A 248,989-nucleotide genomic window follows, 5' to 3' on the forward strand; every position below is an offset into this window, starting at 1 on the left:
GCTGACCTGGCCTCCAAACAGAAGGGTGTGCCTGCACGTGATGTGCACACGTGTGCACACACTATACACACAAAGAAAAAAGAAAACTGTGGCTGCTTCACTTAAGTAGAACTTAACAAGAAACTAATGCCCTTGTTTCCAACATGAAGATAAGATGCTGGCTAGTCTGTATTCCCAGATCTCTAAAAAGCCAAGAGCCAGCTTTAAGACATGACCCCTGCTGTGCTCTCGGGGGTGGGGGGTCTCGTGAGCAAACGCTTGTCATGGTCACCCCGGGAACTGCTTAGAGGCCACAGATAGGTAGCTGAAACCCAGATCTTCCAGACAGCACTGTGTGCCTGGGGACACTGCTGGGCCTCACAGGACAGCGGCCTGCCCACCTCTGAGGTGCAGGTGTGCCCATCTTTGTAGGGAGGCCTTACAAGTAGAGGCGGAGCCTCGGTGAAGAACACGTGCCTAGGTAACGCTGTGCCATAGAAGCAAAGACAAGAATGAGAAAGCTTGCTCACAGACTTCCGACTCCTAGTTGGGAGGCTTCAGAGCCTCAATGACTGGTCCTGTCCCCTCTGAAGTGTGTGTCAGTGGCCGAACAAGAGCAGCATCTTCCATGATTCCTCCCTGGCTGCTTACCAGCTACATGCAGGCTGCCTTAGGAGACGTCAGTGAGGTGTTTACTTAGTGAGCCCCACTTCCGGGCAGACTGGGCTGAACCTGGCATGGCCTCCCACCTTAGGAGTCTCATGAGGAAGGTGAATCTCACTACCACACGTTAGGTTCAGTGGATGGAACGCGGATAACATGCCATGAGCTTCCCATCAGCCCACAGGGTCCCTGGAGACGGTGACAGGAACCAGCAGGACCGAGGGCTGGCCGGGCTGGCGGGGGTCGGACTGTGAAGGAGCCACAGCTATGGCTAGATGGGGAAAGGCAGGAGGGAACAGAGGGTGTGCAGCGGCATCATGCTCGCGAAGGCCCTGGTTGCCCTGTAAGGAGTGAGGATGTGGAATACACCCACACACAGGTCCTCAGGTTTGAACATTTGGTCCTGTTTTAGGAGACTGTAAAACATCTGGGGCATGGGGCCTAGCTGGGAGAGGTGAGCTGCGGGGGCTGGGCCTGGAGGGTACGGCCCAGTCCATTGCTTACCGGCTTCTGCTCCCTGGTCCCCGGAGACTCAGCAGTCAGCTGCCCTGTGCTCCCACTGCCCCGGAGCCCCTCACCCACCATGCCCTCCCCACCCCCATGACTGAGGCCCCTCAAACTGTGAGCCCAAACACACCCTTCTTTAAGTAACAAATACAGGCTCTATCCTGGTTGTCATGGACACAGCCAGCATGGAAATGACATGGTCAAATTAATCTCTAAGGAAGATGCTTCTGCCGGTGTGGAGTCACCGAGAGTCAAGTGACAAGGTTCCCGGTAAGGAACCTGGAACTAGCCAGAGTGAGCTAAGGAAGGAATGGGGGCTTTCGTTAGAAAGGCTATACAGAATGCTTCCTCTATCCCAGGAAATATGGATAAGAGCTCCAAGGAGCAACTCCCCTAAGCAAGGGCTCAGGGGCACCTCTCTGATGGGAGTGGGCTTCAGACAGAAGGCGTGTTCTTGAGGATCTGTTTTAGGGCTGGCAAGACTTCCTGTACAGGCACTTGTCACCGAGAGAAAGAAGACAGCCTTCTCAAACACTGTTTTCTCTGATGTTATGTGTGTGAGTGTTTCAGCTGCATATACATATATACACCATGTGTGTGCCGTCTGCCCACAGGGGCTGGGAAGGCTGTCAGATCCCCTGGAACCGGAGGTACAGATGCTTGAGGGTTGCCATGGGAACACCAGGCTGGGCTTCATGCTGTTTTCCTCATGCTTGTTCCAGGCATAGGGTTAGACGTGTGCTTCAAAGAATGTCAGTTTCATTGAAAGGCAGTGAACGGGTCTTGCTGGCTCCACAGCGCCCTGCCTGTGGCCTCTGCCCCACCCCTCAGTCTCCTGGCAAGAGCGCAGTGGTGAGGACGGGAGGAGAGTGCACAGAGGGGACAGGGCAGACTGAGACCTGGGCCTCCTCACACACGCCCCTGTGCCCACTTACTGCAGCACCTGTGTACAGGAAGTCCTGCTCAGCCGGTGAGCCTGTGGCCTGGCCTCACAGCAGGGACCGGGAACCACATACTCAAAGACTGACCTCTCTGCTCTTACCTACTTCTTACCTGCCGTGACTCTTAGACGCAGACACAAGTTGGAAGGGTGTGTTTGTATTTTTCGGCAGAGTCACTTCAGAATCAGCTCTCATTCCTAATTTGGGCTTCCATCTTTGGCCCAGATACATGGAGACAGAATGTGAGGACAGTATCTCATACAAGGTCAGAGAAGACAGATCCTCTTGTCCATGCACACTGCCAGAGGGCAGTGTTCCCAGTCTCCCAGGACATCCTGCTGAGGGCAGCAGGGTGTTGCGTCTGCTCATCGGGTGCCCTCTGCAGGAAGACTCTTCTCTTGGCTGCATTTGGCCCTGGAAGTCTCATTGTATGGTCTCCATGGGACCAATGTGCTGTACATTAGCTGTGCTTGCAACCGGCCTGGCTGGGTTGATGGTGTTCTAAGGACAAGCTTGTGCCCCTTGCTTTGGCTCCTGGACTATTGAAGCAGTGAACCCCAAGAAACTAGAACTCCCCCAAGAATTCAAGCTGGGAGAAGAGAAAGCCAGAGCCTGGGCCAGCCTGAGGGAGACTGCCTTCCGGAAAGGAGGGTGATGGAGAGGCGGCAGAGATGCTTGAATGTGCACAACCCCGCTCCTCCTGGAGACCAGCCTGGGTGTGGAGCCTCGGAGTCCCTCCTCCTCAGGCAGTCGCATCTAATCCAGCTCCTCTTTCTGGTTCTCGCAGTCACTTGCCTGTTTAATTGGCCCACTGAGGACCACCAGCTGAACAGGCTGTCTCCAGGAACATAGTCTCCCAGAGTCCCCTTACCTGAAAATCCAAGGTTTGTCTTCAAGCTCTGAATTCACTCAAAAGCTTGGATATAAGTATTCAAATTTTGATTTACATATGTTCAAAATCCTTACTGTAGCCGACATGTCGCCTTCTCGCTTTTTCTTTAGCCTCGTCTGAAGTTGTCTTTACCTTTAGCTAATCCTCCTGAGAGAAGCAGTGGATCTGGACCTCCACAGGAAGCTACCTGTGCACACATGTCCACAAACACACACTGGCTCACACATAGTCACACACATACACAAGTGCTCACATGTATGATGTGTGTAACACACGTCAATATGTAAGTGCTCTCTCCCTTCCTCTTTCTCCCTCTCTCTCTCTCTCACACACACAGGCCCACAATACACACATAAATGTCCCCCACACATACATGTACACACACGTGCTGCACACATGTGCACCACGTGCAAACCCACAGAAATGGCATAATAAAATTGAACGGACAAAGCTGGGGTGCAGACACCGCCAGGGTCTAGGATGGCTTCTGCCGCCAGCAGACCTGGGTCAGCCGTGCGCTCCTCAGGGCTGCAGCACGCCATCTGCCTGAAAACGACCACGCTCAGGCCCAGGCCCCCACCCTGTTAACGTGGTCACAGGCATGGGGGCGGCTTGACCTCCTGCTGCACCGGTGTGCTTTCTGACCACACCTGTGACTCAACAGCACTCGCTACTTCTCCACAGAAGTCGGTTGCTGCACACAGACCGGCCTTATGGTCACATTTTCAAACAAACAGCCTGTCTCCTCCTCTGTCCTCCCCTCATGAATACCCCTGAAGGTCCTTGTGCGTGTTGCAGCTTGACTGTAATATGCCCCCACCCAGCTCACGTGTTTGAATGACTACTTCCCTAGCTGGTGGGGCTGTTTTGGAAGGCGGTGGAGCCTCAAGGTAGGAAGGCCACCGCTGAGGAGGAGCTTGAGATCCTCTGTCCAGTTCCATTTCCTGTCATCCTCTGCTTCTAGACCTGGGGTGCAGTGCGGCCAGCACCTCACGCCCTTGCCCTGCACGTGGCTTTCCCACCGTGAGGAACTGTAAGCCGAAAGGGGCCGTTTCTTCCTTGAGTTGCTCTGTGCCTGCTGCAGCCTGTCAGCTGTGGCTAGACAGCTTACTCTCACGTCACTGCCTCAGCCTCCTCATTGTACAAACACACCACACGCATGTGCAGAGAGCAGTGATTCCCCCACACCGGGCTCGCAGTATTTCTAACTCTTGTGGGTCTGTGTGTAAATACACTTCTTTTATAATTTTTTGATTGTAGAGAAACTGGCGTGTATTGCTTCCTAAGACCAATAAGTCTGTAGCAAATTCCGCTGACGCTTCCCTTGTAAAGAAACATCTGCTGTGTGAAAGCGTCCCCTGTAAGAAAGTCACACACAGGCAGCCATTTCTGTTTGCTCTGGGATAGTACAATGGTGAATGGTCCAGAACACAGACGGGTAAAAGAAAAAGCTCCCTTTATTAAACACAGGCACAGAGTAAGGCCTACTGGTGGGGCCTATCATCCTTGCTACTTTGGGAATAGAGGCAGGAGGATTAGAAATACAAGGCCTGTCTAAGCTAAGAGTGAGTTTAAAGATGCCCTGGGAAACTTGGTGAAACCCTCTCTTTAGAAAGAAAAGGGTTTTAAAGGGGAGACTGGGGTTTTAGCTCAATGGTAGAGCACTTGCCTGAATGTGAGGCCCTGGATTCAATCCCATGTATTAAAAAAAAAAAAAAAAAAAAAGAGGGTCATTGTCTGGGCATGGTAGTATGCACCTATAACCACAGCGCAGAGGAGGTCTGAGAGAAGGGTTAAGAATCTGAAGGCACACTGGGCTGGAAAACAAGTCCCTGGAACAGGGGTGCTAAAGCTGGATCCGGCCGTGGCTGTCTGTGGAGACTAGTGCTGTCTTTCACAAGCAATAGTGGAATAAACAAAGTTGAAAAAATGAGGCACCTGAGGTCTACATGACAAGAAATTCTTCAGACAGAAAGAGACACCACTTGGAAATACAGACCCACATCAAAGAAGACAGAGCTCCAGGAATGCAAACGACCCAGGCACAGAGTTCATTCATGGACCAAGGGACATTACGGACATGATGAGAGGAGGGAGGGTGTGGTAGAAACAGGGACATTGACCATCAGAGCGGAGCAGCTGCCAGTCTACACCAAGAAAGACAGTTACTAGAGGAAGCCAAAGAAACACACACAATGTAATGCAGATAGGTGAATAGAAAATAGACAGGCAATACCTAAATATCAAGGTGATTGCTAGACAGATGGAAGACAGAAGAGAGAATATAGATGGTAGGTAGAAAGATAGACAATAAATGGATAGATAGATAATTGATCATTAGACATAACACAAGATAGACAGCAGATGATAGAAGATGGTAGACAGACATAAGAGAGAAGCTGATTAGAAGAGGATACATAAGCCGGACATGGTGGGCACACCTGTGATCCCAGAATTCAGGGAGGCAAAGGCAAGAGGATCTCTGTGAGTTCAAGGCCAGCCTGGTCTACAAGTGAATCCAGAACAGCCAAGGCTACAAAGAGAAACCCTGTCTCAAAAAAGCAAAACAAACAAACAAAAAGAGGTTAGATAGATACATTGATAGACAGATATCAAAGACAGATGGATATCAGATATTGGATTATAAATGATTGATCAGTGATCATTAATAGATCATTGATACTTGGTCGATATATATTTATATACATTATAGATTAAGAGGTGATAAACAGATAAGCAGACAGACAGATTTCTGCAGAACAAAGTCTGGAAGAAGGAATTGCTTCCGAGTGGTTATGAATGCTGAGAAGTCCCACAGTCCACCCGCCAAAGCTGAGGCCCCAGGAGGCTGTGATAGGACGCAGTGAAAATCCGCAGATCTCAGAGCCAGGAGCAGTGATGCCGTGAGCCTGCACGAGGGGCAGGAGGCTGGATCTTAAGCGTCTCTGGATCCCAAGTGTTTCCCCAGGTCCACATGTTGAGGGGAGATCAGAGGTGGGCCTTTGGGGCTGCAGCCGCTGAGAAGTTCAGATATCCATGGCTCCTGGGAGGTCACGGAAGCTTTAGGAGATGGGAGAGGGTAGGTGGTTGGGGGCACGGGCTCCGTGAGGTATGTTCACACCATCTGCCCCTGCTATCGAGAGAACAGCTCTCCTCTCCTGTGACCTTTAGCCTTGCCACTGGCCTGGAAGCAAACTGAAAGCTCAGGAACTGTGAGTCAGAAGGAACCTTTCTTCTTGATTGTTGGTCTCGGGTAGTTTGTCAGAGAGACAGAAAACCAACGTCCAGGGCCAAGTAGTCAGGCAAAGTACAAACTCCCTGTACTGTCTCATCTTTCTGTTTGGACTTGGAACGTCAAATGATGGCCACCCATGCTGCAGAGGACTGCCAGCCCAACAGCTCAAACGCTGCTACCAGGAACTCCACCAGACACCTGGAGAAGCTGGGCACCGTGAGCCAGCAAGGGGGCTAAAGCAGCTCAGAGTCGGGAAACAGGGAAGAAGGAAGTGACTTTAGATGCTAATAGGCTGAGAGCAAGCAGTGTTATTTACCAAGGAAAGTCTGAAGGAGCCTCAGCCTTCTGAGATGACAGGCAGGCAGGCAGGCAGACAGACAGAGGCAGGACTTTATGAGAGCACTTAAGAGAAAAGCTTCCAAATTCAGTGTCCGTTATGGTCAGCCCCAGTTGTCAGCATGAGCTGTGGGTCCTGTGAGCTGGACCTCTGGGCAGGCCGAGGCCGGTTCTCCCGCCTGTATTAACCGCAGTGAGAGAGACCTGCCCACGACGGTGGGTCCCTGCACCAGGGTCAGGCTGACCACACAGAAGGAAGCGAGCAGAGCACGCGTCTGCTGACAGTGTCTCCAGCCACCTGGAGCTCCCGACGGAAAGGCCGTACCCTGGAACACTGAGAAAGCTAACCCTTCCCTTACATGGGTCCTATTTTCTGGTGTCGCTTGCTTTTCCAAACCCACCGGGTGCAGGAGGCAGGGGCCCAGCTCCCTCCTTCTTGTTCTCACAGTACACAAAAGCACGCTGACTGGATCTTTGATAAAATCAGTCTACGGACTTTCCATGAAAACCCTCCTTGCTCCTCGACGAAGCAGCTGGGGACCATTGTTAGGAAGTTAAGCTGAGCAAACCTTGTCTCTTGTATGTTCTTGACCACCAGGGAACTTTGACCGTGACCTCACACTTGCCTCATTGTATGTCCTGGCTAAGAGTCAGGCGGTTTTTGTTTGTTTGGGGTTTTTTGGTTTTGGTTTTGGTTTTGCCTCTGTGCAGCACGGAGCTGTTTTCTGGTCCTTTTGAGCTGTAGTGAAATGAGGGCATGGTGGTGTGCACTTTTAAATCCTGGCCCTCAGCAGGTAGAGACAGGCAGATCTCTGAGTCAGGAGCCTGGTCTGCATAGTGAGTTCCAGGCCAGGAAGAGGTGATACAGTGACACCCTTCCTCAGAACCCAAAGATAATAAAGAAGTAAGACTGCGCTAACGCTCGCTCACTGGGCCTTACTTGCCTTCTTCATTCCTGTCTCAAAATGGTAGTGCTATCCTTGAGCTACAACACAGGCTGGGTGTCACGGAGGCCAGGATGTGACGTGTGGCTCCAGCCGCAGACTGGGCCCTCCACCCCTGCCCGTGAGTAACATGAGAGAAGCAGGCTGACCACTGGGGCAGGAAATAAACAGCCGGCTACAGTCAGTATTCCTGTTCTGAACATCAGATTTTGGTTGTGTTTTACAGAGCTGACTCAATTACCTGGGGTGGGGTTCACAGACACACACTCTCCTCACATGTACCTGGGGTGGGGTTCACAGACACACACCTTCCTCACATGTGGGAGGCCCTCACTTCACTATCCGCCTGTCACCATCATGTGACCTCATCTTACTTCACGTCTCTCCTGCGTAAGGGAAACGTCTGTGGTGGAGGGGCGTGAGCAGGGGCAGAGTGACCGACTGACCGTCTGCCACCCCTTAGCTCTTGTTAACACATCGAATTCTTAATGTCCCAGCATCACAAAAGGGTAGGCTTTAGGCGTGAGGTCACTGTGGGAAGCCATTGGCTCCTCTAGAACCAGAACTTTCAGACAGACACAAGGCCCAAGAAACACAAGGGTGAGAGGTCCTGTCACACCCTTCCTCACTCCCACGGCTGTGCCAGACACTGATGTCAAGGTATTGACAGAGACCAAAGGAAGCGGACAGGGATCCCCGTGGCCCTTTCTGCTTGTCATGAGAGGCCATTTGCTCTTCTGTTTACACTGACTGGCACTGTGTAAGATGAGCAAACTGATTTACTATGTAATTTTTTCTAGATGCACATTTGAAACTGCCAATTGTAAAACACAGTGTGTAGAGAGAAGCAGGCACTGTCAGCGGCACGATTTCCTTTTCCATCAGTACCGAGTCCGGCAAAATACATAGCTGGCCCAGCTCAAAACAAAACAAACAAACAAAATGCTGGGGGAGACAGATACACTTGAAGATAGCAGGCGTTTACCAGCCGTTCCTCCAGGAAATTACAGGAGAAGTGTTCTAAGCACTCATTCACAAAGACGAACACATTGCAAATGCCTCGATTGTCTTCATTATTTCTTTTATTTCCCATTCTTTAATCCCTAAGGCTCCCTGAGTCAGGAACTCAGTGCCTGCAGTAGCTAGTAATTACACTAGGGGGCAGCAACTACCAGTCAACTGGTCCCGCCTCCAAAGCAGGGAGAACCCGTCTGAGCAAAGGCTGCTGTTGGCCGGAATTCTCCGAGTTGACTTTTGAAAGAGGGTGGTTTTCTTACCCAAGGACTTAAGTCCTTTGCCAGTGAAGAAACAGCAATGAGCAGGTTTAACAGGCTAATGCATCCCGGGTCTCTTCTGAGCAGTGGGATCACATTTTCTAGGCTCTTTAAATTTAAAATTAGCACGCCTGTAATCCCAGCACTCAGGGAGGCAGAGGCAGGAGGATCTCTTTGAGTTTGGGGCCAACCTGATCTACAAAGCGAGTCCAGGACAGCCAGGGCTACACAGAGAAACCCTGTCTTGAAAAACCAAACAAACAAAACAAAATTAGGTGGTTTTTTTGTTTTGTTTTGTTTTGTTTTTGTTTTTGTTTTTCAGTAAGTCTTATAGTCATTGGTGACTTTTACCTCCTATGAATTGACCAAAGGGAACAGCTGGGCTGCTGAGGTCACTGTCATCCTTGTGAACTCGTCCTGTGGCTTACAAAGAGTAAGGACGTCAGAGGGGGCTGCCGTCAGCGCGACAGACCCAGACCCCGAGAACACTCAAGGCAGAGCACCCTTCTAACCTGCATAGCAAAGCACCCTGGAATGTCAGCACTCACCGGGCTGAGGCAGAGGATTGCCACAGCTCCGAAACCCATCCAGAAAACAGCGTGGCATTGTCCCCAGAATCCAAGGACTAGAACCTAATGTACCTTCGTGGTCTATGCGCATGCGCGTTCCGTGTCTGACAGCCAAGGTTACGGTTTCTGTGTCACGGAGTTGTCTCCCACCATCTTAAAGAGAAGCAATGCCCTTAGCAACCGGGGCCACAGCTCCAGGAATTTCTGCAAGTCCCCCAGCTAGCAGAACTGCATCTTCCAGGTTCCGAGGCCACCCGTGGCTCAGCTTGTGGAACTGAGCAGCGCAGCTCCGGATCCCTAGAGGTTATTTTGTTGTTTTATTTGTTTGTTTTGTTTTAGAGACAGGGTTTCTCTGTGTAGCCCTGGCTGTGCTGGATTCGATTTGTAGACCAGGCTGACCTCGAACTCACAGCGATTCCATCCGCCTGCCTCTGCCTTCTGAGTGCTGGGATTAAAGGCGAGCACCACGGCGCCTGGCTCCCTAGAGATTCTAAGCAGACACGGCGCCACAGCTGAGCAGCAGAACAGTGACCGTCAACAGGAGTCCAGGAGGTTTCTGTGTCTCCTCGACTCCATCATGTTCTCCTCACCTCTGGAGACTGTCACTGTGGTTTCTGTTTCCACACTGTCTCTTCACTTCTATTCTTAGATTTTGTTCTGCTCCCATTTCCTCTTCACTTGTGGTTTCTTTTTATTTACCTGTTTGCTTTACTCTGCGATACTGAGATTGAGCTTGGGGTTTGTAGGTGTTCAGCAAGCACTCTTGCTGCTGCAGAGCTGCATCCTGACCTTTTACTTTCTATTTTTGAGACAGGATTTTACTCAGCTGTCTGGGTTGACTTTGAACTTACTCTAGCCCAGGCAGGCCCAGGAATCCTGCCTCAGCCTGAATGCAGGCAGGGTCCTCCCGTGAGCTGGGGTCTCAGACGAAGCAAGAAAGAGGAGGAAAGCCTTCCTTCTTTTCCCAACCACAGGTGCAGCCCACAAACTGTGTCAGTCCCCTGCCCCGTGACTTCCGGGTCACCAGAGACTGTCCCTTTGAACTGTGAGCCGAAGCAAACCCTCCCCTCGTTAAGCTGCTTCCTGTGGCTCATGCCCACTGTGCACAAGTGGAGGTCAGAGGGCAAACCATAGGAACCAGTGACCTCCTTCTACCACGCACGTCCTGGGAATCAGAGTCAGGTTCTTTAAAAAACAAAAACATCATTTTATGTGTATGGTACCTGAGTGCGCGGCTGTCTATCACGTGCAGTGCCCGTGGAGGCCAGAAGAGATCACCACATCCCTGGAACTGGAGTTAGAGATGGTTGTGAGGCTCCATGCGGGTGCTGGGCCTTGAACCTGGGTGGTCTGGAGGAGCAGCCAGTGCCCTTAACCACTGAGCTACCTGTCCAGCCGGAGCTCAGGTTCTTAGGCTTGACAGCAAGCCTTTACCACACCATCGCTCTTGCCCCGAGCTGACCTTGAAATTGCCCAGTGTCCTGGCAAGCCTACTTATCAGGTCCAAAAACCAAACGCTGGGTGATCCCAGGCTGTGCAGGTCAGGCGTGGAGGTGGCCTTTCTCTGTGGAAGCAGCCAAGCTCCGTGTGTTTTGAAAACTACCACTGGGCCCAGTGGTGTGTGTGCGTGTGTGTGCGTGTGTGTGCACACGCGCAACAGGATCCATGGCCCGCTGTGAGTCTGTGCAGGCCAGGGTGAGTCAGGACAAGCTGACGGTCCTCCGCACTCCTTCCTAAGGCCTTAGGGGAAGTTACTGTTCTTGCTCACCCCTGCTGTCCGTAAGATCTGAGCCCTCGGCTGTGAGTGGAGGTTCCTGCCTACAGGCTGAGGGCTGTTTTGGGTTTCTAGTGGGTCCTTAGTGCCAACCTCCACCTTCCGTGCTAGCAATGGCGGGTCAGCCCCTTCATCCTTCCGGGCTTTTTCCTTCCCTTCTCTTCCTCTCACTGGGCCAGGCAAGATGTTCCAACCTTAAGACTCAGGAGAGCACCCAGGCCACCAAGGCCAAAGGCAAAGGATCTGGAGTTTCGGCCAGCCTAAGGTAATAGGGAAGTCCAGAATAGGTGTGTCTCCCCCTGTCTCAGAAAACAACAAAAAACAAAACCAGGGGCTTGTGTGATGAGTTTGGGCATATCAGGTAACCACCAATCACCCCCACATCACACCTGAAATTCCTAGTGGATCGCATGAGCATCGTGGGGAGCATGGACCGTGTCAAATATCATGTACAATGACACGTGCCCAGCTGGGAGTGGTGGTGCATGCCTGTAATCCCAGTGGTCTGGGAGGCAGGGGCAGGCGGGCAGGCAGGCAGATCTCTGTGAGATCAAGGCCAGCATGGTCTACAAAGTGAGTCCAGGACAGCCAAAGCTGCACAGAGAAACCCTGTCTCGAAAAAAACAAAGCAAGAAAGAAAGAGAAAAAGAAAGAAAAGAAATATCTATTCCAAACCAACTGTCGCTTCCAGAGTTATACAGAAAAGCAAGAGCTGATTTTTTTTTTTTTTTCAAGTTGGGTTTCCTCCCTTTCTGGTGGCCAGTGTGTGCCCTCAATGTCAGAGCAACCTGTGTGTACTTCAAGGTCTCACGCATGCTTGACCCCCAGGTTGCCAAGAAAACCGGATTGCCACAGCTGTCAAGGGGAGCAGCTGGGTTGTGACTCCATCACCCTTTCTCTTGCTCAGAGCTGCTTGAAATAGGGAGAGGCTCTTTATCCAACGGCCATCTGTGATGGTTAAGCTTTGGGTGTCAACCTGGGAAAAGAGACTCAGCGAGGGGTGGCCCAGGTCTGGCTGGCCTGTGGGCTTGCCTGTGGGGGTTGTTTTGACTGTTAATTGATGTAGGAGAGCCCAGCCACAGGCAGCGCTGTTCCTTAAGCCGGAGTGCTGAACCAAGTAACAGAAAGCTAGATAAGAACAAGGGGCCGCCTGGGTGAGTCTGATGCTCTCTGCTCTCGTCTGTGACGTGAGAGGCTGCTTCGCTTCCTGCCCCACTTCCTGCTTCACTTCCTGCCCCACTTCCTGCTTCACTTCCTGTCTCACTTCCTGCCTCCAACAAACAAACAAAAAGATGGAGGGTATCCTGAAACTGTACGCTGAAGCAAACTTTTTTTTTTTTTAGTATTTTCCAGCCTCGGTCACTGAGTGTGAGGCCCAGAACACTTCCTTCCTGCTTTGCACGCTGTTTCCAGTATGTGTGAGGAATCTCAGCATCATCTGAATTCCTAGTGAGCGGAATTACATGTGTGTACGTGGCGTGTGTCTAAGTGCAATCCATATTAAATGACAAGTCCCTACATGTCATTTGAAGATGGAGTGGCATCCAATCACACTCATTTATGCTTTGTGCTGTACGGTAAAACTCTTGAACAAACTACTCTGAGTCCTGAGATTAGAGCAAAGCTTTCAAACATCAGTTTTACTACCCTAGAGATAGACTCTGCTTTCGAGGTAGAAACGAAACAAAATGGCCATGTCTACCCAACTTGGAAAGGTATTTGCAGAAAGGCACGTGTCGCTTCTAGAAGATTCTTTTGTCATTTCTTTGTTTTGAGGCATATTCTCGTGTATCCCAGGCTGGCCCGGAAATCTGTATGAATCTCAAGACAGCTTTGAAGTTTTTACCCTCCTGCTTCACGCACTGGGTTATCGGTGCCTGCTACATGCTCAGTTTTGCGCAGTGATAGAATTTGATCCCGGACTCCAGCTTGTAGGTTCATGGCTGAGCTTGGTTGCCAGTGTGACGTAGTGGGAAAGGGGAATTTCTACTGAGGAAGTGACTCCGTCGTGCTGGCCCGTGGGCATATCTGGGATGTAATTAATTTTATTACTTCATGTGTATACATATTTGCCTGCATATGTCTGTGTACCACACACAAGGCTGGCGCCCACGGAGGCCAGAAGTGGGCATCTGGTCCCCTGGAGCTGGAGTTACAGGTGGGTATGAGCTGCCATGTCGGGCCGACCCGCGTCCTCTGGAGGGCAGCCAGTGTTCTTAGCGGCAGAGCCACCTCCAGCCCTGGCACACTTTCTTAATTGCTACCTTCTGTAGGAGGGACCAGCCCGCTGTTGGCTGTGCCGTCCCCGGGCAGGTGACCCTGGCTGAATAAGAAGCTGGCTGGACAGGCAGCGGAAGCAAGCCGGTAAGCAGTGCTTCTCCCTGCCTCTGCCTCAATTCCTGCCTCCCGGTTCCCGCCTCTGCCTCCATGACGACCGTCTGTACCTTGTAGGCTGAACTAAACCCCTTCCTTCCCAAGTTGGTTTTGACTAAGTCTTATCATGGCAACAAAAAGCAAACTAGGCCGTTAGGCAAGCACTCTGCTAAGCCACTGCCCCAACCTATGAACACACACCAGTTCTTAATCTGGGTAAGAATGTGAGTGGGCAAAGGATGGTGGTGAAACGGCCTTGTCCTTGCTCAATCCACGGCACATCTGGAATCTGTGCAGGCTCTCACGGGCAATGCTGACCACGACCACGAGAAGGACAGTGGAGCCGGCCAGGCTTCTCCACACTGAGACTTGCATAAGGGAATCCCTCAAAGGAATTGTCTGGTTGCTTTCCTGGTTGTTTTGTTTTGTTCTTGACAACTTGCACAAGCAGAGACAGCTTAAGGAAGAGGGACCCTCCATTGAGAACACACTTCTACCTGGTTGCCTCTAGGCAAATCTGTAGGGCGTGGCTTGGATTAATTGTTGGTTTGGGAGGGCCCCGTCCACTGTGAACTATGTGAGAAAGCAGAGTGAACAAGCCGTGGGAAAAAGCCAGCGAGCAGCGCTCCTCCACAGCTTCTGTTTCCGTTCCCGCCCTCCCATGCAGGGTGACATGAGAGTTGAGAGCTGAAATAAACCTTTTCTTTCCTGAGCTCCTTTGCCTGGTGCTTTATCACAGCAATAGAAACGTTAAATGACACAGAGATGCTTTGTTTATTCCTGAGTTTAAAATATTTTCAATGGAAACAGTATACCTAGGTATTCCCACGACACGTAATCTAGACTCACAGTGATGTTTCCATGTTTCTCTTTCATATACATACACATGTATATATGTAGATATAGTATTACTGTTTATGTTAACATTTTGACTGAGCCTTTGAAAGTGAGTTGATAACCATTTACCCCCCAAAATTAATATCCCTAAAGTTCTCTCATGGCCATGACAAGATGATCAACTTCAGAAACTTTAGCATCAATATCACCTCTGGCAGCACACCTGGTGGGAACCCTCCTTCCTTACTATAGAGCCGGACAGACTACTTAAGGCGAGACACGCTGGAGAAAAGCGAGACTGTAACATGTTCCCAGGGCTTGGAAAGCAAGCAGGTGCGCCTCCTGACCAGCCTGGCCCTCTGCTGGGGGACTCTCGGGGCTGCTCTGTGGCCTTCCAGAAACCAAGCAGGATGAAGCACTCCCTGGAGGCCCAGCAGGAAGAAACCCGGGGTGCTGCGAGGACAAGACAGAGCTGTGTCGCCCACGCTGACCCCTCCCATTGCTCTCCCACCACCTCGAGGCTTCCCCTCACCCACAGTTTCTCAAACTTCCTTTCAGAAACCCAGCTTGAGAGCAGGCTAGCACAGCCATGTCCGGGTTGTGAGTCCTGAGTGATGAAAAGGTTACCAACCGTGAGGTGTCAAGACAAGGAACACAGAATCGAAGGTTTGAAATCAGGAGAAATGAGGCTGTAGAAGCCCCCTGGCTACAGCCTGGATGAGAAAGTGTCCCAACCACAAACACAGCACGGCGCGGACAACAGAGCTTACCCTTCAAAGTCCTCACTGTCCGGGTTCAGCAACATCTGTAGTCATTTATTTTTAAATGGACTCATGAGCTGGAGATTCGGTTCAGTAGGCAGCAGCTTGCCTGGTGTGCAAAAGGCTCCGAATTCACTCCCCAGCACCACTTAGACCATCTGTGGTAGCACATGGCTCTGACCCCTGTGCTGGAGACGCAGAGGCAGGAGGATTGGAAACTCAAAGCCGTCCTCAGCTGCGTAGGGAGTTTGGAGGCTAGCCGAGGCTACACCCATCTGTCTCTATAAACAGGATCAGTAATTACCCCTTAAAACAGCTTCTTCATTCCTGAATTGAGTCCATTTTTGTGTGGTTTCCCTCAATACAGCAATTCTCCATTGACTGCATTCAGGAAAGATCTAGAGACCTCGAGCATCAGCAGAGGCTCAGTAGGATTTCCTGTGGGTGGAAGGCATGCAGCAGCAGCAGCGAAGAAAAACCTTCTAACAACTGCGATGTCTAACTGCCTATGGGTCCTGGGCCTCCTTGGCTCGGGGCTGTGGGCTAGGGCCAGAGGCCGAGCACTGGGCTCTGGGAGCTGGGTGCTGAGTTGTGGGAGCACTGAGCACTGGGGCTAGGGAGCACTAGAGCTGAGGGTTGGCAAACCTCTGGGCTGGCTAGCTTCAGTGCTTTCCAGTTTGAGAATGTCCACTGAACCAAATGTGTAACTCTTAGGAACTTTTCTTAATTGCATCTTTTTTTTTCTTTTTTTTGCCTGAGATCGTCATAGACTGGCGCCTCTTAAGCTTTTCTAGGCGCCGAAACCATCTGTCCTTTGATCCAGGTGCAGACTGTGACTCAACAGGTTTCACAGTTACTGAAACTCTGCATTTCTTAGTTGCCCCAGTGGCACACACCCGGCAGCTGTTCACAGACTACGCTTCAGCAGCACCAGCCCAGGCCTCGCCGGCCTCCCAGCAGAAGGGGAAGACCAGGTTGCCTGGAGGTACCTGCTGCTGCCCTGTGGGGAGACACCCACAAACTTCTCTTCTTAGCATCAAGCTTTAGAGCTTGTCAAGTTACACGTGTGAAGAGAGGGTGGGGCGTGCTTCTTCTTGAGAAAACCTAGAACCGAGACATTCTCAGTGAGGGACTGTCTTGATTGTAAGGGAGGCGGGCGTGATGGAGGCTGTCCCGTGATTGCCGAGTGTGTCCCCTGCCATGAGCAAAGAACAGGACAACTTCGGAAGACAGAAGAGCAAGCCACAGCCACAGACAAAGGCAGATTCCCAGCTTTGTACGTCCCGGGCAGAGGCCTAAGCCAGAAGCCACTAAACAGAAGCTGGTGCTCACATTTTATCGTCCCTGCGGCCTCCCTTTGATGTGGGTCCACTTAGATGCCTGCCTCCATGCCCTTCCGCCATTTCTCATTGAAATGTTTCCTGGGAACAAGAAGCTGCTATTCGGGAAGTCGCTTTTGCTTTCTGAGTCCCTGTGTCCCACCGGCTCTCCCTCACTGATTGCCTTACTTGCTGAGGGAAGACCTCGCCTGAGAGTGGGAGCACCATCCCTGGTTCTGTGCCCTGGACTGTATTACAGGTACAGAAAGCTAAAGCTGGCTGACCACTAGGCATGTGTGCACTGATCCCTCCGTGGATGAGACGTGAGCAGCTGCTTCAAGTGCCTTCACCTTGACATCTCTGGAAGAACGGCCTGTAACCCCTCCTCCCCAGGGTTGCTTTTCATCAGCCTGTTTTCTCTCAGCGGCAGAAACAAAACCAGCACCCGATGCCGATCAGCTTTCCGCTCTAACATCATGCTCACCTCTCAGCCATCACCAGTGTTTGGGATATACTTCACTTTTGCTGGGGTGTGGCTCGGTTTGCCATTCTAGTGCCTCTGAGGCTCAACTCGTTGAGAGCACCAGTTGCTCCTGAGAATTTCCTGTAGGCACAGGTGCCTGGCTCGCTGCAGCTCAGCTTCTGGTTTCCTTGTATGCATTCATCACAACAAAATGCCCAGTGCTTGAGGTCACCGGAACCAGTTATTCCAAAAGAAACTAAATAATTAGACATTTTAAGCCATACAGCCTGCAAACAAGCACAGCATACAATGCTTGGCCCAAATGAGCCTCCATACAAAAGCTTCGGCCATGGCGTGGCTCTCAGGGAAGTTACATGGCAGCCGAGCATCCTAACTTCAGTGAGCACCTTCAAAATCACTGTTCAACACTGTTCAGCCTAGATGGATCCACAGACACATGGATGAAAAAGAAAGCAGAAAGGGAAAGTGGTGGTGTCAAAGGGAGAAAAGACAGAAAAAAGATTCACGTGTGTTGCAGAGGCAGCTGGGTGACTTAAACCAGACAGAAGTTGTGAATGAAGAAATAAGAAGTGTAGGCTGGAGAGACGTGCAGGGGTATGGAGCAGACACACACAATCCGGGGGATCCGGTGCCCTCTTCTGGACTCTGCCAGCACCTGCACTCAAATGCACATCACACACACACACACACACACATACACAGATTTAAAAATAAAATAACTTTTTAAAAAAAGATAAGAAACTTTAAATCTTTAAGGAACAGTAAAGTAAAATTTAAAACCAGGAACTGTAGAAAAAGCTTATAAATTGATCTAATATGAACTATAAGACAAAGCCAAATAAAGATTAGAGCAAGAAGATAAATTTTAAAAGAAAACTGGAAGACAGGATGATGGTTAATATTTACTATTAACATTAAAATAAAAATGAAGTCATTTGTAAAATAGTTTAGAACATAAAATTTCAAATAAGTTAAGATTGAAAACCAAGAGGGTAACAAAGGTGCGAATGAATGTGAATGAGACACTTGTTCAAAGCCTGAGTGGGGTTAAACAGATGTAACATGATATTTTGTATGGGTTATTTATTTATTTATTTATTTACTTTTATTTTATGTGCATTGGTGTTTTGTCAATTCCCAGCACCCACATGGCAACTCACAGACACATGTGAGCTGCCATGTGGGTGCTGGGAATTGAACCCAAGTCCTCTGGAGGAGCAGCCAGCCCTCTTAACTGCTGAGCCATCATCTCTCCAGTCCCTGTGTGGATTTTAAAATATTATCAAAATATACTTTCAGAAAGCTTTAGAAGAAAAAAGAACCAAAAAAAAAAAAAAATCGAGAAATATACAAAGGCTGAGAGACTCTGGGCTTGGTCCTTCCCCAAAGGCAGTGCTCTAATGGACAGTGTAGGCTTGAGTCGGGGACAGGGCCCCTTCATCACGGAGGCTCCCCTTGCTCCCTCCTGTAGGCCCAGAAAGGCAGCCCCAGCCTGGGTAATCTGCGAGGACAGACAGACAGACAGACAGGAGGTGTCAGGCAGCTGCTCACAGCTGGAGCCCCACCTGACCAGGAGACCCCGCCCCCCCCCCCCCCCCCCGCCCCGGCAGCCAGCTCCATTCCCTCCTGGCTTATCGCCTCCAAATTTAGCCCACACTCTGGCCAGAGGAAAGGCCTCTCTGTGGATCAGTGGCTCCTTGCCAGCAGGCGTCCGGGGCTCTCCAAAAACTAGACCTGCACAGCCTGCAGTTTACTTTACTTTATTCTTAAAGATACTTGCTCAAAATGTTTATTGGGTGTGTCCCCTGCCCCAGCTGGGGACTGGACTCCATGATGTGTGATGTTGACTGGACCACGGAGGACCCTGCTGATGCAGGCCGAGCTTGAACACGGAGGCATGACGAGTGATAATTTGCATGCATTTTAAAGTATGCTTTCAGAAAGCTTTAAAGGGAAAAGACAGAAAAACTATCTAGAAACATGCAGAGTAAGAGCCCTTGGTCTTTGTCTTCCCCACAGGGCAGTCCTTGAACGTCAGTGGAAAGGTTAGCTGGAGCACGGGGGCGGCCGTTCCTGCGCTGCTGGAGGGAGGGTGGTGAAGACTCCAAAGCAGATGAGCGAAGAGGACTGGGGCTGGGGAGACTGCCCGGTGGTCGAGGCACCCGCGTTTTCTAACCGTGGGGGCTGGCAGCCTAGCAGAAGTCTTCAGGTAAGCCTGGAGGGGCATGACAGAACCTGAGCCGGAGCTAAGGTCAAGGGAACAGCCAGCAGCCAGGGACAAGCCGAGCTGGAAGAATTGCCAGCCAGCATGACACCAACAGGACGGAGCACACGCCGTCAGTTACACATCGCCTGCCTTCTCATCGCAACTGGAGAGGCTAAAGAAGCCAAGCTGTGCCTCCCCTCAGCGCATTTTTAAAACGCCTTCCTTCAGGGTCTCTCGGGGGTTAAATGCTCATGCTCTGCAGGCAGGCACCCCGTTTTCCTCAGCCAGAGGTCTCCAGCCAGCTTTCTCCTGGCAGAATTGCACGTTTACAGTCACCTCTGTTAGTGGTGCGGGTCCTGAAGTCTGCTGAAATTGCTGGTTACCCCGCAGAAGCACACGACTCAAGTTTCAGTCTGGCCGAGGGACGGTGCATGACCTCCCGGTGCTGAGCTGAAGCAGCAGCCATCGCTGACACTGAGCACACTGCTCTTGACATTTTCTAGGCCAACATGGCTCGCTTACATGAGCTGACACTCTGCAAAGTCAGAGGTCATCCCAGGGAAGGGACAGGCAGAAGCAGCAGAGCTGCAGTCACAGGTGAGCAGAGGTTCCCTGGTCTCAAGGCCCCAGCTGGGACATGACAGCCAGCGCTAGCAGAGGGGAACTGAGGCACAGGCTGGGAGCGAGCGAGCGAGCGAGGATATGCAGTTGGTGTGACCACTAACAAGACATTCCCTAGGGCCCTCTAGGAGGAAGGGATTGTTTTTTTTTTTTTAAGACATTTTAAAAAAATGTATATGCTTCTTTGTAGGAGAGAGAGAGAGAGAGAGAAAGAGAGAGAGAGAGAGAGCGACAGAGAGAGAGAGAGAGCGCACTACCCATGGAGGCCAGAAGAGGGCATCCCCTGGAGCTGGAGTTACTGGCTTCGGTGAGCTGTCCCATAAAGATGCTGGGAACAGAACTGGGGTACTCCTACACAGTGGTGCCAGTTTCACCAGCCCCGGAAGACGTGGGAGTTCTTTCACCCTCAGAACCCCGGGTCTGTGTGAGAATCCCAGAGTGGGTAGAATGGGGAAGGAAGGCCACGGCTCCGACTTTCTACCAGCCCTTGGGATGTGGCTTTGTGTCAGAAGGCAGAAGGCTGGAAGATAGCACGAGTCAGTTTTTCCACACCTGGATGTGCAACGAGATATTGATCACCAGAAGGGAGGTTTGAGGGGAGGAGCTGGGCACGGGAGACAGGGCGTGAGACCGTTTTGCAAGGCCAAGTGGATGAGGTACAAGTTCAGGAGTGCTGAAGCCTGAGTGGGAGGCCTCTGCGTGGAAAGACTCTATCGATGACAAAACACAGAGCCTGAGGAACAAGTGCCAGTGAGCTGGGGCTAGGGGTCAAGTAACCCCGGCTCTGGGTTGGAGAAACAGGAAAGAGGAGAGAGCAGAGCCAGGAACTGTCCAACCGAGGGAGGACCAGCAACCCACCAACGCCCAGGCAGTCTGAGCTCAACCAGACCACAAATCCACTTCACACTAGAGGGGCTTCCTGATTCTTTCAAAGGAAGTTGACAGTGGGGTTTTTGGGCACGAACTCTGCAGATGTCAGAGCTGAGCTGCAAGGTCAGAAGGTGAGCGCACCCAGAGGACCTCCTGTCTTAGAGGCCCCCTTCTCTGCGTGCCCTTCCTTTCAGAGGTTATGACGCTGGCTGTGCGGGGCTAGGACGGACACTTGACGAGTCTCGCCACAGCCTAGGTGAGGGATGGCAAGGGCTTGAAGGCGGACAGTGGCTGTGGGAACAGAGGACAGGTTGGCTGTCCTTCGCTCAGGACTTGCCATGTGCCAGGCCTGGTGGCAGGTTCTGAGGAGCCACCCACAAGTGAGAGCAGAGGTCACAACCCCAGGCCAGCCAGTCAGAGCTGCTCCCAGCTGTGCTGCCACCAGAGGCCCCTCTAATGAAGGTGGAGGTCAGGGGCCACAGGAGCAGCGACCAGGACGGTCTTTAAATTTCAGCTGTATAGAATTTCGCTAGCAATGCCCTGTAACGGAACTATAAACACCATCTGGACCTAGGTGAAACGGATGCTAATTGTGGTGGCTGGCAAGGCTGCTCAGTGGTAGGGACAGTTGCCACCAAGTCTGGGCACCTGAGTGTTCCTGGAGCCCACGTGGTACGGCAGACTCCCGTGGGCCGCCTGGGACCTCCCCACTAAGTACAGAGCATGCTGCTGTTGTGGGGGAGACTTTCTTTCCTTGTTCCTTCCCTCCATCCTTTGCTCCTCCCCTCCAGCCCCTGCCCTGCCCCCTTTTGAGACAGGCCTCCCTCTGTCCCACTGCAGCAGAGAACTCACTCAGGCGCAGTCTGGCCGCTTCTCAGGTATCTGTGTGCTGTTGGCCTACGTGCAGTTACTTCTTGTCCTTGCTTATCTGAGGTGCTGGGATGAAACCTAGGACCTCTCACACCTCCACACCTCCAGGCACAAACCCTGAGGCCCAGGACGAGTTTCTCAGTGCTGTAACCCCTCCTTGTAAATCACACCCGACCTCTCATTTGCAGGGGCAGAAGCTGGTGGCTCTGTCTCCCCACCTAACTTGTTTTTATTATTGAGTCCTACAGCGGGCTGGTAGCAGGAGAGGAAGCCCAGGCTGGAGCAGAGGAAATGAATTCCTAACATTGAGTGAGTTTTGAATTCAGTTCTGCAATCAAACTGAAACTGCTGCCCATTCATTCATTCATTCATTCATCCATCCACACAGTATGAATGAGGATCAATACACACTTAAGAGAGGCATTTACATACTTATGGAAGGCATTTACACACTGGGGAGCACAGGCCACACTCAGGGCCATCCAGGCTGTGAAGAAAAGCAAACACAAGGGCTGCGGGCAACATGTTATCTGTGGCAGCTTTAAAAAGGCCTGTCCAGTGGCATTTGAGTATAAACAAAAAGCAGGGAAGGTGTTAAAGCCATCTGTGCAGACTCTGGGGGGGAGCAGGGGTGTGTTGCAGGGGAGATTGTGGGAAGGGAAGGGTCCAGGGTGGGGATGAGGAGGGAGGGGAGAAGAGGAGGCCAGGGCCAGGGAAAGGATGGAAGAGCCAGACAGAGATTGCATTACCATCTTGTCTGTCTTGTCTTCCTAAGAGTCAGGTGAAAAAATCGCAGGCAGAGGCCAGGATCACTAATTAGAAAAATGGCAACTGATTAGCAAAGGCCAGGGAATCTGAGGGACTCCGTTGACAACACCAGCAGAGATCAAGTCTGTGTGTGTCGGTACTGCGCCTGACATAGGAATTACGTGTTTGTTGAATCAAGGTTAGAAAGCCTGTGTGTTTGTACTACTTTATATTAACTACTTTAGGCCAGCAGCCGACGTGTGTGTCTGTGTGTGTGTGTGTGTGTGTGTGTGTGTGTGTGTGTGCGCGCGCGCCGGCGCGGGGGGGGGGGGGACGGCGGCGTTACTCAAATTCAACTGCAGCAAATCCTGTACACACGTCATTAAGAAGCAAACGCTGCGCTCTGCGAGTGTCTGTTTCTAGGATGGCACTCCTGCGCCCTTCAGGGTGTACAGCATTACCTGACTTGTCCAAATAGTACCTGAGCTCATTTTCCATCATGTGACTGAATCCTAATTTGCAAAGAGGTGATGGTGCTGGAATAGCTTTGCAGCATCCTGGGGAGAATTATGTAAAAAGCATTAACCCTCCTCCCAACACCGCCAATTCATTCATTTTGGACTGTTTATAAATGTGTCGCAGGAAGTATTATACAATCAAATAACACGGTCACTTCAAAAGGTCGAAGTCGGAGACAGGATCATTTTACCAGTCGGAACTGGTAAATAATTCTTTAATATATAATTCAAAAGAGAAAACCCCATCCGTCAGTGCGGGCTCGTTCTACCATCAGGCAAAGGCTGCTAATTATACCCCCGCCCGCCCCTCCCGAGCAGGACTCCACTAATCTGCGCGAGAGGCCGCTGCCAGGGATGCCCGGGCGGCAGGACTTCTCCCCCCACCGCGAAGGCTGAGAAAGTGCAGCGTCATCAGCTGCAGGAGCCCGAGTCCCTACGGCCCGAGCACGCGCAGGCGCACTGGGCCGTGCCCCCCTCACGTGCGGCTCAGCGTGCGCACTGACACGTGTGAGAGCACGCGACCACGCAGGGCCCACAGAGCAGCGACTGTGCCGTGAACCCCGTTGCAGGGGGAGGGAGGATGACATCATCTCCAGCCTCGTCACTAGGCAACCCGAGAAGGCGTCTCCCCGGCCGGCGTCGGAGGCGAGACCCTGCGCCCCTCGAGCTCGGCGGCGTCGCTCCGCTCAGCGGGCCTGCGGAGGAAGACTCCAGGGGCCTGGGCACACGCAGGCGGGGGCTCTACCTGCGGTCACACGCGCTTCACACAGCTGCACTAGCATTGCTCCACATGGCTCACGCATGATGACGGAGGCCTCTCCAGGGACCCCACGGAAATGGAGTCTGGTTGGTGTAGGAGAGTTCCCCAACGGGCCTCCTCCAGGAGGGGCACCCAGGCAGAGCTACTGCTGGCCACTGTGTGGCCACACTGCGTGGGCAGGACTTGTCACAGGACTGCAGGGTGCGCGCTACCTGTTCCCATCCACATGGAAAGGCCCTGGGCCGCGACCCCAGCTAAAATCCCCCAAACTACCCCAGATGAAGGCTGCAGGGGGCGGGGAGGTGGCCTGCGATTGCCTAGGATACCCCAGGCTGGGAGCCCAGTCTTCATCACCTCAAAAACAAACAAACGCTGTGGGACGTGACAGGAGGCGTGACTGACATTTTGACCAAGTGTGTGGCTCAGCGGTTTTAATCTCTAGGATTCTGAATCCAGACTAGATTATAATAGTGAGATGCAACCCCCAAACACACACCCCAAGAGGCAGCAGAAATGGCTCAGCGGTTGAGCATGTGTTGCTCTTCCGGAAGGAGTTCGCAACACTCACCTGGCGTAGCTCACAGCCCACCTGTCACTCCAGCTCCGGGGAGCCAGCGCCTTTCTCTGGGTCTCTACAGGCACTTGCACTCATTTGATGTGCGTGTGAGAGCGCGCGCGCGCGCGCGCGCGCGCGCGCACACACACACACACACACACACACACACACACATAAAATAACAAATGTGCCTGGCTGAGGTGTGGCATCTTTAATCCCAGCACTTGGGAGGCAGAGGCAGGCAGATCTCTTAAGTTTGGGGCCAGCCTGGTCTAGGCTGCGCAGAGAAACCCTGTATAAAAAAAAAATAATAAAATAAAATAAAAAATAAAAATAAAAATAAAAAACCAAACCAACCAACCAAATAAGAATTTTTTTTAAGTTAAAAAAAAAAAAAGTCATGTCCTTCCCATCTTTCCCATTTGCTCAAATCCTTTTCCCAGTTCTAAATTTTTTGGCTCCAGGTCCCTTTAGTCAGAAATCTCTGGGCTGAGGGTCACAGGGGAAGAGGGGGAGAAAGAGAAGCCAGATTGTGGGTAGCCTTGGAAACTGGGGGCCACACACTTGTAGATGTCTCCCAGGTGAGGGGGCAAAGAATAGAACTGTGAAGGACAGGGAAAATGGCATCTTAGAATTTCCTCTCATGGATGCTGCTGTGTGAAAGGGTGAGTGCCAGGACCCTCGCTCCCTCCACCACAGCTTTGAGTTAGCACACGATTGCTCTAAAGGTCGTTTATGACCTAGCCTGACTCATTCCACGGCACCTAACTCTCCACCTTGAAACTCTGGGCCAACAAATCTGGCACCAGTCTTGGTGGGTCCCAGTCCTGGCCTGTGCCCTCTCCTCTGAAGTTGCTTTTGAGAAGGTGACCCTTGGGACACCTGATTCCTCTTTTGTCCCTGAGTGGAAAGCAGATCATCAGAACTGGTCCCTTCTGTGAAGGCGAGGAAGTCACCATGGCGTGCGTTTGCCTTGTGTGTTTGCTTGGAACACATGCCCCACAGGAGGCAAGGCAGAGCTGTGTGACAGGCAGTTTCCTCTCCTGCACTGCCTCTCATTACACAGCAGTAATCCCATGACCACAGGAAGGGCCAGGGTCCCAGCCTAGCATGCAGTCACACAGGAGGTGCTGAGGCTAGAGCCAGCAGGGCAGCCTAGGCCTCAAGAGACAGAGACATCAGGAAATCCTTGCCCTGACCTCAAGCTTAATATTACTCATGAAACCAAAAGTGTAGTACAAGACAGGCTGGTCCACAGCTGCCTCATGAGCTCCTACCCGCTCTGCAAAGCCCAGTCACTCCAAGCCGGCTCCCACTCCCCTAGAAATCAGCCAAGCCCACCCAGCCGGGCTCCCACTCCCCTAGAAGTCAGCCAAGCCCACCCAGATGGGCTCCCACTCCCCCAGAGGCCAGCCAAGCCCACCCAGCCCAAACATTTCATGCACCATTGCAGAGCCCTTGAGATATCACTGCAATTTTAGTATCATTCTGTGACCCCTAATGACCCTGAGGTTAACCTTTGATATGCCAGCACTTACCATAGACTCTTGCATGAAGCAAGAGAAAAGCAAATGCATGGCTCCCCACACCCACAGTCTTGAACCTGTAGGCCACATGCAATGGGCCTGAAGCTTCTCCCCAGAGGCTCTGAATACAACCACCCACCCTGACAGTGTCCACAATGTTCTTGCTTTTACTGTACCCATTATGTAGGTATTACAACCCAGAAAAAGGGTCCGGGGTCATCCATGAATGGAAATGTTCAATTAGTCATCACGAATCCCCTGTTCTCATTGACCTGAAAGAAGCATCCGGCCAATTAAAGAACTTATTTCTAACAATGAGAATGCTCTTCTTGTTTGCTGTCATCTGAAACCATTAGCACGTGGCTTTTATGTTTACAGAAAAGGTTAATGGAAAGGTAAAGTACTTGTAGATTTCAAATAATCTGATTTGGAATACTGCTGAGAGTCTGCAAGTTTTCGAAAACAGGAAGAGCTAGCTTGTGGAAGAAACCATCACTAGAATACACACTCCTATCATTTGCTTACAGCAGAGCCCTTGGGGCCTCTCTTTGAACCCATCTACTCCCATTTTAGACACATATCACAAACAGGTGTGGTTTTGTCCCAGCCCCAAGTAAACAGGTACCAAATGAACTAAGCTTTGGAGGCGGCTTTCTGACCACTGAGAAGTGACAGTTGGCCTACTGGCTGGAGAAGAGGCTGGAAAGGCTGAGGAGGCAAATGTGGCCAGGTGTGCTGGTGCCCTTAATCCCAGCTCTCCAGGGACAGAGGAAGGAGTTTGACAACCATGTGGTCTGTGCAGGAGTTCCCGCTGGCCTGTGCTTCAGAGTGAGACCCTGTCTCCAAACAGACAACCCACACAAGCACAGACACAGCATGCAAGAGCATGGTGTAAAAGACGCTTCGATCCCTGAGGCACAGGAGACACCTAAGACACACAGGGTTAAGAGACTCGTGGGTAAAACATTCCAGAGGACAGGCGTAATGCACTCTAGTATCCTTTCCACTAAATCTTTCAAAGGAGAGAAAAAAGATAGCATTAATCTAGACCCTTCCATTGTTTAGCTTATCTCTAGATTCAGAGCTTTAAAACATCAGCTCTTTTAAAAGTATTACAGTTTTGTTTTAGTTGTTTGAACTTTGCTCCACAGTACAATAAACAAGATTTAAGACAGGTATAGAACGCCGAGATAGCACATTTGCCATGTAAATCCCCCTTTCGCCCCAGAAAATGTGATTTTCTCTGTCACTCCTCTGTCCAAATTCACCCATGAAAAGCCAGCACCTGAAATGGCTGTGAGCACACATTGTGAATCTACCTAGAACTTGCTTAAACTAACATGAGGACAGTTGGTAGAGGGCCTCAATATATTGATAAGGCTTAATGGACTAAGAAAGAAAATTTAGTAAGAGATATGTTGCTTGCTGAGAAAAAAAAATGCCTTTTTCACATAAGGAAGCCAGTCTTAATTCGCTCTGTCCATTTCTACCTGAAATAAAAAGTCTTTATGGTCTGTTTGCCCAGCCCTGCGTCCAAGATCTCCCCCAGGGAGCAGTCACCTCCTATGAAGGGAACAAGCACTGACTGCCCAGTGACAGACAGGCCCAGGCCCTCCTCACCACAGGACAGACATCACAATGTCCCAGTCCTTGCAGTCAGCCACAGCTTCAAACAGGAACAGTTTCACAACCGTGGAACGGGAATGCTGGTCAGCGTTTCCCAGCTGTGGGTTCTTACACCTTGAAAATGTAAACTGTGGCTGGGTAGTGGTGGTATTTATAGATTCTAGGTGAAGTTTTCTAAATCTATGCAAAATTTACAAATACTAGCTGCATTGTTGAATAAAGATTCATAGAAGCTGAAAAAAAAAAACACATGATGTACTCAGTTCAACGGAAGCTTCAAATCTGCAGGCGAGAGTATCTCCTCAGTGAATTTTAATGATTCCACTGATAATTCACTATAATCAACCAATGACTCAAATACAGTTTCCAAACGCTGAGACCCAGGCCAGCAGTAGCACTCTGGCCTGGTTTGCCCAGGGCCCTGAGTTCCATTCCTAGAAACACGTGTGCAAGAACACATTTTCAGGTGTAATGTGGAAAATACTGTTTTTATTTTCTGCCCTAACTTCATAATTTCAGATTAAATAAGTGACCTATAAAACCTGGCCAAAATCAAAAAAGCTTTTATTACATGTTACAAAATCATGCAAATGTCAACTGTTGCATCTTTTTGGTCATGACAGTAATGGCAATAAAATGCAGCTCAAAATTCTTAAAACGGGGTTATTCTTTTTTGAGCAAGCACCATTCTAACAACCTGCGTTTCCAAGGCTCACAAACCCTTCTTTTCGAGAGTTGAATTTTGTTTCCTTTGCCCCTGTGGGTGGTTTGCTGTTTCAGGAGCTTTACCCAATCAAACGAGCATGTTTGGTCCAGAGCTGCAGTAAAGAAGGCCTCTAGCAGAGGCAGGCACCAGGCCTGGCTAAGCACTGCCCAGCGTGACCTTGCCTGACTCTTTCCTTACAAATTGGCGACTGACTTAGCAGATGTGTGAAGCTGTGGCTTTAATTTACTGTGCCCTGTCAGCTTGCCACACTGTCAGCAGAGGGAGCACTCTCCCCACATCTCACAAACTGTCACTTATCAAAAATCAGGGGGTTCAACACCAGCCCTGAAAAGAAAGTGGGCCGCCTTTCAATTCACCTCAAATCACAGTTTTGATCAGCACTTGAAAGAAGTCTAGAAATTGTTTCCTGAACTCCAAGGCAAAGTCCCATGCCAGGGTTATTTTGTAAAAGTTAGGAAGGCAAAATCTATCCCTCCCCTGACAATGTGTTTCAGACTGAGGTGAAAGAGAAACAAGACCACACAAGAGAGACTGAGTTCACAGACCCAAAAGCAGTAAATCATAAAACACATTAGCAAACTGGAGCTAAGGCAGCACCCCCAGTGGTCGCTGGATCTTGTAGCTTTTATTAAGATGTCCTGGGGGCACAGGGATAGAATCTGGAGTCTCCCTAGAGAAACCAATGAGAGAAAACCAAAACCAACAGACAAAGAAAAAAAATGTCTGCGAACCCTTGTGCACTCCTGTCCTCTCAATTATTAGACAACCCCATATCATATACAAAGTTTTTATTCCTTAGTAAAGAATTTTTAAATCACAAAATAGTGTGGCAATATTTATGTAATAGAATTTATGAAGTGCTGAAAATACTAGAATATAAAGATAGTTTCTAGCTTATCTTTACATACTAAACTTGTCTAAACCAGCTGGTTTCTTGCAGATAATATTTATTTATTTGTTTAATAATTTAAGACAGCATAAGCTTGCACCAAGCAGTATAAGCATTGTAACCAAAGTGCAAACATTTCACCAAGTCCTCCCCCAAAGATATTTTAACTCAAAATATCATTAGGACGTATCTTCTCCCTACAAAAATAGCATGTCAGACATCATGAATTGGGTGTGTTACAGCTATGTGCACACAGCCGCCTTGGGGGGCGAAGACCGGAACGTTGTTTAAACACAGCGTTTGAGGCAAACAGTAGCAGCAGCAGCAGCAGCAGCAAACGGACCTAACCGACTCAGACCCAGATAACTCTTCACTCCAGACCGGCGCAGCTCACCCCTTACGTAACGTTCAAGTGAGATTTCTCAGTGCTACCTTGGCAACAAACTAAAAATATCTAGACAAGGTCTTGGTTTATGCCTTATTTTAAAAAGCCTTCTTTCTGGTTATCTGGGGTCTGGTTTGGTCTCCGGAAAGAATACATACAGACTGGAGACAGGGAGGCCTGGCAGGACCTCCTCATCTTCACAGCACTTCTGTCCAGAGGGGACCCGCAGCCCTCCCCTCCGCTTCTGTCGTCTAAGAATTCCAGGACACATCAGTCTGTTGGGGCTTTCCTTTTCCCAGCCCAGTGCACTTTAAGAAAAGAAAAAAGACCCCCGCCACGCACATGAAAACAGTGAAGTTAACAAAAATCTGCGACCGTGATGGATAAAATAACGAGCGGTGGGAGGGAATGCGCAGAGTTTGTGGCGCATGACACATCCATGTGGACTGAGGAGGGGAAGCGGGCCAAAGGGTCTGAGGTCAACCGTCAATAAAGTGCAGCAGAGGCGGAGGGCCTCCCACCTCCTCTTCCAGCGCCCACCCTGACACTGCCGGACCGTGGCCCAACTCCCAGTGTCCCCAAGTCCAAGACCCCAGTCCCCCGCGGCACCCTCACTTCTTTGAAAAACAGGTACCTTTCAAAAGCCCGAACAATTCAAAATACTGACGCGTAAATTTAACTCCCGGAGCGCCTCAGCTAACGGAGCGCCTCCTAACGGGACGCTGGGAGCCACACTGGCTGTCCAGGCCCGAGGGTCAAAGGGCCTGGGAGCAGGCACTCTGGTTCCACGGGGCTCGCCCACCCAACAGGCCGCTACAACTGCCCTGTGTCTGGAAAGAGGAGGGGACGTGGCCTAAATTTAAGGAGGGCAACAGAACATAACCAGTACTTCTTGGGGAGGCTGTGCCGGCGGGGGAGGGGAAGGCGTGTGAGCGGGTGGAGGGTGGGATGGCAGAGGGGTGAGAGCGCGGGGCAAGGCAGGGACTCCAAAGGGAACACCAAACACCTGTTCGGTCCTAGGCCTGTCGGACACCTCTTACTCCTCCTCCCGGGCGCGCGGTAGGGAACGTTCGAACTTGGAGCCCCGGCGACTCCTCGGGAGCCCCCGCCCCCTCTCCGGGGAGGACGCGCAGCTCAGGGGGCATCCTTGGCCCGCTGCGAGGCATCTTCCTGAGGGCTCTCGGGGTCGCCGGCGCGCGGCAGGTGGGTACGGCTGTGCGCGTGCTGGGGGCGCAGCGGCCCCGGGGGCGCCCCCTCGTGCGCCAGGAGGGGGGCCCCGGCGGCCGCGCCTGCCTTCTCCGGAGGCGGCGACAGCACGGACGACAAGCAGGGGAAGGCGGCGGCGGCGGCGGCGGCGGGGATGCCGGGATACAGCAGCGGGAAGGGCGCGGCCGCCGCCGGGTAGAGATACTTGTCCAGGCCGCTCTTGTCCAGCCAGGGCTGGACGTAGGCGGCGGCGGACGGCGACAGCAGGTAGAAGGGCAGGCAGAAGGGCGCGGCGGGCTGCGCGAACGGCGCGCCCCCGCCCAGCGCCACCAGCGAGCCGAGCAGCGCGGGCTCCGGGGCCAGGAGCGCGCCGCGCGCCTCCAGCTTCGGCCTTTTGGGCGCCGGCGACGGGTCCCCCGGCGGCTCCTGCTTGACGGCGGCGCGGCCCTGCTCCGCCTCGCCCCCGTAGCCGCTGTCGGTGTCCGTGTCGTGCTCGGGCTCGGGCTGAGTCCGCTGGATGACCGGCACGCAGCGGGCCGCGCGCTCGGCGCCCGGGGCGGCCGCAGCCCCCGCACCGCAGGGCGCGCGGCCGGGGCCCCTGGCCGGGGGCACCTGTGGCGTCAGGAGCTGGGTGGCCACGGCGTGCAGGTGGCTGACGAGCTGGGCGCAGCGCGGCTCCCGGGGCGTCCAGCTCTCAAAGCGCGCGAGGTATTGCAGGACTTCTTTGGCGCACGTTTGAAAGCCCGAGTGGAAAGCATCCAAGTCGGCCTGGCCCGGCGACTTCAGGGAGCGCTCCCCTAGGGTGCAGAGGGAGGGAGGCGAGGAGAGAAGCCGCGGCGGTAAGCCATCTGCTCGTCACGTGGGCCCGCGCTGCCGACGGGAGCTCGGCTTTTCCTGGGCATTCCAGCGATCTAATCCGCAGACTGCCGGGAGGAGGGGGTGGCGGGGGGAGGCGCACTCCTCCCGCTCAGACACCCAACGGCAGAGGCGCCGCCGCCGCGTCCAACAGAAGCGGGGCTCCGCCTGCTCTGCGGCCGCCTCTGGATGCTCTGGGTGCTCGCCACCGCGGGGACGCGGTGCCGGCCACCAGGCGCGGCGCCCCCAGCGCCCCCCTCCCCGTTTAAACTCAGGGCAGCCCGCCTTGCTCAGACCCACTTACCGTTCTGTAAAGCAATTATTTTCTGGTGCTGCTGCTCCGTTAAGGCTGTTAACGCTTTTAAATGCTTCAAAGTTAATTCCAAGACTACTGCTTTCTCCAGATGCCCCAGCGTCTGCAGTGGGGTGACAAGGGGGCAGGGGTCACTTTAAAGCACGCGTTTGACTCCACCGGCCCTCCTCGCCGCCCAGCAACTTCGCTCAGCTCCCCGGGCGGGCCAGCAACGCTCTCTTTGCTGTCAGCCCGGAGCCCCGGCTCTGAGTCTCCCGGAGTACAAGTTGGGAGTCAGGCCTCTCTCTGTGTGCATGCACGGTCCCGTCGCTGGGACTCCACCAGTCTCACACGCCCGGAGGCCGTCAGAGAACGAGAACGCGCATCTTACCGTCAGTTTCAGATGTTCGGGCAGTAAATCTTTCAGCTGAGCGATGCACTCATTAATCCGGTCTCGTCTCTTCTTTTCTATCAGTCTGTGCGGCAATTTGTAGGTATCCTTCAGCCGCGAGCCAGGCAGAAGAGACAGTGGTCAGCCCAACATTCACTCATTCACTCGCTGGAGAGAACCCTCCCACCCCAACCCCCAAACACACTATGGAATGAACTAACGCCCAGGAACGCTCTCCCCCAGACGCGTAAAGGCAATTTAAATTCAGGTGCGGTGCTGAATATCCCCCGCGAATCCAGCGAGCCACTTAAAAAATCAGTTGGGGAGGCTCCGGGGCCGGGATATTGCGGGCAGAGTTTCCCTGCGAAATCAATGGTCCTAATTAACTCTCCAGCGGGTTACGGAAACTTGAGCCTACCTTGGTGTCGTCTCGCTTCAGGCTCCTTTTGGGTTTACACATATACAAAGAGGAATAGTCCAGTCTGCAAAAACAGAAAGCAGCATGGGGCCCCCGTTCCGGGAGGGGCTCTGCCCTCGCCCGCTCCATAGCACTTTGTGCAGGGGGGGAAGGCGAGCCGAAGCCTGGCCAGCGCCGCCAGTGCGCACCCCTTACCCTATGAAATCCCTGCGCTCCAGCAACGGCCTCTCCTGCAAAGGAGGGAGCCCTTCGTCCATGTTCAGCGGCCGCGCGTCTCCTCCGTTTCGCTTTGGAGGCTTCTGCCCTGGAAGCCGTGGGCCGGTCGCCTGGGGAGATCTCGGGGGGATGCGTGCGCCTCCAGGCTGTCTGGCTCTGCCTCTCCGGTGCAGTGTCGAAAGTGTTAGCAGCCGGCCGCCCCTCCGCCCCGCGCTCGCACGCTCGCCCTCTGGCACCCCCGCGCGCGCACCCCCGCGCGCACACACACGCACTGCGCTGGTAGTTTGCTCTCACTCCGGGCAGTGTTTGGCCACAGGGCACGCGCGTCGCCGGCCAGACCAGCACCCAGCTCACGTGCGGAACGTACCATCCGCGGTCCAGCCCGGAGGGGGGCGGGGAGGAGAGGCCGGGCGGGGGCGGGGACACCTGATCGGGGCCACCGGGCGGGAGCGGCCACCCGGGCCGGCCGCTCGGCCTCCCCGGGGCGCTGAGGGGCGCGGGGGCGGGGCGGGCCGCGGGGCTCCCCCTCGGCCTCCATCGCGGCGCGGAGCCGAGGACGGGGCCCTTCGCTTTCCCACCGACTGCTGTTGGTTCGGGCCAGAGAAAGACGCGAATTGGCGGTGGCCGAGCTGGAGCGGGGAAGGAGAACTCGGAGCCCCCTGCTCGCTGGCCGGGCTGGAGGGAGGCCCCGGTGGAAGGACACCCGGGCGCGGACCGGAGGGCTCTCCCTAAAGGGGTGGCGTGCGCTCCGCTCCCTCCCGCGAAGGGGTGACTTGTAACCGGCTCCCTGGATTTCAGAGCCGTGAAAATGCAGTCACTGGTTCTGAAAGTCGCCTTCCGAGCGGCTTTGGCGACACAGTGTCCCCGGGCCACCCAAACTTCCCGCAGCAGCCGGAATTGCGGTGCCACTAATCACAGAGGCAGATGACGTCTGGAGCCTCGGGCGCTCCCGGGGGAGCGCGGGGCGGGGAGGGGCGCGGGGGGGCGGCACGCAGGGGCCGCTGCGGGAAAGCCACGCGGCGCGGGGCTGCCCGCCCCCCTCGTGCGGTGAGCCACGCCGGGAGTGTGGCAAGCCCACGTTTACTACTGGCACCTCCGCCGCCTCCCTCCTTAATCCTGTCTCCAGCGGGTACCGGCACAGGGCCGGCAACGTGATGCGACCTGCGGCGCCTGCCACATCAGCGCGCAGGGAAGCCGTGCGCGCGCCCCGGCCTCGGGAGCTCGGGCCGCACGCCGCCCCCGGGGGCCCAGTGCCCCCGAAACTCGGGATGAACACGGGTCTGATTCCCACCCCTGTGGGCACGGAGACCCCCCGCTGCTGCGCCGAATTGACAGTCACGTTCGCTCGGGGACTCTCCAGATCGCCAGCGGCACGTGAACGCAGACGGGACCTGGGCCCCAGATGCACGCGCACTGGAGCGCGGCACGGCCAGGGCAGCCGCGCCTGGGTTCCGGGGACGGATCTGGGTCGCGGGCCGCGGCGGCTGGGGCGGGTCACGTGCCGCCGAGCCTCCTCCCAGCCTGGCCGCGCGGCGGAGCCCTAGTCCTGGGCGGAGCCGCTGGGCCGGGTTCCTCCCGGGCACCCTCCGGGTTCCTCTAGCCGGGCGACAAGTTTTCCAGCGGGCCATTAATTAACGATAACAGTGAAAGTGATTTCTAAAATGCGGATTTTTATCTTACGCCGCGACCCGCCCTCTCGCATCTCTGAATGACTGGGTAGTTCGTCTTTCTGAGCCGGAGGCGAGTTAGAGTCCAAACAGCCTGTTAGTGCCCTGTGGCCTCACTGCTTCCCCAGTGCTTAACTGGCCGGGTTAGGAGGGGCGCGGGAGGCGAAGGTGAAAACTTTAAATCAAACAGCTGCCCCCTTGTCCAGATTTCTGAAGACAGTTCGAGGCCCCCAAAATACACTCCAGAGCCAATTCTGCTTTAAAAATGATGAGTAGAACGCTGGGGGAATAGAGACGCCCGGATTACTGCGTCTTGGCCTTGTGGGTAGGCAGAGGCCTCACAGGGCCAACATCTGGACAGAGGAACTCTGGGCCTGAACAGGCCCAGCTTTCAGCCCAAGCTGAGACAGGAGGAGCAGGCTCTCCCCTTGACAGTCAAGGGGCAGCTGAACTGAGCCTGCAAACTCACCCTTGCTGAAAAGACCGGGAGGGGGTGGCCTTCAGCCTTCCCACCCTTGCTCACACTGTAATTCTTCGTCAGCATTTCTGTAATCTCTTCCACTTCTGATGCCAGCTCAAGATGTAAATTGGCTTCTTGCCCTTTCTATTTGTTTTGTTTGTTTGTTTGTTTGTTTGTTTGTTAGTTCTGTGGGTGTTTATAGTTCTTTGGAAACGGGATCTCACTGTGTAGCCTTTTGGCCTGCAACTCCTTGTATCAACTAAGCTGGCCTTGAACTCACAGAGATGGCTTGCCTCTGCTTCCAGAGTGCTGGAAGGAAAGGTGTGGGCCGTCACACCTGGGTCACACCTGGCTATCTGCTCCCCCTCAGCCCCCTGAATCCCCTGCATTAAACTGAGTCTGAGTGTGTGGCCACTGCTGTCCCAGACTCCTGCCAAGTGTCCCTTGACAGCAAGGAAGTCACAGCAGCAGCGAAAGCTGCACAGCATTCAGGGTGCGAGTACCAGGCTCCACTGTGAGGGCTTCTCAAGTGTGAACTCACCTATGCTTGCCGAGACCCCGGAAGGTTTTAATGTTGTTGTTAGTGGAGACTGTGAAGTGTGTAAAGGTCGCACAGCAGACTGCCGGCCGGCCCGTGGGCGCTTTCTCAGAGGACTGGGGTTGGATTTCTGGCACCCACAGGAAGCGTGTAACCACGGTGACTCCCAATTCTAGTGTGTCCGACACCCTCTATGGCTTCCTTGGGCACCGGGTGTGCACACACAGGGCAGGCTAAACATTACACACATGAAACACGTGTAACTCATTTATTTTGTTTTTTTTCCCCATGGGAGCTGATGGTAGAGATGGGAACGTGAGACAAAAGAGAGGGAGGTCTTTGTACATGCCCGTGAGCTGGGCAGCGGGCAGTTAGCCCTGGTGTGGTTTAAGTCTGGGTAGCATATTAACATCTATAATGTTTATAACATTTATAGTGTACAGGTGTGCCAGTGCTTGCTCAACTGCCAAAGGTGATGGCGATCAACTCGCCACCTTTACCAAGCAAACCAAGCATAAGGCTGTCACTAAGGCTTCGGGGAGATCAGCTGTGGTGAACCCAGAACTGGAAAGGCAGAACCTGCCTAACTGTGAGGAACCCAGACTGCCCTCTGGGTATTTTTACAAACAGATCGAGGCTTACCTGACACCAGTAATACACAAAATGAGCTCTGAGCCACTTCCTGTTTACAATTCAACCACTGGTGAGTGTCCTGCTTGCCACTAAAGGTGCCTAGCTTCACGCTTTCACAGACAGTGGGAGCCAGGGAGAATCACTGTCCACTGTCACCTTGCTGCCTCTCTAGCTCCCATGGTGTCTGGGTTTGTATGTAGTTCCTGTGGTATGACGGCACTCTCCGTGTCTGTGTGTGTGTGCACGTGCGAGCTCGCAGTGCAGAGGTCCAGGCCCATGTTCAGCCTCCCTCCGTAGCACTAGCACTGCTGGCTCTCCCTGACTCTGGAGCTGACCGTTGAGCTCTGCACCCCCAGCTCTGGAGTTACAGAAGAGTGTGTCCACACGTCTGTGGCAATCAGATCAGATTTCAGGCCCCAATCGTGTGTGGCAAATACTTTCCCCGCTGAGCCGTCTCCTTAGCCCCATGCCTTTTCATTTTAACATGAGGAAAGTCCCTCCCGTAGAGGCTGTGGTAAAATGAAGCTTCAGCCGCATGTCCACTATTTTAAGCCCTAAGCCCTAAGCACCCGCTGTGTGGCATTAGGAGGTTTTTTGTGTCTTGTTTCCCACAGAAACTGGGCTCTCCTCAGAGGATCCTGTTTCCGTTGGGAACACCAGGTTCCGGCCTTGTCACAATGCTCTAGGCTGCTCCTCAGGACAGGTGATGGTAGCCGTTTCTGGATCCCAGATCTGATGAGTCGAGGGAGCATCCTTGATGGCTGAAGGACCGAGCTCTGCCCAGGGAGTGGCGCCTACCTGTGAGGCTGTAGAAGAAGCTCATTAGGTGGGCAGATGCTTTTCGGCTGAGACGCTGGGAGAGAACAGAGGAACCCAAGACAGGCAGGTGCCCACCCTCTGTCCTTGTGCCTTGGGTGACTTGCCATGTGCCATTTACCCCCACTGTACACGGCTCCGTGCTAAAAGCAGGTAGCTTAGGAAGCGAATCCACAGAAAAGTTAAAAAGGTTTCGCGCTGGTGCTCACACCAGACCTTGGCACCGGGAGGCATGGTGTAGGAATTCCCTCTCACTGGCCAGAGAAGGGTTAATGCTCACAGGGACACCCCCCCCAAGGAAGGAAGGTGCCTCCAAGCAGCCTCTGAAAAGGAGGGAACTCCGTCACTGCTCCTCTCAGAGCCCAAAGATGACTTTAAAATATTGATGATGTTATCTGCCGAAGGGACTGGATCTCGGGCGCCAGAAGGGACGGCTGGCTTCCCAGTCGCACGCTCAGCGCATTGGGCCAACAGCACACGCCCCCTTTTAATGTGTGAGAGCACCTAGTCCACGCAGACTGCCAATGACTGTGTCTTTGTGGCTGTAAGGGGACTTAACAAATCACCCTTATATTTCCGCAGCCCTCCACGGGCTGTTTCTGCACTCACTAGTCTGTGCAGACCAAGGAGATAATTGTGAAATACCGGCTAGCACAGCGTGGTTACGTTATGCTTTATATATGTCATAGATTTGCTCCGTAACTACATAAATAAAATACTGCATTTATAGATTCCATTCCTGACGGATCTCAGGAGACCTGGCTGACCTCAAATTCTCGCAAGGCTCCTGTTGACATGATCATAGACGCGCCACCCTATATCTGGCGGGGAGGAAGATGACATGAAGTGTAAGAAGTAAATCCTTCTTTTGCTGTGATCATTTCTGTTCATACAATATTTACAAAATCTCAGGATAATCCAATTTTTTGTGTGGTCTTAAAATCCCGTTTTTGTTTGTTTGGTTTGGTTTGGTTTTGGTTTTTTTTTTTTTTTTTTCAAACAGAAGTCACTTAGCAGAGAGGCAGACCCTAAGGCCATGAGGGGTACGGGGCAGGGAGACCTGTGCCTCTTCGGTCTGCCTGTCTCTCTCAGTGTTTGTGCTTTTCATCCTGGTTGAGAAGGATGTGTAGTGAGACCTAAAAATAGAGGGAGGAAGGCTGAGGGCCTGCAGGGCGCTGCGTGGAGAGCCTGTGACCCTTTCTCTGGGTTCTGCTGGCCTGGCTGGAGGGTGTCTCCTTCTCTGCTACCCCGAGTGCTTGGGGAAAGGGCTCAAGGCCACGGTTCTCAACCTGTGGGTCGTGACCCCCTCCCGTCAGGTCAGACATTTACGTCACAATTCCTAACAGAAGCAAACTCGAGGCTACAGGCAGATCTTACCTGTGGCTCCCAGACACCATGAGGGTTGTCTTTGAGTAAGGAGGCAGGGAGTGGGGTCAGTGGCTGTCATCTGTGCAGCGATTTAATGGGCAGTGCTGTGCCCGGCACCACACTGCCAGCAGCTGTCCGCGTTGGCACTGTCCGTTTCTCTGTAAGGTACTGAGTTCCATTTTCAGGAGAGGCGCGGAGCTCCTTTTCATTTGTACTTGCACAGGCTTCACCAAGCCCATACGCTCACAGCCTCTATCGCCCCTGTTCTTAAGCGGCAGAAATCTCCCCAGGGAGGAGAGCTGACCAGGACTAGCTCTTCCTGTCAGTTACACGTCAGAGCTGTGTGTACTTGGGAAACGACCACCCCTGTGGCCTAGCAAGCACTGTCCATCTTCTGTACCATCTCTTCACTCTCTCTGCTCCCTCTGGAATGTGGGAAGAGGGGAACGCTCCTAGCAGAAAGACACCTTCTGCGGTCGTTAATCTTTCTTGCCAACCTGACTGGATTCATTGCCACCATGGGAACCTTGTTCCTGTAGCACCATGACTGGTTTCCAGAGCAGTCTGACTGAAGCGGGAAGACCCTCCCTGAGGGTGGGTGGTCCCATCCCACTGGCTGGGGTCCTGGATTGATGAGCCAAGCACTAGTGCCTTCTCTCTCTGCTTCCTGATTGTGGTGTCACGTGACCAGCCGCCCCACAGCCCCTCCTGTGCCCTCCCCACCACGATGGACCGTGCCCTCAAACTGTGTCCCCTTCCCCACCCCACCTTACCCCTCGCCTTCTCCTCCTTAAGCTGCTTCTGGCCTGGTAATTTTGTCAGAGCCGGGAGAGAATTAACAAATATGCCCTCTGGCATCTCCTCCTTGTTGCTTGGGGGGGGGGAGGATGAAGAGAGAAGCTGGCTGTGGAAGCTGTGCTAGAAGGAGGAGGAGCTGAGACGTGCTCAGGAGGCAGATGTGGACTGTGGGGAGGGGGCAGGCTGGCAGTTCTTGCTGCCGTCAGTGTGACAGTCTCGGTTGTCAGCTGGATGGGACTAAGTCACCGTGGAGATGACTGTCCAGGCGTGAGGAGATTTGGGGATTGGGTCGGAAGCCCCTCCCTGAGCATGGGTGGCACTGTCACCAGGGCTGGGGTCCTAGACGGGAGCTGAGCCCTGTGGTCACTTCCTGCTTCCTGGAGGTGGGTGTGTTGGGTGTGGGGTAGCCACCTCGTGCTCTCAAACCCCGAGGCACAGCAAACTCTCCCTTTGTCAGGCTGTTTGTCAGCTGTCTGTTCCTGCTGCACTTAGAGTGGCTAACGCAGACGGGCTGGTGAGATTCCTGGATTCTCTCAGCCTTCACCGGGCACCATTCGCTCCACTTCCTAGACGTGCAAACACAGCTGTAGCCTGCTGTTCCTGTCTGCTGCTCTCTGTGGACTTCCTGGCAAGTGGACGCAGGGGTGAGGTGTACCATGTGCCCCAATATTTCAAAAATCTGCCTTTCAAGCCTTCTCCACTAAGTGAAATGTCCCCGGTTTGCCACTAAGTGAAATGTCCCCGATTTGCCACTAAGTGAAATGTCCCCGGTTTGCCACTAAGTGAAATGTCCCCGGTTTGCCTTTGCTGAGCTGGGGCAGCACTGAGGACCCAGTGTTGAGCCTCATCTCAAGCTCATTCAGGGCTGGGAAGAGCTCAGCAGGCGCCAGAGCACGGCTGCTCTTCTAGAGGACACGGGTCCTGGTGTCCGTGTCCCCATCCCCCTGGCCCTGCGGGACTCCTGCCCTGCTGTGCCTCTTGTGAACAGGGCCACCTCACTGTTTCTTGGTCGTCCCAGACCTTGGACGCTCAGGCAGTGCCGGGGATCCGGCAGGAAGTCCAGTGGCCTGGCCGGGTCCTTGCAGAAGTGGTGAGAAGTCCTGGTGGGCGCAGCGCCTGTGGCTCTGCAACGGTTACTGGACATTGTGCCGGGATGGACATGCTCTGTGCCCAGAAGGCAGAGGCTCTGCCAGCAGGCCCTAGCAGCCGAGCGACCTGGCTTGTCTCACTCACCAAACTTTTACCTCTATTCCCACCGTACGTTAGCACAGCAGAGCCACTTCTGGGATTGGAGAGGGCCAGTTCAATGCCACAGGTGTGCCAGGGGCCAGTGGCTGAGAGGAGACACACGGGCCCTGGCCCTCAGGGTCAGGAGTGAGGAGTGGGCACAAAGTCTGCCATGGAGAACTGTTTTCCCAAGTCTAGCAGGCTTTGTGGCTCACAGGAGGAGGTCTTGGGCCTCAGCCAGAGCTTGGTTACCAGGAGCACAGAAGGAAACAAGCAGTGTGCCCGAGTGGAGGAGTTGGGCTCAGACTCAGGAACAACGTGGGAGAGTGAAGAGCCACAGTGAAGAAGGGAATCCATCAGAATGGCCAACTGGTGGGCAGAGGAAGCAAGAAGGGCGTGGACACACCTCACGGAGGAGTGTGGGAGCAGGATTTGGGCGATTGGGACCAGGTCTGGACCATGGGCACGATGAGACAGTTTCTGGGGTGGTCAGTTACCTCACAGACTGCAACAGTGTGAGGCTACTTCGCCTGTCAGCCCCAAACCAGCTTCATCCTGGCATTTAGCAAATGCAGGCTCCCCTCCCCCAAGAGCATATAGTGAGTAGGCAGTGTTGATCTGGTCCAGAGGTTGCGAACTCAGACAGCACTTCGGAACATGAGGTCGCTGATGGGCGCCGGGAGAGACAGGTCTACAGGCTGCGGCAGCTTGGGAAGGCAGCTTGCGTTGGCATTGGTCCTCAGGGCTGATGATTTTGCTACATCAGAAACTCTGCTCCAGACAGCACAAGGCAACGGCCCAGGTGCACCACAGATTCGCGCCCTCACTGCTGCCCGGGTGGGCCTTGGCTACCTAGTGAGTTCAAGGCAAGCCTGAGCTACACAAGACCCTGTGTCAGAAACTCAAAGCAGAGCGCTAGGAAGACAGCTCAGTCAACAACGAGTGTGTGTGGCTGAGCTCCAGAACTCATGGAATGTCCCAGCACTGGAGAAGTGGACACGGAGGAGAGCAGGCCGAGCGTAGGTGGCAGGCTCCAGTCCAGTGAGACTGTCTCAAGCGAGGGGGGGTTGACATTCTTGAGAATGACTCCTGAGGTTGACCCTTGACCTGTAGACAAACGTGCACACTCAGGCATGTACAGTATGTGCGCTCACACAAGCACTCATCCCAGCCCAAAGCCAATGCACAGAAATACAGCTAAACGAGCGAAACCAAGACGACCTTGGAGTAGATGCTGTGTTGACCTTGGGCAAATGACCAAGGAGTTTGTTTTCTGAAATGGGACACACAAACGTGATGCCCGTTGGGAGTGCTGATGGTACCACATGTGACAATGCATAGAAAGTATCTGCAGCGTGCCGGCTGAGCGAAGCATGGTTGCTCTTATTTGTGAGCTGCCGGGATCAAAACAAAGTGGCGCAGAGAGCACAGCTGGCTAAAAACTGAGTGCAGTAACGTAATTTCAAGCTTCAGAGAGAAACCTGCTGCTTTCAGCTATATGATGATAATGGTGGTGATGGTGGTGGTGATGGTGGTGGAGGTGGTGGTGATAGTGATGATGGTGATAGTGTTGGTGGCAGTGGTGGTGGTGGTGGTGGTGGTGATGGAGGTGGTGGAGGTGGTGGTGGTGATGGTGGAGGTGGTGGTGGTAGAAGTGGTGGTGGTGGTGGTGGTGGTGGTGGTGGTGGTGGTGGTGGTGGAGGTGGTGGTGGAGGTGATGATGGTGATAGTGTTGGTGGCAGTGGTAGTGGTGGTGATGGTGGTGATGGTAATGGTGGTGATGGTAATGGTGGTAGTGGTAATGGTGGTAGTGGTAATGGTGGTGGTGGTAATGGTGGTGGTGGTGGCGGTGGTGGTGATGGTGGTGATGGTAATGGTGGTGATGGTAATGGTGGTAGTGGTAATGGTGGTAGTGGTAATGGTGGTGGTGGTGGTGGTGGTGGTGATGGTGGTGATGGTGATGACATAATATGAAGGAGACTAAGAGAAGAAGGACCACACGGCCAGAGCGACCAGTGTGGGTTTCCACGCAGTGTGGCTTGGCGCCCGCCGTGGCTCATGGGCTGGTGGGAAGTACACAATGCTGGCCACAATTGTGGTACTCCTGCTCCTGCTGGTCAGACCTCTGGGAGAGCTCACAAGGCTTCTGTGTAACTGGGGGCATGGGCAGTGTCCTGGCCCCACTGTCTGTCACACGTGGACTCGCCCTTGAAGTCACAGACAAAAGACACAGCTGAAGGAAGCCTGAGGCTTTGCTGGCTGGCCATGGCAGACATTTTGACATCTTTCTTTTTAGTGTCAGCCCCTTTAATAATGAAAATAAATTTGTGTGTGTGCATGTGTGTGTGTCTGTGTGTGATGTGTATGTATGTCCATGTGTGTGTATGTGTGTGTCTGTGTATCTGTGTATATCCATATGTGTGTCTATGTGTATGTGTGTCCATGTGTATGTGTGTGATGTGTATGTAGGTATTTCTGTGTGTGTGTGCGTGATGTGTATGTGTATATGTTCATGTATGTGTGTGATGTGTATGAGTGTGTATCCGTGTGTGTGTATATATATCCATGTGTGTTCGTGTGTGTTTTACTGGGGCTTGAACTCAGGGCTTTGTTCTTGCATTAACTTGTCCTAGGGGGACATGAGTAAACATCTATTGCCCCAGAGAAGGCACCAAAGTAAACCAGTGAGTTTGCTGGGCATACTTACAGAGCATAGGTGAGGAGTTACTTACAGGATGATTCATCATGGATGCCAACCTCACAGAAGCTGCCTCATGGATTCACCTGTAACATTTTCAGTCTGGCTGGCTGGCGAGAGAGTCTCCTTCAGGCAATTGTTGCTGCTTGTTTAACCTTAGGGAAGGGCCGTCAGAGGCTTGTAAGTTTCAGGAGCTTCCTAAGCCTTGCATGTTTTATTTACTTCCTTAGTCCTGTGAGCTTCCTCTTCTGTCTTGTAGGGATTGTTTCAGTTTGGATGAAACATCTAGACAACACTTGCATGTGGCAGGCAAGAGTTCCCCATGGAGTTACATTTCTAGCCCTTTTGTAATTTTTGTTTTGAGACAAGGTCTCACTAAGTAGTCCAGTCTGAATTTGAGCCTAACTCTGGAACCCCATCAGGGCTTAAACTTGTGGGATCCTTTCCTTGGCCTCTTGAGTAGCAGAGAGTACAAGCTGTGCCACCAGGTACAACTTCAAGAGGACTTTTGTAGTAGTTATTCTGTTCCACTTGTTTAGACCCTTACAAATACTAACTCATTAAATTACTCAATAGCCCTTTGGGTGGATACTGGGATCGGGCCATCAAAAAATAAGGAAACTGGGGCACAAGCTAAGTGGTTGAATCTTGCGTCATAGAGAGTCAGTGAGAGATAGGGTCCGAGGCAGGGAGGTCCTGTGCTACCATCTCCTCAGTTCCTCAGCATGATCCACACCAGACAGCCAGGCAGGCCAGACGATCCACCGTCTGAGTTTTGTTTGAGGTTCACCATGCCAGAAGGTGCATGGGCTTTGGGGTCTGACACTCTGGGCACAAGATTTAACTATGACCCACCTGCTTGTCTGGAAAAGGCAAGTCTTGACCAATATGGTAGCTGCTGGCCACATGTGGTTACTGAGCACTAGAAATTTGGTCAGCTGTTTAATTTTAGCCGACTTAAATTTACATAGCCACAGGTGGTTAGTGGCTGCCCTGCCCAGTGAAAGTCCGGCTGCTTTAGTCATTTCTAAATCCTGAAGGTCGGACCACTGCTCAGCTTGTTCCTTTCCTAGCATGTGTGTGAAGCATTTGTGTGGGAAGAAAATACTAATTACCAAGCATAAGTTCAGGCAAGTAAAGAGAAATGGCAGCCATCACCCTCCAATTTGTTAGCTAACAAATTGTCCATCTAACTGTCCATCCATCCTATCTGTCTGTCTGTATATCCATCCATCTACCTATCATCTGTCTAGCTATCTGTCTACACTATCATCTATCTATCTATCTATCTATCTATCTATCTATCTATCTACTTATCATCATCTCTCATCTGTCTAACTACACCTGTGCATCATTCATTTTAGTGCATAAAGCAGTGGCCTTCATTATGGCATTTTCATACCCCTATGTCATGGTCGCTTGTCTGTGTTCCTCCTGCCCTCCTGCCCTCCTCCTTTCCTTGATGGTCGCCCCTTCCCTCCAAAAAGTCTCCTTGTTGTCTTCATGTCACACAGCCACACGCAGTTGCAGATGTCGGAGAAGTCCTGGATGTTTTGTCTGTCTCCACATTGCCCTCTCCTTCCCTCCCTTTAGACTCTTCCTGCACCCCCAGTCTCCCTTCAACTCTTACCTCTCCGATCTATCTGAGTGTTACTGGAAATCAAATAGTATAATATATGAACACTTAGGAATAGTGGTCAGAAGTTTGCTGTGAAGGATTGATCTACTTCCCATGAGTAGGTCATATTGACTGCTGGATTATATGCCATGCATGTGGTGGTCAGGGTTAGCAGAAGCGGTGGGGTGGTGGTGAATGTTAGCAGGTCCTGTGAGGAAAGCATCTCTGTCTGTGCGTGCTGTCAGAAAGACGGGTAGAAAAGGCAGCTGTGTGCAACAATTGACTATGCATTACTCATATAAATCCCATGAAGCTGATTAACTCTCAGTGGATGCTTTTATTGAGTTCTGCTGAGCCCTGTATCCCTTGCCAGCCTACGGTTGCAATTAATTCATAAATGTAATTTCAACATGAAAGTTGGTTGATACTTTTGTTTATTTTAGTGATTAAGGTGAAAGTGCTATGTAGAAAGACTTTTTTTAAAAAAGCCACAGCCATTTGTTACATATATGAGCAATCTGTTATTTGACTAACGTTCGGGCAGTGGGAAAACGTTTCTTCCATTTTTCTGTGTGTTATTTACAGTGCAACATATAGACACAACGCAGTGTCAAGTACAGTCTGCATGGCAAACATTTTCCCTGGTCTAACACCCAAGAAAATCAACCCAAAGTCCTGGCCAATTTCTGTAGTGTAAACACTTGTACCAGCGTCACTCCCAACACGTTATTAGTGAACGTGGAGGGGCCTAGAGGCGGGGAGGGGGCAGAGGAGGCGTCTCAGTGCTCATGCGTGGGATTTATGGAACTACCCAGCGTCAGCCATGACAGAAACACCTGGCGTTGCTGGTATGTGAGACACATGGTGCGTTGCTGAGATGGACCTCAAAGCACAGCTCACTGACCTGGACACGTGTTGAGCAGGGCCACTGCCAGCTAGAGGCAGAGGGTGCAGCACGTGGCCATGGCTTAGGAAAGCAACATGGAGGTCAGCTGTGGCCCCCATGCTCTGCGGCCTGAACAAGTGTGGCCAATGGAACAAAAAACCCATCAGTGCCTAAACTAGGAGCGCCAGCGTCGCTGCCAGAGCCACCCAGACAGCACGGGTCCTTCCCGCTTCTGTATTTAGCTGCGGGGTGACAGATGGTCTTTATTCTTACTGGCCTGCTAAAATGGAGGCGCGTGACCTCAGAACCTCCCCACCTCCAAGAGCCTCTCAAGAACAGAGGTGTTTTCCATGATTCTCTGTCAGTCACCCAGCAGGAGCAGGTGGCATCACTCCAGCGAGTGTGCCGCAGGAGGCACACCAGGATGAGGGCAAGCTTGCTTTATTTTCTCATGACTCTCAGGACAGGCCGGAGCGCAGTAAATATTCGTAGAAAGATGAGATGCGCTCACAGAATGGAGCAACTTGCCTCATCCTTCCATTTCCGCATGCTTAAAATTTTACTCTGTAATTATATCATTATGTATTATATTATCAATATTGAATTAACATGTTACTAAGATCCTAAATACTGATAAAGCTATGTCTTGGAGCTGGGTGTGGGGCTTGAACCTGTCAAGAGATCCTCATCAGTCCGTTCAGTGAGTGTGTGCTGGTGAGGGTTTAACCCTGTTCTGTCTGCGGAGTTACCCATTTGGACAGCTCATGTGAACCGAGTCATGTGATTCGTTGCCCTCTGCAACTGATTTTTTTCATTTCCTGTTTTCAGGGTTCCTCCTTGCTACGGCATACAATGTTTTATTACCTTTTATTGCTGAGTGACATCGCATCGCATGGATATGGCACACCCGGATGCCCATTTCTGTCGACAGAATCCAGGGTGTTCTCGTGTGAGCTCTTATGAGTGGCACTCTGAGCGCCAGGCACGGGGTCTGTGCACTTTTCTCGGTTCTCTTGGGTCGGGGCTGGGTCATATGCTGAGTCATATGGGGACTGAGTGACAGACAGCTCTGCAAAATGGCTGCATCAACACCCTGCATTCTCGCCAGGAGTGTGCCAGGGTCCCATTTCCTCCTCATGATTAGGAGGCTACAACAGAAAGGCATGGCGAACATTAAGGTAGTTTCTCCATGAGTGTAAAACTTTTAGGATTTGGCTGACTTGGCCTAAAATTCATGTTCCAAGACACGGTTTTCGTTACAACCTTAGAAACCTAAAGCATATATAAGGATAAAACCTCCAACTGCAGTTCTGCTGATTCTACAGGCTCTAGCACAGGACCAAGAGCACGGATTCCGGAATCTAAACAAGGATTTCAGGCTGGAAGGGCTTAGCTGTCTTTCTTGTTTAGATTCCGGAATTCTCTTAAAATCTTAAGCATTTACAAATACAAATTGTGGTGGTGCTCTTCTGTTATCCCAGTACTTAGGAAACAGAGGCAAAAAGGACAGGAGTTCAGGGCCAGCCTTAGCTACATGAGACCCCATGCCAACAAAAGTACCCCCCCAAAGAAAACAAAAGACAACCCAAAGGACAGGTGGTTGGGCCCAGGGGAGCATGCTTCATTCCGCTTTCTGGAAGTACTGTCACTGAGCTTTAGTCAAGAAATCTTGTAACACAATAAAACGATACATAGTGTATGGGGAGCGTGTGGAGAGATGAAGGCATAATAAAACATTATTACACATGACAGGAGGCCTGGAGACACTACCTCAAGTGTGACATAATGTGCTATCATGTTTTCCGGATGGCCCAAAACAGCAGGACAAGCCCTTGCTTCTCTTTCTGCTCACTGGTCCTCTGGGCTGGCAGTGGGAGCCGTTGAGCGGAGCCAGAGCTTGCCCTTCAGTACCTGCCTCTCCGCAGGTGACTTCCTGCAGCACGGCACGTGGTTCCTGCTTACCAAGCCTCTGTGTGGGATTCGAGTTCATACAGCAGTCTTTGCAACTGAGACCCGTTTTGCTTTTAAATACCCGTTAGTTAGTACGTCTTTAATGAAGCGAACATCAGGATCACAGGGGTTTAAGCCAGCTGGTGTATTTGAAGTTCTGTTATGTGCATTTCTGTTGTCAGGATGGCAGGATTGTGTCTTGAGGCTGTCAGCACAGTGCCGTGTGCTGGGGTCTCTGTGGCCAAGCGTGGGCTGCGTCGCCACTTATACGCCCTTTTCTTGCTCCCAGCTGAGCTAATCACAGGGTTCCCTTCACAGGCCAGCCGAACCCCAGTCTCACCGTGAGGTGAGTTAGGAGAGGCCTAGCCACTTCCTGTAACCTCAGCTCATTCTCCCCTGGCTCCCCCACTGTATGTGGTATGTGTGTGGGGGTGCGTGTGCATATTTGAGTTGTGGTGAGTGTGTGGGGATCAGGGGGCAAGTGTGGTGTTGGGCCTCACCTTCTGCCATGTTTAAAGTAGGATCTCTCTCTTGTTGGTCACTGCTGTGTCCACCAGGCTAGCTGGCCTGTGAACTTCCAGAACTTTGACAGGGTCAGGGCCTCATGTCTGTGGAGCAAGCCCTGATGCCCTGCTTCCTTAACTTCTGATACATGATAGGGTTAACCTACTGTGAGTGCATAAAACGTGGGGTGTTTGTCTATTGTTCGGGGCAGTGACTGAAACCGACCAGAATACCGTTTTGGAGGGATCACCTGTGGAAGTCTAGAACTGACTTTTCAAGATGCAAGTAACAGTGTCAGATGAGGCAGCGTGGACCAGCACGGTCCAGGGCCTCGTGGGGTGAATGTGGCTGCAGGGCTTGAGGCAGGCTGCAGCTGCCTTTCTGAGGAGGTCCTAGCTTAGGGGTCTTGCCTAGCTGCAAGTCACCTGTTTCCAGCACTGTTTTCTAAAGCGTTGCCTTCCCTGGGTGAAAATGTGAAAGACAAAACATGTCTCCTCTTTAAACACCTCTCTTTCACGCTTCACCGTGTGGCTTTTCTAACCAGAGTCGTCTGGGGGCTGGTGTTCTTTGTCTGGGTGTCTGAGCTCTGAGTGGCTTCCCAGAAAGGCCTCAGAGCCTCCCCCCCCCCAGCTGGCCACCCCAGGACCTAGTATTTGGCCCGTTATCGCTTTATCTGCAGATACTACAAACTGGTTTGTTTTTCCACCTAAGCTAATTATTTCATTTTCCCGGGAATGACTGTGTCATCTAATTGTCGTGTAATACAGTTTACACATCCTTCCCGGAGAGCTGTTCACAAATGCCTGTTAAAAAAAGACGCAAAATGAAAAGATACCCTTTCAATTTTTTGTGCAAATCTTGGCATGTTTTTAATTTGGAAAGCCATCTACATCACTATAAACTATCTCCCTACTAAAAGTTGTTAAAGAGGACCGTGCGGACCCCAGAATGGAGAAATAAATTGGATTTAGAAGGAGGCATGAGGCTTTTGAATTTTCAGACTCCTTTTACAAACCTCGGAAGGGAAGCCATCAGCATGATTGCCAATGCGTTCTAGTCAGGATAATTCTGCCTCTGGGAAAGTCAGAGGCAGGCCGCAATCACTCCTGGGATTCTCAAGTCTGAAGTCACTTGTTTGGCTCTGCTCCCCAGAAAACTATTCACCTGCCAGTGTGAACAGGCCTTGAGAGAGGGCTTGTTGTCACAATCATTTCCAGGATGCCTTTAAAGTACAATGCATTCAGCATTGCATTCTGGGTATTGGACTGGCAACTGTTGAGTTTCAGGCAAGACTTGGAAATACACACACACACACACATACTTAAAATCTCCAGGGCTGTTCTCTAAATGTCATCTCTGAGCAAGTTCCAGCCCCACCTTGGAAAAGGTCCTGCTGGATGGCAGCTTCAGATTATCTTCTATGAAAATACCAAAGCAAAGCCACAGTATCAGTTACTGTTCGATGCTGGGATAAAGCCCCAAGACGGAGCGCCTTACAGCAGAGAAGGCTTATAGGCCCCAGCGAGGCCACAATGGCCTGAAGGGAGCGGGAGCGGCCAGCTTACATTTCCATCCACACACAGGAAGCTGTGGGGGCAGAGAGAGGAGGGGGCATCTCCTAACCTCCCAAACATGCCACCCCGACTACCACCCGGAGCTAAACTGTTGGAAAGAAGCAAGGAGGGATCCTCCCAAGATGCCCAGCGTCTGTCAGTGCCCCAGCATGTCGCTGCTCTCCTCAGCCTGGAAGAATACTATTCTTGCTGTCGTGTTGGCCTTTCTGTTACTGTTTCCCTGCTTCCTGAAGCCTTCCGGTTCCCAGCTTCTGTTTGGAGGCACCTTCACAGGAAATTCCCACTATAAGAGTGTGGCGCAGGCCCCTCACCCAGTGCTCATCTGTTAAACCCCGCGTGGCATCAGACACTGCCGAGTCCTTAACACAGAAACACACGAGGCCTCCTGCCCCTTGGGGCTGGCATCTCTGTGCCCACAGGGCAGTCACCTCACCTCATGGCAATATCCAGCCACATGTTTCGTGGGTCCCCTGTTTCAAGAGGACCCACCCACAGACTGCCCACAGCAGGGCCGTGAGATTCGCCGACACTTGCCTGAGCTGTGTGCTGCACATCTTGCTTTGTCTGCATCTGGTCTAACATTCCTTAGGTGACATGTGCAAACTTAAAGCAAACCAGCTGAAGAGACAGCTCTGTGGTGGAGCTAGTACACAGAAGGCCGGGGTTCTGGGCAAGAACAAAACCATGATTAAAAAAAAAAAGTTCTTGTAAATGAAAACAAAACAGCTAGGTTTTGTTTTGTTTTGCTTTGTTGTTGTTTGTTTTGTTTTTAAAGATAGGGTTTCTTTGTGGACCTCTGGCTGTCCTGGACTCTGTAGACCAGGCTGGTCTCTAACTCACAGCAATCTGCCTGCCTCTGCCTCCCTGAGTGCTGGGATTAAAGGTATGTGTCACCGTGCCTGGCTTAGATTTTTTTTTCTCATCCAAGGCAATTGTTTAACTGTTGAAGTAGACAGGGAGAAAGAAGAGGCACTCCATCGTGTAAGACCTTTGAAAACGGCAAACTTCCTCCTCTTTTGTGCTATTCATAATTCGGTGGCCGCAGACTCAGGGTGCGCTCAAATGTCACTGTCATCTCTTAGATTTCCCTGGTGAGTTTCTTCACTCTAGACAATCAAAGAAGCACTAATTTGATGGGGCTGGAGAGATGGCCCAGCGGTTACAAGCTCTTGCTCTTCTCTCAAAGGACGCAGCATTCACACTGGCTAGCTCGCTGCGGCCGTGGTTCCAGCTCTGAGGATCTGGTAATCTTCCTGTTCTCTGAGCGTCCCACACTCACATGGCCTACCCCCCCCCACACACATTTAGACATAATTTTAAAAGTAAAAATAAATCTTTAGAAAAGTAGCCTGAGCTCCAGTTTGTAGCGTCTGCTCGTTTCCGGCATAAACACTGCCACCGTGGCTGACTGGCGGCTCCAGCTCTGACATCAGTGAAAGCACAGTTTCTCAGCATTATGTAGCGTTCCCACTACATGGCTCTGCAGCCATGAGCCACCTCTGAGAAGAGCAAAAGTCCAAAGAAAGTGTAGTAGCTAGTCCCTGTCTAAAGGTGGTCGATTTGGTTATTCTCTGTCGCTTTCTTGGGGATGTGGGCTCCACGGGAACTGTGGCCCTGAACACCTCACACACTGCCGTGTTTTAGCGGGCTCTGCCGCACCCTGCTGTGATCACTCTCCCCTCGCCGTGACAGCCACAGGAGGAAAAGGCGTATGCCGGCTCCCTGTTTCGGAGGGTTTCAGTCCAGTGACAGGAAAGGAATGGCTGCACGCACCGCGGAGGAGCACATCGCACCGCGGGGGAGCACATCGCACCGAGCCCTCACATCGTGCTGGACCAGGACTGAGAGGGAACCCAGACCCTGGACCAAGCTATAAGCTTCAACGTCTCGCCAGTGACCTACTCCCTACTATGCCTCCTCAGACCTAAAGCGATCCACAGCCTCCCCGAAGCAGGCACCCACAGTTTGAAAACAAATGCCTAAAACGTGAAACCGTAACAGTATATAAATACCCGTGAATGAATGTTTATAAACGAGTAAACTCAGAATTTAGTGCTGACCCCGTTCACGCCTTCGGCCTTCATGGGAATGTTGTCACAGGGTCCTGGAATGGATGTGCTAGAGAGGAGCCCCTGAATTCCCCGGGGAGCACTGGGCTTCCGGGGTTCTGGGAGCTGGTCCTCCTCGAGTGCCTCAGTGTCAAGCATCACAAATGATGAGGCTAAAGCTCCAATCATGAAGCCTAAACCGTGAGAACTTGTGCCCTCCCCTTTAAGATGGACAAGCCCAGATGCTGAGGAGCTAGGGCACGGGGTCCCTGGGGCCTCAGAGCAGGGGTCTGCTGGAGAAGAGGCTCCGCCTCCAGTCCTCTTGGAGTAGCCCTGAGAAGCTTCCGGCACTTGCTCTTTGGACAGTCTTGTTTTGTGCACGGGCTGGAAACCTGACTTAGAGCCCGTTATCTTAGACCTGAGTCATCAGACAAGGGATGACTCGGGGCCCATTTCCACGTTTGCTCAATTTTTCTTTCAGTCCTTACCAAGTTGAAAGATAACAGTGTCTGTTAGGATTTCCTGCAGCTCTCGTATGGATGTAGGAGGCCGAGCATCCTTGCCACTCTGTGAGCTTTGTGAGGGCAGAGTGCAGTGTCAGCTGCACGGAGATCACCTAGCAGGGCCCCAGCACCGAGTGAAAAGCCATAGAAGGGAGACGGGATAGCCACGTTCAGAACAACACTTGAGGAGACTGCTGGCTGAATTCATGTCCAACGGGGGCTCGTAAAGCCAGTGACAAGCCGTCCTCCCTGACGGCTCCCTCCCTCTTAAGGGAACACAGGGCAGAAATCGGGCTGGCCATGAGCTTAGGCAGGCCTGGTTTTAGGACCTAGAGTTGACTCGGAACAATTTCTCTGGGCATGTCTGTGAGGGACTTCTACATTGGCTTCATTGAAAAGGAAAGGCCCCACCTAAGTGTTTGAGGTGCTGGGCCATGGGCAGGGGGCTGGGGACTGAGGAAGGAGGAGAAAGGGATCTGAACACCATTCATCTCTCTCTGCTTCTGAGCATGGATGGCTGTAGCCAGCAGCCTCGAGCTCTTGCTGCCGTGCCTAGCCTGCCATGACAGACAGCACCCTAAAATTGTGAGCAAAATAAACCCTCCCTGCTTAAGCTTGACTTTATCAGGTATTTCTGTCACTTGAGGGAGAAATGCAGCCAGGACCAATGTGTTCTATTTTATGTAATAAACAAGCAAATTAAGGAGCTGGTGTTTGTCTGTAGCCCGGTGAAGCTGGGCTGGCCAGCACAGTGTACAGCAGATCACGGCCAGAGCTGCAGTGAAGGAAATGGGGTGTGGGCCCAGAGGTTGGGGCACTGAGCTGGGAGCAGAAGGAGGAGATGAGCGTGACACACACACACACACACAGAGCCTGGACCAGGGACGGGTGGGCTAGTATGGATGCGATGTTGCCTTGGGACTGACAATGCCCTTGGTAACTGGACAGTATCAATTCTTCACGCTTGTCCACTTCTCAGGGAAGGGCGGAAAAGAAACCCATGTTCTACTCAAGCGTCAGAACAGACAGGCTCGCGCTTGGCTGACCGTAACGCCATGACCAACATCCACAGCTGCTTCTGTTGTGTAGGTCAGACAGTGGAGCTCAGGAGGAGGCATTGCCAGCTCAGAGGCAGATGATTCGCAGGTGAAGGAGACAGTTTAAGAAGACACCGTTATGGGAAGAGAAGGGAAGGCCACAGATGAGAGATGTACACGTCCAGATACATGACATCTGTTACAGGTGGGCATGGCATCACCCTGTGGGCTGAAGAAAATCAAACCTTCAAGGACATAAAAGTGTCCTTATCCCTAAATGGCTGTAGCATGAAACCGTAAGAGATCAAAAGGTTAAAACGTTTAACCATTTGCAGGGCACAGTGGCGCAGGCCTGTAATCCCAGGAGGCAGAGGCAGGCAGATCTCTGTGAGTTCAAGGCCAGCCTGGTCTACAAAGCGAGTCTAGCACAGCCAAGGCTACACAGAGGAACCCTGCCTCGAAAAAGCAAAATTAAATAAATTTAACATTTAAGAGAATGTCCTCTGACATCTCAGGAGCAGACTGATGACCCATGAATGGTTTTGCACTGTGTGTGTAGGCGAGGGAGAAAGAGTAACTTGGCAGAAAGGGGAAAACTTAATTTGAAAACGGAAATTTGAGGTTAGAAAAACATGAAGGCAGATCACTCGTGATGAGTATAAAGAAAGAGTGAACCAGGGAGGCTGAAACCACAGCGTAACGAGGGAGGACGCAGAAGCCATGGTCTAGAGCCTTCTGCGTGTCCATCAGCCCCACAGCATGGGTCCCTGCAGCAAGTCAGGGCTTGTCGATGAGGACAGCTGGGAGGAAGAGACTGAGGTCTGCCTGGAGGAGGGCATGGGCCAAGAGCAACTCTGCCCATGCCTTGACTTGGGTGCAGTGAGGCCTGGAGGCCACGAGGGTGCTGCCAGCCTTTCCCAGTGTGGTGGCACCATTCCCTGCACAGGGGTCCCTGAACTGTCAGGGCAGGAGAAGCTACCTGAAGCAGTGAGCAAACAGGCAGCCTGGGGGCCTCTCTCAGCTCTTGACTGCGGCTGTGATGCGATTAGCTGCTTGAGTCCCTGCCTGGACTTCCTTGAAATGATGGGATGTAGTCTGGACCTCTGAGCTGAATAAAATAAACCCTCCATCCTGTTGCTTTCTGTCAGAGTATTTTTTTCATAGCAACAGAAATGGAGCTAGAAAAATGGTGAAGGCAGAGAAAGGACAGACAGGGCAAGGCACAAGGGCCATGGAAAAGGAAGACCTGAGAGCCAGAGACACAGCCAGGGCTACAGAGAAGAAAGCATCCATAAAAAGAGCGATGGGTGTTGATCACTGTGGTTGATTCAGAGACAAGCCAGACTCGGTTTAGTCAGAAGAAACCCTGGGCGTAGATGTGAGTTCCGCTTTATACAGATGAGGAAATGTGAGTTCAGAGAAGTCACTGCAGACCACACAGCGAGTAAATACCAGTGCCAGGATTAGAACCGCGGCCTGCAGCCTTAGAAAGCCCCACATCATTTCCATGCACAGAACAGCTGCCCTGGGAGGGGAAGCTCTCAGCCCGGGTATGGGGGACGTAAATGGCCTCTCCCTCAATGGTGGGGCGAACATGCAAATAAACCATGACTAGAAAGATGAAAAAGAGAAATGAGAAAGGGAGGGCCACGGCGTGGTCCTCGGGCCACACCACCTGTTCTTCCTCAGGCCCAGCAGGTTGCTCTCAGGAGACCGAAACACACAGGGAGCAAGTGGCTGAGCCAGGCTGACACTCTTCTGAGGGGACTGGACCCTCTGGAGCTAGGGAGCCCGGGGCTGGGGACTCCCAAACTTGTCACAGGAGGTTCCTCACGGTGGCTGGCGGCTGGCTGCAGTGGCTGCAGAGAAAGCTGTGGAGAGGAGATAAGGCTGCCTCCTGTAAAGATGGCTGCCAGGAAGTGTGCTGGCTGTGCAGGCAGCCCAGGCACACGGAGGGTACGAGAACAGCCACGCACAGCTGGGAGGGCGAGCTTATCACCTCTGCTTTGCATGGGAGGAAACCGTGGCCCACAGACTGAAGGACTCACCTGGGGTCGGTCCAGGCACCCAGGGGTCAGAACTGTAGCACACCTCGCTGCTTTCATCTTAGCTCCTTTCCCTCTCCTCTCCCCTCCCTCCTTTCCTTCTCTTTCCTAGCTCCTTTCCCTCTTTTCTTTCTCCCACTCTCTCCACTTCTTCCATTTCCCCCTTTCCTCCTTTCTCTTCCTCTGGCTGAACTGGCAGTCAGTATATAACCCAGGCTGGCCTTGTCATTGAGAGAATGCCCCTGCCTCAGCAACCTGAGTGTGTACCTCTACATACTGCTTTGTTATTTTAAACAAAACACATATCTGGTGGTGATACTTGGTATCAGAAAATGAAAATGCTTTTGAGCAAGACCTTTTCATCGTATTGGAACAGCCTTTCTATTTTGTTTTACATTTCATTTGTTCCCGTTTCTAATAAAAGCAGCTGTACTTTGCAGGTGACAGTGGCATTCGGGGCAGGCTTGTGTCCTGGGCCATGGGAGCGTGTTCAGGCAGATTCTCACAGCACCTTAGCTGTGGGGTAGCTAAGCCCCAGGTGCTGCTCAACTGTCAGCCCCCTCGGTCCAGGACATGGCAGTCTGTGGGAGACGCTAAGGGCTGAATGTGAAATGTCCCCGGAGGTTCTTATGTTGGATCCCTTGGTCTCCAGACGACGGTGCTGACTGGGGAGGTTGTGAGACCCTCAGGAAGTGGGGGGGGGGGTCCTTGATGCTTGTAGTCTGCTCTACTTCCTGGCCCTGCTCCCGAGCCACCTAGATGTGAGCAGGAGCCTGCCACGGGCCTCCTTGCCACCGTCAACTGCCTCCATCACCACAAGCCAGCCTTTCAGGTCCTTTCACCAAAGAGCCGAGGAGCGCTGACACAGAAGGCGATTCCTAAATGACTGACTTGGTTTCATTCATAAAGTAAACAGGCTGCAGGGAATGTTTGGGCGCTGACTCTGGCTTCTCCACTGCAGCATTTGTGGGCAGGGCGGAGTAGATGAAGTTTGGCCCACCCAGAATCGTCTCCATGCCCACAAAAATTCACAGTGGGTATGCTTATTGCAACCAGTGCCGTGCTGGTCCCCCAAGCTGCTGGGATTACTAACTCACACTCCTTTAAAGATGTCTGGGAGAATGCCCACACACCCGGATTTCTGTGTCAGAGCTGCCGCCAGCTGCTGGAAGTCACGGTCAAAATTACTTGGCGTTACAGCTGACTGTCTCTGCATACTTCCTGGCTGAATCCTAGACCTCTGCTTCATCGCACAGGACCAAAGCAAATCTTTCTCACTTATCAGTGAGGTTTACATTGCCTAGACAATGACCCAGTGAGTACGCTGCTTGCTGTGAGCCTGTGGCCTGTGTTCAGATCTCCAGCACTTGTGCACGAAGCCACACAGCACAGCGGGCCTCCCAGCACGGGCCACGTGGACACGGGGGGTGAGGGGTGTCTCTGGGGGCTTGGTGGCCAGCCTAGACAATCTGCAAGCGGTAAGTTCAGTGAGAAAACTTGATTGAGAAAATATGGAGAGTGATGGAGGCAGACACTCAACATCAACCTCTGGCCTCTGCAAGGGCCCAAATATACACACCAGAATACAGAATGACCACCACCACCACACACACATACACACACACACACACACACACACGAGATATTATCAACATCAACCTCTGGGCTCTGCACGGGCCCAAATATACACACCAGAATACAGAATGACCACCACCACCATACACACACACACACACACACACACACACACACACACCAGATATTATCAACATCAACCTCTGGCCTCTGCATGGGCCCCCAAATATACACAATGACCACCACCACCACCACACACACACACACACACACACACACACACACACACACACGAGATATTATGTGGCTCACTCACAATATAGCCACTTGAACTCATGGGATAAAAATCTGTGCTTTAGGGGGCCTCGCACTGTACACTTGGAGTTCCAACTATATGGGAGGCTGGGGCAGGAGAATTTCGTTTTCAAGCCCTGTCTGAACTACAGAGGAATTCTTTTTTTTTTTTTTTTAAAGATTTATTTATTTTATATATATGAACACTGTTTTCATGCACAGCAGAAGAGGGAATCAGATCCCATTACAGATGGTTGAAAGCCACCAGGTGGTTGCTGGGAATCGAGCTCAGGTCCTCTGGAAGGACAGTCAGTGCTCTCAACCTCTGAGCCATCTCCCCAGCCCCTACAGAAGGAATTCAAGACCAGCTGTAATGACTTAGTGAGACCCTAGCTCAAAAAGAAAAAAAAAATTTTTTTTCTTCCTTAGCACACTAGAGGTGCTAAATTCAATCCTTAATATATATATAAATTTTTCAGTGCCTTAACCACTAACCAGATTCTTCCTGGAGTGAAGAATGGGCAATGTATTCATTTCTCATTTATCGGGATTTAAGGCTTTCGGTGTGGAAGCAAACCCTGAGTCTATTCTTCCCCCCACGAGCTGTGCTAACATCCTCTTAAAATGGCACACACACTCGGGTGTAACCCCCAACACTGCCCTGAAATTTTTAATGAATCCGCTTAAGAGGTCTGTGAAACTAGACTACAAAACAGAAGAACGTATTGAGAAGGCTGAGAACAAGCAAATGGACCATCAAGAAAGCAAAGAGGAGAAGAGGGGCGAGACGCCAGCTTTCATTTGCTGGGTCGCAGTCAACGTTTCCGGCCACAGAGCCACAGTGTCTATTGTAACAAGTCTCCCATGTAGCTCAGACAAACAAACAACAACAAAAACTAAAAGTGGAGTGACTTTGTCTTTCTCTGCTTATGATCTCAAATCCAAATCAATAAACAAATAAATAGCAAATCTCAGATCCAAGGCAATAAGAGAAGGTAGATAGGTTTTGTGTTAGAGGGCAGAAAACATCTCCACTGCAACAAGAAACACGAAGTGTGGACTAGCAGAGGGTGGAGCCCAGCTCCGCCATCCCTGGCCCTGCTGGGGAAGGGGGAGCCGGGCTGGCTAGAGAGTAGAGCCAGGCCCTGGGCATGCAGATGGACCTCGGATGGTGTGGTCGGAGGGTGGGTGGTGGGGCTTCGCGCTCTGCTGGGACAGAGGCCTGGGCCTGGGGAGGAGCAGGAGGGTCTCTTGAAAGCAGAGGGAATTCCCCAAGCCTCGCTCTGTGCAGCAGCTCAGTCCCTCAGGCAGGAGGGTTCCTAGACGGAGAATGGTGGTAACTCAATGAACTGGATTAAACAGGACAGAAGTGACAAGGCAGAAGCCGGGCCAGGGCGGGAGCCTTGGTGTGCTGGGCTCTGGACAGATGGCTGTGAGACCCCGGTCAGGATCCCACTGAGCAGGTAGTGCAGAGTAGGGGTGGGTGGTGCCAGCCGAGGTCTCCTGGCTTGTCCTTCCGGGTCTTCCCAGCTGTGCATCGGTGGCTTATTTCAGGGCAAGGGTCCCCTCTGTGCCCGTTCGGGAGGCTGGTGGCATTCGCACAGAAAGGGTGAACATGGGCTGCATGGTTAGACATTGACTTTGAGGACTTTTTCCTAGGGACAGGGTCCCAAAGCTGCCTCTGAAAGGGTGTGGAGATGAGAGACAGCCTGGGGAACCGTGGTCCATCTGGCACTATGTGCCCCTCAGGGTGGACCAGGCCTCTCCCAGAGTCCTGAGGGTCACAGCAGCTGGAAGCTGAGGCTGGATCTGCCCCAGGAGGGAGGAGGTATAACAGGGGGTGAGCCAGCCAGGCCGCATGGCATAGAGAGGGGAGCAGTCCTTTCTGAACGACAGGAAGGAAGAGAGGGGTGGGGAGCAAGGGAAGGAGAGAGGGAGGAAGAAAGGGAGGGAGGGAGGGAGGGAGGGAGGAAGGAAGGAAGGAAGGAAGGAAGGAAGGAAGGAAGGAGGGAAGGAAGAGCAACAGCACAGGGTACACCCTGGACAATTTGTGATGCTCAATATTGGATCAAAAGAATAAAGTAGAGGGCTGGAGCGAGGTGGCTCAGTGGTTAGGAGCCCTTGCTGCCCTTGCAGGAGGATGGGGGAGGGGCTCTCAGCACCCAGTCAAGCAGTCCACAACCTCAGGTAACTCCAGCTCCAGGACATTTGATGCCTTCTTCTGGCCTCCTCAGGCACAGACTTGTCTGTCTCTCTGACACAGAACACACACCTGCACATACACACGCACACACACAAATGAAACATAAAAACACATCTTTTTTAAAAGGAGAGACACTGGGAAACGGCACCTTCGTTCCTGAAATGAAAACTGGCGCTAATTTCATATTCCTCCCTTGCCCTCGTCCCCACCCACCATGGCCTTTTACTTCCAAATCAGCTTCCGTTAGCAAAGTCAGCCCACACCTCGCCTCTCAGGCTGAGTAATAACTACAGTAAACACACAAACAAAACCCGTGTGCCGTTGTCAGAACTCGCTGCCACCCCAGAGAAGCTGTTAGAGCTAACCCTCACTTAAATGCTGGCGGGCGTTTTTTGTCGGGTGTTTTGAAAACTCTCGAGAGCAGCATCATCGAACACCTGTAACCACACGCACACGCACACGCACACACTGATCTGCACGTGCAGCACTTCCTGTTTTAACGCGTAGCACCTGGTTCCCCTCGATAGTCACCTTTATTGTCCCCACCTGCTGGAGTCACTTCAGCCCGGAGCTGACAGGAACCTCACAAAGATCTGTGCAGCCTTCAGCCGGCCCCTCACCGACACCAAAGTCAGATTCTCTCCGCCCTGTCCCACGGCCCTGCCGGTTTCCCCCAGCGTGGGGAAGCTCTGCACCGGCCTCGGCCCTCCCGCTCCCCCTCATGCTGCTCCCAGGCACGTGAGTCACCCTCCTGCTCTGGGACCCCGGCTGTCCCTGTCCCTAGGGGCTGGCCTTAGCTCCTTGCCTGGAGCTCTGGGCTCACGTCACAGCTCTTGGAATCTTAAATCTTTGCCCCTGTGTGGCCCGCCCTGGCCCTTTGGGCCTCCTGACTCCCCTTCATCTGCGGTTTCCTTCCTGCCCCTCCCTGGACACAATTCATGATCAATTAACTTGTTAGATTTGCCCCGTGCTGTGAGTCCTCTCTAACCCCAACCCCCAAGGACAACGGTGAGACTCCAGCGCTTGGAGCGGTCTCCAGTCACCGTCCCGTGGGCCCCTGTACTCTGACCAGTGAGGGGCCGTGTAAAATCCACTCCCTCGAGTAGGCATTTGCTGTGGTCTGTGCAGCACCTCACTGGCTGCTCCTGTCTGTCACCCTTTTGTCCTTGGACACCCGAGACCATTTCATTTGCTCCTGTTGCTGTGAATATCTAAGTCATTTCCACCCATGGAATCACACTTTGTTTGCCCGGCCTGCTCTGCTCCACGTGCCCCCTCGGGGACTCCTCAGACAAGGTTTGCGTCCAGGTCAGCACAGCTACACACACACACACATGATTAAAAATGTTAAAAATAGATCTTTTAAAGGTCAAAGGTACCTGGGTGTGGGGGCACACACCTTTAATCCCAGCAGCTGAAGGTCAGCAGCAGGGGGCCTCCGTGAGCCTGAGGCCAGCCTGGTCTACACAGTGAGTGCCAGAACACCACGTCTGCACAGAGAGACCCTGCCTCCCCGATTCCTCCCAGAAGGCTATTTTTTGAAGTTTACCTGTTTTCTCTGTGGTACTAGCATCCCCATTTGATGACAGAAGTCAGCCACACACTTACTAGGCCCACATTGACTGTTCCTTTCACTTGTGAAGACAGAGAGAGCAACACCAGCCCAGCCCAGGCCTTCCTTTACAGATAGATGAGTCCTGCAGTGCATTCCGCCCCAGGTGATGGGCAGCAGTGGGGGCTTCGCCTGGACCCTGGGACACTCTTGGGGGAAAAGTAATTCTCCATGGGCAGGAGATGGCTTCCTGCCCAGCTTATGTAAATACCCGTTTATGGGCTGGGGAGAAGCTCCGTAGAAGAGCGTGCTCTCTCTCCGAGCGCGCCGACTGGCCTGTGCATCCTGAGGGCGGCTTGCCTGTCCGCTCCACGGCAGACCTGGGCATCCCCAGGGCACAGGCTGGGCAGACAGGAGAATCCTGGGCTCAGAGAGAGAGCCTGTTCATTAAATCAAGTGGTACATGACTGAGGACAAGCATGCACCTGCACACACATGCATACAGACACACACACAAACACACACACACAGAAACACACATACAAACACAGAGAAACACACACACAGAGAAAAATGTACACACACACACACACACACACACACACACTAAATCCTATTTAAAAACACCCAGAGCACAGGAAAGGGTTGTTCAGGATACCAAGGGGGAAATATATATATATATATATATTTATATATAAATTTATAATAAATAAATATATATATATATATATATATATATATATTCAAAAGGCCTATGGTGACAGGGTCTCACTATGGTGTTAAACTCACAGAGCTATGTCTTCCAGTCGTCTAAGCATTGGGATTAAAAGTTTTATATCATGCCTGGCCCAAAAACAATCCTTGGGCACATTTTAAATTTGGATAATGCTGGTTTTGCAGTTGGAGTTGGGGGGGGGGGCAGTGTGCACCATTTTTGTGCCATGAAGTTAAGAAAACATTTAGAAAACCCCTGGCCGACGATAGAGGCCTTGGGCCTCACATTCCATCAAGCAGAAGTTGGAGAACTTTGGAACAAGATCTCAGCTGCAGCCTTTCCTGACCTGAGCACGCCCTCCAGCCCTGGGCACACACTCCAGCCCTGGGCACACACACGCTCCAGCCCTGGGCACGTGCTCCCCACCCGCCTCATCCAGAGCGGGAGACAGCCAAGGGAGAAGACGCCCGAGCAAACACCCTGTCCTCACTGCCGCTGCCTGGCCCTGAGCAGCCAGACTCATCATTTTTGTCTTCAGGGCTTGAAACACTTAATCATCCAGGGTACAATTTAATAATTAAGGGGAAGAAGACTGGGACCTAATGGCCACCATGCCTCACACGGTGACACACACGTGACATAGGCTGATAAACGTCCACTTGTGGTCCTGACGGACCAACAGGAGGACACACGGAAGCTGGAGGTGGTGTTCCTGCTCTGAGTCATGCTCAGAGCAGAGGAAAGGTATTTTCCCAAGCAGCCTCACAATCCACAAAAGGAAATTGCTCTTTGTCCTATTATCAGCCTGGGTCTCAGAGGAGCAAACAGAGGTTAACTTAATGACCGCTTTCTGTTCCAGGGTGGCCGCTGGCCAGATGTTCTCAGACACGGTGACGAATTCAGGTTCTATGAGGACATCCCGGACAGCCCCTCTAGATGCCTGTCCAGCCTCAGGTGGGTGGATACCCGCTCCTCCAGGATCTTAAGAACATCAGAAAGAGCAGGGGAGGAAGCATGTCCATGGGAACACAACTGCCACAAAGGCGTAAGGGTCCTAGTGAGAGCCCCAGGCCTCACGGTTAGAAAGTGGGAGGTACAATGTGTGTTTGTCATTTCTGTGAGGATGAGGTGGGAAGCTCCAGGCCGATGAGAAACACCATCTCATACAAAAGGTGCAAAGTGTCTTAGGGGCATGCCCAAGGTTGTCCTCTGACCTCCACATGCAACACACAAGCTTGCACACACACACACAGACACACGCACAGACACACGCACAGACACACGCACAGAATACGGTTATTGTCCACATACGATGAGCTTCAAAGGGCTATTCCTTTGCACAATCTCTTAAAAATTAAGTGGTTTAGTGATCAAAGCTGTTCGTCTGTTCCCCACAAGCACCTAAACCCAGAAACTAAGCAAGTAGGAAGCCTTGTTGGAGGCAGCCATTGACCCCACCAGCAAAGGCCTGACTATGGTACACAGAGCCTCACGGCCTCTGACTCTGTTACCCTCTGGAGCAGGGTCCGAAAGCCACCAGCCCCAGGGCCCGCTGCCTGCATTCATCCAGTGTGTGAGCTAAGAAAGATTTTTACAGTTTTAGGAGCCAGAAGATAAAGTTGAAAACAAGTAACATTTCATAGCACATCAGAGAAAAATTCAAATTTCATTACATATCAAGCTTTATGTTAACGTATGATGCTCTTGACTGACAGTTGCTAAGGTCTCCACTGGGGTTTACGTAGCCAGAGCGGCTGTGTTTCCTACCTGGTCCTCTGCCAGGGATCTTTGCAGCTGCTGATCCATGTGAAAACACAAGCCCAAACAACGGACTTTCCGCTTTGGGGGGAGCTTAACAGAGGCTCATGGCGTGCACGGCGTGAGTGTGCCCCAAGCATTCATAAACTGGGGTGGATCCGGGCCTTGAGTGCTGGGACATAAGATGGTCATTGTAAGGGTTGCAGCTCCGAAGGGAAAGTATTCTCTGTCCGGAGCCAAGGAATACCATCAAGTCACACTGCGCACCAAACCTCACCCAAGAGGCTTATTGGAAAAGACACATGTGAGTGCTGCCTTGACCTGGGTGACAAGCAGCAGGGAACTGAAGGGAGGCAGCTTACGCAGGGTTTCTTGGGGGAAGAGCTTTCTAGGGTGGAGATTTCCAGGGTGGGGATTGGTGGGATTTCAAGTCCTGAGGTTGGGGCGAGCCCAGGATTGGTGGGATTTTGAGCTCTGGGATTGATGGGTATTGGAAACCAGAAGGGAGCCTGGACTTTTTTTTTTTTTTTTTTTCAATGCAGTTTATTCAGGAACCTTGAACAATCATCTGACCCTGGGGAAAGCCAGCCCACAGCTTAAATAGCCTCTGGGTAGTCAACCCAGGCGTGCCACGTGGGCAATGCAGATAGGTCCACATACATGGAAGCAAGCCAGATCCTCAGCCTTAGCCAAATGTGGAGTTGTTCGTGACAGAGAGCACTCACCATCGGGAAGGTGGAAGGCGGAAACCAGCTCCATCTTTAAGGCATAGCATTCCGCAGCTCTCTACAGTTCCCCCTTTTTGTTTTAGACGCATCAGGCAAGAGTAGAGGTCTGATCTCTGATATTAGAAATAAATTGGGACTTTGTACCGATGTTCATTTAGGTGTCATCCACCCAAAGAGCATCAGACCCGTCCGATACCTTTTTCTCAGAGGCGGGACCTGGGGCATCAACCCGCATGCAACCAGACATGCTCTTCTCTGGGTCCAAAGCGGCTGACCCTGAGTGCAGTGCTTAGCCTCGCATCCTGAGCGTAACATTTTAGCTTTTTATGGTATCCAACCATGCTTGGGGAGACTGTCCTGCTTCAGTGGCTGTAAAGGCCTGAATGATCATGGCTGCATCACACTGTTGTGAGACTCTAATCTTGCATATATACCACAGGCAAACCAAGGAGACCAACACCAGAAGGCCTGCTAACGCTCCCATGCCCGCCCATTCCTTCAGATGATTCATGGCTGCAGCAATCCATGATGATAATCCTGTGGCTAGTCCTGTGTCCACTCTGGTAGAATTTACTGTGACAATGGCCACTCTCAGCTGCTCCGTCGTAGTATCGAATTCTCCAGAAAAATTAAAAAAAAAAGGGAAAAAAATAATTTAAGAACCTTAAATGACTTTCAAAAGTGGAGGAAAACATGGAATTAGTCAATTGGCATGGAGCACGTCTCGCCCCTGGGGGCAATGGTCTCCTGAACCTACTCAGAGCTCGGACACCACCACTGCTAGTTCTAGAACTGACGCAGGATGTTCCAACGAGGGGGTTAAGGCTTCTCATAATATTTCCTATAAGCCCACACCTATTTGTCTATATCCCCCATTTTTATTCATTATTAGCCAGATAGAGCCAAGTAATTGTGGTAATGATACTTGCTTTTTTGCCCAATGCTGGAATGCTAGTAAATTTAGGTATGCCCTGGTTACTCGCATGCCTCACTGCGTGCCTGTGCCCATTGATGCCCCTCACGCTATGACTCTCTTCAGACAGAAAAGGGATCTTGGAACTACAGCCACCATTGTTACTACCATCTCATTGGCGGCTGTTGGAGCTACCACCAGGGCATTAGCCATGAGTCATACTGGGCAGACTGCTCAGACCCTGAATAATCATTTAGCCAATGTAGCTCATGCCTTAGTTGTACATAAAGGAATTAATGCTCAACTAAAAGGAAGCTTGATGGTGTTCAATCAGAGGAGTGACCTCGTGCAGGAGCAAATTGATACCCTATGGCAAATCGCTCAACCTGGCTGTCAATGAAAATATGCTGGACTTTGAGTCACTAGCATATAACATGAGAATTTTTCCTGTGCTGCAAATCTGTCTAAACAATTGTCGAGCCTGGACTTTTTACCCTACACCTATGTTTGCTAAATTATCAGAACACTAAAGAACTTGTTTAATATATGAATGCAGCTTCATCAGTCAGTTCACTGAGGCTTGAACAAGGGTGTGGAGGGAACACCAGTGAGGCACTGCACAGCACACGTTAGGGAGCGCTGTGGACTGTGCTGGGATTTTCGCCCTCGTCTTTGTTTTGACTCTTTTGCCTGCATACTTACGTTACTTACATCTTGAAGGCTGAGGGGCTCCAGCCAGTCCGAGCACTGCAAACACGGCTGTAGCAGGCTTTGACCTTCGCCCCCATGCCCTGCGCCTTGCTGAAAACTTAGGTTACATCCCCAAAGCTGGCCACCAGTCACTGTTCCCTTATTTGGCCACTTCCTCCTCCTGAAGCTGACAACCAAAGTCTATCCAAGTAGTGAAGTCCAGCAGTCAGAAGCTCATCGGCTCACCTGATTAACATCCCCAGTTAAAATTAAACACCTCATCCTACACAGGGTTCCCTCTGGTACCTTTATAAACCTCCACTTTCCTTGCTCCCCTCTGTCTCCTCTCTATCCAGAGCCAGTCTTTTGTCCTCCAGGACAAATACCTTCCTCCCTCTCCCTTGCTCCCTTCCCCTTCTCCCTCATCCTCCATCTCCCATCTTTGTCTCTTATTCCCTGCCCTCTGTCCCTCTGGGGCAAATACATCTTCTTTGTGCTGAGAACTTGGTCTTCGGGGGTCCTGAGCTGATACTTTCCTTTCAAAAACCATGTTTTAAAATATTACAATAAGAAGTCGTCAGGTGTCTGAAAAGAATGAAAGTGTATGTGTGTTTTCGCATGTGTGTGTGGGGGGGTCACCAAGCGTTCCTGATAAAGGCCATCTTTATCCCATCCTTTACCAAAGCATGCTTCTGAAAGAAAGGGGGGCAGATTTCTCCCAGCCCCAGCCTCCCCCTTTCTCCCATTAACCCCAGGAACCAGCAAGGCAGGAAGGAGGGTCTCTTCATTCAACAAATAGAAACAAGCTTGTTTACCAGGGCTCCTACAATCTGAGCAACAGCAGCTCTCTCTTCCACCCCCCTCTCCCTGGCCCTGTGTTCTCTGCCTTTGTGATGCTGAACAAGACTGAGGTGGCCTGTTTTCTGAAGTAGGATTGGCTTCAGAGCTAAACTATAGCCCTGTTTCTCTGCCCTCCCCCCATCCCATCCCCACATCCAGAAAAGAGCCACTGTCCCGCCAGCTGGAACCTTTATAAAGCAGCTCTACTCATCACGCTGCTGTTTTGACTCTTTCAAGATATGTAAGGATATCTGGAATCGGAGCTTAGTGAGGCAGGGGCTTGCCACGAATGTTAGGCCAATCTGAGCTCCATGGTGAGTTCCAGGTCTGCTGGAGTTAAGTGTGTCGCACTCTGTCGAAAGATGAAATTAATCACAGGGGCACACGTGAGCAAACTTCTGTTCCCTCCAGATGGACCAGGGACTGAGCAAAGAAATGGAGAGTTTCCTGGGGTTATGACGGCTTACAGGGTCACAGGGATTAGGCGGCAGTGGCTCCTCGCATGGGTGAAGCTGAGAGAGCTTCGGCAGCCCCTGGCACATCTACACAGCCTGCAGGAGCTCCATCAGGTGCCCACTCCCGGCCCTCGTTTACCCTTCTGTAGCTTTGAGGAGGCACCTTGTGACTTTGTAAAGGCTTGTGACCTTGTAAGCTTCAGGTGCTTCCTGAGAGCTGTAGGTTTCCTTAGTCTTAGGAGCTGCCCTCTAACAGGAAGTGTCTCAGCAGGAAGGGACAACAACACGAAGCTAAGGAAAGCAGTCAGTTGGCACAGGATGTCCCCAGTAACCTATGAGGTCATCATGTGTCCTGGCTAGGTATGCATCAGGCTATAAATGTTCCCCTGCCTCTTACCTATCTCTCTTGCTGTCTTCCTCCCCTTTCTCTGGCAGGGAGCACCCTCCCCCCACCATGTCTCTCTCCCTCTCTCCTTCCCTCCCCCATCTCCATCCAATAAACCTCTTTCATATAATATCTGTTGCGTGCATCATTTGTAAAATAATAACAGAAGGAACTAAGAAGTTATAAATCATCCATAGAGATGGGAGTAGGGGATTTTAGAGATTTCAGAACGTTAGAGAGGAAGATGCCCCCGCCCAGTGTCCCTGCCTGGCTGCTGATGGCTGAGTTGGCACACTGCTCCCCTCCCACATGAAGGAAACAGCTCTGGCCTGCAGAGGGCCCTTTCTCCCCTCCTGAATGTCCTGGACGCCATGCACAGGTGGTTTGGTGGTCTCTGGAGAACTAACTAGATCCAGGGGATATTTGTTGAGTACCAACACTAGCAAGGTCAAGAAGTGACTAGTTCTGGGTAGCAGGACAGAGCATGGGGATGTGCTGCTCTGCTGAGATTCGCACAGGAGAGAGAAGAAGAGCGAGAGGAAGGCTCCAGGTGTGTCTCACAGGCAGAGCCTCCTGTTTCTCCTTAGTTAAGGGCATTGTGCAGAGATCCTTCTGGGAAAAGCATGTACCCTAACCCATGGTATGGCTAACACAATGCCTACCATGTGTGATTGGAATTAAATTGACAGTTGTCATGTGTGGAGAAATGTGGTATCACTAACAAGATGTAAGCAAGGACAGTGTGTGTGTATATGTGTATATATGTGTATGATGTATGTATGTGCATGTTTGTGTGTGTGTACCTGTATATGATGTATGTGTATATGTGTGCATGTGTATGATATGTATGTGTGCATGTGTGCGATCTATATGTATGTGCATGTGTTTGCATGATGTATATGTGTGCATATGTATATATGTATATGTGTGTGTATAAAAATTACATTTACTAGTCACTGCAATAAAAGTCTCCCTATTCAGGTGAAGAGAAAATAATTCACTTTTATAACAGTGAAGATGGAAAAAAACAAATGGAAAAACTTTTTCAAAAGAAAATTAATGTTTTCTGGCTTGAATCTCGGATCCAAATAGTTTTTAGAAAAATACAATACATCTAAATACCAGCTTGCACAGGGGACAGGCGCCGAGAGTGAAGCCATACTGTCACAAAGAGGCATTCACAAGCATCACACCTGTGTTTACGGTCAGGTTCTGGGTAGGCCATCACTCTCAACCTTGGAGTTACTCTGAGAGAACTGGACCTCAAACCAAAGGACCAACAGTGTCATGATAGGTGCAAGCATGTGCCAAGCTGTCGCCAACCCCTGTGATGGTTTTTCCTTCACGAGATAGTGGAGTCCAAGAGCCAGAGGCGGGCCGGGGGGTGTGAGTGGGCCTGCCTGAAATCCAGGGTCAAGCTGGCTGCCTTTGACTGTCAGGAAAGACAGTGGACAACAGACGGGCCAGGCTGAGGGACTGCTGTCCTCCCCCTTCGGGGGGACTGCTGTCCTCCCCCTTCCCTTGGTCTTGGATTTGCTCTGTGAGTCGAGGTTTTTCTGTGTAGTCCACACTAGCCTTGAACATATTGTAGTAGTTTTATTTTTTGATTTTTAAAGAAAGAAAAGATTTTTTAAAGGAGATGTCTTTGTTCTCACAGCACTAGCAAACTAGCTCAGCTGTGGGCTCAGCTTGGGTGTTTGACAACAGATAAGAGGGAAGAGCAAATATAGTCAGTATAAACAGCTATTATTATTTGTTATAATATTATTTAGCTATAGAGAGGAATAAAATGAGTCACTTGGGGGAGAAATGGGTGGCATTGGAGACCACCATGTTGCTGCTAATTTAATGGTATGGTCTAATAATGTTTATTATTAGCCTATAACTCTCACGGCGGTATTATCTAATCTGCTAGTAAACTCAATAAAGGACATGGACACCGATAGATCTTAGGGCAGTCTTAAATCACCCGACTTCCTGGCTGGCCCCAGACTCTCTGCTCTAGACAAGCATCAGCAAAACTCCGTGCATACCCAACAACCCAAGATGGCGCGATGGGATGGCACGGTGCAGAGATGCAAGATGGGAAGAGAGAGAGAGCTGCGGTTTCCTCTCTTCACACAGGACTACAGGTCCTCAGATGTCCTATGGAGAGCCTTCAGGGGTGGAGAGAGTGACTCTGGAGAGAGAAACAACTTCTGAGTGCCTGAGAGCGCGTTCAGGCAAAAGCTGAGGTGGCCAAGAAGCAGGGGGCTCCGGGGCAAGACGAATTTCTGCAGAAAGTGCTCGCCCGGCTCTCCACAGTGCGGGACAGTGTGTGAAAGCTCTGTGTGTGTGTTTGCACATGAATGTGCTGGGTATGAGCACGTGTGAACATGTGTGTGGAGGCCTGCGGTTGATGTCAAATGTCTTCCTGTGGGCGTTACTTTTTAACTCTACTTTATTTGAAGTTCTGTATGCCTCTAAGCCCTTCTCCATCCCTGTCCCACCTAACCCTTCTAACACCCCAGCACGAGGTAGGAGAGAAAGAAGGTTAGAGGGGAAGGGGGTGAGAGCTCCCTTTAGCGACTTCCAGCTGCCTCGGGTCGTCGGGCTCTTAGGGAAACTGTCAAGCCCAGCCGACCAGCGAATCAGCCAACAGCAAACACAGCAGCCTTCTCCTTTCTCTGACCTCACAGCATCCCTCCAAGTGTCCTTCTCTGAGCTCTGGTATTTGTTCCCTCTTGGAGTCCTCAGAATTAAACTCTCTGCAGCTGGCAAAGCCCCAAGTCCCTCTCTGAACTGTACAAGGCAATTATTAGCTGTGGACAAACTACAAAGCAGCTCTGTAGCCCACCTTTGGGATTAAAACAAAAACCTGTTCATGTAACTGAGTGTTCAAAGGACCCACCTTCCTCCGTCTCCTCCAGGCTACTTTCTGAGGCAGTGTCTCTCTCTGAACCCAGAGTCACTGGTTCGTCTGGGCTGTCCAGTGAGCCCCAGGATCCCCCTTCGTTAGCCTTCCCAGGCCTGGGTGTGGGCACTGGCCACTGTGCCTGGCTTTTCACACAGGTGCTGGGTCCTACCTCGGGGCTTCATGCTTAGGAGGCAAAGCACTTTACAAACTGAGACTCTGGCCTAGCCCAAGAAACTGCGTTTATTTGGACATTTGCGTATGAACAGAGTGAGCAGGCGTTGCCCCTCTTACACTACCTAGGACAGGAACTTGATGAGGATGGACTAACAGGAGTTATGCTCACTTTCTCAGTGTCGCTCTAGAACAAACCTGTGCTGGGAAATGCGTCTTCGATGCCTGGTGTTAGTTCCAATTGCCCTAATTCTGTCCTGAGCCATTAATGGACCATCTTCCCTCCCTGACTTCAAAGCGGACGGGGCCACGGTGCTATTCTGAGTCTCCTTGTATTTACCGAGATGGAAACAAGTGTGTTGATTAGCAGATGGAATGGCTTTCAGAGCAGCAAGGCATCCCAGCCGCCCGCTTCACCTCTCGTTCTTTAATTAGTCCCCATCATTACTCTAATTTTCCCCTATGGCTTATGATTTGCTGACTCCAAATAAGCTAGAGGAAATCTGCTTCAAGGCCGCATCTGATCGGCTGTGCTCTAGAATTCACTGAATATGTGCTTATTGAGAAAATTCCTCTCTCCACTTGGGTGTCTTTGTTCATCCTTAATCCAAACTGTGAGCCAAACAGGGGACTCATGGAGCAACAGCTTTGCGCTTTCAGTAACGGAACCAGTAAGAGAGAGAGAGAGAGAGTGTGTGTGTGTGTGTGTGTGTGTGTGTGTGTGTGTGCTTGAGAGAGAGAGAGACAGAGACAGAGAGAGAGAGACAGAGAGAGGTGGCGGGGGCTGGTCATTTGTCAGACTTGGTGTACAGTTCTGCTTGCTGCACAAAATGTGGAGCGTCACAGATGCAGCAAGTCCACAGGAGGGATTGTTAATCCTTGTGTAGATGGGAACTGAGACTTTGCGTAAGTCGTGTGGGTAGAAACCACTGGAGTTGGGATCCAGAGGCCCCAGGCTAGCCCACTAGGTCCTCTTCACTCCGCAGGTACAGTTAACCCTGCTCAGTCTGGGGCTGATGGGCCACCCTGTGGGCATTGCTGTTGCCTCTCTCCAGGCACCATCATGTTCTGACTCTGCATTTCAGCTGCTTCCCAGAGCCACCCTGCTCCCTGCGGCAGCTGCTGTTTCGATGTGTGGTTTGTGCACCGACTGGCTGTGTACATCTGTGCTATCTAGGCACCTGCTCGCACGTGGACAAAGGGATGGTATGGAAGGGCTCCAGGTGGAGTGGCTCCTGACTTCCACGAGGGAAGCTCCACCACGGTCCAGGTTTCATTATGACATCATATACATGCATATATAGATGTGTTATTATATCATATATATGTGTGTGTATAGTACACATCTCATGTATGTCATACGTATGTGTGTGTGTGTATATATATATGAGCGAAGCACAATGATACACACACGTAGATATACAGCATCGTGCTTTGTTCTTGCTCCTCCCCCATTCACCCACTCTTTGCCGATGCCCCAGTTTGTGGATCCATTCCTGACCTCTTTCCTCTCAGTACCTCAGGCCCCCCTTGGAGCCCCACTCAGACCTCAGCTTGGAGCCCTTCTCCTTGGGGCTCCTGGGGCCTCCTTCCCAGCCAGGATGCTCCCTCTCTGACAGTGCCCATACCACACTGGTACTTTATTATTTTCTCTAGGGTTTTTTCTAAGTTTCCCCCTTCTTTAAGGCCATTTCTATAGGATCTGCAGGTGTACACAAATATACCTTTACTGTTATCCCAGAGGCCTGTGCTTTTCTCAGGACGTTGTCCGAAGCATCGACGGACAAGACACTCTGTCTTAGAATCTGGGGGGAAGCTCAGGACACTAAAACACATTGCCCTGCACTTTTGTTTCTTCTGTTCTTGCGTTGACTGTGGCTCGTGTCTGTGGAGGGCTGATCTAACCAGTGACTTATTTAAATAAAGCCGTAGAACAAACAGACACAGCTCAGCTGGAGCTGGCATGTCTGGATTAGGTTTACATGTTTCTGTTGCAAGGCCCTGGCTAGAAGAGGGGTATGCCGTGGTTGAAACCCCGGAAGGGAAAACGCTTTCATTGGTTTCCTTGCAAGGAAGTGTGTTTTGCTCACACAGCGTTGACTAGGACTGCAGCCAGCAAACACAGCAAAAGTAAAGCAGCAAGCTCTTTGCAGGAGCTGCGAAAAGAATGGCAGCTTTGGCTGAGCTCAACACGGACTCCTGGGGCGGACCCCGCCTTCTTGCACTCACAGTGGCCTCTGAATACCATCCTGGTTAAACACTGGTTAAATACCATCCTGGTTAAACACTGATTGTTCTTCCAGCTCTACTTGAACTGCAGACACTGACCACATCTTCCTGTGACCTTCCATGGATGGTGTTATGACTGACAGATGGTCAATGACATTCACATAAAGTGTGTGGCTTGATAAGGGGTGTGTGTGCGTGTGTGTGTGTGTGTGTGTGTGTGTGTGTGTGTGTGTGCAGGCCAAAGGTCAACCTTAGGCGTCATTCCCTAGGTGCCTGTATCTTTAGGTTTGGATGGCTGGCCTCAGGGGTCCTGTCTCTTTCCCCTGGGTTCTGGAGATGAAGCTCGGGTTGTTGGCCTCTGCAGTTCACACGTTTTGACGGGCACACCCTTCCAGTCAATCCATTCTTCCTCCCCCAGCCCCCCCCGCCCAGGAAGCCCCCATCCCCGTTCTGCCCCTCGTACTGTGGATTTCCAAGAATCTCTTTCTGTGTCAGCGGCCTGGCAGTTCCCTCACGGCTTAGCCTGAGCTGTGGTGCTGGCGCCCCTGGCACGCCTGTCCTCATGCGTGTCTGAGTGTCCGTCTTTGCACACGGCCTCAGTTTCCATTCCTCTTGAACTGTGAGAGTGTGTTCAGCTTGTTAAGAAATGGCCACTATGTTCCCAAGCGGTTTTGACCATTTTGCAGGCAGAGACTAATAGTCTGCTTCTACCTGTTCGCTAATGCATGGAATCTTCCGGGTTATTTTTTCCTCTTTAAATTTTGTGTGTGTGTGTGGTATACACGTGTGTGTGTGTGTGTGTGTGTGTGTGTGTGTGATAGTGTATGATGTGTGTGCTTGTGTGTATATGTGTGTGATAAATGTGTGATATATGTGTGCATGTGTGTACATGTGTGTGTATGTGTGTTGTGAGAGTGTACATGCCTGAGTGTGCTTGGAGAAGAACCTCAGGTACTCTGTCACTATCCACCTTATTCCCCAAGATCATTCTTTCACTCCCCTTCCCCAGCCCTGAGGTTATAAGTTAGTCACACCCAGCTTTTTACCCGGTGCTGGGTATTTGAACTCAGGTCCTCACGCTTGTGTAGCCGTTTGCTCTGACCACTGAGCCTTCTGTCCAGCCCTGCATGTCTTTGCTGTGTTAGCTGTGCTGATGCATGGAGTGATTTCCCCCAGGTATAACTTGCACTTTTACACAACAGGGCAGGAAACGTTTCTCAGCTGCTCACTGGCCGTCTGTCTTCTTTTACCAGAGGTCTGTCCAAATCGTTTGCCTGTTTTCACTCTCATTTTGAGAGTTCTTTATGTGTTTTTTGGTGTAGGTCCTCCATCATTTTCCTGCAGTCTGTGAGCTCTCCTTTAATTCCCATTATACAGTTAGTCTTGTTTATTTGGGTGCATGGTTTGTGGGAATTTTTTAAATTTCTTTCTTTATTTTTGAAAAGATTTTGTTGTTTTAATTTGGGGAGAAGGAGACCACTGTGTGGCCCTGGCTGGCCTGGAGCTCACTGTGTGGCCCTGGCTGGCCTGGAGCTCACTGTGTGGCCCTGGCTGGCTCTAAGCTCGCAGAGACCTGCCTGCTTCTGCCTCCTGAACGCTGGGGCTAACGGCACACATGCCACACCATGAAAGTTACATTCACAACTGGTGCACCTAGGTGCTCGGCTGTATAGACAATCTGAGCTGGTGCCAAAATAATAGTTCAGTAAGTGCATTTTAAAGAGACAGTTTGCTTGAACTGTTATCTGTAGTGGGATGTTCAGGTCTGCATAAAACAGATTAGTTTTTGAAATTACAGATTGTTAGAAACACTAATAATTTTAGTAAGTAGATTATATTGTAAATATAAGATTCATTTTTAACTTCACAGATGATCTCTCTCTCCCCTCTCGTGCTCTCCTCTCTCTCTCCTCTTGTACTCTCCTTTCCTCCCTTCACTTAGAATCCTTCTGTTTGTGTTTTGTTTTGTGGTCTCCCACTCTATCCAGGAGCCTCCACACATACAGCCTCGCTCAGATGGCTCAATCTGAATTATTGTTATGTAAGAACTTAGCCTCTAAGTCTGTGGCTTTGTCATATGAGAAGAGGGCCACAGTGCCTGGATGGTTCCTAGAACATCTGATTTGTGACTCACAGATGTAAGGGGCCGAGATGCTGCGTGACCTTTTCACAAGACTTCATTCTTACAGAGATATCACAGTTCCAGGAGCAAAGGAAGCCAGGCCAGCGGGGCCTATGTGTTAGGCTGGAACTGAGAGCAGGACGTGGCCCTTTCTGAGCACACGGCTGCAGACAGCACTCTGCCCAGGAAGTCCCTTATGGAGACTCCCTCCTCTGGGCTGCGGAGCTGGCTCCGTGGGTCAAGTGTCTGAAAGCATAAAAACCAGAGTTCGGACCCCCAGCACCCATGTGAGTGATGGGAGGGTTGGCAGCACCTCCGTAGGCCCAGCACAGGGCTCCCAGAGTGCTAGGCTGTCTACACTAGCAGACCTGGAGCGCTGCGCCTGGGGAGAGAGGCCCTCCCTCCACCCTGAGGAAGACACACAGCACTACCTCTGGCATCCACATACCCTGAGTAGACACACACACACACACACACACACACACACACACACAGAGGCACGAAAAGAAACAACACATGACCATGAATATACACCATATAAATGCAAAACAAAGACAATAACAAAATTCTTCAGTTCCCACTCTTGTCATTTTCATTTCGTGTCCAGATCAACAGTGCCGTTCCTCCGCAAACAGCTTTCATGGTCTAGTTTCTCACAGTCTCACTATTTTGGCTACCTTGTCCTATGTGATGAAAACAGCACCCTGTGCTCCATATATGTGAGATACACAAAGAATGAGAGGGGGCATGTGAATGCCTGGATAAAATTTGTAAATGCTAGTGTGCGGGTAAAGACCCCAGCTGCAGAGCGAGGCAAGCTGAGGATTGTGGCTCAATGGCTGTGTGATAATGGTACAGATATAGGGTGACAGCCAGCCTGAGTGGGGAGGTGTGAAGGAGAAATTAGGAAGAACACACTTTGGGGGGCGTTCATAAGTGGTGAAGCCACTGTTGAGTAGTCTGTGTTTCATGAAGCGCCATGTCCATGCAAGCAACCTTGATTAAACTCTGGGTAACAAAACCACAAACAACAGCCCTGAAAAGCGGAGGGGGGCTTGCATGGAGAGAGAGGGAAACAGGGAATAACCATGAACAAAATGCATTACACACACCTATGTAATTGTCAAGAACAGTAAAAGACTGGGAACAGCGGTACAGGATGGGTTAGGTCAGAAACCAGCACAACGGGAAGACTGAGTCCAGCTTGGGCGGAGCTGGGATTCTGCAGCACAGACCCAGGAAGCCTGGCGATGCCTCCACCCGGCTGCCACTTTCCACACCGGTCTACAGGAAGCCTGGCCCCTGCCGTGCTCTCCCTGAGTCTGGGATGGGAGCTTAAAGATACAAGCCCTGCCAAGACCTGATCACAGTGGCGTGACTATCTGGGCTCAATAAAATCATCCACCATCAAAGACTCGCCTGACACCACTCTGCTGGGTGAGAGGTACAGCTCCAGTGTTATCACAGGGGCCCAGAGGAAGGGCAGGTCATAGGAGCCACCAGTGACCAGACAGTGGAGCTGGCGTGGGAGGGAGTCAGCTCCTCCTCTGGCTGGAGCTCTGTCCCAGTGGCCATTTGGCAATTCCTGACAGGGGCCCCACAGCACAGCTCACGGTATGGGCACAGTGGCCATTGGCAGAAGATACCAGAGCAAGGCAGGTTTGTTTCCTGGGGGCTGCTGTTTCACACATGAGCTAAGGGGACCTTAATCCTTAAAGCACCCGCCAACATGGCCAGCGTGTTGCCAGTGGCCACAGAGCCAGGATCAGGAACATTGATGTCAGCGTGCAGCCTTCAGCTCAAATGCTCCCAAAGGAGCCTTGCAAAACTGTGCTAGTACAGTGGTCATAGTCATTAAAAACAATGTTTAGAAGTCATGCTTAGTGAAGGAAGCAGCGAGGCCAATCCCGTCGCCCAGCCATGCCCTGCCACGCTCACACAGACAGTTACAATGCTGTGTGTTCCCAGCTCGGAAGCTGAAACCCTTGGAAACTGGCTTGTTCTACCCAGGCACGCGTGCAGAGGCGCCTTTGTAAAATGCCCACTTCTGCTGCTGCATTTCAGTGAGTCCCTGTGGGTGCCCCAGAGGCCACACGCTGTGTAGTTTTCTGCCCCCCCCCACCTGATTCTCCCACAGCCTTGCTTGGCGGAGATAACAGGAAGGGTAAACTGGGAGAAGCTGACGAGCTTGCATTTCTCTTCCTCCTCCAGTTCCCTCCTGGAGGTGTGAAGAAGTCATGAGACTAAGAAGCAAGGCAGTGTGAAGGGAAGGCTACCGGTGCAGCCTGGGAGACTCCAGCCGGGAGTGCTGACCCTCGTCCACACCCCAGGCCCATGGCGAGGAGAGCTCCTCTCTTGAAACATGAGCAGAGTGTCCTGACACCTCTAGGCGTCTGTTCGGGTGCTGGTGCTGCGGAGCCTCACCAGGAGTGACAGCCAGGAAGGGGACTTTCGTGTCACCTCCCACACAACTCCCCAAAGCTCCTCCTGGAAAAGGACACCCAGGAGCTCGTGTTTCCAGGTGTGAGATCAGTAGGGCAAGTAGGAAGCGTGTCTCCTCTCCATGTGATTAGACACATACCGTTTGCTATTTTTTTTCCCAATTGACAACATAAACTTAAGCTTTAGCACTTTTGTCAAGACACATTTTCTAGCGGACAGGCAATGCTGCTTTAAGATGCACAGAAATCTGAATGGCGCTTGAGGCCTCTGGAGAAGGAAGCACTACACACTCGCATGTTTGCCCCTTCTGTCCCCTACGGCATCTCCCCCACAGCCAGGGACTCAGCAGTCACTGAAGAATGCAAGCACTGCCCACGGGCTGCCCCACGGGCTGCTCCAGGGGCAAATGTCCAGCAGGAGTTTGCACGGACGCAGCAACTGAAGACGATGACAACGCCAAGCTGGTGAGCTGCTTAAGTGTTTGCCCCTCCGGAAGGAAAACTGTAACATTTCCAGGAGCCAGGAGCGATGACCCGCGCCTGTCTGAAATCCCAGCACTTTCAAGGTTGAACCTGGAAGATGGCTGTGTTCCAGACCAGCCTAGGCTACGTGAGTTCTAGGCTGGCCAGGGCTATAGTGTGGGAATCCACCGCACACACACACACACACACACACACACACACACACACATACACGCACGCACACACAAAATCCAGGAAGTGGAGAGGGTCTAACGGCAGACACCTGTAGACCAAGCAGCCTGGCGGTGGAGGCGGGGTGAGCCTGAGTAGGGACCAGTCTGGTCAGATAGTGAGCTCCTGCCTCAGCAAACAAGACTAAACAAAGAAGCCAACTGCACAGAAGCCATCCTGCTCTCTGCCAGTTTCCCAGCACTCTGCTCGGCTGGACCCTCTAGAACATTCCATAGCCAGTTCTGGGGGGAAAGCAGAGGAGTCAGACATGGTGCAGAATCTCTGAGGAGGTTCACCCTTGTGCTGTGTCCTCAGAGCTCAGTCCTCCTTTTTGGGGGGTTCCTGTGATGAGGAAGCAGTGGTCTGGAAAGCCCTCTCCCGTTATAGCCTGTTGTCTTTGCTCTTTGCTCCGAGTCTCAGCTCTGCCACCACTCAGGGAGCCTTTCCTTTGATCCACTGTCTAGCAGAACTCGCTGCTGTCTTCTACTTGGAGTGGTGATAACAGCCAACACCTTGCAGGATCATTACCAGGGCTAGGGTTAGCAGGTTCCCATTGCTGGAAGGAGATTGGCTGATGGCCGAGGCCCTTTCATGCTGTTTTTAAGGTAATACTATAGCTGTGTTTTCTCACTGGCGGCTCAAAATAGGGGGTGCTGTGAGAGCACATTAGAAAACCACAGTTTCTTTTGGAAATGCAAGTCAGCTTATCAAAGGCAGTCAGGTGGGCCGTGCTATCTGAAAGCGTTTGACTGTGACAGTGGAGGCGCTAATTATAGACCGAAGTTGAGTTGCTTTTGTGTTTTGTGGGGCAGCTGAGCCCAGCTTGTCCAGGGGGGTAAACACCTCTGTCCAGAAAACTGATCACCCGATGGAAACCTGTAAACTAAATCCAGAGCCTTGGCCTCTGCTGCCGGGGCAGCTATGAGAGGGTCGCTCGGGGCTACCGGACCCAAAATGCAGACACATGAAGCCAAAGCTGCCAGTCACCTTCAACACACTTGCCTTGGGGGGCGCGCCCCTGGCACAGAGTGTCTGCTGCTCAGAGAACTTGTAAAATTAGTTTTCAAGAGTTGCCGTTAAGTGCTAACAGCCCCAATACTTCTTTCTCTGTTTTTTAAGTAGAATTTTTTTACTTTAAAACAAAGTTAATGTAGGCGAGTAAACACTACATTGTATACATACGTATCGACTCTGTTTGTCACATGCATGTGTACGCAGGCATGCCGGTGCCTGCAGAGGCCAGAGAGGGTGTCAGGTCCCTGGGACTGGAGCGAGCGGTGGGCCACCTCTGTTGCCAGGAACCAAATGCTGGTCCTCGGCAAGAGCGGAAAGTGCTCCTAAGCCCGAGCTGCATCCCAGCCCCTTATTTCAGTGTCTGCAGAGAGGTGATGGCTGGGGGTTTGGCAGGAGACCCTCGAGTGCTGGTGTACAGCCAGCACCGACATTTGCCAGTGCCACGCCATGCGCAAGTGCAATGATGATCATTCCTTCATTCGGTCAGTCACGCATTCCAGCAGTCAGTCATCGGTCGGCAGCCATGAGCCTTCCGGAGAACTTGGGGTAAGAGCATCCAGACACTGGGGATGAAGTGAGCTCTCTCCCTACAGCTCTGTTCTAGGTTAACAGTCACTATTTAAAACTATAAAAGTCACATTCTAGGCGTACCGTAGAATTAAGTAACAATGCTAATTATCTTGGTAGCTCTTAAATGATCACTCCTTAAAGTTCCTGAGTTGAAATTCTCAAGGCGTTTGAATAACTGCCACCCTACCGAGTAAAGATATAACTTAAAACATGGACAGAGCTGAAGACTCACCATTCCAGAAGCGTTCGTTCAGAGTAAGGCTTGGCTATGTTCCTCCCTTCCTTCTGTTCCTCTCTGCCCCTACCTTCCCTCCTCTCCCTCCCTTGTCTATCCCTTCCTCCCTATCCCTACCTTCCCTCCTTCTGTTGTTTTACATGCTTTCTATGGAGATGTGAACAAATATATGCTCATTGCACATAAGGAACCAGTGACAGCCAAAGTCATAAAAGCCCAGCTGGTCAGCCAGGGAATTCGTCGGGACCTCATACAGGAGCATGGGGTCACTTACAGCAGCAGAAATGTCTCAGAGACCAACTACCTCACCAAAGCCCACCGTGTAGGTGACAGAAAGTTGGAAACCAGAAGCTCACCGCACATCTCCTTTTGCAGAGGGTTCAGGCCTTCCCGGAGTCCGAGTATCTCTCAGATCTCTCTGCTTGTCTACATGAGGGGTGGGGGTGGGGGTGGGGGTGGGGGTGGGGTGGGGTGTACGTGAATTTGGCTTGTTTCAGTGACCTCCAGTAGCCTTTCAGTTGTTTCATCCTGAAGCTTTGGTGAGCTTCCCTGCAGGGTGAAATGTCGCACCTACGAGGAGATTGCTACCCATCACCTTCATGTCCGTCCTTCCTTCCATTCTTCCTTCCACCCTTCCTTTCTCCCTTCTTCCCATTCTCACTCCCGTCTTTTATCTTCTTTGTGACCCAGGATGGAATTATCAGTGGAAATATCATTTTCTTAGAAAGTACAGATGACATTTCAGTCTCCTTCCTGAATCACCGGGGAAGGCTCTCAGTCACAGACTAGGTGATAGAGGAGCGCTGAAGCCGGGGATCTGAGTCTGAGCTCAGTGCCCTCGCTGTACCAAAGAATTCTACCTTAGTGTCACTAGGTACTACCCTCTCCTCATGAAAACCACGCACTTGGCAGCCCGGCCCTCCCTGTCCTGTCATGTATGCCTTGCACAGCTCCCGTGCCCACCCACACATGTCACACGCAGGGTCATGAGGCCGGGTACCTCTATCAGCTGATGGGAGCCCCTTCAGGGCCACTGCCAGCCCTCTCGGGAGTGTGAGAACACACAGGAGGAAGGCTGGCGACCAGCTGACGACCAAGAAGGAGCCGTAAAAGCCACAGGGTTTAGAACTGGAGTGTGCCTTTGCCTTTAGGGGGTTAAAACTGTGCGGGGCTTCTTGTGTCCTGGGCAGGACTTAGCAGACTTGGTCACCAGGCACAAATGCATGCCCGCTAACAGCAGTGCTGGTTACCATACAGAACCTGGAATCCCAAATTGCCAATGCCATGGGGAGGCAGTGGTACAAGGCTGTCGCCGAGGGATGCTCAGAGGGCTCCAGCGTCAGGCACAGTTGATTTCAGAAATCTGGCCTCTCCCTGACCCATCATTCTCTGTTAGTGCTTCTCCTGCTTCCCATTGACCAGTCACAGTGACTGGAAGAGATGCCCTCCACTGTGGCATCCCTTGCTCATGTCTAAAGAGGGCCTTCTAATCCCATCCACCTCCAGGACTGGTCCCTCAGACACCCAGTCCTCGAGCCAGGGTCATGGCAGGCACCGCTGAATCCTGGTTTGTCATACTGAGGTTCCTTCTTAGGCCAAGAGTGTTCTTCAAGATGATGCCAAGATGGGGAGGGTCATTGCTTGATGTAAAGAGAGATGATAAGGATTTTGAAGTCTCAAAAACAGTGATACTGCTAACACAGGGTGAATAATATTTTAGGAGGTAAAATGTTTGAGGAATGTGAAATTTCTCCTCTTGGATTTGGCTACATCTGGTTTAATGTTAACACGTTAGTTCTTTTCCACTGTTGTGAAACCATACCTGACAAAAGCAACTTAAGGGGGAAGTTCATTTTGTCTCGTTGTTTGAGGGTGGAGTTCATCGTGGTGGGAACTGTGGTGTGGTCTATCATGGTGGGAACTGTGTGGTTCATCGTGGTGGGAACTGTGGTGTGGTCTATCGTGGTGGGAACTGTGGTGTGGTCTATCATGGTGGAACTGTGTGGTCTATCATGGTGGGAACTGTGTGGTCCATCATGGTGGGAACTGTGGTGTGGTCTATCATGGTGGGAACTGTGGTGTGATCTATCATGGTGGGAACTGTGGTGTGGTCTATCATGGTGGGAACTGTGTGGTCCATCATGGTGGGAACTGTGGTGTGGTCTATCATGGTGGGAACTGTGTGGTCCATCATGGTGGGAACTGTGGTGTGGTCTATCATGGTGGAAACTATGGTGTGGTCTATCATGGTGGGAACTGTGGTGTGGTCTATCATGGTGGAACAGTGTGGTCTATCATGGTGGGAACTGTGTGGTCCATCATGGTGGGAACTGTGGTGTGGTCTATCATGGTGGGAACTGTGTGGTCCATCATGGTGGGAACTGTGGTGTGGTCCATCATGGTGGGAACTGTGTGGTCCATCATGGTGGGAACTGTGGTGTGGTCTATCATGGTGGAAACTGTGGTGTGGTCTATCATGGTGGGAACTGTGTGGTCCATCATGGTGGGAACTGTGGTGTGGTCCATCATGGTGGGAACTGTGGTGTGGTCTATCATGGTGGGAACTGTGGTGTGGTCTATCATGGTGGGAACTGTGTGGTCCATCATGGTGGGAACTGTGGTGTGGTCCATCATGGTGGGAAGTGGGAACTGTGGTGTGGTCTATCATAGTGGGAACTGTGTGGTCCATCATGGTGGGAACTGTGGTGTGGTCTATCATGGTGGGAACTGTGTGGTCCATCATGGTGGGAACTGTGGTGTGGTCTATCATGGTGGGAACTGTGTGGTCCATCATGGTGGGAACTGTGGTATGGTCTATCATGGTGGGAACTGTGGTGTGGTCTATCATGGTGGGAACTGTGGTGTGGTCTATCATGGTGGGAACTGTGTGGTCCATCATGGTGGGAACTGTGGTGTGGTCTATCATGGTGGAACTGTGTGGTCTATCATGGTGGGAACTGTGTGGTCCATCATGGTGGGAACTGTGGTGTGGTCTATCATGGTGGGAACTGTGGTGTGGTCTATCATGGTGGGAACTCTGGTCTATCATGGTGGGAACTGTGTGGTCTATCATGGTGGGAACTGTGGTGTGGTCTATCATGGTGGGAACTGTGTGGTCCATCATGGTGGGAACTGTGGCGTGGTCTATCATGGTGGGAACTGTGGCGTGGTCTATCATGGTGGGAACTGTGGTGTGGTCTATCATGGTGGGAACTGTGGTGTGGTCTATCATGGTGGGAACTGTGTGGTCTATCATGGTGGGAACTGTGGTGTGATCTATCATTGTGGGAACTGTGTGGTCTATCATGGTGGGAACTGTGGTGTGATCTATCATGGTGGGAACTGTGTGGTCTATCATGGTGGGAACTGTGGTGTGGTCTATCATGGTGGGAACTGTGTGGTCCATCATGGTGGGAACTGTGGTGTGGTCTATCATGGTGGAACTGTGGTGTGGTCTATCCTGGAGGCAGGACTGTGGGGCGGCTGGTCACGTTGTATCCAGTCAGGAAGAGAGGGAGCGCTGGTGCTCAGCCGCTGCTTCTTTTTATCCCGTCTGAGCCCCCAGTTCAGCGAGTGGCACCATTCGCATTTGGATCCTCCTACCCAGTTAACCCCCACAGTCATACCCAAAGCTGAATATCCTAGGGGAGGCTAGAGCTAGTCAGATTGACAATGATTAGCTATCAGTGTTAGATGAACACGCCTCTTTTGTTATTTGTTTGGTATTAGGTAGGGTTTCACAGCCCACACTGGCCAGGAACTTACTGTGTAGCTGGGGCTGTCCTTGAACTCCTTGTTCTCATGCCTCCATCTCCCAAATTCTAGAGTTACAGGCGAGTGCCACCAACAAAAATGTTTTGAAGTGCCAGGTATAAATAACTCCCACAGAATACTTTGCAATCTTTGTGGAAATCATATATGGAGAACCCTTCCTATTTTGATGTAACCTCCACAAAGCACACTGAAGGATGAGGAAAAAGCAGAGATGGCGTAAAGATGCCAGCTAATGACTGATCGCTTACGACGGATCGATTATTGATACTAGGATGTGCTTCAACAGCACTTACACTACGAGCCAGTCTTCTGAGGCAAACATTGTCCGTCCTCACATCTCACTGCAAGGGAAGCAGAAACAAGGGGCTCTCACGGCTGACGCTGTGCACTCCAGGCTCAGGTGGAGAGTGACTGGAGCAGACACCCAAGACTGAAGTCTGCTTTTCACATGCGTGTGTGTCTGCTAAGACAACCTTACATGCATGGGCACCTGGACATACAAATGAGAAAATACTCCATAGCTTGGCCTGCTGGTAAGCCTGTGGGGCATTTTCTTGGTTAAATGATTGATGTGGGTGGGGCAGCTCACTGGGGTTAGTGGCATCCCGGGCTTCTGCTTCAGTTCCTGCCTTGAGTTCCTGCCTTGACTGCCCTAGTGACCTGAAAGTTGAAACATGAGAACAACTCTCTCCTTGGCAAGTTGCTTTGGGCCATGGGGTCTTACCATACCAGTAGAAACCCAACGGCAGCACATGCTGTCAATAAGCGCTTGGCTTCTCTGCACAGTCCTCCAGACGCCCTTAAATCCTAGGCTTGAAGTGGAACCCATCTGCTCCGGTCTCTGGAGAAGCCGGGAATTGGGGTCCGTGCGGCCAGGCCCAGCTGGGAGCTGTGCAGGCAATATAAACCGGTGACTGCTTAGAGGTGGGCTGCTGGCTCGGCGTGATTTCTGTTAGAGTCACGTGGAAAACCAAGCTTTGCGTGCTGTCTGCTGGGCTGTCCTTGTCACTGGGAACCCTGTTCTGTTTTCATACCAGCTCTCGCCTGTGCTTCCGGAATCCCTCTCGGTTCTATGACCGCAGCCCCGATGGTGGCCTTCCTGGGTTGCACTGAGACTGATGAGTGTGGCACTGCTTGGGCCATCCTGAGCGGGAGGTGAATGTCTGCTCTGGGTGCTGCCACTAACTTCCTGACTTTAGCCTAAGGGCCGCATTCTTCTCACTGGTGTAGAGAACCCTCTAAGGCAAAGGCGGAGTCTCGTTAAGTGAGAACCTTCTGTGCACACAGCAGTGGTTAGTGTGCGACTCTGAGGGTACAGCAGGAAGTCAGACTCAGACATCTCAACCCGTAATAAGTAATTGTTTTATTGCCTATTGATTTCTCTTAACATCTTGGCTACGTAACTTCCTTTTGAATGAAGTGTCCAAACATTAAAATAACCATACAAAAGAAAGTGTAACATCCCCCAAGGAAATGGGACTGTTTCCGAGTGGCTTCAGGCTGTAATTTGTCCAAATGCTGCTCCCTGGAGGTGTGTAAAACTGTGCATACCAGGTTTATTTATCTCTTCTGGGCCTCCTGGCAGGGACCAGATCTGTAGATGCCTGTCCTAGCACGCCGCAGGTGCCAAAAGTAGCCCTTAAATGCTGCCTGGGTTCAACTGTCATCTCTGTATAGAGTGGTCAGCACCCTTAGACGCAACCGAAGTGCGCAGACTCGCAGACTTGCTGGGGCCCTCATGGGCGTTGTTATAATAGCCTTCAAACACAGTGGTGCACACCTGCAAGCTAGCACTTGGGAGGTGGAGGCAGGAGGATTCAAGGTCCATCTGCCTGCAAGCTGCATGGTGTCTTTGTGTTTAAGAGCTGAATAGTATTCCACAGTGTAAATGTATCCACAGTTTCTTTATCCATTCTTCGGTTGAGGAACATCTAGGTTGTTTCCAGTCTCTAGCTGTTACAAATAAAGCTGCTGTGAACACAGTTGAGCAAGCGTCTTTGTGGTAAGGTGGAGCATCTTTTGGATATATGCCCAGGAGTTGTATAGCTGGGTCTTGAGGTAAATCTTTTCCCAATTTTCTGAGGAAGCGCCAGATTGATTTCCAAAGTGGTTGTACAAGTTTACATTCCCACCAGCAATGGAGGAGGATTCCCCTTTCTCCACATCCTTTCCAGCATGTGCTGTCACTTGAATGTTTTATGTTAGCCATTCCTATGGGAATTAGATGAAATCTCAGAGTCCTTTTGATTTGCATTTCCCTGATGACTAAGGATGTTGAGCATTTCCTTAAGTGCTTCTCAGCCATTCCTCTGTTGAGATTCCTCTGTTGAGAATTCTCTGCTTACCTCTGTTCCCCATTTTTAATTGGGTTATTTGGTTTGTTGGTGTTTAACTTCTAGAGTTCTTTATATATTTTGGATATTAGCCCTCTGTCAGGTATAGAGTTGGTGAAGATGTTTTCCCATTCTATAGGCTGCTGTTTTGCAGGCAAATGGTGGGAACTAGAAAAGATCATCCTGAGGTAACCCAGACCCAGAAAGATACACATGGTATACACTCACTTATAAAGTACAGGATAACCATGCTACAATCCACAGACCCAAAGAAGCCAAGGAGGGCCCAAGGGAGGATGCTTGAATCTCATTCAGAAGGGGAAATAAAATAGACTTGTGAAGTAGATGGAGGGAGGGAACTGGGTGGGAGAGGGGTGGGGAGGGGATTGGGGGTAGGGATCGGTTGAGGGGAGAATGGGAGGGTTGGGAGAGGGAGGAAGGGGAGAGAGAAAGGAAATCAGTGTTGGGGGACCATCTCTGAAACAGAGGAGGCTCCTGGGACTCTGTGGGGGTGACCCTAGCTGAGACTCCTAGCAGTGGGGGATATGGAGCCTGAAGCCACCACCTCCTATAACAAGGTAGCACTTCCTGTGGAGGGAGCACACCCACAAAACCTTCAACCCAAAATGCGTCATGTCAACTAAAAGTGCAAGGATAAAGAGGGAGCAGAGGTTAAGGAAACAGCAAGCCAGTGGCCCAACTCGAGACCCATGGGCCCATGGGAGAGAGCCGACCCCTGACACGGTTCGGTTCATGAAATTCTGCCACACGTACAGACAGGAGCCTGGCATGACTGTCCTCTGAGAGGCTTCAACCAGCAGCTGATGGAAAGAAACAGATGCAGAGACCCACAGCCAAACAACAGGCAGAGCTGGGGGAGTCTTGTGGAAGGGCGGGAGGAAGGACTGAGGGAGCTGGAGGGGTCAAGGACACCACAAGAAGACCCACAGAGCCAACTAACCTGGGCCCATGGGGGCTCACAGAGACTAAACCACCAACCAAAGAGCATGCATGGGCTGGACTGACACCTTACACATATGTAGCAGATGTGCAGCTTGGTCACATGTGGATCCCCTAACAATGGGAGCCTGGGCTGTCTCTGACTCTGTTGCCTGCCTTTGGACCCCTTTCCCCTAGCTGGGCTGCCTTGTCTGGCCCCGGTGGCAGAGAATGAGCTTAGGCCTGCTGTTACTTGAGGTGCCAGGGTGGGTTGGTACCCCTTGGGGGCCTCCCCCTCTCTGAGAAGAGGGGACAGGAGGAAGGGGTGTGAGGGTGGGACTGGAAGGAGAGGAGGGAGAGGGTTGGGATCAGGTTGTAAAGTGGTGAGAGGAAGGAAGGAAGGAAGGAAGGAAGGAGAGAAAAAAGTTAGTAAAATAAAATCTTTTTTAAAAATTCAAGCCAGGAGGGGTGTACAGTTAGCCCAACCTCTTACCAACGATTCATTGTTAAATTTTGATTATTTAGTAATTATTATTATCGTGTGCAGCTGTGTATGATGTGAGCGTCAGATGTGCAGAGGCCAGGGATTCAACTTTGAGTTCTTTTTCCACTGTGGGTTCTGGGGATCAAAGTCGGTCTGCAGCTGGCCTGCCAATCGTCCAACTGGCCAGGAGCAAGTACCTTGGTAAGAAAAACTGTGTGTGTGTGTGTGTGTTTTCTTTTCTGTTTTCTTAATTTTTTTCACTGCTCCTTTTGTTCTTTCTTCCTTCCTTCCCTTCTTTCTTCCTTTCCTCCCTCCCTCCTTCACTTGTCAGTTGAATTACAGATTTTTTAAAAAGCACAATTTCAAAAACAAAAACAAAACAAAACAAAACAGGCACAATTTAACTTTTGTCGGTGGCTCCACAGCTTTTGGGATCGCCGAGTCTATTTTGTAGTCAGTGATATTTTAATTAAACACAACCGGTTTCAGCGTCGCCTTGCACTGGGTCCTGGAAACCAAAAGCAAAGCAGGCTGCCATTCCCATCACACGGCCCTAGGCTCCAGGTCCCTAAGCGTTGGCAGTTGGCGACCCCCCTCGGGTCCCCCTCGTCGGCTCGTGGCCTGCGAGTGTTTTCCACTTTTGCTCAGCCCAGGCTCAGCAGACCAGGCAGGCCCAGCTCCGCGGCCCAGCGCAGCCACCACCAGCCAGAACATGGGGCGCAAGTCGGGCCCCGGGGCGCCCGAGAGCACGGAGGAGGAGGCGCGGACCTGCTGCGGCTGCCGCTTCCCGCTGCTGCTGGCGCTGCTGCAGCTGGCGCTGGGCATCGCGGTGACCGTGCTGGGCTTCCTCATGGCGAGCATCAGCCCCTCCCTGCTAGTCAGAGACACTCCGTTCTGGGCTGGGATCATCGTAAGCATCGAGTCTGTTCTGCCTAAGCGCCGGCGGGCATGCCAAGCCGCACGGCGGAGTGGAGACTAACCCAGCTGCATGCGCCCCTCCCCAGCTGCGCCCCTCCCCAGCTGCGCCCCTAACTGCTTGGAGGCTGACTGTGGGTACTCTGGGGCTCCCCGCCGCGAGGCTGGACTCGGGATTCCGGCCTTCCTGCCTGGGGCTTCTTGCTCCTCCGAGGGCCCTGTTGTCATCTTGCACAGCCTCAAAGACAACCGCAGGCCCGCCGTGGGTGGCTCCGCCCCCGTCCCAGACCCCAGGCCCCGTGTCTGCATGAGCAGCACAAAGCGAAGCTCATCTTGGGGAAAGCAGGGCAGCAGACCCTGAGCCCGGAGGTGACACACTGGCCTTGTTAAGCTACAGTTCCTTGTAGGGCGCGTGAAATGGCATTCTAAGGCAGGGACTGAGAGTCAACAAGCCGAAGTTTGATTCAGGGTCAGGCGGCCGGAGCTTGCGGCTGCAGCACAGTGCGTTTGGGACAGCCCTAACGTCGGACGCAGCGTCCTGAGTTGCTGTGTCGGTTCTTTAAGGTAGAACAGGCCGGGCTTCCTCAGTGCCCTCCACATCTCGGGCCAGTCCTCAAGGTAGAGCAGCCAGGCTGGCCCCGCCCAAGGTCAGGAGGCAGCCCCGCTGGCTTCTTTGTAGCACACTCTGGCTCGCCATTTTAATGCCAGATTATCTAAAGCCAAACGGCGGGGACTGTCATTCCTTTCTGGACCGGAGGAAGCCAGCTAAGATAAAGTAAATGGCACCCTCGAGCCCAGAACGTAGACGTGGCGGCCGGCACCGCCCTTCCGCCCTCCAGCGCGTCTTACTGGCTGCCCAGAGAAACCCCCAACAGAGTTTCGGATGGGACAGAACTTGAAGACGTCTGATCCATATGCATGGGTGTAGATATTTTTATATTAAGATTATTCAAACTCATAAGTCTTTGCAGAGTGATTTAAAATGTTTAATTTGTGTACTGAGAATTCCCTTGAAATTATCGTGATTGGAGTTTTCTAAGCCAAATGATTTTAAAAATAACCTCTCACTTAGACATACTGGATATTTTAGTCACCTCAGTGGCTGTCAACATAACTCTGGGGGGGAATGTCTGTCCTTGAAGACAAGGCCAGAGGAAAGAGCAAGGAGTGAAACTGGCTTTGAATACCAGCTTTTACTTCAACTCCAAAAAGACCAGTTCCGAAGAAATGAGGCAGATAGGGACAGAACTGTTGTAATGTTTAAGGCGCACAAATCCCGAAGCTCTGTGAGTCAGTCGCTCCTGTGGTGTTTGCTGCTCGAACGGCTTTCTGGGCGTGGCACGGAGGCCGGTCTACACAGCGAGGGCTCTCTTTTTCCCTCGTGTCTTCTTCAGCCTCGTTCCATGACGTTCACCCATAGCATGTGGGCCTGCATGGCTTCTCTTTCAGCGGAGACCCTGGCAGCAGAGCGCGTCCAGCAGAGATGTCCCTAGCCTCCCGAGGGAGGCCAGCCCCGCTCTCTCAGACACAGGGGCCCTGTGCTGGCCTGACCATTCTGAGTGTGGGTGGTCTCTTCCAAGCCGCCCGGGAGGGAGAGACAGGAGGCAGGCGGGGACGGCAGGTGTGTAAACACCGCACCTGGGGTTCAGTCCTGGCTCAAACAGTGTTTGCCCAATAACTGTGGGCAGGTTACTTAATGCCTCAGGTTTTCAGTTTGGGGAGCCTTGGGGGTTTGTGTGTGTGTCTGTCTGTCTGTTAGTGTATGCATGCTTACGTACTTGGGGCAGTTAGAGCAACATTGTCGTGTCTTCTCAATCATGTCTCCACTTTTTTTTTTTTTTTTTTTTTTTTGAGACAGTGTCTCTCATTGACCCCAAAACGTACCACTTGGGCTAGCCTGGCTGTCCTCGGAGCCCCCAGGATGTCTCGTCTCTGCTCACGCGGGGGTGGGGTCACGGATGCTTGCGCCACCCCTGTCTTTTTACTCGGGTGCAGGGATCAGGCCTCAGTCCCATACACCTGTGCATCAGAGCGGCTCACCCCGAGCCGTCCGCCAGCCCCGGTTTCTCGTCCTTTGTCGATAAGACAAGAAGTCCCGGCCCTTGGGTTCATCTTGAAGAACCAACATCTTAAAATGTGCGAAGCCCTGGGCTCAGAGCCAGCCCATCGCTGGCGAAGCCCTGGGCTCAGAGCCAGCCCATCGCTGGCGGCTGCTGCTCTGCTTCTTGCTTTAGTGGAGCAGGCACTGCTGGTGCTGTTCTTCAGGGCTGGAGAACCCTGGTTCCGCTCCAGGGTGGCAGAGCAGTCCTTGAGAGGCTGTGTGTCACGGATCAGCTTGAGCCCCGAAGGAGACACCACTTTGGCCACCTCACCAGTCTGTGCCTAGCCACGTCCCCATTCCTCAGCCTCAGCAACAGGACATTGGCCCAGTACATTCTGAATCTCTGTGGAGGTTGACGATGAGGAAGGATTCTCCCAGGGGTCATTTCCCTCTTGGATGAGGAGTGATTCTAGTCTGGTATGTCCTAGGAGACCCTGAAAAGCTGCCCTGCAGAAGGCTTGCTAGCAAAGCCCACAGAGCCACGCCCATTCTGGAATGCAGGCTGAGGCCCCCACACTGTCTGCATGTACTGACTGCCTTTGTTGATCTGCCTCTGGCTTGAGAGTCGGCTGCCTGTTAACCTGAGGTTTGGGTGCTGGCATTTCCTTGGGACAATCTGGATTTCTGGCTAAATCTACACAGGTGACCTCCTTTTGACCAGCGCTGTGTGCTTTGCTCAGTGACCTTGTGCATACAGACTGAAAAGGCCCTGGGTGATTTTTGCTCACAGATTTCAGTCTGGTGGAATTGTAGGAAGCCAAGTAGGTATCTCCTGTCTCTCCTCTGCAGTGATTATCTGTAACTGTTGACTCCACTCACACCCAATCAGGCTGACTGGTCCCTTCAGTGACCGGAGGTTTCTGGATAGGACAGGAAAAGGCTGGATGGGGACCATGATACAGGCTCAGAGTCCTCTGTAGATGGCAGAGATTGTAAATCGCCAATGGGACTAGGAAGAGAAACCATCTCTCTGAGGACGAATGTGGCTGCTGCTGGCAAAGCACCTGGGAAAGAGAAGTTCGTGCTGAGGCTTTCTTTTCCCAGGTAGTGTTTGAACCAGATCATCATTCTAGATTTTAATTTCCTGTTTGACAGGGTCTCCTGGCCTTGAACTCCCAACCCTCTTGCCTCCATGTCCCACATGCCCAAGCCATTTCCTCAGTTCTCCTCCTGCAGTGAAGGGAACCCAGGACTAGGGATTCACTGAATGGAGTTAGACACCTTGGGCTTATTTTTCTCTGTTTAACATTTGTTAGGGGTGTCTGCAGGAGTCTAAAATGACATTCTCACAGCTGGGGGAGATTGCCAGCTGCTGATAAATGGAGCCCTTATCGCATCTGACAGTAATGAATACTGCCCATTAGAAAAGAAACCTACCCCAGTGATTCTGCCCATTTACCGCGCAGAGTGCCCTGGCAGAGATTTATTTCCGTTGGCCTCTCTGCCCTGAAGCCACTTCAGAGCCCCTTCTTGCTTCTCAGCTCCCGGCAGGGTGCTGTGACGTTCTTGTACCTAGGACCCAGCTGCCTGTATTCGCCAGTTAGACCAGGCTGGCGGACCGTACCCGATCTGAGTTAGACCAGGCTGGCGGACTTACCCGATCTGAGTGCTGGACTGCGGGTGGCTGCCGCGTGCTGCCTCCTGCTGTGTTCTTTTGCTTTCATACCTTGCCTCTTCATCCCCCATGTCCTGCTCACTGGAACCCAAACTCTGGGATTTGCGGCATGTGGATCATGTCAGAGAGTTTAAGGCAAGGGCTTAAAAAAAGGGAACCATATTCCCTGTATTCAGCACCAGTCATGACATTCATCGTATGAATCTGAACTGATCAAAATTCCTGTCTGGCATTTCAAGAACAATGCCAGGCCTGGTGGTACATGCCAGTAATCCTAGCACTCGGGAGGCTGAGGCAGGGAGATTGCAAGTTACAGGCAGACCACACAACTTTGTCTTAAAACATGCACACACAGAGAGAAGGAATTTCCATATTTCACTCAGATTTCAATATTTCACTCAAATTTCTCTGAGGGATTAGGAAGACAGGAGGGTTCAGAAGTTTCAAATCTGCTTGAAGACCACACAAGGGAAGAGAGTTTGCTGGTTATCTTAAGAGAGAAGAGTAGGCACCAGGGGCCTTGTGAGAGTTTACTGTGAAATTTACAAGTAGACCTGGAGCACATAGCAAGCCGGCTGAGGTGTTATTACTTATGATTCATAACTAGAGGACGCTAGATGCATGCTGTGGCTGAGGGGATCCACCACGGCCAGGAAGAAAAACTGGGAGAGTGGAAGGTTCGGCTGAGGTTCCATAGACCTTTCATCAAGTCAGAGAGCTAACGGTACTGTCAGTTTCCACATGAGAGTTGTGACATTTAAAAAATTATATCTGGAATAATATTTTTAGAAACACACTGCATGATAATTCTTTTTTTTTCATTTTGGGGATTTAATATGTGTTCCCAAACCCAATACAGCACCTCAAGTACCACTGGGAAATAATTTTTATTACATGACTGTCACAGGGTTGATAGAACCGAGGAATAATAACTACAGAGCTGATTCAATCCCTGCGGAGCACGTAGAATAGAAACTAGTGAGAAACTAGCTTGACAGCCATGTGAGGTTCTCACATCAAATACACAAGTTAATTTTAATGAGTATATGAAAATAGCATGGATTACTTGAGAATTCTGGGAGTAGAAGAGTGAGGTTAGGACTGCACAAAGTCATAAGATATTTGGAATTATGTGGGGAAAGTTTTGCCTCCGCATCTAGCTTCACATTAGCCCAGAAAAGTGAGAGACAGCTGAGGATGCTTCCTTCAATAGTGAGGAAATGGTAGGTTCTGGCATATTTTTAAAATCCTTTCCTGTGGCAACGTTCTGTTCAGAACCCTTACCAGAAGGTCAGTCATTGGAAACGTCTGGATTATTTGAGTTTTGATGTTTTTGAAAGGGTAATTCTAGTGCATAGACTTTTTGGGTGGTCAAAATAAAAGAGAAGCAATGTGTTATTTACCCCCTACCGACTGGGGTGCTGTGTGTCCCCCTAACAATACGTCACACCCACAAAAGATGGCTAGCGTAGAGTCTGTGAGCCATCTTGCTAGCCATCTTTTGTGGGTCTCCCATATCCCAGTTTAGCCCTGGATTTCTGATCCTCCTGCTTCCACCTCCCCAGTTCTGGAATTACAAGTCTGTGTCACTACCGCTGACGAGAGCTGCACTTTTGCTCAGTGACGTACAAGTGTGTTTCTTGTCTGATTGCTGAAGGCCTTCGGGTTTCCTAGAACAGCCAGTGAAAAGTCTCAGCTGTGAGAGTGACTATGCAGTGTATACCGTGTGTGTGTGTGGAGGGGGTCCGGGCAGCTTGAGCTCATGCCTGAGGAAAACGTTCGAAAGAGCTTGCTTTTTTTTTTTTTTTTTAAACACTATTACATCATTTATCCCATTACTGTTCTTCCTCTAATTGCTCCTACGATCCTATGACCCCTCATATCCTGGGCCTCTTTTTCTCTTGTTGCTGTTGTTACACAGATGTATATGTTTTACATGTATGTGCACAAATGTAGACATACAACATGTCTGTTGGTGTTGTCCTTGTTGGGGTCTTGGTTAGGAAGCCATATTGTTGAGGTATCGCGGGTGTCGCTCTCCTGTCGTCCACGCTATGTTGCTGCAGATTCCTGACCCTTACAATCCTTTCAGATGTCCCCTGAGCCTTGGCTGCAGGGACTGTGCTGTGGGGGCAGCTATCCGCCGGAGCTGAGCCCCCAGGATAGCCGTTTTCTGCCTCTTGACTAGTTGTGGTTTTCTGTGGTGGTCTCTGCGGGGCAAGAAGCCTCTTGGTGAGAGGTGGGAGCTACCGTAAGGCTAGCACTGAGCATGAAGCTGGGCTGTGTTGCTTTGGCCACCTGGTGGTCGTGGGGTGTGGGAGACGTCACCTTCGCTGCAGTGACCGAGCACTTCTGTCACACAGATCCCACTAGTGCAAGTAGTTGTGAGGGTAAGCGTAGGATTTCTCCGCTGCGTCAGCTCTCACAAGCCCGTGTGCAGGGTTGGGGGCGGGAGCGTCTGTGGCAGTGGCTGCAGTCAATTCTTGCCGCCCTTCCGTGCTCCAGGGAGGACCATGCTGTTAAAATATCACCAGCTGACACCTTGGCTTCTGAAGTGAGTGTGCTCAGTCGAGTGGAGCTTTGGGAAGATGCTCAGTGAGCCGCTGGGGGAGCCTGCGTCCTCGTGAGGGAGTCCGGTCATATTTGGTGTGATGGTTCATGTTGGCAGTTTGACAGGATCTGTGATCATATGCCTGGCTGTTGGCAAACTTTTAAAATCTATTTATTTACGTTCCTTATACTCTTTCTCCCTTCTCCTCCCCAATCCCTTCCAGCACCCCAACACCAGTTGGCGAGAAAGAAGGTTCGTGGGAAAGGGGACGCAGTTTTCCTTAGCTGCTTCCTGCTGGTTAGGGTCATCATCCAGTTCCTTGGGGCCAGTCCAATCTTCTTTCCAGATCTCCAACTTCTTGTCTCTCTGCATCAGCAGCAACAGGAGCTGCAGGGGGGAAGCAGCAGGAGTCTTGTTCTTTCTTGGATCTCCACGCTTTCTGGGCTCTGGCGTTTCTTCTTTCTCCAGAGTCCTGAGATTTAAACTGTCTGCAGCTGGCAGAGAGCGCCTCTCTGAGCCCACCTCTCAGAGCCCATATGAGGCAAGCAGTCTGCTGATGTGGACCATCCGAATCAGTCCCACATCCCACACCTGGGACCAAAACAAAGACACGTTTACATATCATAACTTAAAGGGTCCACAGCGCCTGGGGGGGTTGTCCTGATTGCCATAATGGGGGTGGGGAGCCTGGCCCCCTGGGATCGGCACCTTCCCCGGGCAGGAACCCACTGTACAGCACTGAGAAAGCTAGCTGAGCACCAGCATATGGCTCTTCCCTCTGCTTCTTGGCAATAGATGCCATGTGACACCCCCTCAAGCTCCTGTTGCTGTAGTGTCCCTGTCACAAGAGACTGCAATCTGGAACTATGAGCCAAAATAAACCCTTTCTCCTATGTTGCTTTGGTCAGGGGGATTTTATCACAGCAAAGGAAATAAACTAAATCCTTGGTATTCAAGAACTCAAGAGAATTCGCCCCTCAGCTTGTCTTTATAATTTGCAGCTCTTGTTTGAAGTTTTTTGACGTAAATACTGAAGATTCCATTGATATTTTGATTTATGGAGTGTGTTATGAATCCCAAGTGTGTCCCCATGCTAGACCTCATCATCTCACAGCCTCACATCCAGGTGTACTTCCTGGATATCGTCCTACTTAGGTATGGGTTCAAGGACATCTTGTGGGGTTCTGTTTGTCCATCATGCACACCCCAACCAGACTTTGACTCTCCTTTGCCAAGCCATGTGCAATCCTGAGCCGTCTCAGAGAGAGAGGTGGGAAGGTAGCTTGTAGCTGCCTTGCTCAAGGCTGTTGAGGGCAGTCAGCCCCAGCTCTGTTCCCAAACCGTGGCCGGCAGGGAGCACAGCCACTGCTGAGGTTCTCGAACCTTCCTGTGTCTCCTCTGGCTGTGTGTACATGTGTGTGCACCGCCAGAAGCTCACACTGAGTGCCTTGTCTCCTTACAGTGAGACAAGGCCTCTCACAGAGCCTGGACTCACCAAACAGGCCAGCCTGACCAGCCAGCGGGGTCCAACGACCGTGTCCCCTGACTTCCCGGGTCTGGGATTGGGACTCCTGGCCTTGCTTGGATTTGCCTTGTTGGTTCTCATGCGTCCAGGGCCAGTGACTTGCATACTGAGCCGCCTCCGCAGCCTTCTCCTGACGGTCCGCCAGTGTTGATGCTCACCGGGTAACACTGCAGAACCACAGCTCCTTCCTCGCGGCCGCTGACAGGAGTACTCCCACGCTGTCTTTCTCGGAGGTGGCAAAAGGCTGTCAGGTGACTTATGACGGGAAATACAGGCTCCGTTGTGGTGCTGTGGAGCAGAGCCCTGGTGTCTGGGCTGCCCTCCTTCCGAGGGAGGCTGTGAGAGCCCTGAGGAGACCCTCTCCACTCCGAGAGCAGTCATTGTCACACTGCCATTACCACCCCCTCTAGGTTAAGCTGTTATCAAGGCCCTCCTGAGGGGACAGAACAGGGGAATTGCTGATGCATCAGCCGCTCTGATAACGAAGGGAGAATGTCACCCCTGGCCCTTCTGTGGTGTCAGGAGGGGGCCCTGGTCGGACCATTAGGCCCAGGCTGTACTTTATCTCTTGTTCGGCTGTCTGTCGTGAAAGCTGAGGTCCCTGTGAGGCAAATTCTGGAGAGAGAGGCGAGGGGGGGAGGGTGGCCAAGGCCTTGAGAAGGGTGCTGAATGTGTCAAGATGAACAATTCAAGAGCATAAAGGAAAACTTCCCTCTGCAGGAAAGGCTGCTTCCCGCGCCTCAGGAGGGCGCGTCCTGTTCTGCTGCTGCCTCTCCTCTGGCCTGATTCTGAAACAGGGGTCTAAACAATCCTGAAAAGGTATCTTATTGGATGTTTATCGAGGGCTGGTGGTCTTTGTTGGTGGCTCTGAGACCAGCTATAATTTTAAAAGTGAACATGGGGTGACCAAATTGATTGTGTCCCAGAACCCTCAGTAAATAGTTCTCCCTCGGTCACCAAATGCGGTGCGTCACAGATTTTTCCACGTCCAGACCTCCCCGAAGCCTCGCTCCCCTTCTCTCTGTCTTACACAGGCCTCACAAAAAGCCCTGTGTCTGGCTAGCCCTGTGTGGGGAGCGGCATGCAGGACTGACTGCGGGCTGCTGGGGACACTGACCTCCTCACACTGGAAGATTCCCCAACACAAGCCTAGGCTAACAGTGCTACTGTTATACTTTTAAAGTGTTGTCATTCAGAGAAGCCGCTTGATAATGTTTTAAAGATCCAACAAGATAGCTCCTATCACTTTGCTCCATATGCCATATGCTGTGTTGTTTCGAGATTTTCTGTCAAGTGTGCTACTCTCACGTCAGAGCCCGGAGTGTCAAGCTACCCCTTCCCCTTCACCTGTTCCTCTCCCTTTTCCTCCCCTCCCCCTCCCCCTGTTCTTCTGTCTCCCCCTTCCCTCTCCCTGTTCCTCTGCCTTCCCTTCTTTCTTTCCATCCTCATCCTCCTTCTTCCTCCTTTTTCTCTGAGATGGAGTCTCATTGGCTTGGAGCTCAGCAAATTTTAGGCTGGCCTACCAACAAGCCTTAGGGATCCACCCATCCCCAGACCTCTGTGCTGAAATCCTAAGCAAGTACCATTGCATCTGGCTCTTTTCTTGTGGGTTAGGGGAGGAACTGAACTTAGGTCCTCATGCTTACAGGTAAAATGTTTTGTTTTTACCTGTAAAATGTTTTTACCAGCCCTATTGTTAGGAATTCTTAATGATTTTGGTTTAGTTTTTAGAGTGTGTACATGTGTACCTGGACATAAATACAAGTGCTGGTCTTTACTGATAAATCAATTCCCTGTGTGTTTAATTTTGGTTTGCCAGTTCATCTTTTAAGAGGCGTTATGTGATAACTTAGTGGGGTCTGTGTGCCTGTGTCTTCCGGGTACTTTGGTTTTACCCAGTTTTCCAATGGTCTTAGCTCACTCACCATGAAGATTCAAGCAAAGTCAAAAAGCTGTGACTTCATGATGAGCTTCTGATTCTGTCACCCAGCTCTGACAATTATCAGCTCATGGTTCCTCTTGTTTGCTCTGTTCTTATAATCCACTGTACCCCCCGCAGCCGTCTTGAAGTAACCCCAGTCTTGCTGTCATTCTACTCATAAATGTTTTGATATTTAAGTCAAATGGTAAAGATTGTAAATTAATCAAATTCTAATGTCACACATAAACAAATTTCTTAATAGGAACTAATCAGTATTCAAACATCCATAATTAATTTGTGACTATTTCTTTACATGTCGTTAAAGATCAAGATCTAATTGTAATTAGTTCATATGATTTTTATATCTCCCCAACTAAAAGATTTGCCCTTTGTTCCCCATACCCCATAGTTTCTTTATTGAAACCGCCATGTGTTAATCAAGATCATTTTCATGTCCATCTTTCCAGGATCAGGCAAATAGTTTAAAAGCCCTCATCCCAGCTCATACCTCATTGGCTGAGACACGGCCATCCCGAAGCCACCCAGGGCTGCAGGACAACCGCTCTAGCACATGTGGGACTCTTGCTTCCTTGGTTCCATCTTCATGTCTGTGAAGATGTTCAGCCCTGACTGGGCCTGTGTAACTGTTAAAGCCGGGAGAAGCCACACCCTCCCCCACTGTTCGGCTCCCCTCAGGACCTTTGCCCTTGTCAACTCCTTTAATTCCCTTTCTAGTTAATACAGTGGTATTTGCTACATTTAATGCAGCATTTTAAACTGCTTTATAAGGAGTTTTCATATAATTTAGTTCTTGCTATTATACAAAATAAAACATTTTGATGCTTTTAAAATCTTTTTTTTTTTTTGGATTGACTTTTAATTTTCTTAACCTTTCAGAGTCACAGTTTTCTATAAAGGAATATAATACTAGGAACTGGAAAGATGGCTCAGTGGTTAAGAGCACTGGTTGCTCTTCTAGAGGACCGGGTTCAATTCCCAGCACCCACATGACAGTTCACAACTGTCTGTGACTCCAATTCCAGGGTACCTGACACCTTCACACAGACATACATGGAGGCCAAACACTAGTGTACATAAAATAAAAAATACAATCTTAATAAAAAATTTTAAAAAATCATACCAGGAATATAATACTTTTTTAAATTTTTACTTACTGCATTTTTGGAAGCAAATGAAAGTCAGGCTACTTTTTGTTTTGTTTTGTTTTGTTTTGTTTTTTTCAAGTAGGGGACTTACTTGAACATGGCTATTTATTCTCATAAAGAGTAAATGAATTTGGCTGGAGTTTAGACAACGGAGAGGCTCTGCCTCCCACCCCCTCCCTGCCCCCTCCCCTGGCAGATAAGGAAAGCCAAAGGTCCAGTTTCTGTCCTCTAGTATTAAGCTCAGGTTTTTATTCATCACCTACTTTGTTGCTTCAAGATTCTGTTGCCTGTGTTTACTCAGTCTTCTTGAGACGTACTGGGAAAATTTGTCACTAGTCCCTGTGAAGTGTGAACCTTCCCCCGAGCGCGCAAGTCTGTATTACGCTGTGCAAAGACACCATGAGCGAGGACATCTGTTTGGAGGCTTCTGCCACAACTCAGACGCTGGGATAAATGTGGGTTTCCCAGGAGTCGGCGAAGCACCCAGCCGGGGAGGCGGTTGGCAGAGAGTGATGAGTCACTCCAAACGGTTTTCAGACAAGGCTGTGAAGCATCTCTGCCGGGCTACTGAGCGATGGCACGGTTCCTGTGTGTCTTCCTGCAGAAATCGTCCTTTGGCAGGAGCAGCAAGGAAAACACGCAGTATCCATAGGATGTAGGCAGCTCCACTGCCCTGACCCAGCCAGTTTGCACACTTCTGCCCATCTTTGTCAGTTCTGTAGGCATCTCTGTGCTCTGTAGAAGTCCGCACCGCTCAGTGCTGGGAAGCAGGGCCGAGAACACAGCCTCCTTCCAACTCTGTGCTTGTGTAACAGGTCTGGCCAAACACATCAGCGCACGCTCCAAAGCCCCATAGGTGGAAAACACTAGAGAAAAAACAGTTGTGCTTATCGGAAGTGTCAAGTCATGATGGAGCCCTTTGCATTGAATAGACAGAAGGTGGTCAGGCTGGCTGGCCCTGGTTCTAACGGGTCTCCTGGGGCTCGTCCCTCATTCCCAGCCAAAGAGAGCTTTGATCACAGCAAGAATAGGTGAATCCTTTTTGTGTCACTGCTGTGGGCAATAGTGCTCTAAGGATCACTAGGGTTAAAAAAAAGAGATCTCAAAAACATTGTTTTCACATTTTATTTGGCATAAAGAGATATATAGTTAACAAATCCATGGGTGGGCTGGGTGGGCTGGGTGGGCTTTTGTATTTTAAGGAAATTGCTCTGTTATTAATCTTGGTTTAATTTCAATGTCTTTACACACTGATTGTGAAGTGTGTGCAGTTATTGCAATCCAGACACACGCTTCTCGAATAGAAACTCTTCAGGCAAAAGGACAAGAACTAAGAGCAAAATGGGAGACGGGTTGAAGGTTTGTCACTCTGGCTGTCGCCAGGCAGGACTCTAAACCCTTCCAGGACACACTCTCATGCATTATTTATCATCTGCACTGGCCTTCTAGTGAGCAGTTTTGACCTATAGCTCTAATGTTTGCTTCTTGTAAACGTAATAAAGATACCTGGTGTGTGCACACACCCGCGGTCCCAGCGTTGGGAGAGCAGCAAGAGGGCCGGGAGTTCAAGGCCAGCCTCCGCCACTCAGAGAGCTCCCTGCTGGCCTGTGCTTCCGGAAACCTTGTTCTCTTTATGAAGTGAACATTACAGATCCCCCCCCCCAGCTGTCCTGAAAGGTGTGGAAGTGAAAAGCTGAAGCCGCCGGCCCGTCAGCCGGAACTGCAGGGTTGGTGAGCAGTCAGAATGTGCTCTGCTCCGCCTTCCTGCTGACACCTGTGCTCCAGAGCGTTTTAAACAGAAAGCGAAGGTGAGGAGGGGAGTGGGCAGTGCTCCGGGGCTGCGGTGTCTGAAGGCAGGTGACAGGCACTGCCCGCCTCCAGTCACATGAAAGCGAGGTGCACCTCGGCCGCAGTTGCTGGCTGCACAGCCCTCGCCCTGCGGAGCTTTGTGTGGGGCAGGAAAGACGCTGCTATTCTGAGCCTGACCTGTGAACCCAAGACCTTCTTTGCAAGATTATACTTAAAGTCCCAAGTCTGATGCCTGTGCCTGAAGCTCCCCATCGCTTCCTGTTCAGGTCAACCACGAGCCTTGGGATGGTTTTCAGTCTTTCTGTTTGCACCTATCACGTCTGTGCAGCAAGTCTGGCTGCAACTACAGTGTTTTCAAAGACAAAAAGAAGAATACTAATTTTGCATCTGGTATGGCCAGAAACTCTTTTCCACTGAACAGCTTTTCTTTTTCCAGCATTTATAAATGCTTGCCTCTATAAAATTATCACAGGGTAATCGGAGACACGCAGAGTGCCCTGTGGTCACTAAGATTGGTATCTCCTGGGCATTTGGTAATGAATAGGCTTATGGCAGCAACAGAGCGAAGCAGAAAAAGAAGTTTTCTATCGCCCAGATATTTGCCAGCTGTTCGTGCCGGCACTACTGGAGAGGTGTGTGACGGGTGGCTCGTGCAGGAGTGGGCCAGGCCGCTGCATGAATGGGCTCATTTATGTGCTTGACGGCCTTGCGTGTGTCGGGTGTTACGCTCAGGCCTTTCACGTTAACTCCTTCGGCAGTGCAGGAAGCAGGCACCGCCGACGTCCTAGACACGCTGGAAATCCCAGACCCAGTGCTGAGGCTCTGCCGTGAGCTGGGCAGCTGCCCGTCTTACTCTGAAGCCGTGGGCAGTTAGGTTTTGTTTTCTGTTCCTTCGGCCTGTGCGTGGCACACACGTAGCTGTGAGGTCTCGGGCAATGTGTGGTGGATCTGTGCTGCTGAAGGAAGGGAGCTAGAGAGGCTCGCGTGAGAAGCAACTCCACGTTCCCCAATGCGTGTGTGTGCTCAGGCCGGAGCCCAGGCCGTGCAAGCGAAGCACTGGACTTGCTGAGAATGACCAGTTCTTGTGTTTCCAGGCAAAAGTACCGTCAACAAAAAGGTATTGCCTTTTTCCTGTCACTCTGTCCTGTGTGTCAGAGAAGGGTGTGGAGGTGTTGGTGGTCTGTAGTTCTCGGCCACTGCAAGCCCCTTTCTCGTTCAAGGACACCTGTCTACTCAAGGCCATCGAGGCAAGGATTTGGGTCTGGACGCCTCACGGTGGCGTCACAGGCCTCCAAGAGTCCATGGTACACCGCAGGAGCACAGTGAATGTTCGTTCAAAGCAGAGTGAGATTGTGTCTAAGCTGTGACAGGGAGCTTTCATTTACATACATTATTCATTTTCAGCTCGGATTTCAGAGTAGTTACTGGCAGAGGCTGAGGCCATGTGAGAGGGAAAATGGAGTAATCCGTGCCACGGTTCCAGGCACATTACTTAAAGGTCTTTAAAACAGTGTGTAAGTTAGCAAGTATTACCTTCTCCCCTGATTGCTGGGTAAGTGAGTCTCCCCGGCTGAGCTGAACCCCCAGTGCTACACGTGACTCAGCCGTTCTCAGGAGAGCAGGGACTGGCAGGCTCTGCAGAGCTCTGTGCCCCTGGCTGCCGGCATTCCTCCCGGGAGACCCTGTGCCCTGTGGTGGCTCAGACAGGCGGTGTGGTCTGCTCTTGCTTTTGGTGATGGTGGCCTACCAGCCTTTCCCACTGGGGTGTCTGTTCCTTGTCTGTAAAGCACAACTAGTAACGGTGACTTCCTAGGATGCTCGTGAGTGTGCGCTAGGAGACAGATGCGGCACACACTCGTGAGCTCACCACTGAGGAAGCAGAGGCGGGAGGATGGGGAGTGAGCTAGGGGCCAGCCCAGATTGTGTGCAACTGTCTGGAGAGCAGGAGCAACAACAAAACAAACAAAAGGAATGGGGTAAACTGCACAGCGAGCTTACTGAAGATCTGAAAATTGATCCTGTTAGCACAATGTTAAATCATCCAGACGCGGGCTTTTCCTGCGTGGATATCAAGAGCGTGTCCAGTGGGCACTTTCACGGACACTAAGGGGAAGATGCAGTACTTGTAGCCAGCAGTGTCGGCTTTGAGCCTGGCTGCGCTGTCTGTACACTGGGGCCCTTTAATAGACTCTGAACTTGGTCTCTGACAGCCATGGTAATGACAGTATCAGTAATCACTTGCTGATGATTTATCAGCGATCCGTGGTGCCCTCACTGTCTGAAGGACTGCCCAGGTGCCTTCTTTACATTCCTGTTAGCCATTGATTAACCAGTACAACAAAGCGTCCTCGCTTCCTTTGGCAGAGGGGGGAGCTGAGAAGGCAGAGGCTCTGCTGAAGCCAGGCACGGTGGTGCCTGCCCGCAGCCAGAACTCAGGAGGAAAGACAGGAAGGTCCAACCTCAAAGCTAGTCTCAGCCTTACGGCGACTTGCAAGCCTGCATTTCACAAGGTTCTGTCTCAGGTGGAGACGGGGAGACTTGTATCTAAGATACTTTGGGAGTAAAGAGGTGGGATAAAAATTCATGCACTTTTCCCACCTTGCAGTTAGTTCTAGCTGCGTGAACACTTTCATACTCGGTTTTCAACTGAGTCAAGCAATCAGCTTCCATGTGTTAAAGGAACTCTGACCTGGTGTTTCTTGGTTTTGACTCTTATTTTTCCTTTTTGTGTGTGTAATCCAATTGTGGAAGACATCTTTCTGCACCTTATGATTTTGCTTTTCCTAAATCTCTAGTGAAAAGTGATACTATGATGACAAATACGGAGGGTGCCCTTCACACTTCCGTTGTACTTAAATTCTATTCAATTAACCTCAAAATCTTTAACAAATAGTACATAGTTTAAAAAAATACAGCTGTTTCATGACTGTTACATTATGAAGTGGATAAAGGATCTGGCTAATAATTGGAAGGGAGCATGGTATTGGCTGCTTTTTTCATGAGGGGCATAAACCGCCCCGTTCTTCAGTGTTTCCATGTTGTATGAACTACCCACCTATTACCCACTGAGCAGATATACAGGCTACCTAATCAACTGTCCTTGTGCTATGGCGCTTATATCCAAATAGCTATTTTATTTACTAATAGTCTTGGCATAGTAAAGTATTCATACTGATAATTTTATTACAGTATATTGTTGTAAGTTAAATTTTGTGATTAATATGATGCCATGCTTTGGTGTGCATATGTGTATCATGATATATTTCTCATGCATATACAGATAGATAGATAGATACATAGACAGATAGATACATAGATACATAGATAGATAGATAGGTAGATACATAGACAGATAGATACATAGATACATAGATAGATAGATAGATACATAGACAGATAGATACATAGATACATAGATACATAGATAGATAGATAGATAGATACATAGATAGATAGATACATAGATAGATAGATAGATAGATAGATAGATAGATAGATAGATAGATAGATAGAATGAATCTGCTGTCTTAAGCATCTAATGGGGTCCTTGTACCATGTCTCTCATAGATAAAGTGTGTAGTGGGCTTTCTCTTTGGCTCTCTCCTGTGCCCCTTTGCACTGAGTTTCTGTGCTGATTGCAGGAATTTTAAAAGGTTGGGACAGTTTAGTTTCAAATGTGGTAAGGAAGCAACCTCACTGGGTAAGCAGATGCTTCCAGCAGACAGAAGATGTGGTGGGAGCAGAGTGTGGGAAGGAAGCCTGGATGTTTCACAGAAGCTGGCAGGGTGCTGCTCTTGCGGTACAGGGTGCTGCTCTTGCTCAGCAGCCTCCCTTGGGTGCTGTGAAATCTGCTGTGGTAGAATTTACTCCATGGAAATGAACGAATGTGGCAAGCAGCCCTGAGCCATTGTTGAGCGTTTGGTGTCACACCCCTGAAGATGTGGTCCAGTTTTGGATTACTTTTGCTTTGGTTTGGTGTGGGTGATTCCCGTCCGTGTATCAGGAGGACGTGTCTCACACACACTGGTAGTTAAGAGCTGTTCCCTGAGGTTGTGGTTAGGTGGTGATGAAGACAGGGTGTTCTGTACCCAGTTCTAAGGATTCTTGCATTATGAAGCTCTAACTTGTCTCATGGCGCCAACACTTTCATTGTGTATACATTATGAATATTAAAAATTCATCTCGCAGTAACGGACACCTAACGTTTCACATTCTGGAGTCTCTGGATGGGGCGAAGAATTATAGATATTATATATAATTATATATATATATAGCACTCCACACTGGGCTGAGCACACCATGGGGCCATCAATAATAATACTGATGTGAATAATCCTATAATTATAAAATAATACTGTTTTCACTCCTCTAAGGAATCGCTCTATACTGCAGTGCTCCACCGTTCTGAAAGACTCAGCGCGGGCCCTGGGGATCGTGTTGACCTCTAGACCTGTGTTTATCGGGGTGTGGCCCCAGGACCAGCAGCCGCCGCCTTGGAACTTGTTAGGGATTCAGATGCTGGGTCTCAGCCCTAGGCCTATCGAATCAGAAATCATGAGGATGGGAGCAAACTCTAAGGTGATTCTGAACCAGGCTTCTTGGCCTTGTCTAGTGAGGAAGTGGCAATGAGGATGGAGTAGAAAAAAGGCCTCCAGCCATGCTCCCATATCCCCTGCAGTGCTGAAACCTTGATCCAATGAGCAGCCTTTAATAGCTCTGACGTTGTTTCTTACTGTTTGTTCTCCTGGCACGTTATGTGTTAACAGCTCTCCTGAGGAAGACCACGCCACACTGATAGACTGCAATACATGTGGCATTTGTTGAAAAGGACTCCAAATGTTTGCCTTAAATTCTATAATGTAGGTGGCAGTCTATAGCGACCCTCTGTCAGAAAGTCCAGGGAGACGCAGTGCTGTGCCTCCGTGGGTGGTCCACTGACTGCGTATCCACGGGAAGAGGTTCCGTTCCTCTTGTTACGATATTGATTGGATGGACACTCTTAGCACGCAATGCTTACAGAAGGAGCACGCTTCAGGTTTCCCGTGATCGATGGGCTGGGAAGGGAAGAGGAACAATGAGAGGTGTTGGGCAGGAGAAGCTTGTATCCCCCATAACCCCGTTAACAGCTCTGTCAACAACGGAAAGAAAACAAATACACTGGAGATAGTGAGACCATAACTACACACGAGGGAGAGGAATGACAATAATTCGCACTGTTTGCAGAATAGTTTGGGTGGCACCTTTTTGCCATGGCAAAATTAAAAAAAAAAATCATTTATACACACACCTCACTTCATTGTCCTGCCTCCCGCTCCTACTTCCTTAACAGGCCCCTCTGCAGCCCAGTAGATCAAATACGCAAGGCCATTGCGTGGGACGATCCGGGACCCCTGGATCTGAAAACAGACCGGACATCCTGAGAGTTCCGGCCCTGCTTAGCTTGCCCGCACATGGGAGTGAGCAGACCTGCCCCATATGCAGACAAAGCTCTCTACAGATTGTGGGTTGAGAAGCAAAGAAACAGTAGACGTGTCCGAAGATAGGCTAAAATGGTTTGTCTTTCTCTCCCTTCCATTCAGAAGAATCCTTCCAGGTTTTCTCATCGATACAGTTGGCGGGTGGCCCCCCTCCCCCCAGGCTTTCAGCACTGAGGTTCAGACCTCGTGTCTCCCTGGGCTTTGTGCAGTGTGATACCGCTGGGCCACCTGGACCTTTGTCTGATCCATCAAATAACTTCTCAATCACCTCCCCCCACTAGTGCCCACTTCACGCTCTGTGGGCCTCCTCCCGCCTCATGTGACAGGAGATCTGTGTCAGCATGCTCCGCTCCTTGCCTGGAAATTGGAGCATGCCGTCTTCTGGGCATGTCCACACCCTGCCAGCTCGGGAAGTGAGCCCTTCAGTCTGGCATGAGAACTCTAGTTTCTTTCCCTGTGGCCAGAAAGCTTTCAGCTTGAAGAATTCAATACATACAATTTTTCGAGAGCATCCTTGTACACACTATTGATAAGAAGGGGGAAAAGCATTGTTAGTTCATGCAAAGCTTGTGGGGCAGACGAACCTCCCCACCAGCCTCTGTGCGCTAACTCACTCACCTGTGCGGAGCTGACTCAAGCCTGTAATGATATCCCAAAGTGGAAAGAAGTGTATTTGAGGTTGTTTCTTTCCAAAGTGGGTAACTTGGACACTTCTCTAATTTCACAAGACTCTGTAGCTGGACCGGCATTTCCTACGCTTTCAGCTGCCTCTTATAGGTCATGACAATCGTATGCTCAGCCCTCTTCCTCCAGGAAGCCCTGCCAGGTCTGTGTCGGGTCAGTCCCATCCTCTGTGCATCCCCACAGTGGAGGTGCTGTCCACACCTCCGCTGGTGGCATTTTCATCTGGACGGCTGGGTCAGCCTGGGAGTGAGACTGCGCTTTTCGCTTCTCCGTCCCCAGGGCCCCGGGACAGCACAGCACCGGCTGTGCAGGCCACAGAGCTCAGAAGATGGGCAAGCCGCGTGTTGTTAAGCGTGGCCAGGCATTACCATGCTATGCAGTGTGTTGGCAGAGGTCAGGTGTAGTGAAGGTGGCACGGGATAGCAGCCAGTGAAAGGGGCCTCTCGGGGGCCGGGGGAACTGTGATTAATTTTCAGATGCTGGTCAGGCAGTCCTGATCTCATCCCCAGAAGGAGGGCAATCTTGGCAACTGAGATTTCAGCCAGCAGCCTCCAGGGACAGAGACAGTTTCGGGGGAGGAATCTTGATCCCGCTGACAGAAGCTGAGGAGAAAGCCCAGGCGTGCGTTTCAGGGTGTGACAGGAGTAAGGAGAGGACATCTGTCTGGCTTGCTGCTGATGAAGGGAAGAAGGGCTTTGTTCCTCCGCTTCAGCTCTGCAGGTCCTCTGCGTGAGGCTATGTAGTCAAGCCCGTGTCAAACTCATGCTCCTCTGGAATGTTTAAAAATGTACTTAAAGACGTGGAAATGGGAGGGGCCGGTTGGGAAGAGAAGGGGGGTCATTGGAGTGGGCGGGGCAGTGAATGGATGCCATTAAGATGTATTATGTACAGGGATGAAGGCGCTACGAGGCCCGCCATTGTAGGTCATCAACAAGCGAGGATGGAATACGCTTTACAAGTTCTTTCAAAAAGCGCTTGCGCCCTGACTTAGAAGCAGGGGCTGCGCAGCCTTCGAGTCATCCACTGGGCACCAGGACAGTGTCCTGCGCTGCAGAGCCACCTCGCTCAGGCTCAGTTTGTTTCCCAGTCGAGTCTCTTCACGATTCCAGGGATGTGGCTCTTTAGAAATGTTGTCTGAGCTGGGCTTGGTGGCGCACGCCTTTGAGTCCAGCACTTGGGGGACAGTGAGTTGGAGGCCAGCCTGGTCTATAGAGTGAATTCCAGGATAGCCAGAGCTACCCAGAGAAACCCTGTCTGGAAAAGAAAACTGAAAACCAAAATGGCCAAACAAACAAAAAGACATATTATCTGGAACTTACAGTGATCCTCCTGCCTCAGCCTCCAGTGTGCTGAAATTGCAACTGTGGGCCTGCACACCCAGCCTCCAAATGTATTAATCTTGTTCAGGTTGGTGAAATAGCATCTTGGTACCTTACCACGTCACCAGGCATCTCTGCTTATTTTCTTGAAATGTATCCCAGGCCATGTCACTGCTCTGCTGGGGAGCCAAGCTACCTTCTTGTCACCCCCGTACATCTCTGCCCTGCCTTTTCTCCTCTGAGTCTTGTCACAGCTTTCCTGTGGGACTTCGTCTGTTGTGCTAGCCTGCCCTGTACTGTCTCATCGCTGGGCTGTGGCCACAGCACCCACTGTCAGCGGGCTGCTTTCTATGTGCCCCAGGCCTGCTTTGAGTCTTCCCGGCTTCCCTTCTGTCTCTTTTAACAGGGTCATAGCAACACCTGCTTTTCAGGGTTATGTGACAATGGCATGAAGCAAGACACAGGAAGCCTCAGAGGAGCTCCAGCATACCGCTAGTGGCTGTAATGTTAGTAGGCCTTTTGAAGCCGACCTTGTAGGCAAAACCTTTTTTATTTTCCTATTAGACTTAATTTCTGTACCCTTTTAGAAGTCTCCGAGTGGCGCGTGGCAGATAATGCCCTCCCTCTGAGTAGTATGTGAGCTGGTTTTGGCCTCTCCTGGACATGCACTAACCAAACAGATTGAATTTTATTTTCCGTGCTCTGCACTGTCTTCTGTACTACCTGGAGCACAGAGGACCTTGATAAATACTGGCTAAAGTAATGGCTTTTCTGCTTTAAAGCCATGTTCCATTGGGCTGGAGAGGCGGTGCCATGGTTAAAAGCACACACTGTTCTCAGAGAGGACCTCCCTAGGTTCGGCTCCATGCTGGAGGTTTACAGCTTCCTGCCATTCCAGCTCCCCGGGATCTGACGACATCTGCTGGCCTCTGAGGATGCTACATTCATGTACACATACCCACACGCGGACACACAGACACATTCTCAATTAAAACTAGTAACGTTGCATCTTTAGAATTGTGCTTCACAAGCTCAGACAAACACAAATCACGTAAATGAAATGAACTGAAGGGCCTGGGAAATTGGGCGGTTCTGGCGGAGTGCGCTGGAGCGGTGTTGCGGTCCTGGCACGCCCCGACCGTGTTTTCTCTCCTGCGCTCCCCGCTGCAGGTCTGTGTGGTGGCCTACCTTGGACTCTTCATGCTTTGTGTCTCATATCAAGTGGATGAGAAGACATGTGTCCAGTTCTCTATGAAGGTAAGTAAGTTTCCCCTTTTCAGCCATTTCACAGAAGTGTGGTTACAACAAGAGTATGTTTTAAGGTGTTGCATGTCTGATGACCCTGGAAGCCTCACTGTCAGGCAGCCCAGGAGAGCAGTGGTCCAGGCACAGAGGTAATGCTGGGCCTTTCCATGGTTGGGCCTCTGATCTCCTAAAAGGAATATCAAACAGTCACCAGTTCAGCAAAACACTTGGCCAGGGAAGGTGCCTCTCTGGGCGCCTGCTTCCATATCTTGGGATATTTGGAACATTGCAATAATAAAACAATCTGAGTATATACTCCTTGTGGCTGGGAGTACCGAGACAGAAAGGGGGGGTACGCTGGGGGTGTCTCTGGGAAACCACTAGGCTGTGCATGGGGCTTGGCGGTTATATGCCTTTCGTTGCTGTGAACTTTCTGTCTGTCAGGGCAGGGCATTTGGCTGCAGTGTGTTCAGGCACTTCAGTGCACAAATGTCATCTCCAAGGAGAGGCTCAGATACTCCCTCAGAGGTGGGGAGAGCTTAGACACTCCCTCAGAGGTCATGGCTGGTGGGTCTCACTCAGCGCCTTAGCCCAGAATGGAGAATGCTCTGTATGTGTCTCTTGCTGTCTGTAGTTTACTCTTCTCAGTGTGTTCTTTGCTTGCTGCCACCAAGAAATGTAAAGCCCAAGAGGAAGTCAATAATATTTTAAAACTCAAAGATAAAAAATAATTGTTTAAAATGTCAGAGATAGAACTCAGTTGGTACAGTGCTTGCCTAGCATGGATGCAACCCTAGATTTGACACCCAACACCAGATAAATGGCATATGGTGGCACATGGCTGTAATCTCATAACTCAGGAAGTAGAAAGCAAGGGGATCAGAAGTTCAAAAGTTCAAGGTCAGCCTCAGCCACATACTGAGTTAGAAGCCAGCTGTATCATGGGATCTTGCCTCAAGGAGGAGGAAGAAGAAGAAGGAGGAGAAAAAAGAAGGAAGAGGACAAGGAGAAAGAGAAGGAAGAGGGGAAGAGGAAAGATAAAAGAACGAGAAAAGGAGAAGGTTATATACTCAAAGATGGTGGAATGAAAAGCAATGTGCTCACGCCCTTTAAAGGATGGTTGTGAACCACCGTGTGGGTGCTGGGAACCAAACCTGGGTTCTCTGCAAGAGCAGCCAGTGCTCTTAACTACTGATGCATCTCTCCAGCTCTGAAATTCACCTTTTTGATCTAAGGGGTTGTTTTGTTTTGTTGTTTTTTTTTTTTAAAGAAGAAGGCAAGAGTGAGCAGACACCAGTTCTCAGGCTCCTTTTTGATGAGGCTGACCAGCTAACAAGGCATGGTGATGATGAGAGGGAAAGAAAAGAAAAGAAAAAGCCAAAAACCTAGGACGAAGTTGCTTGCTAAGGAAGTAAGATCACCCTAACCTGGATTTTCTCCAGTCATGGAAATCACCTGCCTCCTGCCTTGCTTCATGATTCCCCCAAACAGCAGAAGTGAAGCCTCACTTTCAGTGAGAGCCCCTACCAGGCTTTTCAACATCTGTACCTTAGATTTATAAATGAAGGGGTGGGGGAGGAGAAAGAAAGAAGAAAAGCGACTGCCGGAGTCAGCCAGGTGGTAGAGCCCCACGGAGAGACCTCATTAGCTCTTTCCCTCCTTCGCCGTGACAGACACTGACAGACAAGAGCCTCTTTATCTTCTCCTCAAGGTGACCTTCAGCCAGGCTGCTGCCAGCAAGCTCAGACAGCCTCTGTGGTATCTTCTGTCCAGAGAGAGCTTCATCCAGGCTCCAGCAGCCACAGCTGGTGTCCCCTGTGCTTCCCACCACATTTTAGAGGGAATGAAATGGGGTTTTAGGAGGGGCTTACCACTGCCTGGCTTTTTAGTCCTCTACCCCGGGTGCCCTGGCATAAGCTTTTTATGAGAATTTAGTTTCTGTTAGACAGCGCAAGTCATCATGCTATGGCGATGGAGTCTTCTGTACAAACTCTCTCTCTCTCTCTCTCTCTCTCTCTCTCTCACACACACACACACACACACACACACATTCCCCTGATCTTAGACCTCAGAGACCGCCAGCACGTGCTGCTTTCCCCTGGACTCTGCCTCCAGCCCTGGCACTGGGTGTGGACCCTCCTGCCTGCCCTTCTGGGGGCCCACTTTTCTCAGGGCTCTCCAGCATTTGCTGAGCCTTGAAGGTCATGTGCTGGCAGGCGCCTTGCAGGCCTTCTATGGAGCTGCTTTGTGGCAGGTACTTTCCCAGCAGCAGCCAGGCCTCACCATTCAGGCCAAGGGGACATCATTAAATCAGAACAGAACCCCCTCCTCCCAGAGCCACCAACTGGGAAAGCCACAGCGGGTTCCAATTACAGCAGGGCAGCCCGAGCCTGGGGATTACATAAGCACAGAGCCAGCCTCCAGGGATGCTGTGCAGGACAGCCACACAGGCTGCTGTCAGTATCCCAAGGTCACTCTGCACACCTGCTTCATTGATAGTTTGTTCCTGTCACGTGGGTGAAACCAGCCGCTTGGTTTTAAATTGTGGGTTTTACGGCAGGAGCCCATTGCTGTCAGAGGACTTGGGCACTGGGAAGAAAGGTGCCACCAGCAGGCCTGAGTGCCTGGCTGTGGCCCAAGAGACAAGCAGCTTGCTCGACTCGTCGATGTGTGCTCCTGTCTCTTTGCTGAGGGATGTGGCCTCCTTCTGTCCTTGAGCTGCTGGTTCTGTGTATTTAAGGAGCTAGATTACAATTAAGCAACCTGGGCTTGTGTTGGTGTTTACAGACCAAGCCTATGCCCTTCCTCCCACAGGACGGAAGACAAGCCTGACAGAGTGGGTACCAGGAGGGCCCTGGAAATGCTGTAACTCACCAAGAGCCAGCTGGGTGGCTGTGCTGTTCCAAGAGCCCAGCTCTCAATCCTTGTAATGATGATTCCAAGACAGGGTTAGAACTAGCATTCCAAATTTACATGTAAAGAAATGGCGGTTAATACGACTTCCAATGGGCATGCCTACCCAGGGAGCCCTGGGGGTCAGGCCTTAATTTAGGCGGCCCGGCCTGCTGCCTCACTTCTTCACTCCTTGTTAAATGGCCTCCGGCAAATACTTATTTGAGACAAAATATGTCATTTAGGAAAGTTTAAGTTGTCTTTCATTGTTTATTTTCTGCTTGTGTGTGCTAGGATGCTTGTGGAGGTCAGGGGTCATCTTGCAGGAGTTGGTTTCCCCTTCTACCTCATGGGTTCCAGGGATTGAACTCCGGTCATCAGACTTGGTGGCGGGAGCCTTACCCTCTGAGCCATCTTGCCAGCCCCATCTTAACTCTAAGATAGACAGACTTCTTATTGTCAGTAAATGGGCTTTCCCCGAGGTAAAGTGTTGTAAATAGCTACAGTTCAAGGTCATGTGCCTCTGGGTGTGACTGGGCCCCATATGCACGTGACAGGGGAGCAGTCACACAATCCGTCCGCTTGGTGGCCAAAACCAAAAACTAAAAATGGTGCAGCAAAAAGAATCAGCTGGGGCAGGTGACTACCCGGAGGGAAATGGCCATTTTAACTGGGTCCCGCCAGTCACAAGTGACTACCAGCAAGCAGTCACATGAGACCAGCGCAAACTGGCTTTCCAAACCCCAGGAATTTAAATTCAATCACCAAGCCCAAATATTTCAGAATACTCCATAATGTTTCCAGTATTCTAGCCCAAATTAGCCTCATATAATAAATCTATATTTTTAAGGTCTAAACAGTCCACTTCTACATAAATATAGTCACTGAATGTCCTGGGACAGGACCAAAGCGCATAGTTTAATCATAGATTAAACGCATCCTTTCTAAATTTTATATTGCTGCCGCTTTGCATTTATCTGATGTTTTTCCCTCCATGGAACACTAAACATGTCAAATACATCCTGTTACTTTTATAAGACACAAGTTGTTTCAGCCAGGCCTGGTGGCTCCTGCCTGAAATCCCAGCACTTGAGGGCAGGGGGCAGGAGAATCAGGAGTTCAAGACTGGCCTCGGCCATCCCAGAGCTGCTCCTTTTGTCTGTATGGCAGTATAAATCTTGCCCCTGCCACCTATAGACACTAGTCCCAGAGTCTCTGTCTGGGGTGTGAGCCTCTCACGAGAGCATCTATTGTGTGGTACAGTACATTTTATTGTGGCCTTGTCAGTGAGAAGCCACGGCTTTTGGCCCCAGCGTTCCGGATGTAAGTGGACTGAAAGCAGATGTTTATGGAGAGTCCACAATTCCTTCCCAGCAGGGTTAGGTCTTCGACCAGGCGTGAACAGGCCCAGAGCTAACAGGTAGGCCAAGGCTACCTTCTATGGCATCATCTCTTTTTCCTCCCAGTGGCCTCTTGCTTGGGGGTCTTGGGCAGCCATGGTGGCGGCAGCGGCATAGCCGCCACCCCAAGCGTGTCTGCTTTTCATTAACCTTTATCGTCAGTTGGTCAATTTGTAATAATTTTGGCCAACATGGCGTTTTCATTACAGAAACCTGGCCTTTACTTCCAGATCTTGTTTTGACCCTGTGACGGGCACTTCTCAATTTAAAAACTAAGTGTGGCGTGCCATCTGGGAGCGAGGTCTGGTTTGGGACTCATTTAAGATGTTTGCTAAGTCAAGACATAAACATTCTGCAGGCAGGCTAACAGGTCGTGCAGTTCATGCGAAAGGCCAACATCTACATGACGAGGGGCACAAGGGCTGTTTCTCCAGAGCTTGCTCTAAAGCTGGCCATGGTGGCACATACCTGTGATCCCAGCACTGAGCACCCGGTGAGGGAGGCTGGGAGTTCAAGCCCATCCTCGGGTACAGAGCCAGTTCAGGGTCAGCCAGGGGTACAGGAGAGCCTGTTGCAAGCATCAGTTGGTCATTTAACTAATCAGCATGAAGTAGTATCTGGATATTGTGGATATAAGTAGCGCCTTGGATACTGTGTTTTGAGAAGAGGATGTCCCTGGCCTCAGTAAAACAGCGTTCGCCGGTTTGTTCTGTGGTGGTTGCATCCTCTGTGTAACAGAAAGCTCTTCCTCTCTCCTGCAGGTCCTCTACTTCCTGCTGAGCACACTGGGCCTGGTGGCCTGCACACTGGCTGTGGCCTTTGCCGCCCACCACTGTTCCCTGCTTGCACAGTTTACCTGTGAGACCTACCTGGATTCTTGCCAGTGCAAACTGCCTTCCTCGGAGCCTCTCAGCAGGACCTTTGTCTACAGGGACGTGGCCGACTGCACCAGTGTCACCAGCACTTTCAAACTGTTCCTGATCATCCAGATGGTTCTGAACCTGGGCTGCGGCCTGGTGTGCTTGCTGGCTTGCTTTGTGATGTGGAAGCACAGATACCAGGTCTTTTACGTTGGGCTGCGCGCCCTGATGGCCTCTGAGGGCCAACAACCAAAGGCCTGACAGCCCGGCTCAGAGCGAGAGGGGGGAGCACAGCACCAGCCCAGGTAGAAAAACAGTTTTCTAAAGGTAGACTTTGACAGAAAATGCTTACTCACTCTCTAAACGAATATTTTTGGATACTTTTCAGAAAACAAAAGAACTTTTGTGAATTGCTATTGTACTTTTTAAAGCTTCCTTGTGAGGACAGGGGTGGAGAGACGGCCCACAGGTTGGAGCTCTTGCAGAGGACGCAAGCTCAGGTTCGTTCCAGAGCCAAGTTGAGCGGCTCACAGTTGCCTCCAGCTCCAGGGGCACTGGATGCCCCCCGGCACACACACATAATTTAAAAACAACTTATTCTTTTAAAAAGTTCTTAAAAGAAACAAGATTCAAATTGATTTGGTGAACGAGGAAAGGAAAAAGAACAACAAACAAGGAATTAACGCCCTAGATCTGCTGGTGCTACACCAGGGGCTCATGCCTAACGCTCACCTCCGTGCCACCCTCAGCCTTCCTGCTTGGTAGCCCAGGGTAGCGGTGCCAACTGGTGTCTCAGGCCACTTCCCAGACTCCAGATTCTCCCAACCCCTTCTGCCACCTGCTATTATCCACATGGTGTCTTGGAGAAAGGTTCAGAGATAGCTGAGTCTCTGTGTTGAATGCTTTTATTTTTCACAGTAGAGGTGTCTTTAAGGTATGAAATAGCTTTAAAAAAAAAAAAAGCATAACTAGGAGAAGAGGAAGGCTGAGTAATTCTAGACACCTGGCTGGGGTACAGCCTTCTGGATCCAGGAGTGGGCCGCAGCCTCCATGACTGTCTGCAGCTCCCTGATGTCTGATTCGCCCTAATTGAAGGTGGTGCCGTTGCATTCTTAACGATGTAGAAGGTTTAAAAATAATTATATTATGCCTCCACTCTATCATCTAAAACAAATCATTAAGACTAATTTCCAACTAATTGTTCCTTCTAATGATGCTCAGACGTCTGTTTAATGAGCTCTGGCTGAACTCAGGCAGCTGTACCGTACTGTACCGAGGTGTTAGGAGAAATTACAGCCATGAGGGAAGATGTCTGAAGATCCGCTTTCCTGGAAACCAACCACTGCAGAAAAGAACTTGTAAAACATTATCACTCGGGTTTGAAACACTCTTAGAGAAAAAGCAAGTGCGCTTGTCACAAGAAACGCGTACCCTAACAGCACATTTGTGATATGTTGAGAAGTGTCTCGCCTACCAACCAAGTGCCTTTGATGGGCCTGGGTCCTGCTCGGAGGACTCCCTTTAAATCCTGTGAATGATGATTTTTACAGTCGACCTAGAGGCAGCATGTCACAAAGTCCTTATTTGTGTGATATGTCCATGGGTAGGGTGTGTGGTTTCAGTGTCGGCTTAAGATGCAGGTTCTTGGTTAGGACAGGCTTTGCTTGTAACTTACTGCTCAGCTCAGACCCGCATCTGTGTGCACAGGAAGGCGTGTAACAGCCATCATGAGTGTCTCTCAGTCCGTGTTTTAAAAAGGAGGAGTTCCAGGTCCCAGTTCACCAGGCTTGCTCTCCACCCTGCCTGTCCGTACACTTTCCTGGTCACAAAATTTACCCCAAGGGAACATACATCCAGTGAGACGGTAGGTGAAGAGTTCTCAGATGGCGAGAGTGGAGTCATTTCTGTGTGAGCCGCACACCCTGTCAGCCACAGGACTGTAACTATCTTTTACCCCTGGTTAGCAGGTGTTTAAGCTTTTTATGTTCTGACGTGCTTTAAAGCTGCTAGCTCAGGTCCGAGAGGCCCAGCAGAGTTTATGGGCAAAATTCCACCAGAGGAGCCGCACTGTGGCACACACCTTTAATCCCAGCACTTGGGAGGCAGAGGCATGCAGATTTCCGGTCTACAAAGCTTGTTTCAGGACAGCCAGAGCAGACGGAGAAACCCTGTCTTGCAAAACCAAAAACCCAAACCAAACCAAACCAAAATAAAAACCCACTGGGGATCTCAGACAAAATCGCATGAACACAGCCTCCCAATACTGACCTGGAAAACCTTTTGTGTGTGTGAAGAATGCCCAGCTCTGGGCTGTGGAGATCCTCCGTGAGCAAAGTCCTGGCCATCCTGGTAAGAACTTGGTCCCATGTAAAAAGGCCAGGCACAGTGGTGTGTGCTTGCAATCCTCGCATTGATGAGGCAGACAGGCGGTCCCTGGCTCCTTGACCAGCAGCTTTAATTTAATGCTTGAATTCTGGGTCCATGATGAGAGAGTTTGTCTCAAGAAACTAAAACTATCCCAAAGTAGACAGATGACCTCTGGCCTTCGCATGTATGCACACACACACAGTTAAGAATAACCAATTTACATTGACTTGTGGTAGTTTCCTGTAAAAATGGGAAAGTATTAGAGAACCCAGGATGTCATAGGCTGTCCTTTCAAAGTGAGGCTGTTTTCATGTCAGTACTGTGCATCCAGAAGTTCTGAAGCACACTCAGAATGCCTCTGTCCAGCAAACTCAACAGCTTTGGTTTTTTTTTGTTGTTGTTGTTTTGTTTTATGAGAAAATTAAGATTCCGCACATGGTGCACTCTGCTTTACGAACGAATCAAGGGGCATTTTAGAGGGTAGAATGATTTTAGCCTACAGGCTTCCTGTTTTCCAGCACCGCCCAGAGCTGGCATTGCTTCAGCTTATAGTGTTATGTCTGCATAGAACGGGGACTTGACTATTATGATCAAATTAGTCTCAACTCCCCAAAGAGGGGGCTGAGTTGTAAGTGAATAGAAAGAACAAAACCAAATGCAAGGATCCCTCTGCTAAAAGCTGACTGTACCCTGGCATGTGCGAGAATTGTGTTGCCTGAATAACACATGGCTTTGGGCTAGATTTGAAGTATTTTGACATTCTGTTTTGCAAATAGTGAAGCTTCAGTAAGGGCAACAGAGAAGGAGCAGGCGCAGATTCTCACTCAGCAAAATGTTACACTTCAGATCTGTCGGGAGCCAGGATGGTGGCTGTGCCTTCCAAACTGTAAAACAGGAAGGTTTGCACAGCCCTGTCTCCCAGCCTTGTTCGGGATGATTAAACGAGTCAAGACTTCAAAAACGAGCAGTGGCCAGGACGTGGGAGAGGAATGGGACAGTCCGAGTGTACACAGTATAACTGAGCTCATGCAGTGGGTCTGAGCCTCCATGTGACCGTCCAAATTGGTGTCGGCAGCACCTTGGCGCCATGCCTAAACCATTGCTACTCCAGAGGCCTAGAAACGGTAGTCCAGCACCCAGCCTCATGCTCCCCCTCTTTGTGTTGAGAGCGTAGATACTCTCTTCTGAGCGCCTTCCAGGGTATTCCCACAGTGAAATTCCACTCTGTACATGTTTTTCTTTTAAATCAGTGTCCAACACATGACGGTCTCCTGATGTTCACTTCCTTATGTGCAGGGTGTCTGGGGCACATTTATGAAATTACAGGAGAGACTGGATAAAAGCTATCTGAGGGGCGTTAGCGGGGCAGCTGTGGAGCAGCTACTGAAATGAACCTGAAAGCACCCCGTCATTTGCAATCATGATCGTGTCCTGCTACTTCCTGGTGACGGTCTCTGAACTGTCACTGCCTGCCCACGTGTGTGTAAACATGCCATTGGGTTTGACTCTGGCCAAGAAACCCACAGTGTGCTTTAGCTGTGCCCCAGGTGTTCAGCCTATTCGAAGGCCAGCTGCTTAGCGGCTGAGCCACGGAGAGGAATCATGTCTTGTAAGTCTCTTATCTGAATGAGTACTGTCCCCGTGGGGTGACGGGTCTGCGTTTTGGTGCTGCACTCTCCTCTCCCGGCCTTGCTCAATGCAGAGGAGAGGATGAAGTGCTTCTATACATTTGAGGCGGCTGTTTTTAAAGGGGTCCTTCCTTATTAATAAACTTTTCATAGTCCACAGAGACATGGTGTTGACTGTGTTTCAATGCGACCACGTGGTACCTGTGAACTGGTAAATGTAACGTCTCTCGAGTTAGTGTTTGTGTCAGAAGCCAGAGATCATTATGTTAAGTGAAATAAGCCAGGTTCAGCAAGACAACTGATACTGTTTTCTCATGTATGTAGAGACGAGAGCTTTCGCGCGGGTGTGTGTGTGTGTGTGTGTGCGTACACGCATAGCTCATTAAACCTAAAAGAGGATCATAAGGGACAAAGAGAGCTTGATGAGGGAGTGGGGGAAGGGAGGGTAATGGCTAGGGAAATGGGAGAGGACCAGGAAAAGGCAAGCCGGGGAACAGGGGAGTGCAGTGGTGGGATTGGTTTGAATTAGGACAAAATACGTATTTTTCAAAGGTCATAAAGAAACACATTACGTTCTATGCTAACTTTAAAAATCATAACTTAAAAAAAATTAAAGAATGAAAAGAAAACTGGCTTGGGATAGACAAAACCAGTGTGGCAGGGATACTGGTTTAGTCCCTGGTAGTCTGCGTTTTGCACTTTGCGTTACGGTAGAGTCAAGGTTGTAATTGGTCCCCAGGTAGAATGTGAGGTGGCGGGAATCTTTTGAGAGTCACCTGGCATGCTTCTTCCAATTTCTATCAGTCAATGTCAGATAAAGCAGGCGGGGTCTAAGATGGGATACAGCGTATTCCACAGTTACATATATGTTCACATGACCTCCTCCTCCTCCAAGGATGCCCTTGACTGACTCAGGCATTGCGAGAGTCGGGCACGCTGTGAGCGCATCTCTTCTTGTTCAGTTAGGGGAGATTCTAGATGCAGAGAGTAAGAGGAAGTCCCCACACATACACTGAGCCCAGTGTCCCTCCAGGCTGAGAAGTCTGACGGCCACCGAGCGCTGTGACATCAGGCAAACCATTGTTTTTTAGGTTCTGCCTAGGTGATTTGTAGTTTCTGTATAGGTAAATTAGGGAAAAATCAAACTGCCTCGGCATCACGGGGAAGTGAAATGAAATAGCACTATCCAAGAAACGTTAGTACATGCTTCTTCCCTCTGTGGCTGGTTGGCACAGCCTGTGACACTCTTCCTTGACACAGTCCCTCCCCACACCTAGCTACAGGAGTGGCTTCCATACAAGCTGGTCATTGTGCTGTGTAAGACATGTATTGCCGTGTGTTTTTAAAAAGTCAAAGCATAAGCAAATGGTTTCAGGGACAGCATCTGATGTAAGACCAGCAGGAGTTTATACGTGTGTCGAGAGCCTTGAAAAGTCTAGGAACTTAAAGGCTAGACGACCATTAGATTGGGGCAGATCCCTAGAAGGACTCTAAACCTGGGGGCTTGGGGCAGACAGTCACAATTAGTGTTGGGAGAAGCAGAGATCCCAACCCCGTCGAGGTGATACCGTCACTGCAATGCAAAGATCACAGGGTCCCAGGTTCTGGTGGGACCGTCCTCTCTGGCTGCAGTGGCATCACATCTGTGCAATGCAGGTTGTCCTGAACACCAACACAGGAGAGCGAAGAATAAGCAGGGAGAACCCATGGAGCCCCGGACCTGGAACTGGGGGATGACGCTCTCTAGGTAAGATGTCTCCTTATTCTGTTGTGCCTCCTTCCAGGCCCTTCTCCCCAGAAGCACTCACGGTGCTGTCTGCCTGCTTGGGTGTGACTCCAGACCAGAGGCTGACTCCAGGCCTGAGCACTGTGAGCAGAGGATCCACCAAGCTTTTTCCTCCATCTTCTGAGCCCTGAGTCTGTTAGACACACTGCTGTCCAGGGCAGACCGGAAGCTGCTGAAGCAGGTGGGGTGAACCCCCAAGCCTGGAAAAGTCAGACAGGAAAGCGTGTGCCTGGAGCCAGATTAAGTTCTTCCCATCAGGGTAGAACCCACACGCTCTGACAAAGGGGGGCATCTTCCCAGAGAGCGCTCTTCCTGTAGCTTCCATCCTTCGAGAATGTTTTGCTAAGATCGTAGCAAAATGACAAGATGTTAAATAATTCTCAAGAAAGAGAGGGATCCATCATTTAAGTACAGGCAGCTTAGGGTTTCAAAAGCTGAGTGGGACCAGGGGGTGAAAGTGTAGCAGAGTGATGTCTTGAGAATATTTGGGGACTGGGCAAGGGAACCCCAGAGAAACCTGGCCTCCGGCTGGTCCCGCTCGGGTTACCGCAAGGGCAAGGATCCTGGAGCGAACCTCCCACCCACCACCCATGTCAGAGGTGCTCAGATAACTCTGGCGACAGTGGCCAACGCAGCGGTCACTACTTGAGAACTTGCTCTCTCTTCTTGGTGGGCCTCCTGCCACCTTCCCGGGCACACGCACACACCATAGCTGACCTGGTTTTTCTCTGAGATTCTAATGTAGTGTGTGTGGCTGATACGAAGGCTCCCATGAGTGCAAGCCACACATTAAGAGGTCTTCTCCTAAAGACTAGCACATTTCTCTGATCTAGAGAACTGAATCATGGGGCCAAACCCAAGCGTGTAGGTAGCCACCTGCTCTGTCTGACCAGGATTTTCAGAGCTCCCGAGTGGCTGGGACACAGATGGTTTCCCGTCAGCCTGGGCTGTGCTGTCAGCAGCCGCAGGGGTTCTGGCTATAGCTGACCCATTGAGAGGAGACTTCCAGAGGAGAAAGGAAAGGGGTTTTTCCTCTCACTGCTCCAGGGGCTTTTACTGTGAAAGGAGGATGACCGGAAGGGGAGAGTTCGCGCAGAAGGTCTGGCTCCGAGCACTGCTGACAGCTCACCAGCCTTGACTGACTTTCCTCAGACCCCAGGGCTTCTCTTCCTCTCACATACAACACATTCCGACGCTGGCCTGGTTCCACACCAGCCCAGAAGAGGATGGCAGCCAACAAGCAGGAAAAACTCCCAAATTGTAACTTCACAGAGTGAGCTTTTTTTTTTCTTTAATTCCCAAAATGTGTTTTCCCCAGTCCCTGAGCACAAACCTGTGGTTTTGTCTCTCCCAGCTTTCCAGCCTCTGCCTGGAGCCAAGACACTTGGCCCTCCTTCCCCTGAGTCAGAGCCTCAGCTGGTAGCTGACCCCGGGGAGCCCTGGCCCCACTCTCTCCCTAGAACCACCAGGCCACAGGGCCTCCTGCCCTCGGCCCTTTGGCAGGGTGTCCTGCCTCCTTGTTGTTTGGAAAGCGCCATCTTACGTAACTCCAGAACCTACTAAATGCTCCATTGTCTCTGCTCGGGAGCACTCAGAACAACCTATTACTGACTTATGACTTATCATCAAGATAGAATCTTCTGCCCCTTGGAACCGGCCTCACCTGCCTGGCAGTCAGCAGCCAGGCATAGTACCTGTGGTCTTTGGGGAGTTACAGGTTCAGAACAAGGTGCAGGGAATACAAAGGCAGGTTCATGCGTAGGTCAGGGCGGTTCGCTCAGTTCAGGCCGCACAGGAAAGCCATTTGTAAGTCAAGGCTGGGGCAGGCGTAAACAGTTCTGATCTGATTACTCCTTCATAATCTGATTTTGATAAACAGCTGATGAAAACGGGCGGCGTCTTGGCCCCCAGAGGAGAGGAGACATACGGGCCACGATAATCAGTTTCTCTTATCTCACCAGGCAGGGATTGATTTCAAGACTCCTATTAATAGCTCCGGATGGCAAGAACTGTGACCTCTGCCCTGGATCTTCAGAGCCTTGGGAGCGAAGTGACAGCAGCCAACTGGGTGAGGTCTTTTCGTCTATCTTTATTTTCTATGAATCTCTGATTGGCCCTTTTGGGGATTCTAGTAATTACTGTAAGCTGGCACCTCCAGAAAAAAAAAATAGACCTCTTAGGATTCAATTAAAAATTGAAGGGACCTTTGTGTGTGGTTGCCAAGGCGCCTTCCCAGAACAGGCGGGGTGCAGACCTGCAGGAATCAGACACTCCTCATGGGTGACATTTCCAGCGGGTTCTGCTGCCTCCGCAGCCCCACGAAGAGGGGCTTGGGAGGGAGGGGAAGGAGGATGGGCTCCTACTTCCCCACAGACCTGTGGTCCTCCACGGGTCCCTCGGGCCTTTCTCTCTCGTCTGGGACCAGCCAGCTATGTGGCTGGGTGTAGGCAGAAGTGGACCTCACCCCTTGTTAGTGACTTGGAACCCTCAGCAAAGCTTTCAGGATGGGTGGTGTGGGCTGCGTATGGGGGACAGATGTGCCTCAGCTTGTTGTATTTGTTTACCGAGCTTCAAAACAGGGACCTAAAGGTCTGGGGAGTGGCTCAGAGTTAAGGGTGCTGTGTGCTTTCTCAGAAGTCCAGACTCGGGTCCCCAGCATTTGTGTCCTGTAGCTCCAGGGAATCTGGTGCCCCCTTCTGGCCTGCACAGACATCCAAACACACATACTCACACAGACAGACACACTCTAAAGAAAAACAAGGTTTTAGAAAACAGAGAGCTAAAGGAACCTTCCCGTTTTGATGAGAAAGAAGGATTCTCTCAAGAATTGTTGGACACCCCACCATCAGCAATCTTTCAGCCAAGGCTTCTTGCGGGAACCACCTGCATGGCTTAACTGGGCAAAATTTTAGAGCATCTGATTCGAAGCTCCCACCCCATAAAACACAAAGAAAATCTGTTCCTCTGATTTCTTCCTTCCTCCTGACCAGCTGAAGCTCGATGAACAGGAGGTAGCTAGGTCGTTTTGATTTCCTTTGAACACAACTTGCATTCCCAGATGTCCAAGGGCTGCTCAGGTGGGCAGGCAATAGCAGCACAGGCAGAGCTGCACACAGCTTGTGGAGTTGTCCTCACCACTGCTGTCCGGCCACGGAAGGAGTCAGTGAGGCTCCTGATGGGGTCTGACCTGGGAGAAACCATCCCAGGGGCTTGGGGAATGGTTATGTCTGAAGAACAGACACAATCCTCTGAGACCCCTCGCATAGCATATGGCTCTTTCTACTGGTGCTTTGTTCACAGGCCACCCAAGAGCTGTGAAAACACCCATGACCAAAACCCAGGGGAGCCAACAAAGCGACTGTCCTGCTAGCCCTTCTTTTACATTCTTAGTTTTTTAATTGCATGTGTGTGGGTGCTTTGCCTGCATGTGTGCCTGTGCACCAGGGAACTATAATGCTTCAGGAGGCCGGAAAAGGACAGCACATCCCTGTAAGTAGGTACAGACAGCTGGGAGCTGCCACGTGAGTGCTGGGAATTGGATCCCGGTCCTCTGGAGCAGCAGCCAGTGCTATTAACTACCGAGCCATCTTTCCAGCCCCGCCCCTTCTTTTTGGTGTTGTCCCACAGCTTCTTATCTCAAAGCGCTTTGACTTAGGGAATGTCGGAGGTAGGACTTAAGGGACTCCAGTAAAAGACTATCATTGAAGCATCATTTCAGTGCAACAAGAGAAATTTAAATAAGTTGCCCAATAATAGTCTGCATATATGTGTTTATGCATATGTGTACATGTATTTTTTTCTCGAGACAGGGTCTTTCTGTGTAGCCCTGGCTACCTTAGAGCTCACTCTGTAGACCAGGCTGGCCTCAGACTCAGAGATCTGCCTGCCTCTGCCTCCTGAGTGATGGGATTAAAGGTGTGAGCCACCACCATCCATATAGCCTGCATATTTTAACACATGAAAATAATAGACAAAAGCACGTTTCTCTTTAACTAGTCTTGGGAAAGCCCCAGATGATATTTGGCAGATCCCCTCTCTGTGGGATCCCTGACAGCCAGGAAATACTGTGATAATTCTGGAATCAGAGCGTCCGGGTCTGAATTCCTGAGTGAGCTTGGGCAGACAGCTAGCTTCTTTGTGCTCCTCTTGGACCATCTGAAGGGTGTAACGATGACTTAGACCAGCACCTGGTTGGCCCTGTGTAAAGAGCACCATGAAGCTGACCCGTGATGGTGCTGGCCAGCTGTCAGTGTGATCTGGAATCAACTAAAACATGAGCTGCTGGGCACTCCCGCCAGAGAGTCTCTTGATCACAGTATGGGAGGTAGGAAGACTCCCCCTAAAAGTGGGGGTCACCTTCTGTGGCTGTGCAGATGTGGAGGAAGGAAATGCTGTTTTTTGCCTGCTTGCCCTGGTCCTTGCGGGCATGTTCATCTACCCTGTTGCTGAGGCATTGCTTCACTAGAATTATAGTCAAAATCTTTTTTTTAAGGTTGTTTTTTATTTTTATTAAGTTACCAGTGGCATTATGGTTTTTTTTAATTTATTTATTTTTATTTCATGCATGTTGATGATTCACCTGCATTTATGTTTGGGTGAAGGTGTTGGATCACCTGGAATGGGAGTTACAGTTGTGAGCTGCCATGTGGGTGCTGGCAACTGAATTCAGGTCCTCTGGATGGACAGTCAATGTTCTTAACTGCTGAGCCATCTGTCCCTGGAGCCCAGAGCCACATTCTTCTGATATAGACTGAGGGCCAGCAGCTCTCTAGGAACCCTCTGGGCCTTCAGCACCGTTCTGGGACTTCTGAGGGGTCCAGGATCGTGGCCCGGGCAATGGCAGGATTCTTAGTCTCTCCAGGAAGAGATAGCCATTGTTGGATTACCTGGACCACATTGTGCAAGCCACTCTAATAAACCTCTAATGATGTCTGTGAGTGTTTGTGTGTGTGTGTGTGTGTGTGTGTGTGTGTGTGTATGTGTGTGTGTCAGTGTCAGTTTGGTGGTGATGGGAGCTGTGGTCACCGTCCACACATTGCAGTCACACACAGCAGGAAGCCAGGAGGGCCCTGAGCTGCTGAGGTCATCCAGCTGAGCACACCACACCAGCAGTTAGTCCCTGTCCCCTGAAGTTGATGACTAAATGGCAGCCCCTGTCCCTGCTCCACGCAGACACTGCATGCAGTTCTGACGGTTGTCTTGTGTTCCTTCTTCACACATGGTTTCTGACCGGTGAGGAGGCGAAGCTTCCAAGCTGGTGCCCACTGAGAGTGATGGCAGCCAGGCCGGCAGAGAAGGCCTTGCAGGGTGAGACAGCCTTTTCTTGCAAACCCAGCTGGGACTATGATGGTTTGGACATGAATGCTCCCCCTGCCTCAGGTGTTTAATCGCCTGGTCCCCAGTTGAGGATGCTGTTTTGGGAGCCTGTGCAGCCCTGGGAGTCTCTCCAAAGGACACAGGCCGTGGGGGCGGGCGCTTCCTGTCCACTCCCTGAGTCCTGACTCCCGAGCTAGGGTGCCAGCTGCCTCGGGTTCTGGCTGCCTTTGCCTTCTCTGCCACCATGACTCTCCCCACCTAAACCGTGAGGAGATGTAAACCCTCCCTCGTCAGTCCCTTCTGTCGGTTATTTAGTCAGTATTTGGTCAGTAACGAACACACGGTCACCCTCTTCTCACCTGTCCTTATCTTTGTGCAGGAACTTGCTAGATTATAATAACACTTCCTTCTGCCTTTTTGTTTTTTTCTCAGACCAAACAAGTATAAAACACAACTTTTGACTATCCGTAACAAGACCCAAACTTTTTTAAAAAGGCAAGTACCGTATGTGTTCTTTCATGAGCCCTGCTATATGACTATGAAGTGTCCCCACAGGCTCAGGTCCAGGCGGAGTTTTAGCTGACGGACTTTGGGGATGTGACTGGGTCCTGGGGTCTCTGGTGTAATCAAGGAGCCCAAACCTTAACAGGTTTATGTTGTAACACACTGGACTGAGGAAGAAGGTGTGGCCTCACTGCGGGAGGTGGGTCAGTGAGGGGTGTGCCCTCAGGGACTAGATCCCACCCTGGCCTCCTCCCCATCCCCCACATCCCTGCTTCCTGTCCACCCTCAGGTGAGCGGTCTCTGCCATCCGACCCCGAAACCATGAGGCTCTGCCTTGAACTGGAACCAGAGCTGACAGAGGTGGCCATGGCAGCTAACACCTCTGAACTCAGGATCTAAGACAAATCTGTCCATCTTTGAAGCTGCTGAGAGGAATGCTGTGACAGAAGTGAAGGGCGCCCCCCCGCCCCGCACAGCTTTCCAGTCGTCCTCAGTCAGAGCCTGCTGAGTGTTGTGGGAGAACAAGGCTAGAACTCTGGGTGTGAAAGGGACCTCATGCTATAGTCTCCACACCCTCTCCTTCTCAAGAAGAGAAGGCAGCAAGCTCTCTGGGGAGGAGAGACAGAGGTTGGGGAGGTGGTATGCGTATGCCCTTTGACCTCTGATCATGTCAAATCTGTCACACTCCGGAAGACAAGGGCTTCTCTCCTCTGTTGCTACAAGTGACGTCCCCTCGTGGCTGTGCTGGCATCTGTTTTTAATCACGCTATGAGTCTACAGCTGATCTGTTTTAGCTCCTTGGAGTCTGCAGGGTGTAAACATACAATGCCCTACATTTAGATTCCGTCAGACGGCACTGCCAGTGCCCTGGGGTAGGCAGTGTGGCCTGGTAAGCAATGCTTTGGGAAGGGTCTCTGGACTCCAGGGCTGACCTTGACTGTCTAGGTGCAAAGTACAAAGCCTGGAGAAGCTGCCCGGAAAGGTTCTTAGCAGGGTGTCTATGAAGCGGCTTGCTCTGGGATCTGAGTTACAACTGGTGTGCGACCTCAAAGCCTACCCTGTGATGCTTCCTCTAGCAAGGACACGCCCCTTCCAACAAGGCCACACCTCCTAGCAGTGCCACTCCCACAGGAGAGTCTACGGCCATTCCCACCTACACCACCACAGGGGCCAAGACTAAATTTCCAGTGACAGTCGACTGGTCTAACACCGATGTAGTCTGAAGGCCACTTAATGCCAAGAAGGAAACGACGCAGACATAGGGGTCGAGGTTCCGGCTGCAATACCTCTGCAGGCACATCTGCTGCTCCTGGCTTTACTGTCGCTCTGTTCCACAACCACCAGCGCAGCACACCCAACACACACTGACTGGAGAATGGGGGGCTGTGTTCATGGTACAGATTCTTCCCTATCTGCACCATTTCCATAGAGGAGCCAAACAAGACGCTTAAAGCTGGAATACCAGACTTTGGAAGGAGGAGGCAGAAGAGAAATAAGCAGTGTCACTGGCTGTCATTGGCCATCACTGGCTGTACTGGCCATCACTGGCCATCATTGGCCATCACTGGCTGTCATTGGGCATCATCATTAGCCATCATTGGCCATCATTGGTTGTCGTTGGCTGTCATTGGCCATCATCAGCTGTCATCATGGACTGTGCCTCCAGAACAGCTAGCAATATTCTTCACCTGTTCAACTTAAAAATAAATTAAAAACAAAAAAGGCTGGCTCCAGCTTATCTTAGCAAGTGACTCATGTGGGCTCAGCGGGGAGGCTGGCTGTGGCCTGGGAGTGCCTCTGCCACTCCACACTGGGCCCTTGGCAGTAGGACAGGAGGCTACGGAGCTGGGCGAGGCTGGGCCCAAGGAGAGGGAAAGAATGGCATGAAACCCAATGCTGCTGCTGAGATATCCTTTCAGTAACTTAAATTATGTCCATTTCTAGACTCAGGTATCTGTTGAAAGGTGAGTGAGAAAAGCACTAGAGGAGACAATCTAACCACTTTTACCCTAACTCGAACTGAGCAGCAATAGGAGCAGTTCAGTCTGGGCTGAGGTGGGACCCCAGCTCCTGCTGCTCCTCACCTCCCTTCCCTTCCTGCTTAGCTAAAGCCTTCTGTTTCAGCTCTGCGCCTCCGCCTCTGAGGCAGGAAAAACAGAGCTAAGAAGCTGTCCCTGTGTGTCTCTGGCCTCGCCTCATGCTTTACCCAGAGTGCCTCACTGAGGTAGTCCCTAGGGGAGATTGTAGGCGGCACACGCCCTGTGAGCTTCTATCACAGGTCAGTGGTAGAGCTGGGACCATTCAGTTCTTCATGTATTTGCCATTCCAAGTCTGTGCTGGGGGAGAGCTGAGCAAACATGAACTATGTCAGGAGACTGAGGCGGATGGGAGACAGGGAGCACGGGGGAGCTGTGGTCAGCCCCCACCCACATTCAGCCCTGTGCTCACTGCGAGGCTCCTGCAGAACAGTTTCCTATGGAAGAGGTGGCAATTGGGAAGCAGAAGGAAGGCCTCCTGCAGGAGCTGGACAATGAGCCATGAGGACAGGGCTCTGGGTGGAAGCCACAGGAAAGGCACCGGAAAGTTAGGAAATAGAGGCGGAAAGGTGATGAGGCTCCTGAGCGGAGGGTTGTGTGGGAGGGGGATGTGGGTTCCGGTGCCGGTGGGGTCGTGGAGGGAATTCTGGGCTGGGGTCAGCAGTATGGGCCCCGCTGAGTGTCTAAAAGCTGTGGAGTGGCACAGAGCGCATTGCATTCCTTTGTGTCCCATTCACGCATGCAATACACATACACACACACACACACACACACACACACACACACACGTGCTCGTACTCGAGCTCATGCATGCGTTCTTACATGCACACCTGTTCACATACTCTGCTCGGGTTATGGATGGTTCATCTTTGTCAAGTTGGCTGGATCTTAGAACACCTAGGAGCCCCTCCCTGTGTGTCTGTAAAGTTTTTCGGGGCCAGACTGAGCAGAGTGGGGAGAAGAGTGAGAAAGTTCTCCGGGCACCCGCATCCACCTTTCTTTGCTTTGTCAGGCGCAGCAGCTCTGACCACTACTCCTTCCTACCCCGTAGATTCATGGCGATGCCCTTCAGCAACAATCCTTTCCCCTTCTTTCCTCAAGTCGCTTTTGTTGAGAAAAGTAGCTAGTGCAGGTTGGGCAGATGTGTTTTGATAAATAGTTGTGCTAGCTTTGCATCATATGATAAAAAGATGCATGTTATAAACAACTTGATGGAGAAAGGCTTTCTTTGGACTGTGGTTTCAGAGGTTTCTGCCTATGGCCGTTCTCGTTATTTTTTGTTTTTTGTATTTTTACTTTATTATGTTATATGTATGGGTGTTTTCCCTGCATGTATGTGTGTGCACCCCTATTTTAACTGCTCATGGAGACAATAAGGGTGCATTGAAGCCTTAGAACAGAAGTTACAGAGGCAGCACAGCATCACGGGCACGTGGGGAATCGAACCTGGGTCCTCTGGGATCACGGAGTGATCTCTCCAGCCTCTAGCTCTTACACTGTGTAAGATACCATGGCGAAGAGGAAGGTGAGCCTGAGATTTAGAGAGTAGGAAGTCGGGGGCAGGGTGGGGTGGGGGAGCAAGTGGGAGAAAGGGGCAGGTCGGGGGTGGGGCAACATGACACTTTAGGCATGCCCCAGAGCTGTATTTCCTCCAAGTAGCCCCGCCTCCTTGCTAGCCCCGCCTCCTTGCTAGCCCTGCCTCCTTGCTAGCCCCGCCTCCTTGCTTTCCTGGTTTCCCAATAAGGCCGCCCAGGTATGAATCCATGAAGGGTTGCTCCTCTGACTTTGCCGGAACACCCATGATCCAATCACCTCCTCCCAAATCTACCCGTAGGCATTTTACAGCGGGCCAGGCCTTCAATCCTGAGCCTCCTGGGCAACACTTCCTATCACTGGCTATTGCTTCAAAATTGACATTTGGAAAGTTGGACACTTTCTCAGAAGTAGGACAGGAAGGGCTGGGTTGGAAAACAATGTGAGCATTTCTTTGAATCCCTTTAATAAAATCAATGCCTGCAATGGAACAGCGCTGCACACAACACGCCTGACGCTGACCTTTCAATGCCAGCCTTCAAGACATCATGTCATGGCTGAACTGGGTCATGATGGGAAAAAAATATGCAATGCTTTCCCACTGAACGCAACACACATATGCACACACACGTACACACACAGACACACACACAGAGACACACACACTTGGTAAGAGAGGGCACAGTTTGGCTTGAAGAAGCGAAACCCTGGAATTCACCACTGGCACGGCTATCTGTGTTTGCAAAGGGCACAGGGCTCTCTAAGGGGGCCAGACAGGAACCCTGCTCCTATTTACCCACAGTGATCTCTCTCTGACCTGGGGGATCACTGACCCTTGAGAAAATCCACTCCCTGGAAGGACTCAAAGCATGTGAGTTCTCTGGGGTGTCAGCAGTGGAATTCTTAGAAACACTTTTTTCTTACGTGATGTTCTGCTTCCCTGTAAGAGAAAAATCCTAGAGGAAGGAAAGGATAATTTTAATTATGAAATTTTGGATGTGTCCAATATGGCTGCACAAGGCTGGGGTTTTGAATACCTCTTAGGTAGAGACATTCTCTGCGTCTCTCCTACCCACAGACGCTCTTGTTTAAAACAAATGTTCACAGGAGGCAAGCGAATTCCTTTCAAAGAACAAAAAGCAAAAACAGGCAAAACTAATGTCCATAAAACCACGGTGGACTCTATCCTGTTCAAATACAAAACACACAAAACATGAACTACTTGGAAATATATTGTTAAATGTATGTTTGTTATATCTATTTAGATTATTTAGAAATATTTGGACTAAAGAAATAATAAGCATCAAAATAAAACAATTAGCTGGGCGTGGAAACACACACCTGTAATCCCAGCGCTCAGGGAGGCAGAGGCAGGCGGAACCCTGTGAATTCAAGGCCAGCCTGGTCCACAAAGTGAGTCCAGGATAGCCAAGGCTACACAGAGGAACCCTGTATAAAAATAAATAAATAAGCAAACATAACAATTAAAATAGCAGCAATGTCAAGTATCCGGGTATTTGGAGAAGAAGCTGCTATGACCAAGGAAAGGCTGACTTTGAAGGCCATGGGCCCGCCCTAGCATTCACATTCAAGGTCACCAGGGCCTTAACAAGTTAGCCGTTAAGGCTTCGCTTCACCTTCTGTTTCCCTCCTGTGGATGGCTGCTCTGGGATCAGAAATCTAAGGCATGCAAGCTTGCTGCTTTTATTGCCCCTCAAGCACCTGTGTACTACATTTTGGGTCCTGTAAGACAAAATGGGCTTTGAATGGTTAAGTCCAGCATCTTTAGACGGGCGACTGAACTGGGTTACCTGGGTGGACACAGATGTTCTCAAGAAAAATATGAAAGGAAGGATTGACACAGAAAAGGACAAGATGGCCCAGGCTGGCCACTCCACACTGCCCATCCATGGCCTCCAGCTATCTGGCAACAGCTCAACGCTTATTTTACCCACTTACCAACAAAAAGAAACCAAAGGCTGGAAAATTCAGTTGTGTTCTAATCATGGACAATCTATTGAGTAAGAGGATCAGCTTCAAAATGGAAACAGCACCAAGTTCTAACCCTGACGTTTCCACACTGACTCTGAGAGCGTTCGGATGATTAAATAAGGCAAATGATTAACTGTCCCCAGGCCATCGTCCTCGGTTCAGAGTGGATGACAGTAGCCAGCGTGACTCTCCCCTGTAGCATGAAGGCTATGAGCACTGGTTGAACATTGCATGGTGGGGAGGAGGGGCCAGTCAGCCTTGAGCACACGCTTAGCATACAGGAGAGCTCTGCTTCTGGCCTGCCCTCTCGGTGTGTGGATTTGATTCTTTGTTATTACTTTCTGGCTGTTTTGCCTGCATTTATGTTTGGGCATATGTGTGTATGGCCAGAGCACTGGAGACCAGAAACCAATGTCAGACTGCTGGAACTGGGGTCACAGGTGGTTGTGACTGCCTTGTAGATGCTGGGAATCCAACCTGGGTCGTCTAGGAGAGCAGTCATTCTCCTAACTGCTGGGCCATCTCTCTAACTGCACCCTTTCAGTATTTAGTTGACTATTTCCTGGAGCACAAAACTGCCAGAAAAAAGTACATACACTGTGAATGTCTAACTGATAAAAGAATGCATCAATTGAAAACCCAGATTTTCAGCCAGGCCGCTAATACCCAGAAGCCCTGGTTGCCCCACCCACAACAGCGCTTTTGCTGCTCTCTCCCTTAGCAGCATTTCTTTGCATCTGAATGGTAACCACTATTTAATTTTTAAGTCTCTTAATTTACATGGCAAACATTTCCTTGCTTTGATTCTAATTCTGTCAACAGAGAAAAACGGTTATGTCCAGACTTGGGAGCTTATAGTCACCCAAGAAAGTTTGGGGGGTTGGGTTCTCCTTTGTCCAGAAGACAGAGGATAGGAACAAGTGCAGAGACAGCTGCTCCCCAGCGGCTTGCAGGGTTGGGAAACTGAGGCTTGTTCCTGCCTCCCTTCCTTTATGCCAGCTATGGTGGGTGACACGTAAGAGCAAGACACGCACGCCTCCTTTTAGGATTGCTTTCCAAGTCAGGCGTGTGAGCACACCCAAGATGTGAAGAGTCAGGGACATGCTTGCGCGTTCCTTCCAGGGCTTGGCTTGGCGCCGCACAGACGTGCTTCCATCATGTGTGTTAATTGTTACTACCACCTAACGTTGCCCTCCCACTCTGAGTAATTCCCTCAGTCTCTCCGTGACACGAGAGGTCAACAAGAGAAACACAGAAGGAAGCTGACCGCCCTGGAAGGGAGCCGGAAAAATAAAGAAATCTAAAGAGATCCCAAGGAAAAGCTTCAAATTCCTAACTACCCTTTAAGAAGGGGGAGGGGTACCGGGGAGGGAGAGGGAGGACTTCACAGGTGTTTGCAGGTGGCATGTTCAGACCTCCCACACTCATATTTTGGCACATGTGACCTGAGGCCCATCAATAACGTCAACTTTATTTGAATTGTGAGGAAGTCAAGGAAGTGGCCTGGAAGGTGACAAAAGATGACCTTAAACACGGAAAATTATGATCCTCCCCTGTTGTGACACCAGGAAGATCTACTCATCATACGAGTACCTAATAACAGGAGCCTCAACGTTTGTGAAACAAATAGGCCAGGGCTAGACGGGAATACAGCTGAAGAGTTAAGGGCGGAGGTTGCAGAACCATCCTCGCAGCGAGTGGGAACACTTCACAAGAAGCCCAGGGGCGTGGAGGACTTGGCAGCGTGCGCGGCTGGCTGCCTCGGGTACTGGGTGAAAATTAGTTTCCCAGCTACTGAACATACGTTCTCCCCGGGCAAACAGGGGTAACCATGGTAAGTGGGACCCTGGGTAAGTCTCAGTGGGTTTAGAAGATTAAGATCAAGATTAAGGTTAAGGACATCCTCTAATCACGTCATATAAGAATCAGAAACAGAAATCAGAGACCTCCCAATTACCGGGAAATTAAACATACTCTCAACAGAGCACAGGGAAATGCAGAAACTGTTATTAAGAAAAGGAAGCCAGGCTATAACATAGAAATCTGTAACGGCTCAGGCAGCCATACTTACAGGGAATCTTGTGTCTTTTGTGTGTGTGGTTACAGGAGTGGTTTCCCAGTCCTGGGGAGCAAACGCAGGTCTGGTCTCCCACTTTCAAGGCCAGCAGTCTGTGATGAGCTGTACGCCAGCTTTCAGATTCATGATCAAGTGCCTACACCAAAGAGAAGAAAGCTTTAAATCGGTGAGATTAGCCTTCACTTAAAGACATTACAAGACAACTTTTAGTGAACAAGAAAATTAATAAACTTGTAACTACTTGATTATTCTAGTTTGCTTCCTATGGTTGTGATAAACACCAGTACTTAAGGCAGCTTGGGAGGATAGGGCTTGTGTCCCATGGCAGCGCAGAGTCCTTTGGGAAGGGAAGTCAGGCCAGAACTCTAGGCAGGAACCCGGACAGAAAGAGGCACATGCTCCTTTTGTCCTTTTGGGGAGCATAACCACCAATCCGATAGACACCAGGAGGATGTTAAGGAAAGGTAATAATTAACCCATGCCAACAAGTTAAAATGTCAGGAATTTGATTTAGTAAGAAATAAAATGTCTGAATAAGTAAATAAATTTAAAATTTTAAGTTGAAAGTTTTCTCCCTAAGAGAAGCCCAGATTTAGACACCAAATTCTCTCTATGTTTAAAGAAGTAGGCACTAGTCTTTCATCTTTTTTTCCAGAAAGTATAGGAATGAACACTTTTCAGTTCTAAAGTCAACATTATCCTGATAATAAAGCCAAATAAAAACTTCATAATAAAAGAAAGTTACACATTAATAACACAAATGAGCATAGGCCTAATAATTACTACCACGACAGTGGCAAACTAAATTGAGCAATTTGTAAGATGAGGTGAGTGCTAAGACAAATCATGATGTACCTTAGAATATGCAGACAGCTGAGATACGAAACCCCACACGGAATAATGGTGTGAGGACAAATAAGACCATCTCAATATGTAAAAGGAAAAGCACTTGACAGAACAAGTTCATTCCTGATTTCACACTGTGCACAGGGGCACATGGCTCAGCCTCGCTCTATCACAAACTCCTGTCCTAGTGAGAGCCTTTCATCCCAAAGCCAATGAGGTCAGACCTGGTGGTACGTGTCTGAACTCCAGCACTTGAGAGGCAAAGGGAGGTGAAGCTGCATGAGTTTGAGGCTAGCCTGGTCTACAGTGTGAGTTTAAGCCATCCATGGCCACATAGTGAGACTTTGTGTTTTAAAAAATGAAACAAATCAAAAGACAAACACAGGAGGGTTGGGGCTCGGGTGCTGAAGGCTGTGCCTAGGGCTGGCCACTGGCTGACACACCCACGTGTGTAACACGTCTGTAACAGCATCACATGAATATGCACTCATCTACGCAGACGCGCAGAGCTTCTGCAGGCGAACAGAGACCTTTCTGTCGATCCGTGTTGGTCACAGGAGTCTGACTTTACTGCAGTGACGTAGGGCTATTGATTGTAAGGCTCACCTCAGCGTGGCTTTTGTGAAACTGCAGAAAGGCTAAGGCGCTGAGGTCTTCTCGGGGGAGTGCTGGAGATTTGTGTTACTGCCTTAGATCGGTGCACATTAGGTTTGCTCAATCTGCCTGTACTTAATTTCTCCATTGATTTAAAACGAAAAGGAAGAATGCTCCGTGATGGTACAAGCCTGACCTGTTAAATGGCCCTGTGACAATTCCCTCTATTTCCCACTCTCTCCGAGCAGCTTTCTGTCCCTGCTGCCCCAAGTCGCCTCTGCTCACGCTGCGCCCTCTAGCCCTGGGTGGTATCTTTGGCCTGTGTGGCTTGGTTGATGTTCAGAATGGCTTCAGCGTACTCGGAGGAGCACACATGATATGGACAGGTCATTTGGCTCCTAGGGCGTGAGAAGCTCGTGAGGGCTTTTGTCAGACGGGGGCAGTTCTCCAGTGCATTCAGAGCCTGTCTCCTTTGCCTTCTTCACTGAAAGCTATGAAAGATGTTGTGATCCAAAATTTTCCCATATAGGGGGTCCTTGGGGTGTATATACTTCAGAGCCAGCCTTATTCGGGGGGAAATGGGGCTTCACTCACAAATCCTTCAACTGGTATTTTTTTCAGTATTCTCTCTGTGTGCCAGGACTGTTTGAGGTTTGCAGGTGCCGTGACACACACACAAGCTCTCTGCATCGCAGCTGGGAGAAATAGTTCACAGACAGGAGCGCGCTAACGTTACTTCCACACGGACTTTGTAGTTCCCTGAAAGGCAGGACAGGAGGGGATGCAGGCGGCAGTTCCAGTGTGGGAAGGAGCAGTCACGACTTCTCTGACAGGACACTGGAGTGTGCTGGAGGAAATGAGAGACGAGGAAAAGCAACCCAGGCAGAACGAACAGAGAACGCAGGAGGCAGGCGCAGGCTTGGCGCGTGCGCCAAAGGAAGGCAGAGCATGGCTGTGGCAGAGGGGGCAGGCGGTCCGTGATGTCCCTTGACTGGGTGGAGGGACATAGCATGATCCCACTCCAGGTGCCAAATCTGTACTGACTCAGCAGGCCAGAGGCTGAATAAAGGAGACCAATTAGGACACTGCGCCACAACCAGGCAAGAGGTGATGGTGGCTTGACTTGGGGTGTTACTGATAGAGAGGAGGAGCAGACATGCTCTGGATGTGTGTCTCAGGGAGTGCCAACAGGATTAACTGATGATTAGATACGGGGAATTGAGAGACTCGGAAGCGCCAGAGATGATTACTTTAATCATTTAGCAAGAGTTAATGTAGTAATTCTACGCTGGGCACTGGTCCAGGTTCATGGCAAGCGCTGATCATCTCATCTTGGCAATAGCCCTGTAAGACACACACTATTTTCGTCCTCATTTCCCTCCTTCAGAGGATGGGCTCTGAAAAGCCAGAGGGTGAGCTGGCCTTTACTTAGGGAGGGGAGACACTGGCGGGTTCAGGGCGGCAACTAAGGTGATGTTACAGTTGAGATGACTAAAGCAGCTTCCCAAGGATACCAAGGAGGCGTCGATGATGGAGGCCTGGCCCTGAGGAGTGTGGTCAGAGCCGGAGATGTGTGCGCAGGCATTGTCCAGTCCAGGGGTGAATCAAAAGCCAGGAAATGGAAGAAGATCCTTAAGGGAGTATAGCTACAGGAGAGAAAGCGAAACCTTGCAATGCTTGAGTACAAAGAAACAAGGACAGGTACTCAAAGAGGGCAAAGGAGTGGTGCAAGGCCTTGGCATCTTGGCAGTAGAGCTGAGCAAGGGATTGGAGAAGGAAATAAATGCAGGTGTGAGATGCTACAGGTTGGTCAAGTAAGAGTGACCAGAAAGCTTCCTGGCTTCTTTGAGAAGATCCATTTCATTAAAAGAGAAGTGAACATTTGGGTGTAATGGACGACCCAGAGAAAGAGACCAGGAACCAATAAAGAGTAAATAAATATAATTCTCTTGAGGTCCTGCCTCTCTTCTCTCATTCCTCCTTCTTCCTTCTCCTTTCCCTTCCCCTTTCCTCTTCCTCCCCCTCCTCTTCCTCTCTTCTTCTTCCTCCTTCTTCTTCTCTGTCTTCTTCTCCTCCTCCTCTGCCTCCTCTTCCTCCTCCTTCTTCTTTTTCTTGTTTTTGTGATAGTCTGCAGCCTGGAATTCACTATATAGCCAAGGCTAGCCTTCAACTCTTTGCAATCCTCTTGCCTTTTGAATACTAGGATTATAGATAGGAATCATAACACCTGGCTCAAGGCATTTTCTATATAAAGAAATATGAGAGGATCCAGAAGTACATGTAGGGTTGAGGAAGTTTATTTTGTAGGTAAGTGAAATAAAAAGATACTTCTATACAGATAAACTTGGCCAAGAATTAAAAACAAAAGCATATATTGAAATGAGAGCGGGAGATGAAGTGGAGTCAGTGGGAGACACAGGGTCATAAGGGCGGGCTTAGATTTACACAGAAGCAGAGGACATCCATCCGAAGCAAAGGGGGAGGAGCAGGCTGTCTGTAGAAAGTCCGTTCATGTGGGGATGTGGTTGTTTGTGGATGGTCTCTTCTTGTTGCTTCCATTTTCTCAGTGAAACAATGGCTTGTAAGCTAAGAGAGGAAAAAAAGAAGTACTGGAGTTTTGGGGAGAAAATGGGGCCATCATCTAAAACTTATCCAAACTACGGGTCAACTCACCATTCCAGTCTCCTTCTTGTCTTTTAGGAGGCAATGTAGACACTGAGCTGTCCACCTACTTCCTGACTGGTCAGCATGGCGTACCTGGACCAGGTTACGGAAGCAGGAAGCCAACTGAGTGACTCTCAGGAGTCAAGATGCTGTTTTTCTTGGGAAATCTAAATTTTACTTCCCTCTGATTTTAAAAAGAAAAGGACGTCGTTAAATGCATAGCAGAGTTATGCAGAGCATAACTAATCTGAAATGCTTTGCAAAGGTTCTGCATGACTAAATCCATGTATCAGGATTGGATTATTGGTTTTTCCTCAAATCACTCCTCTCCTTTTTTTCTCTCTTAGACATAAGACATAAGCAGGGCCTTTGTGGCCATCACGGAGTGTGGGCAGTGTGGGCAAGCTCAGGGGGCAGCGATTGCCGTGGACTGGGAGTTGTGACACTTGTGCCTTTTCTGTGCCTGTCAAGCTTAGGTATCTATAACTTACTTTGATTCCTCTTCTGTAATGATTGCTAGGCAAGAACATAGTCACTGGCCATTTCTTCCACCATGGTGAGAAAAGAATCTCTATAGTGTTTTCTTTTTCAAAAACACAGGGATCTGGTAACCATCAGCAGGGCAGGAGGGTAAGGTTCCCAACGTCCTGGCGTATCCTTGAAGCCTGAGTTTGCCCTCCTGGCCCCAGGCTGTGAGCTCGCCACGAAGAAGTCAGCTCTCTGATGAGTTGGTAGGAAGAGACTGGGCTTGTTCAAGGGCCTGCAATGGCAAAGCAAAGAGCACTGGCTTCCTCATTCCATCCTGGGATTATGTGAAAGGGCTTCGTTAGAGCTGGATGGGAGACGAAGGGACAGGAGGGGACAGAGAGGGACAGGAGAGGACAGAGAGGGACAGGAGGGACAGAGAGTTGTTGAATCTGACCTGGGGCTAGTTACAAACAGGTTACTCTCAGCAAGCCCAGAGTTACAGAGACTTCCATGCTGTGTTAGGCGATGAGGGGGTTAAGGAAAAGGAGGGGACATTCCGATGTCACTGGAGGGGTGGCAGGTGCTTCAGATGAGGTGAATCTAAGGATGCCTTAAGGATCATTTAATATCTTCATTGTCTGTTTAGGGTTAAAATGTGAAATTCCAGGCAAAGAGAGAGGGTGCGTGTCCCTAGCACCTTGATGTGGGAAGGTGTCCTGTCCCACAGAGACTCTTCCCTGTTTCTGTAAATCTTGTGGTGCTCACGCAGGTTATGAAATTAAATGAAGCGACATGTCACAGGAGGTGCAGGCACATCGCAAAGGCTATCACTCTTAATCACGCGCTGTCACCGAGGCCTGGAGAAAGAGCAGGCTGCCTCGGAAGACTTGTCTCTACTTGTTATCTGATCTGGAGAACGACTGTTACCCGCTGTGCTCTGACGCATCACACCAAATGCTTCATTCCCGGCCGCCAGAGTGAGGGTGTGTGCGAGCGTGTGTGGATATGTGTTTGTGTGTGTGTGCCTATGTGTGTCTTTGCATGTGTATGGATGTGTGTGTGTGAGTGTGTATGTGTGTATGTATTATGTGCGTGTGTATATACGTGTATGTATGTGTGTTTGTGTGTGTATATTATGTGTATGAATGCATATGCATGTCTATGTGTGTTTGTATGTGTGTGAATTATGTGTATATTTGTATGTGTACATATGCATGGGTGTATATATGTGTGTGCAACATGTATGTGTGTGTCTGTGGATGTGTATTTGTATGTGTGTTTGTATGTATGTATATGTGTATACCTGTATATGTGTGCATGTATATGTGTATAGTATGTGTATGTGTGCATATACATGTGTATGTATGTGTGTATCTATGTGTACATATATGTATATGAGTGTGTACGTGTGTGTGTGTTTCTAAAAGATTCTCCAGTTCTCTGTGATTATCCACCAGTCACCACCGTTCTGTCCCATTGACACATATCCTTCAGATTCAGGCTGCCGTCCTTCCAGTTCAGGGGCCGTGGGAGGTCAACGTCCCCACAGCTTCTGTTTTTCTTGGCAACAGTCAGAGGTCTTATCACCCCTTCTTGGGCTGAATCTTTGTGAGAGCAGCTCAGAGACCCCAAATCGACCTGCTGGATGACTAGATCACTACAGACCAGAGACAGCTGATGGGCCGGATGAGATGGATGGGGAAGCCACGGAGGCATGGCAAAGGTGTCTGAGCCTCCGGGAGCTCCTTGGAATACCGCTGCATGTGTTGTTCTTCCTGCCCTGATGGAAAGGCATCCTGGGAGCCCAGAACCACGAAGCTCTGAGGCAGGACAGTGTCCCAATGGAAGGGCACCCTGACACTCAGGAGGCAGGAACCAGGGCCTGAGGGGAAGCCTCCTCATCAGAGGCTCGCAGCCCTGAGGGAAGCCAGTGCTGGCTGAGCTGGAGAGCTGCAGTGTAAGAGTTTCTATTTCTGCTCCTCTTCTTCAGTGTTGCGGCTCCTGGGGGACAGGGGGTCTTCCCAGCTGAGCTCAAGAGCCTCAGTCTTCTCTTCTGCTCTCTCTTCCAGTGAGAAAGTCACAGCAGGCAGCAAAACTCCAGGGGTAGGAAGGGCTTATATAGGATTTCTTAGGGGCGGAGCTTTCCAGGGTGAGGGTTGGTGGGATTTCAAGTCCTGGGGTTGGGGAGCTCAGGGATTGGTGGGGCCTAGGTGCTTTCAGGTCTTGAGGGTTTACAAAGTATACAAAGTGTACAAAGCCAGCAGTGTGTGGAGGACAGAAGCCCAGCACCCTGAGCAGTGTGTGGTGGAGGACAGAAGCCCAGCACCCTGAGCCCTCCTGATGTGGGCATGTGTGACTCAGTCTTTGCTCCTTGGTGAGCAACTCAATCCCCAGCCTCCAACCACACACTTGATTCCCGTGGCAACCACACATCCTCCCTTAGAGACTTTCTCAAAGTCTCCTCGTTAACATAAATTCATAAACGAGTTCATTATGAATAACAAAAGACACTTAAACTTCTATCATCCAGGAAGTGTTCATTGTTTCAGGTCTCTGGAACTGAGGCTGAAACATGCATTTCTTACTATATTGACATCACAACACACAGCCCGAAGACTCAGGCATCGTCCGAAGAGAGAGGGAAGCCGTGCGCGGTGGGGGCACACAGTCGTGCTGCCCCCTTGGCCATGTACACAAGTCAAGGAGCTATAGTTTGGTGTGTGTTTTACTCATCTCTGGTTTGCCCAAGACTCAGGCACCCTTAGGCAACTAATGAGGAAGACATCTTTATTTTACCAAAATAGTTTTCAGGTTCCAGAAGAGTGGAGACCATATGACTAACTGAGCACAGCAGGCTGCTTCAGAATCCCTCAGAGGAAGGAAACAATGGACAAAATGGGCCCCTGTCCCCAGGGCTGGGCTTCAGAAGCCTGTGGCCACACGGTCTGTCTCACACTGGCCTAGCCCTGGGAAGTGAGTGGGTGTGCTGGCGGCTTGCGCTTGAACCTTCGGCAGCTTCCCCCACCCCCGACGCCTCCATTTGAATCTTGCAGCTGTTGAACTGCTTATGTGTCTTCCGTGTTTCCATTTCAAACTCAGAGAGCGTGGAAAAATACACACAGCCGTGCAGAGAACCCTGCTGGGCACCAGGTCCTCTTGTCAGAACTGGGGCAGCTGCCCACAGACCTGGCCTGGCAGTGTCAGCCACTCACATTGCACGTGCTTTGACCTGTGGAAAAGGCTCAAATCCCATCACACCACTCACAGCCTGTAATCTGACCGGGTAGCTGGGGATCCTCTCCTGGCTGACATGCTAATTTGCAGGATGCACCCGCAGAGGCGCGCGTCCTACACAAGCGCCCAGAGTGCGGGGCACCCCACGCTGTCACCTGGCTCTTTGACCCCTGGCAGGCGACTGTGCTCCTTGCTGAGGCATGCCAGAGTCCGCCCTGTGTCTGCAGGTTAGGCTGTGCAGGGGTTGTCAGCGTCTTTATTTAGCCATGGACCAGTTCCTCCAGCAAGATCAGACACGAAGACTGATAGATACAGAAACAATGAAGTCTAGAGCTACCTGGCATGAAGCAAAAGCAAACGATCGATCCCTAGGCTGGGCATCTTCCATCCCACTGAAACCAAACCCTCACACACTCCCTCCCCTGCCACATCCATGCTCTCACACATATACACACATACATGTAACAAGAACTTTGGTTGTTGTCTTGGAGGTACATTGCCTCTGTCTGCTGAACTAGGCCAAGTCCTGGAAGCTTCCAGCCCTTGTCCAATCTAACCTAGAATGTTTCCAGCCTCTGGGACTCACTGCTGAATAAGCTCACCCTTTCTTGCTCTTTCTGAGCTCTGGGCTGGCTGGTTCAGCTCAGCTGTTCTGGCTCAAACTCCTCTCCCAGCTGACTGATTCAATCTGGTTTCTCTGAATTACTCTGCTTGGCCTCAAGCTAACTCCAGCAATCTGCTCTAATCTCCTGGCTCCTTCTCATTCTCTGGCTCAGCCTGTCTCCACCTGAGTTCTCTCTCTCTGCATCTTCTCTCTAAAAACTGCCTCCTTTCTCTGCATTTTCCCTTAAGTGGCTTCCCTTTCCTCTCTCTTCTCCAGAGAATTGGGCGTATCCTATTCTGTCAAGTCTTTGATTTGTAACTGTTTCTGCTGTTTAGACATCACTTTCAAACACAGATGCTTCCTTTTACATGCTAACTTTGCCTCCATTGTTTGGGATTAAAGGCGTGCACCACCAGGCCTGGACCTAAGCTTTTCTTTACCTGAAACTTGCTCTATGCCAGGCTGGCCTTGAAGTCAGATCCGCTGCCTCTGTCCCCTGGATTAAAGCTGTGTCTATATTCCAGCCAATCACACAGACCTAGAAGGTCTTTGGATCTCTTGCCAGAGCAGCCGTGTTCTGAATTAACATTCCTACACACATACATACTCACACACATATATACCCACACACATACATACACATTTATACACACATACATATTCACACATGTATACACATTCACACATGCACACACACATATACACATACATACTCACACATAAGCACACACACACACACACACACACACACACACACACCACTGAGGCACCATTGAAGAATCCCAGCACTCTACTTCAGGACTCTTTGAAAGCTACTGATAGTCTTACCTTCTGATTCACAGATAAGGAAACTGTTCCAGGTCCTTCCTGCTCTCTTGTCACAGGTGGCCCTGGGTGGGCTCTGAATGTCTGAGGTGGCTATCCTGAGCAGGGACATGCTCCAGGTGTGAAAGGTATGAAGAATTTTAAAGCTGAGTTACAAAATAAACAAGAATGTAAACTGTCGTTGCTACGTTGCCTAAACTGAAGGCATGTTGTTGATTCTGTTTATTTATGTGTTTGTGCACATATGTGGGTGCATTGTGTCACAGCACGAATGTGGGGTGGAGGTCAGAGGACAAGTTGTGCAAGTTGGTTTTTCTCTTCCGCCATGTGAGTTCTAGGGACGGAACTCGGCTCTTCAAGTGGCAGCAGGCACCTCTACTCACTAGGCCGTCTCACTGGCCTAGCCTAGGTTTAATAGGAATGTACGGGCTGGAGAGATGGCTCAGCAGAAATGAACACTGGCTGCTCTTCCAGAGGACCTGGGTTTGATTCCCAGCACACACATGCATCTGCCACTTTATTTCCAAGGGATCTGTTGCCCTCTTCTGAACTCTGTGGGCACCAGGCATACACAAGGTACATGGAATTACATATAAGCAAAACCCTCATGCACATAAAATAAATATTAAAAAGGAAAACCAAATGTTCTTAAGATTCATTTTAAGAGCTTTCCTATAGGAGCCCCAGACAAGTCAACCTTTAAGCGGCTCACATCCACAGTCTTGTGATTCCGTGGGGCAGTTTATGGGAACATTCTGATAGGCCTAAATGCCTTCTTCAAAGGTCGCCGATGGTTGGGGGTGGGTCTGGGCTCCTCACGCCTACCTCCTGCCTTGCTCATGCTTGTCACTCAGATCCATGAACCAGTGCGCGCACTAGCTGGACTGAGCGGGGTAAGGTGGGGTAGGGTTTCCTTGCGGTATCAGAGGCCGTGCCATGGAAACAGGAAGAGCTGCACTAGACGTGTGCTGGCCTTCCCTCTCCTTGTGGACGTCAGAATCCATCTGAGAGGCCACTTATCTGTAAAGTGAGGGCACAGAGACACGTTTACAAACACCCACAGCTCTATCTGAGTTCTAGAATTCAGAGCCTTTAAACTTTTCCTATGCACCTACTCTCTTCTCTGCTTGTATATACTGTTTGCTTGTGTTTTGAAACAGCAGTGTCTTGCTGTTTAGTTCAGGCTAGCTTTGACCTCACTGCTCTGCTGCCTCCTCCTGAGGGAGTGAGAGGTGTCTGCAGTGGCTCCAAATCCCTTGGAATTCAGTAGTCTTGCATCTGTGTTTCCTTTGCTCAGAGTTGCGTCCTCCAGGCCAACCTGAGCAAGCAAAGTTCTGCTGGGCAGGGAAGAAGCCCTCCTAGACAAGGCAGAATCACTTTCCTCTCCCCTTGCTTCCCAAAGGCCAAGAAAGAACAGCTACCTGCTCTTCTCTCTCCTCCAGCGAAGTGTTACCGGAGGGAGAGGAGCAAGTGTACAGGCAGAAGGGAATAAGGCCGCAAATACAAGAGGGAAGTGAGACTTAGGAATACGGCCCCGAAGGGATGCTGAGTGTGCTAACTGAGCTGTAAACTCCTAGAAAGCAGGACCACACGTGCACTGGAGAGAATGTGGGACAGGACTGTCACACGAGGATGCAAGCATACTACCCAACAGCCGACAGAAAGCGGGAGCAACCATTCCGTTAGGCTGAGTTTGTTTACAACCCTTGCTTTTTATTTATGACACACTTACAAAAGACATGGAGACAGAGGTAGATGAAACACAATAGTCACCCAGACTGGGAGAAGCAAACATTTATTAAACGTTTCTGCTCGTAGGAGGCAGAAACACCCAGACATTGTTTTAAGTCAGGGAGTTTCCAGCCTTGCCACTGAGCTCGCTGGCAGAAGGCCAGCCACGCCGCCAGTGGGCGTGGGAGGACGCAGGTTCTCTGAGGCTGTGTCAGAAGTTCCGAGTTCACTGGGCAGTTCCAGCTGGATCTAGCTGGATCTACAGGGTTAGGATCTACTTGTTTCTTCGCAGCACACTTTCCCTTGATACTGGTGCATGTGCTAAGTCGATGGTGGTGGCTCTGTTTTCTTAATGTTCTTCTGTTTGACGTTTTTTTTGTCTCCATTGCGAGGATGTCACTAAAAGCTTCTCTTGGTCCCTACCATATCTGACAGAGCTGAGGTTCGATTACTGTGGGGCGTGTGTGGGGAGGCTGGCCCGGGCACTTTACTGTGGATATTTGAAAGGCAGTTTGAACTTGGACCGTCCATCCCACTGCAGGACTATGGCCATCACTCTAAAAATCAGCCGGCACCAAAGAATGCTGGTGCCGTGACTGTTTCTGGCTGGGAGATCCACATTTCCCCCCTGCTCTTCCTTCTCTTTTCCCCATCAAGCTGAGGAGCGCAGTCTTGACCGACATCCGTCCTTCCTTCCTTTGACCGACATCCGTCCTTCCTTCCTTCCTTCCTTCCTTCCTTCCTTCCTTCCTTCCTCCCTCCCTCCCTCCCTCCCTCCCTCCCTCCCTCCCTCCCTTCCTTCCTTCCTTCTTGCCTTCCTTCCTTCCCAGAGCTAGGCAGAAGCCTCTGTCTGCAGATCTCCTAGTCTCCTGAGAACAACCTCGGGAGGCCTAGTCTTCCTGACAGTGACTGCCCCACCCCCACTCCCACCACCAGCCTAGGGTGGCTGCAGCTTCACCCTGTGCCACTGTCTGCTCTGGCTGTCCCAGATGAAGAGCCATACAGCGGTGGCTCATGCCAGAAATTAGACCCCATTCCTCCCAGCTTTGCGGGCTGCAAGTCTGAGATCCAAGGCTGGCACCCTGGCTTCTGTGGCAAGCCCTCTGCCCGGCTTGCAGGTGGCAGCTGCACCCTGCACCTCTTCCTGGCTTCCTCCTTGTGTGTCTCCTGTAAGGACTCCAGTCATGTTGCATGAGGGCCCCTTTGTGACCTTATTTTAACTCTGCTGTTTCTTTAAAGATCCTGAGCCTGTGGCATGGTAGAGTCAGATTTCAACAGACGAATCAAGAAGGGAATTGATTAAGCCCAGAGCATGTGTCTACTGCTCTCAGGGAGGCTGGGATCTCCCTGTAAACCGCAGCCAGAGGCAACACGTGACCAATCTAGCCGTGCTTTCACCCTTGCTTACAAAAATACCCATTTCACCAGCTTTCCGAGAGTCAGAGACTAGCCATCTCTGGGACCTCAGTCCTGGGGACTGGGATGTTTTCTGGAACATTCTCCTCGGAGCCCCCAGCACTGTCCAGTATACTTCATCTGAAATTGCCTCCCCTGGCTATTCTTCAGTTCAGCTGGAGCAGGCACTGGGGTCCAGGGAAACGGGGTCTTGCCCAGGGAACCGGAAATGGCACCGTCCTTAGCGAAGCCTTTAGTCTGGGGATCCCAGCAGGCAGACTTCCCCCGTGGGCATGCATCTCCAAGCATCTCGCAGCCTGCTGTCTTTGCACTAAATAGATACTGGAAACGGTGGGTGTCAGAGTTTGGCTTCCTGTAACTCCTGAAAAGCAATTCCCTGGCTACGCTAGTGGGGGAGACAGGATCGTGGGGGCTAGGCAGGCTTCACTAGGTTTTTTCAAGAGTCATTTAGTCATTTTCCTCCTGAACCTGATCAACAGTCTCCTTTGCAAGTCAGCGCTGATGTCCAGGGCCCTTCTGAGATGATTACGTAAGCACGGCTCTCACAAGTCCTTGCCCAGAGACCGTGTTCCTGGGTGGTCCTTCTTGGGTGGGACTCGGGCATAGAAACCCCACGCCGCATTTCCTCCTGGGCTTTGCAAAGCCAGGCAGATCCTGCCCTGTGCAGCTCAGCTCCAGCTCATTTGGGAGATTAAGATCAGAGACGCTGTGGAAAGGCCACGTTTTAACGAGGCAGAAGCAGCAGCTACCCAGAAGTCAGGCCTACTGTACAGAACAGCCCAGCTCACGCCCCACACCCTGGCTCTGGGGCCTCTCCCGTAAAGATGGTATCACGGGGTGAGGAGAGAGTCACACCACTCCCAGCAGGCTTCAAGTGGGAGAGCTTCACTTTCAATTACCAGCAGCAGCTGCGGAGGCCACTTATGTAACGACTCTGCACTCCTGCCTGGGAGGCGGGGGGGGGGGGGGGGGGGGCATTTGGTGTGTGCTAAGTACTGAGTCACGCTCAGAGTGAGGGAGCCGCAGAGCGGATTTCTCCCTTGTATTGCTTCCTCCAAACCTCTAGTAAAGAATGGTAAGCCTGTCAGAGCCTGGAGGGTCCCCCTGAGAGGAGATGCACCGCCCCATGGGGTCTGAGGAGCAGGTCCCTTAGGGGCACCTCGCCTTTAGGGTGGGAAGCCCAGCTGGGTTGCTGATGAGGAGACTCAAGTTGGCTTTGAGCTGTGCTGACCTGCTAAGTCCTCACAGCTTCAGGCTTTGCCAGGCCCAGCAGGAGCCCAGGAGTGTTGGGGTGAAGGGAAAGCCAAACGTCATTCAACCCCCAAAAGGTGAAGTGTGCCTGAGGGCAGGGGAAGGGAAACATTATATTAGCTAAAAAGTCAAAGGCTTGGTTTATCAAGGGGTGGAGAGGTGTCTTGTGTCTATTTTGCGAGGTAAAAAGAAACAAAACAAAAAAGGAACAGCAGTGACTGCCTCCTGTTTCTGGGAAATCTAGTCCAAGAACATAAACTTCCTGTGCCAGCAGGATGGCTGCAGGTGAAGGCTCCTGCCCAGGACCCTGCGGCCTCTGTCCAATCCCAGAGGCCATCTCCTGAAGGGCTCCACAGCCCGTCCCGCCGGTAATGCTAGCTGTCATGGCAGGAGGAGAGAAGTGGGTCCCGAAAGTCGCTCCTGACGTCCACGGGCACCTGAGGCACACACCCTACAACACACACAGGTAAACGCATCATTTTAAACATGTATAAACACATCATTTTAAACATGTATAAATTTATTCCAGCAAACCATTGCTTGTGGCGGCCGCTCTCCCCACACCAGTGAAGCCAGTACCTGTCCTGTCTCCCACAGGGAGCCCTGAGGGGCCTGAGGGGTGTGAAGGGCCTCATACAACATGGGTCAGGTCTGTTTCCTGCTGGGGCAGGTGGCACGCTCAGGGTAGCTCGCCCGATGACACCGTGACGCTCAACACCATCCATGGACAAGCTGTAAGTCTCTCGGGGGACAAACCTCCAGGCATGCCTGAGAGGTTCCTAGACTGGTTCCCTGAGGACACGGAAGTGCAGGGCACACTCCTCCCGAGGGCCCGTTAGCACTAGATCAGCAGTCCTCACCTGGGGGCCGTGACCCCTTTCCGGGATGGCATGTCGGCTAACCCGCATATAGGATGTTTCTGATTCGTGACAGTAGCAAAACTGTAGCTATGAAGTGCGGACACATGATGCTGTCATGGGAGGTCACTACAGCTCGAGGGCTGCAACAGAGGTCACAGCATGGGTAAGGTGCGGAACCGCTGCTCCTGGTGGATGTGATGTAGGAAGAATGGGGAAGCTGCACGCCTGACCTCACCATCGCCACCACCATCATCCTTACCACCACCACCACCACCACCACCATCACCATCACCACCACCACCACCACCACCACAACCACCACCATCACCATCACCACCATCGCCACCACCACCACAACCACCACCATCACCATCACCACCATCGCCACCACCACCACAACCACCACCATCACCATCACCACCATCGCCACCACCACCACAACCACCACCATCACCATCACCACCATCGCCACCACCACCATCCTTACCACCACCATCATCCTTACCACCACCACCACCACCACCACCATCACCATCACCACCACCACCACCACCACCACAACCACCACCATCACCATCACCACCATCGCCACCACCACCACAACCACCACCATCACCATCACCACCATCGCCACCACCACCACAACCACCACCATCACCATCACCACCATCGCCACCACCACCACAACCACCACCATCACCATCACCACCATCGCCACCACCACCATCCTTACCACCACCATCATCCTTACCACCACCACCACCACCACCACCATCACCATCACCACCACCACCACCACCACCACAACCACCACCATCACCATCACCACCATCGCCACCACCACCATCCTTACCACCACCACCATCCTTACCACCACCACCACCATCACCACCATCATCCTTACCACCACCACCACCATCACCACCATCATCCTTACCACCACCACCACCACCACCATCGCCACCACCATCATCCTTACCACCACCACCACCACCACCACCACCACCATCACCATTGCCACCACCACCACCATCGCCACCACCATCACCATCGCCACCACCACCACCATCATCCTTACCACCACCACCACCATCACCACCATCATCCTTACCACCACCACCACCACCATCATCACCACCACCATCGCCACCACCATCGCCACCACCATCATCCTTACCACCACCATCATCCTTACCACCACCACCATCACCACCACCATCATCCTTACCACCACCACCACCATCATCACCACCACCACAACCACCACAACCACCATCGCCACCACCACCACCATCGCCACCACCATCATCCTTACCACCACCACTTCCACCACTACCATCACCATCACCACCACCACCACCACTTCCACCACTACTATCACCATCACCACAACCATCACCACCACAACCATCACCACCACCACCACCACCACTTCCACCACTACCATCACCATCACCACCACCACCACCACCACTACCATCACCATCACCACCACCACCACCACCACCACTTCCACCACTACTATCACCATCACCACAACCATCACCACCACCACTATTACCATCACCACCATCACCACCATCACCACCACCACCACCATCACCACCACCATCATCCTTACCACCACCACCACCATCACCACCACCACCACCATCACCACCACCACCACCTCCACCACCATCACCACCACCATCACCACCACCACCACCTCCACCACCATCACCACCACCATCACCACCACCATCACCACCACCATCACCACCACCACCACCTCCACCACCATCACCACCACCATCACCACCACCACCACCTCCACCACCACCACCACCACCATCACCACCACCACTATCACCACCATCACCACTTCCACCACTACCATCACCATCACCACCACCACCACCACCATTACAATCACTACCGTTGCCACCACCACCGCCATTACCGCACACAGCATTCACACTTATGGAACACTCACTGTGTGTGAGGGACAGTGCTACAGGATTTTAGTTATCTGTCCAGGCTTCTTCCTATGATGACGCACTTGCTTTACTGTTGTCTTCATCTTAAGGCTGAGAGAGCCATGTTCAACCTGCTTGTGATCTTGAAGCGGCAACGTCTAGGACTCTGGTCTTGAGAGCCTATCAGAGAGGCTCTCTGCCACTGCTGCTGAGGGTGAGGGCCAGCTGCTCTCCCTGCCCTGGGGACTTCTGCCCAGCTGCCATGGAGGCCCCTCTGGGTCAGTGCCCGTGTCAGGGAGCAGTCCCAGGCTGTCAGCATTTGTAGCGAGCCTGTGGTCCTGACAGGGCAGAGGGGACATTGCCATCGGTGGGCACTTAGTGTGAGGACGTGAACTTGACAGACGCGCCTTCAGGTTGCTCTGTGGAGGCCTGGCGAAGGGCCAGGGGCTTCCTGGGCTCTTGGTGTCCTGGCTTCCTGCAGGAGGGGCCCCTGGTAGGTCTCGGGCAGTCATTTGAGACCGCCAAAGCTGATGGCTTCAACAAGTTTCTCTTCTTGAAACAACGTTAATTTGTCCAATTTTGTGGCTTTTTTATGTGGAACAGCATTAGCTCATCCAAACTTGTGGTTTATTTGAAAACGAAATTCCGGTAAATCTTTCGCACCATCTGGCAGTGCGGTGATTGGCTGTGAGTTAGGAACAAGCCACCGAGCACACAAGAAAACAAAGCGACAAAACCCCACCAGGAACAGAGACGTTCTTGTAGTTCCTGTGCCCAGATAGACCCATGGGGCTCTTTGAGGATGAGTCTGTCCCAGCGGACAGCACTGGAACCCGCCCCAGGCAGGAGTCCATTTTCCTCAGTACTGGGGGCCTTTGAGGGCATAAGCAGGCTCTGGAAACCAACACAAAAGGTCAGGAAAGGAGAGGCAGGTACACACCAAGGTCACTCTTTGGACTTGGGGAAAACAATGAGTGAGCGGAGTCCCCCAGGGACACAGGTGATGCCACTCTTCCATAGTGTCTGTCAGGCTCACCAGTCCTCCTCTGGGGTCCTATGACATATACAACGTATTTTCCTCCCTGTGCCTACTGTGTAGACTGTGTGGATTGCACTGTCCTAGGCCTAGGAGACAGACAGATATGGCCACTGTGTTCAAAGAGTTTATGTCCAGAAGGGCAGACATTTTCCAAGCTGCATCATTTAAAATAACTTCAAATGCAGGAGTTACTGTGTAGGGATAAGGAGAGAGCTGGGAGGACGGTGAACACAGGGCAGGGATGAGGACCTTTGCCTGGCAGGTTGCCATGGAGACTCCAGGGCTGGTACCTGATCAGAGAGCTCATGGTCAGGTGTGCTGGCCCTGCAAAGGGCGGAGTCACCCAGGTGCCCTTGGAATTGGAAAGGGGGTGTCAGCCGACTGAGAAGGTCCAGAACAGTGTGGGCTGAGGTAGGACAGGGAGGCAGGGACCATGCCCACGGGCTGGGAGAAGCTGCCCCCGCTGTCACACAGGGAAAAGGCATGGTCCACTGACAAGTCACGAGGGGGAAGGTAGTCGTGGACCAGCAGTGGGGGCAGAAGAGAAGTGATGGCCTGAGAGGGCGTCCAAGAGGGGAAATGTGTTAGGTAAAGGAGGAAGATGCTGCCCGTGGACTTGATGTCGGGGAGTAAAGGCGGCTGTGGAATAAGGGTGCTCCACGTTCCTGGCTTTAGAGCTGGGCCCGTGAAGATGCCAGAAGGACGGAAGAGAGGCCAGAGAGGCCAGAAGAGTTTAAGGCAAAGGCTTCCAAGCAAGCTGTTACCATGTGAGTTCTGAGATGACATACCTAAGGGAAAACAGAAAGCACAGTTTAGAGTTCAGCAGAAAAAGTGTTGAAGGGGTGACTGGCATAAAGCTGACCTCTGGACCCAGGAGGAGGGGGCGCTGCTGGAGCGAGCGAGTCGGGGAATAGAAGGGAAGAGCATTGGCGGGTTCTCTCCGCCTGGCCTGCACTGAGACGGGGGCAGAGCAGACATAGAGGGTCTATCTCATCTATGTGCAGTGACCCAGCCCCTATCACCCCCTCCACGCAGTGTACCCCTTAGATAACATCTGTAAATGAGTCTGGACAACATCCCAGGCCTCGGAAACCAGCCCTGAGCTGTTCAGACGGGAATCGCAGAGCCACGTGGCTCTGGAACACCGGGTACAGGGGATAATTGGTTGGTCGGTCAGACATGTCCCTGAAGGGTGTGAACCCTTCACTGCCCGGCCGGGAGTTAGGGCAGGTGACGTCAGAGCTGGAGCCCCTAAAGTGTTAAACACCAGACAAGGGCCTCTGCTGCTAGACACAAGGATAGGCGTGACACGCATTGGGGTGTCAGAAGCCATGGCTCCAGTGTCTGACACGCAGGTCACAGGGAAGGACCCTGAGTCACTCATCCCGCTGTCAGTGCCTGCCTGTGGTGAGCATCTGGCTCCGCTCTGACCTTGTCACAACGGGAGCGAGCAATATTGCTCAATTTGCCACTCCCCTTCTCATGGGAGGGAGAGGAAGTAAGTAGCAGGGCGTGGGAGACAGGGAGAACCCAGGACAGAGTTTAACCTCTGCCGAGTTAGTCGGGTCTGAACCATGGGAAGCTCTGGGCCAGTCCTGGGCGACTAACCTCAAAGTGTTTGCACGGGTGCGTGGGTGGGTCATTCCTCCAGCTGTGTTCACATGGGAAATCCCACACAACAGTGACGTGAAGGACAGCATGGCTTCTGTTTGTCTGTCCATTCAAGACTCAAGTCCTGCTGCTTTGACCCCAAGGGTTTAGCAAGAGCTGGTCAAGGGATCCGAGGTTCAGGGTTGCCTCCTGAGCTGGTGAATCAGGACAGGATGAGAAAGAAAACTTATCTCCGTTTTTGTGAATGAGGTCACCATTTGGGGGAGAGCTAGGACTCTGAGAAGTTGTCCTTGGCCATTCTCCGAAGCCCACCCATCCAGAACCAGGACTGAAAGAATCAGTTTTTCTCTGTACACAGGCCGTGGACGTGACTGGCTACAGTCCAGGCAGGCCCGTGGTCAAAGCCTGTCTCTGACACTCAGCAGGCAGCCCTCCTACCAAGGGGCTCCAGCACTGACCCGTGCTGTGTGTGCTGACTGAGTGGTTAAAGCCTCAGCTGCCACCCTCTCCTGAGCACATGTAAGACAGACGTCAGACACTATAGTTTCTCTGTGACATGAATGTCCCTTTCTGCCTCTCCATCCTCTTCCTCATTCTCCTTTTTTTTTTTTTCTTCATAGCAACCCTTGTATCCCTGTAGCTAAGCCAAAGAAAGGTAGGCCTGTCAGGGGAAGGTCTGTGGGCCAGGGATGAATCAGCATGTCATTCCAACCCTCTGGTGGCATACTTTGTGGCCGTGGGCAAGTCACCCAATCTGTCTGCCACTTCCTTCCAAATTCAGAGGCAGACCGAGAGGGGGCTGGGGGAATTCATCAGCGCAGTGGAAAGATTTGAACAACTTGGTTCCGTGTGTACAGTAATGGCCCCTTTCTGTTGAGGAGGCCTTGGCTCTTCTCTTCATTTTGCTTTCGATAGCGCATGGATTTGCAGCTAAATGGGAGCTCTCGGCAGCCTCTGTGGAACTCTAAAAGCCTACGGTCCGGCCTCTTTCTGGTGTGGCTCAAAGAAGCTTTCAACGGGACCCAAGTCAAGCCCTCTCTGCAGCAAGCCTTACGTGAGGGAGAGATTAAGCCATATTCCTCTTGCAAATTAAGGCAACAGGAAGTGTGTGCTTTTAAATTGTGGCCTTGAACTTCGTAAGTTCATTTACTTCAAAAGACTGGCTTGCCTCTAGGGTTTTGCTCAGTGTGTTACATATTTAAACTGCCTCACACATGCTTCTGGCCAGATCTATGAATACACGGATGCTTAAATCAGAGAGAGCAAAAGTAATCTCTCCTTGAGTTTTTTCTGTAATTAAATTTTAACTGATCCCCAGGCATGTTTGATGCTTCTGGCCATTCTCTTTGACTTTGACTGGGTACAGGCTTGGATCGTGACGGAACCCAGTGTGGTTGCGGCGCACAGTGTCTGTGGGGCACAACCCTACTGAGTGTCACGGGGCTGTGGCATGGACAGCTGGCTCGGGGCCCTCTGTGCTGGTGGCAGGAGCTCGCGCCCACGGTGTCTCACATGACAATGAGCAAGTAGCAGAGACCAGTTGGGAAGCAGGGCCAAGCCATAACCCTCAAGGCTCGCCCCTAGATCCACAGTTCCTAGGGCCAGCTCAGGTTCCACAACTCCCCAGCACAGTGACACCGCCTGAGGACAGCTGCACACACAGGAGCCTGTGGGGGGAGGAGGCATTGTAAGCACAAACGGTTGATAGCGGCCAGATAGTTTAAGTCTGCGGCAGACTCCTCAAGAGACTTTTAAATAGTGGTTCTGGACTCAGCTTATTGCACTGTCTAGAAGCTATACTAAGTAAGTGCCTTTCGGCGAGAATATTAAAAAAAGAAACCCTCTGGCTAATTTGAATTATGTTAACTATAGTTATGCATTGATAAAAATATAGTCATATTAAATCTAAAAACAAAACAAAAATATCAGCAGATTCTCAGGATGCATCCCATACCTAACCGGTCAGCGCACGTGTATCTTCAAAATCGACAGCCGATTCCTATGCACTCTGAGCACATGAGATGTGCTGGTGTGGAGTCCAGGGCCCTGCCTTTCCTCCTCATCCTACTATATCCGGGGTAAGTGGCATGTGTGACGACTTCATCCGGATAAAAATAAAGAGAATACTGAAGAGGAGGGCTGGAGCTGCCTGTGGGGCCCCTGCACAGGCCAACGCCCTCTGTGGACAGCTGTCCTGCCGGGAAGGTTTCTCAATCAAGTCAGAGGCCCAGAAGAGGGGGAGGGAGAGTCTGGGAGAAGGCCAGCACACTCTTCCCAAATCTGCCGCTCTGAAGTTGTAGGTGCTGAGAGAGATCAATCAGGAAGGAATCCTTGATCTTCCTGAACAGAATTTGCAACGTGGAAAATGATAACTGCTTTCTGTTTCCTGAATAAATCCATCCTGGAGTGCCTCACAGCACGCCTCCTTCATCCTGGCAGAAGGAGGAGAGGCTCATCCCCGAGAGCATTCTGACTCTGGGGTCTTTCGTGAGAGGCTCATCCCCGAGAGCATTCTGACTCTGGGGTCTTTCATGAGAGGCTCATCCCCGAGAGCATTCTAACTCTGGGGTCTTCCTTCTGGCCTCACGCACCCTACGATAGCTGAGAGGAAGCTTTGCTGAGCATAGCCCAGAGAAGCAAGGTGTCAAGGGCGAGCTCTTCCACCTGTGGAAGACACTCTTCACATACGCCGTGGAAGCAGCTAGTTCCACAGAGTCCAAGTCTCCAGAATTTGATTGATATTTTTTCCAAGTCAGATATATCTTTTCTTTAAAGTATATTGCTTAAAAAGAAATTTCAAAAACATTCCTTTAAAATCAGATGTCTTCTTTCCTTCATGTCCTTTTGGCAATGTGGTAAAAGTGCTGGACTGGATGCTGGGAGGGCACCAGCTCCAACACCACCTCCTGGGTGTCAACCTCAGAATATTTATAAATCTCTCTACGCCTAGTTCGTTGGTGACTATTACACAGTAATCAATACAATTTGGAAGAAGTCATTCCCAACCTCTTCCCCACGGTCTGTGAAGTTCAAACACATGCTATTGCTGGCAGCGAGGCTTGTTTCATCTGTGAAATGTTCAGGGCATCTGGCAGACGCCCTGAGCGGATGACGAGTCTCCAATAAGACCATTTTCTCTGTGTCCTGGATGATTCCATGGCACAGAGCTCCCTGGAAGCAAGCGAGCAAGCTAGCAGTCCCCCAGAAGCCCCTGGCCTCTCCAAGGATACATGAGCCCCTAAATAAAGTGTGGTACTGAGGAACAGAACAATGCGACCTGAGCTCCCAGGCCACCCCCAAGGGCAAAGATAAACTGACAAGAAAGGCTGTGCCTGGACCAGCCAGGTCACAAAAGCATGTGGGCTTCTGTCCCCACTACTGTCCATGCCAGCTGGGCTGGGGGGGTCTCGGAGCCCCTAGTTCACCTTCTGTGTGACGCATTCTGGTGTCTCTCCTGGGCTAATGCATTTACCAAGTGTGCCGTGGACAGAGCAGTGGCCCCCTGAATCCAGATCCACATGCAGAGCCCTGGACTCCCACATGGCAGTCCATGTTTGGAGACCTTAAAAGAGGGCTAAGGCTAAATGAGATCAGAAAGGTTTCTAGCCTCGTGTGGCCGTGGATCTGGGGGTACAGGCAAGGAGCCTGTTCAGAGGCCTCAAAGAGGGTCACCCACTCTCCGGCCATGGGCTTCCAGCCTCCAGAGTGGTGAGAAGATAGGCTTCACTGTTGGAGGCCTCAGGCTGCGATGTTTCATGGTGCCAGCCCCGGCTGGTTAGCATGGGGCTGTTCCGAGGGCCACGCCTGTCGCAGTCCTGTGGAACAGCCGGGGGTTAACGCTGAGAGTGCGCCACTTCTGATAGGTGCGGTGTGAGAGGAGCAAAAGCGAAGGTCCCTGGGCCACCTCCAGCTGCCAGCTGTCTTTGGAGGCGGAGGGCAGGGGTGGCAGATGGGAGTGTGCTGAGTCCTTCTGCAGGCATGTCACAGGGCAGCCGGGCGCACAGCCCGCTCTCCGCACACCTCGCTGCCTCTGCGTCACATGAGAACCCTGTGAGGCTGGGGAGGCCTGCCGGACTCAGCCTCTCTGCCGTCTCTGCCCTCTGAGGCCTTTGCTCTGTCTCTGTCAGGTGGCTGGGGAAGTTTCTATAGCCATACTGGCCATCAAAGCGTGCTGGCCACAAAGCTCCAGCTAGTCAAACACCTCTGCCTCTTTGGGGTGATAGTGACGCCAGACCCCTTCTATGGACGCTCTCATTGAAAGGATTCTCACGTTTGCAAGGTCTTCGGAAGCTTTCTCCTAATATCGGGGCCTTCTTGCCTACGCAGTCCAGTGAGGCTTGAGACACCTGCCTTGTAGCTCACACAAGCCCAGCTGCTCTGACTGTCTGTAAGGTTGTGGGTTATGCTCTTGCCTGTCCCTGCCCCTCACTGCAGAAGGCCAGGATGCCTGCCCTGGAAACCTTTCAGGTAGCAGCCAGGAACCCTCCGTCCTGTTCTGGGACCCCGATGCTTCAGCGTGCCTGGAGGAAGGTGGGGCTGCAGTGTCACGTGGGAAGCCTGCGGGCACCGTGGCTCCCGCCCCTTTTCCAGTTTCTCTCCATCCTCCTCCCAGTGAAGAAACAGATTTCTCTCTGTACCCTTGCTCTTTGTTTTATTCTATTTTCTTGCTTCTCGTGTGTTTTCTAGCTATGGATAAAACTGTTCTGTCGGCAATAGTTGACCAAAGCTTAATTTCTGTACCTCCTGCCGTCACTCCCTCTCCGCCTGGCTGGGCCCTGCAGCAGCAGGAGTCTGCGGAGGCTTCCCAGCTCCCAGCACGGGACACACACACACACACACACACACACACGCTTCGAAGCATGAGGAGAGGTAGTAACCCCTTAGGAGATTTCTCCAGAGCAAACGAGACAGTCCTGGAGTGCTATTTCCATTGCATCTCGCCTTCTTTTAGCCTGTTTAGAACCAGCCACTTGGAATGAGCAGGATAAAACAGAAACCAAAGATCTGTCTGTCTATTTTCTGCTAGATATCATTGAGATAGACACCCATTTCCCTCCCAAGGAGCTGCAGGGACCACGCATATGGCCATGAAGATTTATGGGACTATAGTTCCTACACATTCACGTGGCTCTTTATACCTCAGATTTCAGAGGCAGGACCAGCGTTTCCCGTACAGACAGGCCAAGCCTCCTCTCTCCTGATTCAGCTGGCCACAGAGCACTGCAGCTACTTGAAGGGTAGCAGTGGATGCATTCCAGCTCCCTGGGGTTTGGAACGGCAGCTCTCATCCCCAGAGAAGGGCGTCTCTGTGGAGGCTGAGCTGGCACTGCTCACACTTGCCTTGTGGTTGGCACGTAGGCCATCAGAAATCATCTGCGCACCATCCTGGGGGGCAGGGATTCGCTGCTCACACAGGAGCAAAAAGAAGCTGTTTCCTTCCCTCAGTTTGTAGGCTCCTTTTGTCCACAGGGACTGCTATTGCCCCAACCAGTTCAGTGTCTAACTTATCATGCCCACATTCTTCCTCAGCAGTCCAGGCCTGTCTGCTACCAGGAACAGGTGCCAAATTGGAGTGTGGAATTTTCCCGGCAGGCCTCAGGGACTGCTGCTGCCAAGGCAACTGTGGTAGGGTCGGGAATACTATCAAACCACAGATCTGGAAAAGGAAGACCAGGCCACCCTTTCGGGTTGAGTCAGCTCAGGTACAGGCTGTCCCCTGAGACAAGACTCCCCAGTGCCAAAACCAGACAAGGACTGCAAGCAAGGCTGGCTCCCACCGGGCAGCTTCCCAGAGCTGGGCCAATCAGGCCCTGTATGGACAAAGGAGAGAGGCTTTTCTGGGAAGGCCACAGCAGGCTGTGCCCAGTAGGAGTGGCAAAAGCCACATGACTTCCAGGGAAGCCCCAGACACCTGTGTTCGCCAGTGTCTGTAGTGAGATCTAGACCGCTGTGATGCCAGGAAGGAAGCAGAGCTGTGCTCTGCACAGACGCGGCCCTGGAATTCGGGACAGCAGGAACAAAGCCGGCGACACCCCTGAGCTGAGGTCAGAAGTCCCCGCTGAGGCTCAGCGGGAAAGTAATTGCCCTGCAAGCATGAGGACCCGAGTTCTGTCTCCCAGAACCCAGGCTGAAAGATCTGGCTGTGGTGCCACACACTGGGAACCCCAGGGATGGGGAGGCAGACAGAGGTGGGTCTCTGGGGTCAGTCTTCAGCTGGCCCAGCTTAACTGAGTTCAGCCCCTATCTCAAACAATAGCAACAACAAACAACCCCCCCCCAGGTGGACAGCCCCTGGGAAATGCCCGAAGGGTTCTCCTGATTCTGTATGCTGGCGTAAGCATATGCATGCTCACCCCTACACAATGAACCGCTCCCTCCAGCCCCCCACTCCCATTCTGTTTCTCTCCCACCCAAATGGTTGGGCTTATAAAAGCAAGTATTTGTTCTTCTGTGTGGTGTGTGTGATGTGTGTGGTGTGTGTGTGTGTGTGGTGTGTGTGTGGTGTGTGTGTGGTGTGTGTGTGTGGTGTGTGTGTGTGTGTGGTGTGTGTGTGTGGTGTGTGTGGTGTGTGTGGTGTGTGTGTGGTGTGTGTGTGTGGTGTGTGTGGTGTGTGTGGTGTGTGTGTGTGTGTGTGGTGTGTGTGTGTGGTGTGTGTGTGTGGTGTGTGTGTGTGTGTGTGGTGTGTGTGGTGTGTGTGGTGTGTGTGTGTGGTGTGTGTGGTGTGTGTGGTGTGTGTGGTGTGTGTGGTGTGTGTGTGGTGTGTGTGTGTGTGGTGTGTGTGGTGTGTGTGTGGTGTGTGTGGTGTGTGTGTGTGGTGTGTGTGGTGTGTGTGGTGTGTGTGGTGTGTGTGGTGTGTGGTGTGTGTGGTGTGTGGTGTGTGTGTGGTGTGTGTGGTGTGTGTGGTGTGTGTGGTGTGTGTGTGGTGTGTGTGTGGTGTGTGTGTGTGGTGTGTGTGTGTGTGGTGTGCGTGGTATGTGTGGTGTGCGTGGTGTGTGTGGTGTGCGTGGTGTGTGTGTGTGTGTGTGGTGTGTGTGGTGTGTGTGGTGTGTGTGGTGTGTGTGGTGTGTGTGGTGTGTGTGTGTGTGGTGTGTGTGTGTGTGTGTGGTGTGTGTGTGGTGTGTGTGTGTGGTGTGTGTGTGTGGTGTGTGTGGTGTGTGTGGTGTGTGTGGTGTGTGTGTGTGGTGTGTGTGGTGTGTGTGTGTGGTGTGTGTGTGGTGTGTGTGGTGTGTGTGGTGTGTGGTGTGTGTGTGGTGTGTGTGGTGTGTGTGTGTGGTGTGTGTGGTGTGTGTGGTGTGTGTGGTGTGTGTGGTGTGTGTGGTGTGTGTGTGTGGTGTGTGTGGTGTGTGTGGTGTGTGTGTGTGGTGTGTGTGGTGTGTGTGGTGTGTGTGTGGTGTGTGTGGTGTGTGTGGTGTGTGTGTGTGTGTGGTGTGTGTGGTGTGCACACGTGAGTGTGCACCTGTCTACCCTCGAGGAGGCCAGGGTCGGCCACATGTCTTCATCTGTCTCTCTTATGTAGAGGAATTTTAATTCAGAACATGGCTGTCTGGCAAGACATCACACCCAAAGACCTTCTAGGTCTGTGTGATTCTGCTAGAATACAGGCACGCCTTTAATCCAGAAGACAGAGACCAGCAGATCTGTGTTCAAGGCCAGCCTAGTACAGAACAAGTTTCAGGTAAACAAAACAAAACAACAAACAGCTTAGATCCAGGAGTGGTGTGTGCCTTTAACCCCAAATAGGGAAGGTAAAGTTAGTCTGTAAAAGGAAGCACCCACTTTTGAAAGTGACATCTAATTGAGTGACAGAAACAGTGACAATTCAGGGAAAAACTTCACAGAATAGGATACAGCCAACTCTCACTAGGAGAGGGAAGGGAAGCTACTTAAGGGGAAATTCAGACAGGAAAAGAGGCAGTTTTACCAGAGAAGTAATAGAGAGACAGGTTGGAGAGAAAGAATTCAGGTAAAGACGGAATGAGCCAAAGAATGAGAAGGAGCCAGGAGGGTAGAACAGATTGCTGAGTTAGTTTGAGGCCAAACAGAGCAATTAAGGGGCCAGGAGAGAAGCCAGATTGAATCAGTCAGCTGGGAGAAGTGTTTGAGCCAGAACAGCCCGAGCTGAACCAGCCAGCCAGAGCTCAAAAAGAACAAGAAAGGGTGAGCTTATTCAGCAGTGAGTCTCAGAGGCTGAAAACATTCTAGGCCTACGTTAGATTGTACAGAGGCTAGAAGCTTCTAAGACCAGGCCTAGGTTAGCAGTAAGGAGGTGAAAAATGTTCATTTTATACTCTTTATCTCATCACCTTTAGATAGTGTCTCTCACTGAACCAGAAGATCGTATGTTTGGCTTGGCTGACTGGCCACTGGCCAGCAAGCCCTCAGAGCTGAGCTATCTCCACCCGGATACCAGTGTAACGAACACTGTGGCCACATCCAGATATTCATGAGTGCTGGGGATTTGAACTCATGCCATTATGCTTGAAAAGCAAGTGCTGTTACCCATTGAGCCACCATCTCCACAGCCTGAGATGAGCAAGTTCTTTGGAGACCAATCCCGGCAGCACTATCTGACAGAGCTGGAGTCTTCTCAAGCTGTGAAAAGAGCCCCACCCACAGCCACTATGGCAGGCAGCACACTGGACAGGTAGGAAACTGCTGAGTTTCCTCTTTCTGGGCCCTGCCCTCTTGACTACAATTCTAAGACCACTTCCAAGGCCGCGGATGAGGCCATGGAGGGTCATGCGCTGTGGGAACAGGAAGGTTCTCGGGCCTCTACTCTGCCTTTGGTCATTAGAGCGCTATTATTAGGTGTTACCTGGCCTGAACATTTCACTGGCTTCACAAAAACGCTGTCTTCCCTTCCTTTCTGCTTTCCTTCCTTTCGAACATCTCCTTAATAGGCTTAAGAGTTTTCTGGCGTAAAGCTGGAAATTACCCTCAGGATGAAAAACAGTCTGTGGATGCACAGGTACCAAGGTGTGGACACCCTTCTGCTGGCAAATAAGGAGGTATTCCTTCCTAGTCGCCATGGAAAAAGCAAAGAATGATAATGTGACCAGCACCCTTTCATTTAATCATTGTTATTTTATTTCCCTGGTGGCTAAAGATTAGATTTTTTTTTAAATGTCTCTTGTCTGAGACATTAAAAACAGCTCCTCCTGAGAGCTGTTTATTTACTTGTCTGTTTACTGGTAGGGATATTTGGAGTTTTGGGGTCTTTAATACCTAGGAATTAACCTCCTGTCAGAGTTAGTTAACAGAGAATTTTCTCTTATTCTTTAGGCTGTCTTGTCACTCCTGATTATTTTCTTTTCTGTGCAGAAGGTTTTGAATGTCATGCAACCCTGAGTGTGTGACCTGAGTCATTTTTGTGTGATCTGAGTCATTTTCAGAAAACTGGAGTTTCCCTGTGTGCTTCTCTTGTGGTTTCAGAGTTTAGGGTTTTCCAGTGAGAGGAGTTTTGTGCAGGATGAGAGAGGAGCCTTGTTTCTCAACTCTGTTCCTTGAAGGCCCTCAGCTTTTTGTTTGCTTGTATGTTTTTGCTACCCACTGTAGCTTTTTATACACTTTCATACTTTTGAGACACGGTTTCAGCCAGTAGCTCAGGGTGGCCTTGAACTTGCATCAGAACCCAAGCTCTTCTCCAGTGCTGTGATCCTTCTGGTTCTGCTTCCCGAGTTCTGGGACATAGGTCATGACCGCTCCCAGCCACAGGAAGTTTTAGATGATCTCAGAGGCCGGGTTCATCTGTCATATGTGGCTCTGACTTGAGGGGCTGGGATGCCATCTGTATTTTGAGGAACTGTAATTTGAGGCACAAACATTCCTCTATAACTGATGGAAAGATCTCTGATGTATATGGTAATAAAAAAAAATTATTGGCCTATTTGCCTGGTTATAAAGAGATCCTTAATGCCCAAACCCAACCTTGGGAAATCTGGTTGTTTCAAACAGAAAATAGAAAGGGCAGAATTTGGGCCTAAAAACACAAATAGAGACACTTAGAGAGAAGGTGTCTTTAGAGAATATAACATTTGAAATTTTAAAAGGAAAAGCTGGATTAAAGACATGGGTGGGACTCAATAAAGCTCAGGTCTGGTTCTATCACTTGATCCTACCAACCAAAAGTCTGGATCTGAGATAAAAGAGAAAGAGCTCTGAGTCCACTGCCTGCCCAGGTAGTGTTGATAAACTGGACTTTTGGTTGGGGGAGGGCCATTGGCCTATGTGCTGAAATATTAGCTTCGTGGCCACACGTGGTCCCAACTTCACGTGTGTGAAACATGGGAGACTATACTTTCAACTGAGCAAACAGTTACCAAAGGATGTGGCAAGTAGAAAGCCGGAAAGAAAAGAGTGAATGGGAAAAGCTGTTAGGATCTGCCGTACAAAGCCGGTGCTCTGGGCCCGTAAGCTCAAGACCTCCGTATCCATTTGGTGGTTCTGCTTCCAAAAGCTGTTAACCTTTAGGAGTTGGGACCTGATGGGCGTAGCCCAGAACCACCTTCAGCCCCACTCTATACTTCCTAGTTCTTGAGCTATGAGCTGCTACTTTCATGCTCACACTGGCCAGAGACACCAGAGAGTGAAGGTAGAGAATTTGAATCCCTAAGTAGCACAAGAAATTATGACAGGTGTCTTAGGATTCGATCGCTGATTACACTGTGACCAAAAGCAGGTTGGGGAGGAAAGGATTCGTTTCAGGTCACAGCCCTCACTGAGGGAAGTTGGGACAGAACCTGGAGGTAGGCGCTGATGCAGAGGCCACGGAGGAGTGCGGCTTACTGGCTTGCTCCTAAGTCTTGCTCAGCCTGCTTTTGTGTGTCACCCAGGACCACCTCTGAGGGTGGCCCTGTCCGAAGTGAGCTAAGCTTTTCCTCATCCACATCAATCAGAAACCAAGTCAAAACTCACAGCCTTACCTACAGGCCGGTCCTATGGAGGCACTTCCTCAGTTAAGTGTCCCACTTCCCACATAGTCTAGGTTTGTGTCAAGTTGACCAAACAAACAACAAACAAAAGGGCCAACACGAGCGTTTTCAACAGAGGAGCGGCTTGCATTTGGATTGTTTGGGAAGGGCGTTATGCTGTGTATCAGGTGGATTGGGCAAGTGGGACAATAAAGCGGGAGCACTAGTGGGTCCTCAGATGACTGTGGTCACAGCCCTGGGTGACAAATGTGCTCAGGAAGAGAAGCAGACAATTGTGGGACACACTTCCTCAATCTATTCATACGCCTTAGCTGCCACCCATCTGTTTCTTTCAGAAGACATTTCCTGGTGCCCAGAGCTTGCACACTGGTATGCCGGCCTGTGAAGTGGGAAGTAGCTCAGAAAGGAAAGACAGCGCACACCACGGGGGAAGTGGCTATTCCGCTGTCCATAACAATCTGAAGAGCGCAGGGCCAGCTGTCCCCACATAGCCCATCCACCTCATCAAACGGTCAACAAGAGCAAAGACCAACAAACCAGACAGGCTTCCCGGAGGAAGGCAGCGGCCACTGCAGACCAGCAGTCAACAAATGGAGCAGCGGGGCTGTCTAATCACCCCAAAGAGCTGACTTAGCACCCACTTTAGTGGCTCTTACGGTCCTGTAGCTGTGAGATGGGCCCAGAGCAAGGAAGGGCTAAGGGCCAGGCCCAGACCAGGCTTCCCTTGCAGGACAGGAAGACCCTGTGGTATCAGAGACGGCTCTGATCAGCAGGTATGTCACTAGGCAGCTGAGACAAGAACAGTCACATGACACTGCTTGATAAAAAGCGGTCCCACTGACTCCTACTTGACAGGGGGAGAAACAGAAAATGAGTTGAGAGGCCAACTGTTCCTTAAGATCTGGGTCCTGGCAGAGTGACCTGACATCACACACACTCTTATTGACTGAGCCACATGCCACCGTGAGGCAGAAGTGGAACTCCTAAGATGATAGCACGCCCAGAGGTGCAAGGGGCTGTCTGTGCCCAGGGCTGCTCAGGAATCCCTTATGATCCAGTGACAGGGACCGAGAAACGCGCTGTGTTGCATTCAGGGTGGAGCTGGCTCCGTCTCTGCTGTGAGCTGAGTGGATTGCTGCCCTGTAACTCACCGTACAGAGCCCTGGTGAGACGGAAGGTAGAAACAGCAGCCTTGCAGAAGCTCAGAGCCTGCTCACCCGGTGCCCACGGCAGCGGGCTTGTCCTCCACCTCCACACACACGTATGTGCATTCCTACATTCACACACACAAACAATACCCCAAACACACACACCCAGACATTAGGCGTTAAAGTCCTTCCGACAGGCAGAGCTTGGGGGGGGGTGGCAGAGAGGAAGTGCTGTGCAGTGAGAGCAGATGGGCTTGAGGGCGGCAGTGGATGGTCAGGCTCTGGTCACGGGCCTGGAAGGAGAAACCCTCAAAGGGTGGACTTCTGGCTAAGAAACGCAGGACTTCACAGAATTGAGCACAAGGTGTAAAATTGCCCACATCCATGCTCTTACCTACCAGAGAGCAGCGACAAGAAGTACCCAGAATGCCTTAGGCGGCCTCAGCACCGTTAGCTACACTGATGCTGGTACAGTAAACGTTTCTGTGTAACATGTAAGCGTTTGTGCAGGGTGAGCGAGACTATTCACGGCCTCGCCGGCGTGGGCTGCCACTCGCCCAGTGGGATTTGTATCTCCTGAAGGCTAAGTGTCCAGTCTACCATCAACAGACACCAACGCCAAGCCCCCACTCATGTGGCCAGCTAGCTGTGCAATAGAAAGCTCTGACCCTGGACCCCTTCCACCCAGAATGGATGCTACCATGCTTTTTGGCTGAAGGTGTGTCTTTCCTCCCTGCAGGGCCTTGACCTGCACCACTGCACAAAGATTCATGGTGTGTTTGACCTCATCCATGGGCTTTAGGATCTTGTGAAATAATGCCTGGGGCCAAGAACCTCAACTGGACCTCACTAGAGAACTAACAAGTGCAATTCTTCGGTTCTACCCAAGAATTACTGAATGAAAGTTGAGGCAGACCCAAAACATACTGTTTCAGGTAATCCTAAAGTACGTGAGTTAGGGAAGCGCTGCTCAACCCTGCAGGAGATGCGGCAGTGGGCACAGGACCAGGGTGTCAGGATGTGTGCCAGCAAGCATGAGCCTAGTGACAAAACGGCGCTTTAAGGGAAAGCACCCTCTTCAGGATGTCCTGCAGCACGGACAGGATGCTGTCCTGTAGGATACAGAGCACAGAGTTCTCAGTTAGGGTCTCTGGGAGATTTAAGCCTTGCTGCTAGTGATTGGGGTGACTGTGCTCTCCGTCCTCCCAAGGATGACCGGGGGCTGACGCCATCCTAGGCTCTCAGGAGGGGTCAAGAGTAAGATCACTCCTACAGCAGACACCTTGGGTGTTAGAGCCTCACTGATAATGGCGGCCACCAATTTGTGAACATGGGACTGAGCTGTGCCCCTGACAGGCAGAATCAATGAGTCTGGGAAGCAAGGGGTAGGAATACCAGTGACCCTGGTGACTATGGCTTCCCATGACTCACTTGGGAAAGCTGTGCTTCCTGTCCCACAGCTCTGGGCTCTAGGAGGCTGGAAGGCTCAGTTCCCAAGGAATAGGTTCCAGCCAAGAGGAGTAAAGCCAGAGAAAAGCATTCTGTCGCGAGAGAAATGAGCGGGGATGGAGGAAGGCGCCTCTGTAACCGACATGGGGGTGACAGCCGGCTGGGGTGTTAGGACCCAGGCACCAATCCCAGCAGGATGGAAATTCTCAAGTGTGAAAGAGTCAACTCAGGCAGCACAAAACCAGCCTCCAGAGCAGCGAGCTGGTGGGGGCAGACAGGCTGTAAGCCCTGCTGAGGTGCGCAGCCCTCATTTTAAGGTGAGACCACTCACCATGCTTCTGGATTGTCCCCCAGCAGGTTACAGGCACAGAGAGGGTGGAATCAGTCCTCCGTTGGCACATGGGTTAGAGGGGAAGAGGGAGAGGAGAGAGGGCTGAGATACTTAGAGGTGACTCAGGGATGGGACTTCCACTGAGAAGGGGAGGGGTAATCTGGAGGAGGAGGCTGGGCTGCGGCAGATTTCAGTACGTATTAAACCTGTACAAGACACAGCGTGCTAAGGAGCTGCATCTGTGCGGACACATGGCCACCACAGGCACATGACTGGGAGGTTTTAAGAAGCACATGTGAGAAAGAGCAGAAGGAACTCTTTGCTGACCTAGATCTCCAGCTAGACCTCCCTCCGGCCAGGCGGCACCCGCAGGGAGTCCCATTTGCTAAAAGTGGAACAGCCAACAAATTCTTGCCTTGCTCTAGCGACAGAAGCATCCATCAGTTAGCGCAGGGGCCAGTGGAGGGGATGGCTCCTTTCTCTGGGGAGAAAAATCTTTGTGGAAGTGAAATTGATGGGAATTGAGGGAGAAAATTGTTTGATTCCTTTAAGTGCCCTAAATGAGCTTCATTTTCTGTGGTGCATGAGATCTGGAGCCATTATTAGCGGATTTTGTGAGGTTTTGAAAAATAAAATGACACTGACAGTTGACAAAGGGACTTCACAAAAGAAGGCAGAGGTCAAGGCTGCAATGGAAGGAGCCTGGAGAACAGGACTAGCAGACAGCAAGACAAGAAGTTAGTCAGCCAGAGATGCTCCTGGAAGCCGAGGTGTGAAGCCGGCACGGGGAAGCAGAATGGCGATCCAAAATGGCCTCGGGGGCCCTCCCAGCAGCAGCAGGGGCGCAAGCCAGCCCTGAAGCACCGTGTCCCACTTGCATGAGTGTCTCTACTCTATTTCTATTAACTGGGGTGTTTACACTAATCTGATGGTTTTTATTACGTATTTCCTTTTCGCATCATGGGCAAGAAGCAACCTAAGGGGAGAGAGGGTGTGTCTGGCTGAGCTATCTCCTTAGGCCTGTATTTTTAATTGACAAAACAGTGGTATTTTTGCCTAAGTAATTATTTCCTCAGATCCCCTGCTGTGTAAGAAGACACTTTCTCCCACATTCCTACCTAGCATAGCCCCTTGAATTCTAATTTTTGCTAGGGAAGTTATACTTCCTTGGTTCTCTGACCTGTGGTCCCATAATTTTGTGAAATTTGAGTACCATTTCAGGTTGCTTAGTTACTGACTCATTTTTCTATCAGGTAGTTTGCAGCCTCAGTTCTAACAGGTCTTCCTGACTGTGCCCACAGTCCCTTGGGGCAAGCACATGGCTCAATCATGTTGGCCCCAGCACTGCTGTCTGTGTCTGTGTTTTCCCTGAGAGCCTGACAGAGGCAGGAGAGCACTGAACTGAACAGCCGTGGGCTCCCTGGCCGAGAAATGGGAAGACAGAGCTCACAGCAGACAGCCGCAAGGCCCAGGTCATGTGACAAGCCAGGTAACAGCAAATCTGCAGAAGACAGGATGGATGGAAGCCAGGACCAGAGTCCTGAGTGTGAAACTAGAAAGACTGGAATGCAGGCAGGTCAAGGTGAAGGGCCAGAGCTGAGAGCTGTTCATTTCAAATACTCAGTAATGTTCAAAACCTCTGCCGTGTGTGTGTGTGTGTGTGTGTGTGTGTGTGTGTGTGTATCTATGTCTCTGTGTGTCTGTGTGTCTACATTTGTCTGTCTCTGTGTGTCAATTTGTGTCTATGTTTGGATCTGTGTGTCTGTCTGTGTGTTTGTCTGTTTCTGTGTCTGTGTGTCTACCTCTGTGTGTATATATCTGTGTGTGTGTAGTATGTGTATATCTGTGTGTCTCTCTGTGTCTGTGTCTTTGTGTCTGTTTGTCTATCTGTGTGTGCATATTTGTTTCTGTGTCTGTTTGTATGTCTGTGTCTCTCTGTGTATCTATAGGTTTATGTCTGAAGCTGTCTATCTCTGTGAGTATGTCTGTGTCTGTCTATGTATCTGTCTGTGTCTCTATCTATCTGTGTGTATGTGTGTGGTATGGTGTGTGTGTGTGAGAGAGAGAGAGAGGGTGAGATCAGCCTGCAGAAGAATTGCTTTTGTAGTAAGTGGATATGGTGCTAATGCTCAGACAAAGAGAATTTTCTTGTTTAAAATTCTTTATTGTGTGGGCAGCACACAGCAGGTAAAACACTGGCCACACAAGCCTGGTCTCCTGAGCCTGGTCCATGGACCCCACATCAAGCTGGAAAAATAGAACTGACTGCACAGAATTGCTCTTTGACCTCCATGTGTGTACCATGCCATATGTACCCACATGACATAATGATAACAATAACAACAATAATCATAACAATAATAATAGTAAATTACATTAAGTAAAGAAGTTTTAAAAACAATAAACCAGGTTGAAAACAGCGATGCCCACCCTTCTGTGGGGATACTGCCTAAGCAGGAGCCGCCCATCTGCGTTGGTGTGACCCCAGGTCTTCTGGTCTCTCCACAGCTTGGCGTTCTCTCGCTGCTATTCCTTCTCAAGCTCTTGCTATGTCTGGCTTTTGTCTGGGATGCTTTCTGTGTTCTCTGTGGGTTCTCACCGTGTGTCTCTGGAGCCCTCCTGACCACTTGCCTGGTGTGAACTCTCCCCATTCTGAACTCTCACAGTAATTACTATCTGCCCACGTATTTGGCAGTTGGTCTGTCTCCTTGAGATTCTACTGGAAACCAACCCTCCGCCCAGCTGGCTTATGCAATGAGGAAATTTATTATCTCATGTAGCAGGAAGTCCTGAGTCAGGACAGGCTCCAGTAGTGATCTGGGGCCTCTGAAAAGTCCTTGGAAAGTCATGTTTCCCTGTTGCTGTCCAGTGTCTGGTTTCTCGTGGTCCTGAGGTAATTGCCAAAGGCCACATTCCCTTTGTCTACACCTGACAGCAGAGGGGAACTCACACCCCTGCCAGTGACTCTACACATTTCCCATCACTGAGCCATAACAGCAGCAAAGGGAATGACCTCACAGCAACCAGGACCCACACTGCCCTGTGAGAGGGCACCGTTCTCTGTTTCACTCAGGAGGAGCAAACGTAGTGAAGCCAGGGTCTGATCAGCATTAAGAAGTGGGGAGCTGAACGCTGCCCTAAAATTCATCTATTATCTTACCTTGCTGTTTCTTGCCTCTTCATCCTCTCCACTTCTTCTTTTCCTTTTGGATAAGTTGTGAAGACCTTAAACGGTGCTTACAGTTTGCAATTGGCATATGACTTTCTTACAGTTACAGCAGGAGCTGGTGGTTGCTTGGATTTGGGGTTTCTAAGATCCAGCTACATTCATTTACTCTGTGTGTGTATGTGTGTGTGTAAGCATGTGCGTGTGCATATATGTGTAGGTGCACATGTTTGAGCATGCAAATGGAGATCAAAGGTCAATCTCGTGTTCCTCAGACACCATCCACGTCGTTTGTTTGATTATTACTTGATTTTTGAGACAGTCTCTCACTGGCTTTGAACTCTGCCAGTAGATGAGGCTGGCTAGCCGGTGAACCCCAGGCCTCCTGCTGTCTCTGCCTCCCCAGTGCTTGGATTTCAAATGCACACCGCCGCGCTCTGCATGGTTCGTGGGGTAGCACTGGGTCCTCATGTTTGCAGGTCAAGCACTCCCCCCCCCCCCACTTCTCGCAGTCTTTACCTTGACCAGCACCACAAAGCTGCATCGGGCATAAAAAGATAAAACCAGGAAGGCAGAGTGTCACGTCATGCTGGAACCTGGTGTCCTGTCACGCTCCTTGGTCCTCGCTTGCCCCAGCCCCAGGACTACACATGAGTAACATCACACGCCAGTCGGAAGCCTGAGGTCAGGAAGACAGAGATTCTGGCCTCTGATGTCTTCGTCCTTGAGCCTTACATCTGAATAGTTTTCGTTGCTCAGATCTGTGAGCATGTTAGTCTACTCCTCCTGGGAAAGGCGATGATAGCACACAGGAAGCTCTACTTAAGATATTCATTCACTCCTGGGCTTAGTAGCTCGTGCTTGTAATAGTTGTGCTGGCAAGGCAGAGGCAAAAGGAGTTCAAGGCTGGCCTCAACTACATAGCCTATTCAGAGCCTGCCTGGGCTATGTAAGACCCTGTTTCAAAGCAAACTTAAACAAGCAAGATACTCATTCATTTGCCAACAAACTTCTGTTTTGAATGTCTATTATTAACCTTTGTGCCGGGGAGAGCAAATACATAGTGAACAAGAAATGATTCTTGCACTGAAATTGCCCACTGTTGAACACACGGTCAGATCCTCGTGTTAGCGTCCTGTTTCTGCGAGACCACGGTAAGGTAGCACACTGCCATCTGCCTTGACCTCGGTGCTTTGATTGTGCTGATCTGGGCGATTAGGACAGTCCACGCCGCCCTGTTCAGTTTTGTCCTAAGGTGACACTGAGATAAGCTGAAAAATCTCTAAAACGGGAATCACATACTGTTGTGGAGGGTTTGGTTAATGATATGTAAACATGTTTTTGTTGTAATCCCAAGGTGCGGGGTCAGTTGGTCCGCACCTGTTAATTGTCTCGTGTGGAGCGTGGTCTTTGCCAGCTGGAATTAGCTGAGTGCTGAGGACTCTGAGGGGTATAAATCTGACAACCCAGAGGAAGAAGGCGTGGCGGCCTGGAGAAGGTGGAGGAGGACCACTTGATGCATTTGCTGCTTTGCTGGTTACCTGGACATCTGGATTTCCTGACGACAGATATTGGGTTGCCCCCAAAGGAATCCCGCAACCCTACCAGCAGGGACAAGTAAAGAGGGCCACATCCCCTTTCCCTTACAACCTTCTTTTCCCCTACCTGAGGTTGGGGGCTGGAAGGGAGGCCTGAGCTTTAAGGAACCCCTGAGTAAGTTAGCGTTTGAAAAGCAAGCACCCACAGCATACTAGTGGTGTACTTCCGTGCACACTGTAGAAGCGTCACCCAGGTGTATGGCGTCCTCTTGAAGGCCTCAGCTGGGGAGTATCAGCCACTGAAGTATATAGTGAGACGGGGGAGACAGTGGTTGGAAGTCTCTCAGTGAGTCAGGCTTCTGGTGCTAAATTTATTAATGAATCATGTCCCTTGCCTAGCAGACACCGTGGCAGAAAGTGAAAGAGGAAGAGGCCCTTTGGTGTCTGTTTTTAAGAATGCGCTCTGGCTGGCCGCCGGGGCACGTCTCAACTTGTCTTAGCGATTTAAAGCAGTGCTTGTCCCTGAAACCCAGCCCTGTTTCCCTGCAGGTGGGAAAGTGAGCGAGGGCTCCTCTCTGAGAACAGTGAGGTTTTCGTCTTCTCCCGGGATATCAGATTCTAAATTCCTCGTGGGCTCTGGTGTCTTGCTCTCTGTGGAACTCAAGTCTGATCCCTGCAGGTGTCAGCCAAACCTTTGACAGTGCTCACCTTCACGGTTCTGCCTTAGATTTTTATCCCAGCCTTCGTCATTATTCTTGCTAACTCCCGGTCTCTGTAGCTCCATTCTGGGTCTCTCCATAGGCCACTTCCCCAAGCAAGCCCTTCCCTTTCCTCTTGCTGCTTCCTGTTCTATGGCCACTTCCACACACTCGTAAGAACTGCCAGATCTTCCTTCTGCCTTTACACCATCTCTATGCACAGCATTCCTCCCTGCAGCTGCTCACAGGAACGGCAGGAGGTCCTGAGTCAGCCGTGACATCACTGCTCAGCAGCCTTGCCTCTGCTCTCCTGTCAGCCCTGCTCTATCCCTGCTGTGTTCTCTCCACCTGACCTTGATGGTAGGATAAACTTAGTTTGATGGGATTTGCTTTCTGCAAATTTATCCTGTTCTGCAATAGCAGGATGATATAAAGATTGTCACAAGCCTGCCAACATTTCTCCTGGATGACATTTCTAAATACTCCATACCCTTTAAAATGCCACCCATACATGGGCTGTGAAAATTTGTCTTCTTGATTCCTACAAAATATTAGGCCTAATCTATAATCGGCCTCTTCCCCTCTTTCTTCTTTTTATTTCTCTGTGTGTATATATGCACATATTACATACACTTTGACCTCTATCATCTATCTAATCTATCTATAATCTACTATTAGGGGTCTGCCACCTATCTCTTTATTATCCATCTATGTATCATGTTTTTATCCATTATCTATCTACTATTTATCTGTAATTTGTTTGTCATGCCATCTGTTACATGCATATAGCTGTAATCTGTTTACCTGTTTTGTACATATCATGTATCTACTACCGTGTCATCTATTCATCTATCTATCTATCTATCTATCTATCTATCTATCTATCTATCTATCTATCTCTATATGTCATCTCTCTATCATCTATCATCTATCACCTACTGCTCTATCATCAATCTACCACTTATAGCTCATCTATCTATGATCTCTCCTCTAATTATCATGTAGCTATCAACCATGTCATCTATCTAGCTACTTAACTAGCTTTCATCTATCTGCCCAGCTATCCTCTATCAACTTATCAACCTGTCTATATCTATATATTATCTGATAATCACCTAGTTGTAATCTATCATCTGCCTATCTACCTATCTGCATCTATCATCCCTATCTACCCCTCATGCATGTATCATTGATCTGTCTTACTATTATGCACCTATCAACGATCCATCTATCTACTTTCTAACCATGCATCCATCCATCTATCCATCTGTGCATCTATCTTTGTATCCTTTGTCATCAAGCATCTATCCAGTTTCACTTGAAGAAATGACTTGATGGCAGTGTGACCAGTGTGACTGGCTAACAGTCCCCAGCTTTCTCTCCCTCAGGGTCTTTCTTGGCTGTAGCGGGTCATCTTGACACATGACCATGACCGAGGAGTGCTTCTAGTGTCCTGAGCCTCAGGCAGCTGCAAGGCCACTGACAACACTCTCACCTCTTGAGCTCCATGCTCCCGTCAGCTTTCTTTGTCCTGCCCGTCTTCATCCCTCCTTTAAGAGGTCCCCCATAATGAATATACCACATCCCAAATTTGCCCTCATGTCTCCTTCCAGAGGAGCCAACCTTGGAATGTTTGGAGAAAATGGTAGAAGGCCATGTCACCGCCAGCTGGAAAAGTACATGACAGATAGATGGCCCCTAGCAGAAGGCACTGGCTTTGTGGTTAAACATTTACCAGTAGGGATGGCAAGGTGTGCTGGTGGAAGATGCTGAGTCTGGGACTGTGCTACTCCTGGCCTTTGAGGCACGTGGAAGGAATCACAGCTCTTAAGGCGACAGCATTCTGATGGCAACTTGCTGAGGGTCAGTCATGCGCTGGGTGGGAAGGCACCAGACTGCAAAGAGGACTGTGACAGCGGGAGGGCTCCCTGCTTGTACACAGTCTCTGCAGCAAGTAAGGAAAGGTTCTTGGGCCAGGTCACCTGAGTGACGTCAGAGATGGCTAACTGCTCAGGCCAGGCACACCTCAAACGGTTCTGCTTGGGGACACCTGGGACCTGACCAACTATGATGCAGATATTTTGGTCTGTGCATTTGCAATCATATACCTTTATTGTTTGTCCATCTAGTTTTCTTGCTGTTAACTGTTGCCTCTCTCTCTCTCTCTCTCTCTCCCTCCCTCCCTCTCTCTCTCCCTCTCTCCCTCTCTCCCTCTCTCCTTTCCCTTCTCTCCCTATGCTACCCGGGAAAATCTGCCCACAGGGGGAAAACTCCTGTCAGTGCGAGTTTTCAGGAGTGTCTTTCCAGGGCCTACTGGGGATTATTGACTCCACAAGATCTATACTTTCCTTTTCACTGTGAGTTCCCAGAGAAGCACATTCCTGCTTTACGCTCTGCCCTGCTTAACCTGGTGTGCCCTGCTGCCCGCCTCACCTGCTAACTGCCCTTCCCTGCGCCTGTTATGAAGTGGGCGTTCTGTGAAGAGCTGCTTCGTGGGCTGACACACAGGTCTGAAACGCCCTACGAGTTCATGCTTCAGACACTGTCCCCAGGTGTGAGGCAGTTTGCAGATGTCCTGGCAGCTTTGGGAGGAGAGACATAATGGAGAGAAGGTCACGGCGTGTGTTGTCTCTGCTCCCATCTCCCTAACTCGTCAGCTGAGCTGGTCTGTGTGTCTTTCCTGCTGCGGCGGCCTGAGCCGTGAGGTACCCAGGAACCCAAAACAATCTTTCCTTCTGTGAACCGTTTCTTCTGTGTGTTCCTCACAGGGAAGCAAACGTGGCTCACTCGTGAATGTGCTTCTCCTCTGGGATCTTAAGGCTGACCCGTCAGATGAAGCCGCCCTTAACCTCATCCCCACAGCATCACCCATTCTACTGTTGTCTATCTGCCTTCCTTTGTTCGGGCACTCACAGAATGTGGACACTAACAAGGGACAAGGTGTCCACAGTACCGGCTTCAGGGAGCTGTTCCGCAGCCAGATGACGCCTTCCGTGAGCAAACTGGAGGGTTTGCTGTAAGAAGTGCGCATGCGCCAACTTGGAGCTTCCTTGTTCCTGTGTTAGAGCTGTCTTTTCCACCATCGCCTTACTGGATCTTCTCTCCTCTCCATTTTCTTCTCCCCGCCCTCCAGGTGCTCTTTGGGGCTTAATTACTCAAAATGTGACACGTTCCCACGCCGTTATGGTCTTTACCATGACTGCACCACAGCCCTCACGTTGACCCAGCAGATGGATCTGTGAAGAGCTGACAGCCTTGTGCTCTGTGCTGCTTGGCAGCCCAGGGGGCGGGGGTCCAGGCTGTGAGACTGTGCCGCGTGGGCTTTGAGGTTTGCGTCGTGTTTAGAAGTGACTGTACATAAGCAGCGGGTTTGAGGGATGAGACGTATTTCTAAGGTAAGTCAACTTAGACAGGCAGGCTGGGCCGCTTTGTCTAAGAGAAGAGGATCTGGGTGACATGACAGGCAATTTTCAGCTCAGCAAAGTCACTATTGCCGAAATTAAGTGATATGTATCCGTACTTTCCCTCCTACTTCCTGGCTTCTGCATCTAGTCCCTTATGCCACGGCTGTGAGAAAGAACATGTTAAAATATTACAATACTAGTTTCACGAATAAGAACATTCAGGATGGCTGGCGCAGCAGAGTCGGGTGTAGGACTCGGTGTCCCTACACCTTTTGACATTCACTGTTTTCTATTGGAAACCGTGACTCCTCCGTGCAATGAGGCCCTTTTGTCTCCACGGTAACAGCCTTGGGCGGTGCTAGACTGAGACCTAAAGACCCCCAAACCTGGCATCCTCTTCATCTGTCAGGTTTTCAGCTTTTCTTTTCACGCTGTCCAGCTGCTGAATGGGGCTCTGGGGACTCACGGAAACTGATATGTCTCACTCTGTGACAACTCCAGCACCAGCTCCCCTGCTGTATTCACAGGCTTACTAGCTGCCTTCCTATGTCTGTCTGTCTAGCTATTATCTCTTTGTAATACAAGGTCTTAAGTTAGCAGTCTCTCCCCAAACTGGAACTTCTGATCCTCCTGCCTCCACTTCCCTGTGCTGGGATTACAGATATGAGACATCACACCCAGTTAACATTCCTTAGTGACTCTCCCTCTACCCCAGGCTGTTCTGGAACTGGCTATGTAGCCGAGCCTGGCCTGCAACTCAAAGTCACCCTGTGGCAACCTCCCAAGTGCTGGGGTTACAGGTGTAAGCTGACCTATCGGCTACTCATCTTCACCTATGGACTGCTGAAACCCTCGGCATCTGTACCAATTGCTTTGGCCCCTAGTCCTTGTCTTATATCTCCAGGACTCTCTCACTGATGAGAGAATTATCTACAGTGTTCAGCAGAATGCCAGGGTCCTGTTGTGACTTGAAATCTCTGTTGAAACAATAAATGATTTTAGACACGAGCCAAAAGTAGAAGGCATCAGCTTTGTGGCAAGCACCAATCTTCCCACTCATCAGCACCTCTCGGGCTCACATTCACCCCAGGTCATGCAGCCCACACAACCCATCCTGGCTCCCCAGTGGGAAAACTACTCAAGAAGGGAAGCACCACCAGAAACTACAGAACACTTTGGAAAATGTCATCTGCCTTTGCTAGTGCCTTCCTTCTTTGGTATAACCTTCCCTTCCTAAAAATGACTCTTTCTGTCACATTCCTATTGCCATCCTTGCTAAAGAACAAGAAAGACTGAAAAAAAATGCCTTTGAAATAAGTGCCAGCAGCCTGCGGTCTACTCATTGCAGTACTCTGGTTTAAACAGCTACCTTGCCAAAAATTAAAATAAAGAGTAAATAGAAGCCTTGGGGATCCAGGGCAGGACTCCTGACCCACCTGGTGATCGCTAACGCTGGGTAGATGATGCAAGGCTCTACATCAAATGTTTTCACCATGTTGTGTCATTTAGTGATTACCATAACCAGAAAGGTTACCATCTGGGTTTGATAAGGGAAACAAACAACCCCTCCCTAACCTTAGAAAGGGAATTAATTTGATGAAAGTCAAAGAAAACCCGTTTAAGCCCAGGTAGTCAGCACTAAGGGGAGGCTGTCAGTGACAGTGGATCCTATGACTTCCCTTCCAATACCTATCCTCAATCCATCTGTGCATTTGCAAGGCCATCTTAACTCTATGCTTTTTATTTTTTCAACAAAAAAGATTAGAAGACTAATCTTTTGCGTGTTTTCCAAAAGTGAGACTCAAGTATACTTCCAAGTAATGTCAGAAAAATTATTTAGTCTTTCGAAACCTAGTTGACATACAGTCCAGCCATGCGGGAGCAGCATCCTAGAGAAGACTGAGAGCCCGGCTTCGTTCTGTCAAGGAGTCAGCAGGCGGGAGAAAAATGTTAGCAGAGACTTCCAGAATGTCTCCCTCTAGACTGTGCAGAAAAAAACACATCCAGTGTGTGAGTTGGATCCCATCATCTTCTGCTCAGGGGTATGGTTACCAAGTATTTTAACACTTCACTGCATCCAGAGCTATTTTAGCTGGGTATGATAGCATATGCCTATACTCCCAGGAAACATACACTTGGAAGTCTATGGCAGGAGGATGGCTATGAGTTTAAGCCATCCCAGGCTATACCATGGTGAGTTCTAGACTAGCCTGGGTTATATAGATCCTATCTTAAACAGACAAAACAAGGCAAACAACCCAGTTGCTGTGTGATGGGACTGGACTCGTAGTTGTCCTTGTTCCCTCTTCTTTACTGTTCCTTAAGTGACCAACTGTAAACCCAAAGCTACTTAGTCTTGACAACAGGTACTCGTGTGACCCATCTTGTCCACAAATACTAATTTTTAACTGCAAAAGAAAATGTATAAATTAAATTGTATAAAATTAAAAGCATTTCCTCTTCAAAGACAAAAACCAAAGGCAAATGACACTCTGGGAAAAAACTAAAACCACAATGTATCAGCATATCTGAAAAAGATTTTATATCCAGAGTATAAAGAAAAAAAGTCAAAGCTTAGCAACGAGTCAAAAGCCACAAATAAAAGCAAAATATACACAGCTGTCCACACAAGAAGAGCTGTGAATGGCCACTAAGATGTTCAACTCATTATTCAAGGGAAAAATGGAAGATAAAACCACAGCAATGTCTCCTACACATTAGAAAGGCAACAAGTGAAAGAACTAGAAATCCCTGCTTTTGTTGAGATTGCAGAGCAACTGGCCCTCTTTCAGTTGAAGGTCCAAACTGTACAGCAGCTTTGAGAGCAGTTGGCAGATTCCTGACATTAAATTACCTATTGCTACACCTCAGAGAATGGGGGAGAGGGGAAGCAGTGAGGTCCAGAGTTAGGAGATGGTAAGAAACTGCAAACATTGAAACAGCACAGAGAATAGAAGACAGAAAAAAAATACGACCGAGTTGACCTGGGTTCAAGTCCTAGCACCCACATGGTGGCTCACAACCATCATAACTGCAGTTCCAGGGACTCTGATGCCCTCTTCTGACTGTCTTGGGCACCAATGACGTGGTAGGAATACATAAATGCATGTAAATCACTCATACATGTAATAGAAATAAATCTACATTTTTAAGATTAAAAAAAATTATTTTGTGAATGCGTACGTTGCTCTCAGGGGCCAGGAGAGGGCACGAGGTCCTCTGCAGCTAGAGTTTCAGGCATTTGTGAGCCTCCTGACATGGGTGCACGGACCTGTACGAGTAGTTTGTACTGACTTCTGAGACGTCTCTCTAGCTCAGCAGATGGATTCTTAAAACTGAAAACTTTAAGAACTGAAAATTGACTACCCTTCTCAACGTCTCCACCAAAAAAAAAAAAAAAAAAAAAAAAAAGAAGTGCAACCCGTTCTACCAGGGCCAGCATCGTCCTGGTGTCCACACTGCACGAAGACAACATAAGAGTGAGCATGAGCATAATGTCCTCGCCAACAGCGTGGTCAAGGATCACATGCCTCAACTAAGGAGGGCTCGCCCTGGAAAGCAAGGATGGCTGGAGGGGTGAGTGATGCCTCAACTAAGGAGGGCACGCCCTGGAAAGCAAGGATGGCTTGAGGGGTGAATTCACGTTCTCCCTCCAGCTGCTTGTAAATCCTCCCAACCCGAGAGTGTATAGTTGGTCCCAAAGTTCTCCCAAGGGAACTCACGAGTCCTGCTACCCCCGTTTTCCCGCCCAATGTCTTTTACTCAGCACACACTTGTCTTGTCCTTGAGGACAGGAGCCATCGTGAGTTACATGGCCAGCAGTATGTTCACTGCTCTCAAGGCCACTGCGCTCCAGATGGCTGCCACCTTTGCTTTCCTCTGAGTCCAGCAAAACTGCCAAGGTCCTTACCGAAGCTGAGTGCCATGCCGTCCGCCACCCACCCAGACCCTCACGCCAACTTCCTTGCTGTCCCAATGCCACCCCACAGTCAAATTCCTCTGGCATCCTTCAGGTAAAGCCAGGGCTTTTCTCTTGAAATGGTGCTAAGCAGAATTCCTGGCCCCACAACCCAGAGTTTCAGCAGCTTGTATGTGTTCACGTGATATTAAAATCTGGTGCCTGAGCCTGAGTCCTAGCCTGTGTGGTTAAAGCTCGTCTGTGAATGCCTGACAGAGACACGCCTCCTAGGGAGTCAGGAGTCTCCTCTCTGCAAGAGGCCTCATGGGGGCTCTTCTAGTCTCTCTTACGTTGGTGAGGTCATCTTGCACCTTAAGGGGACACTGGCTCAAACTCCCACCGTCCATGGCTGGCTATGTATCAGAAAAAGGCTTTTCGTGTTACTTTTCTCATCTCTGTGACGAAACACCCAACAAGGAGCAGCTGAAGGAGGGAGGGACTTGGACTTATGGTTTGCGGTGGGACCACAGCAATGGGAGGAACGAGGGGCTGTGTCAGCAGAGGCTACATCATGTGCTCATACCTGGGTGGGTCAGGAAGCCGAGACTGAACAGGGAGGAGGAACCTCAGGGGCCTCGCTGACCACAGAAACCTTAGGAAGTACTTCAGCGCAGGAAGAGAGTCCGGCTTGTGGCTTCAGCAGGTCTCAGACCTCACTGTGGACAAGGCAGGGAGGAGCCCAACCACGGAGCATGAGGCTTCTCTCATCACAGTGGGCCAGCGATGGCGAAGGCGGCACCGCAGACTAGACCTTTCAAAGGCTCCAACCTGTGGACGCCTTCCTCCAGTGAGACTTCCTTTCCCAAAGTGCCCACAAGCTTCCCAAGTAGTGCCACCAGCTGGGGACAAGGTTCGAACACGCGTGCCTGTGAGGGCAGCTCACGTCGGAACCACGATGGAAGCACACTGTCCTTGAAGGACGGACACGGGGAGCATCCCAGGGCTAGGAAGCCGGGGAAGCAGAGCCCTGAAGGAGCGGGCAGTCTTCATTAGCTGGCCCTGCCCACGCTGGCCAGGTGTCCTGGGCCTTTCCCGGCTTGGCTTGTGTGGAAGGGCGGCCCTGATTCACACGCGCTGGAGATCTTGCACGGCTCCACTTGGGAGTCTCGTCTCTGAGTTTCAGGTGGACACCTGGACGCAGGCGCGCCAGTTTCTCTGCAAACCTGCCTCTCAGGGCGCTGTCGGAGCACACAGCGCTCGTCTGAGCACAGGTCACTCGCTGATTGGCTCCAGCAGGGAATAAAGAAGGCAGAGCACTGAGCAGCGCCGTTAGCAAAGTCACGGGGTTAAGCCACGCGTCGCAAATCTTCATCTGCGCACGCTCAATGTAATCAGCCTTTAATTACATGGGAACACTAGGCCTCGGGGAAGTGAGTGCTCTTGGCCTTGTGATTCCAGTGAGGTTCAGGAGCTGGGGTGGGTTTGGCTGAGTCACCGCTAACAGCATGACCCCACGCACATCACCTGACCACCACATGCTTCAGCTAGCCAGAACTGAGTAAACACAGCCCGGAAGGGCCTGGGGTGCAGGCGCCGCTTTGGCCTTTCTCGGGGCACAGATTAGCCCGGGGATCTGAGCAGCCTTCAGTCTAAACTGCCTTGGGAAGAGAGCCAAGTTCACATTCTTTGGGGTGCAGTATAGCTTACCAAAACTTAAAGTCCGACAAGTACCAGTGTGCTTGGATCGCATGTTCATTTGTATGGTTTTCTCTCCGGAACCTGCCTGTACGCAGCGATGTTTCTAGGCAAACGTGCTCCCCTCGGTAATGAGGACTCAAGTGCTCTCCGTGGTAAACGCCTAGCCGTTATTCCACAAACCCGGGTGTGTGCACACGTTAAAGTGCCGTGTGGCCTTGAGGCAAAGCAAAATAGTGAGGGCAGAGTAATGACCGGGAATTATTTCAGGTAGGGCTCTAGGAAGGAAAGAGAACTGAAAAATGGTTAGGATGACCCGACTCATGTAAAACTGTCTTCTCCCACGTACAGAAACGAAAGATGGGAGGAAAGCAGTGAACAGGTGCTTAATCTCTGGGTTTTCGTTTCTTAAATTCTTTCCAGTTTCTTCCAAAGAATCTGCCCTCTCTCTCTTTCTTTCTTTCTTTCTTTCTTTCTTTCTTTCTTTCTTTCTTTCTTTCTTTCTTTCTTTTTTTTCTTTCTTTCTTTCTTTCTTTCTTTCTTTTTTTCTTCCATAGAAAGCCATCTGAAATGTCCTGTCTCTGCCCTTGGCCTGCCTGCTACTGAGACAGCCCAGCCCAAAGCACACCTACAGAGCCGGAGACATCTGTGACCCGACGCTTGAGCAACTCCAGACCTGAGAATGGAGTGGGATTTTTTAATTTTATTTTTTGAGGAGGAGGCTGAGCCCGAAGAATGATGCCTCTGTGGGTGGCTTCTTAGATCCTCTTCGCACGTGGCCTCCAGCCTGACTCCTGTAACTCTGGCTGGTTGGCCAGCGAGCTAGCCGGCATCGGACCATGCTCCACTGCTCGCTCTGTTGGGCAACACCTGACGGAGGCAGACAGTTCCTTTCTTCTAAAGTTAAGCAAGCACCGTTGGTGAGGAGCCAGCGGTGGCTGGAATCTGCTCCACTTGGTTGAATGCTTGATTGCCCAGCAGGTGGCGCTATTTTGGGAGGCTTTGGAGCCTTTAGAAGAGCTAGATGAAACGGGCCCTTAGGAGTAGGCCTTTGAAGGTTGGCCGGGCTGGGCCAGCATGGATAGCGTTCCTGGACCCCCGTGATGTGCTGAGTCTCGGCCACATGCTCCCACACTGTGAACCCCTTTGTGGCTTCCCCACAGCGATGACCAAAGCCCCTCACACTCACCCTGTGAGCCCGAACATGTTTCTCCTCCTCAGGCTGCTTCTGTGAGGTATTGCAGTTGAGAAGACGCAGGAGCAATCCACAGGGAGCTTCATCCTCGGTTGCAAGTGTTGCACATCTAGGAACACCCTGAGAGGCAGAGAACAGCTGTTGGGGTATCTGTGTGTTGGGGGTGGGGCACACATGCACAGAGTGTCCTGTGTAGGTGTCCTGGTTACCGTCAACTGTGAGCTTGACACAGCCTAGAGTCATCTTCTGGAGGAACTGCCTCAGTCTGTTTGGCCTGCAGGCATGTCTGTGGGAGTCCTGGTCTTGAACTGCTGCAGGCAAGCCCAGTGGGCCACAGCATTCCCAGCGCAGGTGGTCCAGGCTGCCTAAGAAAGCTAGCAAGCGTGGGTCTCAGATGGGCCAGCAAGATGTCTTCCTGCATGGTTTCAGCTCCAAGTTGCTGAAGCTCCTGTCCTGACTTCCCTCCATGATGGAAAGGCTAAGATAAAAACAACCCTTTTTCCCCCTAAGTTGTTTTTGCAGTGTTTTATCCCAGCAACAGAAAGGGGACCAAAGTGGAGCTCCCTCTGTTTAGAGCAAACTCCCTCGGAGGCGAAAGCTGCCCGCCTTGTCCCCTCTGCAATGCTCCATATTGGAAAGGAAACAGGTCGTTGGTGAAGCAAAGGAAATCAGCTCACACCAATAGAGGTCGGCTTTAGGCCGACCTCTTCCTAAGACCACGCAGGCGTTCACAATCCCTTGAACCAAAACTGAGGGACAGGGACAGCAGATCTTCCCAGGCTTTCCGTAGGCAGAGGATCCAGCCTGGCCTTAGTGCCTGCTCCCCCAGCAGGCCTGCGAAAGCTGCCCTAGCCCAGGCAGCAGGGAAGGCAGTCCACATTCCGCGTTAGCTCTTAGAGAACAGGCTGCATCGTGCAGTAGGAGTGATTTATTGACACAGGAGAAACCAAGTCCCATCATTAGTTTTCCTGAATAGCTACTCCATTTCTGGTGCCTTTTTCAGGCAGAGAGAAAACTGCTGAGAATTTAACAGAGCCCTGGCCCTCAAGAGCTTGACATTCAGTTGGGGATAAAGTTTGGAATGTGCCGGATGATAACTGCTGTGAAGGAGGCTGGGTAAAGGCAGAGAGAGAGAGACAGGAAGAGAGGGAGGGAGGGAGGGAGGACAGAGAGAGGGACAAAGAGAGAGGAGGAGAGACAGAGAGAGGGAGAGAGGGAGGGAGAAAGCCACAGCTGGGTAAAGGGAGGGAGAGGGAGAGAGGGAGAGAGGGAAAGAGGCAGAGGGAGAGAGAAAGCCACAGCTGGGTAAGGGGAGGGAGCAGGAGAGAGGGAGAGAGGGAGAAAGTCGTTGATGTGGAGCAGTAAGGGGCTCTTCCTCCTCGGATGATGTGGTGTGACTGAACAGGTGGGTCAGGAGGAGGAGGGATCCACAGGGATCCTTTGACAGGAATCCTTTGCACATGCGTGTCTGAAGGAGAGGAAGAACAAATGTATGGCCTGGGGTTGTAAATGAGTCATCGAGGTGACAGCATAGCTGAGGCCACGGTGAGGACTTGCCCTTTGCCCTATATAATGTGAGAAGCTACTGGAGGCTCTCAGGTGGGCAGCTGCTCTGGTGTGTGTGTGTGTGTGTGTGTGTGTGTGTGTGTGTGTGTGTGTGTGTGTGTGATGGGGGATTGCCAGGGTCACAAACAGGAGTACAGTGGCCAGTTAGTGTGACCGCCACCGAGGATGTGGCTGTGGCTAGCTGATGCTTGCAGCCATGAGGATGCAGGAGGCACGTGATCTCACAGGAAGTCTCACCGGGGATGGGTGGTGTGTTGAGTGTGGGTGAGACAGCAAACAGTGCCTTTGAGGTCACGGCCTAGCAACTGGAAGTGTGAAGCTGTTTTCTAAGATGAGTAAGGATGGGGCAGGAGGCACGTTCTCGGATTTGCAGGTCATCTTCACTGTTGCTGTGCCGATGTCCTACAGAGTCATCTAGAGAATTGACCCAGTGAAGAGGGACCAGCACACTGGTGAGTTCCCAGGGGCTCTGCTCACAGTGATGTCTGTGGTCCGATTACCGACTGCTTTTCTTTATGTGGTTCTGCTGTTGAGAGGGACTTTGCTTCGTACGCATTGTTGGTTTATTGACATTGAAACTGGCCAGCAGCGCTTCAGCTTCTGACGGAAGGAAGTCTGCCTGATAGACACATTTTCTCTGTCAGGCAAATCTCTGCTCTCTTGAACTTAGGGACACAAAATAGCACTTTACTGCGACATCTAGGGGTCCTTTACACAGCAAAATCACCAACCAAGAGCGCCCAGACGCTCTAAAGCACAGACTTAAGTCAGGACGTAGGCAAGAGAAGATGCTTCCACAATGGCAGCTGAGACTGAAGACGGAGACACCACTTGGTCACGCAGGCCTGGCAACACGAATCTCCCGGCTGCTCCGTCCACGTCTGGAAATGATTATGAGATTATTATGTCACGGGTATTGATTTGGGGTCACAAATGCATTTTAGTGAGGAGGCAAATTTGCATGAATAAGGGAGGATGGCTGAGTTTGGATGGGAGAGCTGTGGACTATGTGGTGACACAAAAAGTGGAGGACGCCAGGGCTCCTGGGGGCTTCAGTCTGGGGGTTATCACCATGCACCTTAACCTGGAGATAGCTGGCCGGGGAGGGAGTGAAGTCAAACAGAGACAGAGAGACAGAGGGAGGGAACCATGAGGCTTGAGCGGGCCAAACACTGTGGTAGGATCCAGTCTACTGAGTCAGAATCAACCTTTCAGTGAGGTCACGTGTGGTTGCCGGCGATTCTGATAGTTTCATCTGGCATCACGGGGTTCGAAGCCTGCCTGACCTGGACGGAAGCACAGCTGCGTAGCACTCTGCGGGAGTCAGGTGTAAAGGAGAGCGTGAAGCAGTGGGAGCTAGGGAGACAACTCATCGTCCAAGTCACCGCCTCTCAAGCGTGAGGGTTGGACTCTGGATCCCCAGAAACCATGTAAAGGCTGGTTGGCTGTGTCAGTCAGTGTGTGCCTCCAGCCTGGGGAGATGGAGACGGGGTCCCCAGAGCAGGCGGACAGCGATGCCACCCCGCAGGTCACCTTTGCTGAGGAGACCCTGCTCCACCGAAGAATAAGGTAGAAGAGAGACAGGATGAGGACGATTCTTGGCATCAGCATGGGGTCTTCTCACTACGAGTGGGATCTCCTCCCCACACCTGTACCCGTACACACTCTCAAAAATGTGCATACACACACACGCACACACACACACACACACACACACACACACGAAACAGTACATGAAAAGGTAGTGAATTACGTAGGATCTGGGGGTTCCTTTTAAGGGGGACCATGAGGCATATTTGTTGGGAACAAACACACAGATCTACAGTCAGAGGCAACAGGCCTCTCCCGGGGCTGTGCGTGGTGCTTTGGCTCTGCACCCTGACAGTGTCTTCCCAAGCTTCATCTGTGGACGAGGCCAGGGGAGGCAGAGGCTCGTCCTTGCGGGTCTGTCGCAGATTCCGGACACAGACGTGGCTCCTCTGGCCCTGGAGCCTGTCACTTGAGAATGCCATCAGCACCCAGGCTGGGTGACCTGGCATCCACCAGTCACTCACCCCAGCTGGGTGGTCAGGGGGCTGAATGAGAGTCCAGACTCCCTGCTGCCCCGCAAACATCATACTGCCAGCAAAGAGGCTGAGGGGATGGCTCAGCTGCGGTTTGGGTAAAGCTCCAAGTCAGGGACATTGCTAATATCTCTGCCGTGAGTGTGCCTTGCTGCAGAAGAGCTCAGGGTCACTGCTGTAGCACGTGGACAGCAAGCTCATACCTTAGGCTCATTTCTGCGCCTGCTCTGATCCCAGGTGAGACTTCCGAGGAAACAGCTGGGCTTTTTCTGAGCACAGTGTGCGCAGCCTGGCCTTGCTTGGGCCCATCTCCAGGGCCTCGATAAATCACTTGTTGCTCAGCAGAGCAATTCATTCCTGGGCATCCATGTGGCTTGCTCGCTTTATTTTAAAATATGTCAACTGGCTCACCACTGCTATTGCTTGTAATGTCTCTGAAGAATAGAAACCAAGGAAGAAAACATCCATCCAACAAAGACAAACCCAGAAATTGGCACCTAGACCTGTAATCACTCCAAATCCAGATGTCTAAACATCAGTGTAAGAATACAATCAACAACAGACAGGGCAATGTGTCACTACTGGAGCTTAGCCATCCCACTGCAGCAAGTCTTGACTATTCCAACACAACCAAGCATGAGAAAACAACCTTAAACCAACTTTAAAACCAAGAAGAGGATAGAGGTCCCTAAGAAGGAAACAAATCCCTTAAAGAAATCAAAGAAAAGACAATCAAAACATTGGAGGAAATCAATAAATACACTAAGAATGTCAAGTAAACCAAAACAAACAAACAACAAACAATTGAAGTAAACAAAAAGAATTATGCAAGACCTAAAAATAAAAATAGAAAGACAATACAAACTGAGGAAATTCTGGGAATGAAAAATCTAGGTAGGCAAACAGGAACTATGTAAGCATCATCAATAGAATACAAGATATTCTATTGATGAATAGATGGTGAGAAATGATAATGAGAGAATCTCAGGCATTGCATGATAGAAGAAATAGATACATTGGTCAAAGAAAATGTTAAATCTAAAAAATTCGTGTCATCCAGGAATTCTGGGACATGATGAAAAGACTAAACCTAAGAATAACAGGAGTGAAGAAGGAGAAGAATCCAAACTCAAAGGCCAAGAAAATATTTTCAATAAAATTACAGAAGAAAAATATTCTAATCTAAAGAAGGAGATGCCTATAAATATACAAAAAGCTTACATTAAATTGGGCAAGAACAGAAAGTCCCCTTGCTATATAATAATTAAAACACTAAACACAGAACAAACAAACAATAAAAAAAGAGTATTAAACGCCACAAGAGAAAAAGTCTAAGCGACATATAGAGGCAGACTTATTAGAACCACACCTGACTTCTCAAGGGAGACCCTAAATCCCAGAAGGAACTGGATAGATGTCTTGCAGACTCTAAGAGAAGCACAGATGCTAGCCATACTACTATACTTACAGCCATTATAAGTGGGGAAAGCAAGGTACTCCATGACAAAACCAAATTTAAACAATCTCTGTCCACAAAACTAGCCCTACAGAAGGTACTAGAAGAAAAACTCCAACCCAAGAAGTTAACTACACCCACAAAAACACAGGAAATAATCTCACACCAGCATAATCCAAAAAAGAAAAACATATACACACACCACCACCACCACCACTACCACCAACAACAAAATAACAGGAATTAACAAGCATTGGTCATCGATATCTCTCAATATCAATGGACTAAATTCCCCAATAAAAAGACAGATGCTAACAGAATGGATGTGAAAACAGAATCCATCCTTCTGCTGCATACAAGAAACATACCTCAGCAACAAAGATAGACATTACCTCAAGAGTAAAAGACTGAAAAAAGATTCCCAAGCAAATATCCCCAAGAAGCAAGCTGGTGTAGCTATTCTAATAGCTAACAAAATAGACTTCAAAACAAAATTAATCAAAAGAGATGGGGAAGAAAAAAATCCACCAAGATGAAATTTCAATCTTCAACATCTATGCTCCAAATGTGAGGACACTCACATTTGTAAAAGAAACATTACTAAAGCTTAATCACACATCAACCCTCACACATTGATGGTGGGAGACTTCAATACACACTCTCACCAATGCACAGGTCACCCAGGTATAAACTAAACAGAGAAATAATGGAGCTAACAAACGTTATGAACCAAATGGACCTAACAGAACATTTACCAAGCACAAAAGAATACCTTCTCAGCACCTCACAGAACCTTCTCACAAGTTTATCACCTACTCAGCAACAAAGCAAGTCTCAACAGACAGAAGAAAATTGAAATCACTCCCTGCATCCACCATGGATTAAAGCTTTCAGAAACAACAGAAGGCCTTCAAACTCATGGAAACTGAACAAGTCTCTACTGAATGACCACTGGGCCAAAGCAGAAATAAAGAAGGGAATAAAAAAACTTCCTAGAATTCAATGAGAATGAAAGCACAACATAGACAAACTTATGAGACACAATGAAAGCAATGCTAAGAGGAAAGTTCATAGCACTAAGTGTCTTCACAAAGAAATTGGTGTGATCTCATACTAGTGACTTAACAGCAGACCTGAAAGCTCAGAACAAAGAGAAGTGAATGCACCAGAAGAGGAAAAAGTGGCAGGAAATCATGAAACTCAGGGCTGAAATCAATAAATTAGAAACAAAGAGAACAATACAAAAAAATCAATGAAACAAAAGTAGGTTCTTTGAGAAAAATCAACAAGAGGACAAACCCTTATCCAAACTAACTAAAAGGCAGGGAGACAATATCTAAATTGACAAAATCAGAAACAAAAAGGGGGACACAACGACAGACACTGAGGAAATCCAAAGAATTATTAGTTCATTCATTACTTCAAAAACCCAGGTACTCCACAAAATTGGAAAATCTAAGGAAAAAAAAAAAGAGGATAATTTTCTTGATAGATACTACTTACAAAAGTTAAATCAAGATAAGATAAACAACTTAAATAGACCTATAACCTTCAAGGACATAGAAGCACTCATTAAAAGTCACCCCCAAAGCCCAAGGCCAGATGGTTTTAGTGCAGAATTCTACCAGACTTTCAAAGCAGAGTCAACACCAATACTCCTCAAATTATTCCTCAAAATATAAACAGAAGGAACATTGCCAAACTCATTTTATGAGACCACAGCCACACTGATACCCAAACCACACGAAGATTCAACAAAGAGAATTACAGACCAATTTTCCTCATAAGCATAGATATAAAAATACTCAATAAAAATACTTACAAACCAAATCCAAGAATATATCAATTAGCTTATCCATCACGATCAAGTAGACCTTATCCTAAAGATGCAAGTATGGTTCAACAAACAAAAATCTGTCAATGTAACCTACCATATAGACAAACGTGAAATAAATAAATAAATAAAATTAAAACCATTATGATTATCTCATGAGAAGCTGAAAAAGCCTTTGACAAAATCTACAACCCATTCATGATAAAATTCTTGGAGTGATCAGGGATACAAGGGACTTATGTAAATGCAATAAAGGCAACATACAGCAAGCCTATAACCAGAATCAAATTAAATGGAGAGACTCAAAGCTGTTTTACTAAAGTCGGGAATAAGACAAGGCTGTTCACTCTCTCCATATCTATTTAATAGAGTACTTGAAGTTCTGGCTAGAGCAATAAGACAACTAAAGGATGATCACGTTACAGTCCCCAGGCCCAGAGAGGCTAAGTAACAAGGAGGACTCAAGGAAGGACACTTGAATATCATTGTGGAGGGGAAATAGACTAGATGTTGCTGGTGGAAGGGGAGGCTTGTCTGGAAGGGGGGCTGGGAATTTGAACAGGAGAGATCAGATTGGGGTGGATGGAGGGAGAGAACGAGAAGTGGGGGATATTTCAGGACTAAGGTAGAAACCTATGGCCATGGAAACTCCATGGGATCTATGAGGCTGTCGATAGTGGAGACTTCTAAGCAATGAGGGCCATGGAGCCTGAATCTGCCATCCTCTGTAACCAGGCAAGGCCTCAGGTGGACACCAACCCATCCACAAAACCTCTGACCTACAGTTTGTCCTGCCTGCAGGATGTGCTAGGACAGGAGCCTAGCATAACCACCATCAGAGAGACCAGGGAGACTTTGCCCAGCAATTGACGAGAGCAGATGCAGAGTTCCACAGCCAAACATGAGGCAGAGCTCTGGGAATTTTGCAGAGGAATGGAGGAAGGATGGAGGAGCCGGAGGAATCAAGGATGCCACAAGAACACAGCCCACAGAATCTGGATCTGGCCTCTGCATATATAGTATGGCTGTGTGGTTCAGTGTTCTTGTGGGATTGCTAACAGTGGAGGCAGGGCTCTCTCTGACTCTGCCTGCCCTCAGGACCCTTTCATCATGCTGGGTTGCCTTGTCCAGCCTTGATGTGATGGTCTGTGCCTGGTCTTAATGTAGCTTGTTGTGCCATGTTTGGTTGATGTCCCTGGAAGGCTGCTCTTTTCTGAGTGGGTGTGAAGGGAGTGGATCCCAGGAAAAGGGTAGGTGGAGACAGAGACTGAGGAGAGAGGCGTGGAAATTGCAGTCGGATGTAACAGTTGGGAGAATAGACAAAAAGAAAAAAGGAATGGAGAAGAGATTAGGTGGGGCGGGGAACAGCGTTGCACAGTTCTGTCGGTACAAAGAACTTTCTGGGAAGAAAGGAGCATGCAGACAGGGCATGCCCTCTGCTGCTGGTTGTGAGGGGCCGTGAGTCCTCCTTGAACCTCTCTCTGCTCAGCTCCGTTCTCTGGGCTCCAGAACCTGTCTCTTATCCGCACACCACCTGGCTTCATAGCTGTCCATGAACCTGTATAGCTTGGAAGCTAAGTTCTTTTAAGACGTTCCAATATCTTAATATCGCTTCTGAAGTCTTTATCCCATGCCTTGCCACCCTCTTTCTAGAATATAATGTGAGGCACAAAATCGGTGCCTATGCTGGCTAGTTTTATTTCACGTTGACTCAAGCTAGAATCAGCTTCAATTGAGAGACTCTTCCACATGATCTGCCTGTAGGCAAGCCTGTAGGGCATTTTCTTAATTAGTGATTGATGGGGGGGGGCAGCTCATTGTGGGTGGTGCTACCCCTGGGCTGGTGGTGCTGGGTTCTATGAGAAAGCCGGCTGAGCAAGCCATGGGGAGCAAGCCAGGAAGAAGTGTAGGAGTAAGGTTACTGTGTAACTCAAATGCTGATTTCTGTATTCCCCATACCTGGTTGCAAACCTTGTTCTGAGACTCTCCAGTCTTAGCGTAGTATAAACTCTGCTCTCCAATGGTCCCCTGCTATGTCAATAAAGCGGCTTACAGCCAATCATTGAGCAGGGGAGAGAATAGGGCTAGACTTCCTGCCAGCCAGGGGAGGAGTTAGAGGATAGGAAGCAGGGGATCAGCTGGGGATTCAGCAACCCGCAGAGGTTCAGGAGACAGCAGGCAAGAGAGCTCAGCAGGAAAGCTACGAAGTGCAAGTTTCCTGGGCTGTCTGCTGGGAGGAAACCAGCTTAGTTTAGAGGGTTAAGGATAGAGTCATAACTGCTCAGTTCTTGTGCTGTGAAGCTTACTATTAAACATAAGAGTCCCAATTATGTATATGATAACGTGGTTAAGGGAGAAACAGAAGTGAGCACAGTTACTGAAAAATAAGTCAGACCAAGCAGCACCCCTCCATGGTCTCTGCATCGGCTCCTGCCTCCGGGTTCCTGTCCTGCTTGAGTACCTGTCCTGACTGCTCTTGATGTTGAACTGTTATGTGGAACCTGGAGTGAAATAACCCCTTTCCTCCCCACGTTGCCTTTGGTCACGGGGTCTCTTCGCCATTAACAGTGACCAGGACAGGAGACGGTATGGGCGTGGGGTGTTGCTGCGACAGGCCTGACCATGTTGTGCTGGGGAAGGATTGCGGTGGGAGTTTGGAACTTTGGGCTGCAAAAGCCGCTGAGTGTTCCAAGTCCAGTGAGCCACTCTGGGAGACTGGAAGATAAAATGTGGAGAGCAGTGCAGAAGACGGAGGCCTGGCTTATAACGTTCCAGAAGAAATTTCGAGTCACTTAAAGACTATCTCAGGGCCATCTGTTGTTTTGACTTAAGATTCTGTTCTGTGTCTCTGGTCAGCTGGGGCTGAGAATCAGCTGTAATTGACCAAAGACCAAAAGCACTAAAGCCAAACCCATGTTTTACTGGGACAACGGATGCTGGTCAGCTGGAGCTGAGAAGTTGGTGGCGATGAAGAGAGCAGCAAAGTTGAGATGAGAACTTCTGGGGAGAAGAACTCGGAGAAACTGTTTAGGGATGGCCAAGCGCGTGCCTTGTGCGGGCAGCTAAACTTGATAGTGTGAGAGCCCCCAGGTGGGGCCTTCATGAAGGCATGAAGGGGTTGTGGAGAGCAGCTGAGGCTTGGCGCTGCGAGAGGCCAGGAGAGGCGGTGGGAGGAGGTGCAGCTTCAGCATGGAGAGAAGCTGAGGCTTCGCACCATGAATAGAGCCCAAGAGAGGCCATTGGTGAAAGCGCAGCCCAGCTGCAGCAGAAGACCTCAGCCTTTTGAAAATGCCAGTACTATCAGATGACCACCAAGATGGCAGCAGAGGAGTGGACATACCCCAGAACCTGAAGACAAGCTTTGTGTGCTACAGGGGCGGAGCCAGAGAAGTACTCCAGCCCTTTTGAGGAGCCTAGAAAACCGTGAGTCAGTTCCAGATATGGGGCATTGGTTTTGCTTTGACCTGATTGTGACTCTGCCCTTGCTCTTGAAGTAAGAACGTATTTAACTTAATTTTTATATTATAAGAGGCTGCCCACAGTTGAGAGACATTATGTGCTTGAGTTTTTCCAAAAAGGCTGAGGGACTTTTAAGTTTAGAAACTGGTTTTGTATTGTGATGCTTTATTGATGTGTAATCTTGGGGATGAACAAGGAAAGGGTGTGGCTCAACAGTGATGTGTTTTATGTTAGGTGTTGGCAAGAGGTCTGAGGTGCTGGCTATGTCAAGTTTTATGACACAAGCTGGAGTCATTGGAGAGGAGAGAGCCTGCACTGAGAAACACCTCCATCAGCTGGAGCTGTATGCAAGCCTGTAGGGAATTTTCTTAATTAAGATGGTGAGGGTCAAGCTCATTGTGGGTAGGGCCACCCCTGAGCTAGTGGTCCTGGGTTCTTAAAAAACAAAAACAAAACAAACAAACAAAAAACAGGCTAAGCAAGCCAATACGCAGCACTCCTCCCTGGCTCGTGACCTGCTCCTGAGTTCCTGCCCTCACTGCTTTTGATGAACTGTTAGATGGAACTGGGAGTGAAACAAACCCTTTCCTCCCCGAGTCACTTTTTGTCATGGTGTTTCATCCCAGCAATAGTAACACTTACGTGGACAATGACTAATGAATGAATTCACTTACTTATTCGTCATTGACCACTTGCCAACGTGACCCAATTGAGAAAACATCATGATCACTGTCCAAGCAGGGTTTTCTTCCTTTTCTTTATTTTTTACAGGGGTGTTTTGACTTTGGCTCCCATTCTCCATAGGTATTTCACTTATTTTTTTTTTTCTTAACTTGAAATGGTTGACGAATAATGGGCAGCGCAAACCGACTGACAGACAGACAGGAGTGTAAACAATCGGGAGACGTGTGGCCTTCCCGGAACCACCCACGGCTGCAGGTTGTGGCCACATCAGAGCTCATTCAGCGAGGCGGCCCATGGTCTGTCAGCAAGTCGAGTAATGAGATTAGACAAGAGCATAACCAGCTCTGGTCCTTGTAAATACGGCGTCTTTGTTACCTGTGTGGTCTGGGTGTGTGTCCACAGTGGATAGCTCAGCCACCTGAAGCTAAGAGGAGGGTCACACAGTCATGTCAGTGCTGAGCTGAGGGAACAGTGCTGAGATGGCTGAGCGACACAGGAAGGGCCTGTGCATTGTGCATTGAAACCAAAAACCTGGAGCTTCCGGGAGGTGAGTTCACATTGGTGGTGGAAAAGTGTTCTCCCCTGAGACCTCCTGAGCACACATCAGCTGCAGTCCTTGCTGCAGCTACACTCCAGGGTCTCACATATAACTCAGGCACAGACGACCTGTGCAACCTCCTCCTCGCTTGCCCTTGGTGGCACACCCACCGTGGGACAGCGGGATTCTAAGTTTGACTCTTTAGGTTACCTCCCGCTAACCTAACGGGGCTGTTCAGGGTCACCTCCCAGTCAGGAAAGAGGACCCGGGGCTGTCTTGGTGGAAGACCATTTCCCCTCGCTTCCTCTGCTCCTGTTGCCTGAGGTAACTTGATCCACAGGCCTGGTGTCCTGCAAGCAGTGTGTAGAATGCCATCCTGTCAGGTTGTGAGCCGTCTCCACAGAGTCTAGAGGCTCAGGCAGCGAGATGCGGCCTGCTGGTTTTCCATGGGGTGTGGAGGTGTGTGATACCCCGCTGGTTATACCCACAGGGCTCTCGTAGCCAAGGATGGGGCTTCCTATCAATACCAGAGCTGGAACATGCCCTCCCAAGTTCCATTTAAACAGTGTGTGTATACACAAGCATGGGGCATCAGGCTTGGTGGCAAGTACTTTTCTCTTTGGTGGCTGTTAACTTCTTCCTGAAAACATAAAAACCAGAGAGTTATAGCACCCCTAAAAATGTAGCATAAAATTTTGGCACAATCATAGTAGCCACAACTGAAGCTAATCAGGTCCGGCCTGTTGACTAGCCACTGCCTAATTCTGGAAAAGGTCTCAGGTCCCCACCTCTGCTTCCTGTAACATCAGGGCCAGCAGGGCTGAGGGGAATGGGAGGAAGAGGAGAAGCTGACACTGGAATGGATGGAGAGCAAGCTAACCCGTTCTGGGGTGAGTGTCTCCCATGTCACCTGATGCCGCTGTAAGGCTCTGCATGTTTTTATTTTATGTGCACAGGTGTTTTGCCTGTATGTGTCCCCACTTATGTGTCTGGAATAGGCCGAGGCCAGAGGTGGCATCAGATCTCCTAGAAGTGGAGTCACAGGGACACTGAGCCTCAGTGTGGGTGTAGGGTCCTCTGAAGAGCGCCAGCTCCCAACAGCCGGACCATCTCTCTGTCCAGTCCCTGGAAAGCTCTTGACATCAGCATTCTTCGTTTTAGCAATGAGGTTCGTTATGCATGAGTGTAGCATGCTTGGGTAATACATTATGACATACACAATTGCTCTGTAGTTTCTGTGTGTTTCAAAATAGAAAGTAGGTCCATGAGCTCTGATAAGCTGCTGTGTTGGAACACTCCTCAGCTGAGAGGATTCTCTTGACTTCTGAGCCATTCTTCCTGTTTTTACTCTAACTTCTTTCACTACTGATTTCTCTTGCTAGACTTTGTCTTCTGTCCTTGAACATCTTCCATTCGCTATTTCAGTGATCTCTTCTTCTTTAGTCTCATTACCAGGCGTGTCTTAGTGGTGCTTGAATCTTTTATTTGTAGTCCTAACCTCTTTCGGGGATCCTGAACACCCAAACCAATGCTCTCCCCTCTGCATGCCTCCTCCACAAGAAAACCTGCATATCCCAAAATGCAGCAGTGTCCTATTCCCGCCTTCTCTCTGCTCTAGGGTTCGCCTGAAGACAACTCCCCTCCTGTCCTATCAGCTAGTGAAAGAAAGCTCAGGAAGCATTCCAGATCCCCACACTTATTTCTCACTTAGCTGAGAACCGTGTAGCTTTCCTGTTCGGGGCACCCACAGAAGCTGCTGCCTCTCCTGCTGCCGAAGCCCACCAGGCCTTCAGCCGAACCCCCTCCTACCTTGCCCAGGCTTCGGCAGCATTTCCCACATTTAAGCAATACTAAATAAATGTGAAAACGAATGAAGATGTAAGCATGGAGGTTGAGAGTATTAAAAAATAAACCTAGAAAACCCTCAGCGGCTGTCGATTCCCTCCCCTACGCTGGTCTCTCCGGTAGAGCTTTCCCGAGCCGGGCATTGCATTTCCCCACGGCCCATGGGGTTGCTCATCTGTTGGGCCAGGGTTCTGTCCCTGCTGCGCTCGTCCATCACGCTTCTCTGTAGCGCATCTTGACCGCTGCCCATTCTCCGCTGCTGCTGTCCACTTCTTTACGCCAGACGTTGTCTTTCAGGGAAAGGCCAAGGGTGTCTCGCTTTGGCCTCGTATTCTGTAAACTGCTCACTTGCATACAGATTTGCAGAATTAGACTTTTACCCTGGAAAAATTTCTCTCTGGTGTGGACAGAAATTTCACACGCAATTATCTCAAGTACTGAAATCAACGCAAACCTTGGCTGTGGTGTTCGTTAACGAACGCTCCCCTGGCCCTACTGGAATGCAAAGGACTTTGTACCAACTCATTTTTAGAATATGCTGGCTGGATTTAAGACATTACATTTTTAAGAATATCATTAAGCTAACAAAGCAATTTTGAAATCTATAAAAAAAAAAAAAACAAAGAAAGAAAGTGGGGCACAGTTATTTCCCGGTGAGTATGCGGCTGTGTAGTCAGCTGAGGAGTGCGCTTAGTAAGGCTGCCTCCTGCAGCCACTGAAGAGAAGGACTCAGCCTGTCTCCTGATGTTGCCCCGGCCACATCCTCCTCACGGCTTTCTCAGCGTTGCTTCATGCGTCTAAAGTTTAAGATTCTAAGTACAAGTCAGTTGCAGGACGTTGGTCTCAGTTCACCTTTTAAACAATCGTAAAGACAGTATTTTGGAAAAAGATAATCTTTTGTATTTTATACTTTGGTAAATCTTGTAGGATTGCCTACATGTGTGTGTTTGTCTGTCTGGGGGGAGGAAGGAGCATACTGTCATAGCTCATGTGTGACTATAACCCCCTCAGCCTCACTGAGCAGGTCTGTCTGGGTTATTTCTGCTCTTCGCTCTATACCCCAGGCTAGCTGGCCGTGAGTGTTATTTCTGCTCTTCGCTCTATACCCCAGGCTAGCTGGCCGTGAGTGTCTGGGCCCGTTCTCTTGTCGCTGCCTCCCATCTCTCTTCAGGGACACTGATCCCGATTGATGACACGTGCCTCTTCTCTGTGAGTTCTGGCAGTCTGAACTCTGGGTCCGCAGGCTTGCATGGCTAGTATTTCTACCACTGAGCCATGTCTAGGCCTTGGCCAATCTTGAAAGATGCATGCTTCACTCTGATTTTTGGTGTCTTATATACCTGCATCAGTGTGGTGATTCAAATAGGAATGGCTCCCCTAGGTTCATATATTTGAATGTGTGGTTATTTGTGGTGATCTGTTTCACAGGGATTAGGAGGTGTGGCCTTGTTGGAGTGGGTGTGGCCTGTTAGAGGAAGTGTGTCACTAAGTGTAGGTTTTGGGGTTTCAGATGCTCAAGCCAGACCCGGTGTATCTCTCTTCCTGCTACATGCAGATCTGGATGTAGAACTCTCAGCTCACTTTACAGCCCCAAATCTGCCTGTGTGCTGCCATACTTCCTGCCATGCTGATAATAAACTAAACCTCTGAAACTATAGGCAAGCCGTAATTAAATGCTTTCTCTTATGAGAGTGGTCATGGCGTCTCTTCACAGCGCTGGAACACTGAGACAATTAGTCACCTAAGCTGGGGTTTGAAACATTAACAAGTTATAAGCCCCCAAATCATTTCTTTAACAAGCCAAAGAGGAGAGCGCCTTACATTTCCACGTTCAGCGTGTAGAAGCTCATTTCCACTCATTTTTGTCCTCTGTGGCCTTTGAGCCGGTGTGTCCTGGGTTCTGTGTGCCCTGGGCTCTGTGGCTGAGGTGTGCAGGAACGTAGGCCTTCTGCAGCTTGCCTGCTGCACGTGTGACCATGGTCAGAAGTAGCCAAGGTGCTTGCTGGGAGCTGAGCAGTGTCACTGTTAGCTTCCTTTCCAGTTGCTGTGACAGATGTCTTGTCAGGCGCCTCTTAGAGGAGAAGGGCTTTGTCACTTGCAGGCTCCATCACAGCAGGGAGGAGACAGCACCTGGAGCCTGAGGGAATGGTCTCTCCACCTCCATAATCAGGAGCAGAGAGCAGCGGCCTGATTGTGTGAGTATGCACGCCTGGCCTCAGCCTGCCTTCTCCTCTCTTAGACAGATTAGGATCCCGGCCTAGGGAAGGGCACCACCCACAGCAGGCCTTCCCGGCTCAGTTAATGCGATCAGTGCAGCTCCTCAGACATGCCTGGACAGCTGATCCAGACACCCCTCACTGAGGTTCCATTCCCCGGTGACCCTCTATCATGCCAGTTAAAGGTAAGCATCACAGTTGTTAGTGGTCAGGAACTCTGGGGAGTGATGCTCTGAGGTTATGTGAATTTAGCGAAGCTGAAATAACGCTTCCCAGGATTCCCTTGCTTGTGAGGTTGTAGGTGTTACTCTGGCAGGAGCTATCTTCATGAGATTTGGGTGATCAACAGCCTGAAGCCACTCAGTTTGGGAGGAGCAGGTGACGGTGACACCATGGCTCGCCCTGGTCTCCAGGCTCACATGCTGGCCATGAGGCAGGAACTGGCCTTCAGCTCTGGCCCTCAGAGGCTCCCATGTCACTCCCATGTCACGCTCTGGGCCCAGGCCAGAGGCACAGGCAGTTCTCGGAGAGGGTGTCGCCTACGCTGTAGGTGCAACTCCAGTTTGCCTTTCTGGTCTGCAGCTTCCCTTTGGCCCAGCCCCGGGCCTTCTGGCCTTCTGCCAGGCCCTCTGACTGATGGTGGTAGCTCCAGACCCTCTGTCGGCGGCAGAAGCGTCAGCATCCCAGAAAGCTTGTCGCCCTCCTCATGCTGGCCATGGCGCCTAAGCCTATCTATCTCTCAGGCCATATCAGTGCAGTGACTTTGACTCTCTGATGGGACAATAATTGATATTCATACATCACATACCCAGGCCTTACTTTATAGTGTGATGGGCAAAGAATTTTATTTACATACAATGCCGAGAAGATGAGATCACAAACATGACTCACGTTGAAAGAGGTGAGGAAAAGGGTATTGACCTGCGCACACACAAACACACACATTCACACACGCAGAAAGCCAAAGGCGGGAGGTAGCGAGCGGCCTCAGTAGCTCATCTGTTACTAACCGGTTCAGTGAGCGAGCCGAGATGAAGGCACGGTACCACAGACATCCTACTCGTGGGTTGCCTAAGCTGGCTCTGCCTGGAGCCCCCGCGGAGAGAGGGCACGCTAGGTGCGGGGAGGCACACCTTTAATTCCAGCACTCCCGAAGCAGAAGGGATTCTCTGAGTTTGCAGCTTTGTGGTCCACACAGCATGCTTCAGGCCAACCAGGGCTACAGAGTTAGTTCCCCTCCTCCCACAAAAAAAAAACAACAAAAACAAACAACAACAACAAAAAAAACTAGAGGATTTCAGTGCCCACCCTGCTCCTGGGGCCATCTGTCCACCCCAGACTCTGCCTGACCCCTTGGCCTCTCCAGGAGGGCGGGTCAGTAGATGCTCCTCCTGCCTCCAGCCTGGGGTTTTCTGATCACACCTTCCCCCAGGGACTTCCTCAGAACACCCCGATGAGTGATAAAGGCCGAGGCCTGGGACCGGCCAGTGCGCCCTCCGTGTGCGCAGCCTCGAGAGGAACTCACTCCTCTGAGCCGAGCAAACCAAAGCAGCCTTGCCCCGCTGCTTCAAGGACCTGGAAGATACACACAGCAAGCTGAGACCGCACGTGACTGGTGCCGCCCCAGCGGACTTCGGCTGCGGAAGGCTGGGTTCTGGTCAGAGACAGTGGTTCACGACCTTCCTAGCGCTGTGACCCTTTAACAGTTCCTCAAGGTGCGCTGACCCCCGGGCATGAAACTGTTTTTATTGCCATGTCTTAATTTTGTTACTGATATGAACCGTAAATATGTCTCTGTTTTCTGATGTTCTTAGGTGGCGCCTGTGAGCGTGGCGTCTGAGGGAGGCTGTTGAAATGCACAGGGGAGAACCACTGCTCTTGGGGGAACTGGTACCAAGAGCTAGAGATTCCAAGGTGGCCACAGGATCTGCGCCCACAGAGTGCTTCTGGGAGCCCCAAGGGTAGGTACATTAGCCTGTCTGAGAAGACTAGAGATTTGGCCAGTTCCCAACAAAGCCTGGGCTCGTTGACCGCCCGAGTCCATACACTCTGCATCGTTTTTTGTTTTTGTCTCATGACTGTGATGCTCTTTCACAACAGAAGACATACTATTCAGAAACATGGCAAGAAATGAATACAGCATACACAAGATACAAACTCATTTTATTAATATTAACTTATAAGTTATCCAGTCCTGACAGTATGTTAAAATCACCTTTTAAAAGACAGCAGTTCTCTATTGCTGGAGGAAAGGGAATCCATTCGGTGAGGCGAGCATTGCAGACAGCTCACTGACTATTCAGGACTGTGGGACACTCCGGTTCTGAGGTCTCCATTCGGTGAGGCGAGCATTGCAGACACCTCATTGACTCTTCAGGACTGTGGGGCACTCCGGTTCTGAGGCCTCCATTCGGTGAGGCGAGCATTGCAGACACCTCATTGACTCTTCAGGACTGTGGGGCACTCCGGTTCTGAGGCCTCCATTCGGTGAGGCGAGCATTGCAGACACCTCATTGACTCTTCAGGACTGTGGGGCACTCCGGTTCTGAGGTGTGGCCTGGAGTTAGGACACTCCGGTTCTGAGGTGTGGCCTGGAGTGGGGACACTCCGGTTCTGAGGTGGCCTGGAGTGGGGACACTCTGGTTCTGAGGTGTGGCCTGGAGTGGGGACACTCCGGTTCTGAGGTGGCCTGGAGTGGGGACACTCCGGTTCTGAGGTGGCCTGGAGTTGCTTTCCGAATCCCCAGCCTGCGCGTGCATTCACTTCTGTTTGATGTTAGCCTCGTGTCTTCATCGGTGGGAGTTTTATCAGTTGCTCTTTCAGAGGCGCAGCAGATGAGTAAGGAGGGGGCTTCAGGTGGCCCGTGCACTTTCTGAAATCTGGAATTGGCTGTCAGTTTTTGAAAAGAGAGAGCTTACATGGCGTCCACAGCTCTCCAGGCCCTGCCCAGGCCGGAGCCTCCAAGCTGCTCACAGCTTGGCTCTTCACCTGGCTCCCTCAGGCATCTGGTCTGGATTTCAGACTCCTGTTCCCTCCAGGCCTAACTGTGTCTCATCTCAGTAGCTTGGAAGGGATCTCCAGGCCAGAAGACTGCAATAACCATTGCACTGCAGCTTTTAAAACAGCTGTCAGGAATATGTCATCTTTTGTTTACTCTTCCATACAGCATGCTGTCTGCGTGAGAAGTCATCACAGTTAGGCAAGATTTGCTTCCTCTGATCTACTGGGCCCCTGGAGGCGAGCCTTGCTCCTCCTCTCCCAACAGAGGCATCCTGGGAAGTGGAGACCTGGCTTAGTCTTCTTCACCAGCTGCTAAGCCTCCTCACTCAGCCCCAGCGATGAAGTCACACCACATTACAGTTTATAATTAAACAACCACAACCTTCAGAAGGCAGCCAGAAGTCTGAGCTGTGAGCTGGAAATAAGGGGATCAGTCCAGTATCAGCTCTGAGTCAAATGAATTAGCTTCCTGCAATTATCAACAGTCTACAAAAAACTGATCTTTATCCACAGAGAAAAGAAGATGGCAGATTCAGAAAAACAAGCCAACTTCCTAAAGGGCAGAAATACTGTCTTTGCATGCACACAATTGGTTGATATTATATCTCTAGACAGTGTGAGATCTCTAATTTCAAACGATTATTTTAATTTAGAAAATGCCTTTGATTAAACTCTTGAGCCACAGAATGGAACACACAGGGGAACAAACCCATCTGTAAATTAAAAATATTATTCAGTGGGAACTGTGACTTTTAACCAATATGGATTTTAATAACCTAAATATTAAAAAAAATTCTCTAGCATAGAAGTCAGAGGTGACTGTGTTTTTAATATAGCTATATACATATGAGAATACCAAGTCTAACCAACTCCAGTCAAATAATCCAGTTACATAACAAACACACATAACAAATATCAACTCACAAACAGACAGCAAATTTCCTCATTTTTAACATCTTTATGGATTCAGTGTCTTAAAAAGTGCCTTTTGTTTCATTTGATTTTTTAAAAATTTTGTTTCATAATATTTAATCTTGTAGAAGGGAAAGAAAGAAAAATGCAGCTGAAAAAAATTAATTTTGACATAGTGAGAGTCTCATTAGGTGAAATCCTTTGGATATTTCCCACAGGAGGAAGTACAGTGTGGAAGCTTGAGCCGCTTGCATGGCGGCCCCAAGGCTGATGGTTGGGCGTGCTGTGCTTTCATCAAACACTGTCCTGGCATGGATGGCCATGGGTTTTAAAAGCGCCTGCCTCAGTCTGATTTGGTAAGACCATTGATTCTTACTTGTGATGTTAATTTCAAGTTTTAGCAAGGAATTAAGGGTCAAAGGTCAGCGCAGCACTGTCTCAGCTCAGAACACCTAAGGCCACTGGCAGCACCCTTCTACCTGAGGCTAAGAGAAGCGCTGTCCTGTCCCAGAGAACATCTTAGTCTCTGGTGATGCTGGTGAGCGTGGGCCAAGGACCAGGAAGTGTGGTTAGAAAGTGCATCTCGCCGGGTCCCCGGCTCTACTCTAAGAAGAATAAGGAGGCCGGTTCAGCTTCCCTGCCTATAGCCAGTCTACACAGAATCAGGATTTGATATTTTTTTAAGCCAATAGCCAAAACTGTATCGAAATGCCCTAAAGCTTTAAAACTTGTCCTGACAAACCCCCGTGGCCCTTGGTGGCTGAGGGTTTAAAATCTGGACAACAGAGCAACTGTCTATAAAGCCTGGTTCAGAAGGGAGTGTCGTGGCTAGTGGCCCCTCTCCACAGAACAGTTTCCATACTTTACTTATGGAGACTATTTGAGGCATGAGCGACAAAGAGAATCTATCCATCCAGGGTGTTTTCTCCCTTGATCAATTCTGGCTGCATGATTCAACATCCAAACAAATCTGGGGAAGGAATTAGGATCTGCCTAGATTTCGGCAAGCTGTTGCTCTCAACAGTCTTAAAGCATGCCCTGAACGTTGGTGTTCTTGAATATTCGGCACATTTCTTAGATTTCCCTACCACAGCTGCAGAGAAGGCAAACACTCAGCCCTGGAGCGCCACGAACATAAATCAACCTGCTTTACCCCTGCTCTTGGAAGGCCAGGCCACCTGAGTAAGGTTCTCAATGCTGTCACCCCTGAGTGTTTTCCCTTATTAATAGCTGTATGTTGTTTTGTTTTGCTCTATAATAGCTGTATGTTTTAATAGCATATGCACTCAAAACATTATTTCCTGGGTCTTATGGTCAAGCTTCCTTCTCCAGGTCTTTCGTGATCTTAGCATGTGTGTGGCTTTAAGCATATTCCTCACTTATGAAGCTTCCTTCAGCCCTGCACAGCCCTGGAGACAGTGACCCTGACAGTTACATTTTCAGTGTGAACTCCGAGGCAGCACTCTTGAGCCTGTCATGTTTCATGTCATAAAGAAACTGTCCAGTAACACCAGAGGTTCGGAAGCTTAATGACATCTCTTTTTCAATTCTCCTTTTTAATCTTTAAGATTTTTTTTTTTCATAGTCAGACTTAGCCACCAAAGTGTGGCTTCCTGTCTCACTGACCCGTGTGCCACAATTCAAAGAAATAAATTCCAGCCAGCCGTGACGGAGGCTGCAGTCAGCGCTTGAGACAGGTCCACAGCCTATCGATTGAGCGGGGGATCTGCAGCCCCTCAGGCAGGTGACCTCCTGATGCACACACAGTCTGTGCCCTAAGCTGTTCTTTTTAATTTTTTTTAGCTTGCGTCTTCTCAAGCGTGAAAACACAGTTACAGATTGTTCTGGGAGCATCTTGGCACTTGGATGTTTTTTAGCTTTTCAACAATAGCCACTGTGCGCTCCCTCCGTCTCCATCCTTCCTGTGGCGAGGAGGCAGGCATCTGGTGAGAGGCGGTCCTGGCGGCCCACGCCGTCAGCGCGGTGGCATGTGGTGGTTTGCATGGGGTGTGTTTGATCCCAGGAAGCTCAGCCTCTGCTTGTTCTTCCTTTGTTCTGTCATCTGGGGAGAGAGAGAGAGCAGTCAGCTGCTGTTCTCAAGTCTTCCAGTGCCATGACCACTGGTGCTCTGTTGTCCTCCCCAGGAGCACACTCTGCTTCCACACAGGATACACACACCATAGCATAATTTACTTTAAAAAGTAAATCACCACAAGGAGGGGTACGGAGACAGAGCACCTCTTTGTGGTTAGGAAATAGGCCTGTTGCCTTCTTGCCATTGCTGTAAGCAGCTGGTGGGGGGGGGTGCGGGGGGAGCGGCACGATAGGATGTTTCAGAGTGCTAAGGATGTCATGTGATAAAGGGTTGAGCAGGAGAGTCTGGAGACCTCTCACCTAGACCAAAGGGGTCCTCCCTGTCTTTCCTCAGAGGGGCGTGGGGAGGCCAGTGGCACCCGGGAGGCTCTGGGTCCCTTCCCCCCCCCCCCCCCCGCTCTCCCTCATCACTGACCTGCTCCTTCAGCTCTGCCAGCTGCCCCGAGAGCTGCTTCACCAGGCTCATGGTGGCCTCCAGCTTCTCCTGCAGGCTCCGGATCTCGTTTTGCTCACTGTCACCTTCATTGCTGACAAGTGACATGGCTCGCATCCGGGGAAACCAGTCCAGGTTCTTCTCCTAAGCAAGAATAAGCATGCAGGAGCAGGTGGTGAGCGTGTGAGGCAGCCAGGGGCACTCCAGAGAGTGGGGCCAGGCACTTCCCATTGCTGAATTCTAAGTCACATCTCACTTGGGCCCAGTGGCGCGCACCTGTATTCCTTCCCTCAGGGAGCAGGAGAACCTCTCAGGGTTCAAGGCCAGCCTGGGCTCCACAGCAGTACTGTCTCAGTATAGACATAAGAAGGTCCCTCTGTGGCCCGGGGGGGGGGGAGAGGCAGGAGTGGGATTAAGACTTGGTCGTCATCATCTGGGAATGACCTTGTGAACAATGACGTGCTCTGGATCACCTGGTAGTCCCGGGTGAAGCCTCTTGGAGCTTGTGCAGCCTGCAGGCCTCAGTGGTTCTGGCGGAGGACGGGGCAGGTCTGATGATACCAGGAGTGGACTGAGTGGGTGTAGAAGCATGGACTGCTCCTGCTTACGACGTTGGTAGAAAAAGTTGCAGTTCCAGCCACCCATGCTGGGTCCCTGCCCACATCCTCTGTGGCCTCCGGTTCCATGTGGGCAAGAGGGGAGTGGGAGGGGACATCCTGGGGTTATTCTGCTGTTCTCTTTGGAGGCTCGGTATTTCAGCGGGTGACTTCCCCAGAGGGCAGAAGCTGGTGCCGCTTCTGCTAATTTCTAGGCAGACTCTGTGTGTGTGTGTGTGTATGTGTATTTCCCCTCCACTGTGGTAGACACCCACATGTCTGGAGAACCATGCCTAATGGTGAATACGAGAGGGTCACTGTGCATAGCTCAGGAGCGTGTGAAGACAGAAGATGACATGCTAGGAAATTGACTGTGTCCCCTCTCCAGCGGGTTAACTACCTTCAGAGCTGGGATCCCAAGCCTTTGCGCACGGGCATTGTGGTGTTTCCCCTTCCTACCAGCCCTTCATCTGTTACCCCTGCAGAGCGCTCCTGCTGACAACTCTTTCCCTCCCAGGTCAGGGAGCCTCCAACCACAGCCAGGGAACCCTCTCTTTCTCCAGGGTGCCGTGGGGAGGGAGGCATCTCTGTAAGGCCATTTCCATCTTGACCATATTTGGCATGGGGCACAAACGTGTGTGTGTGTGTGTGAGGGAGAGAGAGAGAGAGAGAGAGAGAGAGAGAGAGAGAGAGAGAGAAATTCTTCATGGTTCCCTATCTCCCGAGGCAGGGGAAAAATCGCTAAAGGATTACAGGAAAAAACAAAGATTTAACCTGCATTTAACCAGGTATCCCATTAGCATTTCAAGGGAGGGAGTCCTCCTGAGGTCCTCAATTCCTCTGAAGCTCAGGGGCATGGAGTCACTCTTACTCCCGCCTGTTATCAGGTATTTAGGGATTAAAGTCAGATGAGAGGGTGTGCGCACTCGAAGATCACAGGACCGACTGCCAGAGGCAGTTCTTTCCTTTCATCATGTGGGTCTCCTGGCACTCAGACTCAGACCCTCAGCTCTGGCAGCAAGCACTCTGGTTTGTTAAGCCGCCTGTGTCCCTGAGAGATGGACATTGGACTGAATCTTCTGAAGAAGCTGGGGTGATAATGTTTATGCAATTGTGTGAATGACTTCACTGTCACAGACCTGTGTTTAAAATGGTGAAGGGTAAACTTAACATTATCCTTTTCCTGCCACTGTGTCAGGATCAGAATTTTCAGATTCTTGGGGTGAGTCCCTCTTGTCACCCTGAAGGAGACTGGCTAATCAGTGCGGTGGCTCAGTGGCCACTGGGCAGCCAGACTGGCCTCTGGCAGGCATTAGAGGAGAGTGTGGCGCAGAGCACATTGCTAGAAAACTGCCTCTGCTAAGAGGCTAAAGGTGTGACTTTTTCACATCAGTCCCAGAACTCGCTGCTGCTCTTCTTGGTGGGTGGGTGACCTCCAAAGGGGGCTTCTAGAAGAGAAACTGTCTGGGCCAAGAAAGCCACATCCTGAGAGATGGAGAGGGTTCGGGGGATTAAAATAAAGGCTTCTTGTGACTTTGTTCTTCATGTCAGAGTAAGAATGCACAACATTTCAGGGAAACAATTCAGATTCAAAGATGAATATGGTGAGATTTCTGTCATAGAAAGAATCTATAATTAAATTTAGATTCTTACATATCTATACATTGTATGTAATGTATACATAAAAGAAGGGGCCCATAAGGTGGCAAGAAGAGATATTAAGGCAGGGTGGGGATAAAAGAAAGTAGGACACATGTGACTTGGAAGAAAGAGTTCCCTGGAGTCAGAAGTATTGGGGTGCATCAAGTGACAGGTGATCCCACAGTGAGGAAAGGTGAAAATACCCTTTCCAGGACCAGAGGCAGAATGTCCTCAGCAGACCATTCCGTGGCCAAAGAGAACATAAGATGCAGTTTGTGAAACCAGCTCTACAGAAAGGCTCCTGCAGGCACCCGGCTGGATCAGTCATGCCCAAAGCTGCCTGCTTTTGAGGAAACAATGGCAGCTCTCTCTCAGCGGATCCTGCTGGGGCTGCCTGGGCCACGGGACTCTCACCCTCCGCTCGGGCTGCATTAGTCCCTTTGTTCACTCCTTTCATAACTCCCGCTTGTGATCCCTGTGCCCGTGCTAGGCACTGGGAAACAATGATAAGTAACACCAGCCCAGGCCTCACGCTCCTCTCATCCAGTCACAGATGACAAAGGCAAGGAAGAGGTGCCAGGGAGGACAGACGGTCTGTCCCTGTCCCCATTCTCTCTCTACACCCCTCTGGGTTTTTCTGGCCAGTCTGTCACGCTTCTCCCTCCACCTGGATGTCAGCCGACCACAATCTGTAATGAAGGTACATGGGTAATTTTCCAATGTTTAAAATGCTGAGATTCTTTGCCCTTCATCCTGAGGCAGGGAGTCTACTAATATCCACCTGTTTCTGCTGCACCCACTTGGCCTTTCTCTAGGCAGGCACTGGATTTCTACTGCCAACTGTGCCCATACCATGACCTCAAGACTCACCTCCAAGGAGATGCACCATGCCCACACATAAAACTTTACCCACCCCTGAAACAGACATGAAGGTGGCATGCCCTGGGCCTGCCTGCCCTCATCCCATGAGGGACTCAAGACTAGCATGGCCAACTCCACTAGTACCTATTGCCTGAAGAAAAGCCCTGACTCTTGGCTATAAGCATCTTCTAACTCTACAGCAATCTGCTTAGAAACCTCAGTGAGCTTGAGCTGAGCAAAGTCTACTTCCGATACCCCATTTCAACCTCAACACTGACTGAGCCCTTAGCCAGTCATCTGACAAACTGGGGTAATAGGACACAGTGCTTCAGCCACTCAACACAAGATTTCTACAACAAACACTACTGACAGCCTCACTCCAGATGCCTAGATCCCACTGTAAACATGAATGAATAAGTCTTTATCAAAAATTAGTACTCCCGCTGTAATGTCCCCTGGGAAGAGTGACTTAGATAGTACATAAGATGATTCAAGTTGAAATAATGAAAATGATCAATTCAAAGAAGAGATAAACAAATAAATGCCAGAGTGAAGACTGCAAAAACACAGTTGGGTAAAATAAAATCAATTCTAGATATAAAAACAGAATTTAATAGAGATTATCTCTGAAGGAAATGCAAAATCCATTCAAACAAAAATTTCAGAGGGAAGTTTCAGCAATAGATTGGATCAGGTAGAAGAGAATATCAGCTCTTGAAGACAACAGAGAATTTGGATCACTCAGTCAAAGAAAGTGTCAAATCCCCCACAAATTCTAAGAGCAGAACATGCAGGAACCTACTATATAAAGGTTCAACCTACAGAATAGGGATAGCAAGAAAGGAGACAGGTCAAAGGAAGAAGAATGTCTTCAACAAAGTTTTAGACTCAGGATTTCCTAATTTAAGAAGAGCTGCCTACCACTGTCCAACAGGCATACAGAACGCCAAACAGGACCAGAAAAGAAACTCCCTACATTATATAATGTTCAAAACAAACAAAAAAATGATACCAAACTTGACAAGAGAAAGACTGACTTTCATACAAAGGCAGGACCATTAGAACGACAGTAAAATTTCCAGTGGAGACTAGGAAAGACCACAGCTACCAGCACAGACTACTGTACCCAGCAAAACGATCACATTTATGACCACTAATCCTGCTCTAGAGAAGATACTAGAAAAAAATACTCAGGTTTGAAGAAAATAGTAAAGACATGCAAGAAGACACACAAAATTTTCCAGAACACTGACTCAAAAGCAGTCTAATAGGACACCTTTAAAATCAACAAAATGACAGAAATTAATACACCCTGTTCAATTAAAGCTCACAATAAGATTAATTTGGTCTCAACTTCCCAATTACCTATCTTTTTGCTGTCTCCAAAACAACAGACTTCTGGGCCAGTGACACCACCTTAGAGACAGAAGATCAAGTAAATGGAACTGGGAGTCAAACAGGCATGGCTACTCTAATATTTGACCAAATAGACTTTAAATCAAAACTCTTCAGAAGAGATACATATGTCCAACATCCACTCACGGTAGTCCTGGGGCATAGGGGACATAGGGGACAATCCCAGTATCATAAAGGCAAATACAAAAGCCCTCAGCTAACATCGTCCTAAACAGAGGACAACTCAAAAGTATTTCCACTATAACCAGGGACACAGACTATGATCGTCCCTTTGCCCGATCCTGTTAAACACAGTGCAAAAGCCATGCAAGTTAAAGCTCCTTAGAGAGCTTGTGTAAGCCTGTCAGAATGGCTAAGGCCAATAAGCAAGTGATGCAAAAGGTCACGCAGATACTGAGCATGGGGAGCACCTATGCTCTGCTGGAGGAGGGAAACTGCAGCCACCATGGAAAAACTGGAGGTTCCTCAGAAAGTTATCATATGACCCAGACATACTGTCACAGGCATACATGCCAAGGACCTTGTATCATACACAGAATTATCTATGAAAAGTCTCAATATTTTAAAATAAATTTTAAAAAGTGTTCTTTTCATGAAAAAGACCTTAAACACAAACATTGCATTTGCCTTTTGGTGTTGAAAGTAGTCTGTGACAGAACAGCCAGACACCCCTCTCTCGTTAACTTGTCTGCAAGGATGTTTCCTTTTCTGTATGAGAAAGGGGAAGGTGGAGACGTTGCCAGCACTGCAGGCCTGGTGCACCATTCAGGGGTCACCGCTAAAACTTCCTCTTCCTGCTAGCCTGTGCTGCACTCGCTGGCTAGCACAGCCGTCTGATTTCACTTTACCCTGCACATCTTGTGGTCATGCACATGGCTCTGAGATTCCCAGGCTGACGCTGGTTAGTCAATAAATCATTTCCTCATTTCACCGGAACTGAAGACGTGACCATAGGGTAGCCTGAAGTCAGGGGAGATTAGCTGCTAGATTCCTAGGCTGCAAGGTTGATCCTTCCTAATAACTTAGCAAGGTGCAGACCTTCTCAAGGTTTCTAAAACGCCAGACTCGGGATGGACTCCTCATTTCTGAGACGTTCATTTATGACCCATAATCCTCTTGCCAGGGCTAATTTTTTTTAAACTGTGTTTGTCTAGGAGAGTGGGGGAGCAACAGAAGTTGAAGTCTTTCCGAGTCCTTTTAACAGCAGGTCACTGTGACCCACTGAGAGCAACAGCTGTCAATCATGCCCTGCATTCATATTCAGTGTTTTCAAGGGACGCAGAGACAGTGCTGTGCAATGGAGGGCACCAGTGAGAAGACGGGCACCACATCGTCTACGGTACTGGGCAGACGGGTGCTTCACTCTCCTGTCTCTTGTTCATCTGTGAAACCAGAACGTCTCCCTAGATGTGTCCATGCCCTTCCCAGCCTGGCATTTTGTGAGCTCTGAGTGCAAGGGGAAGCTTTATAATTCAAATTGCTGCAAGTAACCTTGAGCCTGTCAAAGGAGTGTGCACTCAGAGTTAAGGCTAGAAGCAACGTTGAGTCACAGATCCCAAGGCCAGTGCAGATGGGTGTGCACACACCTGAGTGTGTATGTGTCTGTGTGCATGTGCGTATCAGCACTCAGACTAGAAAGCTCCGTCTCCCAGAGATGTCCCTGTATCCTCTCCATTCTGCACTAGGCTGGAGTGCTCTGGTGACCCCAGCCCTCCTGACTCGGAACGGACCACACCTTGGTACCATGTAAGGAGCATATTTTGCCAGGTCAAGATGAGACTAAGGAGTAATGACTAGATTGGGTCAACCAAACATTGAGAATTTGTCTTTTTAAAAACCTATGAGCATGTATACATCTTCAGTGTGTAAACTGGAGGTTAATGAAGTTCTGACCTGGAACACAGCCACAGTCCCTACCTGCCTTCTGAGTGCCGACAATTTAGTCGTGTTGTGGCCAATACCCACAATTCCACAGAACAGGGATTGCTATGATCTCACTTCACATGCTGCAGCACTGAGGCGAGCTGACTTCCATACCCAAGGTCACAGAAGGCTGAGTGGCCGAGCCAGGCTTTTCTGGGGTATGCTAATGGCTCATCTACTGAAGGGCAGGTGCCCGTGCTGCATGTAGGTGAGGAGAGAAGCTGGAGGTTTGCAGCTGGGGTCTGGCAGAGGTTTTCAAACATGGCCGACAGGAATCACAGAGCGCGCTTTGTGCCTGAGCATTGCCCAGCCACCTGACACCCCTTGCTCAGCTCCCACAAGCCAAGGCTGCACTTGGCCTCTCGGGAGACCATTTTCTTGGTTGCCATCCTAATCTGGCTGTTTCTAGCTCAATTTTCCATCATAGGATTCATTTGTGAAGCCTCACAGAACAAAGAGAACAGCACTATAGTTGCAGTAAAGGGATAGACGGTCAGCGTCCCTAGACCACATGGCTTGAGCACAGTGAACCCAGCATCCTAGGGTGACAACTGGCAGCTGTCATGAGAAGTGAGGTGACTCCAAGGAGGATAAAGGAAGGACTTCAGAAGCCACCCTCTCGAGCTCCCTGAGCACAGGTGAGATGGAGAGAAGGGGATGGCACGCCTCCCCAGAAGCAGGGCTGATTCTGAAGAGCAACCTCAAGCCGAGCGTAACCTTGATAGCCTGGTCACACATCTCGGGCTTTGGCGGGCAGGAATTACAGCCATGCACCACAGCACACCTTCATACTTTGGCGGCACGGAAGAGACTGACTGCTCTGCAGCTCCAGTTCTGCTGCAGGTTAACACTAAGCTTTCCAGTTTTGAGCTGAGACCCCTCAAGTTCCATCCACTTGATCCACCTGTGCTGTTTTTTTTTTAAAGCATATCACTGATTGATTTTATGGAAAATTTGCCACCTCAAAAATCAGAGCCAAGTATTTTCTATGTGTAAGGCTCACCTCTCACCCAGGATGCAGCCAGCCAGCGATCTTATAATGCTTTGTTTTTATTGGCTGTTGTGCACAGGTGCTCAGTGTCTGTGGGAACACAGGGCCCACTGAGAGGCTAGGCATACTCACCAACTCTTTCTGCTTCCAGGTGAAGTCCAGCCTCTGGCCTCTTCAGTGAGCTGTGCCATCTTTTGGACTGAAGGTGTCTATATACATTTGCCACAGAGGGATGGCCACTTTCTAAACACGTGATCTTTAGTTAATCCACATATTCCTCCCAACCTAGCCTCTCCCAGGTCTGCCCTCCGAAGCCTGGGTACCACTGTACAATAATTTGGTGGGTCTTTGTTTCTGGTTCCTACGACAATAGCCACAAACCTGTGTAATTTCCCAGGTGACAGATGTGAGTCTGCTCTCCGGAGCCCCGGGATGACATCTGGTTTGTCCTAAGGAGCTGACTGGGGTTGGGTCCCAGAAGCAGGATTTTGAGACAACTCAACCCCTGGGCTAATGACTGGAGATCAATCCTGAGGCCGACGATTCAGGCAGGCATCTGTGCAAACACCCTAGTGAGGCTAGATGCTGGTTGTTCGGAGAGGGTCAAGTGTCCCATGATTCCTGAGACCACACCTGTAAGTGTCTCCATGTGGCCGCTCTCATTTGTCTCCTTTATAACATAGTCAGTCAGAATAATGGGTTCTCCATTCTTTGAGTAGTTATAGCAAACTGCCAAACTTGACCCAAATTTATAGCCAGCCTTTCAGAAGGAGGGTCCCCAAGCTACCTACAAAGAACAGCTGGAATTGGATGTCTTGTTGGATGGGGGGGATGCTTTCCCTTCTGACTTGTGGGGTTTGCATTACCTAGAGGTAGTTGTACCCAAACGATCCACAGTTCACAAACGGGGGTAGAAACTGGCCACCTGGCACTGAATGAGTTCACCCACTCTGGCTGTGCCAGCTGCCGCCCTGGCCTCGGAGAGCATTTCAGGCCACTGAACAAGCTGGGCACTTCCTTTGCTGTGTTTGCTGGTCTAAGACCTGCACATAGGGAAACACGGCAAGAAGTGGCAGTGCAGCAGAGAGCCGCCAAGGAGAGACACAGCCAGAGCTACAGCAGCCCCACTGTGCACCGCTCCCGGAGAAGGTGGGCTTTCTGTGGCTGGGTTATTGTTGTTTTCTACCTTCACCCTGAACAGGAGCAAGACACTGCCAGCTTGTGGGCTGAAGTCTTTTTTATCCTTATCTACTCTGTCTGATGGGTTAGGGCCAATTTGAAATCCATTAGCCTGCCATAGCTTTGAGGATTAAACCAGTTATTCTGTGTGCTTGGCCCATCTCCCTGCCAGAACTACATTTTCTGTACTGTACTTACTGAGGGTCTGAGTACTCCTGAAAAGCTAAAGCGCCAGCAGGTGCTCATGCACACAGACAGACAGACAGATGGTGGGTATATGTGTATCTTCATCCCTCTCGTCCTTTCCGAAGGGGGAGGGTGACAGAGCGGGTAACCTGCTAGCTGAGTCCTTGCCTTTCCCATGGTCCGGCCACCGTCTGCCTCACGTTTACACCCCCAGCAGCCCCGAGATGGAGGACGCTGGTCAGAAAGCTGGTGCTGATGGGAGTGGCAGACCTGTGACTCCCACAGCTCAGGAAGGGTTTGCTCGTTCTGACGGTGGGTAGGTAACACCCAGCTTTCAGGGCTCCTCCAGGGCTGTGGGAAGAGAGCCTGTGCTCACGCGCTGCTCTGGGGGGGAGCGTGGGCCGGGCTGGGGCAGGCAGCGTAGGTGTGCCACGTGGAACCATATGGTTAGGGCTGGGTACAGAGAGTGGGAGGCCCGCCCATCACCAGCTCATGGGACTGTGACGTCCCTGCATTAACACATTGTCAGAGGCTGAACCAGGAGTCGCCCTGGCTTTGCAGCTTCCCCAGGCCACTTTCGACTTGGGACTTTCCCAGGTTTCTCTGTCACCCGGCCCCACCCTTCGCGTGTTAATTTGGGATGAGACCAGTCATTTCTTCTGTGTCCCCTAAATACTTTCACCAGTTTTGAAAACACAAATTCCTCCTTGTCACACTTTCAAAATCTCCTCTTGAGAAGGCTTCCCTGGGGCACAGCGATTCTACATGTCTCTCCATTCCTGGCAGGGCTGTTGGTGGTTAAGCCTCCTAAGGAAAGGCAGCTGTCTGCACAGACCTCAAACCTGACCTCTTCACATATCGGGACCACTGCTTTGCAAGGAGTGCTGGGGCTGGAGCAAACATACTGGGGAGGCCCCTGTACTTCCTCCTTCATTGTTCACCCTTCCCACAGGAGCTTCGGAGTGCCATTAGCAGTCAGCAAGTTAGAGGGTGAGCCTGAGCCGGAGGCTGCAGTCGGCACCGGGAGCTGGAGCCCCACAGCCGTATTTGGCTCGGCCACAGCCTCACGCTTGGAAATTGGATTCCAGGAGATGTGTGCACTTTGGCCTGGTTTGTGGCTTCAGCATGCGCACCGTCAATGCACGGCTACTTCAGAGTTTCCAAGACTCACTTGTGGCCTCACAAATAGGATTTATTAGAATTTAAAGTTTATCTTCAGAATGGAAAATGGACCTTGTCAGCAGTGTTAGCGGCCAAGACTTCCCAGGCCTCGTGGAACCCAAATTTCTCTTCTGCCCTCCAGTAACCATCTCTTCAGGCAGTGAGCATCTCTGGCGGCAGCCAGCACATCACTTGCTTCATTTTACGACTGAGGTGTTACTGGAATTGGTCATCATTGTGTGACCATCATCAATGCTTTAAAAAAGAAACTGTGAGTGGCATTAAAATTTAATATTTTGCAGGCCCAGAGAGATGGCTCAGCAGTTAAGAGCACTTGCAGCTCTTCCAGAGGACCCAGGTTCAATTCCTAGCACCCATCTGATGGCTGATAGAGAACTGTTGCTCCAGTTTCGGGGATCTGACACCACCGCCTCATGGGCACCAGACACACGTGATACACAAACATAAAATGAATTTTCTAAATTAACTTCTCAGTTTTTCTTCCTGGCCATGGGTCAGAGCTGTGGATTTGGTCACACCCCATTTCTCCTCTTCAGAACAGCCTTGTTATTCCCACCCTGTCCTGTTGCCTCATAACTCCCTTTTTAAGTTGCTCAAATATGTGGTGAGGACTTGGTGGTACAACTGCTCACCAAGCTTGTGATCATATGAATGACACACAATTACCAACAAGCTCAGGAATGATGGTAACTTGATTGTGTTAAGCTAGGATGTAGGTGTCTTTAGGGTAGTATGACATACATTAAAATACAGTGTTTATTTTAGAAGTCTCGTCCTCTGCCCTTCCATCCCTTTTCCTGTATACTCTGGGGCTCAAATCTGGAGCTACACACACACACACACACACACACATACACACACACTGTGCTTATGTCCCACTCTGAGCCGCCAAGTTCTCATGGGGTTCTTGGAGTAACAGATTCATTAGGCACACTGAAAAGAAAATCGCTCTGCAAAACAAGCTCCATTTATGGGCACCATTTCAGTAAGATGGTGTATAAAGTGACACGAGTTACTCTGACGTACACGCTTAGTTACTCTGACTAAGCGATACAATTAGAAAGATCTGACATGGACCATGCAAAAAGGAGGCCTACCGGCACTATAGTTGATATCACATGTAATGTAAACCTTCTACCCAGCAAGCCCACCCGAACCAGAACCTCCTCGTACCCTCGCTCGCTCGCTCGCTCTCACTAGTCACAGGCTTTCGTACAGGGCTCAATGTACTGTGACAGCTGTATAAAGGCAGAGGCCTTCTCCACTGTTCTCCCAGGGCAGGTGCCAGCATAGTGCGGGCAACATGGTTGGTACCAAGTCACTGAATTAATTAGATCCCACAAGGCTATGACAGGCTGTGCCATTTGCAGTGATCTCTGAGCAAGTGCGTGGCATAGCGCAGACACAGCCCTGGCCTCGTCTGCATGCCAGCAGGAACCCCTTGCTGAAGGACAAGGGCACAGCCGCTCATCTCAGCCTGGTCCAGTGCACACGCGCGTGCGCCACAGCCTGGCAGCTCCCCGGCTCCCAGTCTCTGCTCATTAAGCGGCTTTCTGGCTGCATCCTGGCCTCTCAGGGGGGAAGGCAATGGCTGCTGTGTGCTCACTGGAAAGGATCATCTGCCCTGCTGACTCAAGCGCATTCTGGCACAGCTACAAGCTCCTTCCAAGGCTGGCTAGGGGAGTCCTCTCCGTTCCATTCTGTGTGGCTGATAGCGTCTAGGATCAAAGCTGGCAAAGGCTGGCACAGTGTCTGCACCTTGTCACCCGAGAGCCTGCGGCACAGCGCTGTTCTAGAGAGACCATCTGCCGCTTTGCCCGGCGGCCTCCCAGGGTGGTGCCCAGGGCTCACTGGGCTCTATTTTTAGCAAGGCAGCGTTCTGACGACAGGTATCTGGTGTCACTGGGGAATGACAGGGCTGAGATCACCCTGACTTGGTGCGAACACAAGCAGATGCTGCAGCTTTATTTCAGGGCTCTCTGGCAAGGCTCCGGTGGGTTCATGTGGCCAGAGCATCTTCACATTACCTGGAGGAACCCAGAACAACAATGCCACCGCAGAGAACGAGGTGGAACTGGAGGTTTGGTGATCGCCAAAGCATAGGTGGCCAGCGACACTTTCTTTACCTCTCCTGGAGAACAGTGACTATCCTAAGTGCCGAGACTTAAGAACTGGTTCCCGAAGCCTTAAGACGACGAATCTTTTATTTTCTCAAACAAAATTTTTTCACTTATATTTTTCCTTTTCTCTCTGTATGTGTATGGTGTGTGCCTGTGTGACAGGCATGTGTGTAAGTTCGTGTGTATGTGTGTGTGTGTGTGTGTGTGTGTGTGTGTGTGTGTGTACCAGGGCACATGAAGGTGCATTCGAGGCTGATGTTGGGAATCTGCCTTCCTTAGGCTCTTCCACCTTATTCTCTGAGGCAGGGTCTCCCAATCAAACCCAGAGCTCACCGATGTGGCTCTCCTTCCTAGCCCACATGCTCTGGGCATCCCGTGTCTCCACCTGTTGGGGCTGAAGTTGCAGGTGGGCCCCCTGGGTCACGGTGCCCACATGGCACTCACACATTCTGGAGATAGGAGCTCAGGTCTTCCTGTTTGGGTGGCTGGTGTTTACTACGGAGGCGCCTTCCCATCTCTGAAACTTGAATCTTTTCCCATGACACACTGCATGGTCAAGCTTGTGTCATTGGGAGAAGTTTTGTTAGGTAAACAACCTCAAGCTAACAAGTCAAACTCTTAGGCTTGTTTACCACCATACATGTGAATTTATAATGTCGTATGTCTTAAAATAAAATGTTGTGTTTATTACTGTGCCAAAACACGCTACCAAGGCAACTTATAAAAGAAAGCACGTAGTCAGCCTATGGTTTCAGAGGTTTCAAGGCCATGGTACCTAAGTGAAGGCATGGCGGCCGCACAGCTGAGGGCACACGTTTGGGTGGAAAGCAGAGGGAGAGAGCATCCGTAAGAGAGCCAGGCTTTTTGAAATGTCCAAGCACACCCTCAGTGACACACCCCCTCCGAAAAGGCCACGCCTTCAATCCTTACCAAGCGGTTCCACCAACTGGGGACCAAGTTTTCAAACCTTTGAACCTATATGGACCTTTCTCCTTAAAACCTCTGCCCATATGCTTATTCTGAAAGTTAAGATATAAAATAAACAATTGGGGTGTGTGTGTGAATCATGTAAGTATGTACAGACAAGAGGTCACCATTAGCCATCATTCCTCATTGCCATCTACCTTGTCTTTGGGCTTTGTTTTGAGACAGGGTCTGCCACTGGCCTAGAACTCACTGAGTGAGCGAGGCTAGCTGGCCAGCCAGGGCCCAGGGGCTGGCTGCTTTCTGCTCTACAGTGCTGGGATTACACATAGGCACCACCATGCCTGGCTTTTAACGTGCAGTTCTGGGAGTCGCACTCAGGTTCTCGTGCTTGCAAAGCAAGCCTTTTACTGGCCAAGTCATCACCCTGGCTCCCCACAATTTGCTGTGAAAACTGGATGAATCTGTCCACTGCTTAGAGGCACAGATGCTACCAGCAAAGGCAGCTCTGCCAGTAGAAGGGTTCACACTGGATGCTACCACGGGCTCTTCCGCCTGAGTGGGACCTGCAAGTGAGGTGGCATGGCCACCAAGCAGGGGGCCCCCGTGGGGAGACCCTGAGCAGGCAGCAGTCCCACGGTGGGGCCAGCCTGGAAACCGTGTCTGCTGTGAATGATTGTAATTTTTATGTAATCTTGCTCATCGTCATGTTAACCATGAAAACTATAGGTGATTTTAAACCAGATCATAAAGACTCTTATGGATCTCTTTTTTAAAAAAAATCACTGAAAGAGAAAGCAACTTTCTGTGATAACCAGATAAACGTCCTCTCCTTGCTGACTGCATCTTGTTGGTGGTTAGCTAGCAATCTTCTCATCCATGTCAGCTTTGGTCTTTGAGAATAATCCAAAACTTCAACTTCCCCCAAATTCTTAATCTATAAAGCAATTGTTGGTCCCCTGAATCTCACAGCACGGGGGCAGTGGATTCTACCATAGAGATGGATTTGCCAGCTTACATTCTTGGATGTAGACTATTCTCTGTTAAGTCCCTCAGGGTGACTACATGAAAGCCTGTATCAACGCCTGTGTCAGAGACTGTGGTTGGAAACAGGAGGATTTCACAGTGTGGAAATGCACCACTGCTTCCTAAGCCAAAGTGGCTGTTGTACATTTTAACCATCTTCTCCACAAACTTGTTCAGTGGTTTTCTAGCCTGGTTGATTTCTTTCCCCTCAGTTCACCTGTGTTCTCCACACCGTTTCTTTATTGAAGATGGTTTGATCTCAGCTTTTCTTACATCTTACCCACCATGCTGCGAGAGTGAGACACACAGGTGGAGATTGGAAAGAGTCTGATTTCATGAAGCAGGTTTGCTTGAAACATGAAATCGGAGAAAAGAAAAGCTCATGAAATGCAGATAGGAAACTAAAAGGGACAAAGAAGTTATATGAAGAGAAGAAGAAAACTGGCAATTTGGAGACAAAGTAAGACACAACCTTGGAAAAATGAGAATAAGCAGTGACAGCTTCATTCTAAAGACTGCTGTGTGCTGTGGCTTCTGGTTTGGGTCTGGAAGACTCCTTAAAGGCTTCTTCCAGCCTTGGAGGCTTGTGTCCAGCATGTGCCCCTCCTGTGAGGTGGCAAGGCAGGGCCACGTCTTTGAAGGGGAAAAGGGGCCCTGCCCTTTCTCCTTTCCTTCCCAGCTGCCATGGTGAGTTGCTTTGCTATAACACACATTTCCCTATGATATCCACCCTCAATCAAGCACAGTGTGAGAGGAACCAGGCTACCAAGGGCTCCGAGTTCTGAAACAGATGCTCAAGCAAACATCTCTCCTTTAACTGTAGGGATGCCCCCCAGTAACTGAAAGCTGATCAACCCAATCTGAGCAGGCCACCCGGCAGAGAGACTACCCCTGTCAGCCATGTTGCCGCCACTGCTCATACCTCACTGTCCTCGCAAGTGCCGTGTTTCTGCACTAGTGGTGCAGAACAGAAGTCTCTTCTTTCTAGGGTAAGTACTCCACGAGAGGAAGAAGAGAGCTGAGCAGCCGGTGTGCACTGTGACCTAAAACTGCCTGTGGCTTCTACTCCCTTTTTCCACGCAGGCCACGGCTGGTGCGCTAACCATGACCAGACCTGGCCCTCCCTGTGGGGTGATCTGAGCTCATGTTGGAGGAGAGTCTAGTGAGCTCCGGGAGCAGAACCTTGAAATGAGGAAGCGGTCCCTCAGCTTGTCCTCAGTGTTGACTTGCTGTACTCTTATCACCTGTGCTCTCATGTCTTTGTCTCTTGGTTCGGAGCTCAGTGACGAAGCGTGGCTGGACAGTGGGTTCTGGGGATTCTCCTGTCTTCACCTCTCCAGTTCTGGGATTGCTGGTGACCAGCAATCTGGGTGTTGCTGCTGTGTGGATTCTGGGGCCTGAGCTCAGGTCATGTGCGGCACACACTTTATCAAAGGAGCTATCACTCCAGGCCTCCTAGGGGGTTGACACTGTCAATATAAAACCAACCACGCGGAAGTGACGTAATCCGGAAAACCTCTCTTCAATCTCTTCCTTCCTAGCCCAGTTTTCCACATGCAGATGGAACATGAATCCTCCGAGTCCTCTTCCAGAAGTGTGTGTGGAATGGGGAGTTACAGTATTGGGACACTGACACCCTCAGGGGCCTCTGAGCACAGCTTTCAATGCTGCTGTCACTGTCTGTGCAATAAGAACAAGGGAGCACAACCCTCATATCTGCTCATCTTGATGCACACGGCCCTCCGGGCATGGGGACCAGCTCCTCAAATACTGCTATCTGGTTTACTTTCCAGTGTTATGGCCACATGCTACTCCCCTGTTAGACCTAAGAGTCCTAAAGGACAGGCCTCATCATCCTTCGTGTTCCCCCTGCACTGGCTAATTCTTGATCTAGACAAAAAGCCATTAAATGAAAGTTGACTGAGTAATAATAGTGAAATGCTATCCTGTCTGTTGAATATTCACAAGTTTTAAGTTTCACCATCACAGACATTAAACATCAGATAATGAAAAATAGCAATTTGTCTAATTCTCCTGTTATATATGTAAGGATTTTCACCCCTTTTTCAGGTAACAGAAAGAAGACGCGGGCTGAGGAGCCCACCCAGGGCTCTGAAAGCTCAGCTTGTCTGAATCACCAGTCGTACCCAGCACTTCTCCACTCATTTCCTTCCAGCCCTGTATGTCTGTGTCGCTCTTGGTTCCTGGGAACAAGTGTGCTCTACGTTAGGAGTAAAGTCCAGTGGCCACACCTCTCCGAGGAGGCAGGAGTGGCCTCACTGTGTGCTCGCTGACAGAATGTGTGCATCTTCATTTGCAGACTAGATGTCTTGCTTCCCCAGGGAACTCGGTCCTTGCCTGAAGTGGGGGTTCCCCCAGGCCCTGCAGCATAGGAGCTGACACATCCCAGCTCTCCTGCCCCTCAGAAGGCTTGGCTCTAGGTCTCTGAGAGAAACTCAGGGTCTGTTCCCATTCATTTGGTCTGTCTGGGTTGCAGCAGAGATGTAATGACGAGGACAACAGACCAGTGTGACTAGACAGCCAAGCACAGGCTCGGGCCCCAGCCCACACCTGTCTCACCCAACAGTGAAGAAGCAGTCAGCCTTTCACCACGCCAAATCCCTGCTGCAGCTGACTTATGCTCACCATAAAAAGGAACAGGAACACATCAGACGTCCAGAGTTAGCAGAACTCTAGAGGTAAGCCTGCAGAGTCCCTGGAGATCACCTGGCTTCCCATCCAAGTCCTTGGAATTCATCTTTCCTCACAGTCTCAGGGCTACTGAGCATCAGCAGGACCTGCGACCTGTGACCTCTGGAGCACAGCTTGGCACATCCAAGGCAGCTGAAGGAAAACCGCAGGGGGCTATTCCTTTGCACAGCTCCAGGCCTCTGCAAGTAAACTACCTATAGGTCTGGTTACTTCTGAGCTTGGGTTTTCAGGAGCTAGGGGCTTTTGTTTATTTATGTCAGGAATGTTTAGGGTTCATCAGTGCTCCCACAAGCCCATGGAAGAGTTCAAAACTACAGGAAAACCGGATGCAGGCGGAGACCAGAGGGCCAGAGGGTGATCTCTAAAGCAAATGCACGCTGGAACTTTCCCACATGTTGGAAGGCCCAACAAAGGGGAGTGGCTGACAGGAGGCATGTTCTGGAGGATGGACTAATTTTCCACAGTGCTCCCATCACACAGCGGGAAAGCAAGGACGGCTCCCCGCCCTCGAGGGGAAGGTGTCAGCCAGACAGAACTGCCTTGCACAGCCTCAGCCTCAGGGTGGCTGCTCCCTCTCAGGACGTGCCTTTTTCGTGTCCTCTCTGCACACTCTACACCATTTCATTCCATGGTGATAAGAACTGTCCTAGGACCCTGACAGCTCTACTGGGCAGCAGTTCCTGGCAACATTTTTTTACAGAGTTCCCGACTTTCAGTTTAACAAAGGTTCACGTGTGTAAGAATGAGTTCGGATCAGACAGCAGGGGTCTCTCTGGCCAGCCTTTGCCCTGGTGGCGACACTCACCATTAATCCATGGATGAAGCCTCCATGTTTGGGGTCTCTCTTATGCTCTAAACCCGAAATCCTATGACAAGCCCCGCCTGTCTTGTCAGCTCTGGCCCACCTCAAGGCCCACCTCCGTGAAGACGGGAAGGCAGGAGCACTGCATACCCACAGAGAAAGTACTCTCCCCAGGGCAGACTGCCCTACGTTGAGGCTTAAGAACGCTGTGCATATGCAAAGTAGCATTTAAATCTAGCCCTGCTATGAACTAAGCCAAGTTTCTCAGTAGGAGTGGAATGCTGAGGCCCTTGTGCAATCTGCATGAACCACTCACCTCAGGAGGCACGAGGTGTGTGGAAAGCCACACAGGATCTCAGTAAATAGGACACTCATCACGTAGAGGTGAGGAAACAGAGCGAGAAAGCCGAGCTCGCCTATCTCAGGTGCTATTATTTCAAAACACCCTCATCTCTAGATCGCAAAGTATCAGAGCCTACCTTGGCCCAGCTCTGAAATACGAATGCTGAGTCACTTTTGTAAAATTCAGCATTTATTTTCCCAAGATTTTTTAGAGATATAATCGGTACAAAACCCCCATGGAACTCAGCGTACCCGGCAACCTCGCCTAACCCAAGCAGCGGCTCAGAGTAATGCTGTCTTCACTGGTCGCTTACAATGTGGCTGGGTTGGCCTGGCACGCAAAAGCCATTAGCTGGGGACCTGCGGCTTTACCGTAGGCCGCCCTTGTTCCCACAACTCACATTTGACGGCATCTGTCACTCCCTGGACGAAGGCCAGCGTTTCTGAGTAAAACATATCATTCCTAACAGTGTGGACATTAGCATTCCAGAAAGCCACCGAGAAGCCAACAAGATCTTACTGTAAGGACCCGAGCTGGGAAATGAGAATTTTCTTTGGCACAGCAGGGAGAAAGCTTTTCATGGTGGTGAGGAGGACGAGAGGCGTGAGCGTCCCTCTGTAAGCTGAAAACGACGGACCGGGGGTCTGACTGGGGTCTGTATGCTCAGCAAACCTGGGGCATTTGTTCCAAGCATCTGGGGCTGCGGCGCGTTCACAGCAAACCTTCTTGTTAGGGGGTGTCCATGACTGCTCAGACCACATCTGGGTTCACTGGCTGCTGACAGTCACACTCTCTTAGAGAAAGCTTTCTCCTTTCAGTTCTAAGTGAAGTCTTGGTGGCAGATACAAGATACTTGCTGTCATCAGTGTGTTCTGAAGGGCTATCGACCCCTTCCTCACTCTCTCCACACAGCCTCCCTGGAGCCTTGTCAAAACCTGCGACTTTAATCCCCAAGAACGCTTGAGTGCCGTGACTTTTATCATCAGATAATGAATATGGGGGGGTTACTATTTGTTTTTATTTTATGTGTACCAGTGCTTGCCTGGAAGTTTGTATATGTTAACTGAATGGTTTCTGGTGCCAACAGAGGCACTGGATCCCATGAAACTAGTTATGACAGGAGTGAGCCACCAGGGGGTGCTGGGAATAGAACCTGGGTCCTCTCCAGCAGCAGTGAGTGCTCTTAACTGCTGAGCCATCTCTCCTGGCTAAGGACTCTTTTCCACAGCGGCCACTTGTCACACTCCTTGGAAACCCTACTGAAGAAAAAGACTAAACTGTCGTCTTTGTGGATCGTATGCGCACTGTCCTCTCCCGGTAGCTGTGGCCAGGCAGGATCAAGCTCAGTATCATTGTGGAGACAGAACCACATGGCCTGGACTGCACAGCTAAGGACAGGAACCACACAGCAGACAAGAACCAGGTCTGGGCTAGCAACTCAAGGCCCAGGGACCCACCTTCTCCATCAAGGCTCTGCCTCCATAAGGCTGTACAGCCTTTCCAAACATCTCTGCCAGGGGCAGAACCAAGTGTCCAAACCCAGGAGCCCCAGAGGGACATTTCCCACGCAATCCCTAATAGTTCATTTCTGAGTTCCCATCCAGAACCCAGACTCATGTCCTTAGTTTCTCCTTAGGCTTTGTGCGCTTGGACAGGACGCCAGCCTGAGGGGACCACCGCCGCTCACTGCCACAGCTCTGACCTCTGACCCTTCCTCTACTGTGCAAGACCCACAAGTACATAGACAGAAAACTACAGGCCCCCACGCTCAGCGAGGCCCCCATGCTCAGCAAGGCCCCACGCTCAGCAAGGCCCCACTCTACCCTTCACGACTGCGCACTTCCTCACTGTGTGCTCTCAGTCTTCTGCCGGAAAAGGAAACTTCCTAGACTTTTCTTTCATTTCCCAAGATGCCCCATCATTTCTTACAGGTTGTGGATATGCTTTCTTTCTTTTTTAAATTGTATTTATTCTGTGTGTGTGTGTGTGTGCGCACGTGCACATGTGTTTGTGTGTATTCGTGCATGTGTGTAGGTCAGAGGACAAAAATGTAAGAGTGAGTTCTCTCACAATGTGGGTCCTTGGAACTGAACTGGTCTTCAGGCTTGGCAATAAACAGCATCACCCACTGAGAAGCGCCTTTACCCATCTTGTCCCCGAGTGTGCTTTCTCTAAGGTACTCCCAGCCCTGTCTCTTTGGTGTTCTCTCTCTGAAGGGCTTTCAGGGTACAATAAAGACCCAAGCTCACCAGTTCTTTGCCCTCTGGTTTCTGACCTCCTTATCTTCGCTCTTTTCCCAGATACACCTGCGGCTTCTCCCCCGCCCCCACCTGACCTCTCAAGTCTCTTCAAGCTCCAGGTGTGGCCTTCATAGGTTCTGAGGAAGGGAAGGCAGCCTCCCTGCACAGGGTCTGAGCTTTGCAGCAGGCCCCACCATGGTCTGAGGCATCCTCTGCTGAGGAACATCACTGCTTTCTTAGTCACTTGCTGTCTCCCTTGCTTCCCTTGAATTCAGAGCACTGGGCTGAGCCCTGGGGGTCCAACCTGGTGCCTGGAACACAGCAAGCCCCCGCCATGCCTGCTGTGTGCATCTACCTCTCAGACACTGAAAAACAAGGTTGCATTTTCAAGATGTTTTTGATGGTGCTTCGAGACTCTGAAGCCACACCCCGGGTGCCTTCACTTCTGACTTCATTTGCCCCTTCCTACGTCCATGTGGGTGTATCTGGCCTCAGCTGACTCACAGACACTGGCCTTGGAAGCATGGTGGTTTGGACTCTGCTTCAAGTCCTAGTCAGTGATCACCTTGAATGACTGTCAGTTTTCATGTGACAGGTGCCATTACATGAACTAATGAGAGAAAGCACAACCCTGAAAGCTTAGACACACTTTTTTGGATCCCTTCCCTTCTTCCCTTCAAAATACATGTCCTGCCTGGACAATATTCCTCTCTGTCCCTTCTGTCCAAATCCTTATTTTTTAAGGCTCAACTTCACTCACAGTACTTCTGTTGCTGCTCCCCAGTGCCAAAGTCACTGCTCTGCCCTCGCTGCTCCAGCAGCCCCCGTCCCATTTATTTGGTTTAGTATATCTCTGCCAGTGCCTACTGTACACCAGCACCAACAAAACATCACTGTAAATGTGCCCGTGGGGTTTGTGTAGTGACCGTGAATGAAGAAGCCAGAAGCCGGTGAGTACAATCAGACACAGCTTAACAGGAATGCTCAAGGGTGGAGCCGTGTCAGTGGCTTACAACTAGAATCCTGGTGCACAGGAGGCTGGGGCAAGAGGATTGTAAGTTTGGGCCCAGCCTGGGCTAGAGAGTAAGCCCTTGTCTAGAAAAACAACACACATACATACACACACATACAGAGGGGTGAGAACGAGAGACAGAGAGAGACAGGCAGTAAGGACCAAAGGAAAGGAAGCAACGCCACGGAGATGCTGGTGGCATGAAGGAGCTAGGGGGCGTGAGGCCAGCACAATGCTCACAATGCCGAGGCTCTGGCCTGGGGAAGGCAGAGCATCTCCTAAAAAAAAAAAAATCGAAAACCCAGATCAAGAGAGCCGAAATAGAGCCGGCCCTGACAACAGGCATGTGCAATGACCCTGGCAAGGCAGGGGCCGACTGTGGGGAGGCCAGGGAGGAGCTCCATGCCGAGTTCCACGGGAACTTAAAAACATGCCCGTGACATGTTTTTAAGATGCCTCTGGCTACTGGCAAGTCTGTCCTTCCTCTCCCAGGCTGTGAATCTGCAGAGCAGATCGGGGGAGGTGGGGATGCTTTTCTCGCATTTTTCATGGTGCAGAGCAGAGTGCTGCCCAGACAATCCTGGTCAAGCCGCTGCATCATGATGCCCCCGTCTCCCCAGGGAGCCCTCCCTCGCCAGCAGCCGCCGGGAACCAGTTCTCTCTTCCCATTAGAATTCCTCTCAGGCGTCCCTGTCACTGCTGTCATCTGACTTCCCGCCTCACAGCCTGGTCTACTCCTGGTAGACTGAATTCTTAAGATCGCTGCTCTGCACAGGGCCCCGTGTGCTGCTGGGTGTGCTGCGGGCGGTGGGCTGGCTTGCTCCCAGGAAACAGGGCTCCTGTGTTACACAGGGATCCCGGCCACTGGCCCTGCATGGGCTGTTCTTGTGCGGGGCGCTTTACGGGCACAGCGCCTCTGCAGATTGCCTGTGCTCCACTAAGCAAGCCACCGCTACGCTTTGCCCTCCTCAGACATGTAATGGGGCAGCGCCGCCAGAGCCCCCTTCGCCGTTACACAGCTTTGATGGAGAGTCAAGGTCACCTGCCCGTGCTGTCTTCAGCATGTGTGATTTCACTGAGTCGGCACTGCCGTTCCTCAGCAGGGCTTTGCTCACCTGTGGACAATGTTTAACATATGTGACTGCTGAAATAGCCCAGAACACCTTGTTGAATTACCCACCATCTCAAGCTCTCCTCCTTCCCCTAAGCCTGACCCAAAGGTGTCCCCCTGTGAATGCCTTCCCCAGGACAGCCAGTAGGAGGCCTCTGGGGTTTACTTGGTTCACCGGGTCCCAAGTTCTGACTCACTCATTATACATATTTCATCAATGGGCAAATCCAAGAGCAAAGGCACAGCATGTGCCTACCTCGCTTCCAGCCGCTGCCTGACCAGTTTCTGATCAGTGAGTACCCCGGTGCCGCTTGACTCCTGGCCTTGCCCCCTGCCCCCTGCCCCCTGCCCCCAGCCCAGGCCCCTGGCGTTGCTCCACGTCCCTTTACCCTCAGTCTAGCATTGGAATGCAGGGCTTGGGGTGAAGGTCCACCAAGTGGGAAGTGGCCACAGTGCCGCACACTGCATTCCGTTTACAGCAGCAGCCACGGGGGTCGTAAAGGGATGAACATGCATGTTCAACCCATGGCCCTTCCACAGCGTGCCAAGCAGCACCCGGGAGCGAGGCACAGGGCTCCCGAGCTGGCAGTGTAGCCCAGTAAGGAACTCAAGCAGATCCCCCTCGGGCGAAGGACACAGCACGCACAGCCATGGTGGCCGCCTGAGGGCACACGGGGACTAAGCTCTGTGTTTTGAACTGCAAAGACCCCTTTGGCTTGCCTTGCCATGAAAACATTTTAAAAGTGTCTTATTAAGCCCCAAATGATTAAAATAGGTTTTGGTTAACAGTGAAGCAGTTACATAATTGGCTTCATTAGACTCAATTACATAATCAGTGTAGATTAAAAAGAATGGAATCAGAACATATAATTTCATAATTATAACATAACAATAATGCAAGAAATCCAGTTGGAAAATGGCACTGAAGAAAGCAAGCCATCTAAATCTCAGACAATTTGCTGTCCCCCTCAACACAAACATTCCTGCCCTTGGGGGCTACTGCTCAGAAATACGGTTTAGAAACACATGTTTCAAGGTGCAGACTCAGAAATCGGCCCTCGGAAGTCCTTTCTGCTCCGTGTGTGGCTGCGGTGGTGAGGAGTTAGCTTTCTCTCATGGCTCACGGGAAGGCTGGTGCCACTGTGATGGCTCAGCCTCACGTTGGCGTGACTGGATTTAGGAATGCCTAGAAGACACAATCCTGGGTGTGCCCGTGACGGCACCGGGACTACGTGAGGAGGGAAGGCCCATCCTGGATGTGTCAGTGCCTCATGGGTGGGGGGGTCCCATACCGAATAAAGAGAAAAGGGCGAACGGCAGCAGAGTGCTCGTGCTCACCTCCCCCTGCTTCCTGCCCACCAAGACGTGAGCCCTTGGCCTCCCATTTCCCCGCTGCCATGCCACCCACGATAAACTATCCTCCCTGACCTGTGAGCCAAGCACACCCCTCCCCTCTCGAGTTACTCTTTGGGTATTTTATCACAGAGGTGAGACACGCATCAGCCCTCTTTCTCGGGTCGTAGCTCCTTTCCTAAGGCCAGGTTTAGACTGAAAACCCAAGCCATTCCGCCCCACCCCCATGCTCCTCTGCTAAGACAGTGAGGCATCGCTGTGGGAGTGTGGGAGTGGGAGTGAGGGGGGGAGGGACATGGCCAGGGAGGGACCACTTTAAGAGACGTGGTGGTTGACACAGCCCTGTGCTGCATCTTCACCCTCTGGCTTTGAAGAAGGGGAAGAGTGCTTTCCTGACGAGAAAGTCAAACTTCAACCCCTTGAAATAGCTGTTCTGTGCATGTTTCTATAAATTATATCCAGCTACTGGAGGTGAAAAGAAATTATTCATTAATTTACTTGTTGTTTTAGTTATTCACTCAGAAAATGCCTTACACTTCCCTGAGGAAACGGCGACTTCTTATTTAGCTGTACACACAGGCATTCAGGACAGCTGCTAGCATGCTGGGTTAACGCGCACCTACTGAATTGCTTCTAAAATACCTAGTTCAGATATCAGCCACCCTGGTAGTGTAGAGCAGAGAGCCACCATACACCCTGATACAGCACTTACAATTCGTGTGTGTGTGTGTGTGTGTGTGTGAAAATAGACTACTGTGCTAACAAAAATGTCAAGATCAGGACGTAATTGTTAGTGAAGAGGCGAATGAGCACAGGGCCTTAGAAGTGGGAACTGTGCAGTGGCCTCTGACAGGTTCCGGGGACAGCAGTGCCTTTGGGGCACAGGGACACAGACAGATGCCCCGAACATACAGGGACCGCCTTGTATGTGCAGTGCTGGTTTGGTCTGGGCTGTTTGTGAAATTAAGTAGCAAATACCACCAAAGCCCTCTAATGCATCTCCACAGATGACTCTGTGTGCAGGAGAATGCACCCCGCTTCTTAGGGGGCAGCTAAAAGCCTTGCACAATTTCTCTAATGATCTCTGTTCTGGCTGCTGCTGCTGCTCAGACATTATCCTTGAGGTCACAGGAAAAGCAAACAAGCTTCATGGTGCTCGAAGGCCGTGACCAAGGAAGGTGGGCGTTTTCTTCCACGCTCACCCGGCTTGCCGAATTCTGCTTCTCTACCCTGGCGTTCCCGGAGGCTCTGTCCCTCCCCGCCTCGTTTTCTGTTCCCAGTGAGTGCTACTACAAAATGGCAACCCTCTGACCACAGGGGAGGGTCTGCTTGGCAGGAGGAGATGTGCATGTGTAACCTCGAGCTACTGGCACCTTCACTAACAATCTCCCTGAAGTGTCTGCTTGTGCTAATTCAGATATCCACGCACGGTTGTTAAGATGCATGCTTCCCGAGTTAAGGAAGAGACAAGGCGGACGAGTTCTCATTAATATTTTAGAAAGACTGTCACCAGCAGAGGAGCACAAACATGCTTTCTGATTGTGACCCCCAGAAGCACTATGGGCTGGTTGTGATCTGAATGTGAACTGTATGTGCTACGCTCTCTGCTGGAGGGTCAGGACCATGCCCCTCCCTCCTCCCCCCGAGAACATGGAGTAACAGTTTCTGACTTGGGTAAGTATCATTCAGATGTTAATTTTCCAAAATGAACAACCTTCCGCATGACCTGCCTTATTTGCATCAGACTTGAGCTAATACGTCTATTAAAATTCAGGGAAGAAACCTCAGAGATAGAGAGCTAGAACAGGACTTTTCATGTTGCCCTAAGCTTGTGGGCTCTTAGCGCTCCTGGAATGTTCTAGAAAAGGGCTCTGACATGGGAAGGCATGGGCAGGACCAAGAGTAAGAACTAAGGTCCTAAGACGCTCCAGAAGGATTGGACTGTCGAGGCAGGAGATGGCGTCACGTCATAGAACCCCGAGCTCACGCCTGCCTCTGCCTCCTGGCTATTGTGCTTGTTGAACTCCAACACTGGCAGCCCAGCCCCCTGGAACCTCCTGCTTCTTCTCATGCCTCTAAGCAGGAGGGTCCCAGTCGTGCCCCTGCCCATCTCTTCCTCCCACTGCCTCCCTTTGCTCACCCTGCTGGCCTGACACTTTAATGCTCACTGAGAAGTGCTGAAGTCCTCACCCTTGCCAAGAATGGCGGCTGCACAGACCTGTAATCCTGGCGCTTGAGCGAAAGCAGGCTGTGAGTTCCAGGACCACCGTGTCTCAAAATAACACGTGTGACAAGAGCATGGACAGCAGCAGTCTACCAGGTGCACTGCCGTGTCCCTGAGCACACTCCGGTGAGTCGGGGAGAAGGCAGCAGTGAGGGGGAGAGGTAGGTTCACAACTCACTCACAATCCCTAGGACACCTCAGCAAAACTCCCATCCATCTCAGTGCCCTAAAACTTCACGATTCTCCAGTTCCTATGGGGTCCATTCTCATCCAAAGCACCCCATCTAGAATTGATGGGAGACTCTGTCTCAGAACAAACATAAGGCAGGGAGTGACGCACACGGGTACCCGATGCCAGCTCCGGCCTCTACATGTGCGCATGTGCACGTACGCCCACATGCCTCCAGCCTCCCTATCCCCACGTGCTCACAAACACACACCACGCCTTCGACGTCTGTCAGCTGTTTGTCACACTGATGGTGAGCACAAACTAACGCCTGTGAGGGGGAGAGTGGGACCTCACTGCTGCAGCAGACAAACCCCCTCTGCACAGTCCTGCCCTGTGCGTCACTCCCCAGGACCTTCCCACATCAGACGGCCTCTACAGGCTGTCATCAGATGACTGGGCAGACCTGGCACACGCTCTTTCAGTTGGTTGTTCTTCAGACCTGAGCTCTGGGTCACACTGTAGAGGGGTGCACCATTTTTTTGCACTGTATTAACTGAATCTTTTTCATATAAATAAACACAAAATTATGAATTTACTCAAACATTGATAAAATACAGCCATGAGGTCACATCTGTACGTTCTGTGCCTTAAATGCATTTTCTCCCAATCAGTAGATGGAAATGTTTCCCACAAACACTATCCAGAATGTGTAACCACAGCCAAGAGTGAATCCCTGGGGGCACCGATTACCTTCCCTGATATTTAAAAGAGGAAGAGGAGTGAAAGGCAGACGTGGGGAAACAGACACAACACTGGAGCCTGCCCATGTCAAAGGAAGAATGCAGAGAAAACAACCATAATCAGAAGTCCAGAATGAAGAAAGTCTGAAAAATGCTGAAAACAGCTCAACTTATACACAGCCCTTTGGAGACATGCAGCTACTGACAGGCAGGCAAAACAACACTGTGTCAGCCTATACTTTTAATAAGACAACAGCCAGATGGATGGACAGATGGATGATATACAGAATTAGATAGATAGATAGACAGACAGATGACATCTAGATATATAGATAAATAGAAAATGGATGGATTGGTAGATATATAGCTTATAAGTAGATGGAGAAATAGAAAAATTGGATGAATGGGTGGATTAGTGGATGGATTAGATGATAGGTGAGTAGATAGATGGATGGCGATAGATAAATATAGATAAGAGATGGATGGAAGCATAGAAGATGGATAAATGAAGGTTGATTGGACGGATGGATGGATGGGCAGGCTTGTGACCAGTACTGTGTCTTTCTTTTTCAGGGTCAGGTCTAGAGACACTTTTGTTAACCCCCTTCCTTACCTTTCTCTCCTTAAACCCCTCCTTACCTCACTCTACCTCTCTCTCCCCAACAGCTGCTGACTAAATACTACTCTTAGGACTGAGCCAGGGTTGGTCAGCTGGCCTCTAAAGCCAGAAGCCAGCATTATCCTGCCAGTTTCCCCGAGAACAACTGTGTTCCCAAACACAAGACTTGCGGAATTCTTAATTTTGGAAACTCAAGGAATCTCTTGACAATGTGTGTGTGAAAATGTGAAAGTTCCAGATTTGGGAACTAAGGGCTCCAGTGACGACTGGAGGCTTGGGGTCAGGGTTTAGGGGTCAGAGGTTAGAGACGTCAATGGGAAGCTCTTCACTACACAGAAAATCCCTGACAGGGTGCTCTCAGGGTACGGAGACGCAGATGACACCAGCAATGCGGGAATCCTCCAGCGACGGACAGGATGCTCTCAGTGTACGGAGACGCAGATGACATCAGCAATGTGGAAATCCTCCAGCGACTGACAGGCCTACTTAAAGGCTCACAGAAAGCCAGAGCTAGAAGGTCTCCTGCCTGAGAGGAGGGTGATGGATACATGGAGGCTGAAGGCCTCTGAGCTGTGATGGGGTCACAGACTGAGGATCAGGACTGGCCACGGCAGCCTCACTCACCATGATCATCTGAGCCACGTAGCTCTCAGGTCCTGTGTATTCTGTTGGGTCCTTCACCTTCACCAGGACGATGAAATACAAGTAATGCCACATGTTGTGTTCTGACTTGATGTGCTCCTCAAAGGACACTGTCTTGTTGTCAAACTTGTCCCTCTCCAGGCCTGCAGGACACGGGAAACACGATGTTTGTGATTTCACCTTAGTCAGGACTTCTTAGCATAGAGATCAAACAATACCATTACCAAAAAACGGCAGCAAACCCCTTTTCTGGAAGAGTGTACACTTTAAAATGTTGCCATAATTAAAAACGAGGCACAAAACCTCCAGATAAAAGAGGCTGTGGTTTATAGACTTGTTCTCAACCAACATTTATTTTTTTTTCTGCCCAGGATCCTTGGAAATGTGCAATTCTATTACAGAGATCAGAGTTGCAGGTCATGTTCAAGGTAGTCATATCAACCAAAAGTACATCGGAAAGAGACAATAACCAAATTCATGGAGAGGGTTGAACAAGCGCTGGGCTTGGGAGATGGCTCAAGAGGCAAAAGCATTTGCCATATAAGTCAGGCGATCAGAGTTTGTTTCCTGGAGTCACAAAAGGTCCAGCTCAGGAGAGTGTCTGCAGCCCTCACACAACTGCTGTGTGATGGGAGCAGAGACAGGAGGACTGCCTGGGAGCCCACAGCATCAGAAACACAAGAGAGACTCTGCCTCAAAACAAGCTGGAAGGCGAGAATGACTCCAAAGCTGTCCTCTGATCTCCACAAATATGTAGGGTGGCATGTGTATGCCTGCACTCACACAGGCTGGTGCTCACGTGCGCCCCACACGCCCGCACACACAGAAACACAGAAAGAAGAACACAAAGAAAAAGAATACTGGCTAATCATGGCAGGGGAAAAGAACAACAACAGATTTCTTCTGATGTCCTCGGGTGATGGGAAAACGGCTGAGCCACGTCTCGGTCACTTGCACCCAGCAAACGCCTTCACTCAGGGACAACCACTGGGCATGGAGCAGGGCAAGGACTCTCCGCTGGACTCCTGGTCCACAATCCCTGGGGAAGTAGAGGACAGGGTGGCCACTGCAGTTCCCAGGTGTCCTAGTTACTAGTGCCGTGAGGAAACACCATGACCAAAAGCAAGTTGGGGAGGAAAGGGTTCATTCAGCTTAGACTTCCACACCACGGTCCACCACTGAAGGAGCTCAGACAGGAACTCCAGTAGGACAGGAACCTGGAGCTGAAGCAGAGGCCATGGAGGGGGCTGCTTCCTGGCTTGCTCACCCTGTTTGTTTGTTTGTTTGTTTATGGAAACCAAGATCACCAGGGTGGCACCACCTACCATGGGCTGGGCCCTCCCCACCAACACTAACTAAGGAAATGCTCTGCAGGCCGCCCACAGCCCCAGCTTACGGAGACCCTTTTTAAATCGAGGTTCCCTCTTCTTGGACAGCTCTAGCTTGTGTCAAGTTGACATAAAACAAGCCAGCACAACTGATCCTTGCCAACTGGACAAATATCACTGTAAAGTCACAACCTTGTCTTTCTTGTTCAGCCCCAAACCACACAATAAATAAAATAAACGCCACAATACAAAGTCCCACATCCTTACAAATTCAGACACTTTAAAATTCAGCCTTGAAAAAACTCCAAGGTCTCTCAACTATGGGCAGGCTGCTCTAAAATCAAAATGAGCTAAACACTTTCTTACTTTAAGAGGGAAGAACCAGGGCACAGTCACAATCAGATCAAAGCAAAACCAGACTCAACGGTGTAAATAACTCAACGTCCGACGCATACATGAACTTCTGGGCTCCTCCAAGGTCTTGGGTCACTTCAAAATGCTGGGTCTCTCTGCAGCTGAGCTGCCCTTTCACCAACAGCTTCTCCTGGGCTCTGTTCACGGTGTCAAGCCTCAGCTTCTTTGCACGACCCCTTCAAGTCCTGAGCTTTCAGCTGCTAGCACCTTCATGGCCTCGCCTAGTGCCACACCTCAGTTGCTTTCCATCAGTCCATAATTTATGCCTTAAAATCAGCAGCACCTGGGTGATACACCACCAAGTTCAGCCGCCAACACAGGTATAATCCCGGCCACCTCTGGAACACAGCTTCTGTGTGCTGACTCTCAGGAAACACTTCCCAGAAGACTCCACCTCGGCGATGCTGGTCTCTTATCACTGCTAACATCTCAGCTCCAGCTGACAGCACCAAGTGTCTCAGCAAAGCAAAGGTTTCACTTCCATGGCACTCATCTCCCATTAATTACAACTGACTCTTTAGCTCCAGCTGACCAGAACCACAGAATCTTAATTCAAAACAACAAATGGCCCCTTAGTCTTTAAACTTCCTTCTGAAACTCCACCAGCCAGGCCTCCATCTTCTACATTGACTTCAACCTCTTGTCTTCCAAACACCTACAAAACACCCCACTGAGCTCTCGACACTGGCTTTTCTCGCCCAAAGTCCCTCTACAATCCTCCCCAAACACGTTAACCTTACTGCTGTGACAGAACAGCCTGACCAAAACCAAGCTGGGCAGGAAAGGGTTTATTCGGCTTACACTTCCACATCGGAGTCCATCACTGGAGGAAGTCGGGGCGGGAGCCTGGAGGCTGGAGCTGATGCAGAGGCTGTGGAGGGGGCTGCCTACTGGCTTGCTTCCCCACCGCTCCTCGCCTGCCTTCTTACAGAACCCAGGACCATTAGCCATGGGGTGGTTCCACCCACAGGGGTGGGCCCTGCCCCCTGATCACTAATTGGGAAAATGTCCGGCAGGCTTGCCCACAGCACGGTCTTATAGGGGCATTTCCTCACTGAGGCTTCCTGCTCTCACATTCCCAGCTCCTGCAGCAACTGTGGGAAGGAGCCAAGTGCTCAGGTTTTCCTCTTGTAGCCGGGATGCTCATCAAAGTGAAACATTTATGGAAAACTGAGTCTTGCCGTCATGGAGAATGGGGTGTTGGGAGGAGTTTGCCTTTGCTGTTCAGGTATTGGAAAAGAGAGCAGGAAACTGAGTTCTAATCCTGGCTGCTCCCTCCTGAACCGAGTTCCGAAGGCCACTCAGGCGTGACGTCACAAAACAAATACATTTTATAATCTACGTCCTCAGTCATGGGTTGACTTTTGAAATTATGTTTTTGGATTTTCTTTTTAATTTTATTTTATTAATTACACTTTATTCACTTTGTATCCCCCCATAAGCCCCTCCCTCCTCCCCTCCCGGTCCCACCTTCCCTCCCCCTTCTTTATGCATGCCCCTCCCCAACTTGGATGTTTTTAAATGAAAGTGGAGTAAAGCACAGCTGTCTGGCAACTGTACCATGTTTCGCATGATGTCACAGTGAGTACCAGTGTCGCCGGCCCCAGCCTCCCTCTCTCAGTGGCCACTCCACTGTTTAGGAGTCACCCCTGACAACCTCCTGCCTCTCAAAGGCCATACCCAACCCGCGTCGACCTTGCTTCTTCAGCACACACCCACGCCTACGCTGACCACCCTCCGCTGGTGCTCTGCTCTAAGCTATTGCCTCCCCTTACACATGGGTCGTCCCACTGGCTGCCCAGGCCTGCCTGGGTCACCTGTGGCCCCTGGGCATGGGAGCTGAGCCACTCCTGGGAACCTGAACAATGTGATGACTCTTCTTGGCTCTGGCCCCTCACGATGGCTGGTAAGAGGGGCTTACATCACTATCAGATAAAATATAGATGACAGATAACTGAATTCCACACAAATGGTGCGATGTGTGTGTGTGTCTGTGTGCATATGTGAGTATATATGTGAGTGTATGTGTGTGTGTGTATGTGTGTGGGGGAGTGTGAGTATGTGTGTGTGTGTGATGTTAGAACTCTTGCTCTGTCACTCTCTTAACTATTCACCCGAGACAGGTTCTCACACAGAAGCTGGAGATAAGCTGGTAGCTAGCATGCCCCGGCGATGCTCATGCCCCTGTCTCCCATGGGGCTGGGGCTCACAAACTTGTGTGCAGCTGTGCCAGACTTTTTATGTGGTTCCTGAGAGCAGAACTCAGGTCTCAGGCTTGGAACCTTGCTCACTGAACTCTCTCTCCTGCTCCAAACTTTTCAATTGGATTCAAACTTGCTTGGAGCAGGTGATAGAGTCTTGCTGCTTAGCCCTGGCTGGCTTTGAACTTGCCACGTAAAGCCAGCTGGCTCAATGGAGAGTCCTGATGGCCCTGTTCCCTGGTGCAGGGACTACAGGCATGTGCTCCCAGCCTGGCCGGACATCTACTGTGTACCGCATGTTTTTCTGACTAGAGCTACCTCCCTTTGCTCTTTGTTGTGGCCAGAATAGTTTACAGCAGTGTCTGACACACAGCTGACAGCTAATAAAACAGAGATCGGCTGAGCTAAGAGTATTCGGTAGTAAAATGAACGTCCACGGAAGGCAGATAATAACACTCCGGGCAAGGATGTGAAGACACTCAGCTGTCATGCTGCTAAAAGAAACGTAAAACAGGGCAGCAACTCTGTCAAACAGGCCACCGAGTCCACACAGCACAACAGGACTCAGGAGGCCATGCCAGGTGCACAGAAGGCCTGCACACGGATGCTCACACAGTACACTCACTACGACCCCCACACCGAAGACCCCAAAGGCCCAGTGGTGACGAGTACAAAGTCCATGCATCTGACAGAATATTCTGAGCAACAGGAAGGCTTGAAGTATTGATGTGTGGTATCGCATAGCTTGACGGTTAATTTTGATTTCCAATCTGCTGCAGAGGTGGCTCAGTGGCTAAGAGCATTCACAGCTCTCACAGAAGACCCAGATTCAGTTCCCAGCACCTGCACGGCAGCTCACAACTGCCTGGAACTCCATCCCAGGGGATCTGATACCCTTTTCTGGCCTCTGAGGATTTCTGCTCTCACACAGGGCACATAAACAGATGCACACATAACTAAATTTAAAAGTAAATTCTAAAAGGGGCTCAGGCACTCGGAGACACACATTTGTGTGTTGAGGGGTTGTCTCTGGTGAGAACTCGCTGAGGAGGAAAGCAGCACCCTAACTGTGGCACCACCCCACGGGCTGGAGTTCTGGGATGGATGAAAAGCGGCAGAGGAGCAAGCCAGTGAGCACAGCTGCCTTCTCTGCTCAGTCTCCCCAGACATGGGCAAAAGCCTTCCCCGGCCACCATGGACTCTTAGCACCAGCCCCACGGCCAGACCTCCCTGCCATGATGAACTGTTTCTCCGGAACTGTGAGCCAAGGGAAGCCTCTCCTCCCGCAGGCTGCTTATGTCATATTCTGTCACAGTCCTGAGAAAAGTAACCAGCACAAAAGGAACCTTGAAAGTACTGAGCCAGCCATAAAGACTGGCTATCCTGACTGAATCTTCAAAACGGACAAAGGCGGGAAGGTTGTGAGCTTATTAGTGGCTGCCCAGGGCACGCAGTGATAGGAGGCTGCCGAGAATACAGTGGGTGAAGGCTACAGGAAGGGGCAGCAAATATGTCCAAAAATGAAACTTTAGGTTTTATACACAATGCTGAGTACATTAAAGGCACTGAACTGTGGACATTAAGTGCATGAGTGGTAAGGTACGTGAATTATCTTAATAGAGCTGTTAACAACAAAAGCACTGAAGTAAAATCCCCTAGAATGAAGCTCAAGCTCCTCCTGTTTGCAGAGTAACGGCGTATCAGCGTGGTGATCCTAGCGTAGTTTAACCCACCACACGGTAGTGGAAACAGGTAACTTGTGAAGTGTTCTGAAGCCTGTGCGGCCAAGGGGGAATGAAGGAGGACAAGATGCTGGCAGCCTTCAAGGAGGTACCCAGCTCTACAGACTCTTAGACGGTAACATCAGCAAATGAAAAAGAGGTAAATGCTTGGAAAAGCACCTGTCTGTGCTGACAGCCACAAAGCCTTTAAATATGCTACCATCCAATATGGTAGCACCAGGAAACAGATCAAGAAGGATTCAAGTCAACTCCAGTGGGAGAAGAATCAGTCAGCAGTGACCCAAACCACTCCTGACTCTGAAGAGCCACAGAGGCAAACAAGCCACCATGGCAAGATGAAGGCGCAGTGTGAGGAGGGTCATTTCCCTTCATGCTGCAGACTTCTGGGTGGGGGGAGCGGGTTCAGAACAGTGGGCCTTGGGCAGAATTTACGGGACAGCAAAAGGGACTGATGGAGAGGGCAAGGAGCCAGGACCACAGAGGAGAATCTCGGCAGGAGTCATGTCCTCATCCTCACAGGTTCTTGCTTTCTCTGCTGTGACATTAACTCCCAAGGGTAAGCGTCACCACCCTGGGGGTTCCTGCATCATTACCACCAGACAGACCTTTGCTCCCAAGTTCACTTTCCGTATCTAGCTGCCTGCTAGAGAAATTCACAGGCTTTCTGGGGGCTTGTCCAACTTAGCTCCCTGGAAAGTTGATTCTTTGGCCCGCTTCCCACCTCTGATAACCATGAGGATGTCCCCTGGGCAGGCACCTGAGGCCATCCTCAGACTGCGCCGATGACCATGGTGTGGACCCCTCTCACCCTCCAAAGCCTCTGTGTTCTTGGAAAACTACCTCTGGCTACCCTCTCTGCCCAGTCCAGCCTTTGGCCACCGGCTCCCACACCAACCAGATGGCGGTGCCTGCAACCCTGAGCCTATGTCTGTCTCAGCCTTCACCTTACTAGACTAGACTTTGGACGCCACCTGCACAGAACCCAGACAACCACGGGAACACAACTAAACTTGACAGAAGAACTGAATAAATAAGGGAGAGATTAAAGACAAACGTTAGAGTGAAAACTCGAGAATCATGCCATCTGACAGGATTTGATGAGAAAGAGAAATCAAGAATGACTCCTATTCTCTGTCACATATTTCTGGTAACGTCCACCATGGCACTATATTCTGTCTTTACCACGGGAACTGACGTGTCATCCAGACCTCTGCATTCTGTGTGTGTGTGTGTGTGTGTGTGTGTGTGTGTGTGTGTGTGAGCATGTGTGCAGATGCCCACAGAGGATCCCCGGAGCTGGGGTTAGAGAGGCTCCTAAGCCAGCCGCATGGACAGTGGGAACCAGAGTCTCGCCTCTGACGAGTTGTGTGTGTTCATCACTGAGGCAGCGCTCTCTTCTGCATGCTCCCCAGCACTGAGGCAGCGCTCTCTTCTCCATGTTCCCCAGCACTGAGGCAGCGCTCTCTTCTGCATGCTCCCCAGCACTGAGATGGTCCCAGCACTGAGGCAGCGCTCTCTTCTGCATGTTCCCCAGCACTGAGATGGTCCCTGCACTGAGGCAGCGCTCTCTTGCGCAGTTTACAATTTTTGGTAAAAGGAATCAAACTCAGGCCTTCACACCTGGCAGGCAAGTGCTCAACCAAAGTTCTTACTTCAAACAGGGGCACTAATTTGCTCTACTTTATGATAGTCTACTTGTCGTAATAAAAAAAATTGTTTAGGTTTACTCTAAGCTTAAATTACCAAATGACCCCTCAGTCTTCTGGAGCTTCCAGAAAACCAGTGCATACGTGGCTGCTCTGCTGTCGCCCCGAGCTTCTGGACACATCACCTATCTCCCTGAGGGAGGGTCGCACCACCATGCAGTAGCCAGGGTGTGGAAAACCGGGGCCCACCTGTAATCGTCAGACCTGGTTCTTTTGTGCACTCGCGCATTACACGCAGGCATGTGTGTGCGCACCACGTGCAGCCAGAGGGAGACGTCAAGGGTTTCCTCAGTCACTTTCTACCCTGCTTGTGTACTGTGTACTGTGTATTGGGCACCCGGCCGGCCAGCCCCAGCACTCCTGCCTCTGCCTCCTACGTAGGATTAGAGGTTCACTCTGGTGTGACCAGCTTTCTGTGTGTGTGCTGGGCGCCTGAGTTCACGTTTTACGCTTGTGTGGCAGGCACTTTCCTGCGCTGTCTCCCTAGCCTCATCTGGATTTTGATGTGAAGGCCATCAACCCAGTGTTGACCCGCCTTACTTTCCTTGTGTAGCCGAGAAGCCATGTGAGCCCAGGGACATGTCTGGGGCTGACTTACTGGCCAGTCATTCCTTAGCAAATGCTGATGGACGGGCCCCACATGTAACATGGAAGCATAAAGATGGTTAAGCATGGGCCTGCCTCTCCTAAAGAAGAGCAGGCAGCTTCTGCGAGGGCTGAGCCTCACCTGTGCACAGGGCTGGAGAATCTTATAAACAGGCTCTGGGTTACAGCCACCACAGCGCAAACATGGGGCAGACACTCAGGAGCAGCTCGGGGTAAGAAGCCGAGGCTGCATAGTCAGGGTGTGTGGGCTGGAAGTCAGGTCTACCTGCCCACGGAGTAAACACGCTTTCTGCACAATGAGGGTACGTGGCTCTGAGCAGAGGCAAATGGACACGGCAGAGCACGGTGTGACGACAGTGGTGCAGGAGTACAGTGTTGACCCTGAGTGAGGCTGAAAAGGTCATGAGTCCTAGTGTTAGGGCCTCAGAGATGGGCTGCAGTCCTACAACTCACATGTGTTTTGGCGTTTCAACCAGAACATTCTCCTGCCACTGTGAACAGTCCAGAATGTGAACCTAAGGGACACACTTGGACTGGGATTTGAAACATAAATGAGAGAAAGATGGAGACAAACGCACTAAAGAAAGGAGGAGGAGAAGAGGAGAGAGGGGAAGAAGCCCAGATTGTGAGGGAGGTGTCTTACTGCGAGGAAAACAGGAACATTCCGGCTATGGATGGCACTGGAGGACTGATGGCCTTTGCACTAAGCGAGTGTGGAAAAGCTGGCACTGAGCAGGCCAGGTGTGGCTGTGAGCACTCACAGCAGGATGTGGTAGGAACCCGTGCAAACGGATCTATTAGCTCAGGGTGGCTGGGAAAAGACAGATGCTGACCTGAGGGAGAACTTCCAGCCCTGCCTCTCGAAGGCGATCTACCTGCAATGCCAGCCAGAATCTGGAGCTGAAGCAGGGGAGGGGGAGGGGAGACACAGGACTCAGGGTTTGGGCTGGGTCTGCGTGCTGCTGGGATACTGTGCCAGCTTCCTGGTCCAGGAAACACACAGAAGTCGAGGAGGTGATCAAAGGGCAGGCAACCGAGTTCCTAACAGAGGCAACCCCTGCTCCCCTTACTTGGGGACCCACATGGAGACTGAGCTGCCATGGGCTACATCTGAGCAGGGGGTCCCCTCCATGCTTCCCCCTGGTGAAGTGGCCTTGCCAGGCCACAGAGGAAGAGGATCCAGGCAGTCCTGATGAGACTTGACAAGCTAAGGTCAGATGGCAGAGGAAAAGGAGAACTCCTCCTTTCAGGGGACTAGGGAAAGGGGATGGGGAAAGAGGGAGGGAGGATGGGACTGGGGGCCAGAAGGAGGGGCTTCAATCGGGATATATATAAGGAATAAATTTTAAAAGAAGCAAAGGAAGAAGCCCGGTGAGTGTGGTGCTGGTGCCGTGTACCCGGCAAAAGTGCTACACGGGTGTGGAAGAGCAGTGTGTTAGGACGCTGTGGGCCAGGGTCAAAGAACAGGACATCTGTGCAAGCCAGACACAGACGGAAAAGACTGTCCTTTGGGCGGCTGAAAGCTGCCAAGAAATGACAGGAAGGAGAGCACTACAGAACAATTCACGGTGAAGAAGTGAAAACACCAATACATTTCACACAGAGAAGAGAAAAATGACCGTGTGGGTCCACCCCCACCCCCAAAGGCACGGGGTCTGCTTCACTCCCAGGGCTGAAGAAGCACTCCTTCAGGTCCCAGACATATTTCCTCTCCAAACTCCGGAGTGGTAGCGCGACACCTCTTTGGTTTTATCGCCTTGACCTCACTTTCCCTCATCCCGCCTAGATGTGCACAGGAGATTCTTCCAGCAAATCCGTGCTCAGCTCTGGGCGACCTGCTCTGTCTAAACCACCGAAGCATCCTGACAAAACCGAAGGACAGGACAGGGGTCTTCCATTCATGCTGACCTGCCTTGTTCTGCCAGAGTCGATCATAAATGTGTGTGTGTATGTATGTATACATATATACATATGTGTACATATGTATATACATTTATGTATACACATGTGTGTATATGTGTATACATGAACAAAAGAGAGAGGGTGAGGGAGGGAGGAAGACGAGGGGAAGAAGGAAGAAGAGGAGGAAGAGAGGGGGTATCTCCAGCCACGAAGACATAGAAACAAGGCCAACTTCAGATACTTGCTTCCCTTCCTGTTGAGCAACGGAGGCAGGCTCTCTTTACAGTTATGCCACCTTATAAAGAAGACTTGAGGAGTCCGTCAGAATGCACAGGACTTGAGGAACTCCTCAAGCACTTCCACCTTCACTCCCACGCACAGGTGTCATGGTGCCATGACACAGACTCAGGAGAATATTCTCCCCCTGGATCTGTGCTCAGAACCACTCGGCGTGGATTTCCACTAGGCTCTTGGAGTCCACCATGCTTATCTCTGCAAGGCTTGGCTTGTCCACTCCTTTTCCAGGATTGTGGCCAGTATGCCCAAACCTCCAGGGAGAGGGCTTCTCAGGGAATCACCGTGCACAGATGGGAATCCGTGGCGCCAGAAGTGCATGGAGCCCTCTCGGGGCCAGCACCCATCTGTCCTGCTTGGCCTCAGAGCAAAGGCATGGCCAAGAGTGCTGCAGCGGCAGTCTGGAGTGTCTTTGCCATCTCCTCCAGCTTCCTCGCGCCCTCCTCACCCGCGCCCTCCTCACCCACGCCCTCCTCACCCGCACCCTCCTCACCCGCGCCCTCTCCTGCCTCTGCATGAATGCTGCTCTTGCACACACATCCCTTTTCCTGCCTCTGGCAGGGCAGCCTTACTTCATGCTCCAGACTGTACGATAATCTGTGTCTGGGGGCTGCCTGCCACAGTCGGCAGAGAAGTTACACTGACTCACGCAGGGATGCACCTCAAGTCCAGTACACCCCAGGTTAAACTTGGTGTATCCCTACCCTCTCCCCCTCACACATACCAACCTCCCAGGCACCGGCTACCTTTCATCTCTCTCCCCACATTAGGATTTAAGGTTCTGGAGATGGAGAGATGGCTCAGTGGTTAAGGTACTCGCTGCTCTTGTGGAGGACTGGGGTCTGGTTCCCAGTACCCACACAGTTGCTCACAACCATCTACAACTCTGGCCTCTGGTGCCATACACACTTACAAGCTAAACACACATATGCATAAATTAAAAATACATTAAAAAGATGTTAACTGTTGGAGTCTAGTCTTTGTTGCTTAGCATCTGGGCTGTGGTGATAGCCTCCTGTCTGGCTTCAGGCCAGGCCCCAGGGAAGGGCTCCTCAGAGCTACTGCAGTAGCCCCTTGCTTCCCCTCCCACTCCAGGATGGAGTCTAAGCAGCACGGAGAGCTGTCCTCATGGCCTGAGCTGAGGCTCACACCAGCAACACCGTAGGCCTTGTGGAAGGAGACCAGATAGGGCAATAGCTGTTGGGGTTTGTGGCTTGACTCTGCTTCCTGGGCAGCCAGCATGCAGACAAGCAGCCCTCTTGCTTGTCTGGGGTGGCTCTCATTCCTGTCACAGTGGCCTAAACCTCTGAACCAGAACCTAAGAGACCCCTCCTCCATTAAAGCTGCGATATCTGCTCATAGTGACACACGGTGACAAGGCCCTTGCTAGGCTGATACTGTTTCCATGCCACCTCTGGTCCTGGCCTCTCTGCTTCCACCCACTTCAGCAACTAAGTAATGCCCTCTCCTGTGCCCGCCAGCCCTGCGCCCTCTGCCGAGGAAACATGCTGGCTGTTGCTGCGTGCGCGCGCGTGCGCACACACACAGATCATGAATCCTGAAACAGACCATGGCTAATGCACAATCCTCCCTCAGGCATGTGTATTGTTTGTTATACATTATCCCCAAGTATACCCCAGCTGGAGGAATGACGAAAAAGCTTGGAAGAGCCACGGAGAAGAACAGGACAGGCAAGAAGATCTGAGGCTGAGAGAGAGCAGGCTTTGCTGAGGCCTAGTATAAGTTAGACAGTGTGACACAACAGTGAAGGGGGAAAGGAAGGTGAAGGTAACTAGAGGTGTGGTCAGCCAAAGAGGAAATGGAGTCTGGGGTTTCCAGATAGGACTACGGTGCAAGAGAAGCCAGAGAGGGCTGATAGGTAGCGAGACTGGGAGAAAGCTGGCTCAGCCTGAGAGGTGAGGTTGGCAGAAGAAGAAGGTGTGTAAGCACACATGCAGTATACATGGTGTGTGTGCAGCCTGTGGGCCTGGGGGTGTTGTGGTAGGCATATGGTAGGTGTATGTGGTGTGATCTATGGTATTTGTGTGTTCTGGGCTACACATGTTACATGATGTCTATGTGTGTAGCTAGCAGAACGCCTAGTCTAAAATGGTCATGCCAATGAACAGAATCTTTGGATTCTAGCAAAGGAAAAGTCGCTCTGTAATACACTCAATATGCTATTGTGATTAAAAACCCATTTGCCAGTTGGTGGAACCTCCCGGCATCTGGCAGCACACTCCACGGTCAGAGCACTGTACAAACTGCAGAAATGACAGAGTCTGAGTGTGACTCTTCCCTCTATTTATAGAGGCAGAGATGCCACTCTCCTGCAACATTATGTAACCTGAATTTTATCCAGCCTTCACATTAAGATAATTTTTCCCCAAGCATGAACATGAAAACCATCCTCATCCGTCCTCCCAGGAGAACAGCCTGTCCGCCATCATCTTAGCACCTGGGGAGACTTCACCCATCTCCTGTCGGATCACGGGGTGTGTCGGGGGGACCTACCACAGATGAAGCAGGTTGTCTTGAGAATTTCTTCCTTCTTCTGTTTCTCACTCCTGAGGTCGGCAAAGGTGTCGATGATCACGCCAAAGATCAGGTTGAGAACAATGATGATGACGATGAAGAAGAAGAGGAGGTCATAAACCACGCGCGCAGCAAACAAGGGCTCCTGCAGCAGAAGTGTAAAACACACACAGAACACACACGGGTCACGGCTGTCAGTTAGCACGCTGTCTGGCACAACGTGGGTACCCAACAGCTGTCCTCCAAGGAAACAAACAGTAGCCCCCGCTAGAGAAGAAACTGCTTTCTGTCCTCATTTCCCTCCAGCTAAGGGAGACTGGCTCAGGCCGGCTCTCAGAACTGTTCCGTTTTTCTGGGGCTGGCACATTTTCCCCACTCGGGAAAGGGCTTTCTCATGTTCTCCTGTGCTTTCACTAGTGACACACTTCTCACAGTGGGCCTGCTGTGGCGTGGACGTGGGCAGGCTCACATCTTCGTACGCTCAGTTCTCATCTGGTGGTGCTGTTTGGGGAGGGTGAGAGCCACTGGGGTTAGCGGGTCAGCAGGGTCGGCCACGTGGGCCTTGAGGCCTTATCGAGCAGACCCTCCCTGCTCACTCTCTGCTTCTCTGCAAGGGTGGAAGCACGCCCTTGCCAGACGGCTTCCCAGCCCCCACTACGCTGCCACTACCTAAAGTCCTGTGCCTTCCTCAGAATGGCAGGATGATCCCGAGGAAGTGGGAGCTAAAACGAGCCCTTCTTTCCTTAATTTGCTTCATTTGGGCACTGGGCACAGCATCGAGAACAGTCCCGTAGGTCCGTCCTAGACGAAAGGGAGCCAGACCCAAGCCACGCCAGCTGAGGAAAGCCTGTGACATCTCAACTTCCGTAGCACTCCCTTCCTTGTTTTCACAAGGTCAGGTACACACAGCTCACGTGTATTCCATTAGGTCTGCAACATTAAGGCACATTAGCGACCACGGGATCCAGCTGTTTAATACAAGGGAGCTGAGACTATTAGCGAGACGCCGGACATTACACAACAGGCCAGCTGCAGAAGGAAACTGTGCTGCCAGCCTGGTGCCTCAGCGTTCAGTTCTATGAAACCCTGTTAGCCCATCCACACTTTGTCCTCATCATGGTAAATAATGGAGGTTCGTCCTGGGAAGACCCCTTCCCCCGGGAGCTCTAGGCCACGGGCGGCTGAGCTGCAGTGATTAAGTCAGTACCTACGGAGTTTATGCCAGGATTCTGTTGCTGCAACAGTGCGCAGCTCAGACCCGAGCCCAACTGACGTCAGAGGCTGTCAGTTCCCCTGAGTCTCCACACTCTCTCTCACTGTGCAATTAACTGGTCTCCCAACCACTGCTACACCTTATAGTCAAAGGACACTGGAGCCCTGACACTCTAAACCATAGCAGTCTAAATGCTGGTAAGCAGGGCAACAAGAAATAAACCGGGCCTGGGCTGGGGGCCTGCCATCCCAGCCACTCAGGGAGGCTGAGGCAGGACAACTTCAAGGCAACCTTGGGCAACTTACTGAGACTCACATCCCAAAGCTAAAAAGACAAAAAGAGCGCTGGGTTGTGGTGGTAGGTTCAGTCCCTAAAATAGGAGTAAAGGGAGGGAGAGGGGGAGGGAGGGACTGAGGGAGAGAGGGAGGGAGTTTGAGGGACAGGAGGGAAAGAACAGAGGGAAGACAAGAAGGGAGGGACAGAGGGAAGGAGGGAAGGGAAGAACCGTGTCTTCTAAGCAGACCCTGTCCTGCTCACATCTTTCGAGGGCCGTCTGAGCACATCCCCAACGCCACCGCCGTTCCTGAGGCCCTGGTTCAGCACGGTGACAATGCACATGAGCAGGGTGTCACACGCCCTCTCAATGCTGTCTTCGCCGTCCTCATCAGCTGCAGAAACACAAACAGTAGAGCACTCTGAAAACATGACTACCTGTATCCAAGAATCTGCTTCTATTGAGCTACGACACAATTGTTGAAGTCATGTGGCATTTACTTCACATGTGACCACACACACAATACCGTACGATTTCGTTTTCCTTGGCTGGGTGGGAATGACAGGATAGAAAGGCAGAGTGTGGCAAGCCTAAACCTCTGCACCCATCTGTGGAGGGGCTGTGGTGAGTGCAGCTCTCTACCCAGCAGGGAAAGTCCTGCAGAGGAGGAAAGCGGCCGGAGGCAGGGCAGGCCTGTTCCAGAATCGGGACTGGGCGAGTCTCTGACCTTGGCAGATGAGGAAACTTGTAGATTTGAGGGTTGGCCAGAGACCGGGTAAGGAATGTTAAAGCTGCCTATATGGCAGGAGCTTCTGACTGGGGCTCTGACACAGTTCTGTCATTATTTGAAGTTAGTTTCATGGTTTTGAGGAACCACCTGGGACTGGAGATGAGGTCCCCTTTGGGAAGTAAGAGAGAGGAGAAGATACAGTGTACCAGAGAAGTCCTGAAACTTGACTGGATGTTGAGAGAGGCAGCCAGAAAATAACCCATTTAAGACAGGGATTGTCCTCAGCTAGGCATGAGGACCAAGACTCTCTCACCTTAGAAATGAGTAGAAAGGCCAAGGCTCCTTACAAAGTTACAGAGCCTCACCTCAGGGGTCAGCCTCTGGGCCCCTGCTCCAGTCTGCAGGTCAAGGCAACACTGTCTGATGAGATCTGATAGACTAAGATTTGAAGGAAGGAGAAGGGGACCTCCCCTATCAGTGGACTTGGGGAGGGGCATGCGTGAAGAAGGGGGAGGGAGGGTGGGATTAGCAGGGGAGGAGGGAGGGACTTATGGGGGAATACAAAGTGAATAAAGTGTAATTAATAAAAAAAAAGAAAAATTAAAAAAAAAGAAAATGCCAACTGAAGACCCACTGTGTGCCAGTTTGGTGGGCACATGGAAGTGACAGGAAATGCTTATTCTCTAAGAAGGGAGCGAGGAAAAGCCATACATGTGATTAGTCACACAAAATAAAATGGACTGGCTGCCAAGAGGCGCAAACGAAACGTTGGCCATTGCCAGCCTCAAGAAGAATGCAAATAACAGCTAGACTGAGGCGCCATCTCACCCCACATCAGATTGCTGACCTCAAGTTTCAAACAAATAAACAAAAACAATAGAAACATCCAGGCGGTGGTGACATATGCCTTTGACCCCAGTACTCCGAGGGCCCAGGTAGGCGGATCTCTGAGAGTTCGTAACCAGCCTGCTCTGCAGAGCTGGTTCTAGGACAGCCAGGGCTATACAGAGAAACTTCGTCCCAAAAAACAAAAGACACCACACACACACAGGATTAAAAAAATAAATAAATAAACCCCAAACCCAACAACTGTTAGTGAGGGAACAAAGGTGTGGGAGTGCGTCCGTGTGGGAGCGTGACCCTTACACACAGCTGTGGGAATGTAAGCCAATGCAGCCACTGTGGAAATCAGCATGGAGGCTCCTGAAGAACCCAAAACTTGAGCCTGAACATGATCCAACTGGACCGCTTCTCGGTCCAGATTCCAGAGAGCAAAGACAGCTCACTATGAAGAAACCTGCGTGCACGTGTTTCCTGAGGCTCTGCTACAGTAACCAAAAGACAGAAATGTCCTGGACATTCAGCAGATAAAGGCCCAACAAAGGAAGTGTGCTGTGTAGACACAGCAGTTTCATTCACTCCCAAACAAGAACCAAATTACGTCAGTTGTCACAGAGACAGGAATCACGTTTCCCCTCACATGTGTGACATGAAGAAAGACGTGCAGACACAGGAAGGGAACTATCAGCGATGTGGGGGCTTAGAATGGGTAACGGGGTTGAACATGTCTGGGTTCACTAAATGCTGATGCTCATAATGAAATGTCATAATGACGCCTGCGGCTTTGAGCAGTTAATGGGAACCAAGCAAGGAGAGGCCTGGCGAGGCTCCTTGCGTTTTTGAAGTGTAAAGATTGGGTGAATAAAACTTTAT

General features: G+C 50.6%; 3 protein-coding genes and 3 long non-coding RNA genes across 14 annotated transcripts in view; 3 read left to right on the plus strand and 3 right to left on the minus strand.

Annotated features, from left to right (window-relative positions):
* Positions 1-27,735: 27,735 nt before the first annotated feature.
* Positions 27,736-32,869, minus strand: Bhlhe41 (basic helix-loop-helix family member e41). The gene is made up of 5 exons (XM_021653407.2): positions 32,547-32,869; positions 32,352-32,415; positions 31,934-32,041; positions 31,555-31,666; positions 27,736-31,192 (listed from the first exon to the last, which is right to left on the minus strand). Exons 1-5 carry the CDS (start codon positions 32,606-32,608, stop codon positions 30,324-30,326), a joined length of 1,215 nt encoding a protein of 404 aa, XP_021509082.1. The 5' UTR covers positions 32,609-32,869; the 3' UTR covers positions 27,736-30,323.
* Positions 32,870-62,207: 29,338 nt separating this feature from the next.
* Positions 62,208-118,584, plus strand: Sspn (sarcospan). Of its 3 annotated transcripts, none has more exons than XM_060384483.1 (3): positions 62,208-62,230; positions 109,200-109,286; positions 114,328-118,584. In XM_060384483.1, exons 1-3 carry the CDS (start codon positions 62,213-62,215, stop codon positions 114,685-114,687), a joined length of 465 nt encoding a protein of 154 aa, XP_060240466.1. In that variant the 5' UTR covers positions 62,208-62,212; the 3' UTR covers positions 114,688-118,584. The 3 variants fall into 3 exon arrangements, with proteins under 3 accessions (XP_060240466.1, XP_021509075.1, XP_021509077.1); XM_021653400.2 differs by lacking the exon at positions 62,208-62,230 and adding an exon at positions 87,431-87,856; XM_021653402.2 differs by lacking the exon at positions 62,208-62,230 and adding an exon at positions 87,863-88,230.
* Positions 118,585-121,259: 2,675 nt separating this feature from the next.
* LOC132654329 (uncharacterized) lies at positions 121,260-126,023 on the plus strand. Of its 2 annotated transcripts, none has more exons than XR_009592019.1 (3): positions 121,260-121,480; positions 122,169-122,275; positions 125,956-126,023. It is a non-coding gene; the product is annotated as an uncharacterized LOC132654329 (long non-coding RNA). The 2 variants fall into 2 exon arrangements; XR_009592018.1 differs by lacking the exon at positions 121,260-121,480 and adding an exon at positions 121,764-122,013.
* A 23,994-nt stretch (positions 126,024-150,017) lies between these two features.
* Positions 150,018-154,853, minus strand: LOC132654115 (uncharacterized). Its single transcript, XR_009591798.1, has 3 exons — positions 154,721-154,853; positions 152,764-152,960; positions 150,018-151,943 (listed from the first exon to the last, which is right to left on the minus strand). It is a non-coding gene; the product is annotated as an uncharacterized LOC132654115 (long non-coding RNA).
* Positions 154,854-158,674: 3,821 nt separating this feature from the next.
* LOC132654330 (uncharacterized) lies at positions 158,675-178,662 on the plus strand. Its single transcript, XR_009592020.1, has 3 exons — positions 158,675-158,954; positions 161,076-161,410; positions 174,796-178,662. It is a non-coding gene; the product is annotated as an uncharacterized LOC132654330 (long non-coding RNA).
* Positions 178,663-200,026: 21,364 nt separating this feature from the next.
* Itpr2 (inositol 1,4,5-trisphosphate receptor type 2) overlaps positions 200,027-248,989 on the minus strand; it is a 323,374-nt gene continuing 274,411 nt past the window's right edge. For 3 of the 6 annotated variants that reach the window (XM_060384487.1, XM_060384484.1, XM_060384490.1), the window contains 5 exons: positions 246,810-246,940; positions 245,039-245,204; positions 232,314-232,474; positions 204,302-204,463; positions 200,027-203,854 (listed from right to left, as the gene is read on the minus strand). In XM_060384487.1, coding sequence (XP_060240470.1) covers positions 203,768-203,854; positions 204,302-204,463; positions 232,314-232,474; positions 245,039-245,204; positions 246,810-246,940 — 707 coding nt within the window. In that variant the 3' untranslated portion in view covers positions 200,027-203,767. Of the gene's footprint in view, positions 203,855-204,301; positions 204,464-222,415; positions 222,999-230,950; positions 232,216-232,313; positions 232,475-245,038; positions 245,205-246,809; positions 246,941-248,989 lie in introns of those variants that run through there. The other 3 variants (XM_060384489.1, XM_060384488.1, XM_060384485.1) reach the window with 3 other exon arrangements.

The sequence above is a fragment of the Meriones unguiculatus genome, chromosome 5 (genome assembly GCF_030254825.1).
Source record: "Meriones unguiculatus strain TT.TT164.6M chromosome 5, Bangor_MerUng_6.1, whole genome shotgun sequence".
NCBI classification, from domain to species: domain Eukaryota; kingdom Metazoa; phylum Chordata; class Mammalia; order Rodentia; family Muridae; genus Meriones; species Meriones unguiculatus.

Bases quoted from the DNA above. Each gene is read 5' to 3' on its own strand.
- Bhlhe41 (XM_021653407.2), bottom strand. From the start codon at position 32,608: ATGGACGAAGGGCTCCCTCCTTTGCAGGAGAGGCCGTTGCTGGAGCGC. The intron at 31,667-31,933 runs GTAAGATGCGCG...ACCCCACTGCAG, and splicing joins CCGAACATCTGAAACTGACG to ACGCTGGGGCATCTGGAGAA. The intron at 31,193-31,554 runs GTAAGTGGGTCT...TCTGCACCCTAG, and splicing joins AATAATTGCTTTACAGAACG to GGGAGCGCTCCCTGAAGTCG.
- Sspn (XM_021653400.2), top strand. From the start codon at position 87,659: ATGGGGCGCAAGTCGGGCCCCGGGGCGCCCGAGAGCACGGAGGAGGAG. The intron at 87,857-109,199 runs GTAAGCATCGAG...TCCCCGCTGCAG, and splicing joins CGTTCTGGGCTGGGATCATC to GTCTGTGTGGTGGCCTACCT. The intron at 109,287-114,327 runs GTAAGTAAGTTT...TCTCTCCTGCAG, and splicing joins GTGTCCAGTTCTCTATGAAG to GTCCTCTACTTCCTGCTGAG.